This window comes from Colossoma macropomum, unplaced genomic scaffold, assembly GCF_904425465.1.
Source record: "Colossoma macropomum unplaced genomic scaffold, Colossoma_macropomum, whole genome shotgun sequence".
Taxonomy (NCBI): domain Eukaryota; kingdom Metazoa; phylum Chordata; class Actinopteri; order Characiformes; family Serrasalmidae; genus Colossoma; species Colossoma macropomum.
Window position 1 is genome coordinate 9,857,099 of NW_023494805.1, and position 260,096 is coordinate 10,117,194.

Sequence of the window (260,096 nt, forward strand, 5' to 3'; positions counted from 1 at the left end):
ACCGGCTGTTCGTCCTCTGCCGCTGTACCTCTGCTCGTGCTGCTGGCTCTGTTCAGTTCAGTAGACCAGCGTATCCTTTTAGATCTCTTTGGCTCCAGTGCTCGGGTGATTTCCCACCCTGACTGTAAATATAAGATCTGGATGTAAAGATCAGAAGCAACAAAGTGTACAAAAGTACTTCATGAGCCTTTTCTTGTTTCTGTGTTGCCACTAGACAGTTTTTGCCACTAGACAGTTTTTCCTAGCTTGTTTTTCAGCATGTAGGACCTAACCTGACCACACAAATTCAAAGTTGTACAAGCCATACTGTATCACTGCTGTCGGAACAAAACCTTCTATGTCCAAAATGGTAACTTTACAGGAGAAGGAAAAAACTGTCTTTACTTTTAACGTAAGTCAATGGAACCAGACTTTTTTCCAAGGCATTTTTGGCCATTTCTTTTGGTTCATTCACTATGAAATTTATACACAATGTAAAGGACAACTGGCATTTTCGCATTATGTCAAAAACTGAAAAATGACAAAAATGGAGATAAGAGGTTTTGTCCCAACAGCAGCGATACATTGTATGCCATCATTCAAAAGTTTGGAATCACTTGTAATTTTAACAATTGCTTAAGTTGCTTGCAGTAAACTTTTACATTATAGAAAAAAATACTATCATCTAGACACTAGAATGCATTTCAATGTGTTTTTTAATATTTAATATTGTTTTAATATTGTTTTATTTAGCACTGATTTATTTAATATTTCACATTTTTGGGTAAGATAATGATAGTAATATACTGTAATTATATATTCATAGTCATTAGTCATTTCTTGATAAGTTATCTGCCTTCAAATTTGAACAACACTTGTGAAGCTCTCTGGATGTTAATTGTATTATAACTTCATTGTCAATCTTTTACAACTTTCCCAGTCATTAATTTTTTACAGCTTTTTGCAGCTTCATACTAATTATTTGAAGCCTTTATACATTTATCTGCATTAAAATTGGATATTTTATTAATCAAAACAGTTGGAAACAGTCTGAAGGGTGGTTTATATAATTTATATTGTAAAGAAAGATGCATCAGCTGAATAAATGAAATAAGGAAATAAGGTTCATATTTACTAATATGGTTGTCAGTCTCACTGTAAAATAGTTGTAAATCTGGATTTCTGTTCTTCTGAGATGGAGTATGTTAGGAGTTGCATTGGGGGATGTGGTTTATTTACACTAAGCTATTATGATATGCTTAAAAACATAATTGCAGTATTTACTGGATACAGTCATGTGCAAAAGTTTGGGTGCCCCTGGACAAACTACAAGGCGGAAATTAGATAAGGCTGCACTATGTAAGTTTTGGGGATTTGGAGACCTCTCTGGTGGAAATGTGGAAATGCACACAATGTCAGAGGATCACTTGTAAGGTGGTTTGTGCTTCAGACCCGCTCTCTAATTGGATTGCAAGTGTGTTAAAAAGAGAATTCAAAGAGAACTCAGTCAAAACTTGGTGAAGGACGTGTCTTCTGAGGAGGTGGGTGAATTATCTACTATTGTTATCTTCATCAGTATAATGCTGATTTCGCATTTTAGACCTAAACTTTGAGTCGGACCGTTTTGAGTCTGTGTGTGTGATGTTAATATGTAAAGACGTATGACGTGGTTGGGAAAATTCCTGACCTGTTTCATGTCATTCTCTACAGGACGAATCTCAGCAGTGCACACACACCATATTTTGTTGTTTTTTTTTCTGCTGACTCAATTTTAACTCATTTTAACAAAAAACCATACATAGTGCAGCTTAAACACATCCTCTACACACTCTCAGGAAAAAAGGTACCAAACTGTCACTGGGGTGGTCCCCTGAAGGGTGCATCTTCAGTTAGTATCCATAATTGTACTGTATTCCACTGCAGTTATATACTTTAAGTTGATTAATTCCAGCATTTTTATTTCATTGTACTGTTTTAAGGCATTACCTTACAAAATGGTACAAATATGTACTTTTCACCTAGGAAAAGCTTTTGTAAGATCCACAATTGGACCTTAAGACCACTGTTGTACTATTGAGGGTACATTTATATTGTTTGTACCTTGATAAGCAAATAATGCAGCTGCACAGTACCTTTTTTCTGACAATGCACTGTATGACAACACACTTTTACATTAATGGATGATTACTGTTTATTTGCCGAATTCAATATTTTTTGGGGAAAAAATACAAAACATAAAATGTGGCCTGTGGAAAAGTTATGGCACTTTTTATGTGTATGTTTTATTTTTTTCTAATATGTTAAATGTAGCAAATAAATAGAAATTGTGCAAAAAAGGTGCAGGAAAATGCCATATATAAGTGTGTTCCCTGTAGGGGATGTGTTAATTAATTGTCATTTAGGAAATGACTAACAACATAATTTGACCGGAGACACTTTTGCATACGACTGCAAAATTCAGCATGCAGTGGTGACCTCGCCTAACCTGAGAACATTTCTTGAGCTGTCCATTCAGTTCTAAATGCAAAATCGGTTTTTGCATCTTTCTGTCTATATTCAATATCTGTATATATTTAAATCTACCTTTCTATGTGTGTGTGTGTGTGTGTGTGTGTGTGTGTGTGTGTGTGTATGTGTGTGTGTGTGTGTGTGTGTGTGTGTGTGTGTGTGTTTTCTTCTGTTATTCGTCAGCATGCTGATACTTAATCATTTTACTTTTTCATATAAATGGTAGTGTTTTATATTTCCAGTGTTTTGCTTAAATTCCTGTGTTGAGTATGTTGAGATTTTTTAACTGAAGGGAAAATAATATAAATAGAAATAAAGATTATTATGATGATATTAAGGTTTCCTCTACACAAAGCAAAGTCTTGCCCATTCCATAAAAAATCAATTTTCCTCACTTTTTAAATAAAAAGAGATGTAAAATGTAAACAATATTACAGTTTTAAAATGTACTGTTTACTCTCCAGGGTGTACAGTCCATAACAGCAAGCTAACATCCCATACAGAAATCATTTCTTTACTGATTCCATGAAAAAATGCACACATATCCACCTATTGAGCCTACAGGAGTTTAGCTCCACCCACTCACATTGAAGGTATAAGGAGTGTTTCAGCCTGGACTGCTTTTTGAATGAGGAACAATACCAATCAGAGCAGAGCTCATGTACATCAGTCTTTAAGGCACAGTTAAAAACCAGCCTGTTACATTCTAAAAGATAAAGGTTGGAAAATTGGTTGGAAAAAATGAATTATAGCTGTTTTTGATCCATAAAACCACACAACTGTCATCAGTGGACCACAGTGAAAAACATAAAAAAGAAAGATGTCGAATATGGACCCTTTAATACATTCCAGATCCAAACCTCACACAAAGAAGCAGCTGTTCTGTCCCCCTGCGCTGCCCCCCCTCTCCACTCCAATCTAGCCCCCTTCCTTCATGTAGGTTTTTATCTCCAGCTCTGTTTTCTCGCACCTCTGTAATCCCTCTTCCTCTCTGACACTTTGTCCTGAGTGACCCACGCGTGGCCGGACACTGTCAGTAAGCGGGGGTGATGTGAGGAAGCTGCCTTGCTAATGAGGGTCTCCCCAGGCCTCAGGCTGCACTGACAGGGCGCAGGAGCGTCTGCTTCTGAGCCCCAATCAACCCAGTCACGCCGTCCAGCTGTGTGATCTACCCTAAACATGCAGCTGTAATCACGTCCCCGTTTACGTTATGTTATATTACCTTCTTGAAAATAAAGATGCTGAAAAATAGGGGTGGACGATATGACAGAAATATAATATCACAATACTTGAATAGATTTTTGCAATACACAATATTTTGTTGGGACCAACACAATGTACCAGTAATACGAAAAACTGAGTGCAATGATTTTTATTCAACATTTCACAGGCTGCACTGAACCAAATCCAGCTAAACAGGATCAATTTTACTCTCTGTGTAATGAAACTTAACATTTTTAGTGTTCCTTAAAGAACCCATAGTCTACCTTTTTCTTGCATTTTACTTTTTCCCTGAGGTCCACGTGTCATGTTTGTGTGCTTTACTAAAATCAGTCATCATAAATCTTAACAAGACCATTTTGGAACCTCTCTTTATTTCTTAGAATTAAACAGGCTGTTTTACTTAAAGATTGATATATGTAAATGAGCTCTGCTCCGATTGGCTGCCCTGTATTGTGCTTCATTATAGAAAGCAATCCAGGCTGAAACACTCCTTATAACCCCAGTGTGAATGGCCAGGGCTAAAGTACTGTGTGCTGAGTAGGTGGATATATGCAAATGTGTTGGTTTTCATGGCATCACAGCATCAATGTGACTGTTTTTGCTGCTTATGTTCCATAAATAGACTGTATGGATTAGGGGAGTGAAGTTTATGCTTTGAAACTTTAACAGTGTTTGTATGCTACACCAAACTCTTGTATTTCATGAAAGTGAAGAAAATTGAGTTTTCCATAATATGGGACCTCAAAGTACTGACGATATCCACAATACACTCAGAAAAGAGTATTGTTATATAATTTATCTCAACAACAATAAAATATCTTCATACTTAAATGAGCAAATCGTTGCTGTCCAAAGAAAAAGAAGTATCTCAAAATAGTAAGTTTACAGGAGAGGGCAAAAACACTTTTAACTTTTAATGTAAGTCAATGTAAAGAGGTTTTATTCCAAGTGATTTTGGAGCATTTCTATTTGTCCAATCATCATGAAATTTTCACACATCAAACAGGACAGCTGGTGTGTTGAAATGACGTCGAAAAATAAAAGTCGACAAAAACAGAAATATTTTTATTTTTTTGTTGGACAGCGATGGAATGAAGCATTTAGGAGCCTTTATTTTTAAGAGTGTTCGCTGGTGTTGGACGTGTGGATTTATTAAACATGATAAACATGTAAACTGAGCACTTTTACATATTTGAATTAGTTGATTTCTAATCACTAGACAGACAGACTGAACGAGAGCGAAAGAGCAAATCAGATCGTCTCACTGAAGCTCAGTTTCTAGTTTGTGGCACTTTTAAAATGCAGAGATGAGGCATTAATAATTGGCTAATATGTAAATAAAGAAATTATACTTATTTTTCAAAATCTCTGAATAATTAAATGATTAAGATGTAAACAAAGCCATTCAGAGTGGTTTGGTGTGAAATGCTCTGTTCTAGAGAAACTGACCAGTCAGAGTTGTTCACAGTGGTGGTGATAGGAACCAGATGTCTGAAGAGTTGAATGCCTCTAAAACTACCTCACAGAAAGTTATCACATAAAATGGTCATGAATTCACTACCTGATGTCTGAGACATTGATTTACAATAGCTTTGAGATAAAGTTTAGGCCCAGAACATATTTCACTACATTCATGGTGGAGAGGTACATGCAGGGTGTTATTTGGCAAAATAGTCCCCAAAGAAAAGTTCTATTTTTCAGATGTGTATGTTGCTCCTAACTGAAGTCTTAGTTACTTCACAGGCTCTGAAATCACACTTCATGGAAATTCATACTGGAAAACCTTCTGTAAGCTCTTTCTGCACTGCTGCACTGAGAAACATGAAACAAATTCTAAATGCTTCACCTCAGCATCTCACAAGTACTATAAACTGTGTACAGAAACATTGTGATGATTAGCTCTAATTCATCTGCCTGTGTCACATGCTGTGGGCTTTTCAGACAAACAACAGAACAGCTAATCCCTCAAAGCAGTAGGTTTATACAAACCATTTGGACTGATCATGTGGAATGAAGTTACTATACTGGTACTGAAATGGATAAGACGCAGATGTGTCTGCTGCTTTTAATTAAAGTAGGGTCACTTTACAGCGACTAAAGTCACAGCTCACTCAGCGTTCAGCAAGTAGATTCAAACTGGAAAACCTTTTCTCAGCTCTTTGTGCACTGAGGTGTTCAATTTTAGCACAGGAAATACAAATAATGCTAAATGCTTCAACTCTGTGTCTTACAAATACAGTAAACTGTGAAATAATCACTTATTCTCTCAAAATATTGACTTAATATACAATGTTGAGATAAAAAGTTATCAAATTTGAAGAAAGTAATAATTATTTCAGGTTGAGAATTATTACATTGTGTTAAGTCTTGATATTGATATATTGCGATATACAAAGTCAATATTTTCAACATATTAAGCCATTATTAAGAGATAGTAAGTCATTATTTCGACATTTTAAGCCATTAGTAAGAGATAGTAAGTCATTATTTTGACATTGTAAGCAATTAGTAAGAGATAGTAAGTCCTTATTTTGACATTTTAAGCCATTAGTAAGAGATAGTAAGTCCTTATTTTGACATTTTAAGCCATTAGTAAGAGATAGTAAGTCCTTATTTTGACATTTTAAGCCATTAGTAAGAGATAGTAAGTCATTATTTTGACATTTTACGCCTTTATTAAGAGATAGTAAGTCATTATTTTGACATTTTAAGCCTTTATTAAGAGATAGTAAGTCATTATTTCGACATAGTAAGCCATTATTAAGAGATAGTAAGTCATTATTTCGACATAGTAAGCAATTATTAAGACATAGTAAGTCATTACTAAGACATTGTAAGTCATTATTTCAACATAGTAAGCCATTATTAAAAGACATTAAGTAATTGTTTCAACATAGTAAGCCATAATTAAGATATAGCAAGTCATTATTTCAACATAGTAAGCCATTATTAAGAGATATTAAATCGTTTTTTTTGACATAGTAAGCCACTATTTAGAAATAGTAAGTCATTATTTCGACATGGTAAGTAAATATTTTGATAATATAGATCACTATTTTGACATAGTCATTTTGATGAGACATTTAGTCATTATTACAAGATACTACATTACTATATTTTGAGATAATAAGTCAAAATGTTTTGAACGATTTAAACTTCTCGAGTTTAATTAAACATAATGACTGCAGTGCTGTGAGTTTAAGTCCATGGTGAAGGTATGACTGAGCTCAGTCTTTGGAAAGCTGCTGGTCCTGAGGCTGCCGTTTCTCTGGCCGCTCTGCATGCTCCACAGCTGGAGGTCCTGCAGAGAGAGAGCACTAGGCAGCTGCACCATGCTAGGGGTCCCCCCTGAACGCGGGATCTCCGGACCCCCAGAGCATTAACCTTTTCCTTTAATTAACACGGTCTCTGTGGTCCGGAGAGAGAGACAGAGAGAGGGAGCGAGGGATGAAGGCAGCGAGGTGAGGAGGGGTTCGTGCTGTTGTCAGGGAAGCTGGAGAGCAGGAGGGTGAAGGGATGACTAATGTGCATGGGGCCAGACAGTGGACCAGGGCTTCCTTACAATCTGGCATAACGCCCTCTTTATACACACATACTCACTCACACCAGCACAGAGGCACAGCTAAAGCAGTAGAATAAGGCACAGCTGCATATACAGCAGGAAATTCTAATAAAAATAAGAGTAATGAAGTCAAAATGTCAGTTATAAGAAGGACTTTTGTCTTCAGAACAGCTGCTGCAACATTTGAGGAAAGTTAAAATTGATAATTGATAAAAGTTTTTAATACATCTACTGCTACTGTGACTACTGTTACTACTACTGCTGCTATTATTACTTCTGCTACAATTAGTGGTAGTACTGTTACTACTACTATGACAACTACTGCAATTACTATTGCTATTACTGCTACTACTGCTATTAATACTGCTGCTGCTACTGCTATTACTACTACTGCTACTGCTAATACTACTGCTGCTGCTACTGCTATTACTACTCCTACTACTGCTGCTGCTACTGCTATTACTACTGCTGCTTCTGCTATTACTACTGCTATTACAATTGCTGCTACTGCTATTACTACTAGTACTACTATTTCTATTACTACTACTGCTACTACTACTGCTGCTACTGCTATTACTGCTGTTACTACAACTGCTGCTACTGCTATTACTACCACTGTTGCCACTGCTATTACTACTGCTACTACTACTGCTACTGCTATTACTACTACTGCAGCTACTGCTATTACTACAGCTAATACTGCTGCTGCTACTGCTATTACTACTCCTACTACTACTGCTGCTACTGCTATTACTACTGCTTCAACTGCTATTACTACTGCTACTACAACTGCTGCTCCTGCTATTACTACTGCTACTACTGCTATTACTACTAGTACTACTATTTCTGTTACTACTACTGCTGCTACTACTGATGCTACTGCTATTACTACTACTGCTATTACCACTACTGCTGCTACTGCTATTACTACTCCTACTACTACTGCTGCTACTGCTATTACTACTGTTACTACAGCTATTAGTACTGCTATTACAACTGCTGCTACTGCTGCTACTGCTATTACTACTGCTGCTACTGCTATTACTACTGCTATTACTGCTATTACTACTAGTACTACTATTTCTATTACTACTACTGCTGCATCTACTGATGCTACAGCTATTACTGCTGCTACTACTACTGCTGCTACTGCTATTTCTACTGCTGCTACTGCTATTACTACTGCTAATACTGCTACTACTACTGCTGATACTGCTATTACTACTGCCACTGCTATTACTACTGCTATTACTACTAGTACTACTATTTCTATTACTACTACTGCTACTACTACTGCTGCTACTGCTATTACTACTGCTACTACTACTACTACTGCTACTGCTATTACTACTGCTGCTGCTACTGCTATTACTACTGCTACTACCACTGCTGCTACTGCTATTTCTACTACTGCTACTGCTTCCACTGCTGCTACTGCTACAACTGCTGGTACTACTCTTATTACAGATACTACCACTACTGCTGCTGCTGCTAGTACCATTGTTACTACAACTGCAATTATTACTACTGCTGCTGCCACTACTACTACATCTACTGCTGCTGCTAGTATTATTACTACTACAGCTACAATTCCTACTACTATTGCTATTATTACTGCTAGTAAAACCTGTATAGTAGCAGCACTAAATGATATGTAAGACACAATTTCAAGCTGAGGAAAACGATGGTGAGTAATAAAGCTGCATTTTGTCTTCAGAGCATAAACAGTCTTTCTTGGAATGCCACTATGCTGATTTTGAGTAAGAAACTGTTTAAGAAGAACAGCCCCACTGCCAGATTATGCAGGTGGGAAAAGCCAGTGTGGGTTTGAAGGCTTCCTTTGGCTTTCTCTGAGGAAAACCTATCCAGATGTAGAAAAAAGAGTAAGATCTTTCTGGTGCATTCTTCCAGTCCTCCAGTGTCCAATATTCATGCTCAAATTGCATGTGTGTTTTTTCTTTGCCTACAAGTTATTGAGGGACTTTAATAAAAAGCAGAACGTCAAGTTATGGTTTAGATTCATGACTATTTGAGTTAACATCTGTGGTCATTTCTGGCTGTATTTGACAGTTATCTGGTAGAACATCTGCAGTAGGCCTTTCAACCACTGTTCCCTCTCGCTAAGCCAGCAGTAGTGGTAGCCACTAACCACTGAAAGCACTGTTCTTTCTCACCAAGCTAGGATTTTTTTCTTAACCCTTGGAATTAAGCCTATAGAATTATTACTGTTATTTTGCTAACTTAATTCACTATAGTATTACAATGTAATTACTTAGTTATTCATGTAATGCATTAAATTTACATTCAGTTTACATTCTGTATTCAGAAACTGGCAACAATTGTGAAAGACGCTTTTTTTCTTGTTTCTCCAAAACAGCCTTGTACATGTAAGAAAATGTTCAAAATAAAATCATAATAAAATATCTCGATGAAACGTATGGACTCCTGCAACTTAATCATTAGCAAATGGCTTTTTAATGGTGGTTGATAATTATGTATTTGCTACTTATGTACAATAAGTGCTGCCATTTGAATTATGAACCATTTATTTAGTGACATATAGATAATTAAAGCACTGTTTTTCATAAATGCATTATGTTTAAGTGTAATCCATAAAGTGATATATCTTTGTAAATATATTATAAGGTTGCAAATTTATAGGGGCCCAGTTCATCATTGTTAATGTTTACAAAGGTACATATTAGCCAATTATTAATGATTACCCAAGCATGTATGCATCACAAAATAAACAATCATTAAATACAAGGAATTCACCAATCAAGTCAATTAAGTAACAATTAATAAGTGATATAAGTAAAAGTTCTACAGTTATTGAATATCATTAACAAATGATCAGATAATGATTAAGTTGCTATTCATATTGACCGCTTATCATAAAATGTTACCAATATCTCCTCTTTTACTTACAAATGCAAATGTGGTGTCAGTGAAAGTTAAGAATTTGCACTTTCCAATGATTTTTTTCTCTTGTTTTTTTGAGTCATTAATAAGAAATAATATAAATTACACCAAACATTTTTTGTCACTTGCAATAACTGCAACTTCTAAGGGTTAAAATGGAAATAGAGGAATTCAGAAAGTTAAATATAGAAATCTTGGACACATTTTCTTTAATATTTTGAACATGGTGGAGAGGGGCACATTGATAGTGTGGGGGCTGATAAATAGTCAGTAACTGTACGCTTAAATAAAATGTCAAACTCATCAAGTACAAAACATTGACTGAGGATTGCAGTCAGGTAGAAACACTACAAATTGGCAATAAATCACAAAACATTAAACCAAATAAACATTATAATATAGTCCAAGTTTATTGTCAATAACTAGGTGGAAGTGTGAAGGTGAGGCTAAGGACAATATGGATAAACAAGTATAATTATTACTACTACTACTGCTGTTAGTACTGTTATTACTATAATTACTACTACTTCTACTGCTGCTACTCCTACTGCTAGTACTTGTTCTATTACTACTATAACTATCACCACTACTTCCACTACTACTGCTAGTACTATTCTTACTATAACTATCACTACTACTTCCACTACTACTGCTAGTACTATTACTACTATAACTATTATTACTTTTACTGCCACTACTGCTGCTACAACTACTCCTGCTTCTACTGCTACTGCCAATACTATTACTACTGTAATTATTACTACTACTGCTGCTGCTACTGCTATTACTACTGCTACTACTACTACTGCTACAACTACTCCTGCTTCTACTGCTACTGCTAATACTATTACTACTGTAACTATTACTACTACTACTGCTACTACTGCCACTGCAGTACTATTTGTACTGAAACTATTACTACTACTACTGCTACTGCTAATGCTGCTCCTGCTTTTACTGCTGCTAGCACTATTACTACTATAACTATTACTACTATTACTAATACTACTACTATACCTGTATCTAGTGTTGCTGCTGGTATTATTTCAACTATAGCTATTGCTACTACTACTGCTACAGCTATTACTATTAGTACTGCTACTATTTCTACTACTTCTATTGCTGCTGCTAGTATGATTAATACTACAAGTACAGTTATCACAGCTCTTACTGCTGCTACAGCTACTGCATGTAGATATACCTATTACCTGGTAACTCAGTTTATACTGATGTACTGTATGTATAATATAATAAAAATAATAATATCTCTCCTCAACCTGGTCTGCCCGGCAAATGCCGTATCAAAGCACAACTGACACATGGAAACACTGTGACTGGAGATGCAGACCTGAGTAGTGTGTCAGAATGAAGTGATGAGCAGGATGAGAAGAGGGGTTTCTGCCAGAACCTCCGTTTGTCCTGCTCTGCCGGTCGAGGATCCAGAGCAAGGACACAGTCTCCCTGGCCCCATAGATCAGCCAGCCCTGAATGTCAACCTGCACAGCAGACACCGACGTGCCAGGAGTCCCCCTGTCTCTCTCTCTCTCCCTCTCTCTCTCTCTCTGTCTCTCTCTCTCACTATCTCTCCCGCTCTCTCTCGTTCTCTGGCCCAGTATCCTGTGACTGGTGACACTGCTGTGCTAACGACCCAGCGTGGGACCCGAGCAGGGGGGAAAGATGGAAGAAACGGAGATCCAGCTGGAAGGTCATGCCTGCGCTGGCCTATTACAGTGAGGGGAGTGGAAACCGTCACTGATAGAAAGCAGAACCTTTGGTTTTCTCCGGCACATTTAAAACGACATTTGGGTGTAGCCCTTTCACAGTGACAGAGGCTATACAATGGAGTTTCTGAATCCTTTAAGACTTAAAGATCTCTCAGCTTCTGATATAATGAAGGAATTCTAAAGGGCCGATATAATATATAATATTTCTTTAAAATAAGTTTTATGTAGTATGTAAACACAATTGAAGTTTCAAAAACATTCACTGCCCAGTCCATTCCATTCCCTAAGGAAACAGAGCCTGTTTTAATTCATTGTTTTTGTGATGTCACGAAAATCAATGCATTTACATATATCCACTTATTCGGCCTACAGCAGTTTAGCTCCTCCCATTCCATAACTAAAGTTATATGGAGTGTTTCAGCCCGACTGCTTTCTGAATAAGGTACAATACAGGGCAGCCAATCAGAACAGAGATCATTGACATACATTCGTCTTAAAGCACAGTAACCAAACAGCCTGTTTAGTTTCATTCCAAGGGATAAAGAGAGGTTGGACAATGGTTGTGTAAAATGAATTCTTACAACTGATAGTGAATGAAGTCAACATTCAAAAATAGTGCAAAAGGGTAGAACATTTTAGAACAGTCCTGCTCAGTAGAACTCTCTGGAACAGTGAAAATGGGGAGAACATTCTCAAACTGTATGAATGAGAGAGAGCAGTCTTGAATAGTGTGAATGGGGAAGAACATTCTAGAACAATTCAACAATAGTGTAAATAAGGATAACAATCTAGAACAATGTGAATGTAAAAAACATTTTAGAACAATTTGAAAGGGGAGGCCATTCTAGAGCTGTGAATATGAGAGCACATTCTAGAACACTGTGAATTAGGGAGATCATTCAAGAATAATGTGAAAGGGTAGAACATTTCAGGAGCAAGGAACAAGGAGAACATTTTAGAACAGGCTTGCTCAGTAGAACTCTCTGGACCAGTGAAAATGGGAAGAACATTCTAAAACAGTTTTAATGGGAGAGAGCAATTTGAACATTAAATAGTGTGTATTAGGATAACAATCTAGAACAATATTCTAGAACTATTTAACAACAGTGTAAATAAGGATAACAACCTAGAATCATGTGAATATAGAGAACAATTTAGAACAATTCAAAAAGGAAGAACATTCTGAAGCTGTGCAAATGAGACCACATTCTATAACATTGTGAATTAGGGAGAACATTCAAGAATACTATGAATGAGGAGAACAACCTAGAGCCTTGTGAGTTAGGAGAACATTCAAGAATAGCATGAATAGCACAGAGCATTCTGGAACAGTGTAAATGGGGGAGAAGATGTTGGAACAATGTGAAAAGGGAGAAGTACCTCCTAAATAGTGCTTCTTCACAGAGATCTCTGTTTTTGTGCGCTTATAGTTGATAGTTTATATAATTAACTAATTAATAATTATTTAGTTAGACGCTGCTGTTGAGTGTAGATATTTTGTTATATATTAATAAATATTGCTGCTGTCAGAATAAATTGTTCTAGATTATCTCCAAATAAGTTTACAGGAGAAGGAAAAAACATTCTTCAATTTTAATGTAAGTTAAAGGGACAAGATTTTACGTTAAGTTATTTTGGACCATTTCTATTGGTCCATTCATCCAAATTTCAAATTATGTAAAAAAAATAACAAATGACGAAAATGGAGACACAAGGTTTTGTTCAGACAGTGACAATATGCTACATGGCGAGAATCATGGCCCCTTCAAATTAGTGGTGTTTGGCAATTTCAGCCACACGTAGTGCTAATAAGTGCATAAAATCAAACATGTAGCCATGCAGTCTCCATAGACAGACAGTGGCAGTAAAATGGATTACACTGAAGGAACTTTCAGTGTGCAGGTGTTTTAGATGTCACCTTTCTAACATAATGTCAAATTTCTGCCCTGCTAGATTTGCCCTAGTCAAACATAAATGGTGTTATTGTGAAGTGGAAACATTTAGGAGCAACAACAGCTCAGTCACACAGCGGTAGACCACACAAACTTACCGAACCTGACCTCACTAATCTTTTTGTGGCTAACTGAAAGTTAAGCCATGTACCAAATCTAACAGAAAGCCCTCCCTGAAGAGTGGAGGCTCTTATAGCAGACAAGGGAGAATAAACTCCATATTTTTATTGCCTATGATTTTGGAATGAGAGGTTTAACAAGCACATACGGATGTGATGTTTGGATGCCCACATACTTTTGCCCTGTAGTGCATTTTATTCAGTGGTATCTCTTGAAAAAGTAAAATTAGCATCATTTTCTGAAAGTTAATGCTGCAACTTTTGGCCTGTAGGGTGTATCTACAGGTCAAAATGAGTTCTTTGCTTAGGAAGAGAGTTGAAATACAGTAAAGCAATGCAAACTCAAACTGTTCATTCCTCACTCGTTAGAAAGCCTGCATTTTCTCTCCGCTTGCTGTGGCTGGTGCGCCTCAGTTCTCCCTCAAACCCTCAGCGACTTGATAGTTTGTTTTTTATTTCTTTTTTTTTTCTTTTTTCCACTGTTGCTTTTGTCTCTCGGAAGCATCAGGAGTTTGGCTTGCAAGAGCAGAGTGCGGCGTCTCGCGGGACGGCTCCGGCGGTGATGGGGGCACGGCGCCGACCCCGTCCTGCCTGGTGTGGGTGGCTTCGGAGAGGAAAGACGAGGCAGGCGGCCCCCCCGGAGGTCCAGATGGAGGGTCTGCCGTTGCCATGGGACCCCCCTCAGGAGAAGGCCTTATTCTCAGGGTCGTGCATCCATGCAGGCTGTGTAATTACCAGCGCGAGAGAGAAAAAAGTCTTCAGCAATTCCCGCAGATGTATGTAGAACCCTTCCTCCTGGGACTCATTCACATCTCAAAGTTCTAGTAGATGAGTTTTAATGAGGCAAGTCAAGTGTGTGTGGTGGTATGTGTGCGTTTCTGTATTAGCGTCTGCTAACAGTGTTTGCATCTCAGGCCCAGTTGAATATGTGTAATTGGCAGGCAGTAGAAAATGCGCAGTATTCCCTAGTAGTTGTGGGGGCAAGTCAGGGTTAGGTCTGCAAGCCCCCACTGCTGGGCCTTCAGCTATCATTATTCTGGAGAGAAACAAGTTTATTTTGGACGGACACGAGAACTTGGCTTAGCGAGGGAGGAGTGCAAAAACACATTCGTCAGGCAAACCGATGCGGACTTGAGGATATCTCTGTAACATCTGAACCAAGGACCTTCTCACACTGACCAAACACCACCATATGTTTTCCACAGTTATATAACAACCAGGCAGTTCCTGCATGAAAAAGTCCATGAGCCAAAATGGCTGTTGGCTTGGATGCACAGTTCTAAGAACAAGTGAAGAAGATTTACATTATGTGGAACAGGGGTGTTGTTAGGCCAGTTTTAGCTCCCCCCAAGTTCAAATCATCAACAGTTTATTTCATTCATTCCTCATTATTCAACTGTGCCATTGTGTCTCCAAATTCACAGTATACTGTAATAGAAGGCCTGAACTGGGGGAGGCGCAGCTGCTGCTCTGCGTTGATGGTGCTACCAGAGATTTTAGCATTGGGGAAAAGCACTGGGGAAAAGTGTAAAAACTCCCAGCTCAGCCAATCACTTCAGACCTCGTAAGTTGTAAGCTAATCATATCAGATCTGAGGGTGGGGGGCTCTAGTGCTACTCACTCTGCGAAATAACATTGGTTAGCGACTGCTGATGTTGTGATATTAACTAAAAGTGTACTAAAATAAAGATGAGGCCTTATTCAAATTATATAATATACAGTCTGAATCAGTAAGTGGTTACAGAGAGAAGACATCTAACTACAATATTGATTTATGCAAATTATGGTCAGTACAGCTGGCCATCAAGTTTTTAGCTGGGTGCTAGTTAGCTATGTTTGCTATCTTTAAGTTCTCATGAGGTAAACGGCATTGACCATAAAACACAAAGGTTAGCTAACTGAAGAGCCAACTATTTAAAGTTTATTTGTTTTCATATTTCTATTAATCATGTCAAAACAATTACACAAGTATAAGCTGTGTATTGTTTTTACTATATGTAGTTAATACTGATGTTTATTGTAATGCAGTTTTATATCCCTGAATTCCTCGATCCGTAAATCATCATTAAGAAGTGGCAGCTCTGTGGAAAAAAATAACGTTACTAAACACAGGCGAGGAGCGAGAGAAGCTGAAGGAGACTGACAGAGCTGGAGAAGCAGGTCTGATAAAGGTTCATGATCAAGAAGAAAGCAAGTGAGTGTTGTTTAAACTTTCAGTTAAAGTGAACATTGAAGTTTTAGAAATGTCATTTCCTTATTATATATTCCTTATTTGTGAGACTAAATTAAAAAAAACAATTCAGAAATATAATTTTCGTGCTGCTAAATGTCACCATGACCATGTCATAGACTAGACCTTTAAACATATTAGCGCAACTACAGAACAAAATCACACTCTATCTGATTACACAAGACTGTGCCATCTATAATCGGTATATTTGAATAACATTATCTAAGATAGAGGAGAAGCTTTGCTAGACTGTAATGCCTTTGTTTGATCTGTGATCTCTGTAGGTGGACAGATACAGTATTTCAGTCGTTAAAGGTTTGTGCTTAATACATAAGAGGAAACGGATCTTCTGTCTGCCAAATTTGACAAAAAGCTATATTTGATCAGTTTTCCACTTACTGGTACTCTAAAAGCTTATGATGAACAGATGTTTTGGGGTCATTTAAAAAAATGCCCCCAGACCCCCTTAGTAAACGCTTAGCCCCCTATCCATAAATCTCTAGTGATGGCCCTGATGTGGAGGTTCTTCAACTTTAAAAAGGTTCTTCACACTTGAACACTTACTTACAAAAGTGATTCTTTAAGGAACCGTGCATTTTAAAGTTCCTTCAGGAAAGAACAAAAAGGTTTTCTATAGCATCCCTATAAAGAACCTATGTAGGCCCCTTATGTCAAAAAGTGCATCACTGAAACATTAAAAATATTGAAAGTAATATTGCACTTTTATAATGCATATATATATCGTATTGTCCAATGTTTTTCCTATGTTTAATTTTACTATATTGTACTACACCATACTGGTATATACTACACTATATTTTACTATAATATATGTCGTATGGTATAGTATAATATAGTGTAGTATAGTATTGTGTAGTATAGGAGAGTAAGTACAGTACAGTACAGTTTAGTCTATTATAGTATAGTATTGTGTAGTGTAGTATAGTATAGTATGTTCCTCAATATAAATATGGACAATTACAATTACAGTGAATAGTGAATATTGAATATTACGTCACTTCCGGGTTAGTTAGGATCATTTGCATGGAGAAGAACCTCTGTATGCTATGTATGATTTCTGCACAGATTCTGTAGCTAATGACAGTTACAAAAAGCCCATAAGGGCTGAGGGAGTGCTGTTTGTTTATGTTTGTCTTTTTGCAGTTGTGTTGGTGGGGGGGCTGGGACTGGGGCTGGGGGGTCTGTAGGCGGATAGCTGAGGTGGCTCAGATTTTGGGGAAATAGCTTGACAGCGTGCTGGGAGCAGGGGCCGAGTTCACACTGAAGCAGGAGACAACTGAGACCTCTCGACAGAGTGCGGAGAACCTACAAATAGATGTTTACATCCCGCAAACACTTTGAATGCTGCAATAAAGCAAATCATATCAATCTTTGCTCTTTTTTGATATTCCTCTGTTCGCCTCTTTTGTCACATGGTAAGTGGGGAATTCACTCGGAAGCGTGAGAGCGACTGTCAAGTTTTAAGGGTATTATGAAAATAGGTGCGAAATTATATTCAATAAAGTGAAACATCCTGACAACAATGTAGGTCATAACTTCCCAGTTAAGCTGTCTTTTTTTTTTTAAATGCCCTGAGGGCAATGTAAAGTGGCAATTTTAAACACAGAAAAAAAAACAAGCTTGAAATAAACTAAGCTGACAGTTGACAAAAATAATGGAAAGACTTCTGTAGGAATGTTATGTCTGTAGTTCTATAATTGCTACATGATTATTGCATAAAAGAATAGGCATGTAATTGAAAAATCATTTTTCAACAACATTTATCATAAAACTGGATTAGCAAACATTCTCATGATTATATGACTAAAGCACACAGTATCGTTCTACAATCTCCTCAAAAAGCTGATAAAAAAGACAGAAAATGACCACATAATGGGATCATAGCATAGCGAGCCTTGTAGCAGCTGTTAACACAGAGCTCTGTAGAAAGGATCAGGGCCTAAAACATCTTCAGTCATCAGAAGTAGATGGAATCAGGGGTGTAGATTATGTGATATGCAAATAAATGCCATTTACCCACTAGACAACCTCTAGTATACTCACTTAAAATGCACAGTGACACATATTTGGCTGTTTAATTGTACCATTAAATATGAAATTTTGACACAGAAAAGGAAAGCCTAAAGTTAGCATCCACTTCTGTACAACCATCTTCATTAAGCTGGCTCACGAGATCTGGGAGTCACATGGGCATTATAACGAAGCACTGCTAGGGTGATGGGTATTTATTACTATAGTTTTTATAAGTAATCAAGCAATTATTTTGACAGTTAATTGAGTAATCAATATTTTTACATATTCCGATTTAGACAATAAAAATGAACTAAATACCAAACTATCCAGATCCGTTCAAAGATAGCCGTTCATTGATGTTGAGGTCTGGAATCTGGTGTGATCTGTCAATTATTCTGAGATCACCAGCAGCTTCTTTGTTTGATTTGAAGAGGTTCTATATCCTTTTCTCAGTGAGGTTCTTCTTGGCGGCTACACATCCTTTCAGTCCCATAGTGCTGAGTTGTCTTCTCACAGTGGAAGGATGGACAGAAACACCTGTGGATGTTTTCAGATCTGAAGCAGCTAGATTTTCTCCTCTCTCTCAAAGATGAAAGCTTTAAGTGTTGTTTATCTGATGGGGACAGGTTTGGGGGTCTACCAGGTCTACCAGATCATTTTTTGTGGCTCCGGTTTTGGGAACTCCTGTTTTTTTCCACTTATTTTCCTTTGACTTTCTCCTTCCTTATGCAAGTGGATTGTCTCATATCTAATGTCTCCTGAAAAATGAATCATTGTACTTAATGGCTGTTTGACTGGAAACTTAAGTGAAGAATGGTTTCTGACTTTTGGCATAGAAACAATGCAAACACCTCAAAAAGCACTCATATTACCCCATTGTGACATTGTAGTATATAAAAACCCCATTAAGACCAATGTACCTCATGCACTTATACCAGTGTATCACTCACTTACCATGTCACTGTCACTGTCACCATCCATATAATACTTAATCACTGGTGGTCTTTTCTGCTGCTGGACTGGGTGAAGGGGAGCTGATAAACTGATCAGCAGCAAAGAAGCTAACTGTACCCCTACAAAGTGCAACTAAATCAGGTGTTCTTAACCTTTTTCAGAGTGTGCCCCTTAAGGTTAAAATAGTTCACACCCCTCTTACTCTCCCCAACCTCCGCAGGCCATCCCACACACACCATTATACACATTACAGAAATGATAGAAAAATAATGAAATAGTCTACTTACATAATTGAATGACTGGGCCTGAATTCCTGAGCCAGCACTTCGACACAATCTGTAGCCTTGCACTGAAAAGTGCTTGACGTTTAGCACTTACTTAATACTTGAGTTCAATTAAGACCCTTCCTCAGTAACAAGCTCACCCAGTAGAAATTCAGAATCGACCTAAAACTGCGGTCTCGGACTGCCACCTCACTGTATTTTTTTGCAATAGTGGAGCAAAAGTCAGGCGAGTACAAGTAGTTTCGATCTGAGTGGGTTTTGGAGGGAATGTATAGTTCAGTAAATGCTTAATGTTAGCTAGTCACGAAAGGAGGAACCAAATTGCAAGGTTTACCTTAGAGCAAAGCTAAATTTTTCAGTAACAGTTTACTTGAAGGGTGTCTGCACAACACATTCATAACATCTTACATAAACACTTCATAACATGTTCATGAACGTTTAAACCAACATTTATAAAGTATACATGTAATACATAATATTAATATAGACTGTCATTTAACTGAGAAACATTCCTCATTTTTTATTTTGAAAAACTATATTATGAAATACCTCAATTCTGGACAGCCAAAATAAAAATGACATTGTTTTACCCGTTTGGTCATAAAGAGCTTTAACACTTGTTTTAACACTTGGTATGTTCCATCTATACTGTCAGCTTCTTTATAATTAATTTGTTTTTTCCTAAGCATTTGCATTTTGCACTTTATTATTCATTCTCCTTTTTACTCTATGTCTTCCTTATTTTTTTGTGCCAAAGGTTTAATTCAACAGTCTACATTGTTGAGGAAAATGTTATGCTAAGTTGAACCCTCTTGTGGTTAAATGCTAGCACTGTTAGTGATGTTCTTCCTTTCTTATGATATTGGAGGAGGCACAAGTATAACTGTGCATTGATTATCCCATTTAATTGACATTTTTTGAAGTTAAATGTCGCACTGTTATCCCTAAGATTGATAAATACTGTTTTGCTTTGCCTCAAAAGTGATGGAAGCTAAAAAGACTGAAATGCATGTAATGTGGATCTTTAAATTTCCATAAAAAGTAGTCTAATTACATTCATGTGGCTATCCAGCATCTACAGGGAATGGATGAGTATTATGGCCCTGTACCACCACCACACTAATATTCATTTGAATTATTGTTCCTGGCATATTTATGAATAATTTATGGTTCATATAGTAAAGTGGCATGTAAAGAAATGAGGCGTTTAACTGAGAATAATGTACTTTTTTAAAAATTAGGACTTTTTTTTTAAATCTATCTCAGTAAAATGACATAGTAGTCCATATATATATATCATGGAAAACATGTATACTTCATAAATGTTGATTTAAACATTCATGAACATGTTATGAAGTGTTTATGTAAGATGTTATACATGTGTTATGTAGACACCCTTCAAGTAAGTGTTGCCTTTTTTCAGTACTGGAAACAATTTTTTTTTTTTTATTCATTTCCCATTTTTTTATTCAAGTCCTTTTTCACCAGCCACTCATCAAACATTATTTTCTCTGTGTTTTATAAGGTATATACCTCCATAGCATCACTTTTGCTACCACTCTGAAACCACGTCGCAACACCCAGATTAAGAACTCCTGACCTATATGACAGGTGTTTCTGATAAAATGGCCAATAAATGTAAATATTTCACATGGTCATGTAGTTTCATGTTATTTTGTTCATCATCCCCTTTATATGTAGTAAAATATTGTATATAAATTGGTGTCCATTAGATTCTGCTTACAGCAAAAGAGACTTTTAACATATCAGCACTGTCCAAAGAAAAATATATATCTTTAATAAGTGATTTACAGAAGAAGGTAAAGATGTTCTTAACTTTTAATGAATGTTAATGTAAAGAGGTTTTATTGTAAGTGATTTTAGAGTATTTCTGTTCGTCCATTAATAATAAAAATCTCACACAATGTAAAGGACAGCTGTTCTGTTCAAGTGAGATAAACATATCATCAAAAAAATGAAGATGCATTTTATTTTTGGGCAGCACTGAGATATATTATGTTGTATTATGCCAACTGACAACTAATCATACAACGTAATCAATTATTTAATGCTGTAATTTAGTTCAAGATAGATAGATAGATAGATAGATAGATAGATAGATAGATAGATAGATAGATATAACACTTATTGTAGAGACTTACAAATGTTGTAAAATTAATAAATTACTGGTATTTTAGCACAGGAGCCCAGCGTAGCCTAAACATTCTGTTTCTTAATGTGCGGCTGTACTTCTATTGTAGCTCATTTCTTTACATGCCACTTACTGTTTTAGTCAGGTTGCTACGTGCTAGGTGGGCTAGCCTTGCTAACTGCTAGTAACAGTATACCCACTACTTCAGACTACACTCCACCACTGGACAGAACACACTGAAACTGTCTTTATTCGCTCGTCTGACAGCGTTTACGATTTGTTATCTACTGAGTTACTGTCATTTCTGACAATGGTAGCAAAGACTAGCTGAGTAAAAATTCGGGCCATCTCTTGTGAACCTGACATTACACGGATCTCATAAGCCACCTTTTCTCCCCCGATTTCATCTCCAAACATGGCGTAGAGAGCCTATTTCCCCCTCTGTGGGCAAGAGGACACTCTGTGTCATCTGGGTTCAACTGCAGTCCTTTTCCAATAACTTTTGGATACGGGTGAGGGGAGAGTGATCTAGCAGTCCTCAGGGGTGAGAACAGAGAGTGTGAGCCCCTCTGCAGGGGGTCCTTCCTGGGTCTCATTTTCACATAGGTGGGGAGTAAGGACTGGACAGGTGAGATGAGCCGGATCTGCACTAAGATAAATCAGATCAGAAACCCAGAGAGCTGGATGACCAGGCCGATCTTGTTGCAAGAAGCCCTTTAGCTTTGTTCATTAGAGTTAGTAACACCGCTGTTCACACAGGCCAAAAAAAGTCACATGAATTTCACACATGGAAAGGTGTGTGCATGCATTTTTGGAAACCAAGGCAAAAATTTTACAATACCCTGCATGTGTTAAGACAGTGTAATATAGCTAACTTAAGTGATTATCACAAACTAAAATACACGTACTAAAATATCAGCTCATGTGGGATAGTTTTGTATCTTTCCCAAAAAAAAAAGATAAATCGTTCTGATTTACACTGAAGTTCTAAACTGACATGAACCAAACTAGAATGTTAATGATAATTACTCTCAAAGTTGGAGAGGGTGATTTTGTAAAAAGCAGGAAGTGCTTTCTACAAATCCAAACCCCTACTATCAGCCTTCCAAAGCCACTCCCCCAAAAACACATGAACACACATGGCCTGACTAGTCACGACTGAGATCGCTGGAGAGAGGTGCGCAATGTGTCATTATCATAAGACTAACATAACTAAGATAAATACCATCAAACAACACTTGCTCAAAACTACAGTGCAGACATGGCTGACTATACAAGACAAGCATAGCTAGCTAGCGTACACCTATAATTAGCTAACATTGGCATTGGACTAATATATAATGTAGCTACATGAGTAGCTAGCCACGTTGGCTACATAAATCAGGAAAATAACAAATTCCCCCAGAAACAAAACAAACCAGATAATTACCTGTCCAACAGAAAATAAGCAACCTTGGCGTCACTTTCAAGGCCTTCCAACTCCTTCAGGTTTCGCCACTGTTGGAAAGCCACACCAATGTTCACTCTGATTTGACCTCCTGCTTTATTCAACCTCTTCTCATTGAAAGCCTTTTCTGCTTCTGTCTTTCTTTACTTTCTTTCTTTAACAGTATCAGCTATTGTGTATTGTGGCCTCCACAGATAATATTTTTTTCTTTTTATTGTCAGAGCATTTGATTTATTGATTGCCATTGGGATGTAAAGAGTACTTCAAGAAATATAACAAAGAATGTTTCTAATATAAATCACCTACTCCACCTTTAATATACATTACTGCTCAAAAGTCAGAGACTGCCCTTCATTACCTAATTTCCCATCAAAACTTCCCGTCAAAACACGCCACTGACTCTCCTGATAATACTGCTGCATGCACTGACTCAAACTGTTTAATCACAGCCATTGCTTCCTCTGCTTTCCCCCTTTTCCGTATCTTACACCAATGGTCAAACCTTATTCTCTTCTCATATTGCTCTGCTGTTATTGTCGAGCAGCAATTGACTTTGATCAACTTCAATGGTTAAGATTTCCTAACTTTAGATGAAGCAAGATGCTCTAAGATGAGATCCCTAAATTAATATAAGATTTGAAAAATCTAATCTTGACCTGTCAGATCTTAAGACAAAAAGATAGGGAGTTTCTGTAATACAGCCCCTGTTTACTGACATATTCCCATTGATCTAAATGCAGTCACCATCTTTGTGACTGGAGCTCCTGCCATGCCTGCTCTAATAACACCCTTTCTTCATTTTGCAATCTTTATCCAAAATCGAGGTCAAGTGGGCATGCTCAGCATTTTTATGCCTGCCACAGAACATGGCAGGATGTTAACTATTTATTTGTATCTCAGAGTACAGCTCTCTGGAAGCACTCCCCAGCAAACACACAACACTGTCACAACGTTGTCCACTTTCTTTACAACATTGCTACAACGTTGTTGAAAGGTTGTGCTGTTTCTGTTGTCTGGACAAGGTTGCCACAACGTTGTCACAACCTCATTATTCAGTAACGTTGCTGGACAGTGTCATGACTACCTATTGGTGACTTACTGACAATGTTGCTACTACTTTGTCAGATAAAGTTGTCACAACTTTCTGAGGAACTAAAAAAAAGCCAACTTACAGTTCTTTGTAATCTTCTTCTTATTATTATTCTATGCTCAAAAAATGTTTCTTGCCCTGCAGTTTTCAAGCTAGAACCACAAAACATTGCAGGATTGTAGATCCTATACCCGAATAATGTGCTTGTGTTTTTCTAAGGAATCTGACGTACGCTTTTCATAAAACTATCTCACACACAGCCTAATGCACAGCAATATTAGCACAAATAATTGATTTAAGGTGGCACTGAATTAAAGGTATTAGTAAATTTAAGGTGACATTGGATTTAAGGCATCAGTGAATTTAAGGTGCCAGTGTATTTAACGTTCCCTTTCTAGTTACATTTCAGCGTTGTGGGCACCAAAACAAGGTTGTCACTATGTTGTCACAATGTAACTGTGTTTGCTGGGTGGTTCTGTTTCTTCATCCTAAATATTTGGGTTTTCCTTTAATTTGTCATCAGTCTGTGGACAGATAACAGTTTACTAAACCCTTAAACAATAAAGGTCCCTCGCTTTCTTACTCTCATAACTATGTAACATACAGGTTTCAGGGTAGTTATAGAATAATATAGAGAATTTACTGAACGATAATTATTTATTAATCCCTTTTGTATTCATATTCAATTTTTATTATCACGGTTTAATATTAAGAACAGTACTAAGCCTGGAGCTCAAGGCGTTCATCCTGAAGGACATGTGGAGTTTCCTCAAAACGTAGAATAAACTGAGGAGAATTTCTGACACACACATCCACTTAAGCAAAAGAAATGAATTCAAGCTGAAAGTGAGCCTCTACAGCCTGATGATGTTATATTCAGCACCTTCTTGCATCATTTTCTGATGCACTGAATTATACAGGGATTCATTTATAAACAGCCCTGAAAATAACATCCTCTGCTTTGCTAATTCTGAGTCTTTTCGTCTTATCTTAACTCCCACTAGATGTCTAAATCACCTTAAACTAATGCTCGACCGAATCTCCCCCTTCTTAAAGGTATTCCTCCGCAAACGTAGACCAGAAAACGCTGAAAACACACTCTCCACGTCTCTGCCGAAAGGAGGAGAAGCGGTCCTGCTTTTCACCTTTCCTCCACCCGTATTCTGACAAGCCCCGCCCGCCCTCGCTCAGGATTGGCTAGGAGTTTAGCGCATCTAGCCAATCCCAGCGCAGGAGGCGGGCTCATGACGGCCAATGCGTGTGAAAGAGAGGAACCCTAAGTGGCCAATCACAGCGCAGGAGGGGGACCACGGTTAGCCAATCGCTGCGGACATGAGGAAAGCCTCCCAGCCAATCGTAGCGCAGGAGGCTGAAAACGGGTAGGAAGAAAAAAAAAGAAAAAAGAAGTAAAAAAAGAAGTAAAAAAAGCAGACAGAAAGCGCGCGCCAACTTTCTTTTTATTCTTTTTATTTTATTTTTATTATTTTTTTCTCTCGTTAAAAAAAAAAGTCCTTCCCCTCGTGCTGGGGCTGCTGAGAGCGCGAGCGACTCCGGATCCGCGCGCGCACGGATTCCAGCCGGGTTTTGCCACCGATTTTAATCATGCCTCTCCGTGAGTGCTCTAGCGCAGGCAGGCTGACAATGATTTCCTCAGTGATTACGTACAGAGCGAGTCCCTGCGGGCTCCGGGCCCCCTCTGGAGCCATCCGCATGGCTTTGGGGGCCTCGCTTCCATTTTCCATTATTATGTGGACTACCGGAGCGACGGCGCAGTCCAAGACCTCGCAGGTTTGTGATGAGGAAGGAGCTCCAGCTCGCATCCTCTCCTCTCTCCTTCTGCCTCTTCCTCCTCCTCCTCCTCCTCCTCTCCTTCTCCTTCTTCTCCTTCTTCTTCTCCTTCTTCTTTTGCTTCTTTTTCTTCTTCTTTTTAACAACAAAAAAGAAAAAAAAAAACAATTAAGACGCTGACTTTACTCTTCGATTTCACAGCCGGCACGGGGAGAGCGAGATAGAGACAGAGCGAGAGAGAGAGAGTTAGTTAGTCGCTTACGGAGGAGAAAAGTGTTTAATTTTTTTTTCGTCGTGTTTTGCCGTTTTTTCGCGTTAATAGGCGAATTTATTCATTTATTCTTTTTTTTTTTTTTGCTCATGCCTCTTTCACTCAATACCAACATCAGAGACATAAGCAAAAAAAAAAAATTATTTTTGCACCTCACGTTATCATCGCGTGCGGTTTTCTCCGCGGCACGTGCGTGCGCGCGCGCCAGAGAGAGAGTGAGGGAGAGCGGGAGAGAGAGTTGCAGCGGCTCGGAGAATGATGATGGGCGCGCGACGGATTTTAGCGCGTGATTTTAGTGCGTCCTCGCACTTTTTCCCAACACAGATTTCGTGTTAAAAGATAATTAAAAGAGAGAGAGAGAGACATACAGACAGACAGAGAGAGAGGGAGAGAGAGAGAGAGAGGGAGAGAGAGAGAGAGAGAGAAGCAAAACCAAAACCGACCCCCTCCTCCTTCTCTCCGGAAAGCATGATTTAGCTAAAACCAAAAACAAGAGAAAAAGAAACCCTCGCGCTGTCAGTTCAGGACTCTTCTTCTTTCTGTCCTTTTTTCTCTCTGTTTTCTTTTTTTTGTGTGTGTGTTTTTTTTTCTTCTCACACTGAACGCCGTCCTCCTTCCCCCTGTTAGGATGTCGCGCCGCAAGCAGGCAAAACCAAGATCACTGAAAGGTAAGTGCCGTCTGTGGAGCGGGGCGCAGGACTGCTGTGGTAGTAGAACGCTTTAACGCGGTGAAGGCTGCACGCGGTCCGAGGGGTAGGAGTAAGGGGGGGGCGGAGGGGTGACGAGGCTGTAGTTGTTGTTGTCGTGCAGGGGGGCTGACTGCCTCTTTTAGGGTCAACTTTTGGACGAGACTGAAGCTGGCGTCCTACTCGCCAAGCGTCTTGTTCGAATTTCCCCGTTCCACCTTAAATAGTGCAGCAGTTACATTCATTTAAGGTGGAACGGGAAAATTCGAACAAGAAGCTTGGCGAATGGGAACTTTTGGAGGTGGTGAAGTGTAGGTCTGTTATGGGACGCGCAGTTCTGATTCTGAACGTGTTAGTTAACTAATTACACCCTCCTCGTGTGCTTGGGAAACTTTTGGGGTCTCCAGGGCTGACTGAGTGTAGACCCCCAGCTCTGATATTCTTCGTTTGGGGGGAAAAGGTGAAAATAAAGAGTGTGAAAGCTTCTAGCTTCTGTAGACTTGGACAGTGCTGGCATGTGGACTGAGGGTTGATGGGAGTGCAACTTTTCCTTGTGGCCTTTGGGGTCACGTGACATGGCTTGTGGGACAGTTTTGAGTAGTGGGGGAAACACTAAACACAGAAAGAGGGATACTGACCGTCCAAGCCTTGTTCTTCATGGACATCCACTCTTCTGGAGAGGTCAGCTCGAACCCCTCGGCCAGGCGTGCTTGTGGGTTGGGGGGTCCGAGCTGAGACTCTGCAGGTGGGTTGGTTGTGGGTGTAAGAGGTTCAGGGTAAATGTGGTTTTGACTCAAGCAGGTTGCATTAGATCCGTAGGGCCCTGTTTCCCCAAGTTTGGGGTGGACGGAGGAACTTCTGGTGATGTTGATTACCACAAACTGACCACAGTACAGGCAAACGTGTGAGCGCACTGCTTTCTGGTTGAGTTTCATTTTATTTCTGTAACTATCCAGGCTGTGAAGGCTACACCAAGACTACACGGGGGGAAAAAGTATGAAGGCTTCACTTTTCTTTAATCACATGCCCACATTGGGGGGAAGTAAATAGAATGCAGACTTCTTCCCCCCTGTAGCCTTTGAGGGTAGCCACTGGTATTCATGGCTAAGCTCCAGTTCATCTGGCAGCCTTTGTATTTCGCTCAGCAAATAATTGTCCACAATTTCACATTCTCAGCTTGAGGTCTGGATGCCCCCCCCCTTTTCTTTTTCTACCCCCCCTCTTTTCGTTCTCGGAAGTCATCATCTCAAAGGAAGATTACATGGTCCGCGGTGTGTTCCTCCAGTCACCATTTTAAATCAATACCTCAGGGAGAAGAGAGGATGAACACAATCACGTCTCTCTTTTCTTACGCACAAAGCCCAGTGGACGCTGCCGTATAAGCAGCACCCTCTTTTTTAAAACAGAAAAAGTGGCACGAAGTTGTGTTTTGGTTGGAGTGATCATGTCTGCTTTTCACATTCGCAGAGTCATTTGGTAGCATTGTTGATGGTGCTGAAGCTAAACTGTGCTGCGTTGTGATGATGTGTTGCTTTGCATTTCGCAATATTTCCAGTAGACTGATCACTGGCTTCTCGGCAATTATGTAATTCAAATCTTTGTTTTTGGGGAGTGGGGAGTGTTGTTTATGGGTTTATTTTCCTCAGATGATTATGCTAGTAGCAAAAAGGGCACTGAGCTGTTTATATGTTTGACTCAGAACTTACTGCCTATGTGTGTATATATATATATATATATATATATATATGTATATATATATGTGTGTGTGTGTGTAATTCTAACCGAGAAGGTTTTTCTAGGGGTGCCAAGATGCAATTATAAGCAATTCTTGATTTCTACAGCCTATATTATGTTATTATTGTCCTTAACAAGTGTACCTGGCTTAGTTGAATTTGAATGTAGCTTACGCTCAGAGCCCTTGGAAAATCTGTTGGCTTGCTTCACCATCTTATAGGTTAAAACTATATTACTGATAGATTTATTTCTTATATTATTGTAAACATGCTCATATTTGTCAGTGTTTACTGTAGAAACCTTTATGCTTCATCAGGACTGTCATTTTATCACTACACTATTGCTTATATTCGTTAGCACATTAATGAGGTTTCCAGTGTTATGTTAAACCTACTGTTGTATGCAAAGGTCTGAGCACCTGTGTCCAATTGATTTTCTGATGTGATTTTCTAAGTGAAAATAATTTAACACCCTCCTCCACAGAGAACAGAGATTTTCTATATATATAGAACATTTTAGTGCACAATTTCTATTCACTGAGTGTGACGTATTTGAAGATAAAATATAATGCCATTGTATGTGTTACAATTTGTGCACTTGGCACAGTCTATGTTTTTTTTTTTTTCTCAAATATGTTAAATTCAGCCAATGAACAGAAATTGTGCATCCTCTGTAGAGAATGTTTTAACTAATTCTAACATAGAAAATCAACAAAAGTGCGTCACTTGACCTGGACGGCCAAGCTTTTGCATATATTTATATCAAAATCTAATTATGGTGATTGATTCTTTTTCCCCCTCCTAGTATTTTCATAATGGAAAAGTAGCCACATGTTTTATTTACGTCTGGATGGGTTTTGTCTTTGCTGAGCTAACTTGTAGTAAGCATGTGTAGGGAAGGGGAAGATAAGTGGAGGTATGTGTCGGCCAGACGCCAGGTGAAAGCCCAGATGGAGGAGGAATAGAAGATGCCAAACAAAGCACATATAGCTCAGGCAGAATGTGAAATGTGATCCCTTCGTTTTCCCCCAGCGTCTGAGCGGGAGTTTGTCCGAGGCTGTATGTGTAGATTCCAGTGAGGGACTTAAACCAGTCTTCTTTTATTTTTTTTTTTTTGCCTACAAAGAGCCATTTCAATATAGTGTAGTGTGTGAGACGCTGGCGATGGCATTATTGCTTGGGGGAATAAATGGCACCGGCGGAGGCCATACATCATCCTCTTGTATGCAAACACTTCAACCTGCGCGGCTGACATTTACCCAGGCCTGCCTATCTGCATGGCTCATCCCAGCCGCCTGTCACTCTGCCTCCGCCGCCCGTGCTTCCTCTGTGTGGCTCTGGCATATGAGACGCTTGCCACGTTGCTCTCTCTCTCTCTGTCTATGCTGTTTCTCTCTTGCTGTGTCTTTCTGAGACGTGGCTGTGGCGTCTCATCACCGGACACCGCCGAACGAACACCGACTCGTGTTTATTGGCTGGAATGTTTCGAGGGAATTCCGCGTACGTAAATATATTTTCAGCGCCATTTAGCTCCCGCGTCTCGGGTGTCGTGAAATCACTCCAGTGTCATATGCACCTTAAATACGGCCTCTTCATTCCGGCCTCTTCGGATCTGCAACTACACAGTGTGGAAAACAACATTACAAGGAAATTTAAGAACGCGAGAGAGGGCCAGATTAGGGAGTCTGTAGTTCACGGCAAGCGCTGTGCTGTCAGAATGAAAATCAGGGATGCACGATAATATCGGAATCAGTATCGGCAGATAAATGCTTAGAATAAATGATCGGCGTTGGATATTTAAATGTGACTGACTTTTTTTGTGATCTTTTATTTTGAATTTGCTGTTTATCACCATATTACAGTACAAAATCAAACTTCAATCAACAATCAACTCCCTCTTTCCCTCTCCATCCCTCCCATCCTCCCATTTGATCTGTCTGTACATTACAAATAGAGTAGATTAAATCAATTTTTGGATGAAAGGAATAAGTTAAATCAAAAAATAAAGAGATGCTCTTATGCAACATGCATCAGACCATTTGCTTCAGTCTTTCCAGCACATCAAAACAAACCTGTCTCCATGTCTCAAGAGTGGATGCTCTAGCTTTATTGATTCTAGCTGTGGCCAATTCTAACTCAATCCAATATGTGATGACGTATTTATTATCCTCTGGAAGAGGAGAATGTTTAGGCGACTGGACTGCTGTATTAAAATGTCTGTATTTGATTTCTTTCAGTGCATTTGTAGCCTTGTACAAATAAATGCTATATTTCTCTGTCATGCTTATAAAGGTGGAGTTAATCCGTCTGAAAATGAAAATCAGGTGAAAATCCACATGAAAATCGGATATCAGCATCGGCCCCCAGGGCAATATGACTGTATGTATCTTAATTGTGATAAGTTACGTCACACTAAGTCACAATATGCTTTTCTGAGCACATCGTGGATATCATCACTAGTTAAAAACACTTCCCAGCTGCATGTTTGGTTAGAAAGAACACATAATTAGTCCTGTTAAGTTGGCTTTAGTGCAGGATATGAAATGAATATAAATCATTGTACTCATAGTTCTTGATTGTATTTTAAACTGCGACACTATGTTGTCTACCAATTTATCAGGTGGAAGAAAAAATAAATATTGTGAAATATTGTGAAAATCCTAAAAAAGCATCTGTACTAAAACCATTAAAGGGGAATTCCATCAGTTTTTTTTTTATTTCTGTGTAATTCAATGGTTGTTTAAACAAAGTCATTCAGAGTGGTTAGATGTGAAGTGGTTCATAGTAGAGAAACTTAAGCTTGTATTTGTTTATAATGGTAGTGATAGGAACCAGGAGTCGCAATGTCTTCATTGTTGGGGGGGCTGATTTGCCTTACAATGCACATACCTATAAGTTTTACTCTAAAAGCTTATCACAACACAACTTGGAAACAGGCAATGCATTTAACGTGCAATGCATTCAGTGAGGTTGCTCTTGGAGGCAAAACACCCTTTAGACGTCTGGTTCCTATCACCAGCACTGGGAGCAATTCTGACTCTTGATTTTCTCTAGAAGGGAGTATTTCACATCAAACCACTCTGATTGACTTTGTTTACATCTTAGCCATTTCATTCTGCAGACATTTAAAAAAGTCAGTAGAATTTCCCTTTAAGGTGGTCAGTGTGCAACGTTGCCACTGCAAATGACCCAGTGACTCTCAAGCAGTGAACCGCAAGACTAAATGCAGGATACAAACTGGAGTTTTGATGATAATTTGCTTCTGGAAGCTCTCCCTGTGAAAAAAGGCTGCGCTTTAATACAGTTTTATGGTGCGCTGTTGCTTTGTGTTGATAGTTGACATCGCTGAGATTGAACTGTAGTTCTGAGTGTTCGCTGACTTGATTTGATTGCTGCTGAATTCTTTGATTGGGCTTTTTTTCCCACTTTGTGTAGGAGTGAACACGCAGTGCACATGATAATGCTCGTTTCTCTTTGGGTTCCTGTTCTTCTGCAAGCGCCAAATAATGCATGACCGCAGGACATTGTGTGCTAGATCATTATCTAAGCGATATTTCCAGCAGATTTGCAAAATTTATTAGTAACCCTTTGCGGTAATTGTGAATAGTTTTCATATTAAACACAGCAAGGGCCACTTCAGAGTTGAATGCTTGGTTGTGATAATAGTCATCCTGTGAGAATCCACTGCTTTACGCCGAGGACGTGTACGTTTTCATTGTTAGAAGGTGGTGATAACGCTCTCATCAACAGTCTTTAATATAAGGGAAAAACCTGGTTGTCATTATCATTAATATAACTGTCAGAGAAGCATAAAAAAATCCCATTAGCAGAGCTGTCACTTCTCATGACACTCGCCTCTGTAAGTTGTTCGTGGTGTCTCGGGAGCTGACCGATTTTTCAGTTTCTTTCTTTTTTTTCCTTTCTTTCTTTTTTCTTTTGGTCATGGTAGGTAATGGTGTTGTGTTTTTTTTTTTTTTGGCTTTCATTGGTCCAGCTGGTAGAATGTTCGTAATCCAGTCTGAAGCCTGTCAGACAGTTATCATATGGTCAAATGTTTTGCTTGTATTGTTATAACGGCTGCTGTTACAGTTGATATTAATTTTTAATGGAATTGTTCAAGGCTCTAGTTGGTTTAAATACCTTATATATTAAATATTTTCTTTAATATTTTGTTCTATGTTGTTTAACCATTGACTTGCAGCGCTGTGGGTTTAAGGAACATTTATAAAATAAATTCTAAATGAAATTTAATACTATTATTACCCTTTAAACCTCAGAATGTTCCTTTTCTTTATTGTTCCTTAATAAGCCGCTAAAGTAATACGTGCTGCTGCACAAAGACGTGTGCATAATGTAATACCTTAATGGTCATCATATCCTTTGACATAAATAATTTGCAGTAACAGTCAGTTCAGCATACTAATATGCTTAATAGAAGGTGAAATCTACTGTACTAGCCTTCAATTAGCTTGATCTCATTTGCATAATGCTAATTGCAGGCTACTACCGTACCTTTATGATTAGCATGCCAATTTGATTTTGGTCGATTTGGTCCTTTAGCGGCGGGCCCTGAATTCAATAGCCTCTTGTCGGGATGTGGGCCGGCCCTGTTTTTTGGCGTCTCAGCTTTGAGTTTTAATTGAGGAGGTTTGACCCGTCGCGACCCGCTCTAAATTGAGTGCTGATTCCCCTGATGAGGGGCTCGCTCCTGGTCAGCCTGCCTGTACTACAGCCCCATTGTTCTGCCGTGCAGCGCCGCTAATGTCCCCTGCTATCTGGAACACCTGCATGAATATCTCCACTCCTCTCCATAGCGGAGAAGGGGGGCTTAGCGTCTATTACTCCAGTGGGGTCCTTTGCTGAGGATACCTTTTTGAAAAGGAATTAGAGCAGCACTGTAGATTTTGAGCCGCAGTTAATCACATTTAAGATTATTCCTTTGCACTTCGCTACTTTTAGCGCGCTAACTCGAACAGTACAGCGGCCGTGAGACGTTAAGCTCGCAGTTTTACCTGTGAATGTGGATCTTCATGGCGTCATTTTGTGGCATCGTCTATTACATAATGGGCAACGTCTGGATCATAATAACGTAATGCTTTGTTAAAAATGTAAAGCCATATGTTAAAAGCTGATGTTATGGGTAGTTTTATCACATTTTAAATCACCTTTACTCCAGCATTAGCTGCTATGAAGGCATAGCAAATGAACTGACTAAGGTAGGAATGGCCACGTTTTGTCTGCAAAGTCTACCTGCCATTATGTTTACTACATATGGGCCTCAAAACCCAAGATGAGAGAGACAAGTGGCAAAGAACAGGCCGTTTCTGAACTAATCCCAGGCTTAGTTCAGTCCCAGAGCCAAATGGTTTTATTCAGAGATTATCAGCATAATAACAGTAACAAATAAGTGTCAGTAAGAATGCTTTGTAAATATCTCTGAGCTTTTATGCTGCAAATCAGATGTAGCTTTAGGTTTTGGCAGTCCGAGACTTTCGTTTCTGGAGGTTGGTGAAATACTGTAAGTGAGGGCGATGTGTTGGGAGAATAAAGGAGGTCTTTTTTTTTGTTTTTTCCTTTTTGCTACAGTACAAATTGCATGTGTGAGGCAGCGTTTTCATCATCAAAAATATGTAAAACAAAGCACTTCTGCTGCGCAGAAAAAAAATAAATAAATACTTCACTGATGTCATGTTGAACAAGAAAAAAAAATGATTCATGCAGGGGCCTACCTGGTCAGGATCCAGAAATAAGTCTGGCCCACATGGACAAGTCACAGTGGGAAAAGATGACTTAAGAATGATACGCATATACATATATACAGTGCTGTGCAAAAGTCAGAGACCACCTTTTGTTTATTTCATTTCTAGTCAAAACAGCCATTACATGCAAGTCATTCATTTTTCAGCTTCAGGAAAAAAGGACAAAACGTATTTATCAGAAAATCAAACAGAAACCTCAATAAATATAATTTCAGTTTTTTCAATATTTACTGTGTGCATCATTTGCCTTTATTACAGCTTGCGTTTTTTTGCACGCTTTCAGTTTTTGAAAGAAATCTGCAGGGATTTTTTTCCACTTCACCAAACATTTGGTAACCAACTTAGAAATTCATTGTATTTTCTTTAAACATTTGGTAACTTAGAAATTAGTTGTTTTTTTCTGCTTCTCACAATCCAAATAATCCCAAACTTATTCAGTGGTGTTGAGGTCTGGACTCTGGGGTGGTCGGTCCATTGAGAAACACCAGCAGCTTCTACCTTTCTCAGTAACAGCTTCTTAACAGCTACACATCCTTTCAGACCCATAGTGCTGAGTTGTCTTCTCACAGTGGAAGGATGGAGAGAAACACCTGTTGATTTTTTGAGCTTGATTTTCTCCTCTCTCTTGTACATTTTTAAATGGTTTTGACTGGAAATTAAATAGTTTAGGAGTGTCTCTGGCTTTTGCTCAGTCCTCTCTCTATATATAATGTATTTCCACCAATGAAACTATAATAACATTGTAATGTTTTTATAGATACCTGTGCTTTTACTAGAAATATTTTCTCAATTTCTTATGCAGTCACTCTCCATTCATTGAGCAGAAACTTGGATGATCCTCCTCAGTGCTGTGCTTGACTCATAGGATTCCCGCCATAACTCTCTTTGTGCCCATCGTCGGGCTGAGACAGTATAGCAGGTTGCGCAGCAGTCTTCCTATCGTTGTCATTGCTAATGGCTAATCACTTGCCCAGCAGGGTAAACCATCACAACATCCAACAGCGAAGGAATTTATGTACTGTATATTAAAAACAGTGGTCCTACAAGAGTGCCAACGCGTAGTTCGGTTTAAATGGCAGAAACTTTTTTAATGAGAGCGCCGTGGTGACAAATGACTGTTTTGCAGCCATAATGCAAAAGTTCTGAACATGTCATTAAAGGGAATTTTCTGCCCGAACTCCTCGGATCTCGCCGACAGGGATGGTAATCAAAACAAAAATATGAATTCCCCTCACACCCATCTCCCGTTCGGCTGTGGGGGATTTATTAAGATCCCCCCTCCGGTCCGGATTGAAATGTGCACAGACCTCCGTGGCGACTGAGAAATTCATTTAGCTCACGTGAACACGCCCCAGCTGCGCGTCTGTCTTGGACGTGAAACATTTGGTAGTCAAGCAGGTTTCCGAAACTTTCTCGTGATGACTCAAGGCTCGATCGGTTTCCCCTGCTTTCTTTCTTGGGTGATGACTGGTCACTTTGTCACAAACTATGTAGGGAAAAGAGAAGCTTGGGATAGAGGTGCCTGTGTAAATGATGTCTTTAATGTTGGTAATGACGAAAAACATCAAGAAAACCCCTAAAACTTTGTGTAGTTATTAAACTTGATACTAATCAATTATGTTGTAACTACTATGAAAATAATATGGAAGGTATGTAGTTATGAGAGTGAGGGACTGAAGTGTGGGCTCATTTGCCTTATGTACTCTCTTCAAATTGGCCCTCTAAGGGTGCAAACTCCAGCGTCGACATTTTAAAGGGGATTCCATCGATTTTTCACAGTGGTTAGAATTATTGGGATAATTAGAACTGCTTGATGTTCCTCCCTACCTGTCTGACCTTTCTATTTACACCCAAAAACTCTGAACTCTCAGTGAACCTGCATCGTTTATTTTTATATATATATATAGATATCACAGCAAAGAATCTTTCTTCATAGGCCAGAATGAAACTTCAAATTCTTACGATTGTTCAAAACTTCTGAATAATAAAAAGGTTAAGAAAACAGAGTCATTCAGAGTGATCTGATATGAAATGCTCCATTCTAGAGAAACTTAGAGTCTAAATCGTTCACAGTGGTGGTGATAGGAACCAGACGCCCGAAGAAGAAACCTCTAAAAGTGACATCACAGAAATTTGTTGCCTGAAACGGTTATAAATATGCTGCATTGTGTCTCAGACATCATTTTATGATAGTTTTGAGATGAAGTTTTCACCTAAAATGTGTAATTCATTCATGGTGAAGTGGTACATGTAGGGCATTGCAAAGCAAAATAGTCATTAAGAAAACTTATTTTTTCAGATTTATCACTATTTTACCTTCATCAACGTTGCGCCTCAACTCAAGACTCATGTAGGTTCACTGGTGGTTTTGGGTAGTAAATAAAATGGCTTTATTTATGTTGTAGACGTCACAACCTCTGGTTCCCATTACCACCTCTGTAAAGAAATCAGAGTCTGTAAGTTTCTCTACAATTAACCATTTCACAACCACTCTGAATGACTTTGTTTACATTTCAACTTTTGAATTAAGCAAAGATTTTGCAAAAATAAAAAAGCTATTGTTTGTATTCCCATCAAATCTATCAAACCTGGACTCATGTCGTCTGCGACGCTGGTTAAAAATAGTGCCTCCAATGTCAAAAAAAAGCAGCAATAATATTGAGAGAGTTACAGATTGCTGTGGTTTTCGATTCAATGTGGCTTTTTCTGAAAAAGCACGTATTCATATTGCAGTTCAAGTCATTAAGAGCTTATTTAAGATGCTGAAAGCGTTTGTTTAATCAGAGTAACTGTAAGAGGTGAGTGAAGTCTATAGTATATTCCCATACATTTGTTGGCTTACTCTGAAAGATGAGGTGAGAACCGTCTTCTTTACTACTTTTTTGGAAAACAGCCACAGTGACAGCATTTATAGATGCTGTTACTTAATACCGAGAGAAAAAATGAAGCTGCCTCTTCTAAAACTTTATCATTTAAATAAGATTTCTTGTAGACTTTGAATGGCTGGAGTCAGCCCGGCGGTGCTGCTAACATGGCGAAAAAGAATTGCGCCATTGTAATGATCCGACCAGTCACAATTTTGATTTCTCTCCACGGCGGGCTTTGACTCGAGATCCCGTGGAGCTTTTTTTCGGAGAAGAGGGAGCTGGACGCAGCTGCCCGCCGCCACCCTGTTGTTTCCACACATAGGCCACCTACTCCAGCGCCACTGGCTTCTGACTTAATTATGTCAAATGGAGGACTTTTTAAAAGACTCCGTTCAAGACTGCTCTCCGGCGTGGGGCCCCCGGCAGGGCGCTCTTGTCAGGACCCCCGCTTCTTCCTGCGCTCGGGAAATGAAAGGCTAGATGGGGAAGGCATAATGGAAGGCCTGGCTTTTTCGGACGGTGGGAGAGGGAGCAGCGAGGAGCGCGAGCCTCCTCCTGGAGAAGCCTCATTTTCCATGGAGCAGGTGGGAGTCTTTTGTTCTCGTCCCGCTGCTAAAATCCATTTAGCTCTCCGCACCTGACATGCAAGACAGGAGCGCTTCCAGTTTTAGACCGAAGAGAAAGGCGAAGGAGGCTCTAATGAAGCAGGCGCACACTTTTTTTTTTTTTACAGCGAGTCAACCCGAACACAATGGCGCGCCCGCGCGCTCGTCAAAAGGCGCTCGATTGCCGTGTAATGAATTTGTCTAAACGGCGGACGAGAAGGAGGAATGGGGGAGTAGGCGGCGATGGTGGTGGGGGGGTTCATTTGAGGACCCTGTAGCTTCCAAGCAGTTGTTGAGAGTCATTAGGATGCACAGACATGGTTCAGCTAATGGAAGGACAAGCAGCAGAACTGCTGCGGGTAACGAGGCTGTATTGAGCTGCCGCTTGGCATGGAGAGGACGCAGGTTGTTACTTTTGGCATCCTGCCACCCCCCCCTCCCCAAAACTCCTCTTTTTTGAAGTGCATTCTCACTAAAGCTTGTGATTGGAGCAGTAGCGTTCAGTGTCTTCTTTTCGTGAGTCAACGAGTTATTCGTGTGTTGGACAGCAGGCCACTCTGTGCGATATCTTTGTAAAGGGGGATTTTCTATAATTCATTGCTATTTCTCAACTCAATAAGTGATTTATGTGGGTGGCTGCGGGCCTTCCTTGCAAAAAAAAGACTCCTGCATATGAAAAAGCTGATCGCCTTCCCAAATCTCGGGTCGAACGAAAGCCCGGAGAAGTCACGCTGCAGAAGCTTCTCCCTGAATATCAATGCAAAAACAACACAACACAGAATCTGTGCTTAAGAGATTTTAACAGATTAGGCTGAGATTGTTTAGCCAAGGATTTTCTGGGCTGGCGTGTTTGTTGTCTAATTTTTCTCCGTTCTTTTTCCCCTTTTTCTCTTTCTCCATGGCAGTAGAAGACAATGTGACGGAGGACCAGAAGACTCCCGGGCAGGCTGCCATTCTAAGCGGTAATATCTCATCGATTTTCTTCAGCATCCAAGCATTTATGTGTAGCCTGTGTGCCTGCATAGAACAGCGTGTTAGTCTTATATATTTCACTGTGGCTTCTGCTCACCTGTTGTTCCTGTATTCCATCTCCATCTGCTGTTACAGTTCATGAAAACGGTTATGCATCCTGTGCCTCTGTATTTCATTAGATATGTGCATGTAAGCATGGCTATGCTAACAGACTCCGCAAACATGCCTGCTCTGTGGGCCAGAGGTGGCTATGAGGTGTGTATTGGTGCATGCCAACCCCCCCCCAATGTGTTTACCTCTGCTGCTCTTGATGCTGCAGTGTCGGTGCTTTACCAGATGAATGCTTCCTGTCACCTCATGTGGCATTCAGCGTTGGCCTCCAGGCAGCGAACGGTAATCCAGGTCATGCTTTTGCTCTGCTCGCCTGTGAATGAGGCCTGCTCCTGACGCGCGCGAGCCCGTTCTTCTTTCATTTGTCTCGTGTAAAGGTTAGGTCTCATGTGTGGTTATTTTAAACCTGATATGGATGACTTCGCCCAGCAGGCACGGGGGACCGCCGGCCCTCAAAGGTTGGCATTGCCGTCGAGCGTGCGCTGCCGACGCTTTGTTTTCCGTCCGCCGCCGCTGAAAAATGGCCGCTGTAACCCAGTGACAGCAGTAAACACAGAAAGCCTCCGGAAGTCTTGAGTGGAGTCAACACCAGTTGAACACTCAAAGTCAAAGACTGAAAATCTAAAATTGAAAACTCTGAGATGGTGTTCACGCTAATTCCACTCAGATCTCTGGCTTTAGTCTGTGTGACAGTGGACACAGAAACAGCAAAAGCCTCTGAAAATTTGAACTGGAAGAAAAACAGGTTGATTAAAAAGACTAAAAAGCTAAAATTAAAAATTGCTAGCTGCTGGGTGGGTTTGCGTGATCGGTCCACTCAGATCTCTGGTGTTAGAGTCTGTGACGGTAAACATAGAAATGACATTATGACAGAAATATAGAACAGTTGAAAACTCAAAATCAAAGACTGATAAGCTAAAATTGAAGGTGGCTAGCTGGTGTTTTTTTGGTAGAAATACCCAAAAGCATATGTAAGTTATGACTGAAATAAAAAACTCTCCCTTTTGAAAACTCTAAGCTAAAATTAAAACCTTCTAGCTGTTTATTTCCACTGAGATCTCTGGATTTAGTCTTTGACTGGAATAAAACTGGAGCCTCTGTACATTTTGACTGGTATAAAAACCAGCTGAAAACTCAAAATCAAAGATTAGAAACCTAAATTTGGCTGCTAGTTGGTGTTCATGCTAATTCCCCTGCGCTTTTACCCACGTCGTCTCAAACTCTCCGCCATAAAAGCTAGATGTCCACAAGTCCTATTAGAAGAGGTGAAAAGTTACCTAGTGTTCCTTCACATCACTGAGAAATGCTAATAAAGCTAACAAAGAATGGACATTGGGCATGAGACCATTTAGCATAATCTCATTTTACCAAGTGCTTGTTTTGTGTTTTACTAGCAGTCTCAAAGTTGTCTGCGGTGTTTAATAGAAAAAAGTCACAATAGCTTCTGACCGCAGGAGATAGATTTTACCACTGAAACATGTTGTGCTCACATGTTGTTCTCGCAATGATGGACAGTTTTTTTAAAGCCACATTTATGACAACCACAGGATCTTCAGATGTTAATTAGTGACTCTCGTAATGTTCTCAAACTTATTTATGATTCCTCCCGGAACTGGAAAATCCCACTCTAATGTTATAAATTTGGAAGGGCTGATGCCATACTGCGATCAGGGGAGATAAGGTGAACCGTCAGTAGACCTCAAAGATCAGTCTCTTCGATTGAGCGCAAAAAATCTATTCTTTTGCAAAGAAAAGAACATTGCCTGTGTTGCAGTGAGCTGGGCTCAATGAATTATTGGTAGATGCATGGCAGGTCATGTCACTGCATGATTCACAAGAGCCGTTGACACTAGCCAATACTCACTGTGCAATAATGCTGAGGTGGACCGAAGCAGACAGTGCTCAGCTGGTTTGAGAGGGACAGTGGTTTATGAATGCTAAAATGGCTTTAATTGTGCAATGCAGTGTGCCGTGGCTTTCTTTAGCTGCTTTTATTTTACAAGAGTTTTGTATCATTTTAACAGAGTTCTGGTGGAGGTTTGTTGAGCCATGTTGTTTTTATTGGAGATTCTTACACTATTGTTTAAGTCCTTGCTAGAAATGCGGCATATAGTGGCGGACAATAAAGTCTTGCCTGAGGATTGTTTATTTTCATATATTATTTGAGCTTATCAGCTGCCCTTTGCATTGTGTGCAAAATTCATGATGAATGGACCAATATAAATGCTTCAAAATTACTTTGTATTAACTTACAACCCCATTTCTAAAAAAGTTGGGACGCTGTGCAAAATGTGAGTAAAAATAGAATGGAATAATATGCAAATCATGTTCACCATATATAACATTTAAAATAGTACAAAGACAACAATTTTGTTGTTTTTTTTCTAAAAAAATGAACATGTTTCAAAAAAGTTGAGACGGGCAAGTTTATTTCTGTGTTGCATCACTTCTTCTTTTAACAACTCTCTGTAAGTGTTTGGGAACCAATTGTTGTATTTTTGAAAGTGAAATGTTTTCTCATTCTTGCTTGAAATAGGATTTCAGCTGCTCAACAGTTCGAGGTCTCCTTTGTCATACTTTTAATTTCATAACGCATCAAATGTTTTCAATGGGTGACAGGTTTAGACTGGACCATGGAGCCATACGTGCAGAATGTGGTTTGGCATTGTCTTGCTGAAATAAGCAATGTCTTCCCTGAAAAAGACATCATCTCGATGGCAGCGTATGTTGCCAAAACCTATATATATCATTCAGCATTAATGGTGCCTTCGCAGATGTGCAAGTTACCCATTGAACTGATTGAACTGATAACAAGCTGGATGGCCTTTAGCCCAGAGGACACAGTGTCCATAATTTCCAAAAATAATTTAAAATTTTGATTCATCAGACCACAGGACACTTTTCCACTTTGCCTCAGTCCATCTTAAATGATCTCCGGCCCAGAGAAGGTGGTGGCGTTTCGGTATCTTGTTTATATATGTTTTTTTTTTTTTTTCTTGCATGGTCAAGTTCTAACTTGCATTTGTGGATTCAGTGACAAACTGTGTTCACAGACAGTGATTTTCAGAAGTGTTCATGAACCCATGCAGTGATTTCCACTACAGAATCATTTCTGTTTTTAATGCAGTGCTGCCTGAAGCCCCGAAGATCACAGCCAGCCAATATTGGTTTTCGGGCTTGTCCCTTGCATTCAGAGATTTTTCTAGATTCTTTGTATCTTTTAGTTATATTGTATACCGTAGATGATGAAGTTTTTTACTATTTTGCATTGAAAACATTATTCTTGAATTGTTACACTATTTGTCAACGCAGTCTTTCACAGAGTGGTGAACCCCTCCTCATCTTTACTTCTGAAAGTCTGTGGGATGCTCTTTTGACACCCAGTCATGTTACTGAGCTTATGCCAATGAACCACCAGGTGTTTTTTCTTTCGCCTTGCACAACTTTACCAGCCTTTTGTTGCCCCCGGTCCCAACTTTTTTGGAACGTGTTGTTGGCATTAAATTCAAAATAGGCAAATATTTTTCAAAAAAAAATAAAATTTCTCAATTTTAGACATTTGAGATTGTCTTTGTACTATTTTTTAATTAAATGAAGGGTTTAAATGATTTGCACATTGTTGCATTCTGTTTTTATTTACATTTTGCACAGCGTTAAAATGAACTAATTATGCTGTTTTTGTAATAAATGCCGTTGGTCAGTACCCACGATATGCTCAGAAAAGCGAAATGTGACGCAACTGATCACGATAGCGATGAATATTGTCACATTGGCCACCCCTAGTAAGATATTTGATAGTTTTTAGTCAATGTTCAGGATGCCCACCAAAGTTAAACTTCTGTATTATTGTCATTGTAAGCTTGAAACTCTAAATCTCAGTAACTATGTTTTACACTTTTTCTGGCACCAGTTTCTGATTGAGTCGACCTCTCTGGCCAATTACAGCTCAATCTCATGGTGGTGAGGGGCTGTTCATAAATTGGCCTCCAGGTATGTTCCTGGCCTTTTTGTCTGTGTGTGTGTGAAAGAGAGAGAGAGAGAGAGGAAAAAGAGTTTCCAGCTCACATCACTGTTTGACACGCACCCAGAAGAAAAGAAAAATTAGTCACAAAAGAAACGGCGATGGAAAAGTGTGCATTCTACCTAGCGCGCGGTTCAGGAACAGTGTGGTGTCGGTGATTTAATGAGACAGTGTACTTTCTCTCCTCCTTTTTCACGTCCTTTTTTTATTCCCTTTCTCCTTCCAAAGTCAATCGGGTTTGTGATCCACAGCTTGGCTGTAGCTCTATGTGCTGCCTGGGTGTAATTATAACCACATGCGTCTTGTGCTGCCCCCCCCCCCTCCTTTCTTTCTTTTCTTCTTTTTATGTACTTCTTTTTCTTCCACCCCGACTGTGTGGGGTTCGAGCTATTCTGTGGAAGCGAATGTCAGTTTTGGCTAAACTGGAGTGGACCGACTTTTGTATTTGTGTTGTAAAAAATAATCGGAGGGGTGGGCTAGATAGCAAGGTGCAGGGAAAAAGAGAGAGAGAGAGAGAAAGAGAGAGAGAAAGAGATCAATGCAGTGCTGCCAGAGGAAAGAAAGAGCGAGGGAATAGAAAGGGAAGCTTGCTCTCTCTCTCCTCTGGCTCTGCTGAAATCAGCCTCTCTATTATTCATTTCCTTTGTTGTGCGACTGTGCTAATGGCATGGCAAGACGCTTCGCTCAATAGTATATCTCTTTCCTGCTAGAAGAAGGAGGAAAAGTAGAGAGTGCGGGGGTCTTGCTCTCATTTTTGATAGCTTTGATTTTCTTTGCCCAGTTTTTTCTCTTTCTTTCTTTCTCTCTCTCTCTCTCTCTCTTTTTCCCCTTCTTTTGAAGAAGGAGCCCTGTAACATTACCCATATGCACGTACCCCAGCGTTCTGTTTGAAATACAGTTCCCTTTTTCAAGCTTCTGTTGTTTTCTTGGGAGAGATTTTTTTTGCTGGATAAATGTTTGTGGTCAAGGTTGTGTCTTCGATTTATTTGCAGAGCCTTGCTTTCCTTTTCATTTGAACCTAAATGGTGTTAAAGCTATAGCCTTTCCCTACAGTTTTGGGCTAAAAGCAGTGTAAATGGGTTGAGATGGATTTCTAAAAAGGCAGAGTTCATGAAAGATGTAAAAGAAGTGAGGATTTGTAGAAATAAAAATTATATTGAAGGAATAATTGGGTGAAAATCTAGTTTACACAGTTATTCCATTACCTCAGAGGCAGTCAATCGGCCAGGAAGTCTTTGATGGCTGAAGTTTGCCTCTTTAGTTTTGCACTGGAGCTACAAGGCTAAGGTAGCTAACAAGTAATGAAAGCCTATAGCCACCAGTTAGCATTCTGCACACTGTGCAAGTAATCTGAAATAAATGTGCTTATGTGGTTTCTGACGCTGTTTGACACACTGTTATCTATAAACATGGACGAAAGTACAGGCAAGATGAAAAGTGCAGGATTTTTTAACAGATGCAATGTACTTTTGTCTTTTATCTCATTGCTTTTAGTAAGATCTCATTACTGGCATGCTCTCAAGACTGGAATTGGCTTAAAACCTCTTATCTGGAGCCAGCTATTCCCATCTAAAAGTTCCCTTGGACTGCATAGTTCAGTATTTGCCCTGCTCCAACCCATTTGATGCACCTCTAATGATTCTCAAGGTCTTTCTGAAGTGACCCTTTGTGGTGTGGTAGAGCAGAGTAATGTCTGCTCTAGGACAGGGATTAAAACACCCTAATGTGGTCAGCTGTGTGCATGGTCAGCCTGGTTTTCAGTTGTGGATGGAGTGATACCATTTTTCTTCTCCGATACCGATGCTGAAAGCTTGAATATTGGCTGATATTGAGCGCAACACTTAAGATGATCATCTAAAAGTAGTCTTAATGCTGGAACTTTTCAATCACTTTATTACACTTTTAAACCTCACTGAAAAACTACACAGCCAGCAACATCATATCACACAGTGTGAGTGAGTGCTGTTTCAGGGTAGATTTGTTACAGTATTGGATCACATTGATTCTTTTTTCCCTCTGCTATTCGATCCATCCTTATGGATACCAGCTCGATACCGATACTCAATAGCATCTCTAACTGTCATTGAGTTACTTCTTTGTGGAATAGCTTATTTTATATCCAGTTCATTGCTATTCATGTTTGTAGGACAGATTGCAAATTATGGCTGAATAATTTGTGGAAAATATTGCGATTTTTCTGACCAATATTGCAATTGTGATTTAAATGTGTTTATTTCCTATTAGTTAAGCTTCAGTCTTTTTTTTTTTCTGTAGAAGACCAGCACATTCATCCAGCACAGGCTGGAATACTAACTCTAGAGGGCTGCACTGCCAGTTCTTGAACAGTTCACAAGTTATTAGGTAACAGTAACCCACTTAAACCCACTTAAAACTTGTTAATACAACATAATAATGCATGATAGTAATGAACGGTAATGTACGACAGAATTAAAATCGCAGGTCTTGCAGTTTGAAAATTACACTCTTTCAAATTGTGATTTTATTATAAAAAACAAAAATCTTTCAGCACTGCTGCAAATTAGGCGATGGTCTGAGCCAGGCAACCTTCAGGAGTTAATAAACCCTGTCATGCTTTATAAAGTTACAGGTTGATGTTATCGACCTGCCAGATGAGTCAACTTAGTTTTGTAAATTTGTAAATATTTTTTATTTTTTTTATGTGAAGCACACTGCTCATCAAAGGCTTTAGCTCACCTAGCTTTTCAGAATATCTTTAATACAAATTAACATGTTTGCTTTGTTGGTTTTCAATACCTTTAAAGGGCCCATATCACCGAAAATGGAATTTTAACTTTTTTAATAACAGAGTTTGATGTAGTGTGTAAACATTAATGTTTGAAAATATACTGTCCACTCCCCAGTGCAGTCTATATATGGAAACTAAGCTGCAGAATCAGCTGGTTTTGAATTCATTAGTTTTGAGATGTCACTCAAATCATCACATTTACATATATCCACCTGTTCAGACTACAGCTGTTTAGCTCCACCCACTCACGCTGAAGTTATAAGGAGTGTTTCAGCCTGCTTTTTAGAATGAGGCTAATCAGAGCAGAGGTCATTTACATGTATCAGTGTTAAAAGCATGATAATGAAAATAACCTGTTTAATTCTAAGCCATAAAAAGAGGTTGGAAAATGATCATGAGTTGGTGAGTAGACCCCCACAAAAAAGAATAAAATAAATAATAATATAGGATATGGGCCCTATAAACATGTTAAATAGAAAGCAGTTAAATCCTGCTGTGTTTGTCTTTGTAAAAACTGCAAATCTGAGGAAACAGCTGACAGAAGTAGTATTTCTGGGGAGAGAACTAAACCCCACACATTTTGATTGAAAAGTTACAGTGAAAGAAAGGCAGAGTGTCCTTTAACTTCTGACAGGTGGCAGTAGTTTTGAGCACAAAGGTCCAGTTTTCTCTGACAGTAGACTAAATTAAGTCAGAATTAATTAGATATAAACATGCATGGCTGCTCACGCGGACGTGTCAGAGTCTGCACGGAGCAGCGCTACATCTGTTTCCCTTTACTTAGCCATGCTGGAAAAAGTGATCCGCTCTGCGCTCTTGTATAACAGCCACTGGACCTGAACCCGCCTTCCGCTCTGACATCACCGCACAGGACACCATCCGCCCTGCGATCGCGTGCGTCTCTTTAATCGGCCGTAATCAGCAGTGTAGCAGGTTCACCCATTGCCCCAGCGGGTCGGTTGACCCACATCGGCGAGTGGCGGCTGGAAGTTTTCACGACTTTTCTCTCTCTCTCTCTCTCTCTCTTTTTCTATCTCTCTCTCTCCTTTTTTAATTCCTTTTTTCCCCCCCATAATGAGAAGTGGGTGTTGGCGTGAAGGTTATTCAATCTTAATGTCCTCCCGTGTGTGTGTCAGCTCTCCCTGACTGCACTAAAGGAACGCGCACACCTTTGATCAGAAGACGCAGACATGTGTCGAGTGGAGCCACTCGCTGGTTAAAATAAATTCTTAATTTGAACTCGGGGGTTGGGGGTTGGGGGGGGGCAGCAGGAGGGAGGGTTCGCTACATGTGAGATCTCTTAGAAAAGGAGGAGGAAAAAAGAGATTACAGGAAGAAGAGTAAAGCTGAAAAGAAGTCGAACTGTCTTTAGCGCGTATGAAGCTGCAGTTCCTGGCCTCGTGAGGTAGAAGTCTCCGTCATGGGCTTTACGAAAGGGAGAATTCGGGAATGGGAGTATTCGTTACTGGCCGTGATAGCCTGTTTACAATCAGAACCATATTATTTTATCTAGGCCTGTGACTGTAGACAGATTTCAGGTTTGATTTTTAGTAACAAAATCAAGCCCCAAAAACTGCAATACCTGCCCCCTGTTTCAATACGGGTTTTAACAAGCCCTCGTCTACATGGCCTCATCATTTCCCTTTGGGGGAACCATCTAAAGGACCGTTACATTACTTTATTAGCCTAAGTGAAGAGTGTTAGATGAGCTCTCAGAGGGGCGGGGAACGGAGTGAACACCACTGTCGACTTCGGCAGCAGAACTTGCCCAGAAATCGTTGTGATTAGACACATTTCCCTTTTCAAACCAGAAAACAATGGAGAACAAAGCTGTTAATAAATCATAGCAAGCAGCTCCTTTAAAATGCTTAACATTTCAGAACCATAAGTTTTGATTTGCTGGGCTTTAAGTTACAAACTACTCCATCTGTTATAAATGACTGCTGATACAACTTCATCACTTTGCTCTGCTGGCTGGCTAGTTAGTGTGCTAAAGGCAACACATCCAACAACAAGAAGAAAGTCAGTACACCATAGTTGTACACCAAGGCTGGGTCTCGAATTAGTCCGTACTCCCTATGTAGTGCACTGTGCAGATCTTGAAATAACTACTTCAACACCCAAAAAGTGCACAATGTAGTGCATATTTATATTTAGCCATGAATGGTATGACTTTCTACATAACATTTAGAGCATTGTTGAGGTGTAGAAGCCAGCGTTTAATGAGGCACTGTATAGGCAGTAGGGAGCCATTTGAGATTCAGATAAGAGAGATAAAACAGGGTAACACTTTATTTGGAGTGGTCCTTTGTAGATGATTAATCAACTTAATAAACAGATTATCAGAAACACGTCAACAGCATATCAGTGAAGTAGCAATAGTGAAACGTGAATTATAGAAGTAAATATCTTGTAGATGTTCTGTTGATACATTACTTACATTAATTAGATGTACTGTCAATATGTTACTTCCATTAAGCAAAACCTAACCTTACCAACCTTACCCAACACCTAACCCTCACCCTGGCCCTAATCCTAACACTAACCTTAACCTCAGCCCAATACCTAATCCTAACCCTTATATGTTTTTGACATGTTACTGAGAGTCTGTTGAGCATTTGTTTCTTTTATAAATGACCACTCAAAATAAAGTGTCACCTAAAGCAGTTATTCACAAATTGTTTGTATGTTATGCTCAAATTTCTCAAAAACGTTTTGCATTGCAAAGTTTGAATGACTAACTGTTTAGCTCACCGAGGCTAACCTGCTGAGGGCGAGTGCGTAATGTTTGAATAATCCGCTCCTTGCTGCCCCCTCCTCCTCTTCTTCCATGAGTGGCCACTTGTGTAACATAGGTATGATGCACATGTGAGTGGTGAGTCGAAGTGGATGAGGGCAAGTTAAGAATTAAAACTGGGCTGTAGAATTTATAAGAGAGTTTTGAAATAAGTCCAGTCATTGGACTGTTGGTCCATGCTGAGCAAAAGCCTTGCCCCCCCTTAAAACCCAGTTTACTCTGAAAGGCTGCACCCTATCGACATGATTTTGGACATTTAAATCATCTTTATTTACAGTTGCGATAGATAGAAACTATGGGTGATTGATGGTGCTGTAGGTTCTGTACTGGTGCATACCCAGTGAAAGAGACGACAGCATTACGAAAACACTTTTTTTTAAGGAGAAGCGAAGATTAAAACACAGAAATAGCTGCTTTTTGCCCTCAACATTAAAGGATAAGTTGCAATGAAGAGGTTTCACTGGGGTTCTTGTTGCCATCTTAAATAAAATGATAAAACAGTGCGAGTGCAGTCGTTGGCGTTGGGCTGGGACGCGTCTGATGATGTGGCCTGTATTCCTAGTGAGTGTTTGAATCTGGCTCTGGCGGTTATTGATCAGCTGCAGTGCTAGCTAGACAGAGCAGTGCACACCAGATACAATGGCGGGTTCCCCAGGGCTTTCTCAGGAACTGCAGCTCAAGGGTTGTTAATGCTGGGCCCGAGCTCATGGCTGGCACAGCCGGTTCAAATTTCTGAAACTAATGGCTGCCGCTAGATATACTGTAGTGGAATACACAGTTCTAAGCCTCACAGGCGAAGCGCATTTCGAAATGATTCACATTTAGCAACAGGTTTGGACACATAGTTCTAGACTGATTCAAATACAGGGATCCGCGGGCCTACAAGGCCATGAGAAACCGAGCAGCAAATCTGCCGTGTAACATTTTAATTGTACATCGGCCTTAAATATTCAGCCTTTGCATCCTTATTTCCGTCTGCTTTCTCTAATTTTCTTTCCATCTTTCCATCATTATTCCATCTTTTTCACTGAAAAAAGCAGTGCAGTTTGCCTGATTGAAATTTGTACATTATTTCCATATAATAAAGTCTATAATAAAGTAAGCTGAAAGACAAAAAAGGCATTTTATTCACATAGAAATGATGTACACATTAATGAAGTAAATTCCATGCATTGCTTTTTTCAGTGCTCTCTCTGTCTCTTTCTCTCTCTCTCGCCCCCTCTTTCTCTCTCTCAGTCTCTCTGGTGGTTTGACAGATTGGCAGGCGAGTGTTGCTGGGTGGTATGGTCCAGGCCAAAGCGAGAGGCCACCCCTCCTTCTGTCGCAGTGGGAGGCTCCGTAGGGGGAAGCAGAAAGCTCACTCAGTCGGGGGTCTGGGGCCCGCAGCAGGAGAGCCCCGTAGCTGAGAAGAGAACATCAATTAAAACACTATAAATATTTAAGTGGAGAAAAGATTCAATAATATTAGGTCAGGGAGGTGTCAGAGCCTGACCCGAGATGAAAGTTCCGGAATGATAAATGTCACGGGAACGCCTCCGCAGTGGGCAAGGCTGTCGGACGTTGATGAATGACCGAAAGCACACGCGTGATATTGTGTGGCTTATTTTAAATGGCATCAATCAGTGTCCTCAGAGGACAAAATTAAAACTAAAAAAGCCCCAGTGACCCTTAGACCCTCAGAGAAGAGGTTAACATCTGCTCGTAAGATCTATGAGTACATGTCCCGTATATATCGTCACTGTCGCAACAAAACCCTGTATCTCCACTTTCGAGTTTTTTTAATCTAATTTGTAAACATCATAGTGGTGCATAGTGGGGCAACTTCATGACAAATAGACCAGTAGAAGTTAAGGTTTTTTATTCTCATGTAAAGTTACAGTTTTGGAGGTACAAGGTTTTGTTCTGACAGTGACAATATATGTAGAAGACATACATGATATATAGACTATATATGTTTCACGTGCATTCTGACTGATTTTGATATTTGCGTATCTGTGATAGTTAATGAGTGGGTATCTGGTTAACCACAGGGAAGAAAAGCAACACCAAAAAGGAAAAAAACTAGCAAAAATTAGCATGTTGCTGTAGGCGTAGACTAAAATCTGACAGTATGTTTAATTATTCAAAAATAGCCAATGGAAAGGGGTAGATGAGCTAATGAGCTAACACTAGAGCGATCTGTTACAACATTGCATGGTGATAAGGACTCTTCATCTTTAACATCAACAAAACTTTATTCTGCCGGTTTCCTCCCAAATCCCAAATGGGTTATGGCTTATTAACCATGCAATTAAAAAAATAAAACATCCTCAGAAAAGGCAAGTTTGATAAAACATTACATCCCGCCTACATTATCTAAACTTAATGGCCTGATCTTTGTATTTTTATCTTTTCCTACTCCTTGAACCTCCTTCTCCAATACTAAAGGAAAGCTGATAGAGAGAAGCATGAGTGCTGATTGTCAGTCAGCTTGAGCAGAGTGCCATTGATCCCCTGTCCATTCTTTGGGGGATTCAGACAGGAGGATGTCTAGATCTAATGGATTAATGGGTCTAAACCTGGGCGTAGAGCAACCTGGTATTGACATTGAACTCTAATCCCATGCATCACCATGACCTTGCTCCAGCGAGTACCCACACTGCTCATCCGAACAGCACAAGAAGAGAGTTTGTGTTAGGAACCAGGCACACAACAGCTAAAGGAAACAAGTAAAGTAACTTTTGGGACTGTTAATACATAGATTAAGTAGCAGAGTTTATGATGAGTGAATAAATTTACAATACTAGGCTAGAAGTCAAGAGTTTTGCTATACTATTCAAACGTGTACTTAATTATGTATTTGATAACACAGCGAGTTACACAGCGAAGTGCATTTACATTTGATATTACATTTACGGCATTTGGCAGACACTCTTATCCAGAGCGACTTACAGTTTGATCATTTTACACAGGTAGGCGAAAGTGTTTGGAGTCTTGCCCAAGGACTCTTATTGGTACAGTTTAGGGCACTTAACTAGGCAAGGATTGAACCCCAGTCTACAGCATAGAAGGCAGAGGTGTTACCCACTATACCAACCACTACGTGTCTTTGGATATAGTGGATGGATATGCAGTCCATATTGACAGTTTCAGCTCTGCATATTTGATTTTTAGTTTGTTTTTATACCAACAAATGTTTGATATTTTTTTCTGTGTGCACTGTGTGCATAATTATAACCTTTCTTTAAATTGAAATCAAAATAAAGTATCTCCTCTTCTATTAACAAACAAATGTAGTTGCGATTGAAAGTTTAGAATCTGCATTAATGATTAAGGAATAATGAATCTGAAATTACACCATGCTTTTGTTATCATAACTTTGACTTTCAAGGGTTAATTTGGCCCTCAGATGATTGCATAATAATACTGACCTGGTTCCTTCATGCACAGTGTAATGTAAATGTTTTTGCACGCTCTGCAGGCTTCTGTTAATGCAACTACCTATAAGGCCCAGTGATTACAGATACCCAAAGAAAAGACTAATGTGTGTGAACATTTTAGATACCCTTTATTGAACCAAGCAAGCAGTTGCACTTTGAACAAGCTAGCTCTCTCCCATTACATGCCTGACAGTCTAGAAAAAGACACGACGTGCTGTGGTCACGTCCACTGAGATTTGATGGAGTTCGGGTGTCCATGCTTGACGTGACTGGCCCCTGTCCCAAGCTTTCTTCAGCTGAGTCGGCCAAGCATCTGCCAGGAGCAGGCTGGGATTTGCGTCCTCTCCTACCACCTCCTGCTTGGTTCTGCCGGGTCCCAACAGGGACCAGTTCGCTGATATTTTTAGAGGGTATGTTCCACAAGCCTCTGTCGCCATGAGAGAAGGACAATGGAGGGTGTTGGGTTACATCGATACTTGGCGTGGAGGCTCAGGGAGCTGGGAGAGGAAAGAATCCTGGGTGGCCTTGATGAGTTCTGGAACGGCGCTCCTTAAGGAATTTCACACCCATGTGAAACGCCCCCTCCTTACGAAATAAGGCACAAACAGCAGGGTTTATACATCCACTTCTCTCCCAGATCCTAATGTGGGTGTTGTGTTCGATGGGACACTTTAGTTAAATTCATCTCTGAAGTAGATACTTGTCCTACATGAGTGCATGATATGTGGTTGTTGGAACAAAACCTTATATCTCCAACTTTCTTTTACATAATATGAAAGTGTGAGCTGCCCTTTACATTGTGTTAACATTTCATGATTAATGGACCAATACAAATTAGGGATGCACCAACATTTTGGCAGTTTTTAACCAAAAGCCTGAAATTTTTGGTGACTAGAGTACAAATAGCACCCACTACTGGAGAAACGTCAGACTGCTAGGCAATAGTTCCAAAGCCATGTCCAGTATTTCATATTATTTAGCAAACTGTTTGAAATTAAATTAGTCCTCTAATTAGTTCTCTCAGTTCTCTTTCCCTACATGGTTGTTGTTACCTTCTAAGCATAATCAGCATTGTTATGTTAATTCAAAAGCACAAATGAAACAGCAAATTATTTAGAAGAGAATCCTTTCTTTCGGTTTTTCTAGTTTCAGTTTCAGCTAAATGTGATCTTGAGTTTTGGCGTAGCTCAAGAATTGTTTATTTTGTTAATTCAGTATTCACCGTTCAGTAAATCCTGAAGTTCAGACGAAAAACTTGGGCCTGAAACTCTAACTTCTTCCCTTTATTGTTTGCCTGAGGGTTACAACGTTTGGGTGGCTCATGTAATAGAGCTAGGTTTTATTAATTCTGAGATGCCAGCTCCTCCTACTTATGTACATTTAATGACCCTGATTGTTGTTCAGTCTTCTGGGCTTCGAGGAGAAGCTTGTAACTATAAGGACTAGGATATCGATGCTATCTGAAGAAAACCTCCATCTCCATTTTTCTTGTTTTTCAGTTTTCGACATAATTTGAAAATGCTTGTGGCCCTTTACGTTGTTTGTAAATGTCGTGATGAATGAACCAAAAGAAACAGCCCAAAATCACCTGGAAAAAAGTCTGGTTCTATTGACTTACATTATAAATAAAGTATGTTTTTTCCTTCTCCTGTAAAATTACCATTTTAGAGATACCAGGTTTTGTTCCAACAGCAGTGATATGCAAGTTCAGCCATTAGAGACTTTGGGATACCCTATGTCTTAAGGTTAAACAGTGTAGTAGAAGAGGAATCTAGCTGGGTAATGTATCTAGTATGGGTTTTAATTCTCCATACATACATACATTCTACACCTACATCTAGGCAGTTAACTGCTAAATGATATGCTCTGCAGGTCCATCCTGCACTGTGCCCTGAGGGTGCATTTACACTGTTTGTAACTTGGGAGACAAAACATTACCAGTACCCTTTTTTCTGACAGTGCAGCATGATGTTTGGAATAATGATGGTCCAGAATGTTAGCTGTACCCATATTAAGCAGGTGACATCTCTGTGACATTGGTCATGTTTAATTGAAATAGTAACCTACAAATGACATTTTGCTAGTATGGACCACCTCATTCAACATAAGATTGTAGTATGATAATAGACAGTATGACTGTAGAAGAGGGCCTGGAGGAGCTGAGGCGGTAATTTTGACAACAGAAGCATAATTTCTAGACAGTTAACAAGGTTTGTATGAAAACATGTAAAGATGGTTGTTATTGTTTCTTTAATGTAGGTCTATATCCCCTAGAATAAAGTTTATGAAGCATAGTTCTGGTTAGACTGTCATATATTATTCATAAGAGTGTTGGAGTTTTGCTAAGACGTCTTCAAGAAGATGTTTTGACGGATGAGACTTTGGACTCACGTACAGTAACTACCATTTGTTTTATGACTGTCAAATCCATTTCGAGACAAGGTTGATCTAAGAATTGGCCTAGAAGGCTCGTTCCATATTACGAATTAGATGGCCACTGCAGAGCAACAAGATTGATAGCCAGCGCTGATGCGGACCTGGTTTGCCTTTGAAAGACAACACTGCAGATAGGAGAATATTGATGTGTGCGACCCGTGGCTGCCTGCAAGCAAGGCTGAATTATTCAGGGAAGTGTGTCACATTGAGAACGTAACACACACCAATCTTGGCTTCGTGTGCTTTGTCTTGCTTTGTCTTCTGTTCCGTTGAATTGGCTGACTCCATGTACAATGCATGAGCTTTGAGTTCAGCTTGAACATATTTTATGTTCTTCAGTGAGTAAGGAGGGAGTCTGTGATTGTCTGCCTTCATGTTTTCATGCTCATAATGGACAAAATGAGGTGTAATGTGGAATTACTTAGATAATTGCAACAGTTTTGGGCAAATTTGGGGAATCATGACTTGTTACTCAGTGCCACAAAGGTTCTCTGTGTGGTGAATCACAGCTTGAAAAGGTTTGAAATTTTGCTGAAAATTCTCAGAATGACTTCAATTTTTCTTCCTAGGCATATTTTAAACAAGCAGATTATCAGTATCCAACATCGTTACACTTTGTTTTAAGGTGGCATATGTTTACATTGTCTATGTAGGTTCACAGCTGCCCTTTTAAAGAGCTTCACACCAAAGTGCTGGCCTTTTTCTCTGGTATCAGTGTTGCACAGTTGGTTATGTGCTGGTGTGAGCTATTTTTTCCCTCCAGTTCTGGGCTAAAAGCCATGTAAAGGGTTGAAATGGGTATGGATGTTTCTAGAAAGATGAAGTTCAAGAACGATATAGTAATATAAGGAAAGGAATAAAGGAATAAGGACTATTATAAAACAAATGGTTTAGCGAAAAACCAAATGTACACATTTTTCTCCTTATTCAAAATGTAATACATCAGCCAAGACTTGTTCAGTGTCTAAAGTTTGCTCCTTTAGTTTTGCACTGGAGCTACGAAGCTAGACCTGTGCCCTGTGGTAGTTACCTGAGTTACCATGGTAACGGCCTCCAGTTTTTAAAACGTGGTTATTCATTTATTGATTGATTTCATGCAAACCGTAGCAAGACACTAGCATTCCCACATGTGAACACAACTGAATTTTTAAACATGTTTAAGTGCAAGAGGGACGTGATGTCCTGCATTAATACCACTTTTATTGTGGTTGGCTGTTGAGCTGCACTGGTTGAACACGCTTGGGGCAGGGGCACTGCATGCTGTTGTGGTAGGCAGATAGCTGGACAAAACAGCTTAGGGTTTTGAGAACAAACATGGTCATGTCTCAGCTCTTGTACAACTGGACGTCCTCTGACAAATAGGCTTCAGGCTAAACGCCCTCAGACAAAACAGCCTCAGACAGTAAAGTTTGTGTCGTATTCACAATGCAGTTCATTTTTACTAGGTCAGTTACACTTTTGTGTCCAAATTAAAAATGTAAATATTCTAAAACCACTAGGTTTACTGAAATCTGCCATGATTACCTTATTTTATTTGTTAAAGATTAAGCTTGAACTTACTTGCTATCAGTGTGTTTGCTTCCTGTCTCAAAATTAGAAGAAAAAATGTGCAGAAATAAAAAAAGTAAAAAAATAAATAAATAAAAGAAGTTCCAGTTTAACCTTTTACTGTTTAAGAGGATTACCAGCAGGGAGCTGGTCGTGGCTAATGTAATGTTAGCTAACAATGTATAGAAGCTTGTACTCCACTAATAGAAGCTTATGCTCTACTAATTAGCAAACAGCACAACAAAATCATCTCACTCTTGCCTCAAACTGTTTTTGGTGTTTAACCCTCACCTGTACGTCAAATTTGTTGTTTCTATATCTGTTTCTCTATCTTTGCATTAAAACAGCACAAAAATACGGTCCAGACATTTCCTGAATCTATAGAGTCACCCTTTCTTATCATCTTATCACGAGATCATACGTGACTCACATCTGGAGTTATGAGCCAATGAAGAGGGGCTGGGATACACGTCATCTGCCTCTTACCATGTGTAATTGGTGGATTTGTCTGTTTGTCTGCATTTTGTGTGAAACTGACCAATAGACACTCAGGAAATCACTTAGGACTGACCCATCATGCCAGAAACCCTTAATTCATTAAAACATGTGGTTATCATGTTATATGCAAACACCTTTAAAGGAGAATTTAAGAAGATATGCAAAACTTATGAAAAGGCTTAATTTCCAATAGATTCGCTGATGTGTTTTTGACACTGTATGACACACTGTTTTCTATAATAATGGACAAAAACACATCCAGTAGCTAAAAGCAGTAGTAGCGGTTGTCTGTTCTTTTGTCCACTGTGTAATTTTTGTGTGATTCTTCATCAGATTATAATTTTAAAGGCTAATTTATCAAGCAAATGCTTATGGGCTCTCCAGTGGCATTAGGGGTGGGATTAAACCCAAACAACGCCCGACTAGTGTGAAATCAAAGGGATCTGTTTGAGGAAGAAGGAAAGAAAAGTTATGAAAATCTATACGACCCATCTTTAAAATATTACAAAGCCAGTAAAGTGAGTATTCATTCGTTCTGGTTTGTATAACGTCTGCATATGTTCGCAGATATGCATACGCAGAGGTACAAGTTTTACAGTTTAGCTTTAGCTTTAGCCTGAGGTGCAGGTCAGGTGCACTCTCAGTAAACTTTCTACAATTACATGCATCCATGGCTCTTTGCAAAGAACTCTCGCAGCTGTGAGTTCTCAGCGGGGGCAGTACCCAGCAGTGACCACCGCATGCCGTTTTCTGCCACAGATCCCGAGTGTGTCCCCGAGAGGGTGTCTGAGGATGCGGAGGACGGGCGTCTGAGGAGGAGGAGGTGCTCTCCTGAGGAAGGGGACGAGGCGGAGGAGGAGGACGAGGAGCACAGCTGCCGCGCCTGCCGGCAGGTGTTCGACTCACTGAGCGATCTTACCCAACACAAGATTAATCAATGCCAGCTGACAGGTAAACAACGCTCATTCTGCCGCGCTTAGCACAGCCTAGCTTAGCACCTAGCGCCACACCAGTCCCGTCACCACCGTCCCTCCCTGTCGCTCCCTCATATCTGTCCTGTGTCCTTTTGAATTTTCTTGTTTTGGTAGTGAGATAAACAGGCAAGTGATATTTTGGAGCTCTGAAGACTGAGATATTCCCATAATTCAAGTTTTTATTAGTTTTTAATGATTCTGATGGTCTGTCCTCAGGTTACTGAGACACACCTGACATCACGCCATACATCACAATAATCTTCACTTCCATCTCTCTCTCTTAGAAAAGTAGTTTCACTGTTTAATCTGTAAAGTTTGCATGACTCTTCAATTAGGTCCACTTAGAACTAAGAGATAATTACTGTTTCTTTCTTTCTTTCTGTCTTTCATTCTTTCTTTCTTTCTTTCTTTCTTTTTGGTTTAATTTGTTTTTAATGGTTCGGATGATATTCAGGTCTCTGAAACACACCTGATGTTACATGATACATCATAATTATGTTCTAATTATGTTCAGTTTCTGTCTTTCTCTAATAGACATGCAGTTACATCTAGTTGTTTAATCCATAAAATTTAGATGACTTTCTTTCTTTCTTCCCTCCTTTTTTTTACTTTTCTCCTCTTTCTACTTTCCTTTCCTTTTAACTTTTGCTTTCTTTTTCCTTTTTCTTCTTTGTTCCTTACTTGCCTTTTTTCTTTCTCTTTTCCTCCTCCTTTTTTCTTTTCTTTCTTCCTTATTTCTTTGTTCCTCTTTCTTCCTTACTTTTCTTCTTTTAGTCTTTGTACTTTCTTTTTTATCCTTTTTCTACTTCTTGTCTTTCTTTCATTTCTTTCTTTCTTTCTTTCTTTCTTTCTTTCTTCCTTTCTTTCTTTCTTTCTTTCTTTTTCTTTCTTTCTTTCTTTCTTTCTTTCTTTCTTTCTTTTCCTATTTCTTTCTTTCTTTCTTTCTTTTCCCCTCCTCCCTTTGTTCTTTTCTTTCCTGCTTTCTTTTTCCATTTCTTACTTTACATCTTACTTTCCTTCTTTCTTTCTATTTACTTTCTTTTTTCTGTATCTTTTTTCTATTTCTTTCTTTATTTCTATTTCCTCATTTCTTTCTTTCTTTCTTTCTTTCTTTCTTTCTTTTTCCTCTTTCTTCCTTGCTTACTTTCATTTTTCTCCCTATTTCTTTCTTTCTTTTTCCTTTTTCTTCCTTACTTTTTAATTTTCTCCGTTTCTTCGTTACTATCATTCTTTCTTTCTTTTTGCTTTCTTTTTTCTTTATCTTTTTTCTTCTTCCACACTTTCTTTCTTTCTTTCTTTCTTTCTTTCTTTCTTTCAGACGTAGTCACAGTAACCTTGTTCTCTGGTGGTGTAGGTTGAAGTGTCTGTACTGCTGCATTAGGTAGATCACAGTCATATGAGGTCTCATTTGTCAGCTCCTACAATCTTCTGGAGCTCAGCTAATATCGGCGAGTCTGTGAGGGTCACTGGCAGATGGATGTCATTGCTTGTCTGATGTATGAACATGACTAAAAATACACTGACAGCGATGGCTTGGGAAACTAATGATATCAGCTAAAGGCTTTTCTAGCCTGCTTCTGCTGGACTGGGTGCCCTGTTTGTTCTAGACTCCAGTCTGTGTCAGTGATCTAGATTAGTTTACTGTTGTGATGAAACAAACACTCAACAGACTCTTAGTAACATGTCAAAAACATATGAGGGTTAGGATTAGGATTTGGGTTGAGGTTAAGGTTCTGCAGGTACTGCTACTTCACTGATACATTATTGATGTGTTACTGATTATCTGTTAAGAGTGTATTAATCATCTACAAAGGACCACTCAAATAAACATTTATAAAATGCAGAAATTGGGACCACATCTACCTGGATTAGCATTGCAGAGAAATCTAAAAGAGAAATATTAATTTCTTTATTCTTACAAATGCAGTAATAGGAATAAAATGAAGGCATTTTAGCACAGTAACCCAGCATCACCTAAACATTCTGCTCTTCCAGAGTACAATAAATACATGATTGATATATCAGTCAAATCTACCCAATTATGGTAATTTTTTAAAGCAATTATCTGCTGAAACCAATACGATTCTGATTCCTTTGTCTGTCTGTAATGAAGATAAGTTGGTTGATTAGTTTTACAGTATAAGAGTTCATATTTTACTCAAAACGTTCAAAAGTCTGAGTAAAAAAATACATATAATGGATTAGTCTTTGCAGAAATAACAAAAGAATGACTATTCTTGGAGGAAACGTAATCGGTTTGAAACCTTAAACGGTTTGAAACACACTGAGAAATGATCGCATCTTGCCAAAAGGAACATTGAAAACGGTTAGGTAAATATTTTCTATGAGATGTAGAGAGGGCTCTGGGAGTGATTTGGTCCGGTGGGCACAGATCCCTGTAGAACTGCTTTACTTTACACTTGACAGTAAGTCTTTGTGTGCCTTTTCATCTTAAATGTGTAAGTGTCTCTGAGAAAGAGAGAGAGAGAGAGAGAGAGAGATGGTTTGAGTGTTCCTCTTGTATCTAGCCACAAATTATAAGGCACGAATGATTTGGATTGGTCTCGTGTGTCTAGACGAACAGTAAGATCTTCCATATGAGTATTACAGAGATTTTCCGTTTACTGAGAGCCGCTGTATTTGTGAGGGAATAGACTTTATGAACATGTTTCATGTCTATTAGTGGGTGTTTGGGAGTGTGATGTGTGTGTGTGTGTGTGTGTGTGTGTGTGTGTCAGAGGCAGAGGGAATGAGCGATGCGTGCGATAAGGCATATTATTTTATTCATTTGAGAAAGACAGGCAATCAACTCAGGAACACTAGCAGGCAGGGCTGTAGTGAATAATTCAGCTAAGACCTAATGCTATTCAAACGCTCTCTGAGTACGTTCACTATGAATGTATTTGTCACACGTTGCTCCCCAAATTAGTGCTGCGCCTCACTTCTACTGGCTCGTGCATCTTGCTCTCCTATTTCTTACGACAGTCTCTCCTCGGATATGAGCTGCATGCAGAACTGCTGGAGAGGGCTGTGCCACAAATGTCTTCTTAGTGTTTTGCATTTTGGTCTATATTACCATGGTTGGTTTAGCTCTTAAAGGGGAATTCCACCAAATTTTGAAAAATTTGCTAAATTAGTCTTTGAGATGTAAACAGTCATTCACAGTAGTTTGATACGAAAAGATTAATTGTGAAGAAATTTACTGACTCTGATTTCTTTCCATTGATGTTGATAGGAACCAGTGTTCACTGTCAACAGTGCAATAAAGACATTTTGTTTATTATCCAAAATGACCAGTTAACCTCAGTGTGTCTTCTAAATTTTTGTATGTAATGTTGATGGTTGTAAAATAGTGATAAATCAGAAAAAATAACATTTTCAACACCTGACATATACTTCTTCACCATGGATGTTTTTTTTATGCTTTTTAGACCAAAGCCTTATTGTAAAATATTGCAAAACAATGTTTCAGGCATCAGTGAATGCATCCATAATTATTTTGAGGAGTAACTTTCTGTGAGGGAGCTTTTAGAGACGTTAAATGCTTTGGACATCTGGTTCCCATCACAACCACTGTAAAAAAATCTGATGTATTTCACATCAGACTACTCTGAATGTCTGTTTGTATTAATTACATTATGCAGAAATTTTGAAAAATTGATGAAATTCCCCTTTAACCCTTAGAAGTCAGTGCCAAGGCTAACAAAAGCATGTTGTAAACATTTTTAAAGGTAACTGATTGAAACAAGAGGAAAAATTCTGTTGTAATTGCAGATTCTATACATTTCGTTTGATACCACATTTATGTTTGTACATAGAAGAAGAGATATTTTGTCATGATTATGAAAAGTTATTGCAGTCTAAAATCCTTTATTTTCTGCTTTTTTCATGTTTTTCTATAGAAATAAACAGAAAAAAATGTTTAAATACATCGATACTGAATGTAAATTTGATATAAATGTAATTTGTGAAGTTGTAAAAACTGTGTGATGGAATTTATAACAAACTGAGAATAACTCTGCACGTCTGAGTGTTAAACTTCGTTTGACAGTTTCGTTTTGAATTCTGGAGTCATATTTCAGTTCATATTATAGTTTCTTTTTTTGTGTATTTCATTTTTCTCAGTTGTGATCCCCTGCCCCAAAGGCTCCTTTGTGCTGCCTTCCTGCCATTAGCCCGACCCCTCATTAACGTCAATCTCTTAGACAAATAACTCCTAATTGAACAATACTTGAAAAGCGGTTTGAATTAGACCCCCCGTGGAAGCCAAATAAAAGAAGGTAATTGCCTTTTCGGAATTGTGCGGAGCTCGCCACCTCCGGAACAAAAGAGACAGGTACAGTTAAACCAGGTCTTTCCGGAAAATGGACACAAACAGATCCTTCATTGAAAGTGTTTTGCACTCGGGGGCCCCAAAGCTGATTTTGAATGGTAATGTGTTGAAGAACTGTGTTATTCACTGTTTCTTTTAGTGGTCGGAAGTAGGGCTGCACGATATGGCCAGAATACTAACATTTAGTGATGTTGTGATTGCAGTGCACCTTGCAATGTGGTTAACACTTTAAGGCCTGACAGTCTTTGGTTAAGTTCCCTTAAACTTGTTTAAATCTGCCGCCAGAGGAGTTATGAAAAGTGGATCAGCATATGGAGCCTTCTGTGTGGTATGCTGTAAAAAGTGGCTCATCAAATCTACTTAAAAATTACTTCATGTAGTAACAAGCAATTGAACTAGTTTTATTCAACTCGAAATATTACTTTGATTAAAAGAATCGTTCATTCAAAAGTATTTATTTAGGTTGAATAAAACTAGTTAATTTACTTGTTACCACATGAAGTAATTTTTTTTTGAAGTAGATCTGATGAGCCCCTTTTGACAGTGTACTATGTTTTTATCACTGTTTAAAAACGTAATATCGGTTGCGTTTTATTAGTCTGACTAAATAAAAAAGGGCCATTTCTGCCATATAATCTACTCTCCTTCATAGGAATGTAAGTAACGTATCGTTTGCCTTTAATCGGCTGATTAAACAGAACAATAGCAGTGTTAACTAGAGGTCTTGAAAAAAACCTGGGAGAACACTGTGGTGGGCAGTGGTGGAGCTTATTTGAATATATGGCTATACACATAGTAACTCACAGCATTTGTTTACTTAATCAGGTATTTTAATTACGCATTAAGCATTGGATAAACAAAGGCTTCTTTTAATGAATGATGGTTTAGAATGTGGAGATGACCGTAGAGAGCGATGCTTCACACCAGTGACACTGTGTATTATGTTTATGATGATGTGAAATATTAATTCTTATTGACATTTGTTCAAACTGAGTAAAACAGTAAATTGATATTGTTTAAATGGGGCAAAATATACTTGAGTGGCCATCAGTATACTTGGGAGGACTGCCAAAGTATAGCCTATGTGTGGGAGTCACTGAATAATAAGGGCTTGCTAATCCGAATTGCACTCAAATTAAGCTTGCTCGCTCTGAAAAAATCCAAGTATATAGGACGCCTGTGCATCTTTAATGCAGTGATAGAAAAATGTTAGAACACAGAAAGCTCTGATTCCACTCCATTTTACTCTGGCCCAGGGGTCGGCAACCCAAATGTTAAGAAGAGCCATTTTGTCTTTTCAACGAAAACCAAACCAGCTTGGCAGCCACAACATTTATTGTCCATTTTACCATCTTGGCTGTAAATATGTCTCAGTATGTGCTAATGTGCTAGTATAGACTAAAAAATATAATATAAACGAAAACACAGACTTACCTCTGCTTTAAGCTTTAGCTCAGTGAAAGCCACTTCTTTCGTATCTCTGGCAGGAAACTATTTCAGCAAAAGTAGAACAGTTTCTTGTAAAATGTCTCTCAACGTTAGACTTTTTACGAGACTGAAGCTGCTTCTCGTTCGGCAGCTTCTTTTTCAAGTTTTCCTGTTCCACCTTAAATGGTGCCTGAGGTGCCAGAATGTAACTGCTGGACCATTTAAGGTAGAACAGGACAATTCAAACAAGAAGCTGGTGAACAAGAAGCTGACTTCAACTTCGCAACTTTTAGTGTTTGACAGTTTCTCGTTGCAGATTAAATGTATCAGTAAACCAGCTGGAGTCCATTCGTCTTCAAATGATCAATGTTCGTCTTAAATCGTTCTCTTTACCTTTTTATTAGCTACTAGATAGGTGAGACTGTTGTCTGCGTTGTTATGGTAACCAGGAGTCTGTGCACCAACCTTCAGGGTCAAAGGTTGGTGAATTAGCAGATATAGGCTACATTAACCCCAGTGTTTAAGACAGTTTATTGTTAAACTGTGTTGAACGATCAGCAGAGCTTTATTTTACTGCAAAGGAGGATTATTTTATTTTTACCTAAAAATCTAATTCTGCTGTGGAGCCACAACAGGACAGTAAAAGACTGCGTGTCGTAACCCTGGCCGCAGATTTAAACTAGTTTAATGGATCTTCCCCAAAGTCTGGATGGATGACCAGCAAGATGTTCGGTTTGATAGGGTTAAAGATTAGCCTGTAATATTCTGACCAAAAAAGTCAATATATGTTTCCAAAACACCACATAAACGATATCTAATAACACATTGTGTAGCCCACGTTAGCATGAAATAGTGGGCTAATGTCCATTACAGCAAGAAAGTGGTAGAAAATGAAACACAATGAAAGGAGAAGAAAGAGATAACGTGACAAAGAGTGGACACGAACAGGTCCTTCATTAAGTATTTTGCGGTCAATGTCTTGGACAGATTTTGAGTGTTATTAGCATTCACCGTTTCTTTTAGTGGTTGGAAAAGAAGGGAAAGTGAAGTGCCTGGGCACATCTGCATTACAGCAGGAAAGGAGGAGAGAACGAAACACAAAGAAAGGAAAAAGAGAGAGATGTAACATGTCACCCCGATCAATGGCTGCCTTTGTCTCCCCCCAGTCTGGGAGAGGTTTAACACCTTTCTGTGCACTTAAGGCGCGACCACTGGCCCGCGCTGAGGGAATCCGGCGGTATGGATCGGCCCGTGTCCCTAATGCGATCGGTGCTATTGATCGCACTAATGCTGGACTGCAGAAGGAGCCGGAGGAAGAGAGAGGAAGAAAGTGAGGAGAGAGAGATAGAGAAAGAGAGTGGAGAGAGAGAAAGAGAAAGTGAATAGAGAGAAATCAAGAGAGAGAAAGAAAGCTAGGGAGAGAGAGTGCTTGCTGCAGGAATGTGTCTCTAGGGAGCAGGCCATCTTCGACTAGGGCAGGGCTGGAGGAATGTTTGCAGCACCCCCTCCTCGCTCTCCTCTTTCTTGTATCGACCCCCTCTGCACATTGCCTTCGACGGGGACTCTCCAGATGCTTGGGCAGGGCTGCAGGAATGCCTCCCCTGAGACAAAGTCTACTGCACACATGGCGAGGGGTGGGTGGAATGCGCCCCCGGAGAGCTGGAGGAGGCAGAGCCGAGGTATGTTTACCCCTGAAAGCCCCCCCGCACTCTCTGGGGCAGGGCCCACTCTGCTCTGGCTCTGGCTCTGGCTCCAGCGCGGCTGTGGATCAGGTTTCTGCGGGCCGGGCGCTGCATCCTGCTGTCCACCCCGGGCTCCGGTTGCCTTAGGGAGCTGGGAGAAAGTGGAGTGCTCAGTCTGCTCTTAAGAGCCTGTTATCAGCCCTCAGCCATACAGCTGATCAAGGTCAGAGTGAGTACAGGTTACTCACCTGCATCTTGGTGTAGTGTTTCTAGGATGGACAATAATACGTTGCATAGCTAAAAACAGCATTTGTCTGTAATTTTATCTGTTTTTTAGATAATGGTGTGACGTACAGTGGCAGAAATCATGCAAGAAAATTTGTTTGAGATTACATAACATTCGTTTGCGATGATAAAAGGCTGATGTATACTTCTATGAAGATGCATGCAAGTGACACAGACGCTAGCAGAAGCCATGATGTGCTCACCTCTGTAGTCTCAACTACCCAGTGTACGTATCTGCAGAGCTGTGCATCACACCGTTGTTAGTCTGGATGCATTTGGGGCGAGGCAAGACCCGAACAAGAATTAGGCAAAATCAAATAGTGTAAGTTGAAGACTGCTAGAAAAGGTGTGACGTTTATATGGCGCATTTTCAAAATATTACCAAAAAAAAACCTGTTCTACAGGCCCCCTAGTGGCCATTCTGCTGTAGGAAGGGAAATTGGCTAAGATATTTTTAATGAATATAATCAGATAATATTAATTTTGCCCTGTAAATCTGCTTTCAAATTAACAAGGACATTGCATGTAAAAGGTTGTGATCTGTTGAGCTGCTAGCGAGCAATGAGGAATGTAAGTGGAGGGATTATAATGGTGAAAACAGTTCACACCTCTCAACAAATACAGCCCTGCCAAGATAAAACGGACAACTTAAGCTTGCTGGTATTGATAAATCATAGATTACTACAATAAAAAATAGGATTTAAATACAGTAAAAACACTTTTGTAAATGTTTATTTGATTGCAACTGCTTGACTTCCTCAAATATTGGCAGAAATTGCATTTATGGGTACAAACAATGAGGAGAAAAAAATAGGACAAAAGACAGGAAATATGTAAGAAGGCAGGAAAAATGCATGACCTCATTTTCTCTACATGTTGGCAGACACCGATTTAAATGTCTGGGCACCGCTTACACTTTTAATCACGTTAGAGGGAGGCAAATGTATCATTAGGAGTCTTGCCCAAGGACCCTTAGTGGTATAGCGAGGGGTGGTTGCCCAGACAGGGAATTGTACCCTAGTCTACCATGAGGAAAGCAGTGGCATTACCATTATGGCAGACATGGAAGTATAATTTGGCATTAGGCATGCAGTTTTCTGCAATGTTAATTGACAGTTATGAGCTTTCTGTACTTGTTTGCTACTTTAAGTCTCACAGCTCCAAAGCAAAACTAAAGAAGCAAATTTTAGACACCAACTATGTCTGACTGATCGATGATATTCAAAGTTAGGGAAAGATTTCTTTATTTGCTAAAATATTCCTTTTGCCTGTCTCTGCACTTTAGCTTATGGCACAAACCAGCATGTTTATTGATACTGTTCTTGGCCATTGCTGAGCACATACCAGTCCAGAGAACAGAAGCTCCCCACGCACAAGACACAGAGCACCTTTCCTCCACAACGAAAGCCAACAAGCATGTCTCTTAATTGTTGCTATCTTTTAACATCTGGAAAAACAGATAAGATGACTGAGCGCTCCTCAGCAAAGTTACTAAACCAGTACAAGTGCTGATTAGCTTTGTGGTGAGACCTACTGCTGAGACTCAAGTTTCAGTCCGGCTGCACAATGTTCTGGGCCGGTGGGTCCAGAGGAAGCAAATGGCCGTGTTTATGTTGGGAGGGAACGATGGCAAGTTCTTACTTACTCATAGTAATGTGACATCCTGTGGTCACTAGGCCAAGTCAAGCACCTAGTGTTGTATCTCTGTGGAGGAACTGGCCAGCAGTGCCTGGCCAGTGGTTGAAAAAGACATGAGAGTAGCCTCTAAATACTGTCTGCTAATATCCAGGCTGATACCAGTGTAATACAATGGTGATTTCTGCTATAATATTGAGCTGACTACTCACTACTACATTGTAAGCATTGCAAGAAAAGCCTAAACTAAAATTAGGGTTTCAAAATTTCAAATTTCATAATTCAAAAAGGCAGTAATTGGAATACTGCTTTGCAACCAGCCAATAAACTCACAGAATAAGACGTGATTTAACGTAACGTAAGCTCAAACCTTCATACTGTGGCCTTTTTTAAAACATTGCGCTGCTTTACTAGAAAATGTTAACCTACCTCATCTAGAAGATGAAAAATATTTATATCCTACATTTCGTCAAGCAAGTAGTTGGTTTTAGTGTTGCTCCAAAAGTGTTTTGTTGCCATCTTGCGGCAACGCTGCTTGCTTATTTCCGGTACTGCCGTCTGTTTCCGCACATGCGCAGACTGAGAGACCTGAAAGAAATCTGAGTAAGAGTTTACATGCACTGAGAAACATGATCACTAAGCTAAAATGCAGCTCTCTTTATCAGATTTTTTTAATCGCATTACTAGTCCTTTAATAAAGCATAAATTTGGAAGAGTTGGAATTCCCCTTTAACAAAGAAGACATAGCTAAATGACTGGCCATTTCAGTGAAATATTTTTAGATGTTTTTGTCAAAAAGAAAGGCTATTAAGAGAAATACATCCTGTGTCTTAGTCACTTGATGAAATGTCCTTCCTCCATCCTTTGGCTGCTTGCCCTATGGAGATTCTTTCTTCTCTTGTTTCCCCGAAGCTGCTCCTTTCCTCCTGTCCTTCTGTGGAAGACCTTCCCCTTGTGAGGACTCTTGTGAGATGGCCTTTTTAATAAGTGCCTTTCCCTGTTCTCATCACGGCACTGAGAGAATACGCTAAGCGTGCCTCATCCAGATGGCCGAAGATAAAGGAATCGACGGAGGTCGCAAGTGGAGAGTGGAAGAGTTAAGGAGTGCTTTGTTACAAAATGCTAACACTGCTAATAAACACAGATTGCATAGTCACATTTAGGTAAGATAGGCTAGGCCAGCAAAAACACCTCATTTTCGGTATGTGCATGATGTGATATTCTGGACTAATACATTTTGTTTTTAGCCTGCTTTTTTAATGAAAGTGCGTTTACATGCACTTAAAAATCCGATCATTATTGGATTTTGGCAGTTACCTGATTATTTGAGTGGTCAGCATACTCTGATTTTTTAGATCTAATTAAGGCCTAGAAATCCAATTAAGAAATTTGTTAAAGGGAGCTGAATTTTAGCTCGGCATTTGAGGTTTTCAGCGCATGTATACCCTTACTCTGATTTCTTTCGTTTTTCTCAGTCTGCGCAAATAGACACTGTCCTGGAAATAGCAAGCAGCATATTACACAGCACCCACGAGATGGCAACAAAACACTTACGGATTATTGGATTATTAAGTGCTTGTAAACACTTTTATAGTGTATTAAATACTGATGATGATCCTGTTTGATTGACTTCCCTGACCACTTACTGTAAAATTCTGCAGTAAAATCACTTTATTTTTGATCTGTTAGTCATTTGTTAGTTGTGTACCTTCTCAACTTTCATCTTTAGTGCTTTCATTCATCAATCAGTGTTATCCCTGGTTAATCTTACTGTAGGCTGCAATGGTTCGTGGGTTATCAGTGCTAATTTCAGTGTTAGATTGTTCATGAGGAGACATGCTGATCTAATTTGTCCAGAAATGAAAAGGCTTTTTCAAACGTTAGCATGTTAGAAAAGCAGCGTTACTAGCATGCAAATGTGTTAGCGTGTCACAGAAGCAGTGTTACTAGCATGCTAGCGTTTGAACATTGGAACCCTTCCATTAATTCGCAATTCCTCCACGTTTCAGGCTGGGTGTCATGATGCTCTGATGTGATGAGATAGGCACAAGATAACAAGGCTTTGAAAGGAGGCAGCGGGGTCAGGGGAGAATAGCACTTTCTGAGCTGTCGCCCCGTTTGAAAAGAAGCCTCATGGTAGACTGAGCTTTCTGAATTGGTCTCGAGTCTGTCTTGAGTGCCTTGTGTGTGTGTGTGTGTGTTGGTGCATGCTTGTGTGCTGCGATATGCATGTGTTTGTGGTATCGAGTCACGGCGTGTTTCTCCGTGCACCGTTCAGGAGGGCAGTGGTGTATGACGTTATTTGTGCGTTTGGACATTGTGATCATTGTGTACGGTGCCGTTGTGCTCCTCCTCAAGTCGACTTATGCGAGTGCGTGCGCCTCCTCATCGCCTGTGTGCAGTAGGGCTTCCTGCGTCTCCTCTGCGATGCCAGGAACATTAGCAGGAGTGTCATTAGGCATTCAAAGCAGCTGCAGTCTCGTGAGACGCGCCTCTTTGCCTCTCCCCGGAGCTTCGCACCGCACATTATGCACTGGATCAACTATTTATTGGGCTTTGTCAGGAGCTCAGCCACAATGAGAGGAAAAGAGAGGAGCTTGCTGCTCAGAAGCTGGGTGCCAGCGTTTCCTCTGTGTGTCCTTCGGGGATGGCACAATCCCACATTTTATTTTCCAAGACTGATACCGGTACTGAAACCTTGATCAACACTTAATAACAATATTGGATTGTTCCTTCATACAGTGTCAGGATAAGATGTTATGCAGGTACATTTTTGTTTATCAAGGTATAAACAATGTAAAGGTACCCTGAAATATACAATAATGGTGATATACAAGGTACCCTGAAATATACAATAAAGGCCCAACTGTATGCCTAAAATACATTTTTCCCAGTGGGAAAGGTTTTTTTAAATAGTAAAATGAAATTAAAAGGCTGGAGTCAGGGAGGGCAGGGTGTGTGGAGTCAGTGCAGCTTAAAAAATTTAAGCGCAATGGATTATAGTAAAATTATGTCCCCTAACTAAAGGTTTGAAGACACACAGTAAGGTCCAAAAGTTTGGGACTGCATTAAAAATCTATTATAAAAATAATTTGAATCTGGAAATTTAAAACCTTAGAGTTGCCTGAACACGAGCTTCAAGTGAAGGAATAAAACTAAAAAAATAGACTTTTTTTGTTCAATTTGATGAATTTGCTTCAGTTTGAAGAGTGACCTAGAAATAGTGCAGAATTTCAAATTTTTCTTCTTCATTTTAATTTGATCTGCTCATCAGAGGCTTTTGTGCAAATTTACGGGGTAGCTTGCATGCACGTTGTCATTAAAGCAAAAGGAGGACATATTAAATACTAAAAATTCTGAAATGTAAACATGAAAGGATTCTACTTTTCACTTAGATTCTACTTTTCACTCAAAAAAAATCTATAATTTGTAATGAAAAAAATGTATTAAATTAGAAAAGAAAGCAAAATAGAAGCATTTTCATAAGTGCTCTCAAAGGTTTGGACCTCTCTATACCCTTGAGGGTACCGCTGCATTGACAGTTCAATACCTTTTTTCATGAGCATGTATATCCAGTCCAGTATTTTCTGATTAGGGATGAGTTTGAATTTTTACATTTTTAATAAAAGGCAAATTGATATTTTTGATAAGCAAATTAGCTGTTGTACACACTCACATATTCTTATATACCTTGAGATGTCTGAACTGTCTGCTCCAGCAGAGGGCAGAAAAAAGGCTCTGTCTGACTTTTTGGTCAGAGATTCTAATCTGTTTTGTCCAAAGAAGGAAACAGAAAGACTACTGCAGCCAGCTAAAGGCTTCCACATACTAGACAAAATCTGCAGTATAATACAAAGCACAGATATAGCACATAGACAGCTCTGCATAGACATTAAGGTTAATGTCATTTTACGCTATACTTGAATAGCTTTAATGAAATAAAGCTTTGGACATTTAGCATATATATCACTCAGCTAACTGCCCTGCACCTGAACCAACTCACGAGTGGGGCATCTGAATACGAATGGGGGTTTTGGGTGGACGGTGCAATGCGTCCACACTACATGGAGCATTAATTTCACTTTTTTTGCCGCTTGCCGCTGTAGAAGCGTGGACAAATTGCTTGATTAGTTGATAGGGCATTGCTTGTAACTATCTCTTCACATACTCCCTGCTATAAGGTACAAGGTGGCTTGTAACGTTTGCTGAGGTAAGACAGACACTTAGTATTTGTCTGTTTATTTCACAGACTTTAGACTGACTGCCTTTCTCTCTGTAAATTTTAAGCACCATGTCACCTACTGTGGCCCTTTATGATCTCATTCTGGATTTAATTTAAATGCAGTAATACAGAAATGCTGAGTGGTGGCTCTCATCAACGCTCCCATCACCTTTATTAAAAACAATGGTGTCGAATATTTGGGCTCTGCATGTCGTCTGCCTGCCCTTTTATTATTTTCTAATATTTTCAGAATAATGCCTTACAGATTTGAAGATAACCTCTGACTAAAATGCCCAGCTTTGGCTCTGATAATGAGTATCAGATTGTCCACTGTCCTTTAATGCATGTTTTCACATTCATAACACGGACTAGTACTGCGCTATATAGTCTATACTGCTATACTGACATTGATGTCGCTCAACAATGTTGATGCTCATCTTCAGCAGTATTGATAGATATTAATAACCTAGTTCACTGCAATGCATGTCATTTGCTGGTGCTTCTGATTATTTCTAAAAACAATTCAACATACATAACTAATTCACCAATAAGTTTCTTTTTTAGCAGTATGTTTTCTGTCTGGTTGAAGTTTACAGTGCTGAATAATTTAAAGGAAAGAACAAAATGGGCTACATCTGGTTTGTAAGACATCATTTTAGAATAGAGTAGCAGCATTCAGGAAGAATGGGATCATTAATTGTATTAATGTTGACATAAATGTCATCTGATATGGTGATATATATGGAAAATATCATGATATTGTATTTTATCAGTGCTGGTTAGCACTAACACAGACATGCACCTCCTGAAAGCACTGATAACTGATGCCAGTACATTTCCTGCTTGACCCTCATTAACATGTTCACTCGTTGACTATTTCACAATCATTCTCTCTCAAACATGAAGAGAGAAAGCTGGAAAAGGCTTTCAGTTCTGCTAGCATTTATACAAACAACTGTAGCTGATTTCTCTGAAGACCGTGTGAAAGGAGAGGTGGTTTAACCCTTAGAAGCAAGACTTTTGTTTCGTTATTTTGCCATACTATTGAATATTATTTAATACTGTTAAAGTGAATTAGGCAATGAGTTATACCTACATTAAGTGTACGTTCTGCACTGACAGGTTTGAGTCAGTTATGATGTGAATTAATAACAAAAAAAACAGGACAAATTTATATATAAAGTATTTCTTCGACTTTTTTTTTTTACCTTATATAAAACAAACAGTAACTTTTTATCAAATTCAAATTATAAAAAAATATCTCCTCTTCCACCTATAAGTGTGATATGGATTGGATGTTGAGAATCTGCATTGTCTTCAATTTTCAGTGAGCTACAAATGAGAAATTATTAATTTTGAATTACATGATGTTTGTTGAATTATGTGATGATCACTGGCAGCACCTGCAACTACACCTTTGTGTCTCAGTATGCCTTTACTGTAATTTCTGTAGCTCTGATTCAGCTGTAATCATGTGCAAGTTTGTGTTTGTCATACTCTGCTTTAGGTCTGTCTTGATCATGAAATTTCAGATGGCAATAATTTTGTTTTCAGAATAAGTAAAAGCTTAAATGGGCTAAATTGGCTAACTACACTCTTTAAAAAGGGTTCTTTTATTGCTGCGATGTCAAGCTTATTACACTAGAAGAACCCTTTTTGGTGCTATATAGAACACTTCTTGAAATTGTTCTATATAGAACCATTTACAGCACATTCTCCATCAGTACACTCTTAAAAAGATGGTTCTTCAAGGATTCGTTAGTAAAGAAAATGGTTCTATATAGAACCATGAACACTCAAAGAACCCTTTGCATGGTTAAAAGGTTCTTTACATAGTGAAAGCATTCTTCAGATTGATGGAGAATGTGTTGTAGGGTTCTATATAGCACCAATAAGGGTTCTCTGAAAAGGGTTCTATATAGCACCAATAGGGGTTCTTCTGTTGTTATGATGTCAAGCTTGGTGCTATATAGAACCCTTTTCAAAAAGGTTCTATACAGAACCATCTAAAGGTTCTATACAGAACCATCTACAGCACATTCTCCATCAATCTGAAGAACCACATCTAAAAGACAATCTGAAGAACGCTTTCATGATGCAAAGAACCCTTTAACCATGCAAAGCGTTCTTTGAGTGTTTATGGTTCTATATAGAACCGTTTTCTTTACTAAAGAAACCTTGAAGAACCATCTTTTTTAAGTGTGTCGCTATCTTTCTTCACTCATAATTGTGAGCAAAAAACACTTCCACTAGCATACATGCTAACAGCATTAGCATCAGATTTCCTGTCCCTGCCCCTCCGGGGCCCCGATGACAGCCACGAGAGCTGGTGGGAGGGCGGGGCCTGAACCCTGAACACTGTCTTCAGCGTCCTTCCTGAGCCCGGGGTAGCACAGGGTGTGCTACATTTGTACCGAAACCTGGGAGAATGCGGGGCCGGAGCGGCGGGGTTCGGGTCTCGTGTCCCGCCTTCGTGCCTCTCGGTAGCTTTACTTGACTCTACATATGATTCTGTGTAACTGCAGACTTTTGTTTGACTAAAAATAGCTAGGAAGCAAGATCAGGTAATTTGGCCACCTTAGGCTCATACTTAAATAGTTGCATACGATGAAGGAAAGACATTAAATCGTTAATCATAATTTTGTAGGACAATTTAACTGGCAATTTTAATCTATATGACTATCGTCAGCTAAGATGTCATGATCGTGACAGCCCTAGTTTTCTTTTTTTTTACTTTTCTTTTATTTACATCAGCCCAATAAATGAAAACACACCAGTTCCCATACTGTAAACATATGATTGTGAAATCTAACGACTGTGTGAAATTGCAGTCAGCTTAATTGCCATCAGGCGATTATGTAATAATTGCAACTAGTCTACTCTGTCTTGTCATCTGCTTTGCATATCTAGTGGTTTACAAAAGCAAGGCAGTCTCAGTCTCTTCCCTGCCGTCTACACATTGGTGATGACCCTTTCCTCGGTCATTTGCTTGCTGGTTGTTTTCGAGCTTTGCCACTGTCTCCTGGTTGCCTGGGCCAGGGCAGAAGAATGGAGCATTAAATGTTAATAGGGCTGTGTCTGGCTGGAGCACAATCACCGAGCCACTAAAGCTCATCCTCCTGTCCTGGCTCGCTGCTGTGGAAGTGCAAAACAGCTGAATAAAAGAGGAGCATTCTGTCAGAGCCCACATTCACATGCTCCGGGGCAGTGTCACAGCACCCTGACACTGATAGACCAGAGAAACAGACAAACTGAGACAATTTCACAACTACAGAGCTGTAATATACACAGTGCTGGAGGGTGGGTGACACAGGGAATAAGCTGGAAAAGGAGCAACATGGGTTATCCTATTATTGTTTACTTATTGTGGTATTTGAATAAGGCATGTGTAGGCTGGGATAAACACAAAGAATTAAATTGTGTGTTCATCTGGGTGTCAACTAAGTATGTGTGAGGTAATAACATGATGATAATGTTTAAGACTTAACTCATTTAATTTCAAATCGTTTAACTAAGCACTTACACTGAAATTCTGAGCTTCCATTTTTAAAGAGCTGTTTAGTCCTTGTGTGCTGTTGATGTGTTTGTTACTCAGTGGTCTGGTGGACCTACTGCATTATTTTTTTTTTTTAAAAGCCAAAACAATTTATGTAAAATACCAGATGTTTAAAATATCATAAGTGGCCAGCGTAGAGTTCTTCTTTAGCAGCTGTAGCCAGTCAGCAGCCTGTCTAGGTTGTCCACCCTCACACACACACAAACACACACATATAAACACATAAACACACAGTCACACACACACACACACACACACACACACTGACAGCAGGCCATGTAGGAGGAGAACAGAGTGAAGGGACACAGCACCTCCACACTTTTATTCCCTGCGGGTTTACCCCAACACCATATATAAATGTGTAGGGGGTGTTTACAGTGTGAAGACACTGAAAATGTGTTATTTTATATGTTCTTCACAGAAAATGAGCAAAGGCCAAGGAATCTGAGGTTGAACTAATAATAAAAAGCATACATTTTTCTTTTGGTAACCATTGAAAATGGGTCCCACAGACCTGAACACCACACAAGGGATAACTATTTTTGTTAACAAGTAACCAGAGAGTCTCACTAAATTACACACAAATCTTAAAAGGTTCTAGTTACACTGAGTAGGAAAGTAAACCAGAACAGTAGCAGGTAGTCATATGGTGTAAAAAGGCAATACAAAGACGTTTATTGAGTAAGAGTCTTATATAGTTGAAATGAGTTTGATTCTGGGCTATTGCAGTATCAGTCCTTCCAAAATGTTGCAATCGCAAATTCACATAAATTCAAGAGACTCTCGCAATATTTGCAAGAGCTTGCAATTTTGCAATCACAGCATTGTTTCTACGTTAAATGTGTAAAATGTTGAAGTGCTTTCACAATTACTGTAAGTGTGCTTCATTTGTGCTACTTGCTAAACAGCCATAAAAGCAGAGATCATCATATTTGCCAGTAAATATTTCAGTTAAAGATGAACTTAATTTGATTTTCTGCACACTGTTTGGAAGATTTTGCACTGTATTGTGTTTATTATTGTAAAGAACATTAGATGATAAGTTCACTTCTAGTTCTGGAGTAGGCCTGTGTGATAGAGTGATGGAATCAGATATCTGAGATGAATGACAAGTAACCTAGTGATAATACTGCAAAGACACTAATTGCCTTGTTGGGAAATGTTATTGGTAGAGAACTAGAGAGGACAAAACTGCTCATCCTGGTAATCGCCCAGGCCTTGTCTAGAGCCGCACAGTGCTACTGGATGTTCTAACAAAATACATGTTTATTTTTCAACACAACCTCTTTTCTTTGAGAATTTAAAACAGTGTTAAATATCTACAGTTTTTTTGCTAACTTCTAAAACAATAATGAAAAAGGCTTTGAGATAATGGTGGGACTGAAGAATGCGGTGATTCTCTCTATGGTTTTACTGTATCCTTACAATTTAGCTACCCTTTGCTGCTTAACGTGACATTACAGTGAAATTTAGTGGATGTTTGTATTTATCACCTTGTTACTCCACACAATTGACCATTTATGAGATATTTTACTATGTTTTTTTAGCTTAGTATCTAGAATTTATTAGGCCTTTCAACTGTTTTGGTATAGTTCAACTGTCTACCATCATGATACCCAAAATAATTACCTAGCACTTCATATGCAAAAGTTTGGGCACTCAAAGTCAAATGAGATTTTTGTTGATTTTGTAAGTGAATTAAGTTAACACATCCACAGAGAAACACTTTTAATCCACATTTTTACATATTAGAATTTAACATATTGAAAAAATATAACAAAACTCAAAATATGGCACATTTTATTTATTTATTTTTAATGTGTTAAACTCAGCAAGTTAACAGAAATTGTACACTAAAATTTGTACAAAAATGTTATATTTAAGCATTTTCACTGTTTCACTGTAAAATTTATTAAACATTTGACCGGAGCTGTTCAAACATTTGCATATGACTGGATGTAAATATGTTTAATTTTTTATTCATAACAATACAAAATATTGCTGGTTGAGGTATTTGAATATCATTTGTTTGAATAATGTGGACATTTGAATACTAATAACGCACGTCTCTAGTAAGAACCCCATAAAACTTTATATTTCTTTAAAACGAGAAGCTGTTCAGTCACTGTCATCACTTGACTCATCAGCTGAACGGCGAGACTGAGTGAGTGATTCCAGAAACGACAGATGCGTTTAATATTGAGGGGACCCTCTGCTGGTAATTAGTGAATAATGGGCCGAGCGGTCCCCGGGGAGCGGATGTGCGGGAGCCGATAAGGGTGCCTGTAGTTTTGTCCGTACGTGAGGGCAGTGGCAAACATGGCCAGACAAATACAACCTCCATACGCACATACCTGCCCCTGCACCCCTCAAACCGGCCGCCCTTAACAATGTTGTTCACGCCAGACGCGGCGAGTACGGGAGCTGGAGGAAGCAGGAAGCAGGCGGGAGGGGGATAGGTGGGCAGACACGCAGAGACGTCTCAATTCCGGGTCGAGTTCGCTGAAGGGATGCTAGTACCGTGAAACGCAGCTAGCATGCAGGAGAGTGTGCGTGTGGGAGGGAGGGAGTGTATTGAATCTCAGAGCTGAGTCTCTCTCTCTCTCTCTCTCTCTCTCTCTCGTCTTCACTGCATTCAAATTATTTTTCCTTCTGGTATCTGTGACGTGTGACTGCTCACCAGAATGATGATGAGGCTGTTGTGGAGCGCGAGGGCAGGATTAGGGCTGGATCACGGTCAATCGTTTTAACAACTCGTAAGGCAGCACGACCTCAGCCGGCAAGGTTTTTGATACCGCCAAGTGGATTTCTGAGAACAAATTGTACCTACAGGCATTTCTAAAGCTCTGTTTTTTTTTTTTTTGGCAGTTTGTGCAAACTGTTGGCATTGGGGTAGGTGATATGAACTCAGATTTATACCATGGTATTTTCTACTACTCCCCATGATAACGATATCACAGTAACAAAAAAAGTGAATTCATTTATATCAGTAACAATAATAATAACAATAACAAAACATCACAACAATAATGATAAAATTATTATAATCTTCTGTGTTCCCCACAGATTTTAAATACTTTAGGGCTGAGGTGGGAAGCAGTTGGGGTGTGGGTGTTGATACTGACTCTAAAGCATAAATAAATGCTGAAATTTAGAAGAATAACTTTTTTTTTTTTTGAAAGATTGCAGTAGACACTTCCAAATACAGATTTTCAGTCACAAGACTGTACGTTTGTCAGTTATAGATGATATTGTTTGAGAAACTCAGCTGTTGAGCTGCGCTGGCCATCTATATGATACAGTGTACATTTTAGGACATCCTCACACCACAGTGACAGGTTTCACGCTTTAGACAAAACAGCATCAGGACTCAGGAAAAAACATGTATAACATTGTCTCAGCTCTCGTTCATCAGGCGAAACAGGTTACTTCAGACAACATCCGGCAGAACAGCTTCAGGGATCAGACTAAGCAACCTTGGTAAAGTTTGTGTGATGTTTGCAATTCCTATGACTAGTTAAATTACTATGTCCATTTATGTCCAAAATAAATATGAGAACCTACTGCAACCACATTTGTACTGAATTGTGCTTTTATGATCTTTTATTTCACAAATATTAAGCCTCAGCTCACACGCAGTCAGTGCAACTCCTACAGTTATGTCAGTGTCTGAAAACACTGAAACATCAATGAAGCATTGTTACCCTTATTATTATTTTATATATATTTAATTTTGTTGTTATTGTCTCTGTTACTATTGCTATGCATATAAAATAACCATTGTGGAAATAAAAGGTAAAAGAAAGGGAAAAATGACCCCTTAAGTCTTTGTCAAGCATTTCAAGATGAACTTGTCTCAAGTACATGGCTGTTTGTTGTTTTGGGGTTATCATGGTTCCCATGATATCATTTACTCCTCATCTCCATCATTCATACAGTGATATACAGTTTTACATTTTGCATGTGAAAATAAGTACACACGCTCTACAGAAGACATACTTTAATGCACAATTACTGTTTATTTGCTGAATTTTTAAATTGGGCAAAAAAATAAAACATATATATATATATTTTTAAATTTTACATATATTCATGAACTATAGATTTTTTTGTCCAGTATGTTAAACTCATGAAAACAAATAAATCTAAATGATGCTTTTAAAATTTGCTTTCACTTTCACTTTCTCATACTGACAAGGGGTATTCAAACTTTCGCATATGACTGCGTATGAGCTCATCTTGCAATTCATACACTCTAATAGGCATCTAAAAGTTTTCATTATTTGTGTTATTTGTGTTCATTGTGACAGTCTGTGCCGCACGTATTTGATACCTTTGATCTGTTCCGCGTCTGTGCTGCTGTCGTTCCTCCTAACTCTAAAGGCTTTGGTGATTTGCTTTCCCCTCCAAAAAGCAGAAACAAACCTTCCATTTGATCAGCATGAGCGAACCTAAAGAAAGCATGTTTAATTCAGATTCGTCTTCAGTAATCACGTTTGTTTCCTTTGATAGAGACAAGCTCTAACAGGTGTCTCGCACGCTTGCTACAACTGACTGCCTTGCTTTGTTGCACAGGCTTGAATTAATAAATAATCGCGCAAAGTGTGAAACATAATCAAACACACACCACGTAATTGCGAATCGCTATTAGCATATCAAATGCCAAAGAGCTTTTCAGGGGTGCGCTGCTCTCTCAAGATAATGTGTGCGTGTGAGGAGACCGGCGGAGTCCTGAGTGCGCTCTCAGCCGCAACGCTCAGTGTCTCGTGGATTTAAATACTCACTCGATGCGGAGATCTCTATTAATGCACGTAGCTCTTAGCACAGAGCAACACAGCACATAGTCTTTTTCCTAGCTTAAAGAATGAGTCGAGGGATTTTTTTTTTTGATTGGAATAATTAAAAACAAAGATGAAATAATAAAATAATTTGGGTTTCTTTGCATCAATTTCTTGATGTCTAGAATGTTTTCAGGGAGTCTACGTGTTTATCACAACTCTATACAATGTGTAATTAATTGGTGCTGAAGGTAGGAGGAGGTTGAGATTGCTTTTTTTTTGTTGGGCATTTCCTCAAAACGTAGTCTTGGTCCAAGGCAAGGGTCAGATAACTTGCAGACAGAGAAATCGTGGGCATATCCATAATTCAAAAAATCAGGCTAACAGTCCACAAGGTCAAAACCAGAGGACCTGTATAACACAAGAAAAACATGGTCAGAGAAACTATGAACTAGACTAGGAAAACACAGAAACGTAACTAGCAGCTCTGAATGAGAATAGGATGACCACCTTGCTAGGCAAGGATTATATATACACAATATGTGTGTTACCTGAGTTTACATTGTGACAAAAGCCAGTATGCTCTGTTTTACCACTTACACAGTACACACTAGACTATAGCATTGGTCAACTGTAGTGTCCATCCATGCTTTGGAAAAGGAGTCATGACTAAGTACTGAATACACTGTCCTGAATGTGTTCAGTAATTTATTAAATTACATAAAAAAGTAAAGTATTCAAAATACATTTGGAATACATCTGTATAAGATACATGAGGAAAAACTGTCCTGTTGTAATTTTTATTTAATTCACACTGTTCCTCTTGTAATTCTTCTTTTAATATGTTTCACTCATTTAAATGAAGTTACAAAATTCTCATTTATTGGCTCTCATAGCCTGCTTAAGTCCTTTTCTGCTCCTACACTTCCACTGCATCTCAACACTGTAACACTGAGATTAATAACTGATCATCACATTGATTTATCAGTCTACTCAGGCTTTAGCAGAGCTCAGTAACACTGAGATTAATAACTGATCATCACACTGATTTATCAGTCTACTCAGGCTTTAGCAGAGCTCAGTAACACTGAGATTAATAACTGATCATCACATTGATTTATCAGTCTACTCAGGCTTTAGCAGAGCTCAGTAACACTGAGATTAATAACTGATCATCACACTGATTTATCAGTCTACTCAGGCTTTATCAGAGCTCAGTAACACTGAAATTAGTAACTGAAAACATTTGTTTTTAACCCTATCTATGTAACTTTACCTATCAGTTTGGCTAGTCATGTGCAGTCATCACTGCAATGCCATTCTCCTGCAGTTTACGGTGGCATCAGGTTTGATACGGCTTCAAATAATGAGCTCTTCATTATAGAAAAACCTTTCTGACAAAGCACTTTTACATGCTGTAAATGTGGTGTAAAGGAAAGAGGCAAACATAGTTTGGATAACAAGTATGTTAGTTATTGGAACAGCTAATCTAGCTGAAGTTTAGGTAAGTTATAGATCACTTTGCTTTAAAACTTACTGAAGCCGTCAGCTGCATTGGTTGTTATGCTGTCTAGCTTAAATATTTGCTATATAAACTGCAGACTAACCAACAGTTTCAATTTGTTTTGTCTTCTTCTTCTTTCTCTTACAGTGTGTTTCCTGCATTTAGCACTCCAGTTCTATTCTTCAGAGTATAAAGAAATACTTGTAATTGGAATCATGTCAAACTTCAAGGGTTCACCTTCGCAAAGTGCGATGCCTGCAGCTGATAACAAACCTAAACTAAAATTCTCAACTAGACTTGAGACTTGTACCTCTGGCACTTGACCCCTTGAATACAAACAACTGGTAATTACAATTTGATAACGTGATAGTTTTCTAACTTTACAAGTTAACAAGGACTGCATGAATATATTAGTGCAATTTTAGGACATCTGAATCTGATTGGTGTCTTCAGAGAAAGGAAAGCCCAGGTCGCTCGCGCTGTGGGGATACTTGATTAGCTAGGAGAGCATGGTGACCTTGTGTTTGAACCATGTTCTGACCTCCACAACACTGTGGTACAGCATATCAAGGTGATACCACTACCTGTGAATCAACGCTGACACATGCTTGACTTCCCACCCTCGAAACGCCCGTCTTGACAAAAGCCCACCTTAGCTATCATGGCCTAAAGCGCCAGCCATCCTACGTCAGTGTGGAAATATACTGCACATTTCTTCCTCCCCTGTCTCCTGAGCTTCTCGCTGCCAAACTAGCCACTGGTGAGGAGCCACGGGGAGGGGAGAGCGCGAGAGCAGTGGAAAGAGTGAGTGGTGCGACAGCTTTATGTCTCCCCTGTGGCTCTTTCTTCCCGGCCTGGGCTCTCAGGAAGGAGCTGTGGCCAGCGGGAGGGGACGGATGGTGGGGGGAAGGACGTCCTCAGCCCAGCGGCAATGGAGGGGCTCCGGGGGGCTCTGGGCAGTTTGATTTTCTGTGGGAGATCCACACAGAGGGAGGTGGGGAAGCCAGGTGGTGGAACTACCTTCAAGGTCTTTTGAGTCTCAGCAAGTTAGGAACTTGTGTGTCGGTGGGTAGGGGGGGTGGTGGGGGTGTTTGGTTTCAAAGCCCTCCTTGCTTAGGTCTCAGACAATACCCTCCAACTCATTAATCTATTGACAAAGATTCAAGTTTTCGTTTTTTTAAAGGGGGAATAGCTGAATAAATAGCGTTCTGTGCAAAATCCATACGCAAATGTCAAACAGGACAACCCCGGTCCACTTTGACTTCCTCACTCTTTGAAATGAATGATGAAATATTTCATCAAGACGTTTGTTCTTTTGGGATCACTACTGCTCGTTTTGGGATCAGAGACGCCTTACCGAAAGCAGCTTAGCCAATATCACTGCAAGGCGGTAGAGCGCGCAGCACTTTGAATACTCTCTCTAACAGTTAAGATGATCTCAAAGCTATGAGGCTTTTGGGAAAGAAGGCCCTGGTCTTAGCGGACTTAGCGGGCAAGCATAATGACTCAGCACTTTGAACTAAACTTCTTGATTAAGCTATAATTCAGCTCCTCTGACCCGCCGTGTCAGAAGCTGCAGTCATTTTAATTAGAGATGGCACGATACCACTGTTTCTTTTCCAATACTGATACCAAAACTGAAACCTTTGGCTGATAGAGATCTTATATTGTGTTCTTTAAAAACTCACCTTTGTGATGAGCTATTTGGTTAAAGCACTTATAACAATCCTCTAAATGTGAACCATAATGCTGGAACTACTTAATCACTCTGTTTACTCCACAGAAAGACCTACACAGCCACAGCTAACACCTCATCACTCAGTGAGAGTGAGTGCTATTTCAGGATAGATTTGTTACAGGATTGTATCGGATTCCTTCATTTTTCCCCTTCAATATCCAATCCAGCCTTTTCTGCTGATGTCAGCCCGATACCTCTTATTTAATCGAAGTTGCAGTCAGCTTGTGACAGCTATTGCAAATGCGTATCAGCACTTAGAAGTATTCTGAACTCTGAATGTGTAAATGAAATTAAAGCCTAGTGGACAAACATCAGGCTACCCAAAGAAAGGAAGGTAAAGTCAGTTTTGAAAATGTGGACTTACACTGTATTTCCAAAAGTATGTGGACACCCCTTGTAGTTAATTTAGCTGCTTAATTTAGAGATATACCCATTGTGGACACAGGCTTTCAGTTGAAAACATATCTTGTATAATCTCCACAGTAGAGCATTGAATAGAATAGGACACTCTGAAGCAGCTGTACATAAGCTCCGCCAAAGGTCAGTATGCCCAAAGTCAAGTGTCAGCTAGAGGGGTGTAAAGCCCCCCAGCATTGGACTGTGGAGCAGTGGAACTACATTCTCTAGAGCAGGGGTCTTTATTAAGATTCAATAAGGTGCAGTTAAAGAAAATTTCCTCAAGCGAAAGTCTGGAACATCATAATGTCTAACTTGCATCATGATTCAGTGCCATATACTGTAAAACTGAAGTAACCTAGTAGGTATATCAATATCTTATGTAGTCAACAACTGATTGTTAAATCAAATAAAGTCCAATTCAGTCATATTTCAACAACATTTAATGTCAGTTTTCTCTTTTTAGAGCATGACACGTGAAATAACCTCCCTCTGACTCACTTTCTTCTCCGACTGCTGTTTCTCACCTCGTCCCTCCCCTGTGTGTGCATCACTCACTCCAGTGTCAGAGCTCATCGTAATGCACAGATCTGATTGGCTGAGTAGCATCACCGTAAAGGCTAGAAATGATACACCGATTAAAGTAGGACCACCCCGTCGAAATTAAATAATTATCCACAGTTTATAGGTTATAGGTCCAGGTCCACATAGGACAGCGTCTGGGTCTGCAGTCCGCCTATTAGTGGCCTCTGCTCTAGAGTGATGGAGCTCCATCCAGTACCTTTGCGATGAGTTGGAGTGAAGTTTGTGATCCAGAACTAATCATCCAACATCAGTACCGGATCTCACTGATGCTCTTGTGGCAGAAGTTGTTGTGGGCATTCTTCCCCGTCTGTCCTTGGTTATGTATTTTTTTCACACTTTTTAAAAGTGCATTTGCTTTATTTGCATCCCTGGAACCGAACTTGCTAAGAGCAGCCAGATCCGCCAGCAGAATAACCAATTCAGTAGCCGTCTTGATTATTCTGTGACAGAGATGTGATGATGTTATCCAAATTGTGAGTTACTATTTGGATGCAACCAAGGCAGGTTTTGAATTCTACCCCAGCTTGACTTATTCGAATGGAAATAAGGGAGAGTTGAGGGGGGTCTGTGTGGGATTTGGGAGGTAATGTAATTTGTTTCTCACCTCAGGCTACTGCTCTTCCAGTGCTGTAAATATGCAGGTGGACAGAGGCTGGCCATCAATATGCAAAACCTTGATGTTTACTAATCTTAACTGTGGATTTCAGAGCGCACTGCGCAGAACCGTCCTCAACCTGTGGATGAGGGCAGAGTCAAAGATACATGAGCTGGAAGATGATAAATGCTTTATTCATTGAGGCTTGAATATGAGCTCTTTGTCTAGTTGCCAGTAATTGTGAACCACTTCATAGCTTACCAGTGACCAGACGCTCATTAATTTGGCTATTCCGAGCGTTAATATTTGGTGTTCTTTGAGGTTTCTTTGATTAATGAGTAAGATTATGATGACGTACGGCGTCCTAGCATGGCCGCTGTTTTCCAGCTGTTGGTCACAGCCAGAGAAGCGGTGGGACGGCAGCTTTGGGCCATGTTGCTGTTTGCGAGTGCATTGTCATTCATCCTCCGTAATGGAGGATAAAGCAACCTGAGGGAACAAGCACCTGAGTCGTTTGGAGCCAGAGCGGCTTACTCAGTCTGCCAGATAAAGCTCATGCCTCAGGATGGCCAGGGGTCATCTGCACTCAAGAACACACTGTTGATGCCCTTGGCTCTCTCTTGCTCTCGCCGACTCTCTCTCTCTTTCTCTCTTTCTTTTCCATTCATTCCTCTCTCTCTCACAGTTTGTTTAAAGTATAGTCTTATATCCTTCGCCAGACTCTGGAGAACGGCCTAATGCTACAGATGTCCAGTCCTACTGAATAGCCTCTGTGTTCCCTGGAGGAAAAGGTAGAGCAGGGAATCACGCTGGCCTAGATTCGCCGCCTCAGGCTGTCGGGCATACGCAGGATAGCTTATTGGACACGTACACCACAGTTTGAGACTTTGCGAGAAGGGAAGTTGGAGTTTGCTTCAACATGTGGACTGAGCCAGTGAGCCGGTTCAATCCTGCACTGCGGACAAGGTGGGGGGAGTGATAGGGATATTGGTTATTTTCTGCGACTTCAGGTGAAATCTCCACTTCTGCTGGAGTCTTTCTTTATGCACTGCGTCCATATTTGCTGTCTTCAGGAATGAAAGGAGACGAGAGCGCCAGAGCACTCGAGGACATTTCGTTGGCAGGCTGCCTGGTGTTGTGTTCTGTTCAGTAAAGCATGGTAAGGTTTGCAGGTAAAGAGGATCATTAGAAGCAACTGCGTGATGTACCTCCCTACCTGTTTGACCTTTCTTTTTACATCCAAAAACTCTGAACTCTCAGTGAACCTGCATCGTTTATTTTTGTATATAGGCATCTCAGCAAAGAATCTTGCTTTATAGGCCAGAAGGAAGATTCTCCTCGAAGCTTCAGGTTCCACTTATTGTTCAAATTCTCTGCATAATTAACTGGTTAAGATGTAAGTACAGTCATTTTGAGTGGTTTGGTGTAAAATGCTTTGCTCTAAAGAAACTTACAGAGTCAGAATGGTTCACAGTGGTGGTGATAGGAACCAGACATCTCAGGTATTTAATGCATCTATCTAATTAGCAAAATGCTTATCAATACAATGTACGATGCCTAAAACACTGTTTTATGGTCGTTTTGAGAAGGCTTTTGCCTAAAACGTACTTTTTTAATCCATTCATTGTGGTTCATTCAGCGTGTTAATGTAAGCCCTAATATTTGCTGTAAGGGGAAACCAGAACTCAAAGAAAACATATCTTTTCTGATGTATCACTATTTTACTATTATAACCATGTCAAATGTAACCAAATGACTCACACACAGGACTTGAAGATCCTCTTTTGTAGACCATTAAAATAATAAATATTAAAACTATATTTACATTGTGGATATACCAACCTCTGGTTGCCATCACCATCACTGTAAGTTTCTCTACAATTAACCATTTCATACCATTTCAAACCGCTCTGAATTACCTTGTTAACTCCTCAATTAATTAATTAGACACACATTTTGAAAAATTGGTGGAATTCCCCTTTCACCACTTACACGGCCCCTACAGGTTTTATTACATGGGTCTATAACCTATAGATAGCTCAGCCAGTTTGCACTGAAGTCTCTGTAGTTGCTGAATAATAAGCCTTTTTGTGCTTATTTTAATCTAGTAAAATTGTCTCATTCTAAAGTTTACATCTTCTAAGTAAATTAAATGGCTATGTTTGTGCTGTAGACATTGAGCCCTGGTTCCTATCAGCACCGCTGTAAAGAAATCTGAGTCAGTAAGTTTCTCTACAATGAAGCATTTCACATCAAACCACTCCGATTTACTTTGTTTACATCTCAAACGCTGAATTATGCAGAAATTAGAAAAATCCGTGGAATTCCCCTTTAACACAGGGGACAAACAAGCATTTTACTCAAATCGTTCTGATCTTAGAAGATTCTGTAATGCCTGTAAACTTCTTGCCTTTTTTTTCTATTCATTTGGCCAAAAATGTGATAGTTCAAGCCTTCGCCTCTATTCAGTTCAGCTTGTGTTTGCCGTTCTATCGCCCTCCACATCACCTTATTTTCTCCGCAAATGTCTTCTTATCACTCTTCTCCTTCCTCTTGTACTGTATCCGTCCCCTCCTCCTTCTGTCCCCTCCCTCCCTCTCTCTCTCTCACTCTCTCTCTCTCTCTCTCCTCTCAGTATTCTGCTCTTGTCTTGTGTGGAGTGATTTTGCCCAGACACGTCTGGCTCTAGGTAAAGTGCCGTCCCCAGAGAGCGCGCTCCGCAGCCCCCAGGTCGCCGCCACCATGAATACATTATGATCCCCCATTTCCATTCGGTTGCCACGGCAGCAATTTCTGAGCCGCCAGGCGATTAAGACGTCCGTCGCCTCTCAGGCTCAGGGAAATGCGATCGAAGCGGTGGCCCTTCGTCAAACTACACGCTGTCTCACCGAGCGAGAGGGCAAAGCTTTTACTGTTACTTTTAACCCTTAAACATACTCTTAGCAAAAGGGTACCAGTGAAGTTACCAGTAAAGGTTCAGTGACTTGTAACAATAGCTTTTTGATGTTGAGCCATATACAACAGGTTTTCCATCATAGAGAAGAACCATTTAACCATGCAAAGAACCGTTTATGTATTCAGAGGGTTCTTTGAGTTTTCACAGTTCTATATATATCAATTGCCTTTACTAAAGAACCATTGAAGAACGATCATTTTAAGGGTGTACATGGGTGTTTCTCCAACCATTCATAAACATGCTACCGTTTAAAAGTTTGTCTTTGTTATATTATGTGCCTTAATAACTTAAATAATCTCCATGTAAATGCATTTTAGATGTTTTCTTTCAGTACTTCTTACTTCTTAACAACAAAGAGTAAATAATTACTATTACTTATAATAGTATACTAAATACTATTACTTATTACTTATAATAATGAAGATGTTTGTTTATATATACATACAATGTATGTGCTTCCTTTTCATTTGTATACATGTATAATTGAAAAATGTGTACATTGTATATTGAAAAATGCTGATTTCAAACTTTTAAACAGGTTATTAGTGATCTGGCTGTATATCTAACACAATTCAACGTACAGATGGACGACAAAATGAACAAAAGATTTTGTCATTTCGTTACTGGTAACTATTGCTAAACAAAAGGTTTGAGGGGTACTAAAAAGGTGGGAGTCCACACTGCAGAAAATGGTATCTTGGCAAGTGAAAACATCTTAAATCTTGTCAATTTATTTATTGTTTGGAGATTTTTCTCCAGAGTATTATAAAATTATTTAACACGTCTACTCATATCATGGAAAACCAGAGCTGTCCTGAATACCATTTTTTGTGCTCTGGAGTTTCCACATCCGCAGATTCATCCGCTGTAAATCCAAATCTTCAGACTAGCTGCTTTCCTCGCAGAGCGCTGCGGTGCTCACAGCGCGGTTTCGCTCCATCTCCCAGGCCTACTAGCTTCTCTCAGAGGCAGGCTTGGGGGTAAAAGCACACTGCATGCACGGGTTAGCCAGTGCTTCACAGCAATTAAAAAATATAAATATGGTTCAAGAATGTGCTGACAAAATGTACTGTGGCATCGCCATTGTAAGTAGTTCTGTATTTTTAAAGAGAAGAAATATTTATGTTGGGCTGCTTTAGGTTCATTTGTAGAAGGACTTTTATGTTGAAGAGCCTGAATGCAGGTGGAGTGGTGGGTTTTCCAGAGTGTTTTTAGCTGTTAGCACTGGAGAGGCTGTGTTTCTTCTTGCCGTGTTTGCCACCAATTTCAGCAAATTAAAAATAAAGGTACATTATGTATGATAACCTCGAGTCATTTTCTCCCGAGAACCCCGAACATTACAGTATTTTGCAGTTCGCCTTTATTGATAGTCTACATTTAGCCAAAAACAAAAAAGCTAAACGAATATCCGAATCCCAAAATTAAAAACTGAATACCTCCCCAATGAACGAGATCCATATAGTCGAATTTTCAGATCCTACAGAAAACTCAGTTTTCTCTGCCAGAATAGAATTTTTGTGACATCATGAAAACTCATTTGCATATGTCCACCTGTTCAGTCAACAGCAGTTTAGCTCCGCCCATTAACGCTGAAGTTATAAGAAGTGTTTCAGCCTTGGCTGCTTTTTGAACAAGGCACAATAGAGGGCAGCCTGTAAGAACAGAGCTCATTTGCTTATATCAGTCTTAAAGGCACAGTAACAAAAACAGCCACTTGGCAATAGAATACGAATATCTCACTAAAGAAAGGTCTAGAAATAAGTAATCTTAACATTGTTACAGCAATCTCAGAATGAGAAATGTTAGATGAATTAACTAATAAATAGACAAGATGTCATTTTTTGCAGTGTAAGCAAGAAAAAAACGAGGAAGAAAGAGGGAAAATGAGGCCATGGGTCACTAGCGACCCGAGATATACGTTTAAGTGTTTGCGGTAATCAAAAGGACCTGAAACACGCAGCATTCAGCGCTTTCCCTCCCTCCTCTACCTCCACCTCCCACGCTCATCTGCCTATCACTGCCTTTAAAGCGGCTCCAGCAGTGCGAAGCCTCCCCTCTACTCGGCCTTTGATATTTTCTGCTCTCCTCACAAAAGAAACCAGCTTGTTTACCTTCTCCTTTTCATTGTTTCCTTCTTTTTTCCCACCCCCTTCCCTTTTTTCTTTTTTTTTTTTGGCCGAGGGTTGATGTATAAAACATGGCGCCTCAGGTAGAGGATGTTGGGTAGGAAGCCATGTCCCTCTAAATGGCCAGCCGTGTGCATGCGCCTAACACTTCACTGAGCAATCTGTCAACATGTCAGCAACACATGTTTTGTAAAAAGCCTCCGGTGGGAGCCAGGGGAAAAAAGGCTACTCCTGCCAGACCAGAGAGACAGGAAATGCTTTTTTCCCTTTTCTCTCTCTCTCTCTCTCTCTCTCTCCTTTCTCTCTTTACCTCTCTCTCTCTCTTCAATGCAGTGGATTTTCTATTGCTAGTGTGCGTCTTCCCTAGAGGCCCCCTCCTCCCCCCTCTGCTGCACTTCAGAAATTTGAACTGGGGGACCCTCAGGGAGCTTCCCTCTCCTTCTTCTTCTTCTTCTTCTTCTTCTTCTCTCTCTCTCTCTCTCTCTCTCTCTCTCTCTCTCTCTCTCTCTCTCTCTTTCACTCACTCTCTTTCTCCTCCAGCACCAAGTGCCTGAAATTGTGGAGGTATATTGTGGCTGGTCCCCGAGCGGTCTTTTCTAATACCTGAGTTTCTGGAGAAGCTGGAAATTACCGGCAGGCACCTCCAGGGACTCCTTTATCCACACCAGGAAGGGGAGCCCAACTCAGTGGGGAGGTTGCTTAATGCATGGCTGAAATAAAAGAATTTCTGACTGACGGGGGCCGCGGTGCTAGTTTTCAACCCCCCCCACCGCCCCCCCTCCCCAGCCACCACACCCCCCTCAAGCTTCAACCTTGCCTACTCCCTCTCTCCCCTAGCCCCCAGTAGCTTAGCTCTCTCTCATATGTGGAGCGTTCAGTTGCAGGGCTCTTCTTTAATAAACTTTCAGTGCAGCGGGCGCGGGCAGACAGCTAGACAAATACCCATGTGTGTTCCCTTTTGTCTGAGCAACAGCTTTTTGTTATGTTCTTGCAAATTTGATTTCTCCTACAGTCTCTCTCTCTCGCTCTCTCTCTCTCCCCCCCCCCTCCTCTCCACCTTGGCCCCCACCTCACCAGAGTCTCCCTTTCCGTTTTGTGGCATTGTCTTACTTTTGCTCGATCTGTTCACCTTTTTCCCGCTCTCTCCATCTGTCATTCTTGCTTTTCTTTCCTTTCCACACTTCCACGCTCTTGCTTTTTTCCCAGAGTTGGTCTGCACTCTCTCTTTCTGCTGTTTTTCCATTGTTCTCCTTCTTCTTGTTCGGGACACTCGTGTAGCGCCACTATTGTACGCCTTGTTTTTGACTCCCCACAGTGATCCTGAGTGTCAGTAGACTTCGGTTTGTACAACAGCAGGTGTTGCTAGCGTTCATGTAGTATTGTCACCGTGACTGACTGGGATTCAACGGCTTACTGGGGTTCAGAGACTAGGACTAAGCAGAGTTTGGGTGCATGACTGGTGATTTTCCTAACTCGGTTTTTCTTTGTAAAGCCCCCTTGTTGCACTTCCCCCAGGTCTAAAGGTTTGCTACCTGACCCGAGCCAGACAGCACCCGATAAAATATCAGGTTTCACGCCAGGTTTGGGCTGTTTTTTCACATACAGCGTAGAACTCAAGGGCCGTATTACAGAAACTTCCTATCTTTTTGTCTTAACTTAAGATCTGACAGGTCAAGATAAGATTTTTTTTACAAATTTGTGTTACTCAGCCAAATCTTATCTTAATTTAGGAATCTTACAGCATCTTAAGTCAAGGAATTTTAACTCACTTGATCGAAGTCGACAATCAGCTGTTATGTCTGTTAACTGGCAACTGACCATATGTGCAATGTAAACACGTAATCAAAATAATCTAGCTAGTTAGCCCAGCAGCTAGCTACTGTTATTAATGTACAAAAAGGTCAAACAATCTAAAGCGCGATAAACTGAAAGTGAATAATATTGTGTCAGCACTTCGTGCTGTTTATCAGAGCCAGTGTCAGTTTTATTTCCCAAACGCTTTAGCCGAGCGCGCTTACATTATTCCTCCTAATAAACAGACACACGTTCAGCTCTGTCTCCTAATTATTCACCACCATCACTGCAATATTTTATCTGACAAGTTTTCATCAACATTAACACACAAAGGTAATAACAGGGGACGGTGGAGGTCATGACTGCAGAGTCTGGGGTTTTCTGAACGCTGTTAGAAAAAACCCTCAAGTCAAAGCACCGTTTTCAGTGTAGATAAATGTAGCGTCGTTCTGCTGGTTATAGTGAACTATGCTGCCTCTCACTGTATAAAACGATAGAAACTGACAGTAAAAACAGAAGTTAAGACAGCTCTGGGGTTTATCTTAAAGTTAGGACAGAATTTAGGAGATTTTGTCTAGTTTGGATGTTTCTGTAATACTGTTTTCTTATCTGGAATAAGATTATGAACTTAACAGCTGTTGTTCTGTAATAGCTTCTGTCCTAAATTCAGTCTTAACTGAAGTTGTCATGGTGAATGAGCAGATAAGATTTCAGACTTAAGAGGTTTTTGTTATATAGCCTCAGGTCTGTTTTCTTCTCTCTCTCGTGCCTTTAGTTTATAGTTGCATTCGTGCATTTGGAACAAAACCAAGAATGAAGCAGTAATCAGCAGCGAGATACCATAAGTGACATCTTAAATGATGAGAGGGATATTTTGGGTTGGTGGAAAGATTTTCAAGAGTTAGCTGTCTAAGCTTGCTCAGAGTGTGTCAAGCATTCCTGAAATTAACAGCGTTAGCGAGTGGGGTTTGTATGAGACGCTTTCTGCAAGGTATGATCAGCAATTCCACAACATAAACTGATAACAAATACTGTTAGTCTATCAAAGGTGTGTGAAATATCAGTTGATACCAGCAACTCAAGTGCTAAGTAACAAAACAAAGCGCTGTAAAACTGTGTCTGCGATAATCCATATCTATTTGTGCCTTGAGGCTTCATGTGCAAATGTTCCTTTACACCTTAAATGGCACCACCAGAGTATAACTGCTTCACTATTTAAGGTGGAATGGAAATTTTGAAGAAGTCACTGATGAATAAGAAGCCAACTTCAGCCACGTGCTTCTGAGTGGGTTGGGGTCTCTAATTTAGCTGTACCATTTGGGGCTGATAGGTTCAGGATTCAGGGTCACGGGTAGGGGTCAGGTTCGAGCTTGCTTACGATGACCTCTAATTAAGCATAGTTCTGGATTACTCAGCATTCTGATTGCAGGTTCGCAATTAAAAGGAAAGTGTAGACCAGCACTAGGCTTAATTTCTTTCCAGGAGACTGACCCATTGGGCCAGTTTTCCAGTCCCAGATTAAACTTATGCCTAGACTAAAAAGAACTTCCAGTAGAACTCCATTGACACTAAAAGCCAATGATGCATGGACCACATTGCCACACAATGGCTTGCTAGTTAGACCAATGTGTGCAGTTTCATTGAACCGCTCTCTTAGTCTAAAGACAATGCAGAATAGGCTTAACCATGTAGAGGAAACTGGCACTTTAGCACCAGCATTCAGACTTTCTGGCTTAGACAGGGTGCGTGTGTTTTGGTGGTCAGGTTTTGAAGCAAACATCGATGAAAGGGCTGTATTTGTTTGGTCAGCTTCTTCAAAATCAATGACTTCTGCGTTAATTAAGGTGTGAAAATATTAATTTCAGGTTAAGTATTCTGAGATTCCAACCCATGAGTTGACTCTGTTCTTTATTCCTCATTCTGTGTTCTATAAGTATAAAGATACAATATAAATTACTATGATGATTTGCACTAAGCATGTGGAGGATTAGAGAGGTACTGTGCTTTTTTATCACTGGAATGCCGATGAACAACACAGACGTCTCTCAATATTCTCTCTTTAATCCAGTTTCTCCCCACACTCCTGCTTATTATTTAATGGTGATGGATCAATTAATGCTTCTTTATGACCGCCAAACAAACAAACAAACACAAAGAAAGATAGCTGTACAAAACCTTGCTCAGAGTACTACCCTCTCTCTCTCTCTCTGTCTCTCTCTGCCGCTGTTCTCTTCTCCTCTCCTCTCTGCTGATGGTAAATAATTCAACCTTTTCATGTACAGAACCCTTTCCCCCTTAATAGGGATGCCGCACCTGTTGTAAGGCGAAAACAAGCCCGGCACGCTGGGGGAAAAGGGGAGGGATTCGGGATCGGGGAGGGTCAAGAAACAAGTCGTTTTCTGCTGGAAGAAAAGCTGCCGACTGGCCGGCATTAATTAAACCCCTAAGAATAGAGGTTATCTGAGGCCTAGAGAAAGCATACACCGTGTGTGTTAAGATGCCATCCTCTGCATCCTAATAACGGACCCCTGGAGCCAGTCAGGAGGTTCCTGCGGGTGCTGCTGGCTTCCATTCAGTTCGCTGCAGTTTAGACACAGACGAAAACCAAACTCTGCCCAGACTCCAGCTCTCGTCAGCTGTCTTACATTGGTAAAGAACAGCAGGCTGTAAATAAGAATGTGGTCTTAACTTGCTATGTGCACATTTAGTAATACAGCTGTGAGACTTTCATGAAATCTTTCATGATCTTCCTGAATTACACCTTAGAAAACAGACTGAGAATAAACAGTAATCAAGTAGAATGCTTTGAAACAGAGGTGGGTGATATGATAATAATATATCATGATACTTCAGGACATTTTCATGATACACAATAAGTATCATGCTATTTGGGTTTTCTGAGGTTTGGTGAGTTGGAGGAGACAAAAAAGAACCAGTAGTGCTACATTAAAAAAGTAACATCAAAAATATGGATACGATCATTTTCATTCAACATTTCATCCAATTAAACAAACATATGCTCTTTTTGTAATGAAACCAGGCTTTGGTCAGTGTTCTTTAAATCTGATAATATCCATAATATGCTCAGCGTATAAGCATACAGTGACGTAATTTATCACAATAACTAGGAATGCACCAATCATACATTTTTAAGGCAGATTTTTGATGTAATTTTTTTTTCAAATATGAATACGTGGGCTAAATGAACACATAAAGCAAACTAGCATACTTCCAGCACTTTTTATGAGACAAACTTTTTATAACAAAATAATTTGCTCTGTTATGGGCCAAACTGGCTTTTTTTTTCATTTTTACATCAGTTTCCTGTTTAAATTACATGAAAGTTAGTGAATGAGTAAAGTGCTACATTAAGAGTGAGAGGCAGCTGGCTGTTTAGAACAGTGAATCAGGCATAATTGTGCCACGATATTTTAGTTCAGGTGTAGCAGCAGAATTCACAAACAGTGCGAGTGCACTTATATGACTCATTCACAGCCTAAAACTGCAACACAGATCAGCCAAAATGAAAACAATAAATTTACTGTTTTAGGCAAAAATCTTCTGATTCTAATCTTGGCTGATTCTGACTGTGCGTCCCAAACAGTCACTATAAATATCGCCATATTGCCCATTTCTACTCCCAATTTTCCCAATTCTTAATACCCTATATTTGCCAACTATCTGGAAAATAGAAAGTTGCAGTCAAATCACAGAAGTATCTGGAATGTTCTGGGCACTGCATCTGCATAGACATGTCTTGCTCCTGTAGCATACAACACTTTACTTGGCCCAGAACATTGACTACTGACATGACCTTGGCCCATGTCTGATCTAGAACATTTGTCCCATTGAGCAGCATAAATAACATTTCTTTGGCTTGTTTGATGTGTGTTGATAGCTGTAATCCAACAAACTGAATAGAAAAGGTTCATTTATAGACTATAGATCAGCGTGATTGAAGAATGTTTGGTTTAAGTGTGAGACAGGGAGACATGTGTGACTGATGAAGTTTTAACATGCAAGTATGAACAAAACTGCTTGATAGTTTGAACTGAAGTTGACCAGAGTAGCATAGTTAGGGCCATTCTGTGAGTTTGTTTTGTATTGGAAGTCATTTATGAGTCATCAGGCTGTTGCGGATATGAAGAAAACAGTTCAAGATGGGATCATCGTGGCAATTACACCCATTTTTCAAAATTTCTATGTGATGTGTAAGATAGTGAACAAAGTCATTCAGAGTGGTCTGATGTGAAGTGATTCAGTACAGAGAAACTCACAGACTCAGATTTCTTTACAGTGGTGCTGATAGGAACCAGGGGTCACAATGTCTACAACACAAATATAGCCATTTATTTACTATCCAAAACCACCAGTGAACCTGCATGTGTCTTCTGAGTTTTTATATGAAGTGTTGATGACGGTAAAATGGTGGTGAATCTGGAAAAAAAAAAATATTTTGGGAACTGTTTTGCCTTAAAATGCCATGCATATGCCCTGTATGGAGCTCAAAAATATATTTTAGAATCATATTTCAGCACTATGATAAAACAGCATGCATCATGCAACATATTTTGTCACAATTTTATGTATATTTACATATACAGCATTTGACAGATGCTGTTATCCAGAGCGACTTACAGTTTGATCATTTTAACACAGGTAGGCGAAGGTAGTGTTAGGAGTCTTGCCCAAGGACTCTTACTGGTGTAGTGTAGGGTGCTCGCCCAGGCAGGGGACTGAACCCCAGTCTACAGTGTAGAAGGGTTACCCACTACACTATACTATACCAACAACTATGTAATAACTTCATGTGAGGGAGCTTTTGGAGGCATTAAGCTCTTCAGACATCTGGTTCCTATCACCACCACTGTGAACAATTCTGACGTTCATCTAGAACATTTCCAGAAGATTTCACATCAAACCATGCTTACATTTTAACCATTTATTTGTGCAGTAGTTCAGTGCTCACTTTGAATGATACTATGGCTGCTTCTAAAATTTCTATAGATTTCTGATGCAGGAATTCTCGATGTTTGCTTTGTGTGGCCTCAGGCTAAACACACAACTTGAGCTCAGTCTGCAGCCAGGAGTGGATTTATTTTTTTGTAGGCAGACATATAAAAAAGAAAGTAAAAGAAAAAAAAAAAAACAGACTCGATGTGCCATCAGCAAGCTGTAAAATAATAATTAGTGCGTGGCAGTAATTGTGTCTGGGGGGGCCGTAGATCAGAAGAGGTAAAGCCCCAAGCCCACCACTGTTGATTCATCCTTCCATCGATCCCACCTATCCATCTGTCCTTTCTCTCTCGTTCTGTCTCCCTCTCTCTCTTCGCTCCCGCTCTCTCCAGGATTGAGGGACGGGGCGAGCGCAGGCTTTGGAGGATTGGAGATGAAGATGTTTATTCATCTGGAGTGTATTAGTGTGATGAGAGCATTGAGGAGGGGGAGGCGCAGAGGACAGCTGCAGCTAGCGCTTTATAGACGCTCCCGCTTTATAGATGCTAGCGCGTTTTGGCTCGTGTTTGGGGTTTGTTTGGGGGCGTAAAAATGTAGTCCCAAGTGTCGCTGATGAGCCAAGACATGTTTGGTGTCTGAAGTTTGCTTCTTTAGTTTTGCACTGGAGCTACGAGGCTAATGAAGCTAACAAGCAGTGGAAGCTTATACCTCACTCATTAGCATTGAGGCACTGAAGTGAAAGTTCTTTTTATTTATGAAATGTTAAAAATTGAACAGTTAATAAGGAAAGAAACACTGATATTATTGATGAAGTCCTTTTAAAAGGACAAAACTGAGCTGTCAGTAAATGAAAAACGATTAAAAATAATATAATACTTCATGAAGTCATTACAGTATGTACAGTATGTAGAGTGTGTACCTACAAATTCCAGCATCCTTGACAAAAGAGAATGATTGGTCATCAAAGGCAGTAATTGCATTATTTTTAGTAATGTGCTGCACTTTGGTGCTGTCTATGTGAATTTTTCCATTACTCCAATAGCTGCAGCTACAGATAGCGTTAGCATGCTAGCAAGGACTTTCCTAACGATAAATTTCATCATATTGCCCACCTCTGCTCCCAATTTTTCCCAATTCTAAACAGCCCAACTATCTGGACAGTAGAAAGTTCCAGTCAAACGACAGAAGTACCTGGACTGTTCTGGGCACAGCATTCACATAGAACTTTCTGCCCCCATAGCATACAACACTTTACTTGGCCCAGATTGGCCCATGTCTGATCTAGAACAACAGCAGAGAATGTTTTTTCCTTATTATCTTTCCTTATTAACTGTTCATTTTTAATATTCTCCGTTACTCCAATAGCTGCAGCTACAGACGGTGTTACCATGCTAACAGGGACTGTCCTTTCTGATTCTGTTGTTTTGCGGTGTTACAAAGCTGTACTGAAGATGGTCTTGGTCATTCCACTGGGATGGACAGAAATATAATATCACGATACTTTCATGTATTCGCAATAGATGATATGTTATGATAAGTTGGAACAGACAAAAATGAACCAGTAGTGCCACATTTAAAAATGCTTTCAAAAACTATGAATACTGTAGAGTTGAAGAAGTAAATCTGATGCTTTTTTGGTGCTGTAATGTGGCAAACGTTTTGATTCTTCAACATTCAATGCTCTTAATAGTTATATGGACCATTCTACTGAATCAGTTCAAACTGCAGTCCCACAGTAAAGAACTGTATATAAACAATTACATTATCAGACCTTAGATATTTACAGTGATTATGTTGTGATGTATTTAAGCCTCAGGCATTAATTGAGATAGTAATAAGCTAAATATGTAAAAAATCATCATTTATAGGGTACTTTCTAATGGGAAGTGGCTGTCCTGAACTCTAACCCCTAAATGTACACTTGAGAAAATAATATTTTTTTTTCTTGCAAATATTTGAAAATATTTAAAACACACTAAATAGACCAAAAAAAATTAAAAATGGCAAATTCGTGTCACTGCTGACACACAAAGAGTTTTAGTCTGTGGGCGGAGCCTTATTTTAGCCAGACATCTGTATTTTATTGCAGAAGGTGAGACTACATACCTGTCATGGCCACATGGTGAGCAGTTAGATCCCGTAGTTTTGAAGTAAATGTGTCCCAAAGTCAGTGTGGAACTACCAAACACATATTTTCTGCAATTAATAAATAAATAAATTATTATCATGCTATGCATGTACAGCTGTGTATGGCTAGCATTTAGCTAAAATTGTCTTTAGACTAGTGTTTCAGTAGTGTTATGATATTGACAAAAAGGAATGTTAAATTTTTTTGCTTTAATAAAGTTAACATAATTAATGTATAGGGTCACCCACAGATTTTAGTCTAAAGTCCAACTCAGTTAAAAGTCTGAAATGTTTGGTTTTCTTGAGTCATTCCTGAAATGGACTGTTGCGAGTTTAACTGCTTTTGCTTCATCGCTTTTCCTGTGTAATGAGTTACATGAGAACTTGTGATAATGCTTGCGTCTTTGTGTTTTATAGGTAGGAAGGTGTTAGAGCTCTAATTTGAGCTGTTAAGGTCGGTTATAGTCACATAGTGCAGTCCAAATGCTTTTGCTACTGCTCTAAATTGCTAGCTAGCATTCTCTACACTGCATTTATGTCCAAGAATAAACAACGTGATAACCCAAGCATACATTATTTATCATGTTTATTTTAACAATTTAACAATTTATTCCAGTTAAACAGGAGGAGTGTATTGTGATGTAATTAATCACAATAATGATACAAATTGGCCTATTGCCCAGCCCTATGTTGTACCCCCTCTTGATGCTTAGCATGAATGTAATTACTGATAGCTTGCCTAATGTCCCTCATAGAAACCATAAAATACTTTCACATGACATTTTCACCACTGATCTACTATTCAGACCGTTTGAACATGGTTTATCATAAAATTAGATTGTTTTATATTTTACCTATTCATTTTTTTCTGAAGAAATGTTTCACCTTTTTTCTGCAGAAAGTGCCATTTTGGACCATTTTGGAAGGGAAATTGTTGGTGGGCGAACACGCACACTTGCCCCAAACTGTGTCGAGTTGTAAAGCAAACTCAAACAGACTTACTTATGTGGTTTCTGACACTGTATGAGCCGCCTTGCGCTAACATGCGTTTTGTGCCCGGATTGTATCTGGACAAATGTTGGCTGGATTTCGTTTACAGTTTTCACTAAAATGCACCCCCAGTGTGACCAAACGAGATCCGATTGTACTTTCCTGCATAAAAAGCGCATCAGCGTCGTTTCCGTTTTACTAATGTTTACTTTTTTCCACATTACGATACGAGCTTGGCTTGGACGCTTTCATCAGCACAGAGTACATGAAGCCTCATGGTTTGGGGGGGTAACTTCAGCCTTGCTTGTCTTCCATCACCCAACTCACGTAATTGTATACAGATAACAAAAACACATTCTGTTTACACTTGTTAAATGCGGTCAAGATCTGCATTGACCACCTCCGAATGTGGTTTGAGCGATCCAATCGTAATCCGATCACAGTGTGTCCTGGGGGGTGTTTACACCTGGCTTTTGTTGATGTGGGGAGAGTAGACACTGTGTGTGTGTGTGTCTGTGTGGAGGAGTTGAGGGGGGAGTTGTTGGGTTGTTGTTGAGGAGCACTTCAGTTTACTTTCTCTCTTGGTCGAGACTAATTATTAATGAATGCAGTTTTTGTTCAACCTTGGCAAAGTGTCAGCGCATCCACTCGCTCAGGGGGTGGAAATCTTGACATTTAAGACAGGGATGCATGAAAAGACATGGTCTTGCTTGGGCTGACACTTTTTTTTTTTCTTTTCTTTTTTTCCTTTTCTTTTTTTCCCCTCCCTCTCCTGCCTCCCCTTTCCTACTCTTCCCTTGATGCTGCATGTTTTGCTCTTGCCCTCGCGTTCGGACTGTCTGCTGCAGTTCTCTACTGTGACAAGCCGGGACGCGATTGACGAGAAATCAAACCCGGAGCGAGAGAGTTTTAATCAGCTGTGGGGTGAAGGGTCAGCCTCTTTCATTGAATTCTAATTTCTCCTGTCTGTTGTCTTTGCTTGGATGCCTGTGTTGCCATGCGCCTCCTGCTGCTGAGCGAGGTGTTGGGCAGACGCGAATGAGTCTGAATGGATTACACTTCTACACCATGTCTGCTCTTTTTTATGAATATTTAATCCCGCCAAAAGCATCCTGGTTTTGCTGGAACATCGAATCCAGGGCTGTTACTTTCTTCTGAACGTTTTAATCTGCTTTTGTGGCCTCGCATTAGAGAACAACTTTCTAAAATTGGCCTATTGAGGTCTTTTTTCCCTCTTGTTCTCACATAAGACTTCAAATTGACCCATCTATGCCAAAAAATTGTTCTTTTTAAGCTACTAATGCAAGATTGGACAAGCTTTATAGAACGCTAGCAAACAAAAGCACACAGTGTCATTGATGTGGAGCAACAAAAGCTATTCCAGTGCCAGTGGTGCCCCCTTGTGGAGAATCTTCAGCCTGCTAAACATGAGTGAGGGAGTTACAAGCCAGGTCCATGGAGTGCTTTGCGTCTAAAAGAATATGACAATGTATGTTTTTTGTTGAATTGAAAGAAGAAGCTTTACAAAATCAGGAGGAATAAACACACTAAAATAAACAAAAGTAAAGCCTGAAATAATAACTTAAAAGTCAGAGGCATTGGGACGGATTTCGCGGGAGTTTTTCAAATTTTATCATACATCGTTATGTATTAATGTCACACACAGGCTCACAAAGAAGGTCTGGCTCGATGTTTAGGTCTCAAATGCAAAGTCAGCATTATACTGATGAAGATATGGTGACAGTAGTAGATAATTCATGTACATGCTCACAAGACAAGTCCCTCACTGAGATTTTGAATCTTAGATTTCCCTTTCAATGCATCAGATTCATCCACTCGGGGGAGAGGTCTGAAGCACAACCAACGTTACAAAATGTTCTTGCACAATTTTTCAAATCCTCAAAATTGACGTAGTGTAGCTTCAATTTTAGAAGACTTTTAAAATCTTATTTGCTTGTGGAACATCATACACTGTTAGAAATAAAGGTGCTGTGCAGGTACATTTTTAGTTCATCAAGGTACAAACAGTGTAAATGTACCTCAAAGGTGCAACAGTGGTTTTAAGATTCAATTGTGTACCTTAAATAAGTGTTTTCCAAGTGAAAAATATGTATTTGTATCTTTCTTTGTTTTAAAACAGAACAATAAAATAAAAGCCTGGAGATAAGATGGGGTGGGTGGAGTCAATACAACTATAATAGAAATATAATTTTAATGGATTATGGTACAGTTATGTTCCTTGACTAAAGGTACTGAGATGTACCCTTGAGGGTTCCACCCCAGTGACAAGAGGGGAACTGCCCCAGTGACAGTTTAGTACCTATATTTCTGAGAGTGTAGTGAGTGAGGTTTACATGCACACCACTACAATCATTATCTGTTTTTGGCAGTTGTCTTATTCTGATTAAGTGGTCATGTTGACAGCATACTCAGAGAGACCTGGAGTTTTATCTTAATGATTTCAGCACATGCATAACGTTGATATAATATTTTTTGCTTTTTTATGTCTGTGTATGCGTGCAAACAAGATGAGATAAACAAAAGCTGCCAACAAGGCAGTGAAGACTTAAAAATAACCATGTTATATATAATTTGGAGAATTTGGATATTTACCAGTAAACAGAACTGCAGCAAGATGTTTAAATTTTTATGCCACTTGCTCCGTTTGCACAATTTACATGCAATGTATGTAGAAAGAAATCTACTCATGTAGATCAGTTTTCTCAAGATCAGATGACTAAAATGCTTGTACACGTTGAACAAATTACTGCAAAAGTGTTTTTTCTATACAGAGATCAGATTAATTTATCAGTACATGTAAACATACTCACTCTTGGAAGGGATTGTTTTTTTTTTTTTGTTATATTTAAGTAGAGATTGTAAGGTTTAATAAACATTAGGCTGATAGACTAAGCAGAAAGTTCACTGGCTTTAGCTGTTGTTTGTCTAGCTAACGTTGTGCCCTAGTGTAACATGGCCAAATTTGGGAATTTTTATTTATTTATTTTTTCTTATTTTTTATTATTTCTTCATTTATTTAATTGGGGAATTTTGGAATTGCATTGTTTTTGTTGTACTATCACATATAATGGCATTATGGGAAACACTGATAATACCTTGTGTAATTCTGAAGCACTGGTGATGATGTGTTGCATAAATATGTCAATGCCACGTGTGAGTCAGACACTTAAAATGGTATGCAGTCGCTGTTGCTGTGTCCATCTGCTTTTTTTTTTTTTTCTTTTTTTCCTTTTCTTCGTGTTCCCCTGCCTCAGTCCTAGTAGAGCCCAACCTGTCCTCAGGCCTCCACCGTTGGTCCCGCTGGGCCTGGGGTGCCGGTGCAGTGAAGCGAGTGCTGGCGGGCCGTCCCGTGCTGGGCCGTGCTGGGGGACAGATTGTCCTCCCCCCCGGCTGGCCACAGGGGATAGGGGTGCAGCCAAGGCCCCGGGCGGAGTGCCTTCCTGTTTGCTTCGCTCTTACCTGACCCTGGTCAACTGCCTTTCCTCTTTCTCAGCTTCCTCAGCACTGACCTGCCCAAGGACAAGAGGCTCCAGAGAAAAACCCACCCACACAGCCAGTGAGTTAATAATCATACTGGCAGGTTAGTGGACAGTGTCTAATGAGGCTAGGACTCTACAACTAAGTCTTATATAAAATCTTTATTATTAAATAATACACAGTTATTGTGCTTTACTCTGCAGCACATCGCCAATAGCTGCCACTGTTGGCTTTCAGGAGGCAAGTGCTAGTCTGCTTAATCTGTCAGGCACTGAGGACCACCTTTCTTTTCTGAGCATCGGGAAAAAAAAGCAGAAAACATATATTTAACAGAAAATTTCACAGAAATAACATCAATAATATCCATTTATTTTAGTATTTAATGCGTCCACTCTTTGCCTTTATTACAGCTTCCATCCATTTTAAGAGACTTGCTTTCAGTTTTTCAAAGAAACCTGCATGGATATATTTTCACATCTCCGAAGTTCAGTCATAGAAGCTGGTTTCATTTACTGCTTCTCACAATCCAAGTGATCCCAAACACATTCACTGATGTTGATGTCTGGACTCTGGGGTGACCAGTCCGTTATTCTGAGAGCTTCTTTGTATGGTTGGTAAAGGCTGTTCTTTTTTGTCTATTTCCTTTTCTCAGTAACAGTGCAGTCATATCTAGTTGCCTCCAGAATGTATTTCATGTTGGAGCCCTAAGGTCTTGGATGAACGCTAGAATTCTTCATCTTTGCCCAGGTGTATTTTTCCCCTCTGCTGGAAAAAGTCAGGCGGGGTTAGAGGATGAGTGACTGCCCTACTTTCCCGCCCCACTCCGTCATTTTTCTTCACTTACTCGGGCAGCCGCTGGTGCGCTGCGAATTCCAAGACATTGACCAAGTGCCTGTGTCCAGGCTGGGGGACACGGTTAAACGTGGACAAAGTAGCCGCTGCTTTGTCGCTCTCCTGTGGTGGACGGGCGACGAGGAGCTGTGACAAGAAGAAAAGAGCGGTTCAAACATTTGGGCAGTGTGTTTGTGTTTGGACGAGGGTCATTGCGGGACGAGGGATGGTACTGCGCTTGGCGTTGCTATGGAACTCCTGAAGCGTGTCATGCACATGCACACACATGAGGATATGCGCTCTCCACCTTCTACAGTGCATGATGGATTGGATTGATCTGTGGCAGGGAGTGGGCAGGGGCCTGACATTTCCCAGTGATGTGTAAAGAAGCATATTGTATTTGCTTAGCGAGAGAGAGAGAGAGAGAGAGAGAGAGAGAGAGAGAAAGAGGAAGGAGGGGAAGCATGCATGCATATTTTGCATATTCCGACATAAAATAATTAAGGTTGTTAAAAATACTCGATTAATAAAACCTTGATTAAAAATGACCTTCTCAGTAACTTGACAGTGAATGTGTATGATGATGATGCACATTTAAAATATTTTAATTCTTAATAAATACATTCTTATTGACACTTATTCACACTTTTAATACTGTTAACATATTTTCCTATATGCTGCCTTTCCTGTATGTTGACCTTCAATCAGTTGCTATGATAGAATCCGTGATTATACCTCTCTCGTTCAAGTACAGCTCTTAAAGGCTCTGCTGGACAATCTTTGCAGGAAACCTATTTTAAATGAGCAGCAAACAAACAAAAGCAACAGCAAAGTTTTTACTCCACTGTAACAGCAATCTATAAGCTGTATAAACAAGAGCCAGATAACGTTATTCAATTATTCTAAGTAATTAATTCATTCTGTTGAAGCTAAATATGATAAATGTGTGCCAATTTACTTTAGGATCGAATTTGCAATAATACAAATGTGATTTGTATGTGTGCAATTTACCACACAGAATAATGGAATTAATTATTTAAATTTTCTGACAGCAACGTTCACATTTGTGTTGTTTCGGTAAAGTATTTGGGGTCGTTGAAAGGCTGCGCATGGTTTATTACTGCTTAATTAAGTCAATGCTTCAGTGTTGGCCTTTTTAAAAAGAATGCTTTCACGATTAATCATCAAAAATCGTTAATCCATTCCAAATATAATCAACAGTGACAGCCCTAAAAAAAACTGCTCTGTCTTATTTTGATCTGGCGATATCTGTTGCCAGTTCACAGCTTCATAAGAGAGGAAGATTAAGGTGAAAGAAAGATGATGTCCAGGTTAATATAATGCAGTCGAAAGAAAAGCAGTGAGAGAAATCCTGTTCCTCCTCCGTTTTTTATCTATAAATAATGCAGGACATTTTTCCTTTCTTTCATTTTTTCCTCCCTGCACTTTGTCTCTATTTCTTGTGCAATTAAACTGTGAAGAAAGGACTGCTTACTGTGCGTTTTACAGAAATCAGTTTAATCTATTGATCTGAACTAAGCTCTTTCCCACACAGTAAACTGGGATAATTTTATCATCTTGCTTCAGAAGCATTTGGCCACTGCTGGTATTGCGTCTTTAGGGCTCGTGGCCCCTGAACTCCACGCTGTTACATCTAAAGGCGTTCTGAGGCTCGCTGCCGAGAAACCGCTTCCCTGCTCTCTCTCTATCTCCGTTCATTAGACGGTAAGTGGTTGTGTCACGTACAGCAATGTACATGACATTTTGTTGTTCAAACGCTGCGTTGCATTTGGGCTTCGGAACGAGAGAAGCTTTGTGGTGACACATCGGCGGTCTCCGGGGGGATATTCACCATTTTATTTCTCCTTCTGTGAAGACTACTCTCCCCTCTTCCAGTGCGAGGCAGGGTCAAAATGTTACATCAGACGTGTTGACAGCTCTTTTGAAATTAATGAACGCGCACACTGTTGTATACTTATGTACATTTGTATAGACACTAACACACAAACACAGTCTCTGATGTGTCTCTGAGCCTTCTACTATTTCTAGTACAGTCGATAAGGTCAGACTCAACACTCAGACTCTTTTAGAAAAGAAAAGAGCATGGCTGAAATACTGAAATGCATCCCTCTGTGGACAGGCATGTGCATGGATACTGTAGTTATCGTTTAAAAATAGCTATTTCTTCCATTTTGTCTACTATTTTTCTGTTAATAACATGATTTCTGAATGTTTTTGCATTTATTTGATATGTGAAAAATGTGATCTAACAAAGCTGAAAATTCTGATTTATGTTTAGTCTCACAAAGCAGCATTTTGAACAAGAAATAAGAAACACATAAATAGGATAGTAAGTCACACATCAGTCATGCATTAATCAGCACTCTGATTAAATAACACAGTAATAAGCAATAAGCGCTTCTGAAACTAACCTCGCTCAGAAACCAACACAGCGCATCCACCAATAAAGGAAACCATGTGCATCTTTTATGCAGTGATAAGCTCCAGTTCTACACACTGAAACCATGATGAGCATGTGACGTAACCCCTTTGTCAGCAGATTTAAAGGAACAGCTGTAGTATTTCACTATTAAAATTGCCGTTTGGTTATTCATGACTAGAGGTGTAACAATATATCAATAATTATGGAGATGAGACAGCGCATTGTGGATAATGGACATTCTGTTTATTATGACATCTAATGTAATGATATTATTTGAACAACAAAGTTTGCAAACAATCAACAATAATCAACAACTCACTCCAGCACTCCTCTTGCAGCCTAATTAGTAGATCATGCAACAACTGGATGCCGCTGGATCGTTTTTCTTCATTCAGATTTTGGTCAAAATATTTTGAGAATATTGAATCGGGACCCCACGAATGAAAATCGAAAGAAATTGTGGGCTCAGTGTTTCATTATGTCCCTATTCGTTATGTTTCTTTATGGGAAGATGAAGAAAATATACAGACTGACATTCCAATGAAATCCTGATTTTTATATTTTAACAAGACTGTACAATTTGACAGTTCTAATGATATTTGCAACTAAGTGAGTGTATTATATATTACTTCACTATTATGATACACAAGTGTCTGGACATGAGCATGTGGCCAAGGACATGTTGCTAAGAATGTGACTGAGAAAGCAGAGCTAGCTCAGTCAGCTCTGGCACTTTGTTCGACAACTAGGCTAACTGATGTTAGCTAGGTCCAGAAACAATGGATATAAGTCTCCAACAAACTGTCATGTTGGGACATGGTCCACAGAGAAGAAAATTCTTGTGTAGAAGATGACGAGTCTCATCAGCAAGCAGCGTTGTGCTGGTTCGCTCTAGTGTTAGCTCATTAGGTCATCTGAAGAGGCAGCCTCTGTTACTTATCAGTCGTAAAATGCTACCAACCTCTATCAAATATCTTTTTATAATAAAGAACTTTCAAGTGTGCTTCTCTGCATGCTGCAAAATGTTTGTGCTACTGATTTTCTTTGCTTATTAACATCAGTGCTGTCTCCTGAAAAACAGGCCTACAGCCCTAAAGTCAAAGTTTGTATTTTATATTACTTTTTCTGTGATTATAAATGAGTGTCTGTTCTTTTATGGATACTCACGTATCAAAATCTATCAGAATGTACATACTTTACCATGAATGTAACTTATTTTTATGTCATTTATTTGCAGATGTATACCAAGCTTGTTGATTTGAAATAAAATCAGGTGGTTCAAGTGGTTATCAGGGCTCCTCAGATGGGCCACATTTTTGCTCTATCCTTGTGCTGTGAGTTGGGTTGGAGCAAAAATATGGACCATCTGGAGGAACGAGTTTGAGAACCACTGCTTTAGAGTGTTACGCAGTACATATTTGCAATTACGTTATATTTATTACTACATATTTGTTGTACTTAAAGGTTATATGTGTGCTCAGATAGGGCTACTGATGGCTGCAGTGTCCATGAATGTTTGTTCCATCTCTGCACACCATCACCTGATTTAATGAGCTCACCTGTTTAACAAAAGGAACCTAATTAGTCAAATCGGGTGTAACATGACTGGAAATACCTGTACATACTGCAGCTATTCCTTCAGGTCAAATGCCCGTGTACCACTTGATAAGGACTAATGAGGAGGCGCATGTTTGCAGTTCAGGAGATGAAAGTTGCTGATGAAATCACGCTGCATTCATTATCTCTAAGACAGGGATGGTTAGAGGTGTTTTAGAAGATGTAAGTAAGCTCACTCAAGCACGGTCAGGATTCTCCTGACTTCTTCTAGCATCGCTGTCGTAGACTAAGACGAGTCATTGCTGAGTTTGATGGCTTTAACAGCTTTAAGCTTATGTTTATGCATACTACTCTAGATTTGCACTCACGGTCCTAGACTGCAATACTGAGGGAAGGAACAAAACCGCAGGTGAACCGGAACACATATGCACCGCCAGTTAAGGTGTCATTTTTCACAGAACTCACGTGCACCGAATGTGATTCTCTCACCTGTTTTTTTCACATCCTTTCAGTCACAATCGCAGACCAGGAATTAGAGGACTTTTTAACTGAACAGTGCGGCAATTAGCAAACGGCAGTTCTCATTAGCTCTCTCACAGCCCAGAGCAACACCCTGTTCTCTTGGTGCCTCTTTCTGCATGTCTCTTTCTTTCTCTTCTGCTTGATGTTCAGCAATAAGCTCCACAGCTTAATAGAGCCAAGCGATACGGGCAAAATACTATTTTGTGAATTTGCTGCTACATTTAGCGAATGTAATACACATTGCAATAGAACTCAATTCAGTTTAGCATTATAGTTATACCAGTACAGATTAATGACAAGCTTTCTCAGTGTTCTCTTCTTTGATGTAAAATCCATTGTAAACACAAACAGTACAGAGGCTGTAATAGAGAGAAAGAAATAGTAATAAATAAATATTCTTTGTGCTAAACTGCATTATGGGAGTAGTAGTTTTACACATATAGTGACTGATAACAGTCTAATAACAGCCCATCCATTACTATTATAGTAGTCATTATAATTATTTTAATTAATAAGCATGCTTTATTTTAATATATAATGATATATTTAAAGACTGTATTATTCTGACCAAAATAATTGATTTTTATTGGATTGTATGAATACCTTTAGTTATTACAGCACTTACAGAAACACTTGTCTGGGGCTGTGATAGGTCAGCATGCTCACAGTACACGATACAAGTCATTGTGATTGGTTAGAGGGCTATTTGCATATTGCAGCTTCCTGCAGTATCAGTATTGCAAAGACATACGCTACCATTCAAAGTTTGGAATCACTTCATTTTAACAATTTATAAATACTTTATGACTTAAAGCTGCACAATGTATGATTTTTTTTTTATTATGGGTTATGTGTACTGCTGCGAGTCGCCGTGTACAGCCTAAAATGATAATATAGTCAGTTTTTCAGACTACGTCATATATTTTTACGTAATAACGTCACATGTTCAGGCTCAAAAAGAAGGTCCTGCTTGATGTTTACTTCTCAAATGCAAAATTAATGTTATAATGTTAAAGATATGATGATAATAGTAGATCATTCACTTACATTCCTAGAAGACACGTCCTTTGGCTGAGTTATTTTTGAGTTCTCTTTCAGCATATATGTTGCGTATAATTACACATTTCCTCCAGAGAGGTCTCAAATCCCCAAAACCGACATAGTGTAGCTTTAAATATGAATTCAAACAATTCACCAGTAGCTGTTTTTAGATGGTTTTATTTCATATTCAAGATTTATGTGAACAGAAAGTTATTAAATAATAACCTGGACTTACACAGGACTCACATAGTACACAGGGGTCACATAATAAAATAATTTTATACATGTTTACTGGGGTCCAAAATCTGAGAGCACATTGAAAATCTGGGATTTTTTTTATTTAAACTTGGAAATAAACCAAGAATTTGTAGAAAAGGGTCAGAATTTTTCTGGCTTATTCCTTTCATTGACACGATGACACATTGACGCTCATGATCTGATCTACTCATCACCGGCTTGTTTGAGTTAATCAACTTCCAGTCATTGTTCAACTTCCACTCTGTCATGAAGGTGAAAGGGGGGGTAGAGTAAATACTAAAAAAATTGGAAATTCATGTAAATATTTCAAAGAACTTTTACATTTTCACACTAATGATAATGTAATGAAAAGTGGTGCATGCAGTTAGAAAGGAATGCAAATCATTTTTGCCTTTGGACCCTGTTGTTTATACAGTGTATTTGGTTTTATACTGTTGAAAATCCTGATTCCAAACTTTAAACAGTATTTCCTAACCGTTGGATGGAAGTGTAGCTGAAATTTCAATAATGGTGCAAAAACAATACATCACGGCGTGCTGTGTCCTATGCAGTCTGATATTAAGACCCGATTCTCAGCGTAGTAAGCGGTTCGCTTTTATGCGTTGTGATTACGGGTCCTTTTACCCGTTTGTTGTCTCCTAATCTGAGCAAACCAAGAGAGAATACATGTCTGTCGTTAGCAGCTGAGCATGCAAGACTGTTATGCACCTATTCGGTCTCCTCCCAAGCGCTCTCCTACCAATAAATATGCTGAAACAGATGTCAAACGGGTATCCAGCTGTCCTTGTGTGGAACAGAACAAATGTGTTGTTTTGCTCGGAGAGCTAGGCCACACTGTATGCCAAAAAAAATTAACATGCAAGAGGAAAAATGGGAAGGGGTCTGCATCACGAAGCAGCGTCAGGGCCCTAAGATGGAGGTCTTCCTCCCAGGCCGAGGCAGGCTGTTGGCCCGGGGGGACTCTCAGGAAGGCTTTGGCAGCCCAACAAAGCGGGGCCTTCAGCTGATGGGTGGAGGTTTGCAGCACCCAGCATCCCCTTTGGCAGGCGCACACAGGCCGCTGTCGTTAGCTGGAAAGGGGGAGAGGTGAGACGCTGGAAAAGAAGGCCCTCACTTTTATTTACTCAGGCCGTCCTGGGCCTGGACATTTCTCGTCAGGGTGAGGGGAGGTGGGGGAAAAACACAAGGCCAGCAAGAGAGAGCAGATGAGGAGGAGAGAGAAAGAGGAAAACAAGCTTCTCTCTTTTCCTCTCAGCTCTCCAGAGGCTGCCCTTGCTCCCTTCAGTTGGTGTTCACACACTCGTCTGGGGGCGGGTTCTCTCTGACCAGCAGGATGGCCCAAAGAAGAAGAGTCAACATGCGTCGCTTTCAGTGTCTATTGTTCAGCAACAAATGCGTGATCATCTACAGCTAACTTTCAGTAGTTTTGAAGACTTTTCGTAGCCGATACAGAGATATTTGAGTGCCTTACTTTCCAAAATTTCTCCATAATTAAATGTTTAAGATGTAAACAGAGTCATTCAGAGTGGTTTGGTGTGAAATGCTCTGTTCTAGAGAAACTTGCAGAGTCAGAATTGTTCACAGTGGTGGTGATAGGAACCAGACTTCTGAAGCTTTTCTGAAAGCTGCATGAAATGATTACGAAACAATAAATGATGCCTAAGACATTGTTTTTTATGATAGATTTGCGGTCATATCTGGTTTAAAATTAATTTTAAATTTACTCATGGTGGATAGGTGCATACAGGGTGCTGTAAGGCAAACTAGTCTTCAAAGAATGCTTTTTTGTTTCATATTTGGCACTGTTTTATCAATGTCAACATTACATATAAAACTCAGACACATAGGTTTACTGGTTTTGAGTAGTAAATAAATTTGCTATATTTGCATTGTAGCCATTGCAACCCCTGCTTACTATCATCACTGTAATAAATCTTGGAAAGTTTCCTTACAAAAATTTTCAGATTGAAACAGTCTGAACGACTGCATTTATAGTAATTCCCATGTAATGTATAGCTAGTAGACACAAGTATATGAATGTTTAAATGTGCCCGTAATAACTAATAATATGGTTAAAGTTAACTGCCTCTCAAAAGCAGACAGCAAGAGTTGAAGTATTTTCAGTCTGTCCATTTTCAAAATGTGTCTGCCGTTTTTTTTTTTTTTCCTTTTTTTCAGGTGCTCTTAGAGCACTTTGAAAACACTGTTCTGTACAGCTCTGCTAAACCATATATTACTTAGCCAGCTATGCTTAAAAAAACAGGAAAATCTGTCAGAATGTGTTCCTTGGGTGAGATTGTGTGAAGCTGGCATGTTGCCCGGGGTGGGAGGTTTCCGGCAAGAGGACGCTACAAGGGTAGCCCATCAATGTGCCTCTTTCAGCAGTTTGAGGAACAGGGGGTCGACCTGTGACCTCATCTGTTTCCTGAAGATATGCTACAGTGGGTTAAGTGATCGAAGAGGGCATGTTATCCTGACAGAAGGCAGAGCGCTGCGTTTAAAACAATTGAGAAGGCTGGAGAAGCCAAGCCGGTCCAAGGATGAACAGCAGATTACATCCAAAGTTTTATGCCTTCCCGCGGATGTCTCATAAATCTTGCCTTTTCCCTTGTTTTCTCCTTTTCTTAGTTTTGCCTTCTGTCTCTTTTTCCCCTGTTCAAAAGGATTATACTTTTATTTAAACATGAAGGTCACAGTGCTTAGACTTGGGCTGAAGTAAGAAGTGGACGGTCACCTTTCAAACTTGAGCAACACATCAGATAGCAAAAAATAAACAATTAAACTGTATTGATTGACTGCTGTTTCCTAAGGTTACGATTAATGCAAGGGTTCGTCATGCACCTCATGTCTTTTTTTTTTGGATAGACACATTTGACTTATTGCTTTTCTTTTTTCTCATAACTTGGGCAGCAGTGTAGTTAATACCTTTTAGCCCGATGTCATGATAAGTCATGAGACCTGTCATATGACCAGTAGGTTTCATTGTAGCTTTAAGGCATATCGTTGATATGTTTTATTGTTTCATGGCATTCTTGTTGAGCCTTACCGGTATATGTGAACGTCACTGAACAATATCCTGGAGACCTTTCATTTTCAAGAAGAATAAGTGCAATTGTTAAAAAGTAAAAGTGTTGTAATTTACCTAATGCCAGGCGTCCATCTAAACAAACCCCCTCCCTACCACCCCAGCTTGCTGCTGGATGGAAATGTCAGAAATTGCTTTTTCTGTCTCAGTGGGTATTGCCATTAGATGGCCACCTACAAGGTTAATTTCCTACCCTTTATTATGGAATCTACTTTGTCATTCTAACTGAATATTCTCTCCCTCTCTCATTCTTTCACCCTCTCTTTTACATTCTGTGCGCCGTTGTGCTTGGCTCATATCTTTTCACTAGTACAGCTTGCCAAAGACAGAACTGAATTTTAGAAATGCTACAGGTGCCTAGGGGTATATATTTGTATGCATTTGCAACAAAAAGCATTTTCTTTTGTCTTTTTGTGCAGATGGTGCTGATCTAGAAGATGACCCTTCCTGTTCTTGGCCTGCCTCTTCACCATCTAGCAAAGACCAGACATCTCCAGCCCACGGTGATGACTACGATTTTGGTGAGGACGAAGGAGGCCCTGGCCTGCCCTACCCGTGCCAGTTTTGCGACAAATCTTTCAGTCGTCTGAGCTTCCTAAAGCGCCACGAACAGAGCCATAGTGACAAGCTTCCCTTCAGCTGCACCTTCTGCAGCCGTTTGTTCAAGCACAAGCGTAGCCGTGACCGACACGTCAAGCTCCACACTGGCGACAAGAAGTACCACTGCGGTGAGTGTGACTCTGCTTTTTCGCGCAGTGATCACCTTAAGATCCACATGAAGACGCACGCTGCAAACAAGCCCCATAAATGCCCCGTGTGCCGCCGAGGGTTTCTGTCCTCCAGCTCCCTACATGGACACATGCAGGTGCACGAACGAGGGAAGGACACTCAAGGCACGGGGCTCTCTCGAACGGAGGAATGGAAGCTGAAGGAAACGCGCAAATGCAGCCGCTGTGAAGAAGGGTTTGATGTGCCTGAGGAGCTCCAGAAGCACATTGCAGAGTGCCACCCGGAATGCTCACCTCCTGAGGAAGGGAGTCTGGGGCCTGGTCTGCAATGCATTTACTGCCATGAGCCATTTAGTGATGAGGGTACTCTGCTTAGCCACATTGACCAAGCGCATGGCAGAGACCGAAAGGGCAACACGTGTACTGTGTGTTCTGAGCACTTTGCCACTGTGGAGGAATTGTATGCCCACATGGACATCCACCAACTGCCAGAGTCCAGTAACCACAGCAATAGTCCTTCTCTGTTGACTGTGGGTTATACATCTGTTTCAAGCACCACTCCAGACTCAAACCTTTCTGTTGACAGCTCAACCATGGTGGACTCTGCTCCTACTGTGCCCAAAGCCCGTGGACGAAGAAAGCGTGCTGCTCAGCATGCCACGGATATTTGCGGACGACCTGCCAAACAGCCAAAAGTAGCATACAGCTGCATCTACTGCAACAAGCAAGTATTCTCCAGTCTTGCTGTTCTTCAGATCCACTTAAAGACCATGCATGTGGACAAACCAGAGCAGGCCCATACCTGTCAGTTCTGCTTGGAGGTCCTTCCATCTCTGTTCAACTTGAACGAGCATCTGAAACAGGTCCACAATGCTGAAGATCCCTCCGCCTTACTTGCTAGCCTGTCTGATGCCCTGCTGCAGTGCAACTTTTGTCCAGAGATGCTAGGAGACCTCAATGCCCTACAGGAACATATTCGTTGTTCACATGGCTTTCCTAGCCCAGTCGCCAAGGAGAGCAATGCCTTTTTCTGCCCCCAGTGCTTCATGGGATTTCTGACTGAGGCCACACTAGAAGAACATGTCCGGCAGACCCACTGTGATTCTGGCAGCTTGCGATTTGACTCCCCCCTAGCAGTCACTCCCAAAGATCCCATTGTGGAGGTCTATTCTTGCTCGTACTGCACCAACTCTCCCATTTTCAACAGTGTTCTGAAGTTAAACAAACACATTAAAGAGAACCATAAGAACATCCCCCTGGCCCTGAATTATATCAACAATGGGAGAAGAACCCACAGAGCACTCAGCCCTTCATCTCCCATATCTGTAGAACAGGCCACAATTCTCAAACAGGGCAGCACTTCCTCCCGTTCAGCAAGCGAATTCATCTGTAACCAATGTGGTGCTAAGTATACTAGTCTAGATCTTTTCCAGACGCACTTGAAGACTCACCTTGACTGTGGGCTCCCACAGCTCAGTTGTCCGCAGTGCAACAAAGACTTTCCCAACCAAGAGGCTCTGCTGAAGCATGTGACGGTCCACTTCACTATCACTTCCACATACTACATCTGTGAGAGTTGTGACAAGCAGTTCACATCAGTAGATGACCTGCAGAAGCACCTGCTTGACATGCACACCTTTGTGTTCTTTCGCTGCACTCTCTGCCAGGAAGTATTTGACTCTAAAGTGTCAACTCAGCTCCATCTTGCAGTAAAGCACAGCAACGAGAAGAAGATCTACCGCTGTACTTCTTGTAACTGGGATTTCCGACATGAGACTGACCTTCAAGTGCACGTCAAGCACAGTCACTTGGAAAACCAGGGCCGAGTGCACCGCTGCATCTTCTGCGGTGAGTCCTTTGGCACAGAAGTGGAGTTGCAGTGCCACATTACCACTCATAGCAAGAAGTACAACTGCCGCTTCTGCAACAAGGCTTTCCATGCCATTATCCTGCTTGAACGTCACTTGCGTGAGAAGCATTGTGTGTTTGAGGGTAAGGCCCAGAATTGTGGCACCAATGGCTCCACAAGTGGTGGTGGCGACTCAGTTGCCAAAGATGAGACAGACCTGCAGGGCATCCTCACTAATAGCCATGGAGGAGCGGGCACAGGGGAGTCTCACAACAGCCATGATGGCAGCGAAGAGGATGTTGATTCCTCTGAGGTCATGTACAGCTGCGACATTTGTGGGGCGTCCTACACCATGGAGTCCCTCCTGACCAATCACCAGCTCCGTGATCACAATATCCGCCCAGGGGAGAGTGCTATGCACAAGAAAAAGGCAGAAATGATCAAGGGGAGCCACAAATGTAATGTTTGCTCTAGAACATTCTTCTCTGAGGCTGGGCTCCGGGAGCACATGCAGACTCATCTGGGACCTGTCAAACACTACATGTGTCCCATTTGTGGAGAGCGCTTCCCCTCTCTGCTTACTCTGACAGAGCATAAAGTTACTCACAGTAAAAGCCTGGACACAGGCAGCTGTCGAATCTGCAAGTTACCTCTGCAGAGTGAGGAAGACTTCCTGGAGCACTGTCAGATGCATCCTGATTTGCGGAACTCTCTGACCGGCTTTCGCTGTGTGGTCTGCATGCAGACCGTCACTTCCACCTTAGAGCTCAAGATCCATGGCACCTTCCACATGCAGAAGACTGGAGCCATGTCCACCAATCACCCTAGTGGTCGCTCTGCTGTCACACACCACCAGCATCACCAAAGCCAAAAGCTCTTCAAGTGTGCTTCATGTCTAAAGGAGTTCCGTTCCAAACAGGACTTGGTGAAGCTTGACATCAACGGGCTGCCATATGGTCTGTGTGCCTCATGTGTAAGTGCTGCTGGTAGCAAGAGCTCCAGCCCAACCATAAATGGTGGAAAGCAGCAGCAGCTAGGGGTACAAACACCTACTGTCTCTGCTGCTGGATGGAGCCAAGGGGAGAGTCTGAGCCCTGGTGGGGTGAAAGCAAAGGGCACCTCATATTCAACGTCATCTTCTTCGTCAACATCGTCCACTGCTGCCAAGACAAGGTGCTCCAGCTGCAATGTGAAGTTTGAGTCAGAAGCAGAGCTGCAGACACATCTTTCAACAGTGCACAGGGATCAGACTGGAGAGGGCAGTGGAGGTCAACTAAGGACTCCTCAAGGATCGCCCATGCTGAGGGTGAGCCCAACACAAAGTGAAGAGGTAAGACATGACTTACTGTACTCATGTGTATTACATCGCTGTGCTTGTTCAGCATGTGCTTTTATTTGTTGTCAGGGCAATTCAGTGAAATAGCGTTTAGTAGATGTTGATGTTACACAGAGTGACCATACACCCTCTTTTTCCAGGACATCCTCTTTTTGGAACCTAAAAACCGCATACGGCCACAATTTGTAAATTGCCTAGAATGTCTAACTTGGTTTTGCTTTCATGTTAACATTTGCTTTCTACAGCCTGCCCAGTGCTGCCCTTCTGCCCTAGTGTCCTCTTTTTTGTAAACCAAAATATGGTCACTCTAATGTTACACCATATCTAATGCATGTAAAAGTGAAAATGTATTGATAATAAAGCATAAATAGGTCATACTTAAACTTTGTTTTCTCTCTTTTGATGATCAGAAGAAAACATACCAGTGCATAAAGTGTCAGATGGTCTTCCACAGTGAATGGGACATTCAGGTTCACGTGGCCAATCATATGATTGGTAAGTTTCAGAATACTCCCTCTTCTTTGTCTTGTACACCATTTATCTTACACCAGTTTTACCATCGATTTACCAGTCTGTGATTATGAACCCACAAAAAAACAGACAAAATATACTGCCAATAGTGCGGGAAACACAATGCTAACTTAATCAGCAGCCTTCAAACTCAGCTAGTCCATTGTCTTCAGGGTATTGAAGGCCAAAAACTGCACATCTGCAGCTAGTGCCCATTATAGTCTATGCCTAAGCTGACCATATGAAATTGGAATTGCATTAAAGCCTATTTTTTTGGGTGAAGTATGTTTTATGCATTTTAATCAGCAGAGGAAAGTTAAGAGTGTACTTTCTTTTATAGTACCTATCTGGGTGAGTGGCCTGAGGACAAGTATGAGACAGGCAAGGAGTAGGACAGAGAAAGGAAAAATGTGAGACTGAGTAGTTAAAGAGTTGTAGTTAAGATGTATTTATTCTGCAGAGGTTCTGATGAATTTATTTATCCTGCTGTTGGCACAGAAATAGATTAGTAAAGGTGGAAGGTGACTTTTTGTTTAAGGACTCTAAAAACAACACAATTTGAATGACTCTGGAAACTATGGAGTGGCAAGCGGAGCTGAGATTCGATAGATTCAGATACCTTAGCTGAGGTTAGTGTGATGGAGACATGGAGGGTCTGTAGTATTGAAGAGTCCATACCAGAAACAAGTGAAATCAGTAGTGTAGTGAAAACTGCATTGCAAAGAAAAGCTTTATAAACAGAGAGGTGCACTAACCCATCACAAACTAGCTATTAGGTGTTTGGGAGAGTATTGTTATCACCATAATCAGATGCAGGATTTGTGCAGAGGGTTGGTAGAAGATTGCATAACAACAAACCTGCTCTTTCCTTGATGTTGGATAAGCATGTTGAAAGTCTGTGCTGCTGTCTTGTGAGTCACCAAGCCAGGTTTTCTCAATATTTGCACTGTTGGTACTGTCTAATCTGTGCATGTTGTGCTAGGGGGTGAGACGGTAATTGGGTGGTGAGTGGGCGTTTTTTGTTGGAGAATAGCATGAATTTTGCTATTGCGGGTTGTTTTCAAGGGTCAAGAGTTGTCTGATTTGGAAAAGGGCCTGAGGAAGGTAAGATTGGGCTGAAAGGCAGTCAGAGTGAAGAAGGTTAGAAGTTGTAGGAGAATGTATTTATTTGTTATCATAAATCATTTAGAATTGAGCATTGTAGAACATATTAACAATGTTAATGTCTTGCCCCTTGAAATAGGTATTGCAAAGTTTAATCCTTTTCAGGACCACCCAGTCCATCAAAGACCCGCATTTCAAATGAGCACCCAAATTTTGACATTATCCACAGACTACAGACAAGACACAGTAAACAGTAATGTAGCTGGAGGACTAAACTTGTAATCAAAATGACTAAAAAACAGAAGAAACTAAAATGCTATGGGCCTGATGTACTAAGCTTTTTGTGCCAGTTGTGCATGAAACCGCCGCACAAACCTAAACGAGCAGTTTATGGGCTATGTGCATGGAAAAACTTTTTATAGACATTACATTTCTACAACTCGTGCACATGCATTTGAAGAAGGATCGCACAAAATGTGGGACAAAACGGGTAGAGATATTGGAAATGTGGAGCTCAATTAAACAACAGAATAACATTATTTCAATTAACAGGATCAGACGTATATCTTGCACAGTGCAAGATATGTCATGATATAGCTGCTATACATGCTTGTTATTATTTTACAGATTGTTTTTGGAGTAGAATTACACCCATAAAGCCTGTTTTGGTGGGAAATAACATCATTTACTAACACTGCCATCTTTTTATCATTGAACTCTCAGTTTTTGTTTTGTTTCGAGTTTGTTTCATTGTGCCTTGTAAATCCTGCACCTCTTCAATGTCAATATATCAGTCAATATGCAGGGCTAAGCTGCAGTCTTAGTAAATCAAATGTTAATTTCTGCGGCATATTGTGATCGGAACGTTTAGTGTTGCACCTGGCCCTGTGTTACTGTGTTTTATCTTCATAGCTCCATCTCTACATACACTGAATGAATAAACACAGATATATATATATATATATATATATATATATATATATATATATATATATATATATATATATATATATATATAGTATGTGAAGTTATGTTTTAAGTGCTGGCTTATTGACCGGTCCTTTTTTGTGTAGTGTGCAATCAATTTCAAATATGCAATTATGCTGATGTACTAATCGATGTCTGAGAATGTCGAAGAGGGTCTCACTATATTTCCTGGCTCTAAATATTCAAACACACCCACAGCATCTGCTATTGGTATTCAGGTGGAATATTGGAGGGAAAGATTCAAAATTGAAACAGACACGCTTTTCTTTGCCGGCGGTCCATGGCTCTCTGAATTCTGCTCTCGCTGCTTCTTAATTCATTCATTTATTCGGTTTGTTTAGTGGATCTTTCATTACTCTGAATTATCTGGTGCCTTCTTTGGGAAGGGAGCTCAACAGACCGGAACAAAGTTAACTTTCATTTCGTGGTGCTCTCATAGACTAGGCCTACTTTTATGAAAAAGGCTGGTGAGTCTGTGAGGAGCTCACACTCGTCCCTAAGACTGGTGAATATGTGAGGAGGCCAAATTTGTCCCTAAGACTGGCGGGTCTGTGAGGAGTCCACGCTTGTCCCTAAGACTGGTGAATCTGTAAGGGGACCACATTTGTCCCTAAGACTGGTGAGTCTGTGAGGAGCACCATGCTCTTCCCTAAGGCTGGTGAATCTGTAAGAAGCCCACATTCGTCCCTAAGACTGGTGGGTCTGTGAGATGCCCACACTCTCAGACTCTTGAATTTCTGAGGAGCCCTCACTCATCCCTAAGACTGTCGAACCTGTGAGGAGCCCAAACTTGTCCTTAAGACTGGTGAATCTGTGAGGAGCCCACAGTTGTTCCTAAGACTGGTGAATCTATGAGGAGCCCACACTCGTCCCTAAGACTGGTGAATCTTTGAGAAGCCCACATTCAAGTCAAGTGGTCTATATTGTCATTCCTCAATATATCTCGGATATATTGGAAACAAATGTTGTTCTTCAGGCCACATGGTGCAACACACATCAGCAGTACATTACACAGAACTACACAGAGTGCAGATACACAATATTATGCATAAAGTGCTGAATATAGAGTAGATTTATCAAACAATAAGTATACAGAAGAGTAAATACACAAAATAATAAATACTAAACAGGACAGCAAAACAGTTTGTGTGATTGGGCATCATATATTTATGCACACATACATATATAGGCATGAATCACTCATCCCTAAAAGTGGTGAATCTGACCTGGTGCCATACTGGTCTTCCTGCGTGGTGTGACTGGAATTTATTTGGTTCATTCAGTTCAGTGTGGATGTTTTCTGGGTAAGCAGAGCGTGATTGTGCTTGTATGCTTATTGGAATCAATTTGGATGTAAAAAAGCCTCCAACTATGCATTTGGCAGTAGAAATTGAATGTGCATATGCACAGATTTGAACCCCTGAACTTTTGCAAAGTGACAACTGTTAAGGAAATACTCCTGAAAGAGTGCTCTCACTGCAACCACACCAGACAACCGTCTGCATTTCAAAATGGCTGAAAGTCAGCGACCAACTGGCATGGACCTAATGCACTCCTGATATTCCGCAGCCTCCACTGCAGTCTCCCTCCTACAGTTTGGGTGGGTGGGTGTTTGGTGGAGGGGGCAAATCTGGACTGGACCGTAATTACTTCACAGCCAGCGTGTGCCAGAAAAGCGTAAGTGGGGGAGGAAGCAAAGGCCTCATTTGGAAAAGGCTCTAAATGCCTTCTCCCTTGAAAAAAGGGGACACTTTCTCCTTTTAATGGCCATCTGCACAGGAGAGGCGAAACGGGAGGCCGGGGGTCATCTCCGCTCAGCTGTCGCCGTTATTAGCGTAGGTAATGGAGCAGGCGCTCCGCTCTTTGGGGTGCTGTTCCCAACCCTGCGCTCCCTGCTTTATGGCTGTTGATTCACCCCGATAACTCTATATATAGACAATGTGATGCCACATAAAGCCAGCACAAAACAATTTAAAAAAAGGAAGTCCTTAGAGTCTAATCTGAGACATGGTGGCTATAGAAAAGCAGGGAGTGATGTGGTTTGAGTTCCACCACTGCACTTGTCTTCCCTGTGACCTCACAACTCACTGTCATTACCCTGGCATGTTTGAGTGAGGGCCAGGGATGGGGGAAGTGGGGGTGCTTAGGGGGTTGTAGCACCTCCAGATTTCAAGATTGCCAACTGCCAGTGCTGGAAATGGTTAACACAAAAATAAAAGAAAGCAACATGAATATAATTTCATTTAAACATGGTAAAGACCTTTTTGTGTTTGTTTTAGGGCAGAGTTTGCAGGGGCCATGTGATGCCTTCTTTAATGCAATAGAAGCCATATTGACTCAGTTTTTCTCGTAGTTTATTGCAGTTTCTAGGAATAATATAATGTAAACATTATAGAGCATTATAGAGTGTTTTTTTTTCTGAACAAATGGCACCTCCACAATAAAAATCAACAATTTTTCACTATTGATTAATCAGCTGTCATAATCAGTGTAATCCTAGTCTATTTGAAGATGCACAGTTATTGATAAGCCATCGAACAGCACCAAAAGCATGCAGCGCTATGCTGGAAGAGAAAACTTGTAACATCCTAATCAGGTTGGTGGTGAGGAGAGCGGCGTGTGTGGGAGGGAGGGGGAGAATGTGGCCTTGGCCTGAGCCAGTAGCCCCTGAATGCCTGGGGAGTGAAGCCTGCAGCGCTCGAGGTCCAGATGGATCCATCCACATTTGCCGTACAGCTGGTCGCTCTGATCAGGGACTCGATATGATACTCCTATCGAGCTGTAGGAGAGGAAAAAAAAAGAAAGAAAGGGGAAAAAAGTCATTGCCACCGACCAAGGAGCAATTTCGAAGCGAGCCAGAAGACAGCTGGCCTCTCTTTAGTTTGGAGTTTGCTGGCATGGCCCACTCACACGACCAAAGGCATCTGATTTGTCACCAGAGAGGAGGAGAAGAGGAAGAGAAGGAGAGGAGGAGAGGGCAGGATTTATGCCTCTCTCAGCTGCTGTGGTTGCTATCAAAGCTATCGTTGGCTTCCTTGTTTGTTTAAGATGTTTATTAACGCCTTAATTGGCTCAGCATACATTCTGTCTTCTCGCCATACAAGCATACAAAAGCTCAGCCTTAATGTTTTGAGAGTTCGCTTTGTCTAGGAAGATGGCTCGTACACAAATGCATGTTTTTCATGCTAATTTTAATCAGATTTGAATATAGAATTTAAGCCATGGCGGAATGGACTCAGAAAAAGGCGCATGCTGTAAAAGAAGTTAGCATTGGACAAATATGAATTAATGATTAACCAGTGGGTTTAATTGTTGGGGACCCCACTGCTGTGAAAACAGTACATATCTTACCACAAAGACAGCCCTGCTGAGATAAAACGGTCCGCCAACAGACCACTTCTTTATTGTCATTTCTTGGAATAACTTATATACATTGGAGCAAAATGTTAGGCTCCTAAACAGCAGCACATTACACAGGACTATGTAGAGCGCAGACACATTTTAAATACATAGATGTATTTTCTATAAATGACAAACACATGATGCTACCTAGACAGAGCAAAACAATATACATGGGCATCAAAGCAGGATGTGAGTCAAGGAAGTAGTGCAAAGTGCAAATATTGTCAGCAGGAAACTACATAGAGTGGACGTTGGAGAGGAGAAGAGATGGTAGAGCTGTGCAGTAAAGGTTAATCTTCAGCATAGCATTGAAGCCCAAACACAAAAACAACAACAACAACAACAACAACAACAACAATAATAATAATAATAATAATAACAATAATCTTTATTTATAGAGCGCTTTTCATGCCGGTGGCAGCTTAAAGTGCTTTACAGACAGGAGCTCCACAGTTTAGAAGCACAATAACTGAATGAGTCTCTCCATGTTTTCTGTAATTTACAGAAGGTGTTTGCAGAAGGTCAGAAACTGAGGATTTGAGATCACATGCTGGAACATAAACAGGCAGACATTCTGTGATGTAAGCAGGTACCTTAAGGTCATTTAGAGCCTTAAAAATTAGTAGTAGAACTTTATAAATCAGGCAGCCAGTGCAGTTCTTTCAAATTTCCTCAATTACCACACTTACCACACTTCTGCTGCCCGGCACACTGTTTTCAGCGCTTTCATTCCCAGCCAGCGGCATCAGGCAGTCTCGCAATGCCGCGGCAGGTTTCAAGTAGCAGCCTGAGGTCACGTAGCGCCGCCATCAATCCATCATTTATTGCAGCTTAACTTTGTTTTCCAACATCAAGCAGGGTCTGGGAATGATAGACATGTTCACTAGTGTTATTGATGCACATCTTGGGCAAGATTAGCTGAAATTTGACTACAAGAAAAACAAGCAATTTTCACGACCCAGAGTGGCCTCTCCGTCATAAACGCACCGCCATCTTGGAGCATGACTGCAGGTTTCTTAATATCAAAGAAATTCTATACAGCTGCTGCAGTCAGTAGCATTTAAACACAATTAAAACACTTGTATATATGTTGCTTGCTCAGCTGCTCACATAAGTCATGTACATTTCCAACAAAATATGTTGCATCCATGAAAGAAAAACTACATAGTTCAACTAGGACTTCTAAAACAGGTGGAAACAGCATTTTGTGGCTACTGTCAAGAAGTTTTAATGGTGTTAAAACTGTATATTTCAATTATTCTGTCAAAATATAAAAATGTGTGCTTGGGTTTTGGCAGACATGCAGTATTATATATTGTCAAAGCAATATTTTGAGGGGGCTGGAAGAATCAACAGAGCCAAAAAAAAGTAAAAAACATGATCCGAAGACAAATGTGAAGGTCTTTCATTGACAGATAAGCCGGTAAGACCCAAACAGCACGGCGGCGCTTCAGAATCCCCCTCGTTTTTGACAACAGTATGAACTTTGACCTCCGAAGCTCCGTAGGAGCCTGTTTTTGCCTTCTAGTCCTCCTGCTGGGCCGAAACCTCTCGCTTACACCTCAGCTACCCTGATGTGAGGGTTGTCGGGCACGAGGAAAAAAGGTCTAATCTCCCCCCCACCTCCAGCTCCTCCTCTCCTCTGAAAATTCCCTCTCTTTTTTTCTAGGCCGCCCTTTTTTTCCCCTTCCAAACGGCTCGTGCCAAGCTGTTGGGCGACACTCTGAAGGACGGTCGCGAACTTTCACAAACAATTTGAAACAGCATTCTGGGAAAGCTGATTTGGAGGGTCACCTTTTAGAGCGTTTTCTTGTTTTGGGGGGGTGGGGGTGAAAGTGGCCAAGGCCCAAACTGAGAGCATGCCCAGGCTTCCGCCCGTCGGTGGCTCCAGGAGAGAGAGAGAAAGAGAGAGAGAATGAGAGAGGCCTGGACGGATGGGTGGGAGGTGGTGGGAGGGCGACGGGGGTTTTAGGGGACAGAGTGGGGCGCACATTTGCTGTACAGCTGGCCTCTCTGTGTGAGGCAGAACATGGGCCGTTACCAAGTGAGCGGAGACAGGAGAAGAGGAGAAACGAGAAGAGATGAGGTTCCGCCCCTCTTTTCCCCTCTTCCCTCATTCCCTGCCTTCTGCTTTTAATCAAATTTGCTTCTTTTTCCAGACTGCCACACACCACCTCCCTTCTTATGTTGCGCAGGACGGTGTGGTGTACATCTGCATTACATGCATGCCCCGGCTTTATCTCAGAAGAAGACGTGATTTGTTGCCTGTAATAGAGACTGCAAATTATCCATGACACCGTGTTGTCTGAGGGTCCCGCGGGATTTGTTTTGAGCGATGACGTGTTGACTGTACGTCGCAGTGAGGGGCATTAGGGGAAAAAATACACCCCATCAAGACAGTGCCGCGAGGTTTGGGTGGTCTGCTACATACAAGGCTGAAGAGATGAATGGGATGTGCCATATGATTATTATACAGGACAAAAATGTGTATTTCGGGTCCTACATTTTTAGATTTTACTTCCTTACAGTTGAAAATCATGCACTGGTATCACAATTATTGATAAAAAATTTAGTAGGAGAAATGCTTTGTCTTTTTTTAAGATTAATAATTGTTTTGACTTTTCATTTTATATAAAGACATTTTCACATTGTGCTAGCAGCAACCTGGCAAACCCTTAAAGGGAAATTCCACTGATTTTTCAAAATTTCTACATAATTGCATCACTGAGATGTAAATAAAGTCAGTCAGTGGGGTGTGATGTAAAATAATACATTGTAGAAAAACTTAATAACTTAGATTTCTTTACAGTGGTGGTGATGGGAACCAAGGTTCACAGTGTCCACAACACAAATATAGCCATTTTATTTACTGTTCAAAACCACCAATGAACCTACATGGGACTTCTGAGTTTGTATATGTAACGTTGATGATGGTAAAACAGTGATAAATCTAAAAAAAAAAAGTTTTCTTTGATGACGGTTTGCCTGCACATGCCTCTCTACCATGAATGGCTTAAAGAATTGCATTTTATGCCAAAATCATATTTCAAAATTGTGTTGGTGGCATCAGGCAGTGTATTCATAAACATAAAATTAAAAAGTGTAAAAAAATACACATACGTTTAAACAATAACAGTATCTCTCACCAGGACACCCATCTTTAAGGACTCCCTGTAAGGCTTAAATATTTACTTCACTTCCACTCATATCTAAATGCTCAAACTGTTTAAATGATGAACACTCTCAAATAATGCCACCGTGCCCATCTTTGCAACCCATTCTTGAAATGAAGATGCTCCCACTTCCCTCCACCCTCTAAGAATAATTTGCCTGCCTATCATTAAATGGGTTTGGACCCAGTCTGCTAAGTGCTTGTCACTGGCATTTAAAAAAATGGGCTCCCCTGAGACAAAGAGTCTGGGGCAGAGTGATATACTTCACAAATACAATCCTGAATCCCATTCTAGAATTCTTGAATGTTAGGGCACTGTGTAAATTAGGTTTCTACCTCAGACTTGCATCATATATCCTATTTTTTAAACCTGAAAGACAATGCTCATATTTGTACACAGTTCTTTTGAAAAGGGGGGGAAGGGCATTTTGAAGCAATTTACTAGACAATTAATCCATTAATGCAGCCAACCACAATGGGTTATCTTTCAATTGACCATAACTACATGTAATGTGGTGAAAAAGCAGTACAATATCAATAAAAATGATTGTGTTTACTGTCTGTAACATTTACACCGGTAATCTGTTTTTATCAGTATTTGTGCCAACACTGAGTAGCTGAAGTCAGAATAGATTTTATCGTTTTTCGTTGATGTTCATTTGACGTTTATTGACTTTAAATTGGTTCATTTTTTGTGTTCTTACATAGATATATCTCCAATACTCACAAATAGAAGGTGCCTCGGTACTCCCAAAGGTAAACGGAGGAGCAGAAAGAAAATGGAGAATGAAGAGCATTAAGCATAGTCGTGTGGGCACTAGCACTCCTCATTCCCTCGGTGCACACCACATGAGCGAGAGAGGAAGTGAGGGTGAAGGACTGAGGGAGAGAGAGAGAGAGAGGAAGAGAGAGGTATAAACCATCGAGCAGGAAGGTGTGTGTAATTGCTTATTAACAGAGCCACACTCCACTGCACAGAGGTGATTGCACTAACGAATGGAGAGGTGTTATTAATCACCAATTAATAAAAGCAGGCGGGAGGGAGGCGGCCGCTCGCTTTACACTACGCACGACCTGCGCCGCATGCTCAGAGTCACTCAGTCGTAGTCTGTATTTCATTTCCTGGAGAATTCATCCTCATCTAGTAGACAATTGCTTATACTACTCTATCTATTTGTCTGTCTGTCTGCCTATCTGTCTATCTATCTATCTATCTATCTATCTATCTATCTATCTCATCCATCCATCCATCCATCCATCCATCTATCTATCTGGACAGTAGGGCAGTATATAAACTGGCCCTTTTGGTTATTTTACCCCTAAAAAACTACAGTAACTATTCAGTAAAAACTACAGTAACTATTCAGCAACTACACAGACTACAGTACAAACTAGCTATTCTTATGTTATAGAGGTATGTAGTAAAACTTTGGGCCCACCGGTGGGCCCTAGCAATTTAAGGTGTTAAATCATTTATCCCTTTTAGGACCAGGCCCCAGGGACTATGGCTGAAAATTTCCCAGTTGGCTAACACTAGCACTTACACCTTATATGTCCAACAGCATCCAGATAACCCTTCTAATTAATGAATTCATCTACTAGCACCCTCTGCTGATACAGGTGTTCAGTTGCCCACATACAGCTTGTATAATCACCGTAGAGAAGCATTGACCAACAGAATGCGACACCCTGGAGCATCTGTACATAAGGTCATGATATCCAATGTCAAGCATTGACTAGAGAGGTATAAAGCCCCCCGGTATTGCGCTGTGGAGTAGTAGTACTGCATTCTCTGGAGTGATGGAGCTCCATACAGTACCATTGGGATGAGTTGGAGTGGTGTTTGTTATCCAGAACTAACCATCCAACATCAGTACCTGACCTCACAAATGCTCTTGTGGCTGAATGCAGTCAAATCCTCACAGCAATGTTCCAACATCTAGTGTAAAGAAGATCAGAGGCTGTTACTGCAGTAATAGAGACAAACTACCTATTAATACCCTTCATTTCAGAAGAAATGCTTGAGATTCTGCAAACCTTTGGACAAAAAAATCTAAATAAATACATAGATCTGGATGTTTATGTACAAGTATATGGATTTATCTTTCTCCTCTATTCTTTCTGTCTCTTTCTCTTTTTCTGGGGCTGATATTTCCCCATCTTTAGCATTTGTATACGTGTTTCAAGAAGGCATGCAGGCATGTCTTTGGAACCACTTCAATTTGGTGGAGACACAGGAGGCCATCAATAATTAATTGACCTACATGAAGTACCTTTATGCACATTCCAGTCATGACTAGTAGTTACATGACAGCCTTTATTTGCCCACAATTAGAAGTGACTCCATTCTCATTCTTGTCTGGATGTAGTTCGTATTGTGTATGCCATGCAGAAGATGACAAAACATAGAAGGACTTGCCAAAAAATTATTTCATGATCAGCCTCTTTAGAGTAGTTCTTTCTGCCCGCTTCCTTCAGGTGTGTTCTGGTGGAGGGTACTAGCGTACATTTAAGTGGATTGCTGCAATGAGTAGTTAACGACATCAATGTTGATTATGAAAATCGTTGACATGGATTTAATTAATCACTTCCAACACTCTATAATGATCTATATAGTCTATTTGGATTGATACTTATGGTCATTCCAACAGATTGCAGTACACAGCAGAAAGCACTGGGGGCGATACAGCTTCTATTGTTTTGTTGTGCAGTAAAAAGTAGAAACTGTCAGGAAGAACTTTTGCCCAGTCTAAATCTCTGGTGTTCTCCAGAATTATAGACATGCGGACTTAGCATGCACATTTCAGAGGAAGTTTGCTGGGTCATAAGTCTCTAATTCTGCTGTTCATCTAGGCCGTACAGGGATAATGCAGACTTTTTGCTAACTTCCAGAGAGGTTGCATGGGATGCAGGCTTCAGCAGACTTTGCTCTTAAAAGCAAAAATAAAATAAAAATGTAGACAAGCAAATCATGCTTTCCAATGTAAGTGATACACAGTGCATGTGCAAATGTGCAGAATGTGTCACGTTGTGTGTAATGAGTAGCGCTCCTTTCTCATTAGCACTTTTTAACATGTGCATTTATGCAGCCTTGCAGATTCGACTTGATATCATTGAGCACATCGCTGAAAGTCTGTGACACTAGAGTTCATTGTTGCTGTTTCTGGAGATTTAGATTGGGTATTCAGTTGATGGTGGTGGCAAAGGAAGTGGAGCTGAAGACCCTGAGTGGCCATAGAGTGGAACTTTTTCCATGTACAAAAAGTAACCTGTGGTGTAAGGTTTGCATTAGCTTATCTCAATCCTTCTGATCCACTCACAGTCAAGTCATGGCCAGTCTGATTTTGAATTGTAAATATTAAACATTATTTACGGCTCAACATCCTATTATATTGTGGACTTATAAACATTGGGCCTCATTCACCAATATCTTCTTACAAAAAAGTCTTATTCAGATTTATGATGTTCTTAAACTACAGAATCATTTCGCACCTTTGTGCTCTTGAGTGTGCATAGATTCTGTTCTTACCTAAGAAGAAATCAAAATAAGAAAACATTGGTGAATGTCAGAATCTTTTTGGAAACTGTGTGAGTGGGTTTGAAGAAGAAATGTCTTCCTAAGAATGTTTGGTGAATGAGGCTCATTGTCTTTGTTTTCTTTAGCGTTCTCGCTGTAAAATACACCCCCTAGTAGCATAGCAATCTGGGCCACGCCCTCATCCACCATGTTTTGATCTCATGTCAGGTTTGCTCATGAGAAATTTGGTGCGGTGAGAGTCAGAACTGTTGGCCGGGGCTCTTGTTTGTGAATATAATCTGAAGGTTGTGTTTTGTTCCGGTCAGAACTTGTAATATGGAGGGTTTGAAGACTAAAGGACGACCAAGGACGTGAAATGTGTGAAACTTGTCATTATATGTGGGCTTTCAACATCAGTTAGGATTTTGTAAGTGCTGTAACACAGGCCAGGCATTACTTGATTAAAGGCAAGATATGATAGATTAACCAATTCAACAAATAAGCATTAGTTGGAGCCCTAGATGTGTCCATCATCCCTCTTCCTGGCCTTTGCCGTTCATTGTCTTTGAGAGGGACTGTTCCTCACCTCCATGACTTTATTCATCCTTCTCGTGCCACCAGAGGCTGGAGACTCTCCGTGCTGTCGGCGCGAGTTCACGTTATGTTTTATTGATAGTGGGTGGCGAGGGGGTGCATTACATTAACAGTGCTAATGCCAGCCCTTGTTCTAAAGTGCCATATAAATACTGAATGTTCAGGATTAACCTCCAAGCTACCGGCACCCCTCCAGGGGAAGACTGGCATGTCACGGATGCTGGAGGAGGGGGAGGTATCTGCACAGGCTTGGCTCATAGTGTTCGGCCTTCCCGGAAGGCCACACACGAGGGAAAGTAGTGAGGGGTCATGCAAACACATCTGAAACCTGCCTTAGACCAAGGGTAGAGAGGAAACTGGAGTTACAGAACTGGCCTAGTCCCAAAAATCGTAACCCCGAATGAACTTTTACTATTTATGTAGTACCTTTGTTGGTTTTCGCAGTTATCAGTTTTATTTTTTTCTGTTCCCTTATGTATAGAGAACGAGAAAAAGTCAAGGCCGAGATCACAGCGAGATCACTTGGCTTCAGTCAGCTAGCTTTGAAAGGGCAGGTGTTTGAGAAACGTCAGATATTGTAACAAAGCCTTGGATGCAAGTGCAAGGTTATTTAATTAACAACAATCCGGGCGAGTCAGGTTAAATCCACACTGCAATACAGTAGTCTGAATATTAATAATAATCCACAGAGCAGGCAGCCAGATATCAAAAGGGCAAATCAAGAATCAGAAACTAAAGGAGCAGACACAGAAAGAAACACAAGGGTAATCTAGAGGAGAAATACAAAGGGCTCAGCATTGCATGCAGGGCTTTACAACATAAGCAGTGGCAAGAAAGTCTATATAGAATGTTTGACTAATCAGGAATTAATGATTTGAAGACTTCAGATAAATTCAGTGTTAGCCCTCCCTCATTCCCTGTACCCTGTTTATTGTATGCCATGTCTGAAAGTCGGCACCCACTGGTGGAAGTGCTTCTGTTTTGCCTTGTTTTCTAATTTAATACTCAGTTTTTCATTGCAAATTGCGTTGTTAGTGTGACAATTTGAGTGAAAAGTAGAATATTTGAAATTGTAACATGAAAATAAGAATATCTTGTATTTGGTACTGTATGTCCCTCTTTTTCTTTAATGACTGTCACTCGAGCTGGCGTAGACTATGCAGTTTTTTGCCAAGGCCTCTGATGAGTAGATCCAATCCACCTGAAAGTTGTCTGAACACGAGCTTCAGTGGAAGGAATAAGACAGAATAAGAAGGAATAGCAAAAAAATCAGACTACAGAGGCCTTAACATAGTCAACATCTCAATTTTGCCTACATTTAAATAGAGACCTGGAAATAGTACAGAATCTTGAATATTTTTTCTTTGTTTCACTTTATTTTTAAAGGGCCCTTATTATGGTAAAACGTTTCATTCAGTTTCCCATACATACTGTCCGTCTATGGAAACTAAAACAGCCCTTTACATGTCATTTACATGTAGTAAAATAGAAACAGTAATAAGTCATGTAAAAATGAATTAGAACTCTTTTTGGTACATAAATCCACACAAACAAAATACAAGAAAGTTTATTCCCATGTTTACATGAATAGAACAAACACTTTGTTTGTTTTTGGTCTCAAAAAGCATTAAATCAGACACCGTTAAGCACTAGGCGCTAAAATTACCGATTGTAACCCACAATGAAGAATTCTTTTACGATTAGCAACTTTTGTCTTTAGCAGCGTTATTGTGGCAAAAATGTATTACACAAAGTTACACAATAATGTAAAATAACTTCATTTAATGGTTTCTCTGAGTTTGTATGACAGTCTTTGTTGTGCTATATAAATAACATGGTAAGATTTTTACTGTATGCATGGTGCCTGTTCGTGTTTAGCGTGTACGTGTGTGAGGCGCTCCTCTCGGCAGCGTTTGTGCTTTAATAATAAGGTGAGTGGAGCGGTTGGTGCGGCTGGGCGCCAGGCACATGGCCGGCCGTGGCAAGGTCAACAGCGCAGGAGAGGGGCAGTTACTGCACCCTTCACTCCTGCAGCTGAGAGAGGAGAGGGCCAGCCATCTGTCCACTCCTGCCTGCCATACCCGCAGAGCACACACACATACTCACACTCTCAAATGACACATACATACAGCCCGTACCAAAACTGTGTCACAGATATCACAGATATCATACCAACTTTACAGAGCTGAAAATTATGGTAATTAGTCATACTAGCCAATGTAGTTTCATGTGGCCAAAAAATAAGGATATGTTTAGTTAAGCAGTGCTTTAGTGACTGACGTGACGTTTAATTGTCAAATTTCTTAAACTTACATAAACAGCAGAAACTCACAAATCCTTAAAGGGACATTCCGGCCTAAACCCCACCGTGCAATATGTCATTTTGTATAGTATTCTGCAGCGCGGTATTGCATTCCTCAGCTTCATTGCTCTGACAGTATTTGCTTTGTGTAATAAAGAAAACATGACAGCTAGCATAGCTACTGATGTATAGGATAAAAAATATTCTTTCTAGCAGAGCTGGCTGGCTTCCACCTGCAATATCAAGTGAATAAATGAATAAATAACCAAATAAAAATGTAAAATTCAAACAGCGCACCCTGAAGTGTTCGCTCCAAAGTGTTTGTAGTTTTTTCAGCTTCCTCACACATTAAAAAGAAACATCATCAGAAGTCATTTTTCTGGTCTTTAAACCAGAAAATCTCACTGGCACCTTTGTGGGAGGTGAGTAGGCGTGCTTACAACAGATGTAGCAATGTTTTCATGTTCCTTTAAATAACGTAAATATAAAACAAGACACATAAATATCCTTACAACTTAAGCTTAAAACAGACAGATGATATCAACACTTAGACTCTTAAACAACAGCTTACTTAGCACCGATTTTGCTGTTGTTTAAAATAGCATCACATTTCTGAATGCGCATTTCTCAAATAACATCTGGCAGGATTTTTGCTGTTGATGATAAACCAGCAGAAGCTGAATATCAGCCAGTAATATTTGCCAAACAATATATTGATCAGGCCCCAATATACACTCAGTGGCACAAGCACACCAGTACAAACACACATAACAGTTCACCGCTCATCGCTGTTATAACACAAACTTTTTGCCCATTCAGTGTACATTACATAACTATTAAAATGTAATTACATAGTAACTACATAGTTACATAAATAAATTGACCTTTACATGAGTGAGAAATAATTCACATAAAATTGTTATAGATCCTGTATTTCCATTAACTCTTAGGGTCGGTTTACCAGACAGGGATTAAGCCTACTTGGGTTACACTTTGCTTTAAGCCAAGAATCTCCATTCAGACCTTTTTGTCATTTTATATATCAATTTGATGGCAAGGGGGCCAGTAGGAACACCCCAGAATCACTTAGAAAAAAATCTTGCTACATTAACTTACAGTGAAAGTTAAGAATGTTTTTTTCTTTCTCCTGTTAATCTTACAAGTACCAACTTGGTGTAAAACATTCTTTTTAACTAAATGGTGACTAAGTAAAGGTCACTTTTTCTTATTTACAAGTGCAGAAGTGAACCACATCATTCTATTTCAGAATGCTGATGTGGTTAAATGTATTTGAAAAAGAAAAATCACTGTAGAATTACAGCCTGCGCCAGTGCTATATTTTGATCATACTTGATGCTAAAATTAGCTCACAGAAGTCAGCAGACTGAGATTATCAGTGTGTCCTCTGCTCTCAAAGGTTTCAAAACGGCCACAGTCAGATAACAGTTCAGTGGCTTTATTTCATAGTATGGACATTGCTGTAAACCAGACCTGCATTCCTGTAGGGCCACACTTTAGGCAAAGCAAAGCAAGGCAAGTTTATTTATATAGCACCTTTCATACATTGCTGTCATTCAGAGTGCTTTACAAATGGGATAATACCGAGTCAGAAAATACAGAGTTATTTAAAAAAACAGGAAAGTAAATGAGAATTGAAATTAAAAACATGATTAAAATACAATTAAAACAATTGATTTAAAAGAGAAAATCATTCAGTTAAAAATCTAATTAGAAATCAGAAATTGGAATAGTTCAAAAATCAAAGTTAAATCAAAGTCTCTGTCAACTGGTTCCATTTAAGAGCAGCATAGTAGCTAAACGCTGCTTCTCCATGTCTGGTCTTCACCTTCGGCAGGACTAACGGACAATTTCTAGAGTTCTGCTCGGCTCATATAGCTGCAACATATGAAATAAATATGCTGGTCCTACACCACTGAACGATTTATAGACCAGTAATATTATTTTAAAGTCTATTCTGTAACACACTTAAGTGTTTTCCTAACACACACAGTTCAACACATCAAGATTAGGGGTTTAAGCCTAGTCCTGGACTACACAACCGTCTCAATGGAGGTTCTTGGCTCAAAGTGAAGTGTAACCCAAGTGGGCTTAATCCCTGTCTGGGGAAACTGACCCTAAGAGTTTACAGATATGCAGGATCTATTGCAATGTTATGTAAATTATTTCTTACTCATATAAAAGTAAATTTATTTACTATATAACTATGTAGTTACTATGTAATTACATTTTAATAGTTATGTAATGTACATTGTATAGCAAAGTGGCAAAAGTAAACAAGTTAAAGAGTCATAACTAAACTGGTCGACGCTCCAGCCCTCCACAAGGACCCAGTCTGAAACTCTGTATGTCTAACCTTGCATGTAAACCAACTGTCATGTAATTCAAGCGCTAAAGTCAGAGTTTTCATCTTTCCAGTTGTCGCTTTTACGTGTCAACAGTGAGACGTTTTTTAAGTTTCAGCTGTGCCTCCACCCGACAGGTTTCTCTTATTTTTCACCTTGCCTAGGCCCCCCAGGGTCAGTCGGTGAACGGGCTGCTGATTAGCGAGGCTCTCTCTCTGCGAAGACCTTTACGATGCCCTCTGGCCGCGGCGACGGAACCCTGTGGAATGTTCCAAAGCTCTCTAATAGGTTTCAGGTGCTTCGGGCCAACGGCCAGCCGCCAAGTCTCTCACAGCCCCCAGCCAGCGCGCCACTATTTATACCCCCTCCTGAACCAACGGGGGAGGGAGAAAAGCTCGACCTGATGCCCATAACGCTGAGAGTTTGTGGTCATGCCGTCCGGTTAAACCGCGGCAGCATGCAGGCAACAAAGTCATGTTGAAGCTCTTCATAAATGTAAACGAGGCAAAGCAAGTGAAATGAAACTGACTTTTCATTATTAGCAGTTCAGAGCATCAGGCCAGTTTCTCAGCCTTAGTGCTGCTGCTGTGGCAGAGGCTACACAAGTGGAATGAATAATATCACGGTTATCAAGACTGCAGCCTTTAGCTTGCAAATGTGCCCTCGCTCTAAATTATTAATGACAAATCCTTAAAATTCCTGCTCTCTCTGCCCTAATGTGTTGACCAAAATACTTCATTCTAACTCTTAAACTTGTTAACTCGTACTTGGCTTTTTTAGACAGTTTCTTCACTTTCTCTTCTGGTCATTATTATTGTTCATTTCAGTGGCAAAAAGCACATCACCATTGGTTATCATTAGTTACATGCATTTCATGTCTCTCGTTTCTAGGGCTGTGATGTTGGGCTTTTTGTTTAGAATCCAAGTCCATTTTTAATGGTACTTATGATAGTGGCCACTACCCTGAACTACTATCAGCAAGAATAAGACGCAAGCCCGAAGTTTTATGGTACACTTCTTTAACCAAAGTGTAAGAGTAGTTCAGCCAGTTTGCATTGAAGTCCTTCTAGTTAGTGAATAATAAGCCTTAGTATGTAATAAGCCTGCGATTTTAAGGGGTTAAACTCAGAGTAATTGAATAAAATAAAGTGTCAAAACAGTATACCACATTTTATCCTTCAGTGTCTGGTAAATTGTTTTCAGGATTAATAAATGATATCAACTAGGTGAATGAATGTGCTGTATATTTATAAGATCCCAGCTTTTGGATGGCTACTCCTTTAATAGTGTAGAATAGAATAGAAATTCTCAGTAGAGTGGAATGGAGTACAGGTCTGCACTCCCATGTATTCTCACGGAACCCGCCACAGTATCTTGCGCCACACGACTAATTTTCACAGTTGTGTGCGGGAGTGGGCGGCAGACCAGACCGAAGCATGCATAAAGAGAAATCCTGCAAATTAATGAACAGCCTAAATAAAGTAGAACTAAATCACATATGTAAACAATATAAAATGATAACAGTAAAACAATTAAAATGAATAAAAATCATGTGAAAAACACACATTTTCATAGCTTATAGAGCTGGTGGAGACTTCTGTCTGACAGCCACAACTGCTGAGCCCAGCAAATCACCAAACATAACCGTTCTGTGGTTTCATTCCTGGGAACAAATAATCTTTGGTGTTACTTCACAGTGAGCCTGATGACCATGACTACCATGTTATTTCAGCCGAGGATAATGTGTTTGTGAAATGACTATGTCAGATATCAGTATGTCAGTTCGCCTTGACGGAACTGTGCGGGCGGGAGTAGGACAAAACGTTTTGGTTGCGGGCGGGAGCAGGACAGATGATTGTGATTTTCTGCGGCTAGAATGGACTACAAGTACATGTATGAATATACTGTTTATTCATAAGAAAAGATTTTGCATAGAATAGATTAGAATTGCATGAAATAAAGTAAAGTAGCTTTGGGGCATATTGTGCTGCTTTAATTAATAGAGTACAGGACAATAGAATAGGGTTGAGCCAAATAGAATAGACTAGAATGGAAGAGAGTGAAACATAATAGAATATATTTGAGTAGAATGAAAAAGCATAGTAGCATAGAGATTAGAATGGGATACAATAGAGTCGAATGGATTAGAGTGGAACAGAATAGAATGAAATAGAATTAGAGTAGAATGAGAATGATTGAGTATAATAGAATAGGGTATTATAGAGAAGAGTGGAATAAAGTGGAATGGAAATCAACACAATAGAGTGGAGTAGGATAAGTAGAACAGAATCGCTTGTGAACACTATAGTTTAGCATTTTTCCTGCTGTAACACACCTGAATCTTCCCGTCAGCCAATTATCCTTTCGAGCAGGCCGAGCGCTAAACTGCGCAGTGCTGCGGCCTTTCTGGACGGCCTTTCAGTAGCAGGGGAATAAATGCCGTTAGTAGGTGGAACGTTTTCCAGAAGCGTCAACTAGATTATCAGAGATTAGTGTTGGACCTGGACTGTAAGGAAGAGGAAGGGTTTGCATCATGTTATTAATTCCGCTGCAGGGAGATGAGGACGATTTGTCCTTATGTGTGCGCGGTTGCATCATTCACAGGCGCCGTGGGTTAGCGGGGAAATCTCACTGTCGCTGTCGGATTCGCACCATGTCAGCACGCGTTCCTATCAATATTTGTATTTTGAATTCGCTTTAATGTGGAAATTATAACGACGTTGGATGAGCTGCACTCTTTGTAGGTGTTATATCACTTCACAGCCGCTCAATTGCTGGAAGAGGCACTTAGAATCTGCGGTATCTTATCTGCATTCATAGCTCCAACTGAAATAGATTACATTTTGTATTTGCATTCTTATATTAGAAATCTCTATTTTGGTAGCAAAGGGAATCATACCACATACTCCAATAACACTTTCATTTTGCATGTGAAGTTCCTTGGGAAACTGTTCAGACCCCCTGAAATGTATCAATATTTTGCAGCAAATGCAGCCAAAGGTGACTTAATCAAATATTAATATGCGGTGTTTGTGTACACATCTGCAGATACTTTATTTTGGCCATTCGTTAATCGTTATCATATTATTGAGCTTTGAAACACTGATATCACAGAAGATGGCAAAAAGCAGATGAGCCCTCTAATCAATCAGTGTTCTGCTACCATGGACGGTGCACATCCTGACCAGCCACAGTTCCACATGTGTGTTTCTGTGGCTGTTTTGATGAGTTATTGTTGGCTGATCGTTGCGTTTTAACGTAATGCAAGAAGTGATGCCACAGAACAACGGTGCCCAAACTGTTTGTCTCAGGAGTCCAAAGTGCAATGTTTGTGCTGGGCTGAGAGCCAAAACAGACAAAACAATATTAATTTTTAATGTATTTTATAATATTACACTATATTTTGTTATATCATTAACATCGAAATGAGAAAACAAGAGTTTAGTAAGTTATATGTAATAAGTAAGTAATATATAATATTTATTTTTTTATTCTCATTGAGTGAGGTGGCCACACCTCTATACCACCTCTATGGTATGGTAGCTTTACCATAGAAGAACCTCCTTCTGTACCCATTAAGATAATGATACTTACTATAATGATAAAAGATTGGGATCTTTTTTATTTGTTTAAAGACACTTCATGTAATGTAAAGGTTTAAAACCATCTTAACCAATTCTGCTAAGAATGTTTACATTATGGGGAGGTTCTTTAAACCTTGAACAGGTGCTTCACACTCACACATCTCATTTACAAATATGGTTCTCCAAAGGATCATCCATTGAAAGGTTCTTTAGGGAACAACATGTATAAATATTATTTGTAATCTCACTGCAAAACATATCAAGTGAAATCATCTTAAATCTAGTCAATTAGTCTAATATTTGTTGTAATTTTTTGTAAGAATATTATAGATTATTTAACTTATTTTCTACACATTTTTACTTGTTGTATGTATTTCACTAATGAAAGTGTCCTATTCCACTATCAGATCATTTTTCTTGAGGTACAAGAGTCTCAAAATTCGAAATACTTGAAATATTAGATATATGCCAGAATAATATTTTTTGCAGTGCAAACTTTGGTGTTGGTTGACTACTTTCCTAAAGCACTATATTTATTTAAAACTGTCCACAAACTCATTATTTTTCCCTCTTTCGTATCCTTCTACAGAAGCAAAGTTCACAAGGAACTTAAAAGCTTAGTGGCCTCCATTGTCTTTCCATTTGTCAGATGCCCCCCACCCCCCCTCGCCCAGAGACACAAACCTTAAGCCACTCTCTCTCTCTCTCTGATTAATCTTTAAGGTTTATAATTACTAATTAACTTACTGAGAGACTTCTAATGTAGTCCTCCTTCAATGAGGTGCATGGAGGACAACAGATCATTAGCTTCAATAATGAACGTGGACAGGACAGATAATGGCCTGTGATATGCCGGTGCTGACAGTTGTATTAAATGAGGCGACGGTTCGTCGCAAATACTGTGGGTGGAGGATGAACGGGAGCGGATCGGGAGGCTCCCGCAGACGCCTCTGTAGGGATGGTTGGCCATGTGCTTAATAAAATGAAAAACAAGTATGAGGTAGTGCCTTCAATCCGGATTAGCACTGAAAATGTGAAGCGTGGGATTAGGATTGGCATTTTGAATTTGAAAGAATTCCAGTTTTTAGAACCGAATTTTACTGAATAAAATGAAATAAGAAATAAATATATGATTATATTTTGATAGTCTTCTAGAGTTCATGTAGAATTGCTAACTGTGTGGGGGAAAAACAGTGTTAGGGTAAGTTTAGACTTATAGATAGTAATGGAATACATATGGCAGTGTAACAAACAGGATATGAAAAAGGGAAATGTGTTCCATTACAGATATAAATCAGATATACGTTAAAATGGGCAGAAGTGTGTTCTCTGCAGAGGATGTATTAAATTATTTCAAATTAGACAATCAACAAGACGTCATTTGACCAGGTCGCCATAATTTTGCAAACAACTATAGCACACACAAAGTGCTGACTGTTATATCAGTCTGTCAGTCTCGTTTTGTTTTCTGGTTGCCATGTGTTAAGTTAAAGACATCTTTTAACTTATCTTTATTTAAATATATAACTTTTAATAAGCCAAATAATTCAAAAGTGAAAGAAACTATTCAGTTTACATTATTTGCTATAGTAACTCCTTGAATTACGTTACAGATACTTTTTAACAGGGTAATCAGTAAACTGTACGGGAATATGTTTTTAAAGCAACCCTCCTAACCCTGAGATTAGATTTAGGGTCAGATTTTGGGTTCCGGTTAAAGTTAGGGTTGTAAAATGTAGTAAAATGTCATTGATTCCAGCTAAAAGAGTGGAAACCGATATATTGGAGGAGTTTTAAATTTCTTCTTGTGTTCAGTTTGTTTAGGAAACAAATAGCATCTTCATGGGGGAAATCATCAGAGTGTTACAACTACATTTGAGGCTAAAGGCCGTTGCGTGCTCAGCATTTTTATCGTTTAACAAGCAAGAGGTGTTAATTGCTGTTTGATCCCATTAATGATGATCGCTATTGTCCATCTCTCCTACTCTCTGTCTCTCTGCTGTTTTCTTCCTTGCTTTTGTCTTAATGACACTTCCTCCCTGGCAGTTTTTGCCAACCCCCCACCCCTCCACATCCTCACATTGGGGAAGGATGCTTCTGGCGTAATGATTATTATCATTAAGAAATATTAATGTGCAAAGCAACGGTGACCCAGACTCATTACTGTGAGAGGCTGGGGTCCGGTGGGTTTGGGGCCAGAGCCAGAAAGGCTGTGTGTGAGCGGCCCTCCACCTGCGCGAGGGCCGCGTGCCCCCAGCTGAGATCAGGCCTTCTCCTCTGACCTCCCGATGGCTAACTGTGCCTTTCCAGTCTGTCTGTGGGAGAGAGCTGTGGGTGAAATGAATTGACAGTAATTCTACATTCTGTCAGATAATACATATTGCCTTGTTTTGAGGTTATACTGCTACAATCTGGTAATGCAGTATTTGCGTTATAATAATGCATGCATTAGTGCATCAAATGAGATGTTTCTCTGTGTTTCTATTAATATATTTGCGATGATACAGCACAGAATTACAGTCCAAACAGTTCCTGAATCTGTAGAGTCGCCCTTTCCATTGTATCACATCACGAGATCGTATGTCACTCACGTCTGGAGTTATGAGCCAATAAAGAGAAGTTAAGACACATACACAGTGTGCCTCCTACCTGTAATTGGTGGATTTGTGTGTCTGTCTGTATTTTGTGTGAAACTGACCAATGAACATGCAGGAGATCACTAAGGACTGACCCATCACATCGAAAACACTTTGTTCAGTCGCCTCAGACACAGGTTCAGGTGGTGTGTAAAAAGTTCACAGTCACTGAAGTTGCAGCAGTTTTGGAAAACAGTGATTAGAATAACATTTATCTACTATTTTATTCATACATTCCACTACATATGTGTACTTAAGACTTTAATAAACCCAATTCAAGCACCAAAGCAATTCCTCCATATGAGTAAAGCTATATTTTCAAAAGCGATATTAAGAATTTCTTAAACTTATATTAAGGATTTCAGCTTTCGGGCTAATTATCTCCTTACATGGTGCTCTAGATCAAAAGTGCCTCATTGTAGAGAGAGCTGAGATTGTTCTGAACATTTTAGTACATAATAAGTGGGAATCAAGTCATATGCAAGTGCTTTCAAAGACTCAAAGATTTAAGAATATATGCAAAAATTAGGAAAACGCCCTCAGACCCCAGAGGATTAAAAAAGTACAGGGGAATCCAAAACATGACACGGTTAAAAATTTTGAACATTATAAGTTACTTTTTGTCAGGCTATATGAATACGTTGATTTATTAAACACTGCACAGTAACACTGATCTAGAACTATGATTGGTCAGGATGCTCACAGCACACACCTTTGACTGGTTAAAGGGCTCATTTACATACTACAGCCCTCTGTGATTTCAGTATTTCAAAAGCCAGTATCATGATGATAATTACACAATTATTTTCAAACTGAAGCGATTGAACTCTCAGCTCGTTCACAGTATTGTGGGATTGCCTTCTCCGAGAAGGATACATGTGACACTGCCCTGGTCAAAATGAGGCTGACTTAAGCTGCCTTCCAGATAGGAGCCTTGTCTCATGAGTGTGCAAACGAATTGTGTCTCCAGGATGGTAACTTTTCAAAAAAGAAAACATTCTTAACATTTAATGTGACTTAATGAAGCATGATTGTTTTTTCAACTCATTTTAGACCATTTCTGTTGGTCCATTTGTCATGAATTATTCACAGAATGTTAATGGCTGCGAAAAAAAGGTTCAAAGGTTTGGTTAACGCAAAACATCTATGTGCTAATCACTATGTGCTTCAGCACTCAGCTTTATGTTCATCAAAGTATCTTGTCTGAAGAGTTTTAAATAATGATTTGACAATTGTCTTTTCCAAACTATCAGTAAAAGCACATATTAAAGTATTATAGATAAATAAATAGTATTGGTGTATATACACACATATATGTGTATATATAAAAAGTACCTCTATTTTTGCGATTTTCATTTTTCTACATCATTTGAGTACGGCAGCCATTCTTTACATTGTGTGAAAATTTCATGATGAACGGACCAATAAAAATGCAACAAAATGGCTTAGAAAGAAATCTCTGTCCATTAAGTTGCATTAAAAGTAAAGAATGTTTTTGCCCTCTCCTGTAAAGCCACTATTTTGGAGATACATGTTTTTCTTTGGACAGCAACAATATGTATACCTGAGGTATATATACCTCATTTATCCATTTTTGTCGTTTTGTACTTTTTGTGCCAAAATCTCAGGATGAACAGACGAACAGAAATACTCCAAAAGTACTTGGAAAAAATTCTGATTCCCTTCAAAGTTAAGAATGCTTTTTCTTTCTCCTGTAAAGCTGTTTTGATCTAACATGATCTAACAAAGACAACAAATATTTTTTTGTCACAAACTACTCTTTTGAACAAGAAAACAAAAGAATAGGAATATGTCACTCATTCGTCACGTTTTATCGTTACTCTGATTGAACTAACTATTAATAAGGGCATCACTGATTCGAATTCAATAAGTTCAACACTTCCTTTATTGTTGGAGTGCCTCCAAAAATAAAGGACATGTGGTGCATCTTTTACACAGTGATAGAAAACACAGTGGCACAAAGAAAGCTCCAATTCTACACACTGGAGTTAATGAAATGCTTTTACTGTTGCCAACAGGGACATGCAGGAGACTTGTCTTCTCTGGTGGCAGATTTGAATATGCTGCTTTCTTTTTTCAGGGGGGGGGGTGGTCCAGGACGGAGCCTGTGGGTGCATGTGGCCATTTAGCACAATATGATGACATTTTGGTACAGGTGTAGCAGCAGCATTATTAAAAAGAATAAATTGGCCATTTGCTGGTTGCCTGTTTGGAGCAAAATTATAAATCTTGATCTTGGTCATATCCATTAATTGACTCTTCTTTGGCCCAAAGGTGATTTAAACACGAGAGATTTGAGTGCTGACATCACAACAAGGGAATAAAATGGGTGGCCTTTGGTTTTATTCGTAAGATAGAAGTCTCACTAACATTTACATGTGTGATACCTCTAAATATCCCTGATTAGTCTCTAAAATGTCAGGTTACTACAAATTGGCAAGGAAAATAAATTCATTTTTTCATATATAGCATTTTTGAAAATATGTGAAAATATACTGTGTTCCTTTAAATCTTTTGAGCAACTTCATCTATTTTTTTTTTCCTCAGATTGCATGCCTGAGTGTTTGTCGCATTTATAATTGCTTGTGTGTGTGTGTGTGTGTGCAAGTTGGAGTCCTTGTGATTATTAAAATCAACCCAGTTTTTTTTTCTCTTTTCTTTTTTTAAAACCCTCCCTCTTATACAATATTGGCATACATTAATTATGGCGGTGTTATTCTGATGTCTGTCTGCTCTCCCAGTAGAGACGGTGCTCCACATAATTACACAGTCAATACTCATGTTACCATTAGCGCAAATGTTGGGGCTCCGGAGCGGCGGAGCTGCTTGTGGGGAAGAAAACACGGCGCTCTCTGCACATGTGAAAGCAGCTCCCGCTCCCTGCTCGCAGCGCTTTTAAGCAGACAAATCGAAATGATGTGCTACCGCTGTCATTGAATTAGACAATAAGACTCACACGCGAGTGAAGAGCCACTCAGACGAGGCTCAGCCTCCTCCATACAACAGCAGCTCGTTATTCCTCCGGAGGAAGGCAGACGAATAGAAATGGGTTTGTAAAATTTGGATAATTACAGCCATATAGCATTCTGTTTGTGATGGTTTTCTAACATTCTCTTTGTAACCGTTTCTCAGTGATTGAAAGAAGGGGAAGCTGTGTTCTTTTTGTGTGCGGTTTACTTTAAGGCTCAGCAACATTATATAATGAAAAATTCGAACTCTTGCTAAGTTATATGTATTTTTAGTCGCATTCTGAAATGTGGTGCTAGATTAGAGATGATTCTAGTCGAGATTAATTCAAATAACTGCTAAAAAGGGACAAAAACACTCGTACCTTTTAATGTAAGTTAAAGTGAAGAGTATAGAGTGTGGTAGAAAATGTGGAAAAATAAAAATCTACAAAAATGGAGATACATGGTTTTCTTTGGACAACAACGATACATGGGAATAGTGTATATGTGATTTTGGAACTGATTACACATACAATGATCGTTCAAATATTTTTATCCCATGGAAAATTCTTAGCAACATCTTAGCAACCACCTGAGATACCATAGCAACAGCCTAGCAACATCTTAGCAACCACCTGAGATACCATAGCAACAGCCTAGCAACATTGTAACAGCCACGTGGGATACCACAGCAGCAGTCTAGCAACATCGTAGCAGCCAACTGGGACACCATAGCAACAGTCTAGCAACATCTTAGCATCCACCTGGGATAACATAGCAACAATATTTAATAAAACGGGTAAATTTGGCATCACAAATGCGGTAACAGTGACCCCTCATTCATTCATAGAGATTGTATTGTCGCTAAAAAATATATATTTCAAGGAAATATATTGGTGCGTCCGTTAAAAAATAAAAGTAGCATCCAAAAGTATGAATAAAAAAATCGTAATATCTAGTCAAAAAACTAAAGTGCTGAGTAACAGTGGAACTTCTTATCGTATCCAGCATCTATCAGCAGTGTGTTAGGAGCTATTGTTTTTTTTTTTTGGGATCTTTTTGGCCTTAGATGAGATGCTAAAGCTCAAAACGAGAAACAAAGTAGTCGATACTCATGTTACCACGAGCCAGGAGCCAAACAAACAGAACAACAGTATTGGAACTTGTTACCACTCACACCTTGTCATTCCTTATTACTACACTTCTTCCCACTGCAGGTGAGTGTGGCTGGTTAAATGCAGCTCCTGCTCTGTTTAGCAGGCCGCTCGCTGCCCTGATGCAGTCGAGAGAGGCGTTCAGAGCTCATTTCCTTTCCGACTCGAGCAGTGGGCTTCCTGGCTCCTCTCCTGGTTTTTTTTTTTTAGTTCTGTTTTTTTTCTGCCGGCTTTCAATGGCTGCTTCATTAAGACTTGGAAGGGAGTCCCGCGGTTCCATTTAATCAAACGAATCGCTATGGCAGACTTGCCCAATCAATCACAATCCTTAGCCAATATGTTGCATTCTGTAAGCATCACACAGGCCTGGAGAGGAGTCAGCGCATGGATCTGGCTGCTCTCAGTTACAGAGTCACAGAGGTGCTGTGAGAGAGGAAGAGCGCTGAGCTGCACTGGATAACCCCTTTAAACTGCAGCCTTATTATTACTTATTCAGCTTATTCGGTTAATCTTCAGGCTTTGTACTCAATGACTACTAATACTCATTAATGACTATGAGATATTTAGTAGCCACCATAAATAATTCAGTACCAACTATGAGATATTCAGTTGCTACTATAAATTATTCAGTAACTGCTATAACTTGTTTAGTAACTGCTATGTATTATTCATTAACTGCTATAGGTTATGCAGTAGCTACTTTGATTTATTCAGTGACTATTATGAAACTAGTATCTAAGTTATGTAGTGATGAGAGTGACAAATGGAAGTCTAGAACCACCAATGATTCCTTCTGGTATTAGGGGTTAAGCTGAAGCCTAAAGTTATGAAAGTTGTAATTTAGTAGGCTCACTGATCATAACATATGATATTTATTTTGAACTTTAATGAAATGAAAATAACAAGGACACACAATGTCAGTGATGTGAAGCTAATAGTGCCCCCTTGTGGAGAATCTTCCCCTAACCCCAGCCTGCTCAACATGAGCGAGTGAGTTACAAGCCACACTCTTACACTCTCACACATTCATACACGTACACACACACAATCATCCTTTCCCCCTCTCTCTTTCTCTCATCTCTCTTCTTTCTCTTTTACATCTTCCCTCTCTCTCTCTCTCTCATTCTATCTATCCTTTCCTCTGTCTCCCTCTAACTTTCTACCTCTCTTTTTTCTCCCCTTTGTTTCTGTCCCCCCTCTCTTCTTCTTTCTCTCTACTCTACCTCTCTCCACTCTCTCTCCCTATCACTTTCTCCTCTTTCCTCTTTCTCTATCACTTTCTCTTTCCTCTCTCTCTCTCTCTCTTTCACTCTCACCTCTCTACACCTTTTCCCCACTCTTTCTTTCTCTCTCTTTCTATTTTCTTCTTTCTTTCACCCTCTTACTCTGTCTTCCTATCTTTCTCCCAGTCTTTCTCCTTCTCCCCACTCATTCTTTATCTCTCTCCCTCTTCTCTCTCTCTCTCTCTCTTGCTGTCTGTCTCTCTATTTTTTTCTTTCTCTCTCCCTTCCTCTTACTCTGTCTTCCTGTCTCTCTCTGTTTCTCCCTCTATCACTCTCTCTCTTTCTCTATCACTCTCCTCTCTACACGTTTTTCTCCTCACTCTCTGTATGTCGCTTTTTCTCTCTCTCTCTCTAATTTTTTTCTTTCTTTTTCCCTCTTACTCTGTCTTCCTATCTTTCTCCCAGTCTTTCTCCTTCTCCCCACTCATTCCTTATCTGTCTCTCCCTCTTCTCTCTTTCTCTCTTTCTCATCTCGCTTCTTTCTCTCTCTATATCACTCTCTCCACTCTGCTTGTCACTCAGTCTTTCTCTCTCTGTCTCTATCCCTTTCTCTTTGTTTTTTCTTTCTCTATCCATCTCTTTTTCTGTCTTTCTGTCTCTCTCCCAGTCTTTCTCCTTCTCCCCACTCATCCTTTATCTGTTTCTCCCTCTTGTCTCTCTCCTTCTCTCTCTCTCTCTCTCTCTCTCTCTCTCTCTCATCTGCCCCCCCCCCAACAGTGTCTCCCTCTGTGGCGCTCCTGGCTGGTCTGCCAGTTGTTTGTGTGTGTATGTGTGTGCGTGTGTGTGTGTGCGCGTGTCCTGGTGGGATTGAGTGTTGAATGAGTGCAGTGGAATGGTGGAATGAGCGGCGGCGGCTCCGTCCCAGGCTGCTTCCTCACCCTCCCTCATCAGCATTCCACCGATGAGAGTAATTAAAGCCCAAATTAATTCTGCTGTAAGCAGAGGAGCCACTGAATAACTGATATTAGAGGCTAGATGATGAATGCTTGGCATCAAGGGAAGTCTCCTGGGGGAGCAGAGGCAAGGAGGAAGGGGGAGGGAGAAAGAGAGAGAGAGAGAAAGAGAAAAAGAGAGAGAGGGAGTGCATCTCTCTTCTTTCTTTTCCTCCGTGTTTTCTTTCCTGTCTTTGACTTTTTGTTCTTTGTTTCTCTTCCTTTCACCCCTCGATCAGCTCTCCTGTTTCAATCATATACCTCTTTTTTGGCCTTTTCTATCTTTTTCTTTCCCCTTTTTATATCGTACCTTTTGGCATCCACACTGGGAGAGATTTTCACCTTTCCAGAAAGAATTTGCATTCATGAAAAAAGCTAAAATCGTTCTAATCAACTTCCAAATCAGTTTACAGCCTTGAACTCTCCCCTACATGAAAAACCATAACATTTCCTGCAGCCTTTGAGCCTGATTAAAATCAAAAGGTCTGGTGTTTTTTTGCTGTGGAATTATTTGCAAGCTTTTATCAGCGGCTTCGATATCCTCACTAGTGTGATTCAATGATCCTTTCGTCCCTGGCCGCTTTATTTTTGGAACAGCACGTCTTTAGCGGGAGCAGTCGCAAGACACAAAGACAAACAACTGAACTCATTTAGAGGAAGCAGCGCTCCGAGTCCTCTGAGAGACAGAATATTGTATCATTATTTGCGGTTGCCGTAGGATTTGGTGATATTGTGATAGCATCGTGTATTAGATTATTGCGCGTCATTGGGTAGAGCCTGGCCAGCAGCAAAGGCAATTGAATTTGACCTTTTATTTTGTCTCCTTCGTACAGAGAGCTGCTCCTCAACCAAATGAGTTTTTGATGGTGCAAAGCACCATGACGAGTTCACCCGTCGCCTTCGCTTGCTTTAAGAAAGCATTCAACATGTGCTGGATGTTTCGTCAGTGCAGAACGCAGGAGGAAAGAGAGTGTTTGAGGCATTAGGTAAACAGAGGTCTCTGGGTATGAAGTGAAGTGCCTGTGAATCTGTCCATCCATCTGTCTGTCTGTCTGTCTGCTGTCTATCTGTTCATCCATCTGTCCATCTTTCTGTCTGCCTGTCTGTCTGTCCATCTGTCCATCAGTCTATAGTCCATCTGCCTGTCTGTCTATCCATCCATCTCTTTGTCTGTATGTCAGTCTGTCGGTCTGTCCATCAGTCTATGGTCCATCTGCCTATCTGTCCGTCCATCCATCCATCCATCCATCCATCTGCCTGTCAGTCTGTCTGTCCATCTATACATCTGTCTGTCTGTCTATACATCCATCTGTATGTGGTCCATCTGCTTGTCTTCCCATCCATCTATCTATCTATCTATCTATCTATCTATCTATCTATTGTCCATCTGTCTGTCCATTCATCTGCCGGTCTATAGATCTATCCATTCGTCTGTCCGTCCATCCGTCTATCTGTCTATCTGTCTGTCTGTCTATCTGTCTATCTATCTATCTATCTACTGTCCATCTGTCTGTTCGTTCATCTGTCGGTCTATAGACCTATCCATTCATCTGTCCGTCCATTCGTCCATCCATCCATCCATCCGCCTATCCGTTCGTCCGTCCGTTCATCCATCTATCTGTCTGCTTGTCTGTCCAAAGTGAGGATTGTCTCCTCTTTATGGTCTTGTTTTCATTTTTTTGACCTGTAAGGCTTTGAACTGTGCGGTAACGCTGACTGATGTCGAGACGTAATAGATTTGAAATCTAGCACAAGAATAGAGTTACAAAAACGTTAACTGGGCAGAGTTCCATTTTTTGTGAGGCTGAAGATGCCGCTGAAGTATCTGAGCCCTTTGGAGAGTGAAGTCTCATATTTAAGTCAGAGAGGGAGACGGCAGTGCTGTGGAGAATGAAAGGGTTGGCGTGGTGACAGGGAAGGAAAGATTGCACCCCATAAGGGGGCCAAATGCAGAAGAGATGCTTCTTTGCTGCCTTGGGACTCATGCATGCACACACACACAGCATGTGTGAGTACTTTGTGTGTGTGTGTGTGTGTTTGGGCCCTGTGTGAAATCTGCTCTGTTTCTTTCTCTCTTTCTATCTCCTTCCCCCTCCATCTCTCGTCATCCTCTCTCTCACTTGCAGAAATCACTGGAGCACTTGATGTGGATGCGGGCAAAATAAATAATAATAAAGGCATCTTCATTCAATTATTTAGAAGTGTCCTGTTGCTGTTGTTTTTGTGCAAAACCCAAGGAAGGAGCTGCAGGAGGTTCCTGCTTGGCATCGAGTTACTCAGCTATGTTTGAATAGTTCACCTTTATATGTACTACAATACAAAATGGTGTTAAAATGCAAAGCATTAAGCAGAACCAAAGAATGTTTATGTTTTACACTATACATGTGGCCCAGTGTGACTTTAGGTGCATTTTGGGGTAAAATGTGTACAAATACTTTGATTTAATACATTTCATTTTTTATTTTTTTGGCTGAAAATTCCCATTTTGTGTGAGAGCACTGAAATCATCAGCCAGAGATCGCAAATTCAGTCTCCAGTGATGCCACAGCCATCCGTGGCCAGGAGTCATAGATAGTGTAACTGGCCTCACTCTCTCTCTCTGTGGATTGGATGCATCACTCAGTGTGATGCAAGCAAGTGTGGGTGTCTGTAAGCTAAATGAAATGCAGCCTAATGTAACAGAAATCACAGTAACATTATGTGTTCTACTTACTTACTTTTGCCACATATTATTAGCCCAAGTTAACAAACATGTATGGCCTGACTGGACTTGCTTGAAGCTCATATGGATAGTTTAACCAGCAATAAACATTAAATCAGTAGCTTGCAGCTTTTAAGCTTTTTTTGCCATGGGGTTAACAGTGTAAGCCAACCGTCTGCTAACAAACATTTTTGTAAGGCTTCACTCAAGTGAGCCAAAGAGTCACCTACATCTACAGTGGTAGGACTCATGAGTCAGAGTCAACTCCATAAAACACAGCATCACTGAGTAGGGCTTCCAGAACAAGTTCATGCATACAATTCAGAAACGATCCTCAAGTTGAATGAAAAAAAAAATCTATTCAAATATGAATTATTTATCAGAAATGAAATTCACTTTTAACTGAAAGCATTGGTCAAACATTTCTGTGCTTGTCGATCAGCAGATAATTGGTTAATAATTAACATCCCTATCTATGACTATTCACACTGAACGATTGCACGATTGATCAGTTACATGTCATCGTAGGTCAGGTAATGTGTTCATGAAGTTGTTTAATAGGAAATATGCGGGGAGACAATGCTGCTGGAAGTTATTATTATTTTATTTTATTTTTTTGTGATGCTGAGTTATTTTAATTCCAGAGTACACTGGGAATATACTTTTTACACTGCTACTTAAAATAGATGACTAATGCAGTGAGTAACACACTGAAAAAGAAACAAATTCAAGAATGTAACCATTTTTCGGTTATCGGGTACTCATTATATTTCATCACAGGAAGACAGAGGAATTTTACAAACTAACAATTCAATGAATTGCTCTTATGTTTTAACAGGACTGTAAGATGTTACAGCTTTGCTCATATTTGTGAGTAAGTATGTATCGTACACTGTGCCACTCTAAAAACAGGAGTGCCTAAATGTGAGGGCTTCACCAAGGACGTGTTGTTAAGGATGTGACTGAAGAGGCAGATGTAGTGCTCCTCTATTGCTAACTAGGCTAACAACTCTAACTGATGTTCTCTAGGTCCAGAGACAGTGAAAATATGTTTCTATGACAAGCTAATATGTTGTGCTCATCAGCATCCAGTTACTGCTTAGCTGTAGTTTTAGCTCATATCTTAAGAGGCAGCCTCCAGCACTCATCCAGCACTGAAACTATGGATTTGCCTCGGCTTTTTCTGAATAATAAATATTTTCAAATCTTGTTCTCTGCTGCTAAGTATTTGTGCTACTGATATTTTAACCTCACCTGAAAGAGTAAGCCTCAAGCTCCAGCCTTGCATCATTTTTGGCTGAAGTATCTTTTTTTTCCTTTTTTCTTGGTTTGTCCTTCCTCACGTTTTCCCAGATATCCGTTAATTAACTCTTGCGGATGATCAAATATCAAAGTTAGTCGGAATGCACAACCCTAGTATGGGCAATAGGAAAATCATTAGAGGTCAAGCAGATCATCACCAGTTATCCAGCATCTGATGATGTTTGTGTGTTAAAGACTTCAGCCTGGATTTACAAACTAAGTACAAAACGTGGCAAGTTGATTGGAGAGGTATGTGTAAACAGAGTAGTGATTGTAGTTCACTCAATAAAATTGTAAGTACCACCAAATTAAAATTGACCTTGTGGGCAGATCTGAGCACTAACTGTTTGTTTTCAATGTGCTGGAGCAGAGCGAAAATAACCAGAGTAGTGTCAATGTCCAGTTATTCACGGAATTTGCTTTGTATGACTTGGGCTTGGAATCAGACTCGATCGCAACACTAAAACACACAGCTTATGGCTCATTCAGCTTGTTTTTACTGTAGCCATAAAGTCCAGTTTCTAATTGTAAAAAGAGGTATGAATTGTTCTCAGCTCAACAGTGTTCGGGTTCTGAGGGGAAAAAATGTATATATTTCCTTCATTATTATTTTAAATGGTAATATCTCAGCCAATTTCCATTCTGCAGATGGACTGGCCACTAGGGGGATTGCAGAAAGGTGTTAAATATAACTACTTACTTTAAATTGCAGCATTTAGATTATAGCAATGCTGTAAGTACATTAGCTAAGTTGGTATGTTGTAGTTACATAAGTTGAGGTCGAGAGAAAGATTGATTGTCTCTCCCCCTGTTGTCTGGGTCCTGGCTGAATTACTGAAACCAGAAGCTTCTCAGGGGGTCTTTATGGAGGAGGGAGGAGGGGGTAGAATAAGGTTTTAAGAGGACAGGGGTGCCATTAAGGCTAGGCCGCTCTGCCACTAAAAGCAGAGAGTGATCTGCTCTCTGTCTCCACTTGGACGGCGGGGAGTTGCTCTGTGGTCAGAGCTAGAGAGAACAGGGCTTGTGCTGATCCTGGATCAGGGACTGTTGTTGACGTTGGGGCAGTGAAGCTCATCATGGGCCTGATTTCCTGTACACTAATGAGAACAGTACAGTTCATCAGCATACTTCCCATCACAGCTTCCCATGATGCTGTCTCTACATATTTAGCCTTGGTGAGATAGACTAGACCTAATCCTTAAAGGAATACTTGTTTATATGGTTTCCGACATACTGGTTTCTCCACAACTTGTCAAAATGGACAGAAATCTGGCAGCTACTATTGTATGCAACATATTTTTTCCATTATTATAGATTACAGTATGTCATACGGTGTCAGAAACCAGATAACTAAGTTTGTTTGAGATTGCTAAACAACTCAACACAGTTTGTGTGATGTTAATAAGCATCTGTTACAGATGGCTATATTAGCCTCGTAGGTCCAGTGCAGAGCTAAAGAAGCAAACTTTAGGCGCTGAACGTCTTGGCCACCAAACTTAAAGTCACCATTCTTCTCCAGAAATGGCTGGTTTGACAGCACTTCATATCACTAATGAATTGTTTGAAGACTGAAACCAACTGAATATTCAAGTGCTTCTGCTTGGTTGGAACAAAGCTGAAGCCACACTGGCCCTGAAATAGAGAAATACGTTGACTTAGAGAACTTTTCTCTTATTCTAAATGTCAGCCAGTCAAGATGTTTAGTGTCTGAAGTTTGATTCCTGAGAGGGGATCAAATTGTCTTGCCAGTGTAAGTTGTCAGCACAGTCTCAATCTTCTCTGTCATGTAGCACAAACTTGGGTGTCATACCTATAGTGAAAGAACATATCAAAGACACGAGATGTTTTAAGTTAAATTTTTAGAAATGTATAGGTGGTATACACATTGACATCATGCTAAATACTATGTATTTTATTTAGTTATTTGTTGATTTTTCATTTGAATTGTTTGGATAACATGAAATGTTGTGATGGATGAACTATGCTGAGCGCTGACCAATCAGATTGTTCATGTGAGACTCAAGCTTGTCACACCCACATTGTCAGAAAAAAAGATGCTGTACAGGTATATTTTTGTTTATCAAGAAACAAACAATATAAATTTACCCTCAAAGGCATAACGGTCTGAGAGTCCAACTGTGCATCTTAAATAAGCTTACTTTAGGGGAAGGTATGTATTTGTACTATTATATAACCTAAAACAGATCAATAAAATAGAAAGCCTAGGGACAAGACAAGGTGTGTGGAGTCAATACAACTTATAACTGCAATGAAATATGATACAATTATGTTCCCTAACTAAAGATACTGAGGACGCACCATTGAAGGTACCACCCCAATGACAGTTTAGTACCTTTTTTCTGAGACTTAATAGTCAGACTACATACACAAATCTAGTGGGAGATTAAAAGGCTATTACAATGAACAAAATATAAACTCCATCCTACAAAAAGCATGCGTGCTGTGCTGAAAATATGTAAAATATATTGCTCACCTCGAAGGAACACTGACACTTTGGCTACTCTTGGGTGTCTCTGTTCAATACTGCCAGGGTGCAGGGCAGCATCCAGCCAGCCCCACCTACACCCATCGCATGCTGTGCTGAAAATATGTCAAATTTCAGCACTTTTGTTGTTTATCTGTTATTGTTTTAGCAGTAGCAGTTAAATAATCCTGAAATCTTGGAGATCTGCAGTCCCATCAGCTCCCTTACATGTACTTCCAAAATAGTAGCTTTACAGGAGAGGGAAAAATGTGTTATTAAGGTTTAATTTAATTTGATGCAAAGGTTTTATTCCAAGTGATTTTGGAGCATTTCTGTTGGTCCATTCATCATGAAAGTTGCACACAATGTAAAGGGCAGCTGCCATGTTCAAAATGATGTAGAGAAATAAAAATCGATGAAAATAAAGATTCATGATTTTTATTTTTCGACTGCAATGATATGCAAGTCTGACTTAGCTTGAGTGATATTATATTTCTGCCTTATTGCTCACCTCAAAAGGAACACTGACACTTTGGCTACTCTTGGGTGTCTCTGTTCAATACTGCCAAGGTGCAGGGCAGCATCCAGCCAGCCCAACTACACCCATCGCATTACTGCTGCAGGTTATCGATTAGCCTGGGAGTGAAGTCATCTGGTTTCCAAGGCCTAATTTAGCTGAAAAACATGGAAGAAAAGAAGATATTTCTGATGCAGATGCAGGAGCAGATACTCCTTAAACTAAGTATTTATTATTTTCAAATAATAATGATAGCGTAACCTCCTGTCGAGCTAAAATAGGAAGAAAATGGAGAAAAATAGAACAACGGGGTGCAGTTAAACAGTCAGGTCGAATATATTACTGCAGAAAGATGAATATGCATGTGCATAGGTATATGCATGTGTACATTCTTCCACTGCCCATTCTTGTGAGTGACAGGCTTTGTTTGTAGTTTGATGTGTTTGCGTTGTGCCCAGCCACACCAGTCAGCCATTATCGGAACCCTGTGAAATGGATATTGTTTAACATCCATGCTCGCCTTTATTGTCAGAACCATAAAGAGGAAAATGAATCCTCGTTTCGGAGCCGAAATGGCCGACTTCAGGGACCCAATACCTGTAAGTGCCATTAAGTGGAAATTGCCGTTCACATATTCCAGTGGTTTGATTAATTACTCTCTCACATGCACTTCTGCTGTGGGCCAATGAAAGATGAGGAACAAATTGCATTGCATTTGCTGTCCTGTTCTGTAAAACCAGTTTAATTATTGACACATGTTTTGCCACCTGCCAATGGAGAAGATGGCTGGACTATAGAAATGTAGATCAGAGTGTTGTGGATTACTTTGTCTAGCATGCAACAGGATAGCACACCTCTTACCACTGAAGTAAACATATCTACTGTGTCATCTTGTGCCTTCAAGATGCTTTTATACAAATTTGTACAGATTTGCAGTGTAGCATTTGTAAGACAAGTACTAGAGCTTCTGACTGAAGTAGTCAGGTAGAAATTAAGGAGGAACAGAAAATCCCTGAGGGTTTCCCAGATGATCCTTAGATTTGTCTGATATCGTGAGGTGTGGTTTTGATGTGAGAACAGGCTTAGTCATCACACTGTGCGTTTGACTGAGAGGAGATTGACGGCAGAGACAGCAGGCAAATCCTGGGTTTTCACAGCTTTGTCGTTCTACAAGCTCAGACATTTCAATTTCAGGTGAAGTGTTTTTGCCTGTCACGAGTATCTTAGCTCTTCAAGAGTAGCAGGTCAGATGTACAACCCATTTTTGGAGCAGCTTGGTGTATTCATACCTGCATGAATCAAAGTGTTTGACATTTGTGAGATACTGCGGAAATACTGTGTATTGAGTGAACTTTAACATGACTCTTTTGAGTCCGGTTCAGCTCTGCTTGGTGTAAAATGAATGCCATAAGAGTTAAGCCAACAATGGTGAGTTTATGTGTACTACTAAGCAGGGATGTCCCGGTCCAATCTAAAACACTGGTAACAGAGCCAATATTTTGAAAATATCAAAACTATATTTTACTGGAACGGGCTAGATTAAGCTTGATTTCAATTCCCTTATTAAATCCCTTTTGACAGTAGCTATAAAATGCAATTTCTGCCTGTTTTGGAAAAGGGCTCTCGATTGAACTATGCCTATTTTTCGTCAACAACATTGAAATGTATATCATTGACAACTGAGTTTTCATCTCTGCAAATGAGCAAGCAAGTCACCATTTATTGACTTAAGTGTTTTCATTGTGTTTAAATGCAAATTTTTATTATGGCAGTTGTACAATATTTCAAGAAAGCTGCAGTTGTGCTGTCTGCTTTATCCTAGCATGGTCATGTTTGTGTCCCTTTTCACCCCTAATTGCTCTCTAGCAGCTCAACACAGCTCAACATTTCACACAGAGAGCCAACAGTGTCCGAGTTACATGGCAAATTGTTTTATTTGAATGCATCGATTAAAAAATATCCAAGTATCCCAGAGGGTCCACATTTTTTGGAGTATTGGGAGTTAGGATCGAGCAAATACGTGGGCCATCTGGGGTCACCCTGAGGACTATTTCAGAACCACTTGCATAAAATGTAAGGTGTAAAAATTACAAATCAGATCTGACTTTGTATGAGAAGATTCTCAATATCAAAGGGATGAGGGATAAAACAAAGCTTGATCGAGGTTTTCTTACTACTAGGATTGTAGGTTTTCGTAAACCAGAGCAGTGGCCATTCCCATTCCTTCCCCGTGCTCATCCTAGGTTGTTGTGGTCGCTCGTCCTGAGCGGCTCATCCCAAAGCTCTGTGGGTGCCTGACGCTCGCCCCCGCACCATCTCCGCCCGCTGCCAGCCGCTGCCGCCTGGCCACCTGATCTCGTTGACTGGCCGGCGTAAGTTAGGTAGGCAGTCCCTGGCCCTCGCCTCCCTCCCTCCCTCCCAGTATGCGCTTGGACCGGGGAACAGGCTGCACCTTCCCCTGTTCCGCAGGGATAGGGGGGCCAGATGGAGGAATTTGATTAAGCAGCAGTGGAAGACCAAATGTTCAATTGGATCCAGAGCCTGTGGAAGTAGAGGGGAAGGGGAAGGCAAAGTGAGGGGGGGTCCAGAGAGGGGGTAGAAATCTAAAATGGCTGGCTGGCGCGAGTCGGCCAACGGCGGCTCCAGAAGGGAGGTGAGGCGGGCGCTGAGGTGTAGTAATGCAGAAGCCCTTTTCCAAGTACCAGCTGGGCCTTTTAGGAGCCACTATCCCCACAGCAGACGCTCGGCAGTCTCCGAGCAGCTTGACTTTACCATATGTGGAACTTTTTTTTTTTCCCTTTACGCTCCGCCTGCTTTCCCCCCGGAGGGACCCGTACCGCTGGGACACCGGAGGCAGGTGAATTGCTCTTAATGCAAGGCACTGAATCACGGGGCCAGCAGCAGGAGAGCCAGGTACCTGGAGAGAGGAAATGGATCCAGAGAAAAGTCTGGCTCGGACTGCCACGACCTTGGAGCCTGGGCCCAGGCTAGCGAGAGGATGTTTTGCTCTTGTTCTCGGCATTCTCTTTTCTTTGATATCCAGATGCACATTATTTTTTGCTCCTTCCGTTCCACTTTTTTGCGTACAGTATCATTTTTCAGAGTGCTTTCTGAAAAGCAACTCAATCCATTTTGTAAACTGGCTGTGTCTTTCATTTGCTCCATTTACCGCATCCTCGGCCGGCCCCAGGCTATTGGGCTCCCTCTCTCTCTCCACCTGTCCTTTTTTATATTCACAGCACTGAGCTTTCAGGCGGCCATAGGTCTGTTTACCCCTTCTCCTGCCCTGCTTGAGAAAAGAGTCTAACAGTGCCCAATTTTAATTATTTATTTTAGAGTGCCTTTTCATTACGTCAAGCTGCAAAATTTCCAGTTGTTTGTTTTCTTGGCGTGACATTTTCAAATGATCCTCGTCACACAAGCAGCACGGAGGAAGAAGCTGTAACTCCCATCGCAAACACTGCGATCAACTGTGAGTTGATTTGCCCACATCTGCTGGACAGTATATGTAATCCTCTGTTTGGCTTGCAAACGTTTACAATAAAAATGTCCGCTCACTGTCAATCTGTATCGACTGTGATCCGGGTTGTTAGATGGTACAGACGACTCTGCAGATGTAGTGTAGAGCGAGCCTGGAATTCTAGGCTTTCATCACATACTGTCAGAAAGCTCAGCAGAAATTTGAAACATTTTGAAAAGTGGTTTGCAAATGGTTGTGAAGTTTCTCAAGTTTAGAGACGTTGTGAATGTGTTGATGATACATTTAGTTATTATAGGGTTAATCCTTAAAAGTCTAGAGTTATTATTGTTACTGTTTAAACAATCTACGTCATTAAATTATTATTAGTATATTTACATAATTTGATTTACATTCTATATTGACAGGTTTTAGTCTGCACGTTCAATCCTTTAGGTTTATTTTGTGCCATGTTTATTAAGCATTAAGTATGTATAAACTTTTCAGAAATGTATTCACATCAGAATAAAATGTCCCCTCTTCTTCATGCTAACACAAATGTGCTATTGACTAAAATCTTGGAATCTGCCCTTTCAGTAGATTTTTTTCACTTGTTTTAGTGAGATAATAATTGTACAAAATTATAACACGCATTTGTTTTCAATGCTGTGGCTTCTAAGGGTTAAAGAAGGGAATAGCAAGGGTTATTCAGGGAGCTAGGGTCCTACAGAGCTCAGGGGGACGTGTTTTTAGGAGAAAGCAGCATGGTACGGTCACTCCATGGACTTTTCCTAGGTGGGGGGGAGCAGTAGCAGAGCCTTTCCTGCCAGTGGAGGGGGAAGGGGGTACGTTACGGCCGAAGGGCATCAAGGACAGCGGGTTAATGCACTCTGAAGGCTCCAGGAGCCATTACTCAGACACCATGTAATCGCTGAGAGTCGAAGAGTTTTTTTCTTTTTTCTCTTTCCCACCCTCTTCATCTCTGTTCTAATCCTTCCAAATGGCTGTGCTGAAACTCTTCCAGCAGAAAAAAAAGAAAAAAAAGCGAGTGAGCTGTGGGGTGCGGGTCTTTAAGCCATCAGCTGGAGATTTCACTTTGAAAAGCTGCCCTTTCCCCGACGAGGACAGTCCACCGCTCCCCCACCATCCACGGGTTCAGCATGCCCTGACCTCTTCGTGCTTTGGTGTGTGTGTTTTTTTTTTTATTTTTCTGTTTGTTTGTTTGTTTCTCGCAGGCGTTTTCTTCTTTTCCTGACAGGCTTGTCAGTAGGTCAGAGTTGGGGGGTTTTCTAGTGGCAGTAGTCAAGGGAAGAGAACAACTTTGGCTTGGCAGCGCTCTCTGGGCTCGCACACTTCGTTTGCGTCGGGGGCGGACGGCAGAAAAGAATGGCTTTGGTCGGGACATATGGAAAATGGCCCGTTGCGGTGTGGAAAATGGAGCTATTCATGCACGGTCAATTTTTACCAGCCGACAGACATTCCATGATACCCCTGTTTGCGCAGCTGTGCCCCTCGATTAAATTAGCCGTTGTACACCCCCCCTAACTCTCTTCTAGTTTCCCCTGGCTCACTCTTCCCCTCTCGCTCACCCTTAGCCAACGAGGAGTCCCACCAGAGCCAGTCAGGTGAAGGGGCGAGGCAAGTGACGCTCTTTTTACGCCCTTTTAAATGCACCTTATCAGGCGCAATAGCGGGACGAGACTCTAAGACCCCCAAGACCCAGAGGGAGGAGGGGGCTATGATTTGGGGTGACGGCAGGGAGCGAGAGGGAGGTTTCCCCGAGGATTCGAAGCACTAGCAGCCCGGCAGACTCTGACAGGCCTTACGGGAGGGGGTCCGCGGGATTGGGGCTGTCAGCTGTTCCTGCGGAGCCGAATGTGCAGGCTAAGACGTCCGTCGGGAGTGAATTACTGAAGGCTTTTCTTGCGCACCCGGGTTTTAACTTCTTCTTTTCCTTCGTCTTCTTTCTTTTTTTCCCTCTTAGAGGGGGTGTGGGTGGAAGTCGTGTACGTATAAGTGTGTGTGCGTGAATTCGTGTGTGTGTTTTTGCCTCTATGCAGTGGAGGGGGGGTATAATTGAGAGCACAGAGGGAGCTTCGTCTCTCCGTCTTCTGATTCGGAGGTGAAGACAAGAGCCCGCGGGGGCCCCCTGTCAGCGCGATCGGGGCGCGCTCGTCTCCAACTTCAATAAAAACACACGGAACCAATTCCCCCACAAGGGCGCCTAGCCCGAAACGCCTTCCGCCAATAGAAGAGATTGCAGTTTGCGGCGGATCACCTCGTGCGCGACCCCGTGTTAGCGTCAGGCACCCCTCCCCTTCTGGAAGGGAAAAAAAGAATGACAAAGAAAGACATACCAAATACCAAATTGCCTTTTTCGCACCTACCATTTCGCACATTGATTCCCCTTCCGCTAGCTCTGTGTTGACAAATGTCAAGAGTAGTCGAAGATAGGTGTGCTTTTCGGTGGGTAACCCAGCCTGCCAAGCAGACCGTACAACAGGACAACTTTACTCCTGTGAGAGAGTGAGAGAGACAGACAGGAAAAGAGAGAGAGAGAAACTGCACTGTTAGCATCAGACGCTTCAGAACCACGAGCGGAAAAAAATCTCACTCCCTGCAAGTACCTGTGGGAACGACTCCTCCACCACCTTTTAGTTTATGCACTTTTTTTATTGTTGAAGTTTTCTTGTTTGTTTTTTGGGGAGGGGTGGCAGGATTTTTTTTGTCGTCATTGTTGTTGTTTATGTGTGCCTTGAGTTGCGTCTAGGGAAGTTGGTTTAGTTTGATTGTGAAGTTAGATGTAGATGAAGCGCCGCTCTCCAGATACTACGCCGACTGTCATCCTCGCAAGCTCTCGAAGAAGCCGTCAGTCACGCTGACACTGTGTTTTAATCATGGCTGTCCCACTTGCTGTGATGAAGGATAGAGCCAGGGTTCCATCCCTGGACAATTAGATTGCTTCACTGCTGGTGTCATACGGTGCCACTGTTTTTTTTTTAAAAAAAAACTAATGTTTCCTCTCCTCTTGTTATTTCTGGAGCGCGTTTAGGGGAATAAAGTGATTGCGGGAGATGTTTAGGGCCGTGCCGTTGACAGGTTTTACGTTAAGGAAGAGGAAGAAAATGGGAGCGAATATGTGAAAACCTCACATCTAATCTTCAGAAAGATTATAATTGACCTTAATTAAGGGGACTTTAATTCACTGTTGAAGATGTGAATGTCATGGTGTCGAGAAAAGCTTAATTAATCAGTGGTTTTACCTAATTGTAAATTAAAATTGGCTGAATAACTTGAAATATATTTAGACTGTATTAGCAAGGACATTAATCAGTTTTGCAAAGTAGCAATTTTACTAGATTTACTGTCCTTGAGATTTTTACTGAAGATGATTTGTGCTGTAATTTAATGGCAACTTTGATGCCAACTTTTTTCAAACTTTCAGCTTTTTATTGTACTTTAAGGGTTTGTTTGAATATGAAATACCCTACTTGATGTTCATTTGGTACCTGGCACAATGCAGTCTCTTATGGCTGTCCTTGTCATATCCATGTGTCTAGTCTTCAACATCTCTAAATGGTCTCCTCTGGAGCGCAGACCTCTTGTAGAAACGAATGTCTTCTGACAGTTTCAAATACATCAGCACTCTTTGTCAAACATACACAGAACCGAGGTCTAGAGAGCATCGAGAATAGCTTTTTGACCTTCTTCTCACTAGGTTACAGTTTTATCTGAGCTGTTATTGAAAGGTGTGTAGCTATAGGAAGGCTCCAGGGATAGTTAATCAGGATTATTACTATAATCACAGTAGCAATAATGCTGCCTTCTGTTAGCCCACCACTCACCACCCACTACCCAACACCCACCACCTTCTGGCAACAAGTAAAAACCTTGATGGACTTAATAAGAAAATCATATGTACAGCTGTGAATGAGTCACAAATGCATTACACGTTTTATTTTGGGTGCTGCCCCTGAGCATCAATGATGTCACACTCTGTAAAAATTCACTCAGTTACGCTGGATGGAGCACTGTTCCTCGCTCCCAGTCAAAGTTGTTCACAGCACTGCACACTTGATTCAGCTTGTCAGTTCATATTCAAGTGTTGGAGGAAAGCAGTGGCAAAGCCCTCCAGGACTGATTTAGATGTCTTTACCTTCTCATTTGTTTATTTCATTGATATGGCATGGCAGTCTTCATCAACTGCCACATTATTTCAAAGCATTGAATGCCAGTTATAGGTTTGTGTATATGTAGTCTTATAGAAATGGTGTTCTTTCCTGGAATCTCTGCTAAGGGATGATGCAGGAGTTGCTCAACAAGTCCAGAGAGCCTCAATAAATGGAATACAAATTAATATCCCATGACTGAAACCAAATTTTGGTTTTCACAGTACACTACTGTTTAAAAGTTGGTCAAAAGATTGAATTCTGTGTTTTCAATAATATAAAATATAGTTGCAATTCGTAACAGCTGTAAAAATTATGATTTTTTTTGGTGATATGTGGAGCTGGAGATGATTCCATTATAATTAAGCATCAAGAATGACCTTAGAATGAGAATTCCTATCCAGAATGCCTGGTATTCGGAAAACAGGGACCCAGTCTCACTAATAACATAGCTATTTTAATAAGTTTGTTTAAAAGAAATGACTATAAATAGATAAATACAGCTTACTGTTTAATAACATTTGTTATTTTTTTAAGCCACAAATATCCTGTAATATCCAAATTTTTGAAAGATTTTAGAAAGAAAGTGCATATTCTAATGTGTATTCTAGTGCCTATTCTATCTAAATGCAAAGGAAGTGTATGGATTGTTTTTGAGGGATCCATATACCATGTGGTCAGGAGATGGTCCTTAGCTGTGCTTCTTTCTCCATGGTGGAAGAGGAGTGCATTCCTAGCTGTTTGATGCCATGGATGCAATCTCAAAGGGCCTGATCCCTCTTGCCTTTTAATTCATTTGTCATGCTCCACAACAATCTGATTTGTCTCCTGATTGTGTCCTGCTCTGCATCTGATTGGTCGCCTTTGCCTCTTTCGAATCGCGGAAACTATGGCAACGAGCATCCGAGGCGAGCGGCGGTAGAGGATGCCTGTTTGAAACGCAGCCCCGCGCCGCATCTTATTTCTCCCTGTTTATTTATTATTATCTTCAATATCCATGTAGATGAGCTGGAATATAAATGGGGCTGCAGAAGCACGGCTGTAGCAGATGTCGGCGGCGCGTGTGGCTGCTCTGGGGTAATTGAGGGTCCAGGAGAGAGCTGGCGTCGGCTAAATTAAACTGGTGCTCCTGCCTGGACTCTCCGAGCTTCGGAAACAGCGGGGCCACGCCGGCAGGAGGCGCTGTTCCAAATTTACCTTCATCCATGCGAGGAGTGGGCGGGGAAGGCAGTAGCGCTGTTGGAGATGTGGCACTAGAGCCACAGGATTACCAGTCCTCATATCCCCCGCACAGAGCGAGGAAGAAGGATGGACGACTGCAGGGAAGAGCAGGAAGGATGGCTCCAAAGCGCCACCAGATTCCCTGTGCTTTCTGCTTGAAGAGACGTCGCAGGTAGAGCGGAATATGGCAGGTGCCAGCTCTGTGCTGTCTGTGCCAGTCGGCCGATGATGTATTCTGTTCCAGCTCTTTGAAGGAGCTTTCGTTTCTTGCAGCTCCAGTGTCCAGTTGCAAAGGACGCAGCTAATACACCAGTTATCACTGTTAAAGCAATATGTCACAAATGCACAGATTTAGGTCCCCCTGAAATGTAGCCAGCTATGTTTGATGTCTGAAGGTTGCTTCTCTAGCACAAATTACCCTTGTACAGAAGGAAAGGCAAAATTGTTTAGGTTTCCAAAAGGATGTTTTGCTACTGTTTGTAGCTATTTTTCCTCTTTGTTAGACAACGGTATGTCATAAAGTGCGAGAAAACACCTAAGCAAGTCTTTTTGAGAGTCACTAAAAACTAGAGGTAGTGATGAATCTGGCACAATGAAAATTGGTAATCAGTAGCCTCCATTAGGTGGTAGCTGCACTAGGTTAATATCTCTAGTGCTCTAGTAACAAAGAAATGTCAGACACCAAACATGTCTTGGTGATTACATTCAGGGAAAGGGGACGATTGTGTACCTTATAATTTTTGCCAAAATGTTGCTTGAGAATCCCTTTCTTTCTCCTTCGTGTTGCGATTGTACAGCCTACGGTTCCACATTGAAGAGTTAAGCCTCTTTTCAACTGTTGCTTCTCTTCTCAATGCTGACTTTTGAATCTCAGCCAAATAATTGTTGTCACAGAAACTCCTGTGTGGGTTTGTTGAAGAGGGGGGTGGTGGGGGGCGGGTGTTAGAAGGGACACGCTGGCCTACGTTCTTTATTCCTTCGGCCGCCATGTCTTTTTCGCACTCTCTGCCATTAGCTAATTACATACAGGTGTTTTCCTTTCTCAAAGCATGTGTTTGTCTCCATCTCATAGTAAATACGAGAGAAAATACATAAAGAAAGAGCAAAGGGAGAAAGGAAAAAAAAGGGTAGAGAAGAACTGAGGTAAAAAAAAAAAGGAAAAGAAAAACTGGAAGAAGTGGCTGAATATGCTGTGTGAAGCAAATTATCGCCCCACGTAGATTCATCACTTCTCCCCGCTGGATTATGGAAGGGCCTTTCTAATGAAGTTCGCCCCGTCAAAATGAAGGGACTAATTCTGATTTAGCTGAGGTAATGAACTTCCCCTCTCCTGGCGCGAGGGGCACCATGGGGCGGGCGAGGAAGACGAGCCTCAGCAGCATCAGGAGAGAGAGAGAGGGAGAGAGAGAGAGAGAGAGAGAGAGGCAGCACATTGTGAAGAGGCAGAGAGAGGGAGTATGTCTCACCGACAAAAAAGAAGAAGGAAAGAAGAAGAAAAAAACATTATGCAAAATGCCTGTCTGGTATTTGCTGAAATGTATTAAATTTCCAGAGCGGGGGCCTGTGTTATATAAAATTATGCTAATGCCCGGCGGCCCACTGTGACTGGCGGCTTGCTGCTCCCGAGCATGCGTGCCTGGCCGCAACATGGAGCGCGCTCAGTGGGACTCGCCTTTTCTATTAAAGCAAAACCTCCAGACACCTGATGATGAATTTGCTTCTGCCAAATGTTCCTCCCTTCCCTTCTTCCCTTCTCTTTTTCTCTTTTTTTTGGGAGGTAGAGTGGGTAAAGAGACCAGCATCTCTTTAAATGACTGGGGAGGGAGTACGCTGTTCTGCTCAGTGTGTAGTGTATTTTTTTTCTTTTTTTCTTTTTTGGGATTGGGGGGGTGTCCCTCTGCAAGCAGGCTCAGGGAGTCAATTAAGGCGAGCGCTGATAATTATAAGCCGGCTGAACACAGAGGCTGGCTAATTGTTGAGTGCTCCATGCCGCGAGCCAAGCTAAGGGGGCCTCTCTCTCTCTTGCTCATTCTATCGCTCTCTTTTGCCACTCTCTTCGGCTCCTTTTGTGTGCATGGACCGAGGACTAGAGGTTCTTCACAGAAACCTGATGGAAAGCAAGGCAATGTCCCGGATGTGTCCGTAATTAACTTTAACTTGGCCCTTTACCTCTTTTTCAAGGCTGAAAAGAGAGAACCTGCCTCTTTCTCTCTCCTCAAACAATTGTTCTTCCTTTTATAGGCCTACCTGCCTGGCCAGAGCACTTGTACTTGACCTTTTTTCTTCGGGCTAAAGTATAAGAACAGTTTGCCTCACAATGGGCACCAAAGCAGCTATCGAGAGCGAGAGTGTGTGTGCGGGTAGAGTGGGCTTTTACACAATCCATCAGTGCACTGCACACTGTTTGCCTCCCAGTGGACTGGCATTCCTGCCTTCAGCGTCTGCCCCCACCTATCATTAGACAGCCAGTCTGCCTCTCGGCCCCTGCGAGTGCTGCTCCGCGAACACCAGTAATTTTGCCTTCGTTAATTGGACGGACAAGCCCCGGAGTGGTTTTTTGAGTTAGAAATTGTGGTAAATCAGCAGTGGGGACGTAGGACAGCATCACCATCTCCGAATCCCTCCAGAGCGTATCAGTGTGTCTCCAAAGGTACAGCGCGTACCCGTGATTTCCCCTCTGAACCGTGTCTGCGTTTAGCAGCATGCTAATCGGGGTGCAGCATGCTGCGCATTCACATTGATGCCCCATTATTTAGCTGACAGGGCCTCTCTTGATAGACACAAAATGTACACATTAGCTCCTCATTGTTTCGGCGGTTCTCTTCCTCAAGAGCTTTTTTCTTCTTCTGTACTTGAAAGAGAAGTAATATACTGAACGATTGGAGGTTCTAGCATACAGTAGGTGTGCCATTTATTCTAGTATGCAAATCAAATAACTTTTATATGATCTGCAAGGACATTGCATGTTTTCCACTCTGCATACAAGCATGATCAGTGTGCCCTTGGCCAATGCTTGACCCTAAAGAATAGCCACATGATACTGTAACACAAAACCTACGAGCAATACCATTATAAGTCTCCATCTCCAGGAAGCATGACAGTTCTAAAAGCCTTAACAATCCAGTTTCAGCACTCTCTGGCAAGTACTGCACAGTGCCTGCCATCTCCTGCTGGTTCAAAAACACAGGCACAGTGGCTAATGAAATTATGCAGAAACCTGGCCTTGCTTTCTGATAGTAAAGCTAATGAAGAAGATGAAGGCTACTCAAGCAACGATTAGTCTGCAGGGAGATGCTCGTCTTAGGTATCCTCCAGCATTTTCAAATCAGTAATGGGGGTGAAATCCAGAACATTCCCATGTGAGGGGCTACACACTCCAGAGAGTATCCTCATTCTCTTTCATACACACGCTTCCACACAAACACACACATGCAGGCTCTCCCAGGGAGGTGGAGCCGATTTGTTTGCATTTCTTATTCCCCAAGCTTTAATCACTCAGATTTTGGTCCATTATCCGTTAATAGATAGCTCCCACAACGTGCGGCAAGAAAGTAGACCCACCTACTGGTTACAGGTCTGTATCTAACTATAACAGCCTTCAGAGACCGTCTTAATCAGTGGAAGCATAGAAGGAGTTTCATGTTTTAAAGTTGAAAAGCAATCGCACAGTCTCATCCATCAGACAGGCAGCCCACTGACCATGTGACGCACGCGGCGTCCCTGCCAGTTTTCCAGACGAAGCTTAACTCTCGGCCGAGACTGCATTACGCTGTCAGTGGGATTCTCCATTGAAAAAGCAGTATGTATTTATTGTGCATATTTAGCATTCCTGCGGCACGAAGATCAGTTTGTTTTCCCTCCCAAAACTCTTTTCAGGTTGGTTTAGAGAAATAGGCAGAGTTTTAACGCAGCTCAGCAGGTCCCTTTAAAAGTCAGCGTCGAGAGACGTTCTCCAGCCCCCGGTGGCAGCTGTAAATCTGTGTATCAGATTTTTCTGTGGCTATGCCAAGAGCTAACACTGAGCTGCAAGTCGTGGTTGAAGTCCCGGCAGAATTGTTACCAGGCAGTTGTCGAGAGGGAGAGAGAGATAGATGCACGCAAAGGAGGCAATTTTCAAGGGAAAAAAAAAACACTTCCTTCTGGACTTCTCCTCAGCTTTTGGCTAAATCAGTGATCTCTTCTTCTGGAACTGCCAAATACATCCTGGTTAACCCCTTGAGACCTATAATAAGACCTTTCTGTTTGTTGCATACCTTTGTGTTTTGTATTCCAACTGTTGCCATTTTGAAGCTAATATCAAATATTCTACAGCCCTGGATTCAACAGAACCTCAGTTAGTGTCACTAAATAAACATTCCCATACAACTGCGTGTTTCCTCAGTGCCTATAATCTACCAAAGATTGTGCACCGACTCCTACAAACACACTAGCAGTTCAGCTTTAGACCACAAACCACAGATCAAGCCGATTCCTCACTTCCACACGAGTATTTTTCAGCTCGAAGATTAAGAGGAAAAGGTGCATCCTGTACTTTTACCATCAGGAGTATTCTTTTATTTCTCCACTTCCCTTTCCCTCCACATGGGAGAGAGATTAGGCGCTGGCGTCGGAACGAGCTGCTGAATGCATAAAGCATGAGGGCGGGAGCGGCAGGCCCTGTGGATATGCAGATGGGCTTTCTGCTTTCTCTAGTGTCAGCGACACCCGACTGCAATAGGAGCAGCGCTGTCTCGTTCTTAAAGAGCAACAGTAGTGAAATTACAGAAAAATGTAATGAAAACACATTCTTGTGCTTTATTGTGTGTTATTTTGCTCATTTGAGTTTTCACCAGTTAATCTTCAAAAAAAGTACTGAGGTAGTGTTAGATGCAAGTTACATCCAGTGACATCAACTTAAACTAGGAGCACGACTGTCAGTTGTTGCTCTACACTGTTAGAAATAAAGGTTCTGTGCAGGAACATTTTTCTTTCATCAAGGTACAAACAATGTAAATGTGCCCTCAAAGGTGCAACAGTGGTTTTATGGTCCAATTGTGAACCTTGAATAAGTGTTTCCCAGGTGAAAAATGCATATTTGTACCTTTCCATAACCTAATATTTTAAATCAGAACAATAAAATAAAAGCCTTGAGATGAGACGGGGTGTGTGGAGTCAATACAACTAAGAAAATATCATTTCAATGGATTGTGGTACAGTTATGTTCCCTGACTAAAGGTACTGAGACGTACCCTTGAGGGTGTCACCCCAGTGGCAAGAGGGGCACTGCCCCAGTGACAGTTTAGTACCTCTATTTCTGAGAGTGTAGTTACAAAATCATAGTTTAGATGCATGAAATCATACAATTCAGGGTACTCGGTAACTGCAGCACTATACCCCTCCTCTATTACAAAGGTCGGTAAAGGCCCGCCTTTGATCTGATTGGTCATGTTGTAAGCGACCTGAAGACTTTTCAACTCGAGGCGTCTGGAGTTCTCCACAAGCTGCCCAATGTGTATAAAAATGAGACAAGCGCAACATGTCCATTGCAAACAACTGGAAATAAATGTAAAATGTGAACATGCCTTGCATTTGTCCAGGGAGTGTCTGCCTGTGATTGACCTGCCCATAATTCCCTCATAACAACCAGCGGCCGTTAACCCAGAACTCTAAGGGGGAGTGGAGAAAAGAGGTGTGTTACTATTGATCTTAACAGCAATGCAGGCAGTTACCATACAATGTGGAAAGGAGCGTGAAAGGACAGGGAAGAGTGAAAGAGCGAGAGTGAGTAAGGGATGGAACCAAGGAAGAGAATATGACTCACAGAAATGCAGGGAGGGAAGAGAGGATGAGGAATGGAAAGAGTTTTATGGGGGAAAAAAGCAAGAGCTGTGGTTGCCAGAAACCAGAAAGTCATTAGATTGGATTGAATCTAAGGAGGCCTCGTGATAGGATCAGTTGAGTTGTGGCAGTTGAGAGGGACGTCCCGTTGTTGTTTTGGCACTGAGTGACCCAGTCTGAGCAACTGAGGGCCTGAAAAGTTGAAAGAAGATGAGACAGCCACATGATTAATGCTCTGCATTTCTTATATCAAAAGGATCCAGCCGCTTGTAAAATAAACTCGTAGAATTTAGAGCTGTTACTGTTGTTTTGCTACCATTAATGTACACTGTTAGAAATAAAGGTACTGTACAGGTACATTTTTCATTCATCAAGGTACAAACAATGTATGTAACCTCTAAGGTACAACAGTGGTTTTAAGGTCCAAATGTGCACCTTAAATATGTTTTTCCAGTGAAAAGTACAGATTTGTACTTTTTCATAACCGAATGTTTTAAAGCAGAACAATGAAATAAAAAGCCTGGAGACGAGACGGGGTGTGGAGTCAATACAACTTAGAAAATATAATTTCAGTGGATTATGATCCAATTGTGCTCCCTGACTAAAGGTACTGAGATGTACCATTGAAAGGTACCACCCCAGTGACAAGAGGGGCACTGCCACTGGGGCAGTTTCATGACTTTTTCTGAGTGTATATCACATAATCATTTAGATGCAATTGCATAAATACATACCTAACTAGTTAAGTGTTGAAGTACTTTTACTGTTGTTTTGATGTCAAAAATGACAGAAAAAATGTTAGACTGTAAGGATGCTTCTTCTTTTCTCGCAAAACAAGACTTGCACAACAAAAATTTTTTTATCAAATTCAAATCATAACAAAATATCTCCTCCTCTACTCACGACAAAAGTTTACAATCAGTTCTTCTGACAGAATTCATAGTTTTCAAGTGAGACATAATAGTATGAAATCACAATGTGCTTTTGTCACCACTGGAGACAACTGCAGCTTCTAAGGGTTAATAGTATAATAATAAGCCGAAGTTTCTTTTCTTTGTTGGAACAGTGCGCTGGAGGGAGAGAGCTAGTCTCCCTGCCTGAAACAAACCCAGCTGTAATGAACTCCGTCCGACGACGGAGCGCGGATCGGCCGAACAGAAAAGACAGTTCCCTCAGTTTGACACACACGGGAATGTGGTCACAGAAGCAAATCCTCTCACTGAACGAAATGAACGACTTCTTTAGGACTGGCTGTGCTGAAGTCTCCTGCTGTGGGATAGAAGCAACCACAGAGGCCTCGCTAAGATGACAGAATCTCTCTCATAAGCATCTGAGGCAGTCTGGTTTTAATATGCCTGCGTTTCAGAGGCCACCACACATGTTGCCAGATTTTTTTTTTGACATGAAGTACGAGCTGAATTTTCCAGTGCGTGACTCATTACTGCATTGTTAGTTCTGCCGTTGTGGTCCTCGCTCCGTTTACGAAATTACTTTCTTTGTTTTCTTTGCGCATCCTGCGTTTTTCCCTGTTTTTTCCTGTAAAGCTTTGCGACGACACTAACAGACGAAAGTGGATGTAGCAGCACATATGGTTTAATTTGTCCTCTGAGTCATAGAACAATAATTGGCCATAAAAGTTGAAATGAAAAGTTTGTATTAATGTGTGAAGCAGGTGCCTTAAACTGAATAGGGGCCTTTCTGGAGTCTCTGTGGTAGTTTTTGGAGTATTTAGGATGTCTGTTGTTGTGTTGTAGCTTTGCCGTAATCACTAGTCACAAATCACTAAACAGAATTCATGATTCAAGTAGGTTTAGTACACTAACAGACATCAGATATGTGTTCACATTGTTAAAATCTGTAAAATTACTGTAATTAATTTGCAGCAGTTTCTACAGTGTATTGCTGCTTATTTACAGTAATGATACTGAAATTCACAATTACAGCACTTTGCTGTCATCCAAAAATACAAATTATTTCGTAATTTTTTTTTAATAATGAATTGTTTATATACTGCAGCATTGCACTGTATTATACAGTAGTCTACTGTAGATACCTTGCTGTAGATACAGGCTATCTAGGACTCACTTTCCCAACATCCTTTGCAAATAATACCTAATTACTGTAGAATCCAAGATTTTTAATTGTTTGAAAAGAAGCTGGACCGTTTTTTTCCCAGAATGCACCACTCTTTACAGCAATCTGCTCTAAAGCAATACAGTGCATTTCTGCAGAATTTCCACTGTAAATTTACAGTACAGTTAAAACTGGACATAAAATGTGCCAAAAAAGATCAATATATCATTAATTAACATGTCAGTGTTGAGATTAGTCATATTACATTGCATTAAACATGTTGCTACAGCAGCATTATGTAATTTGACTCACTATTTTAAAACTTCTAACCATGCAACCCAGTGTGCTTTGGGTATTCCTTGTGTACGTCCTGTACGTTACATCAGCTATGTTCCAAAAGGTAAGTGGGCTGCATTCGTAGACCACTACATCATCGAAGGCTGTTCCAATCAAAAGGCCCAATACATTATTGGACACCGCTGCTGCGAACTGGCACGCTCCCAAATGAGTGCAGTATATAGTGAATCGGACTTCATTTCAGATTTACTGTGTACGTGTGTGTGTGTGTGTATGTTGTGAGTGTGAGTGTGTATTTGTGTGTTTAAGCTGGTTCAGGTGTCTGTGCTAACAGGCTCACTCACTCCACTCACTGCTAAACGCCCATCTGTCCCGGACCCTTTTTTCCGGGTGCTGGGCCGCTCAGGTGGCTTTTCTTGCCAGCGCTATATCACGGTCCGTCCTGCTAAGCGCTCCTCTGGGTCCTTTGGTGGGCCGCAGCTGGTTCCTGGGGGTCCAGGCCGGTGCGACTGTCGGATCTGGCCCCATATGGCAGGCGCTGGACCATGGAGCGAAAGAGAGAGAAAGAGGGGATGGGTCATGGATGACTTCACTTACCTTATCATTCTGATTGTAAAAGCAGCTCGCACTCTGAGCCCTGCATGCTTTTATTTATTTGATATATATATATATATATATATATATATATATATATATATATATGCACGATATGAGGAACTGCATAGTGCTTTATGTCAGTGACAGGAAATGTTTAATTCTTAGATGTCTATTCTCTTAGAACTCAGTGTACATTACATAGTTATGACTATGTTACTACATATTTAGTTACATGTAATTACATACTTATATAGTTATATCATGAATTACAGTTCCAAATCTGCACTTACAACTTTTATTGGAGTGTTTCTGGTTTCTGGTGAAGAGACAAAGCAGAGCATAATGGTTCACATGGATTCATCTGTTATCTTTGTTCTTCATTTGTCTGCCTTTTTTACATTTATTGATAACCAGCTGACACAAAAGCTCCCTGCTAATTCTGCCACATAAGCAGTGAAATTGAAGTGCAATAGAAAATGTGACTGCAAAACAACACATTATAATCTTACTTCTCATGTAGTTGGTGATGCATTCAGAGTCTCTTTCGTCTTCTGTAACTTATTAAAATTTGCCTCCAGAATAGCTGGTGAGTATGCATGCCCATGTAGCTCATAGTAAAATGGATCATCATGTGCAATTGGAGCTTTCTGTGTGTTCTATCACTATATAAAATTATAGAAAGCTGGAATAGCTGTGTATTTCAGCTAAAAAGCAATGCATTTACATGTAGAGGCAGTGAAATGGTAATAAAGTAATACTTACACTCGCCATCAGCCCTCAGCTTCAGCTACTTTCCAGCGAGTTGTCTCTCTAGAAATGATGAGTTAGGTCACGGCCACAGCCGCCATTTGCAATCCCGGTCGATATCCCTGTCTTGAGCCATCCGCTGGCCATTAAGAGCTGCTGCAGACCGCCCTGCCCTGTGAGGGTATGGCTGGAGTTCATGCAGGGTAATGGCAGTGGGGAATGTTCTTGGTTTATTCTTGAAGCAGGGAAATATGGAGAAAGTATGGAGAAGAGAACAATAGGGCTATTAACTCGGCAAAGATTAGTTGGCAGTTTGCATGATGAAAGTGCATATTTAAAATTTTCTTGCTGGGCTCTCCTACAATAAGAAACAGATCCTGATAACATCCCGTTTATAAGACTGTTTTTACCCTTCTGTACAATTTCAAATATATATATATATATATATATATATATATATATATATATATATACATGAATATATGGCTTTCTCTAGAACCTCTGCAGAGCACTGTATATTTACAGACACAGAAGCCTCAACAACTAATATCTACACTTGTGTCTACACTTTATTTACTTCCTTTATTACAGCTTCCATTCTTTTCAGGAGGCTTGATTTCAGTTTCTCAAAGAAATCTGCAGGGGTATTTTTCCACACCTCCAAAGTTCAGTCTTAGAAATTGGTTGCATTTTCTGCTTCTCATGGTCCAAATAATCCCATTTGCAAACCTAATCAAAACAATACTCCATAAGCAATACAGTACTCCACATCTCAATGTCCAATTTTGATGTTGTACTGTAAACATTCTCCTATACCTATAGGTATACATACATACATAAAACATACAGACATACTTGCACATACATAACCCTTGAAAGATTATATATATATGGCCATGTTACTAGATTAATCTGGATTACTTGATTACTAATCGATAGCGACAGCCCTAAAATACTAAAGAACAATTATTGGGTAAAATTGGGTTACAATTTATTTGGATGGTCCCCTACAGATGAACTACAGATAGTTAAATCAGTAACAAACTGGTGATACTCAGTTTATCAACAACATTATGGTTAGGGTTAGGTTTAGGAGGAGGCATAGGTTTTGCCTTGAGGTTAGGTTTAGGGTTAGTTTTACGGTTCGTCGCAGATTTAATACAATCTTCCACACTCAACTTCACTGAACTTCAGTTCACTTGCATTTAACAGATATTTGAATGTTACTTAAACATGTACTGAACTTCAAAGCATCATCCAAATAAAGTGTTACCCCTTTTACTATCCTTTGTTATGAGCATAAAAGGAGAAACAAGACAAAAAGAGGTTTGACGTAACTGTCTTTGCTGCCAATGTCCAAATTTGCTATTATTCATGTGGTCAGAATGGCAGTAGGTGACCCATGGTTACTGCAGTGTTGTGTAACACCAGAATGGTGTAAGACATGCTATTTGTGGTGCACTGCTACACCATTTTATGTGTGATATGCAGAAAAGTGTTTCTGAGCCATGCCTGCCTCTCTTCCAGCCAGGCGCAGCCCAGGCAATTAGGACCCCCGCTGGCCGTCCAATTTGTGCCTGACGGGAACTGATCACACATTATATTACTTTCTTTTAAACTCAGAAAGTCAGAAGCCTGCACTCGTGCCACTGCTTTAATCACGGTGGAATAAAAAAGGGGGGGTTGATAGTAATTACAGTTTTTCTGGCGCTTAACAATGTGTAATACACCTGATCAGTAGTACAGAAAAGTGCACCTGCCTGTGCTCTTTATAGATGTTTTCGTATGCAAATGTGTTCTTATTGAAGTCTTTTAAAAGAGCAGATTTGTAAACTGCCAATGGTTGGAAAATGATGTTGTTTTATGTGTGTTTAGCATTTGGACTGACGCCGTTTTGTGGCTGTGTGTTTTTCTGTGCTCTTTTTGTCAGAAGAGGGGCTGAACCATGAGTGTAAACTGTGCAGCCAGACATTCGACTCCCCAGCAAAGCTGCAGTGTCACCTGATCGAGCACAGCTTTGAAGGCATGGGAGGAACCTTTAAGTGTCCCGTCTGTTTCACAGGTAAATGTCTGTTTGTTTTCATACATCTGAATATATGAAATACTGCCTCTGGGGGTTCCTGAGTAGGGCAACCATCTAAGAGCGATACCACAGCCAATCCCCAGCGATACCGCAGCCACCCGTGGCCAGGAGTCCAAGTCTCTGACTGGGTTGGATGGTTTTCCCCATCACTTAGCATGATGCTAGCCAAGATGGGTGTCTGTTGGCTAACAGAATTGGCAGGTACATTTAGAGATGGGAAATATACTATTTTATCATTATCCTGATAAATTCTGTCACCATGATATCAATATGCTTTTCTGAGCATATTGTGGATACTATCAATACTTAATGGACACAGATCCAGCTGCATGTTTCACTACAAAGCATAATTATACTGTTTAAGTTATTTAATGCAGTACAGAATGTTTTGAGTTTTTGATGTTTTTTTTTAGATGTGGCACTGATAGTGCATTGAGTTTGTGTGTCAGAATATCATGGTGCATGTTATGTATTGTTTAAATGTCTTTAAGTATCATAATATGATATTTTTGCCATATCGGTTAGCTCTAGTTATGCTGCATGTACATTGCTCTGGCATGGCAACACACCTCAACATTCTGTCCAACCATGCTGTGTAATGCATAACAGGTTCAGTGTGTCAGATTTGGGGGATGCGGTGTATTAAAAAGTACAAACTTTTTGTAAATTAACGTTACTAATACGATGCATTTAACCCATTAGGAGGCAGGTAGTGTTTGCGTGATTCATGTCTGCAGCTCAGTGTGTGAATCATTCAGCTTTTCAGACATTCCTGTGTGAAATCAGGACCACTGGCAAAAGCTCATATATTTAAAAGTGTTTATCTGAGCTAATTAATAAACTGAAAAGGACAGATTGCAAGGGGTAATCAACAACTTAAATCCTAATCTTTCCATGTTCAGTCATACCAATATTTTGGAAAATATTAGTTTAATGATGCACAGTACATTAACGTCTGATCATTCAAAAAAACAAAAGCATTAATTACATAAGTATTGACTTAGCGAGAGTACACTTCAGTTGGACTTGGCAGGGAATGAGGGAGGATGTGTTCTTGTGTGTCTCCGCACCGGACCTGTGTAAATGCACTGTTAGTGTTCTCCTCCAAGCATGTTGACTTGTCCGACAACATTGTGGCAATTTGAAAAGATTTGTCTGAAAGGAGGCACATTCTGTTGCTAACCCTCCCAGCTTGGTAGCATCATGGATTATGGCTAGTGAGTAGGAATTAGCAAAGACTAAACTGGAGAAAAGCTCACTCAAACACACTTATACCAAACACTACCACAGCTAAAGCTAGAGTAAAAAAGCACACTAAGACTGAGGCTGAAGAAACTGTCATTATCTCTAAGTAATATGATGGAGAAATATGATTGATGATACAGTTGAGCTCACTATGGTAGAAGCTGGTGAAGTGTGGAGAATCAGCCAAAATCATGTTGGCACACTGGCTTATGGCAAACTTGTAGATTTTTTTTTTAACTTGAGCGTAACCCAAGATTACATTTGTGTGATGACAAATTTCCAGTTATTTTCACATCACATCTCACTTAATGTTGGGCTGTAATGCTTAGAGACACAGACACAGTCATATTGGCTACAGCTACAGGAAAATCCCTGCTGCTACAGGAATAATTCACTTCAAAGTATTAATAATGGAATTATGGAATAACGGAATCAAAGTTTGAATAAGGTTAACACTCATCTTACATAAAGAAGGTTTCACAGGGTTTACTGGCTACTTATGCTTGAATATTCAGCCCCAGAAGCTCCGTCCACACGTGACACAAAACCAAAGGCCCAAGCCTCCAAGTGGCGCCAACTGTCTGCCATTGGCTCTATCGGCAGAAAATCGCGAGTTCAATCCCCGATGATGCCACAGCCGTCCGTAGCCAGGAGTCAAAAAGAGCACAACTGACCTCACTCTCTCTGGGTGGGTAGGATGGTCATCCTTCCCATCAGTCTACAAGTCTAACATAAAAGAATCATCAGTTAGCATTCTTCTCCAAATACATTGATGTTCCATTAGCAGCATGTGGCTTCCTGTGATTCGGAAGAAGCATTGGAATTCTCTATGACTGAAAGTACAAGAGAAAATGTGGGTGAAGTAACAAAAACTTATGGTTGGCTGATATGCAGTCAGTTGGCCCTTTCCTGTCAAACAATGCACTTTCTTGGCAAAGTTAGACAACAAAGCACACCGGACTCTGTGAAGATAAGCAGAAAGTCTGGCTAGTGAGACTACTTAAATCTGAGCTTACATTAGCTAAATTAGCTAGCAAACAGGCGTTCACAGCATTATACAAAAGCTGCAGCTTTTTTCTAAAGCATGCTTGTTATTCTAAAGCAAGAAAATCAAAAATTAAAAGAACAGTAGTTGTTATGCTATGATTACATAGTTAGCTAACTACTAAAATATGGTGTCTGTTAAAATATGGTGTGTGCACTGCTGCGAGACGCCCTATAAAGCCTGAAATAATCATTTAAAGTATAATAATTAAACTAATAAAAAGTCAGAAGCATCAGGTCATATTTTGCAGAGTTTTTCATGTCACACGTCTTTATGCAGTGATGTCACACGCACAGGCTCAAAAGAAGATCCTGCGCAATGTTCAGGTCTCAAATTCAGATCAGTGTTACACTGATAAAGATATGGTGACATTAGTATATCACTCACATGCTCCGAAGACACGATGACATGACTGAGTTGTCTTTGTATTCTCTCAGTGCACTCGCAAACAATAACTTCCCAAATGTTCTTCCATACATGTATATATGTATGTATGTGTATAACATATTGAAACGCAATACTCAAAGCCTTAACTTTTGCACAGGCATATATATATAAAATATAAATATAAACAGTGCACTAAAGATTGCAGAAAAATGCTGTATTTAAGCTTGACCCCTACAGACTTATTTGAACTTGCTTTCACTTCTAACCTCAATAATCAACAAAACGTGTAATTTGACCTGAGGAGTTCAAACTTTTGCATCTGACTGTAATTATACTCAAAAAGTATTCAAGTACTATAATATGACTAATTATACTTTAAAACATGTGAGTGCTAATCTGCCACAAACTACACGTTGAATGTCTAAGGCTGCCATCATTCAGACTGAAATCAGTGCCTTTTTTTTTCTTTCCGCATCACCTGCAGGAGAAATTAAGAGAGATGGAGTGAGAAAGATGAGGAATCAAAGAGAGGGAGGGGGAGGGAGAGAGAGAGAGAGAGAGAGAGGAGGGAGGGAGGGAGGGAGAGAGAGTCAGAGAGAGAGGGGGACATGCTAATTGTGGATGTTGGTGGTAATGATCTCATCAGTCTCGGAGCAGTGGAGGTGGTGGTGGGGGGTGCCGGACCCCATCCTGAGAGGATCGCTCCCCACACTGGTGTCAGCAGGGTTAACTGTCTGGATAATGAAATCTGCAAAGCTGTTAGCTGCAGTTTGCCACTCGGCTCCTGCTAAGCCTCATCACTCTTCTCCGTGGACAAAGCTTTCGCCTCGCCCCACTTCCCTCTCCTCGCCTGTTTAGCAGCCCTTTATTTAGAGCTCGCAGGCTTCAGGTATGGAGCGCTTACATTGTGTGCCTTTCCTCTGTGTACATCCCTCAGGCCAGGCTAGTGTGACTTCAGAACTAGGGCCTGACCCATATATCGTCTGGCCAATAAAATTAGCCCATGTTAAAGAGGAATGCTACCAAATTTTCAAGATTTCTCCATAATTAAATTGAGAGAAACTAAAGAAACAAAGGAGTCAGAGTCATTCACAGTGGTGGTGATAGGAACCAGACATCTGAAAGTTATTACACACTGCCTGATGTCTGAGACATTGTTTTATGATAGTTTTAAGATATGATTTTGGCCTCAAACTGGAAAACCTTTATGGCAGAGAGGTACATGCAAGGTGCTGCAAGGCAAATAGTTCCCAAAGAAGTAGTTATATTTTGGGATTTATCACTATTTTACCATCATCACCATTACGTATAAAAACTCTGAAGACTTGTGTTGGTTCATTGGTGTTTTTTGATAGTAAATAAAATAGCTATAGTTGTGTTGTAGACATTGTGACACCTGGTTCCTTTCACCACCACTGTAAAGCATTTAGAGTCAGTAAGTTTCTCTACAGTGAACCATTTCACACCAAACTGCTCTACATGACTTTCCCCTTTATGGGTTCATAGATTTATCAACGTCAGCAGAAATCCTGGTAATAAAGAACCCATAATATTATCTAATACCACAAACATTATATAATGTAAATTAAAGACAGAAAGTTTAAAAGAAAATAAAAATGTGTTTTATTTTAGTTTTAATGTGTTTTTGATAAATGTAACAACACTTTAAATTGGTGCATTTGACTGTTAAGCCTTTATGAAAGTTCATGTTATTTACCTGATTTAAGATTTAGCTGATTCAGTGATCAGGTTAGTTATAAATGTTAATTAGTTGGTTATAAGTTATGAGTGGCTTGTTTTTTTTAATCAATTTATTAATGAAGATTTCTGCTGTTTATTTGAATTTAAGAAATTTTATGACTGAGAAGTGACTGTTAATTCTGACAATTTACAAGTGACAACTTATCCATTTCAATAAAAGTTTAGGAGTCTGTTTTTATTTAAGCATACATAATTTAATTGGCCTATGTTACCAGTTAACTCATTAGTTAATAATTTGTTAATTCCTATTACTTCAAAATTGATGTCTGTAACCAAATTGTCATATCAGTCAGGTCCTATTCAGAATCCTGACCTTAGAGCTCTTAGAACAACATGGAATTCATGGGTAATCATCACTGTTGTTCATGACAAATGACAAAATGAACACTAATTAAAAATTGAAATAATTTGGCAACACTTTCATATAGGGGGATATTATAGTGCTCTTATCAGGCCAGTAGCTGCTGACCAACTGGCTGCTCAGTACTACTTTATTAAGCCAGAGCTGGAGTGAATTAATCATTTTTCAGAGAACGTAATCTTTTGCACATTGTTTATTGTGACATACAACCAGTGCTTTGCTAAGACAACCTGATGACATACAAACTAGCAGTAGAGCTGGACAATATGACAGTATTAATCATTATTGTGATAAATTATGTCACAATAGGCTTTAGGAAGTATGTCATGGATATTGTCTGTACTTAAAAATATTTCCCAACTGCATGTTTAACTAAAAAGTGAGCTTAACTGGTCCCGTGTAACTATATTTAGTGCAGTGCAGTATGACTTTTGTTGAATACAAATCACTGTGTTCATATTTTTGATAATATTTTTTAAATGTGGCACTAATTTGTCTTTTCCGACATATCAAATGTCAGAAAGATATATATCGAGTCATATCGTGTCTTGTAAAAACTACTTAAAATGTTGTGATATAACATTTTTGCCAGATTGCCAAACCTGTAACTAGCACGAGATATTAACTAGAAGCTGTGTTAATAAGCACTGTTCATGCAGACCATGTTCAAATGAGCACTTGGGAAACACCTTAGTACATGTTAACTGGCTAAGTCTTAACTTTAGATTAAAGGGTCAGTGTGACTTTAGACGGTCAGCATGTCTATGTTTAGAGCTAGTTAGTGATACATTTTTGAGATATTGATAAGAATCAAAAAATGAGCACATTAGCAAAATAACCACATTATTTAAAACACATTTATTGCTCTCAAGCAGGGGTTCCCAAAATGAGGTACGAGTCGCCAAATGACATAAAGGGTGCATAAAAATATTCAAACTTTTGACATTTCCACTTCATGTAATCTGCGTTTCATTCCATTAGCCGCCTACACAGTTACGCAGGTCCTTCTCTGATACAGACAGCACAAACAGCTGTGCCACCGTGCACTTCACTCACCAACTCCTGAGCCAGAGATCCTCACAGAAAATGCTACGTGTGGGTTTTTGAATGCTGAGTTCAATCAAAAGCCCATGCCAGACTTCTGGACAGTGTACGCATGAATGATGAGACAGTGGGATAATTATAACATCCAGGGTATGGCAAACCTAATACTTAGCTATTTTCTTCTTTATTTATTATTGTTTGTGAACATCAACCAGCCACTTCATCTACACCTCCTTGTTTCTACACTCAATGTCCATTTTATCAGCTCCACTTACTATATAGGTGCACTTTGTAGTTCTACAGTTACAGACTGTAGTCCATCTGTTTCTCTGCATACTTTGTTAGCCCCCTTTTACCCTGTTCCTCAGTGGTCAGGACCCCCACAGGACCACCACAGAGCAGGTATTATTTGGGTGGTTTTTCTCTGCACCGCAGTAACACTGATGTGATGTTAGTGTGTGTTGTGCTGGTCTGAGTGGATCAGACACAGCAGTGCTGCTAGAGTTTTCAAATACCTCAGTGTCGCTGCTGGACTGAGAATCGTCCACCAACCAAAAATATCCAGCCACCAGCGTCCTGTGGGCAGCATCCTGTGACCACTGATGAAGGTCTAGAGGATGACCAACACAAACTGTGCAGCAGCAGATGAGCTATCGTCTCTGACTTTACATCTACAAGGTGGATGAACAGTGTGCTGTATATGATCTGTGTGAGCAGCCAGTTAATTAGCCAGTTAAGGGCTCAGTAAGGCTTAATAAGAACATTATAATGTGCCCAATACTGTTGCCATTCATTTTGCTATAGTTATCTTAATCATTGTCAAGGTTAGATGCAAAACCAAGAATTCACTCTCTGACCAGACAAAATAAACCGTGAATTGAATTACAGTCATGGAAAAAGAACCCAAACCTGCCGTATGAATCTGATCAAGGAAGAGAAATGTTAAAGTGCTTTGTTCCTTTGTACCTTTTAGACCAAAAACTGTATCTAATAGTACTGAATTTTTTAGATAGAAGGATGCACCAAAATTTTGGCTACCAAAAGAGAAAAAAGACTGAAAATTCTGGCTGAAAAAAGGCAAAAGATTAAACATCTACAATCAAGTGTGATAATCTGACACTGTTTTCTTCGCTGTCATGTGCTGATCAACACAGTGGATCAAACAGTTTGAGCAGCGGATCAACAGTGAAACACTCAAACGTGATCCACTGCAGTTGCTTTCTATACAGTCTTTTTAACTGATTTAAAGGGAATAACATAAATAATCCTGAGCAGCTCATAATGTTTTGGTGATAATCTTCTTTACCTCTAGTTTTGAAAGTTGTTACTGTGTGCTTGTTAGTTCCTGCTGAGGTTTATGGCTGTTCCTTCTCTTAATGACGAACTCTAAAGCTAGAAGCACCCCCTGCTGGAGAAACTTCAGACTACTAGAAGGGAGGCCCAAAGCCTCATCCACATGCTTTACATAAACAAGGTGTTTTCCTTTATGATAGCAAAGCTGGAACTCAGCTTTAGATGCATTTGGGAATCCTTGAACTATTTTATTTTAGTAATTTTGCGACTTTTAATATTTAATATTATTTAGCAAGCTGTTCAAAATTAAATGAGTCCCCTAGATCTCCCGGTTCTCATTCCCAACATGTAATTATTGCCTAGTATTATTATGTTAATTCAAAGGCGTACTTAAAACCCTTTCTTTTGGTGTCAGTTTTGGCTGAGTTTATCCTGAATTGATTTCAAGAATTTTCATTTTGGTGCATCACAAGTTTTTGCCAGTGTCATCATAATTTACATCAATATGTCAACACCTAGAATGAGCTGAGAATTTCACCTATCACACAAAATGGCTCTGTACAAATCTGATCAAGGAAGAGGAATGTTGAATAAAGCACATTTCTATAAGTGCTATATTAAGTCCCTGGCCAGGTGTTCCCCACAAAACTACAGGCCATTTTCTCGCTGAAAAAGAAGCAGAGTCTCTCTCGCTCAGCCATTATAAATGGATTCCATAAAACCAGGTTCTGCGCTACGTAGCACTTTCTATCAACAGTCCACAATACAATAGTAAGTGCATCTTGCCTGTCTATTTATCAACCAGATACTGCAGGAACAACCAACTATTAAATTACAGCAAAGACCAGTGCCTAAGTCTCTTTGTGCCTCTCCTGTACTCTCTCTCTCTCTCTTCCTACCCTTCCCTCCATCCCCCTCTCTCTCCTCTCCATGTCTCATTTAGCAGCTGCTTATTGACATTAGTCTACCAGGGCCTTGCCTGTATTTAATATACAGAGCATGCTTTTTTCATCCCAGCTTTCATTTTCCATCGCAGCCTTTGACAGACAGGTCCCAGCTCTCTCCCCCTGCACTGCTATCGATCAGGACACAGAGGAGAGAGAGAGAGAGAGAGAGAGGTGGGTGGGGTGGCACTGAGAGGGAAGTAGGAGAAAGAGAGGGAAGGAGGGAGCACTTTTTTTTCCTGCAGCTGCAGAGCAGGAAGGATGAGAGTGATTTGAGGAAACAGGACGGCCATAGTGGACTAACGGATGGACATGCGTACCTACTCTCCTGTGTGTGTGTGTGTGTGTGTGTGTGTGTGTGTGTGTGTGTGTGCGCGCGCGTGCACATTTGTTTTCAGACATTGTCAGGACAAAGATGTCCTGGCAGTGCAGGAAAAAGAGAAAATAACCTGCCTTACAAAAGCTGCATGTTTCATTTTTTACAACTGAAAGAGCAAAACCATTTCTCTTTAGTTACTGAGATTAAGATTAGGATTAGTTTTAGAGTTAGGATTAGGACATTCTTATTACATGTACTTACGTAATGTTGCTGAGCAAACTGTTTTTTATTAAGCGTACTATTTATATAGTATGCTTTATATAAAACAGGTCAAATTCTACATGTTATTACACATTATTATTACATATAGATACTTACATATGCAATCCATATGGGACATATTACATATAAGTAATTTCACATATAAATACACATACAAATACAAGCAGATCATATTACTGGATATATGTACTTGCACATATATCATACCTATATGACATTTTAGCACATACAGATACTTTGGAGGAAGTATGTGCTAGCGTTCACCCTCCCAGCTCAGTAGCATTGTGATAGGAGAAGACCTAACTTGAAGACCTAACTAAGTGAGGAGAAAATTGGTAGCCAAAAATTGTGTGGGAGTTGGGTGTTTGGGGGTGGCGTGGCACATTCTGTCGGATCCAGACAATCATTTCTATGTTTACATATGGCAATAGGTCAATTGCAAAACCTTGAACAAGCATCGCTATTGTAGCTCCTGTGTTTAAAATGTGCAGTCAGATGTATTTATTTATCAAAATATTTATATGTTTCAGTGTCTTGTTGATATATGCTACAATATACATACAATATATTGTAATATATTTCTGCAAATTACATTTCTGTATGAGTAGGATCTTCAGAAAAGGCTTAGGCCTTTCACAGGACACGAAATCACCTACTACATCTCCTTTAGGATGGGCTATTTTAAAACTTGTTCACTTCCTTCCTTCTACCATTTTCTCACATTAAATGCATTAGGAATACAAGAGGATGAGCGCTCCCGGTTTGATGAAGAAGAGAATGATAGGAGAGGTGAAGAAAAGAGGACAAAATGACTCGCTCTGAGAGGAAAAGAAGCATCAGTTGAGGGGAGGGGAGGGAGAATTTGAGGGGAAAGCAAGAGGACAGGGGAGGGAAATGTAGACAAAGCGAGAAAAAAAAGAAAAAAAAAGAAAGAATGGGGGATGAGAGAGATAGGAAGGGAAAGAGGGAAAAGTGGAGTTGAAGAGAGATCCAGAGGCCCCGGGAAGATGACAGAAGCCCCAGTCTCCCAGGGCAAATTTGACAGCTATCAGAAGTAAGGGAGCCCGCAGCTAAAAGTATATCTGCTCACCCTGGAGAAGCCGCCGCATAGAGCGCCTTGTGATTTAGACTGCGAGGACTCGCACAAACAAGCCAGAAGTGGAGGTGAAAGTCAAGAGGGAGTTGTGTACTTTTGTCTCACTTCATACGCCCCAAAGAAAGCCGCCAAAATTCTCTGCACCGCATAGAATTAGACTGCATGGGTTGGCGTAAATAGGCCCATCAGATACTAAAGCAAAATAATGCTACTTAACGTGCCGATACGGAGAAATAGACTAAGTTACACTGCTGAAACATATGGAATGTTGAAAAAGGGGTGAAAAGTGTCATGTATGTGATGTGGGCCAGTGTCAGGAGAAGCTGGGATAATACATTAGTCTCTTCTGTCTTTACTGCTTTGTTTGCATAATCATAAATCAGCAAACGTTGCCTTAATTTTGTGTTTTGCATTTGCAGCTCTTATATTTATGCCCATCAGATGCGAAACAAATGTAACGTTGCTTAACTGTAATGTTACTTAAGGTATTAATGGGGCCTAATTGCAGTCTTATGTAAAGTTTGGGCACCACTTACAGGTTGTGTTGATTTTTTCATTGCAAATAAGTTACCACATCCACAGGGAGCACACTTATGGCATTTATTTGCAAATTTTGCTGCACAATTTCTATGAATTTGCTAAATTCAACATACTGGAAAAAATTAAACATGCAATGTGGAATGTGCCCCCATTTTTTTTATGTTAAAAAAATCAGCAAAGATATTGTAATTGTGCATAAAAAAATGCTGAAGTGAGTTCTAGAGGGTGTGTTAACTTACTTTCACTTAGAAAATCAACAAAACGGAGTCGACAAGGGGTACACAAACTTTTGCACAAGATCAAAAGTCTAAATTATCAAAAAATTACATTATCGAAATGTATGTAAGGTGGAAAGGGGGGTGAGGGGGTGAAAAACATCATTATAATATGTACAAGTGTCAGAAGAAGCTAAAATACTACAGTAGTAGTACTGTTTTTTTACTGTATTTGCATAAACCTAAATCAATTAACGTCTCCTGAAAATCTGCATTAATTATTTTGTGTTTTGCCATTGGTAGATCACACAAATAGGCATATCAGATACTACATGAATACAGTGTTACTTAATGTGTCAACATGGTGCTGACCAAATCTCTGAAGTTGCTGAAGGCTGAAAAGAGGTGAGAGGTGACGCTGTATAATACGGGCCAATGTTAGGAGAAGCTAATATACTACAGTAGTCCCTCCTGTCTTCACTGTTTGGTTTGCATAATCATGAATCGATGAATGTCACAAGATAATTTGTGTAGATAATGTTGCGTTCTCTCTCTGACAGAGCGAATCGTTTTCTGGCCGCCAGCAGCGTCATGGCAACACAACATTAAACTGTAAACCGTCATTGTCAGTAGCTCTTTCCTCGGATCAAGTGAGCCGGCCTATGTAAAATTGATGCAGCTTTAGGTTGTAATGCCACTCTTCAGGAGGTAGCTAGGGTTCAGTCTCGCTGGCTGCTGGCTCTCAACTCCCCACTCCACATTCAATATTGATATCCTGTGATACAGAGGATGCTAGGAATGTAGCAGAATGTGGCGTAATGCATACGGATCATCCTGAAAGCATGTAGACACAATTATAGGCTTAACGTAAAGGCTCGCTTTAACGTAGTGCTTGGCATTACAGTTTGAAGATGTGTTCAGAACAAATGACGATGTTCAACAGTTCTACATAATCACTGACTTGCTTCATATCAAAATCTCATTTTGATATGCCCAAGTTTATCATAAAAAGAAACAAAATCTCCAAAATGGTAACTTTACAGGAGAAGGCAACATTTTTCTTTACTTGTAATATAAATTAATGTAATGAGATTTTATTCCAAGTAATTTTGTACTATTTTTATTGGTCTATTCATCATGAAGTGTTGACACAATGCAAAGAACAGCTGCTGTGCTCAAACGATGCCGAGAAATTAAAGTTAAAAAAAATGGAGATACATTTTTTTGTACAATTATGATTATATGTAAACTTAAATGTATTTTAACCCCTTTAAATTCCCAGAAATATTACATACTAAGTCTTATTATTCAGTAACTACAGGGACTTCAGTGCAAACTAGCTGAGCTCTTCTTAGCTTATAGAAGGGTGTAATGAAACTTTAGACCTGCTGGCAGGCCCTGGCCATTTAAGGGGTTAAAGGCTATTTAGTAAATACATTTAATGCACTACAGGTGAACTTATTTAAGTTAGCCAGACTATAGGCTAACTTTTACACTGACAGTAACTGACAGCAACATTTTAACAACAAATAGTATTTCAACAAAATCTTTTTAAAAGCTGATATAACTCCAATAAAATGTGAAGGAATATGTTTTCAACAAGAATCAGTGAGTACTTTGGCTGCGTTTACATGTTAGCAGTGAAAAATAATGTTATTCTGTGCCTCATTGCAGTATTGGTACTACACAGGGACGATACATGGTCAGTGGTGGCACACAGCTGTTTAAATGTTGCTCTGGCACTCTCATTAGTGTTCTTGCATTGTGATGGTGTGATCCACAGTTTATTGGTTTATTCTATGAAGTGTTTTGAACACCTGCAAATGTTCCTCAGTACAGCTAATGGTCAAAGTTCAAATTGTGTTGTACATGATTGGGTGCACTTGACTTCAGCTGTGACTGTTCGGTGTCTACATTCCCCCCAAAAAATCAACATCTGGTTTATTCCACCAGTGCAGCTGGCAACAAGAGCTGGGACAATTGAACTCCAGGTGAAATGTTCTGCTAAACGGAATTTTCTGTTGCCGCCCCATTGAAAGATATGGAACATCCAGTTTGCCATCGTCTGTCTACCATCATAATGTAAACACACTATTAGACCTGCTCACAGACTATTGCATGTTGCTTACCTGGCATATAACTTTAACATACCATTCTGGCCAAAAGTCAGAGACCACCCTTCATTTATTTAACTTGCAGTCAAAATTGCCCTTAAGTAAAATTACCCATTTCAAAAGAAACCTCTCAAAAGATCAAACAAGTTGAGAAAATGGGACTCTTACCAGACCTGATAGACCACCCAAACTTTCACCATCAGATAAATAACACTTAAAGCCTTCATCTTTGAGAGAGAGGAGAAAATCAAGCTGCTTCAGATCTGAAAACATCCACAGGTGTTTCTGTCCATCCTTCCACTGTGAGAAGACGACTCAGCGCTATGGATCTGAAAGGATGTGTAGCTGTCAAGAAGCCTCACTGAGCTTTTCTCTCCTAGACAAAATAGAACCTCTACAAATCAAACAAAGAGGCTGCTGGTGTCCAGAACAATGAACTGACCACACCAGAATCCAGACCTCAACATCACTGAATGTGTTTGTGATTATTTGGACAGTGAGAAGCAGAAAATGCAACCAACTTCTAAGACTAAACTTTGGAAATGTGGAAAAATATCCCTGCAGATTTCTTTTGAAAACTGAAAGCAAGTCTCCTGAAAAGAATGGAAGCTGTAATAAAGACAAACAGTGGACACAATAAATGCTGAAAAAAACTGTAATTATCCTTTTTTTGTTTAGGCTAGCCAGTGCTTTTGGCGCTTTCCTCCAAGCACGTTCAGCTGTCCAGTGACATGACAATGCGTGTGTGACAGTTCATAAAGATGCGGTGACCGGCTCTCAGAGGAAGCCTGTGCTAGCTTTCACCCTCCTAACACTGGTGGTATCATGTGATTGTTGGAGTCCTAACTAGTGGATAGAATGGGATCCAAATTGGGAAAACAAAACATGGAAAAAAAAAAAGTATATAGAATTCATGTAGCCCTTTTTCCCTCATGCTGAAAAATGAATAATTTGTTCTAAATGGCAGTTGAAGAGTGGTCTCTGACTTCTGCACACTACTGTACTGTAATTCCAAGTAAAAATGGACCATTTGTCTTTGTCAAGTAACGTAAAACGAGCTGGACCTTTCAAATGATGTAAAAAAAGGAATAAAAACCAAAAACTACTGTGAGTTGTGAGGCTTTGCTGACAAACAATTTGTAAAACTGCCTTTATGATACGAGTCTGGCATTAGGCTTATACTGACCATGTTGTCATTAGGCGCCGGGGTGTAATGACCCGGGTTGGCCCCCCCCGAGAAGTGCCCCACCTTTCATGTGTCTCCATACCCATAACCCCCGGCTCTGTCAACACCCTTGCGCCACATGAAGGGGAAAAAGTTGTTTATCCCCCTGTAAGATATTCAAATGAAGCCCAGAATGCTAACTTTCCCAGCGTTCCTTTACCTCAGAGACGAGACTCCTCCCCCCCCTCGCCTTCTCTCTCTCTCACTTTTCGCAGTAGCCGTTCATAGACACATGGGCCTACCATAACAAACGGCATGTTTGAAGTACTCCTTGGAGAATTAGGGTGCATACACCAGCACACACACTCGCACATTCATTCAGCGCTGCTTACTATGGCTTAATTAAAAGCACACAGCCACAGTATGTATTTTTAAAGTGGCATCCCAAAGTTGTGCATCTGCATCAGAGTGACTGTATTCAGGCTATGCATAAATAAATAGCGCTTCTGCATGAATATTTATATTGTCAATATAATTAGCGATGTAGACTAATGGAGACTATGTTTTTGCACTTGAGGCAATGCCAATTTCTGCGGTTGTTTATTTTTCTGCCGTGTTTGTCCCCTCGGTGGCTCGGGGCCCGCTAAATAAAGCGCTTCGTTATTCCCCCGGCTGGCACCAGCACGCGGCCCGCAATGATGCTCGGCTTGACCATTCCGCACAAAGCTACTAGCGCACGGGACTCTGAATGGTGGTGCTAAAATGCCAGGCTTATTTTTAGCTTTTCTCACTTGTGCAAAGCCGTGTTGTGATGTTTGCAGTGGCCCAGATTTGGGCCGTCCACCTTGGCATTTGTCATTGTTTTTTTTTTCCATTTTTCCTTTTCTTTTTTTTCTGACCACTGCATTTAGAGGTGCAATTGGTTCTCCCACTGCCATAGGGAGAAAGAGAGAGGGAGAGAGAGGGAGAGAAAATGTGGGTTACACAAAATAGTTTTATTTTGTGCAACCTGGATGCAATCAGGACGAAGTCGCTTTTTCCTGCGTGCTGCTAAATTTAGTTTTTTCACAGCGAGGTACTTTTGATTATAAATTGAGAAGCATTTTGTTTTTGCTGTTTCACCATCTGACATACTTCTCTGGTACATATCTACTTATCATTTAAATGAGACCCTTATACTGACTCCCTACCAAAAAATCTGTGTGCTTTCTGCTTGTGGTTTTTCTATCTCGAGGAAGATAATCCATCAAAAAATCACGTGATTACAGTATTTCAGTCTACACTGTATAAAATTAGATATAAATAATAATAAATAAAATATCATTGTAACATATTTTGTTCATGTGGAGCTACTGTACACGTTTGAATCATGTATATTTAAAGCAACCTTTAAGCAACCTTGTTCAGAGCTTTAGTGGAAGCTCTTTAGTGGAAGAAGAGAATCTAAGACGCCTTTTAAAAATATTTTTATGAAATGTGGCAAAATGTGGCAAAATAAAATTGCATATCATTGCTGTCATAACAAAATCTTGCATCTCAATTTGTTTTTGTTTTTTTTGTTTTTTGTTTTAACATAATTTGAAAAGCTGCCCCTTGCAAAGTTTCAAAATTTCAGGATGATTGTATCAGTAGAGATGGTTAAAAAATAACTCTGAATATAATTTGTAATATTGAGTGCGTTTACATGCACTTAATCCGATGACTGCAGAAAATCAGATTTTGGCAATAATCCAATCAATGTGTTTATGTGCACTTGAGTTATCAGACAATGGGAAACTCAGTAATTGGGTTTTTGCTTTGAAACCAGCCAATAAATTCACAGAAGAAGGATCATCTTATAAAAATGTTGCATCGATAGAACTGCATTTCTGTGTATTACTACATAAGAAACCCACACATTAAATACACTGTCCTACCTGTATAAATTAGCCTGAAGCAGCAGATCATGACTGCATTGATCCCCACTTTCCAAGCTTTCAGCTGTTTGAGTCTGTGAGCTGTCTCAGCATTAGCTGGTTTCCATATTTTGTTTATTTGCAGGGATCAGACCTCCACGTATCAAAAATCAAAACTTATGTCGCACACTCAACAGAGAGAATTGGACAGTTTGGCATAATAAGACACAGAAAGATGAGAAGATAGGATCAGTTTAGAAACGGCACCATCCAACCAGCACAGTCTACAGCCCACAGCCCTCATTATCTCCTCTACACCATTTGCTGACAATTTCAAAGCAAGTCTCTGGTCTGTTTGATCTTATTAGCCAAATTGTCTGCCCATATTTTTGTTGGTCTTTAATAAAAATATCAGCACGAGAGGAGAATTCTGACTTTTTAAATAGATGAGTCATTACAATTTTGGATTAATGCTAATAGATTAAATTAGCAGTTCATAGTTTTATGTGGTTGCTAAGCAGAGGTTCATTAGGAGCTTCACAGAACCACAGCTTCAAATAGTTCACTAGAAAGTGTGTAGAAGTATGAGGTAACTGTGAAACAGCCTTCCACTAAACTTTCACTAATCATTGCTCTGCTTTTTAGTGTTGCTCTTGAATTATGGACATTGCATTGCATCACATATTTGAAGCGTGTTCGTATTTGCATCGCTTATTTCATATTGCCAGCCTTATCCTTCCATTCTAAACACCTGATTCCAGAATGTTTAACATCAGTTCAATTAAGTCAGGTCAAGGCTTATTTATAGCAGACGTTTTTTACAACAGATGTCATAAGGCAGCTTTACAGAAAATTCAGGTCCAAGCCCCAGTGAGCAAGCCAAGGACAACAGGGGCAAGAAAAACTCCCTAAGAACAAGAGGAAGACACCTTGAGAGGAACCTATCCTCCTCTGGTCAACACTGGACAGCAAAACAATGACACAACAAGAGCAATATGAATAGAGAATTCATTCATCAGGATTACAAAAAAAAAATAAGTCACTATTTTACATGCAGCCTAATAATCCGTTAATAATCAGACTAACAGCTCAATCGGAATAGAATACGTCCGATTGAGGCCACTCGGAATACTGTGTCTATCCAATTGAACAAGGTGGGTAATCCTGTAAATAATCCATTAAATAGAAGAATAATAGCCATGTAAACACGTGTATCCGATTACATTCCCAACCGGAAAGTTCACGTTCTGCACATGTGCGTCGCGTCATAGCAAAAGTTTGTAACATTCAACATGGCGGGAGCAGAAACTGCTCTGCAGAGGAGCTTATGTGTCTCAGAACATGACGTCTTCCTCTCAGCCTTCTTTAATAAGTACACGTGAAGTACATTTTCCTGAGTCTGACATTATTTTAAAGTAATTAAAAACACAACCACACCAGCTGAAAACTCAGGTAACACACTGCTGCTCGTCTCACTCTGACTGGACTCACGTGACGCTCACTGTCATGGTAACGTCAACACTAAGCTGTGCTCTATGCATAAATTTGGTGCGCATGTAAACAGAGATTTTGAGTGTTGAGTTTAGTGAGCATATAAACACCTCAGTCTTAATCTATAATCAGTGTATTCAGTTGGATTGGCAAAAATCTTTGCATGTAAACACAGCCAGTGTTAACCAGTGAAAAACAGGAACCTCTGTTTGAAGCACATCACAGTTAGAAATCTGATGTATGAGACATCTGTGCTGTGTTTAACACTTGAACCTCTCTCTCTCTTTTTCTCTCTGTGCAGTATTTGTCCAGGCCAGTAAGCTCCAGCAGCATATCTTCTCCGCTCACGGTCAGGAGGATAAAATCTACGACTGCACGCAGTGCCCACAGAAATTCTTCTTCCAGACAGAGCTTCAGGTGAGTACTGGACCAGAGTTTTCCATTCTGGAGAATCTTAAAGCCCTTAAACAATAAACTCAAGCAAACTGACCAATCCATGCTCCACCCACAAACGCATTCATCCATAGCAACTATAGCGAGGTTGGACAGGCTTTGGAGAATATCAATATCCTATTCAATCTATTGAGAATTTGGGTAGCATGTGTCAAACACCTACATTTAAAGCACATTATTAATGTGAAATATTTAATTGCATGCATTTGAGAGATTCTGCTGTTGGGATGGAGCACTTTTTTACCATGTAATCAAGCTAATATTATCATAGTGCCAAATTTATAGTAATAAAAAAAGCTCTGTGTTGTCTATAATGAGCCTGATCAATTAGCTACAAACACACAGTAAATCTTAGTTGCTTAGCGTTGTAAACTGGAAAAGGAAAACACTACTGTCCAGTGCTTTGGTCCTCCAGGATGTTTGTGTGAAGAAGGAAGAATGCCAGGGGCTTAATGCTAAGTGCCTTTAACTTGTCTCTTTTTTTAGCCATGCTAGTATATTTTGGCAAGGCATTCCTTTAATTTAAAGGCAGTCCTTCAGTGTAAAGGCAGATTAAAATCATAACACTTTGGAGGTGCATGTTGCTGTTGGCTGTTTGTTGGCAGTTTATGGTGGTATAGATGGTATGCAGTGTGGCATCAAAAGGTATTAGACCTATACAGACGACACTGCAGACTCTATATGTCTGAAGATGCTTTTCGGCATCTTTCATAACACCATTTTTGCCATCACAAAGCTATATAATTTATAAGAAGCAGTGAGTCAGGTTTATAGGCCCAGACTCCTCTTCAGTCACTGTCATGTCACTGTGTTTTACTGGTCAGTGAGTGCAGGCAGGAGTGAAGGTATTTTTTGACATTTTTTTTTTTATTATTTGAGAAAGATACATATTTTTTGTAACACAAGCAACCTATACATTTCTACTACAAATGAAAACATAAACTTTCTAGTACCTGTTGTTTATGAGCGATTCAGCCAAAAGCGATTCAGCTAAAAAAAGTTGCTGAAGTCTGGAAAATTGGTGCAAAACACAACTAATTCAATACACTTCTATATTCTTTGAACCAGACAAGCTGCCCAACCTAAACAAATAAAAATATATCCATCAAAATAAATATGACTGGTGGAAAGCAGAGGCTCTATGACAAAATGACAAAACTTTTTTTTGACTACTACTAAGGTAGTAGAGCAAGTATCAACACAATAACACTAAAATAGCCCTGCGATGGACTGATGGCCTGTCCAGGGTGTTTCCTGCCTTCTGGCCAATGACCGCTGGGATAGCCTCCAATACCCCCTTGCGACCTGGAAGGATAAGCAGTTTAGAAAATGTGTGTGTGTGTAACATTAAAATATATAATGTACACCTATAGCAGGTTTTTGAAGAAAATGTCAAAAAAACTTGTCAAAAAAATGGACTGCTCTGAATTTAAATGGGGGGTGATGGACATCTCTCACTGTTTCTTAGCCTGGCTAGCCCTTAGTGTCATTTGAATGCATGAAGTTCAAGTTTAAAATGGTGCTATATCTCTATATTGAAGGTGATTAAAATAATATAAGAGTGAATTCTGTAATGTACACACACAGCTCAGTAACTGAAAAACTGATAAATAAAGTTGCTTTTATGGAACAATCTAGAGAAATATCTGTCTGATTGCTGTCTGATTGAACATTCTACTCGAACCTGTTTAACTACATACTTACATACAGAACATATTCATGTTAGGTTTTACCCCAGGTTAGATTGTGCTCCACTGTCCTCATATTTGAATCAGGTAAACTTGTTTTCGGAGTAGATGTTGGCACTGTTTTCAGCTGTTCCACTCTGTGCGAGGCCTTTCATTTGTAATCAACTGAATCCATTTCCATATTGGGATTCAGACAGCAGTGTCCATTGTCTGCTGCTGGCCAGAAGGAAGGTGAGCGGGATCATTATCTCCGAACCCGCCATAGGTCTGCACCGGCAAAATAAACCAAATGTGACATGCCGACATGGCCGGTTGTCATGGAGACGGTAAATAAGAAGCCCCTGTGCTAGCAGACTACATGCGTAGCGCTTGTTGGAGAGTCGCGCCGCTAATCCTTTATTGTTATTTTTTAATCTGTTCGGAAGACAAACGTTGCGATTACCTGTAAACAACCTTTCTTTAACCTGGGGGATGTTTTCCATAGTTTTGTTATTTTTTTTGTTTTTGTTTTTGCGACTCTTTGGGATGGAGTGATGTGGGTCTCCCCGTGGTGTCGTTTCATGCATGCTTTAGTTGTTTTACAGGCTTTTTGTCGAGACAAGAGCAGACATGAAAGACCTTTGGCTCTTTGTTCTGGATCAGGGAGGGTTATGAAAGGAGCAGAGGATTGCGCTCGGGGAAATATTGTTATTATATTTCACCTGAAAATTGTTCCCAGATTGTGCCCCATGGGTAGATGCATCACACACATACACACATACACAGACGCAGACACTCACACACCCACATACACAAGGCTTCATGTGCACACATGCATGTTTAAAACACTGTATATAAACCCCACAAACTTATAGCCCACCACAACACTGCTGGGGTCATAATTTGTGCATCATAGCCCTGCAAAATATAGGATGATATTAACTGTTCGTTGAAGGGATAGCTTTTTTATGGAGTGGGGTGAAGTGGGGGGATGTAAACCCTTTTAGACCTTCATTAAAGCCTTGCTGCTGTTGCATATGCTGTTAACCCTTTAAGGCAGACACAGAACATGGCTGTTTTCTGCTATTTTGTCCAATCTTCTCCATTACTAAAGCAATTTCTCAGTGCTGTTGTTGCATTTGAAATAGAATGTGATCTAACAAAGCTGAAAATCAGTAGATTTGTGTTTGGTTTGCGTCACAATCTTCATTTTAGAGCAAGAAATGGGAATATAAGTCTTACATCAGTCACGCTTTACAGTTACTCTGATCAAATGAGCTTCAGAAATAAACACAGTGCGTCTACCAATAAAGGAAGCCTCATACATCTTTTATGCAGTGATAGAAAACACAGTAGCGTACAGATGATTTTACTGTTGCCAATGGAGACGTGTATGTGGCTATACTCCTGTAGTGACATATTTAAACAAGCTTTCCTTTGTTTTTTGGCTCTGGTGGTAGGTGTACCAGCCTTATCAGGTTCATTTGGTTAAAGTAAAGGCTTCTTTGAGCAATGCCAAAGAAGAATTATTGCTCTTTTGGTTCCCGAAAATAATATAAAGGTTTTAAATAAATCAGGCCTGTCAAGTGGTTAAAACAATTAGTCATGATTAATCACAATCTTTTGTGTAGTGGGGCAAAGGTGGCATTTCCATGGCGACTCTCACTCCAAGAGTGTACCTTTTAAGAGTGTACCTTTGTGTTCATTTGCTTTCATTTCACAGTAGAGTTTTAATTGTGTCCAGTTTCAGCAAAAACTAAATTGTCACTCAATCCTGTGCATTATATGAGGATATATTTTTCGACTAAATTATGTAGTAGTTTGATGATTAAAGGAAGTGGTCCATATTGACAAACTGGGACTAACTAGTTAAACCACTATCTCTTGTTTAACCGGACAACAATGTATCTCCCTCTCTGTAAGTATGGAGAAACAACAGTGCTCTGAAGACAATGTGCCATTTAGTCCTGCTAAATAGGCTGGTCTGATAACTAATGAACTAATTAAGGGTTAACTAATTAAGCAGTCTTTGAAAAGAGATGTTTTGAGGAGAGATGTTTTAGAAACATGAGATATGATAAATAAACAAGATCATGAATGCTGACAATCAACTCTGATTTACTGTGACCCGTTAGTCCTTCGAAGTCACAGTGACCCTGGCAAGAATAAAGGCGTAGTGTAACTTTGTAGAAATTATTCTTTTTTACATGTAGCTCACTGAAAGAAGCGGAACAGCTCTGTTGAAAATTCTACACTTTCAATCGATACCACATCTGTCTTTGCAAGTTAAAAAGATGCTTTATTATGATAAGTTATTGTGCGTTTTTGCATAAAGGAACATGTTTTTCAGTACTTTGGTTGATTCTTGACAACCGATACAGTCAGAAATGTGAACTCAAAGCTGTTAATTTGGAATGTGATTTAAAGGAAAATGTAATTCATTGCATGAATGACTGCAATGAATGTTTTTATGTAATTGCATTTAAATTCTGTAGCAAAATGACATCAAGATTACTTACTATCCAGTAACTACAATGATTAAATCAGTAACTACAATGAAAAAATTAGTGACTGTTATGACTAATTGAATAACTACTATGATATTAATATGTAATATGTATGTAATAAAAACACACCATTGAATCTGCAGTGTTTAGGGAGGGTTTAAATACATTTCAGGCTTAAAAATTCAACCCCCTGATCTTTCAGAAGCGAGCAGCTTTGTGGAGATGATTGCCTTCATCTTCCTTTGTGTTGTTTTGTGTTGTGTTAACGGTACGAGGTGAAGCGCTGTGTGTGCTGGGCATCACTTTCTCGTCTTTGTCAGAATTGCCACACGTCAGTATGTCCAGATGAAGCGTAGATCAATGTGTCAGATCCACTGACCGTCTTAGCCTGCATACTACCGACCAGAGATTTGCTTTTTCTTCTCTCACTCTCTCTCTCTCCCTCTCTCTCTCTCTGTCTCTCGCCCCTCTTCAGCAGCCTATCCATATCATCCCTCACTCCAGTCAGGGAGGTCAAGGGTCGGGCTCCAGCCGAGCACAGGAGAGGGGAGATGGGCAGAGGGAGGGAAAGAGAGAGAGAGAGGGATGAAGAGAGGGAAAGGGGGGAGAGATATTTTATTCATTTGCAGGAGAGCTGTGACAGGTACCCCCCTCAAACTCCCCCCATCTAAAGCCTGGTGAACCCCGCGCCCTGCCAGGAGCCGGCCAATTTCCAGCGGCCTGTCTGGGAGGATGATGGGAAAGCGCAGGCCTAATCAGCCCTCCCAGGAACACACACACTGTGATTGACCGGCTCTTGGGCATGTGTGAGATCTGGCCTGGGAGTCCAGCAGAGGTGGTCTCTCACTGGCTGGAACCTCACTGACCCCCTCCAGTTAGACCCCTACACTCCACTCATTTAAAGAGCCAAGAGTGGAGCTCCACTGCAGTGTGGTAGAACGGAGGTAGTCAGCGGTGTTGGTGATGGTGGAAAGGGGGCTTACTGGGGGGTTTAAAAAGGTATAGATGCAGGTGGCGATTCAGCTACAGCAATTTTGGAATGGAAGGATTATTTCTGTAAAATGGAGAGCTTGGATTCTGAAATCTGATTGAGAAACGTTTGAAACCACTGTAAAATACTCAGTATACACACTTAGGATGTGCATTCTGACAAAAGCCTTGCTCAAGCTGGGTTCGTTTTACCTGGGGAGGTGTTGTGGTTTGAGTGATTACCGACTAAATCCCTGATTTTAATCCAGTATGAATCTGCAATCTCTGTAGTTTTAACACCTGTGCTAAATTATAATAATATAGCAGAATTAATTACCTGATATAATCCCTCAAACTTTGAGCTCCCTCAGTAGTAGTAGTCATGCTCGAATCGACCTCACAGTAATGGAGAAACAAAACCTCCTAATAGGTCTGTTTTTCTGTGACTTGGAGATGAGGCTAAAAGACTGGACACTTGGCACTGTTCCTTCATCCTCACGTTCAAAAAAGTAACTTCTCCTGTAAACCACTGTAAATTACAGCACTGTTTATTATGGTGTTACCATTACCCACTTAATGGAATAATCTTTGATCTTTATGTTGCTAAGCAGTTACTGGCCCACTCTAACTGTTAACACTGTATAGTGTGGTGGAAGAACTGTTTACTGCAATTCTTACTGAGAATTACATATTGAATGATTATACAATGTATTGGTGTTTTATATTGTCACCGTTTTAGCAATAAACTACTCGATTTCCTGCAACACCTCTTAGTCATTACAGTCACTGTGACACACAGCCTGTCATGGTTTATTGCTTAAATAACGGATCATAATTATATTCATTAAAGTATGCAAATAAAAATCAAAAAGCCGAAATATAAACTGCCCAACATAAAATTCTCAGGCTATTTCTATTTTTAAATGTGCTGTATTTGTTGTCTACATTCCTCTGTGATGTAAACAGCTTCTCCATTTTTGTGTATTCTGAACCAAAATCGAATCCTTCAAATCCATTGAATCATTTCGTAAAGAATCGAACCAAATTGAATCAGGTGAGAGATTTAGGCTTAGTGTTCGGTTTCTGTGCTAACATGATTAAACAGGCTCATTGACTTCGCAATGCATTAGACCTCGTTCTACACCTCTCTCTCTCCCCCTCTCTCTCTCTCTCTCTCTCTCTCTCTCTCTCTCTCTCCACACTAAGCTCAGCAGTCAATAACATTACAGCATACCTCCACAGACAGTACCAATTGCAATAAAATGATGCATAAGATTGTCAAATATTTATTAGACGTGCATAATGCAGCAGAGATTTATGAAACTCTTCCTCTGTAACAGATAAAATGCTGGCTTAAACATAGACTTACCTTTAAACAAGAAAGCAGATTCACAAGGCAGAACTACAAACTTAAACAGGAGTGAGATATTGCTGATGATAATAGAGGAATAGTTCACTTAAAACAAAATTTTGTCAAAACATTCAATTGCTATCACGTTTGATTGAACTTCATAAAACCAGGCCCCCATAGATTAATCCTAATCAATATCTAACAGTTTTTAATGCTAGTTAATAATAATATAATTGGTACTTGTGGATTAGTGTGTGTCACAGTTTAAATTATTAATCACTTGTTAGGCAAATAAAGATAATTAAAGCACTAAATGCTCTACATATATGTATAGTATACCATCATCAGTGTTGGAATAAAACCTCATATCTTCAAAATGGTAACTTTACAAAGAAAAAACCTTCTTAACTTGTAGTGGAAGTTAATGAAGCAAGAGTTTTTAGAAGTCGTTTTGGACCATTTCCATTGGTCCATTCTTCATGAAAATTTAATGCAATGCAAAGAGTAACCAGAGAATTCAAATGATGCAAAAAAAACTAAAAACTAAAAAAAAATAGAGACTATTATTTTGTAGTTACTCATTGATAATTACAAATTCTTTTCATGCAACTAAGTAAATTCTTATTGCAAGTTATATCATTTATTAGTAATGAGTTTATTAATGTTATATATACATAAAAACAAATCAGGATAATTACAATTATGTAGTTACTTATTAGTGATTATGCATTGTTTTCAATTAATACTTATTATTGTAAGGAAATACTTATTATTGCAAGTTTTATAATTTATGAGTTATGAGTATCAAATATCTAAATGAATATGGCAAACTGATTATTAGGTCTCTACCAATCAAATATAAGGACTATTTGTGTGTCAGTATGTTTAGTAAATGGTTAATAATTCGAATTATACCATTTATGTAACTATTATATAAGGTTGCTGTTAATTAGGCTCAGTTATTATAAAGTGTTACCAATATTTTATTATTAGAATTAGCTGAAAAGTGTTCACAGTCACATTTTATAGAAATAAACATTGTTTATTCCTGTTTGACATCAGAAAAAACAAAAAACTTTATGCAGACTTTAACCTGTCAATGCAGAATGTAAAGTTAATGTAAATGGAAGTGCAGAGTTAAAGGTATGATTAATTATGTAATTATGCAATTAAATTTTACCTATTTAACATCATTAAAATATATGGAAAAACCATGATAATTGTATTAAACATATAAAAGCCTTAGCAGTGTCCATACAAGTTGCTATATGACTCCTTTAGAAGTGACGCTTCCTGCATGTTTTCCGAAGTCATATGTTGGTTTCTAACTTCTAAATGGGCCAGGAGAAATCAGGGAGTATCTAATGAGTGACATTACCATTGGAGACGTGACCATTCCAGTGTCTTTAAACACTATTCTTAACACGCTAACTTCACGCCTCATTAGAAGGTCCACTTGTTGCAGTGTCGGAGCAGCTCGTCAGATGTGCAGAGAGTCGCTGAGGGATGAAAGTCTCGCAGGGTTTGATAGAGGAGCATCAGCCACAGCTTCTGCCTGCAGGACCCTCACCTTAATTGGGCTTCCTTTTTAAAGCACGTCTTCAAAGTGACGCGACTCACCGCTCTTAATGAGAGTGAGGAGCGTCCTCCACCTCCACCTCCTCCCTCACCACTCGCATCTGCCTTCCGTCCTTCTGCGGCCCGCTCTCCGCTCTTCCTGTAATGATTTCTTTAATTACGCCGCTCCTCTATCTGTAGATTTTAATATGTTCTCTTTAATCCAGCACTGTGTCCTGGAATCTGGACGAGTCAGTATGAAGTTTGCGTATCCCATACAAAGTTTCTCTTTCCCTGTCTGGAGCACAAACAGCAGGAGGTTTGGGGGAATGTAGAGCTGGAAGCATGTGAGGGATTCTTTTCATATTTGTCATTCCGGTTCTTTTGGATGTCTTCTACCAGCATGGAAGTCCCATTTTTTAAAATAGATTTCATCACTGTTGTAACAAAACCTGAAATCTCTACTAACGGTGGCACAGCTGTGTGTCATTGGGAGATTGTGAGCTTGATACCCATCAATTCATTAAAAAAACAATGGAAAATTTGAAAAGCAGGCCTTTAGAGGTTTTTTTTTTTGTTGTTATTGTTTTTTGGGTTTTTTGTTTGTTTTTTTGTTAACATGCTAAATTAAAAACATTGGGAAGTTTGCAATCACAATTCAAAAGTTTGATTTCAAGCAAATGAAACGTGTTGCAAATAAATGAATGAAATTGTTCTATTATGAATGCAGCTTCTCATTTTGGCTAATTAGTAAGCTGTAAATAAAAGTGAAGAAATCTTAGATGCATCCAGAATGATGAAGAGAGCTGTAGATGATTCTAAAACAATGCCTCCTATTTGAAAGGTTGTGATCAAATCTCAGACAGAGAACTTATCGAGAAATTACAATCGATTAATAATTACAGCAAATTCTTTATCATTTAACTTTCAGTGTTCCCAAAACTGAAATATTGAATCGAACATCTTGAAATGCCCTCTGGTAGCTCATAGTCAGTAAAAAGAAGTACATGATTCAAATGCGTACATCGATTCTGCACAAATGAAATGTTACCTCAACTTAAATGAAGCGTATTGAGTACTTACACATAGCAATTGTTTTGATGTAACATATTTTATTTCAGTGTACACATTTCAATTCAGTACATTTAAACTTTTTCAGTGTATTCAGTTATTATTAAACAAAAATAAAAGCAGTCATTAAGATGACTAATATATTAAGACCAAACTAATATAATTATGCAAATATCTAGCAAAACAATGATAATTACTGTAAGCATCCAATGGTTAACTCTTAATAGTGTCCATATGAGATGCTGTATAATGAATGACTCCTTTGAGAGTGATATAAGACTCATTCTACCAAAACACACAGTTCAAGACACATAAATGACCTGGACTTTAGACTAAAGAGTGACCCTATGTCTTAATAATGTTCATTAAAACAAATAAGAACACTGTATTCTGTCGCTGATAAAACAGTCATAACAATCCAAACTTTACCCACTGTTTCAGTAGTGACCACTTTAGCTCATTTCGAGCCGAACTCTAAAACACTAGCTAGTGCACACACAGCTTTGAACAGCTGTATACAAATAATATTTTTCATTAAAACAAAAACGTTTACTTAATTGCAGAAAAAATGTTTCAGTAGTGACAATTCTTAATGTTACAGATTGATTTCCATACTTTGGGACACATTTGCTTCAAAACAATGGGATCTAACTGCTCACCATGTGGCCATGAGGGACAGGGATGCAGTCTCACTTCCTGCTCTAAACTGCAGGGGCGTGGCTTAAGTAAAACACAATACAAACTGAAACTCTTTGTGTTCCAGTCATGACATGAAAACATGGGGCAGCATTTTTGAGCATTTTTTAAACTCATGATAAATATAATTCTTTTAAATTTGCTGAAAAAGAAGTCAAAATAAATCTTGTAAAGGAATTGAAGAAAAACATGTTAAATATTATTTTCACAAATTGAAATTTAGGGTTAGGGTTTGGGACAGACATATCATACAAGAAAGTACCCTATAAATGATTATTTTGTGTATGTTTAGCTTATTACTATCTTTATTAATGCCATTAAGTAGAAATACTTCAAATAAAACAGTTACAGTAGTTAAATAGTTTCTTTAGGACTACAGTTTGAACTATATGTCGGAGTTGTCGGAAGAAAACCTCGCATCTCCATTTTTGACGTTTTTGAGTGTTTGACATAATTTGAAAATACCTGTTGCTCTTTACATTGTTTGTAAATTTCCTGATGAATGAACTAAAAGAAATGACCCAAAATGATTTGGAAAAAAGTCTGGTTCCTTTGACTTACATTAAAAGTAAATATGTTTTCCCTCTCCTGTAAAGTTAAGGAGATTATTTTGGCGATTTTTTTTCTTCCCCTCTCTCTCTCTCGCTCTCTCTCTCTCTCTCTCTCTCTCTATATATATATATATATATATATATATAGAGTGCAGTGAGTTCTGTGAGCAAATGCAAGTGAAAAACAGAGAGCAGAGGGAGAGAGAGAGAGAGAGAGAGGAAGGAAAAAAAACTTTTTTCTTGTTTGTGGCAACACTGTTAATATTTAAGGTTGTTGTAATGATGCTAAAGCGCAGTAAACAGGCACATGAAGAGAATACAAATCTAATGAAAGCTAAGACTGAGATGAAGAGCTTCTCAATGTTACACCAGAGTGACGTTCCACTTATGCAGGTAGATTAGAACGAGACAGGCTGACAAACCCCACAGTCCTGAGAGGATTATGTATGTTTGCATGTGTACGTATGTGTGTGTTTGTGTGTGTGTCTGTCCATAAAGACTGCTGTCTTTGTTCCTGCTTCTCGCTGGGTCTGATGTGTGTATGCAAACACGTCGTCTAGTGGGAGACGTGACAAAAACTCCCCGAAGCCTTTGAGCTCTCTCGTTCTCTCTTTTCCTTCTCTCCCTCCGCGCTCGGGGAAGTTAAATCCAAACAAACAGCAGCGCCTCGCGCTCAGCGGAGAAATCTATCACCTTGTTTGATCTCTGACACTTCTGTGCTATTTCCTGTAAACTTTTCATAAACTTTCATAAGGGAATGCCATTAATGGTAAATTAACAGTAAATATTTCAGGCGCTGGAGGCACTGCTAATTTAACTAACTTCAGAACTTGGAGAGAACACACAGCATTGTGAATCTGTCTCGTTCAATCTGCGTTCAGCTCGAGAGCACTGTGATAAGAACTTATCAGAAGTACTCTTTGGGGATGGTATGTAAATTATGGCATGTTTAGCATGTAAATTATGGCATGTTTAGCATGAGTTTAGCATAAATAAGCAGTAACACTATATTTGATGGGTACCTCTATAGAAACATCTAAACACATGCATAAGCATTGAAACAAATACGTATCCACAGCTTATTCCAGTGATCATTGGAAGGTAATGAGAGATGTTTTATGGAGTAAATGACATTGTATTTACATAAGAGGCCTTAGGCTAAAGTGACCAGCGTTTGCTCCATTTATAACACTGTAATAAAGCATTATTCCCATATAAGAAAGAACTTATAAGACAGAGGCCTAGTTAACAGCACCTTATGTCAGTTCTGTGAATGTTGATGCCTTAACACTCGAGTAATAACTACTATGTTGAACAATTTCTATTAACCCTTTAAGGCTGCAGACACTGTAACTCCTCTGGTGGCAGATTTAAATAGGTTTGAGGGGCCGTCACAAAATTCTAAGAGTTGATAGGGTTCATTAGACCTGTGTATCTGCAGACATAGAAGGCAGAGCTTCTTATTCATGTTTGCTTCCACACAGATGTTCTCTTTAATAGAATGTCTGTACTTTAACTCAAGAAGAAATATATAGATATGATATATGCTAGGCCTCCATTAATAACTTTAGTTACTTCATAACAACAATATAAACAGAACAGATGTATTTCACTTTAGTCTAAGGTCATTTTTCTCTGTGGTGCTTCATCAAAAAGGTCGATTTTAAGGCCCCTTATGTTGATACAGTATTGTTTACTCCATAAAAACATCTTACGTGGTTTTGTGATTACCGGCATAAGCTGTTCATAAACACTTAAATGTTGCAAAGTTCAATGTCACTGCATGAAGACTGTATAGGTAGGATATAAATAAACCATATATATGCAAAGGTTTTGGCACCCCTTGTTTACATATTAAGTGACATGTTTTGTTGATTTTCTAAGTAAAAATTAGTTTAACACATCCTCTACAGAGGGTTATGGCACATTTTATGTTATATATTTACTTTATTTTTTTATCTAGTATGTTAAACTCAGTAATTGTGCACTAAATTTTGCAAAAAAATCATATTTAAGGTTGTTCCCTGTAGATGTGTTAACTTGTTTTCTCTTAGAAAATCATTATATGTCAAAATATTTATATATATATATATATATATCGATTTTAAATTATAATCAAATTATTAATAATCATTAATAAAATGATAAGAAACTACCAGATCTGAGCTTTACTTAGGTACAAGTTTAATTCATTGAAACAATGATATAAAAGTGTTATAGCAAAAAATTTGAGTAAAAAAAAAGTCAGGTAAAAGATGAAATAAGGTAAAAAAAAATCAGGTAAAATCTCCTCAAGTATTAAGTTCCCTATAGAACTGCATTGAAACTTTGTAGTGCATCCAGCATGCATCAGCACAGGAACTGAAGGTTTTCATGCTCTTTTCTTCACTTTTTGGGATCTTTTAGTGAAAAATAAAATGCTAAAGCTCTGAAATAAGAGCAACAACAAAGGGGAACAGATACTGAACCAACACAAAAAAGGAATTGAACTAGAAGTGAATGGCTAAAATGTAACTGAATAAGAAAAATAGGAAATAACTGAATAATTAACCAATTTACTGAAGTAGAAGTAAAAGAATATTTATTTTAAAAATTACTCAGAACCAAGGGCATCCCAGACCACCCATAAGAGTAAAGGGACCCCCCAAGTGAGAGATGAAATTACTTAGAGAGTCCCCGGTTATTTCCTTGAATACATTTAGATTTTTCTGACAAATGGAATGTCCTCAAACAAGGTGAGCTCACCAACACCAAGGTATGACCAGACTTTTATGCATTTGTTCAGCATATATATATATATATATATATATATATATAAGTAATTTATACGTAATATATAAGTAATATATATATATATATATATATATATATATATATATATATATATATTATATATATATTAGTAATTTCAAAATTTAGGTAGCAGAAAATTAAAAAGTAGCCTGTGCAAAAATAATGGCATACTTTATAGTTTGTTTTATTTTCTTCCCCATGTTAAAATAAATAGAAATTGTGCACTGAAATTAACAGGAAAAAAACTGATATTTAACTTTATTAAAATGTCATTTGACCATGGATGTTCAAATTTTTGCATATTACTGTATAAATTAACTGAGGAAAGGAGTAAAAGTCATTTGCATTAACACAGATATGGAGTTAAATCACTCCTGCCTAACACTTGTACTTAGTTAAATACTGCAGGGCTAAACTTAATAAAAATGCATTGTGAAAATATTATCTAGACTGAAATAAAAAGGTTGCTTCAAATTTCTTTTATTCTAATGTGTACATTGGCTCCACGTGAAAGAAATATGTTACATCAGCATAATTACGATGTGTCAGTACTTACTTTTTCAGTGTAAAACTCCCCCGACTTTCAACCACTTTAAACCCGCAAGACTTCTCCCACAATTTCCCTTACAAATCCATGAAAATATGTAAGTTTATGTAACTGAGTAAATTTATCCAAAAATTGATAAAAAAGTGCTAACTTGGTTGAGACTACCAGTGCGTTGGCTGACTTGTTTAACCCAGCGTCTGCAGCACTCATCTGTCTGATGTGTCTCAGTGAAGTGTCTGGCCGTGTGTTCTTTGCCGCAGCGCGGCGTGCACATGGATGCGGCGTGTTGTGCCGGGACGCCAGTGTTTTTTGGAGCCCTACGGACTCCATCTCCCTTCCAGTGACAGGCAGAGATCCTCCCTCCCTCCGTCTAATTAGAGGATGTAGCCCAGGGCTCACGGCCCAGGATGAGCCCTCCCCCTCCCACCATCGCTCCCTAAAGAAAGCATTTAATTGGGTTCTTAAGTCCTAGCCTTCATTTTTTAGGGGGGATGTGAGTATGAGTGTGAGTATGAGTGCATGTTGCCATCACCTCAGAATTTAGTCCCTTTATTTGCTTCGTATCTCAAGGCTTTGCGATATCAGTACCGCTGCGTCTCTTCTGGAGTGTCTGCTGCTTTTTGTACGTTTCGCATACGGTTTTTACGTTTTTCCCAAACCTTGTAACTGGAGTTTTAGTTCTATCTGTGATTTTACAGAGAAACAAGACGTCTCGGAGTGACGGTTCCTCTCTCCTCTTTCCTCAGGGTGTGATATCGTTTCTGTGTCGTCTGTCTGTCAGTTCATCTTTTCTCTTTCGTGTTGGAACGTTCCGTTTTGTCTGGAACTTTCCTCAGAAAGTGTTCTTGTGTTGGAGCCACCTCTGAACTTTCCGTCCTTCCGTTTCTCTCCCTTCTCTCTGTCAGAGCGAAGGCGCGATGCTCTTTTTTTGATAACAACTCCATCTTTCTTTCCAATCAATATCTTTCCATTCCTCATTTTCTATAGCATCCTATCTCATTTCCTGAGTCCATGCTGTCATTTCTGACATTTCCACGATCGCTTGCTGCGTTTCAGATCCATCTTTTGCCACCGCTCGGGTTTCTTTATGTCCCTCGCCTATTCTTTGATTATGTTTGATGTTTTATTTTTATTTTCATTTTCGTGTCCGTGTTATTGAATCTGACATCTGAGCAGGCATCATCCTCCATGCCCTGATTGAGGGGGCCGTGACGGGCGAACTTGGCGTCGCCCGAACTCTCTCTCTGTGATGTCTCTTTCTCCTGCTCGTTCTCTCTCTCTCTTTCTCCTTCTTTCTCTCTCTGCCTCCCCCTATCTTTCTCCCTTAATGAGGCCCCATAATAACACAGCAGTTGTGCAGTTGTTTTGCTTCCTCTGTCAAACAGCGGGGCGGCTGCGCTGTGAGTTTGGTGGAGCGTTTGCTTGCGCTCCTTCGACAGGGTAATGAGTGTCATTTGGAGCAACAAAGCTGTTAAAGGATGGCTGTTTGCCTCTCCAGTCATTCTTCAAAACTCTCCTAGCGTCAGCCGTGTCGCCGCATCCGTGCACATCCGCCTGCTCCCTCTATAGGGTTACATACAAAACAGAAGCGTAGGTGAAAACAGGATAAACATTAGAGCAGCGTGGTGGGTTTGTTGTGGGGTAAAAGAGTTAATGCCATATTGCTGATCAATAGCATCTGAGTAAAATAGTAAATACCAGTTTTTGACCAGTAAAATCACAAGCATAGCAAATGAAAATGATGTAATTAAAGGGCACATACCATGTATTTTTCTTGTATTTTTTTTTTCTGATGTCCAGTTTTTTGAGTTTTCTTTGTAATTTTATATGCCCATTGTGCAACCATTTAGAATTAAACAGGCTGTTTTTTTGTTACTGTGCCTTTAAATGGCCCATCTAATGGAAAACTGAATTTTCCTTGCCTGTTTGATATTATATATAAGAGTTTGACGTAGCTTGTAAGCATTGTTCAATATTCAAAATATACCATTCACTCTGCAGTCTGAAACACTCTTTATAACTTCATTTTGAACAGGCCGGGCTAAACTACTGTAGGCTGAGTAGATGAATATATCGCTGTTGACTGAACAAAACCGCACATCTCCAAAATGGAAACTTTACAAGAGAAGGAAAAAACATACTTTACTTTTAATGTAAGTCAATGGAACCAGACTTTTTTCCAAGTAATTTTGTGTCGTTTCCTTTAGTCCATTCATCATGAAAATTACACAAAGGCATTTTCTAATTATGTCAAAAACTGAAAAACAACAAAAATGCAGACATGAGGTTTGTTCCAAACAAGCTGTTTTTGCAGCTTAGTATCCATATATTGACTGTATGGACCGGGGAGGAAATGGTACATTTTGAAACTTTAACAGTGTTTATATTTGTATATAAATAGGCAATATTGGCAATAAATGAAACGTGTGTTTTGTACTTTTTTACTTTTTTCCTTTTACTTTTTGACATTTAGCCGTGAGAAGGGGAAGTAGAAAAAATCACATTAATATTACACAATAAAAGAGAGAAGTAATAAAAATGACTGACGGTCAATGATTAATCAGCCAAGTAATCAAAACAGAGTCTGATTATAAGTGCTGCAAGATGGCCAAAATTACTGAAAGGGTAAATGATTTTTTTATCAAATCACTGCCTACTTTATTTTCCAATGTACATGCATTTTCAGCATCATTCTTTTATAAAGGAATATTTGTTCAAACAAAATCACCTTGGCAATGAATGAGAAAACATCCTTTTAGCTCATACTTCATCAAGTCACCACTCCTTTAATCAAATTATATATTTAATCAAATCAGATTAACATTTTTCACATATTTTATACATATATTTTTATTCACCCAATTTTCATCATTTAATGTTTGTTAATTCCACTCCTCATTTAGATGTCTTACAAACTGTCGTTATTACTGATGACAGTGTGAGCAGCTTTGTGGATATGACATCATGTACTTAACTATGAGTGTTTTCGGAACACTTAACGTTCCTTAAGCAGGAATTTCCAGTGGCGGAGCTTCTTTGGCTTTTCCTAGGTGGAGGTCGGAAATTCTGAGTTATGAGACTTGATGTAATATGATCGGCCAGTGGCCAGAATTTGACCTGTTTGTCCAGCAAACTCCGAAAACAAACCACAATGTAAAACCATGGAACATGTAACGTGTAGTCTAAACCCCATGTGTCAAACACAAGGCTCACAATCCTCTCCAAAGTATTTTAATTTTCTATTAATATTAACCTGTTTCACAATGTGCTGAACTACAGTCCCCAGCATGCACTGCAACATAATGTGCTCCGACTCTCCTACCCCAAAAACAGTCTATGGGAGAGCGTTTACACCTTAATTCTACACAATTCAGTCATATCACCAAAATGCATTTCAGCTGCCTTTCAAACAACATAAACACTTAAGATCAGCTCAGCAGCTCAGAAATTGAGCACACGTCTTAGCAAAGAAAGGATGCCAGGTGTTTAGCTCAAGCAAATAGGTAGGTTTAAAAGACCGAGCACCTGTGGATGATTAAATGTTTAATATTTCAAGTGTCCATGTAATATTTCAAGGTCTACTACAAGTGTCTGTATTTTACTGTTGAAGTATTTGCATATTTCAAATAAACAATGGCCAGTTTGAGTTACAGCACAACATTAATTAAAAATCAAATAAAAACATTTTTTTTTTCTGGCCCACAGATTTGATGAGATTTCTTAATATGGTCCTTTCACTGGTTGAGTTTGACACCTCTGGTCTAAACAGTAATGTTTATCAGTGTTACATGATTAGTTTTTGAAAATGTGATATTCTTTAATGTTACAGTGATGCTCTGTTCAGTTTACTCTCCTATAAGAAAACAGCTCAGTCTGTTCAAAAAGTGTTACAGCAAAGTGTTTAGCTTGTGTCCAGAACCTAAACCTTTTTGTATTTAGAGTGCAGAACTGGCAGAATAAGGCTTTAAAACCAAAAAAGTTGAGGGTTCTCTCACTTCTACACTCGCACACATACTTACTTTTCAGGAACACCCACTAAATCCACAAGATACTCGGTTTCCAAGGAGATGGAGCTGGTTGTGGTTAAACAGAGGATGAGGTCAAATCTGCAGTCGGCCTGATAAGTATTTACCACGGAGAGCGCCTTCTGCTTGTTGCTTTTATAGATTTATTCACATATTCCTGTTTTTGCTGGCACCAAAAGCAGGGCAGCAGTGGATCTGGACCCTGTCCAGCGCAGGGATGTGGACAGTAAAGGCGGTCTGTTTTCGCTCCTGTAGTGATTGAGTCCACTTGGCCTGTTGACACTGAGGTTCATAACTCATCTTCAGCCCTGGGGTCAGGCACACTTTCAGCTAGTGTTCTGTACTGTTACAGACTTCTAGACTTAAATATGTGTTTAAATATGTTTATGGAAATGAGTGAAAAAGAAATGTAACATTCAACAGTCCATTTTGACTATTTGTTTTAAATTCATTTTAAATTCATACAAGAAGCTGAAATTAAACTTATGTTCACTCAGACATTTTGTACATAAAATTCTCAAGTATGCCCAGAATAGATTCTGCATTAATAAAGTACTGTATTTCTGAATTAAATAAAAGCCAGGGACCTTTTATATATTTCATTTGTAGTGAATAGAGCCATTAATTACAAGTAATTAATTTCTCAGTCAGGACAAAAGCAGAAAACATAAATTTAACAGAAAATTACACAGAACAAAACAACAAAAAACAAATATACTTTTTTGAATTGTGTATACACGCTTCACATTTATTACAGCTTCCATTCTTTTTGTAGGAGACTTGTTTTCAGTTTTTTAAAGAAATCTGCAGGGATATTTTTCCACACCTTTAAAGTTGAGTCTTAGAAGTTGGTTGTATTTTCTGAAGGTGCTTAAAAACCGCGTGTTTATTAAATACTAATAGGTTTGATATTATACTTAGTTTTTGAGGCCATTTTCTGTTAAGCATTCTGACACTGAAAAATGAATAACGTGTACTTAACGTCCATTTTACCCAAAGAAAGGGTAGTCTGACTTTTGCACAGTGCTGTAAGTGTGGAATTTTACACCTCTTTATCGCATAGTCAGTTTCTGCCTTAGCGTTGTGTTCAAGACATCACAAGAACTCCGATGATGCCACAGCTATCTATGGCTGGGAGTCCAAGAGAGGATAACTGAGCTCGCTCTCTCTGGATGGGTAGGGCTGAATGGTTTTATATTGAAATTGAGATTTGAGTGTAAATTTTGAGATTCTGCAATTTTAAAGCTACCCTAGCTTTTGTAGGATTTTGGGAGTTTGGAGACCTCTCTGGTGGAAATGTGTAATTGCATGCAATATGAGAAAGAACATTTTATGACATGGGTTGCGCTTTGGACCCCTTCCCTGAGCGGTATTCAAGTATTCAAAGAGAACTCAGTCAAAACTTGGTGAAGAACTGAGAGATCTACTGTTGTCATTAAATCTTCATTTAGTATAAGGTTGATTTTGCATTTCAGACCTAAATATCAAGCCAGACCTTATGTGATGTATGACATGATCTGAAAAATTCTGACCTTTAAATGACTTTTTAGGCCTTCTGTTAGTTGACGTGAATTGGTACTCCTCAGCGTTATCTTTGCAATTTGTTGGTTCTTCATGTGGCTTGGAGGAAGCATATGCCAGCCTTTACCCTCCTAGCTCTATAGCATTGATTCTTACCAACCATATATTTTGCAATACAGTATTCTTTTTGAAGCTTCAAGAATTAGGACTGCGAGTCAGCATGAACTTATAACTGGCACTGGCATCTTTGTAACCTTATTTTGATTTGTGCTGCTCTGATCATGTGTGATTTCATTTTTCATAATTTAATTCCTTTGTCCCACCTCTTTTTTTTGGGAGAGTGAGGTAATTACAGTTCTGTCACCACAATAGCATGACATTCATTTTAGTTCTGTTAGTTTTAATCTTTTTTTCTTTTTTACTTTCAAAAATAGACAGCAGATGAGGTCAGAAAAAGACTGTATGTTCTGCACATGTTGATCAATCAGAAGGTATTATCTCATTATCAGCTGAACAGCTTGCCGGTGGCTCATCAATGTTTTTACCCACCATTCTTGAAAATTTACACAAACTCAAAAGACTCATGGACACTAGAACATGCCACAGTAGAACATACTACACTTTTAAAATAAACGTGCTATAAAAGGTTAAAGAATAACCATTTCTGGTTCCCTAAAGAACCTTTTTCATGTTAACAGAGCATCCACATAAACCCCGCATGCTTGGAAGAACCCTTAAATTGGTAAAGAACCTTTACTTAAACTTGCAAAGAACGTTTCATTTACAAACATGGTTCTTTACGGAACTAAAATGGTTCTTCTATGGCAGGGGTCTCCAATCTTACCTGCAAAGGGCCGGTGTGGCTGCAGGTTTTCATGTCAACCAAGCAAGAGCTCACCTCATATAATTAATCAAGTGTTTGAAGAAGGAGACCAACTGATTAAACAAGTGGAATCAGGTGGGCTTCTGCTTGATTAGAATTAAAATTTGCCCCCACACTGGTCCTTTGTGGATAAGATTGTTGACCCGTGTTCTATGGCATCATTCAAAGAACCCTTTGTAGCACCTTTTTTTAAGAATGTACTCGTGTTTGTTCATCTGTGGTTGATTTTTATCTGCTCTACACCCCGTCATACTAAACGAGGTTACTGAGGTCCACTACCTGCTCCACTGCTGCAGAGAGTTTCTTTGTCTTCAGCCAGCCGAGGGTGGCATCAGCATGCCTTAATTAAAACCCTGAGTGATGAGCTGGAATGAGCCGGCGATTCGCTCTCACTGTAACACACTTACAGATGGCACAGAGCTCCGCCACTGTGCACAGGCAAGCTAGAGACTCATGGGACACTAGGACAACAGAAAATGGTGGGCAGATGTCATCTTCAGGCATTTTAGTCCAGCTCGCTATGTGATCTAACTACCTCTTTTTGGGAATATACAACACTGGGCAGTATTTTTTGTGGAAGTTTGATTTCGCTTGAAGTGTATAAGCGTTATACATTCTAGCATCCACATCTTCTGTGTGCTAGAATCAGTAGCTACCCTATAGATGCCTAGCCATTATCTCATTTTGGGGAAGCTTTGTGGACTCGTGGTGTACCTTTGTCTTTAGGTAACATGCTAGCAACTACTTGCTACCATCAAGTCGCTATTATCTCTGCTGAAAAAAGACAACACCATGGGCTAAGCTTGGCTAGCATCAACAGGTTCCACATGTCAGCATCATTAGCTGCCTATAGCAGCCTAGCTAAGTCTCATTTTGGGAAAAAGCAATATGGACGGGAAGTAGTCCTTTCATTTTTTTAAGCTGACTGTACTTCAAATGAAAGACATTTTTAAGCAAAAATACATCTTTTTGAACAAAACTACTCAGTGGTAAACAGAGCTCAGAATCACTGCTCACTGTTCTGAGACCCTCCCTCTGACTGCAAGTGGTCCACATGTCATGTGGTTGTCTGTGTCGCCGCATAGAACAGGCCTATAGTGGTGCTCAGTGTCAGAAAGGCCTACACCAAGTTCTTTTTATAAGTACCATACCCTTATATTATGCAGTGAGTATACTTATTATAAATATACTTACTATTTTTATAGTAAACCTACAACAGTGTGTTCAGCAGTGGTTTGATTACGTTTATTTCTTTCATCAATTGAAACAAACTGCCAGCTTTAGACATGCTAGCATCCACATGTTCCGCTCGGTAGCCTATAGATGACCAGCTATTATGTCTTTGTGGGAAAAAAAGAACATGCAGTCACCCTGCTAGAAAAAACAGCATGGCTGCTGGCAGCAATGGAAGGTGATATGCTAGCAAAACCAGCATTTCGCTGCTGTCGGAAGAAAACCTTGTGTCTCCATTTTTGTCGTTTTTCAGTTTTTGACGTATTTTGAAAATTCCTGTGGCCCTTTACATTGTGTGTAAATTTTCTGAAGAATGGACCAAAAGAAACAGCCCAAAATGACTTGGAAGAAATCTGGTTCCATTGACTTACATTAAAAGTAAAGTATGTTTTTCCTTCTCCTGTAAAGTTACCATTTTGGAGATACAAGGTTTTGTTCAGACAACAGCGATATGTTGTGTTTTGCTATGTTGGGTGAACAGCTGAACCAGCACTACTTAAGCACAAACATATTTTCAGCATAGACCAACATGGAATGTATGCTGGTCTGTGCTGGGTCTTTTACAGCAGGCAGGTGTTTCTCTTTAGTTTTTAGGACGTGCTAGCATCTACACATTCCACACGCTGGCATCATTATGTAGCCATTATCTCTGTTGGGAAAGGACTACACTGTGGAGTTATGCTAGCATCCACATGTTCCACATTAGCGTCATTAGTTAGCTGCTTAAATAAATCTCTTTTTGGGAAGGAAAACACTGTGGACTGATGGTGTAGCTTTTATATTAGATTTTTTAGACTGCAGTGTGTATGTGGAATGGATTTATATGGAAAAATCATTTCAAAGCAAAGCAATGTCTTTTTGGCCAAAATGACACAGTGGTTTGAGTTTGCATGGTGAGGTACACTGCTGAACTGAATTTGAAGACATCCACATGTTCTGTGTGCTAGATTTAGATATATCTATGGTAAACTAGTCTAATTGTCTCTTTTTGGGAAAGAACAATACTATAGACTGGTGGTGCTTTCTTTTTTTAATCATGTCGACACCCACACAGTACCTGTGCTTGCATCATTAGTTAGCCCATAGCTGCCTGGCTATTATCTCTTTTTGTGGAAACACAACACTGGGCTGAAGGTGCAGGGTTCTTTTTAGGTTTTTAGACATGCTAGCATCATTAGTTAGCCTATAGCTGCCATGAGCTGTGCTTTCGGTGGTCTCTGTTCTGTAATGCCGTCTCCTTGTCTAAGTGCTGTTCTTCTCAATCTTTCTGCAGCTGTTTCCCGCCTCCTTTCCCCCATTCGCAGGGCCCCCTGAGGCACTGTGCTAAGAGGCCTCACTCTGGCCACTCCCGAGGCTCAGGCAACACAAGAAAGCCCTCTAAAAGCCTTCAGGGGAACAGCGCATGACTCAGGCAGCTGAGGAACACAGCTCAGAATGGGCACGTTTTCTCCTGCCTCTTAAAGTACAGTAGAGCTGTAACGTGCCAAAGCGCTAGTTTATTGCCATATGTGTTTCTTTGTGTACGTTTAGAGGACACTGATGAGGGAGATGTATTGCAGTACCTCACTGTGAGTACAGAAAAAGGCTCTGTGTTGTCACAAACCCAAACACAGCAGCGAGACAAGGGCCTGCCAAATGGACCAGACATCCAGACATGTTTTTGTGGGGTCAGACTGCTGCTCTCTAGCCTTTACTGAGTGCAGTATCATGTACAGTAGCGATGCTTGCTAGCATACTTTGCTCAGTGCAGCTAACAGTGCTGTTGTCTATTATTAGCTATTGCTGTGGGGGATTTTTTCTTCCACACCAAAGATAAAGGAGAACGTGTAAGGTAATGGAGGAAGTTCTGTGACTTTCTTTCTCTTTTTTTTTGCTTTTTTATATCGATCCAGGCTGTAAGGCACCTGGACAAGACCAAGGAGCTCTTACACTATAATGTATTCCCCAATTTAGCTTGGCCAACAGTTTTTAACAACTTAACGGAAACCCCTTAGCTCATTTCGGGCTCCTCCCCAGTCGAGAAAAAGCACAAACGTGCGCCTCTCACCGTGTCCTACAAACCCAGCCAGCCAATCCATCGGCCGACCATATCGATAAGCGCCAGAGAAATGGGAGCCGCCAAAACCAATGATTCCTTAATAAATCAACAGCCTCTTCCCTGCCCTGCAGCCCCTCCCTTTCTCTCTCTCTCTCTCCATTTCTTTCCATTACTCTCTCGCCCTCTGCTCCCTCACTCTGCTAAGCCAAAAGTGTAACCCTTTCTAGACATGTTGCACCTGTTTGCATGGGCCTTGCCGGACCCCTGCTAGGCTTTGCCCCACAACAGCTCGCCCTCCCCACCCCCCTCAAACTGAACCCTCTACCCCCAGCCTCAGCCCCCGAACGTGAGGGTCCTCGGGGATCCTGCCGCAAGATGATGTAATGGCATGAAAGGAGAGGGCTAGTCGCTGTGGCAGCGCACCAAGCAGTGTCTGACGAAGAGTGGAGAGGAGAGGAGAGTGAAGAGCACAGCTAGACTCAGGCCGCATCAGGAGTGCATGTGTGTGTGTGTTTGTGTGTGTGTGTGTGTGTGAGAGAGAGAGAGAGAGAGTTGGGAGGGGTGTTCTATCGATCAGAGTAAACTTAATTTAGTGGAGAATTGACTGCTTAGGTTTGGCCGGCCACCACTGCTCAGCGCATCGGAGGAACAGCATGGGATAAAAGATCGGAGGGGAGAGCAGGAACGAGTGAAGTTTGGGGGAAAAGGCTCACAGAAAGCAGCGAAGAGATGTGAACAAAACACTGAAACACCTTCCTGGTGATTTTTGATGTTAGTGATGCCTTCAGGTCACTTGTTTCAAAGGTAGTCGATTTGGTAAAGTCTTAACATCACAGTATGTGTTGCAATGTTGGATGAGCTGGAACAGACAGTGCATCCTGCATTATGTTGAATTTAAAATTGAATTTCACTCGTTTTTCAAAATTTCTACGTAATTGTTAAGATGTGAAGACATTCAGAGCAGTTTAATGTGAGATGCAGTTACCAAGTCAGAATTATTTACAAGTTACTGCCTAAAATGGCTATGAATGCACTGCCTGATGCCTGAGACATTGTCTTACGGTAGTTATGAGATAAAGATTTGGCCAAAAATGTTGATAATCAGTTGTACTTAAAGAAGATTCCTCAAGGGTTCTTTTGTAAAGAAAGTGTTTCTATATAGAACCATTAACACTCAAGGAACCCTTTGTACAATTAAAGAGTTCTTTGCATCATGAAATGTTTCTTTAGTTTGATGGAGAATGTGCTGTAGATGGTTCTACATATAACGTTTTGAAAAGGGTTCTGTATAGCACACAAAAGGTTCTGCTATAGTTATGATGTTAAGCTTGTAACAGTAGAAGAACACTTTTTGGTGCTATATAGAACCCTTTTCAAAAAGGTTATATATAGAACCATATACAGCACATCCTCCATCAATCTGAAGAGCACTTCCACAATGCAAAGAACCCTTTAATCATGCAAAGAACCTTCATTCATGCAACCATTTTCTTTGCTAAAGAACCCATGAAGAACATTTTTAATACTTTTAATTCATTGATGTAATCATGGCTGTAAGATGTAAATATAAGGAAAGATAATGTGCTTCAATCAGACAGTGACAGTGTCCTTTATCTGGACAGTGAATGGGGCTCTGAGAGTGAATAGGGTTGTACATGGTCGGATGGTAGTGAAGTCAAAACTAGCATTTCCCTAAATGACACTTCACGTCTTTTCAGGAAAACAACACAAGCATCAGCTGAAAGTGCTCAACGTTCTCAATATGTGCCTCAGAACCCTGGTACCCAGCATAACATCCCCACTAGCTACCAATTCTGTTATGTCAGCTGTGTTGGTCATCTAGCATCACGCTGAGTGACCGGGGAAGCGGGAAGGTCATCACAATGATCGTTCTTAGATGGTTACACTACTGAGGAGCCCCATTCTGTGACAGTTACCACAGTCTGGAAGTGGTGCACTCTAAAACATAAAGAGTAATGTTAAAAATAACGCACAGTGTTACTCTCCGGCACTCCGGCTGATGCTTTATATTAAACATCATGCTTTACAATTTAAATTAAAACATGCCTAACTTTACATATTTTTTCTAAACTTTACGCAGACTTGTTCTGAAGACCTTTTGTGTTTGAAAAGTGGTGCATTCTGGAAAAATGATTGTTTTCCATAAAAGGCAACCAGGCCATGTTACAGTCCACTGCAGTCGTATCACCATTTTACAAACACGGAAAGTCTTCAGAACAAGAAAAATGTGTAAAGTTTAGAAAAAAATGTGTAAAGTTTTTCATGTTTTTAATATAAAACGTAAAGCGTAATGTTTTAAATAACGCACAACGTAGTTTCCACAGGCACTCCGGCTGATGCTTTATATTGAACATCATGCTTTACAACTTAAATTAAAACATGCCTAACTTTACATATTTTTTCTAAACTTTACGCAGACTTGTTCTGAAGACCTCTTGTCCTTGTAAAGTGGTGCATTCTGGAAAAAGGATCCTTTTCCATAAAAGGCCCACCAGTCCATGTTACAGTCCACTGCAATCATATCACCATTTTACAAGCACAGAAAGGTCTTCAGAACAAGAAAAATGTGTAAAGTTTTGCATGGTTTTAATATAAAATGTAAAGCGTGATGTTTAATATGAAGCATCGTGTGGAGTGCCTGTGGAAACTGCGCTGTGCGTTAGATGCAAACGCGTGGCGTGTAATCTGTGTTCATTGTGTTATCCGTCTCACTGTGGCATTGATTTGTTTCCTTCTCTAGGCTGCACCGTGTCTCTGTAGATGGTAATTTGGAGCGGGTGCAATATTACGTTCTTCTGAATTGAATCCTCTGTGCTTACACGGCAGACATGTATTCATCATGAGATCAGCTGATGGAATAAATGTAGCGAGTGCTTTACTATTCAGATTTTAATACGGATCATAATTGAGACGCTTGCAGCTAGAGCTGCAGTCTTCTCTGACTGTACACACTGGGTAGCCTCAGTCACAAAGGCGAGCTTTCTTGTCTTTTTCCCTTTTGTCTTTTCATTCTTCCTCTCTTCCCTGTCTTTTCTCCAGCCTGCATGGCTGCCGCCGAAGTCATTTAACGCTGTCCTTGAGAATGCCTTGAGAGAGAGAGAGAGTGAGAGAGAGAGAGAGAGGAGAGAGAGAGAGAGTGAAGGCATGTTTAAGGGAAGAGGTAGACTGTGCCTTGTGTCGAACCCACAGCTGCCCCACGAGGCTTTATTTTCCCCTTTAATAGCTGTTACGAGCCCTACATTATATCCAAAGAGCCTCGTCCCTCTGGGCTTCCGGAGCACTTCTGACTGCACCAACGCCCCCGCACACCAACAAATACCTACACTCTCAGATATCTACCACCCCTCTCTCTCTCACTCTCTCTCTCTCTCTCTCTCTCTCTCTCTCTCCCTCTTCTCCTTTCCTTTGTTTCACTCTCTCTGTCTCTTTTTATATCTTTCTGACACTCTCCCACCTTCTCTCTTTCTCTCTCTTTATATCTGTTACTGTCTTTCTCTCTCTTTCTTTCTCCCCTCTCTCTCATTTTCTTTCTCCCCTCTCTCATTTTTCTCCCTCCCTGTTTCTTTCTGACTTACTTTCTTTCTCTCCCTCTGTCTCTCTCTCTTCTCTGTCTCCTTTTCTTTTTTCTGTTTCTCCCTTTCTTTTTTCTCTCTTTTGTTTTTTATCATCTTATTCTTTCTCTCTTTCGTTCTTTCCCTCTTTTTTGTCTGTCCATTTTCTCTTTCTTTGTCTTTTTGTTTCTTTCATTCCCTCTCTCTGTCCCTCTCTCTTCTTCTCTTTTTCTTCTTCTGTCAGTCTCCCCTTGTGCCTGTTTCTCTTTCTTTCTTTCTTTCTTCCTTTCTTTCTTTCTTTCTTTCTTTCTTTCTTTCTTTCTTTCTCCCTCTCTCTCTGCCTCTGTCTCTCTCTCTCTCTACCTCTCTCTCTCTTTGTCTCTGTCTCTCTCTGCCTCTGTCTCTCTCTCTCTCTCCTCCCTCTCTCTCTGTCTCTGTCTCTCTCTTCTTCTCTCTCTTTCTCTCTTCCTCTCTTTCTCTCTCTCTCCCCCCCTCTTTCTCTCTCTCTGTCTGTCTCTGTCTCTCTCTCTCTCTGTCTCTGTCTCTCTCTCTCTCCTCCCTCTCTCTCTCTCTCTCTCTCTCTCTGTCTCTCTCTTCCTTTCTTTCTCTCTCTCTCTCTCTCTCTCTCTCTCTCTCTCTCTCTGCCTCTCTCTTCCTCTCTCTCTCTCACTCTTTCAGTCACTTTGCGGTGCTCCGTGTCAATATCCTGCCATTTGAAGTCCCCAGGCCGCTGAGGCTGATGGGTAATGGCCCGCATTCGTTAAAGAAGCCGCAGCTTCGCTGCATCAGAGCCACCAAGGGAGGAGGTGAAATAGGAGGAGGTGTTTGGGGGGGGGTCTTTTGCGGAGGGGGCTGTCCGGGGAGAAGGCCGTCTCTGACCCCACCCCCCGAATGTCAGGCTGCCTGTTACCCTGCCTGTCCCGCTTAATCGGGTCGGCTGAGAGTCGAGTGAAGCTCCGTTAAACGCTTTCGTTACAGCAGCAGGGAGAGAGGAGCACGGGGTGGATTTGGGGATGAATGATGGGGATCACGCCACAGGCCCAAAGCTTCAGAGACCGCCAAGGAGAAAGTGGTGCAGGATGTTGCAGATGAGTGAAATGGCACAAGAATTAAACCGCTGTCCAAAGGCAACCTGTTTGTGCTTAAAGGCTTTTTAACTTCCCTTAAACTGAGAGTAGCCACACTTCAGTTCCTCAGTCTCACAACCACATAACTCACAGTCTCGTATTAGTTACTAAATAACTTGTAGTAGTTTCTGTGTTTTATTTCACTTTATAAAACAGACAGTTCCGGTCCTAAAATCTGATTGGCTAAGCCGCGTTCAAAGCCCTATGACCGTCTCACAACAACCGAAGTGTATATTACTGCGCCATGGCACAAAAACAAACCCTTGTGCTGTTAATGGAATAATCTTTGACTCTCATGCTGCTCACATGGACCACCGAGTATATTGATGAAGTAAGAACCCGTTTTTTGTTTAAACTGAGGAGCTGAAAACGTATGTTCTTAACTAGAACTGGGCTGGTCAGCTAGCTAACAGGCTAAACAACTCCCTCATTAATATCACAGGCTTGAATTAAAGCACTTACAGTATGATTAACTGTAAAACAACAATATGAAAGTCTAAAAATGTCACTTGAATGGATTACAAGCTTCAAATGTCCGTGTTTCAGTCAGAAGTAGCTTTAAACCTAGGCTGAATCCCAAATGGCTCCGTACTCCCTAAATAGTGTGCTAGCTATGAAAGGTCAGAAATTCTAGCCTCTGCAGCTAAGCAGTCCTACATTTGTGGAGTGTGGATGTGACTGAGCTTATGACTCAAACCCAATCAAAATCAGCTTTGCTAGATCACATTCTTCACATATTAAATAAACATTACTATAACAAGAAAGAGAAATCACCATATTACTATAATGAGAGAGAGAAATCAGCTTATTAATAGAGAACAGCTGATGAAACAGCATAAACAGCCACTGTTTTGCTTCAGCCTTTAAGGACTAATCAGAACAACAATGAAATGTGACCTAACTTATATTTCTGTTCATGTGTTCACTAGTTCAGAGTGATAGTTTGTGACACAGACTGAATAAAATCTATGCGTTTTAGGCTTTGTTAGATCACATATGTCATATAAACACAACTACAGCAGTGAGAAATCCTGCTATTAATGGTGAAGAACAGATAAAAGACATTTGTATCCACTCTAAAACGTTAAACCTTAGAGTTACTATTGTCATTAGCAGTAGAACTTAAATGTAATTGCATAATTAAACAGATAGACAGATAGAGCACTTTATTAATCCCAGAGGGAAAGTCGTGTATTACAGCAGCACAAAGTACTGCAGTAGCTCCATCCTGAAAGACGTTATTTCTAAATAATCAGTTACATAGTTACATAATAAATTACATTCATAGTAAATTTAAATTCTATATTGACATGTTCAAGTCTGCACTACGACCGTCTTTTTGCTTGTTTCAATATCAAACATGGCAAAATGTTTTGTTTTGTCTCCAAAATAAAACTAAGCAAAAGTTTAGAAACTTTTGGCAGAAAAAAACTTATTTCAACGAACTTATAATGATGATTTATGTAAAAAAAACATGCTTTGTTATTGACTTCCAAGGGTGAATAGATTGCAGCCTCCTCAGTGTTTCAGTGTTTGTCTTGTGCACAGCAGTATCTTACCTTCTGCTGGTTGATGTGAATAGCTAAAGGGTCTTATGTGCTCTACAGAGTATGAGTATGAGGCGCTGTGGTTAGTGGAGGTCTGCTAATGAGGGAAGCGTGTGACAGGTGTGTTCAGTCCAGGCCAGTTCGGCGAGTCCGAGGCCGTGTTTTAAAGCCAGCACAGCAAGTGGGGCATGTAGTTTGCATTAAAGGGATTAGCAGCCACTTCAAAAGATGACCTGGATTCTGCCCACCAGGGACCACCAGTTCCACACTCCCCTTTAAAGAACCTCCGTATGGCACAGCTCCCCTGCCACTGCCCACCGCTCCACTCTGTGTGTGTGTGTGTGTGTGTGTGAGTGAGTGAGTGTGCATTGCTTGGTGCACAGGTGTACCTGTGATTTTGGTCCATGCACAGCTAGTGCTCAGCAGTATTGAGACAATCCAATTTCACAATAAAAATATACTTATAATTAATATATATACACAGACTTGTTCAAAAGTCAGAGACCACCGTTCATGTATTTAATTTGCAGTCAAAATGGCCATTAAATAGAAGAGGAAACTCAAATGAAAATAAGTAAAAAAACAGGAGTTTTTAAATCTGTGACTCCTAATAGCCAAGCAGGACCTGGTAGACACCAAAACTGTCCCCATCAGATAAACAGCACTTAAAGCTTTCCTCTTTCAGAGAGAGGAGAAAATCAAGCTACTTCAGATGTGAAAACATCCACAGGTGTTTCTGTCCATCCTTCCACTGTGAGAAGACAACTCAGCAATATGAGTCTGAAAGGATCTGTTGCTGCTGGTGTTTCTCAGAACAGTGGACTGACCACTCCAGAGTCCAGACCTCAACATCACTGAATGTGTTTGGGATTATTTTGATTGTGAGAAGCAGAAAATTATAGACCAACTTCAAAGACTGAACTTTGGAGGTGTGGAAAAACATCCCTGCAGATTTCTGTGAAAAACTGAAAGCCAGTGTTCTGAAAAGAATGGAAACTGTAATGAAGGAAATAGTCGACACACTAAATACTGAAATATTATTATATTTAGTTCTTGGCCTTTGCGCTTGACACAAAAAAATTAATAAGTTGTATTTAATGACCATTTTGACTAAAAATTGAATGAATAAAGGGTGGTCTTTGACTTCAGCATAGTACAGCAGAGTACTGTGTGTGTGGGTGTGCATATCAGGGGTGCACAACAGTTTGGTAGTTGACACCCCAGTCACATTCACTAAACATGGCAATTAACAGGTGAGTTAAATCAGGTGTGTATGAGATGTGAGATCACACACACACACCACACAAACACACACACATAGTGATAACGAGGTCTGATCTTTACAGGAGAAGGAAAAAACCTACTTTACCTTTACTAATGGAACCAGACATTTTCCCAAGTCATTTTGGGCCTTTTCTTTTGGTCCCTTCATGCACACAATATAAAGGGCAACAGGCATTTTCATGTGTATGTATGTATGTATGCATGTATGTATGTATGTATGTATGTATGTATGTATAAGCAGATTCATGATTCTAATATGATGCTAATATTCTATAGGCTTAAAACACGTTGTGTTATTTTGCTGTAAAAATTAAGATTTTGTAGATGATTCTATAATAATTGAGAAAGCCGTACACATAGGAACTGACCATGAACTTAAATAAATAAAATAAATATCTAAAGTGCCTCAAATATCCTTTGATCTGTTAGCTATTCATAGTTTTCTGAAGGGAAAAATATTCCTGACTTTCACTTTAAGTTAATGTAACAAGATTTTACATTATTTGTCACCATTATTTTTGGTGCATCATAATAAGGTTTTGACACATTGTAAACAGCAGCTGGTGTTTTCAAACAGCTAAAAATGAAAAACTAAGATGAAAAGTCTTGTTCTGACAGAAATTACATATGTAATTACTATGTAATATTATACAATAACTGCATGATAATCTAATTACATTTAAATAGTACAGAAGAATGACTGTAATAATTGTCTACAGCAAATGACACTAAAGGAAGCCTTATACAGTATTATGAAGTTAACCAAACACAGACCACTTTTCTAGAAAGGAAAATGTCTATTTATTTTTTGTATTTTAAACTTTTCATTCTGAACCAGCTGAAGCACCAGCAATTGACACGTATTGCAGTTTTTGTTTTCTGTCAATATCACTAAAAATAAAAGTCTGTGTGTGATGATGTTGTATCCCCTAGCACTGTGTGTGTGTCTGTGTGTGTGTATGTGTGTGTGTGTGTGTGTGTGTATGTGTGTGTGTGTGTGTATACTTCATCAGCGCGTTATCTCAGAAGATCATCTCCTCAAAGGTTCTACTCAACATGCAGCGTTTCTCACCTTTTGTTTTTCCCCTAACCTTTTGATTTCATGCCTGGATAGTTCCAAGTAGGTGTGAGGGCGATGCTTCTACAAACAAAATAGTCGTAATTTGTATGCAGTCACCTCCACTGATGGATCTGAAGGTTGCTTTTGTTTTTCGCATCACTTCTTTTGCCCGTGAATTGAACATGCATATTAATATGTGATGTGTCGCATATATATTTACTGAAATGGAGAGCTTGAAGGGGAGAGGAATCGCTGAAAAACAAATAGGAAAAGGCGGAATGTCGGGCAGTTTTATCCACTGATACGGTTTTATCCTGAATCTTCTAGTATAATGAAGACTTGGTACCTTCAGTCATTTACTTGGATCATATGTAACACATGCAGTTGTTTATTCCTGTCATCTCGTTTTGAGCTTTAGTGAAGGCATATAGGGAATCGCCTAGAGCTTTTGCGATGTATCAGCGTCCTTATCAGCATTTATTACCGCACGTTAATGCGGTAATTAACAGTAATTATCAGTCGCTCTAAAAGGGCTGCAGAAAACAGGAAGCTAAAGGGTAATGGTGATATTATTCACCTCGTTCTGCTCACACAAGACAGGCTACTGGCTGGTTGTCATGGCCACAGCCATTGATCCCTGGGCGTGCGCCTTTGGATTGAGATGTCGGGGTGTGTGTGTGTGTGTGAGTGTGTGTGTGAGGCAGTGCTGGCATGTCACTCGGTGCTGCAACGTTCTTTACCATGCTCGCTGCCGCACTGGGCCCACAGCTATTGATCTCCATGCAAATTTGACTCTATTCTCGGCTAATTGGATTTAGATAATAGAAATGACAGACAAGTCCAGCAGATGAATTTACACATTCTGTATCGTGGTGTTTGATTAGAGGGTCTGGTTGATTGCCCAGTTGTATCATAGCACAAATGTTACAGTGAAAACACTGTTGCATTGTGGGCTGTAGATATTTCTTCTGAAGTGCAACTTGATGCTAGGGATGCACTGATCATGAATTATTATGACTGGTTCTGATTCCAGGTTTTTTATAGCCGAATCGCCTGATGGACAATTTTTTGCCTGTAGCCATTTTTTAATCCCAAAGCTCACACACTATCCCACTTTCCAGGACTTTCTGTTAGCCACAAAAGTCAGGATATAACCAACGTTATTTGCTCTTTGATGGGACAAACTGGCATTTTAAATTCTTGTACAAAATAACAGAGTTGCCTGTTTAAATAAAATGACAACAAATAAAGCGCAACATTGAAAGCAAGAGACAGCTGGCTATTCAGCACAGTGAGCCATGCATAATTACTGGTAGAGGTGTGGCAGCAGCATTCAAATACAGCACCTACCTGACTAACATTATTCACGTCATAAACTTGCAGCGTAGATTAAGCAGAATTGAAATAATATAGTGCTGATCGCTTGTTTGGAGCAAAAATTGAAAACTTCTGATGTTCATTTTGGACAAACAGCAAAGTGAGAAGAGTTCTCTTCACTGCTTGGTAGTGGATGTACTGTTCATGAGTTAGATTCATGCCATGTATTTTACCCAGACACTGATCAATTTTAGTTTAAAATAGCTAATATACCTTTTTTTACTGTTTTCAATATAAACATATGTGGTTAATAGGTCTTATTTGCCTTTGGCTTTGCCATTCAATTTGGTGCAGAATATATTATATATATATATATATATATATATATATAAGTATACATACATATATATGTAAGTCAGTGCAACCAGACTTTTTTCCAAGACATTTTGGGCTGTTTCTTTTGGCCCGTTCATCATGAAATTTACACACAATGTAAAGGGCAGTGGGCATTTTTAAGAGAGCATGCTATTAATATATGCAACTTTTTGGTTTGTTAAACATGACAAAAGAACAAAGCCTACACTATTTTACTTGTGAAAAGTGTCTTACATATCAGAAAAATGTAGCACCTTATTTTGATGGCCTACTGTAGATGCTCACTTACATATATATATATATATATATATATATATAAATAGATACAGTCACAATATGTTCATTTCAGCAGCTTTAAAACATGTAGAAGTATGTTTTCTGTAGAGGATGTGTGACTTATTTTGACCTTGAAAATCAAAAAAACATATTTCACCAGTGGTCAAAACTTTTGCATATCCATTAATTTGCATAGCTATTAATTCAAACTTTCCACCCTTAACTAAGCATCAACCCTAATACTAACCCCAACACTTACACTGCTGCTTATCAACTGATTTTATGTATTATAATGGTGAAATTAATTTGAATTTCACCAACTTATTAACATTTGGGGTGTTTGTAGATAAGCTATAGAGGGAGTCTAAACCAGACATGCTGAGAACAATTAGAGCAACATTTGATTTTTAATTTATGGTTGAATGACGTTGAATGTTTCTTCTGTTTTTTTTAGAACCACACTCTGAGCCAGCACAGCAGTTAAGAAAGCCTGAGTCTCCATGAAGAAGAAGAGTCACATCAAGAGGCCTCTGGACCTGACGATTCAACCGATCATTGTGCTTTTTTGTCGATTTTTGCACTGAACTTTTCATTTCAGTTACAAAAGTATAAAAATAAAAAAGTTACAGAGCGAGAGCAGAAGGCCAATGAGAGGAAAGATCTTTGTCAATTGATGTTTAATATCCAACCGACCTATTTGTAAATACTGTTCTTTCTGTGTTACTGTTCGTCAGCTCTTAAGCGTTCTTGCGGTTGCCATTGTACATACTGTTTGTTGAGGAGAAAAAAAAAAGTATTCCAATTTGTCTAAACCGTTATAAACGGACGAGTCATCAGCCAGAGACCTTCAGCCTCAGAAGGACATTTTTTAAAGGCGAGGACAGCCGACACGAGTCCGGACGCGCGTGATACATCCTTACGGCCCGTGGGATGGACTGCTTGATCACCAGCATGGCCTGCGCGTCCGTACATCCGTAAAGCGCTTTTACGGAAAACTACACACCTCAGTTGAAGTAGGTGGAGCCATCGTGGATCATGAAGCTAAGCTTACAGAGACTAAACAGTAAAAGGACAGAAGCGATACTTGATATATGCAAAAAAAAAAAACAGTTTCTCATGTAAAAGAAAAGTATAAAAACAAGCTCAACTCTTCATGTTGGCAAGTGACCCATTCCCCTTAAAGCTGTATGAGAAAATGCTCCACTGAAGCGACTTGTACATTTCTGTTATTAATGTTTACCCCTCGCAGGAGTCTGGATATGACTGGAACCTTCCTTTCTTTGCCTCTTTGTTCAGAGCGATGCGCGATCGGGGGATTAATTCATTCCCTGTTTCGGCTTCGTTCTGGCTGCTATCATCATTTCACGGCCCTCTCGTGAGGTTCTGCCCCCCTCCAAAAAAAGAAGAAGAGAAAAACTGTACCTGCCCCCTCGTTCACGAGCGAGCCAACCCGAGTCATTTCTGTTGCTATGCTATTGCTCTATAGATGCTGTGAGACATGCTAATATGTACAGTATACTCATGGATCTCTGGTATGTACCAGTTTTGCATTCATTGAATCCTGAAATGCACTTTTGTAACACGCCATACTTTCATGGATGTTCATGTTTGAAAAGGCGTTTGACAAGTGACTACCGACTCAGCCACAAGACTTTGGGGAATCAAAACTTTTACCAAGGGCGACAACTTCTGGTGTTAATGGGGGAGAAAAATGTTATATACAAATATTAACCGGGGTCTGAATTTGCTAGACCTCTTTTTTTGTGTTCTCATGTGATGAAAACATTAAAATTGTATGATGATATGGCTCTGTAGTGCTGAATTTGTGTGTGAAATGTTAGATATATTGCATTTTTTATTTTTCAGTAGTTAATAAATTTTCTTTAAAAATGTAGATAGGATTTAGTATTAAAAAAGAGAAAAAAAATACTTGTTCGTCCCCATTAGGTATTATTCACATCCAGATATTAGACATATTGTAGGTTAAGTATATAAGTGCTGGATCATGTGACAGTACCACTAATTTGGAAGCGCAACGGTAAACAATTCTGTTCAATCCTATTCAGGCCAGTTTATTTTTAATAATTACCAATTATAAGTCAGGCTCAAATTCTAGTTCTTAAGCTGTAGTTGTGGGTGAAACTGTAGTTCAGCAGATAATTGATCTACAAAACACCAGGCCTGGACAATATAATTGGATATTGTTGATGATTGACAAATAACACCATGATGATGATGCTTAAAAGGCAATAATCACCACGTTGGGAAAATGAAACGGTGGAGAACTAAGGAGCACTACTTTACCTTTTTTGGCTTGCTGAACAGTATTAAATAATGTATACTCAGTGTTTACATTTCAGAAAACTTTGCAGTCTTTTCCGTTCAGCTAAAGTGTTCTGGTGATTTAGATCAGTTAAATTATGAAAATATAACACTACATGGTTTTTCAAAGGCATCTATAGCTGAACTCCATAATGAATCCACTATAATCACAGAAAAAAACTTTGTTTTTTAACAAAATCACTTATTTAGTACAGTCTGAAGTTTCTGCAGCGAGGTACCTACACCAGAAGAAGCTTATGAATGCACGTTTGCAGTAACATCTGTTAAAACGACACGTGAAGTAGATTTCCAAAGACGTTGGGATACTCAGTGATATGTAATAAGTGATTTTTATTAAAGATGTTCATTAAACCAGTTAATGTTTTTAAAAAAGCCTAAAAACTAAAAACAGAACAGAAACAAGGTCTAAGCTGCAGCACCTGTATTATTTGGGGGGTAATATCGATAATGGAGCCTAAACAACACTAAAACACACTAAGACATACTTTATATAGTCCAGTAATCTACAGGAAAGTGCCAGTACATGACTCAGTCTCAGAGGAGGTTGCTGGGTAAGTACCATAGAAATAATTGCCTCAGGTACACAGGCTGCCCCCCTACCAACGGTATGGCACCTTAGGTAGTGAACACATGTACCTGCACCTTAGGTAGTGAACACATGTACCTGCACCTTAGGTAGTGAACAATTTAAAAGCAGTATGTAAGAAAAGTGAGGGCTTGTGTAAAGCACCATAGAAACATCAGTATTGTGAGAAAGTCAAAGACCACCTTTCATTTAATTCCCAGTAAAAATAGCCATTAAGTACAAGTTATTCATGTTTCAGTATAAAAAAAAACAGAAGATGTATGAAGGGTTTCAGTCCAAAATGCATTAACAGTCAACTTTTAAAAATTCTTTTTTTATGATATATTGTTGAGTGTGGGCTTTACATATACAAGAAATATTAATGCTATAATATGATTAATACCACATATTTTCTATACATCAGCTGTTATTCTTCTCATTTTTTCCGCAGTATTTACTGTGTCCACCCCTCCGTTTTTTTCAGGAGTCTTGCTTTCAGATTTTCAAAGAAATCTACAGGAATATTTTTTCACACCTCAGAAGTTCAGTCTTAGAAGTTGGTTGAATTTTCTCATTACACTCCAAGTAATCCTAGACACAGTCAATAATGTTGAGGTCTGAGCTTTTAATATATTTTAAAAAAACATTATGTAGTTGTCAACACAGTATTTGAGAGAAGGCGAGTGGGGGCATGATGCCAAAAAACCATTAAGAGGTAAAAAACAAATTATACCACTGGGTAAAAGTAATCCAGCTTGAACAGGGATTAAGATGGTGTTTGCTTTTTTGAGTTTTCTGATCACAGCTGGACATGAGAAAGCAGAACTACTTTGGAAAAATAGTCCATATATGCTGATGACAATTGTAGTGAATGAAACCAGGAGATGCATGAATTATAGTTCTAATAAATGCACTGTAAAATGCGCCTTTCACCCCAAGAGAGAACCTCTTCACACAGGCCTGTTATGGTGCCTATGAAGCGTGCTACACCGTCTTTAATTGCTGATTACTGCATTTATCTCTACCCTGCTTTGTAAACATGCAGATACATGACTGCTAAGCCCAGTGGTCAGTCATTGGTGCACACTGTGGCCCCTCTGTTCTTCAGTGCCAGTGACTACCTAGGCTATGGATGGCACCTTGCACAGCCATGACTTAAAAAGACTAGAAATGGCAGCTGTTTTTTTCTTTACTCATAAATCAAATACAACAAAAATGCACAACTCAAAAGTTTAAAGATTCAAAGCCCACAAACCCTCCATCATTTTGTCTTATTGACTGAGAAAAACAGCAGCTGGTTACATTTTTAAAGCAATGTACTGCATTATGAATTATAATTCAATTGCAAACCAGCTCAGCCTTATCCAAAGCACACGCAGGCTGCTGCTGAACCTTTTCAAACTGCTGCAGTGCCCGCTCTGGCCGTGCTTCTCAATGCGTTCAGAGACAAATAAGCCTCCAAGTCAGACTGGCAACCTCGCCTATGTTGGTAACTCCTGATGTATTGATCTATTGGTAGCGATGCTGCAGGGATAGCTTGCCACTAATCATCAACCAAATGCAGATAAGCAGAGAACATCTCTGAAATAAAGAGGCACTGGGTTCCTCGCAGTTTCCTGCGCACATCTGTGATGCAGACAATCTGTTTGAAGTTAGCCAGGCGCCCGAGCACACATCAGAAACGTTACAGTCCATCTCTCCCAGTTTAACCATTAAAGTGAATGCGCGTTTGGCAGCGCCGAAGCGGCTCGGTTTTTAGCAGCGAACGTTGCCAGGCACTTTTAATAAGCTTCAAGGGTATTCAGACCCATCCAGCTTCCCCGTGTTTGCCAACGGCGTACTGGCCCACTCCATCCATTCCATTAAACCGGGTGGTGGCCTCCTGCTCGTGTTTGTGATTTAATTAAATGCGCTTGCGGAGGCGATGGCAGGACCACTGCATTGTCTGTCACCGGCCAGCACTGCCAGCACACAGGAGGCAGGGCAGGGCCCAGGCTCGCTGCTTACCCAAAAAGGGGGGATTGGTGGGGGGCATTTTCTGGCACACGCCATCACAATGGGGCGCTTCAGCCACATAGCAGCACCTAAGCAGATCTACCCACCAAAAGCTGCATGCACAGCTTGCTGTTATGCATAGTGATTGCCTACCAGGGTGAAAACTGGAATATATTGCAATATATTGACTATATATTCCAATATATGAGTACATTATATTGGAATATACACTGCCATTGCTACTGTCATTGGCTGTTCTATCAGAAACAGGTGCATTTTGTAGGTTTACTGTTACAGACTGTAGCCCATCTGGTGCTACACAATTTATCAGCCCCCTACCCATCACATCAATGGAAAGAGACCACCATAGGACCACTGCTGACCAGATATTATTTGGGTGGTGGATAATTCTCACAGCAGTGACACCGACATGTGTTATTGTGTTTTTTGCAGACTACCCAAAAATATCCAGCTTGCTTTGTGGTCAGAAACTGACCACTGATGAAGGACTAGAGAACGACAAACACATTGAGCATAGAAAAAGATGAGCTACAGTCTCTAACTACACAGACAAGGGGTACCTACAAATTAGGGGTGTCTAATTAAAAGAATAGCTAGCACTGAAGCCACAAGACTGAGAAGTCAATAGTCACCCAAATCTTCTTTCTAAATACACATTAAAAACTTTTCTCAACCTGCTTACACTTCATCTAGATCTCAACATCATTTAGACTCCGTCTCTACATCATTTTGACTCGATCTTGTCTCTACATCATTTTGACTCAGGCTTTTCTCAGTCTCTACATCATTTTGACTCGGTCTTGTCTCAACATCATTTTGCCTCAGTCTTGTCTCAGTCTCTACATCATTTTGACTCAGTCTTGTCTCAAAATCATTTTGCCTCAGTCTTGTCTCAGTCTCTACATTATTTTGACTCGGTCTTGTCTCTACATCATTTTGACTCCTTCTCTACATCATTTTGACTCGGTCTTGTCTCAACATCATTTTGACTCAGTCTTGTCTCAGTCTCTACATTATTTTGACCTGGTCTTGTCTTAGTCATCATCATTTTGACTTATTTTTTAGGCTATGTATTATTTACAATTATATTTTACGAAATATAACAGCTATATATTAATATTTATCATATTTAATGAATGATTAATGTATAATAAACTACTTTTGTCTTTTTATTTTTATATTCTGAAAAAAAGACAACTATTACAAAGGCTTGGTCTTGAATCAGACTTGATGTGTCCAAGTTTTGGACTTCACTTGAACTCACCACAGTTATGACTACAACACTAGTAGCTACAGAAAAGATTTTAGTGACTACTGACTTCTAGTGTTTCTTTACATCATTAGCTTTGAAGCTTCAGCAATAAACTACAGAAAATTTACAAACCAAGTGTTTTGACTCATTGACTACATCTGAGGTAAGTGGAAAATTGTTACAAGTCGCCAGCAAATATATCTCTGGTTCACACATGTTGTGTAGTTGCAATGTCCCACAAACTTGGCTGAATTTCACTAAAAGCCTTTAGGTCTGTAATGATGAGAGAGCAAAGTAAAGATTCTGAAGATGAATAAGCATCAGTGAAGAATGAATACATTTATTGATTTATTCATCTATGCAGTTCACTTGCTTTTGGTTGTAAGGCCACTGCAGACTCAATAAAACATTTGACAGAAACGTAATAATTAATACAAAATATACCTTTAATTGCTCCAAGGTGGATACTATGATGTCAGCCATCGTCATTATAGGATAGTTTATTGTATTAGGATCAATGAATATCAGTTGCAGGCTATTGTCTCCCTGCAGCTTTTTCAGCCCAGGACTTTAATGAACTGAGCCACTGTGTGATTAAATTCTTAAGAAATATTTTTTCTATTGTTAAATAAAGGACCAAAAATGGACCAGTAACAAAGTTTCCTACTGATTTTGTAATCTGAGGATAACCAGATATATAAATTGTACATTTGGCCCAGAACACCAGACTTATTTTCTGAGTGTATTTTTATGATGTTCACTTAACCACACACTGCTGCAGTGCTAGCATGAGGTGTTTATCAAGTTCTTTGTCTACAGTAGCAACAGGTAAGAAAACACATGAACAGTCTTTGCTACTCACACCATATGTGATAATCAACTATATAGTGCCAGTGTCAAGTGATGTTTTAAATGCCTTGCTAACGTTAAACCTAGCAAATATACTGTTTCTGAACAAACGTTACTGATTAGTGTGTTAGCTAATCATACTGAGGGTGATGGCAGGAATGTAGCACTAATGTTTTAACCTTTCTAGAGAGCTGAAGTAGTTAGCTAACTAGCAAGGTAAATAATGCTTTTGTTTCGCTTACCAATGACAAAGTGTGCTACTATTTTTGAGGATAATCATCTATAATTAAGACAAGCTAACTAAACCAGTGACCACTTGGCTATTCGGGGGGGTTGGGGGAGGCAATCGCACTGGGGCCCAAGGCCCATGGGTGCCCCTCTTATAGATACTGACACAGTTGTACACCCAAGACTCTTAGAAACATCAAAGTTCTTAACAGCATAGACCTCAGCATCATTGTATGTGTTTAGAATTACTTGGATTCTGAGAAGCAGAAAGTGCAACCAACTTCTAAGACTGAACTTCTTTGAAAAACTGAAAGCAAGTATCCTGAAAAAACAGAAGATGTAGTCAGGGTGAAAGTTGGACACACTAAATACTGAAAAAATGATATCATATTTAGCTGTTGAGGCTTCTGTGTAATTTACCTGTTAAAAATTGGTTTTCTGCTTTTTTCCTAATGCAGGAAAATGAATATAATGAATATAATGAAAATAAATACATGAAAATGTGATTCTGACTTTTGCACAGTACTGCACCATTTAGCTTCCCTCAACCCAACAGACAGCTCTGATGTGTTTATCTCTCTTATTTATAATGCATCTGCATTTTCAACTTGAGTCTTCACCTGCATCATGATGTGTTCATTATGTATAACTCTAAAATCTTAAATAGGTAGTCTACTGTAAACATCTAGGTCAATGTTAGAGACTAGTGGGTGGAGTGGTGCACTTTAAGAGCATTAACTTGTGTGAGACATTCATTGGCAAGTAAACAAGCAAATTACATTGTTATTTTTGGTAACACTTTACAGGAACTACATGTCTGTGAAGCATGATTCATGAGCAGCAGTAACACTCCATTACCATTACATAATCACTTTGAAACATTCAGCAAATACATTCATACAAGTGAAGAACATTTAACAGGAAATCAAAAAGCACAAAGTGATGCTTAGGGTATATCTCAAGTTCATGGATACATTAAAATCGGTAAGTCTAATCAAGAGAAATCCGAATTCCATTCATTCTTGTTTAAAGTGTTTATGGTCATAAAGTATTCACAATTGATATGAAATCTAGGAGAAGTACAATAACTAATTGTACAAGAAGTACTACTGTAGCATTCATGAACTTTACCATAATACTACAGTAAAAACACATTATCATTATTATCATTCTGGATGATCACCTTCTTAAATATTAGTGAATATTTTTATGGCAGTAATATTACAGTAAAAACACATTATAACCATTACCATTCTGGGTGATCGCCTTCTTATATATTAGTGAATATTTTATTACAGTAATATTACAGTAAAAACATACGGTCACCATTACCATTCTGGGTGATCGCCTTCTTATATATTAGTGGATATTTTATTACAGTAATATTACAGTAAAAACATACGGTCACCATTACCATTCTCGGTGATCACCTTCTTTAATATTAGTGAGTATTTTATTACAGTAATATTACAGTAAAAACACATTATAACCATTACCATTCTGGGTGATCACCTTCTTTAATATTAGTGAGTATTTTATTACAGTAATATTACAGTAAAAACACATTATAACGATTACAATTCTGGGTGATCGCCTTCTTATATATTAGTGAATATTTTATTACAGTAATATTACAGTAAAAACATACGGTCACCATTACCATTCTGGGTGATCACCTTCTTTAATATTAGTAAGTATATTATTACAGTAATATTACAGTAAAAACACATTATCACCATTACCATTCTGGGTGATCACCTTCTTTAATATTAGTGAATATTTTATTACAGTAATGTCAAAGTAAAAACACATGGTCACCATTACCATTCTGGGTGATCACCTTCTTTAATATTAGTATTTTATGACACTCATGCATTCTCATGTATAGACATGTTTTTATTCCAATCATAAATGTTTGAATTATTTGGAATTGGAATTGATTACTCATCAATATGTGTATGTAACATGATTATGTAATTGTAATTTAATGTTACTGTACTGTTTATGAATATGCCATTAATGCTGTATGTACATACGGTTCCTCTGAAGCATTTTTTATATTCACTGAAAGTTTTCTGAATTTCTTGGGTGGGCATTCATTTTCCATAAGATCAGATCCTATTATAGCTTATTACAATGCGAAATTGTACTAAGATTATAATATTAATTAATAATCTTAAAAAAATCCTAATCTGGTCTCGGTCTTATCTCTGTCTAGACTTGGACTCGACTACAAAGGCTTGGTTATAAATCAGACTCAATGTGTTCAAGTTTTGGACTTGAACTCACCACAGTTATGACTATAACACTAGTATCTACGGAAAAGATTTGGGTGATATTTCCATTTTGTTGGTCTTTTATGGAGAATTTACATAGATATTTACAGCATTTACACTCTTAGCCAGACTGCTTTCTTTGTCTATGTGGAAAATTAAACCAGTGAAAATAGGCTTCTAAAGATACTCTCAAGCTAAGACTCTGGCAAAAACATAGACACACAGTTCACAGCGATTACAACAGGGCTTTTTATCAGTGCGTGATTAGTGTTCATGTAAATGCTCATCAAAGAGATGAGTCTTCAGTCTGCATTGCAAGACAGGTAAGGATTCAGCCTTACAAAGCGATGTCATGAGAAAACAGCTTGAGCTTTGAACTGATCTACCACTTCGCATCTCTGCTCCAGTCGTGAGCGGAGGTTTTGCAGGAAGGAGAATCCAACTCTCGTTTCCTCTTTCAGATCTGTGCAGTAACTCAAATGGCAGAGCCTATGGGCAGAAGCCCAGCTTCTCAGTGTCTCCAACTTCGGTTCAGTTCAAACCCGTGATTCCGGCCCTCATCAACACGAGCGCACATCAAAAGCCGGGCCTCAACGCCGCGCGACCACCGAGAAGTTCTGCCGAGGTTTAAGTGTTGCGGAACTTCCTCGGCAGACGCAGAAAAGCAACACAAAAATAAATCTCAGGTGATAATTGGAGGAGAAAAAAAGCACAGAACTGTGAATATCGCCTTCAGGTCTTGGAGGAGTTTCAGAGAAACTTGGCACTGGTGAGCACATCCGCCCCCACGCATTACTACAAATACACCAGATAACAAGTACACTCTGTTTCAGATGCAATGAGCAGCAAACGCACTGTACACAGCCAAAGTTTGAATGCCTCTGGATCAGGTTTTTTTCCTTCTTCTTCTCTCCTTCCTTCTCCTTTTCTCCGAGGCCAACCACATATCACCTTTAAGCCCCCTGGTGATGCCTGGATGGCTAATTATCTTTCCTCTGGTGAACTGTGATGGCTGGGGGGTGAGTCAGCTTTGCACCCTCTCTCTCTCTCACCATCGCACAAAGCCAGAAGACCGAGCTCCAGAAACTGGTCTATTTCTCCACGTCTCCACACTCAATCTAACAGGAAGTGATGGAATGTGATTCCTTCTTGTCAGGGTCAAAGCTGCTGTAAGTCCCATCAGTGCTGACAGATGAGGGCAGGGTGAAGAGAGTGAGAAAGAGAGAGTGAAAAAGAAGGAAAGGGCTGGAGAAGTATTGATGAAATGTGAGGGCCAAGTGCACTAAAAAGACAAGCATACTAGCGTAGCTTTCCTGCTATCCTTGACTTGATGAGCTGAACTCACTTCTCGTCTGACATTGTAATGACCATCAAAGAGTAATATCAGACCAAGCCTTTGAATCTCATACAACATTGTTTCTTAGATGTTGTGACTTCGAAAAAGCTTGAAGCCATAAATTCGGACTATCCAATCACAACTTAACAACTGTAACTAGGTCCAAGCACCTCTCAGAAGCTTTACAATATACTGCAGTTTGGTGCATGGAGTACTTTGCATATCAAATATTAGATATCCCAAGAATTTGGTGGGAGGAGTGAATTTTTATCCATTTCCAAAACTGATGACACAACATGAGGTGACCTCAGGCCAAATTCTCGTATATCAAACACTCATTGGGCCAGGCCTCCTAAACACATATCTTATTTAAATGCATCTTACAAGCTTCAGATGTCCATATCTGAAGCCGCATGCAGCTCCTTTACTGCCCTGTTGCGGCTCCACAGCAAAATCAGATTTTTAAGTAAAAATGAAATCATCCTCCTCTGCAGTAAAATTCTAACAGCTTATAAAATAAATGGTCTTGAATGCTGGAGTTAATGTATAACTGCAATTTCACCAACCTGAAGTTTGGTGTGCAGACTGCAGGTCACCATAGCAACACAGACTCGAATCTTGCCTAACTAGCAGCTAACGAAAAGGCAAAGAGATTTAAAACAAACGTTGATTATTTGGAGAAGACTAGACTTGCTTACATCAATAATCACTCCAGCTAGTTTCCTGATATGTTTAATCTGCAATGAGAAACTGTCAAACACTAAAAAGTCATGAGGCTGAAGTCAGCTTCTCATTCACCAGCTTCTTGTTCAAATTCTCTCATTCTACCTTAAATGGTGCAGCAGTTACATTCTGGTGCCTCATGCAATATTTAAGGTGGGACAGAAAAATTCAAACAAGAAGCTGGTGAACGAGAAGCTGACTTCAGCCTCGTTAATAATCGAACGTTGAGAGTCATTTTACAAGAAACTATTTCACTTTTGTGGAAAAGTTTCCTGCCAGAGATGCGAGAAAAGTGGCTATTGCTGAGCAAAAGCTTAAAGCAGAGCAAAGTAAGTCTGCGTTTTCATTTATATTATAATCTTTAGCCTATACTAGTACATTAGCACATACTGAGACATATTTACAGCCAAGATGGTAAAATGGACATAAAATGTTGAGGATCCCAAAGTGGTTTGTAGGTCTTTGTAACGTTGGGTTGCTGACCCCTGGACTAGTAGATTGGTGAATAAACTCCACTGTTAGCTTGGAGATAAGAACATGTTGCAAATATGTGCACTAGTGGAAATTAGTATTATCTTTGTGGTGATCAAAATGAGGAAAACTGATTCAATAAAGAATGGATCAAAAAATATGTCTTTATTATGTCATTGTTCTGCAATGCTTGGCCAGCCTGTCTGATCTACAGTTGAACAGTCGCTATTATAAAAGAAAATGAAGCACAGGTAATGTAAGTTAGCATATTCTGCAACACGCTATGAAAAAAGCATTCTTTTCTATGTTAGATAGTGTTAGAATATCCTTTAGAAGTGCTTAAACATTTCAATATGTGTTGATAGTAGAACAGTGTTCAACGTTTCATAGAATATTTATAGATTCAGTATCATTTTAAACATGTTTTGGGGAATAGGTTGAGGCTGGATGTATCCTGGGTGTAGCATCTGTAGCAGGGTTTCCATTCACATATTTTTATGTGCATTTTGGCATATTAATGAAAAAATGATTTGATGCAAACGGCAAATGCTGAATAAAATCACCAAGGTTCTTATAAAAGTTTGTATACTTGCCTGGGGTTCACATGGAACACGAGTGTCTGATCCACACACATGGTTAATTCAGTTGAAATTTAGCTAACTAGCAAGTCTAGCTATGTAGCAGTTTTTTCTTATCATTGTTAATTGGCTGTCTTAGTAGTATAATGTGCTCACTAAATATTATCCTCAAAATGCATATTATCATACATTTACATTCCCTGCAAAACAGGAACAATGGCAAAATCGTCTAGACTCGCCAGTGAAACACTCCATATCTGACATGCCAATACCATGCTTGACATGCTTGGCAGGTGTAGGAACAGTAACAGAGGGGGGCGGGACTTAGTGAAGGGCCAAGTGACCTGCTCCAGTCACAAATCTGCTCTTTTAGAGCAACTGCTCTTAGGTCAGAAGAGCTCTACAAGATGTTGGCAAAAAATCCCATTAGGCCGACTCACAATTATTCGTCACAATATGGAAATGATTCATTTCAAATGATAATTTGAGTGTGACAGGATGCACTGTTAATGCAGACTGGGTCATATAATCCAGACAACCTCAGTGTGGTGGTAAATTGGTTGTGGCAAATTCATTCCAAATAGACAAGTTTTGATTAGCTACACTGTAAAAAATGGTGCATTCTGGGAGAAACAGGTGGAATTTCTTGTCAAAGTAGTTAAAATGTTGCGTTTTACAGTAATTAGCTGTTATTCACAAAGCATACTGGGAAAGTGAATGGTACTTCTGCAATCTCGAGCCTTTCTTTAAATGTTGTTGTGATGTTTGGTAGGTTGACTTTGAAAACAGCTTGAAGCCAAACAGCCATAAATTCAGATTGTCCAATCACAACTTAGCAACTGTAACTAGGTCCAAGCACCTCTAAGAAGCTTACAATAGTTAGTTACAAGAAGTTACAATATACTGCAGTTTGGTGCACGGAGCACTTTGTATATCAGATACTAGATATTCCAAGAATTTCCTGAACTGATGACACAACGGGAAAGGTGTAGGTGACCTCGGGCCAAATTCTCTAAGATCAAACACCGGGCTGGGCCTCCTAAATATATATCTTACTTAAATGTCTCTTGCAAGCTTCAGATGTCTGCAGTTCATTTCAAAGGTTGTTCCTACCAGAAAGATACTTTTGAATGTGTTTTACTTGTTACGTTATTTATGTTTGTCGATGTTTGTATTTCAGTAACTAGTTCGTCCTGTAATGTTATAATTAATGGATATTTGGTCACTGCAGTCTTTATAGTCTTAATGATGGTATCAGTGCAGGAACTTAAGTTCATGGTGTGATTTATAAACAGTTCTTCATTGTTGTATCATGATCACCTTCTTAACTTTGCTTGAACACTCAAGCATTTGCTATCAAAAGCTTGCTGACAGATTTGCCTTCTTTGCACGCATGGTATCTTTACACGTCTTTCAGCTGAGGGTCCTTAGACAGCTGAAGTTCACATCACAGCACACATGAGCTGTAAATTAGAAACAGGAAAAAATACAGTAACAAATTATAAAAATAATTATTGTATAATACAGTATGAGTGCTGTAAATAAACAATAAATTACTGTAAAAAATCCTGCCAGTAAATTCAAATTTTACACAGATTTTTTTACAGTGTGCAAAAACACAGTCCAGTGTGTTAGCATAGCATTCAAACAGAAAAGGCTTTTGTATCATATATGAAGTTTGTATTTGTATATATGAGACACTTTTGCTGAACATTAGAGAAAGTTTGAAGCCAAATATGGTAACATGTTACTTGATCTCTGTTATAACAATGACACAACCATGCCGTAAACATGACATGATGGATAACATATGCTATCAGGAGTTGTCCAGGTAGACATTCTTCAGTAATATAACAGTGTCATGTTACCATTACTGGTAATTGTCATGACGGATGCCGTAATGTGATAATGTCATGGCATTATAACAGCTTATGTCGCATGCTAAGCTTTGCATTGGCACAGTAATACTTACATGACATTGTTATATTACTAAACATAATCTGTCATAACTCATGGCAGCATACGACATCCGCGATGACATGTTTATGGCATAGTTAGAGTTAGAATGAATAAGATCATTACTGGACTAGCAATGCCAAGACAGTGCTATATAACTGTCCCATAAACTGAGAGGAGATTTATTTGTGCTGCCTTTTTCCTGATTTTTTTCCTAGCTGTTGCTGTCCTAATTGCATCTGTGATTATTCAGTGCTGTAAGCCTACATTTGTCTGACTGAGACGTACTGTAACACCAGAAAGAGAGCTGTAATCTAACACCAGAAAATAATAATCCTCTCCACTAGTGCATAACTCCATCTCAGGTGTTTCATTAACGTATGAAAATGTCTAACACGACAAGAACAAAAGTTCCATTTCACCTCCTCCGCAAAGTGATTTCGCACCGCTGGTATTGGACAAGCATCACGCCACCATATTGCACATGCTTCCGTCTGGAAAATTCACTTATACTTCCAGTGAATACCTGAACTTACTTCTGACTGGTGCTATAAGGCATTATAATGCTTTCAGGATTATTTAGAAAAGGCCATAAATGACTGGAACTACAAGTCTGGGCTTAAGGTTAATACAGTCTTTGTATGCATCAGAACAGTAATGATAATACCTTACTACTATATTCAGTAGCAGGTATCTGTAGAAGATGATACGAAATCTGGCGATACAGAATTACAACACAGTGCACATTTCATTGGTGTAAATAGGACAGGATGGTAACCTTAGCAACTTTGGTCCAAAAATATCCCGCATTGTTATGAGTTTAATAAAAGATAACGTCACGTTTCACTTTCAAGAAGTTCAGCTTACCTTTTATTGGACTTACACTTGAGAATATTCTTTCCCTTATTCATCTCAACCAGTCAGAAAATGAAGCGATATAAAGCAGTTTTCACAGCTTCAAAAAGCAAACTGTCACAAAAAAGCATAAGTGTAATCAGGACATCGGAGAGGATCACTGGATTTAGTCTGCCGACGCTTCAGGACATCTACAACAGAAGAGTGACAAAGTGAGCTGGCAAAATTACTGCTGACCCCTCTCATCCTGGACATCATCTCTTCCAGACACTTCCGTTTGGTAGAAGATTCAGTGCCATCAAAGCCAGCACAACCAGACGTGCTAACAGCTTTTTCCCCAGAGCTGTAGCGCTCATTAGTGGACACAAGGTGTCCACAGTGGACACCTTGCCCTTTAAATTTAAACGAATTCATCAAACCTCTTTTGTTGTATTACAATAAGTCCTCTGTAACACACACCGATCACGCATAACATCCTTGTTTCTGTGCTCATGGTTCATTTTATCAGCTCCACTTACTTTATAGGGTCTCTTTGTAGTTCTACAATTACAGACTGTAGTCCATCTGTTTCTCTGTATACTTTGTCAGCCCCCCTTTTACCCTGTTCTTCAGTGAGAGCAGGTACTATTTCGGTGGTGGATCATTCTCAGCACTGCAGGAACACTGATGTGGTGGTGGTGTGTTAGTGTGTGTTGTGCTGGCCTGAGTGGATCAGACACAGCAATGCTGCTGGAGTTTTAAACACCTCAGTGTCACTGCTGGACTGAGAATCGTCCACCAAACAAAAATATCCAGTCAACAGCATCCTGTGGGCAGCGTCCTGTGACCACTGATGAAGGACTAGAGGATGACCAATACAAACTGTGCAGCAGCAGATGAGCTATCACCTCTGACTTTACATCTACAAGGTGGACTGACAAGGTAGGAGTGTCTAACAGAGTGGACAGTGAGTGGACACAGTGTTTAAAAACTCCAGCAGCACTGCTGTGTCTGATCCACTCGTACCAGCACAACACACACTAACACACCACCACCACGTCAGTGTTACTGCAGTGCTGAGAATGATCCACCACCCAAATAGTACCTGCTCTGTGGGGGTCCATGGGGGTCCTGACCACTGAAGAACAGAGTAAAAGGGGGCTAACAAAGTATGCAGAGAAACAGATGGACTACAGTCTGTAATTGTAGAAGTACAAAGTGCTCCTATATAGTAAGTGGAGCTGATAAAATGGACAATGAGCATGGAAACAAGGAGGTGGTCATAATGTTATGCCTGATCGGTGTAATGCCACTTGCACAACTGTATAGACTGTATAATTTCTGCAAATATTCATACTATTCTGTAATATTCTGCATATAATAGTTTTTGTAGTATAAGTCATTGGTCCTTTATAGGTATAGGTATTCTTATCTGCATATGTATAAATATTCACACTTCTCTTTAGCTCTTCCATGGCTCTTTTGTATTGAGTGTTCTTTATTCTGTATGCTTTATTGTATTTATAGCATTGTATTTTTTCATTTTTCCCTTAGCTGAATAATTGTTAACAGTCTATGTGCTTGTCTGGTCTGTTTAGTATGTCATACATTGTGCACTCACCAAGACAAATTCCTTGAATGTGTAACATACTTGGCAAATTAAAGTGATCCTGATTTCTCAAACTCAAGGATGCTTTATAATTCTAAATCACAGCAAACAAAACATGAACACACACACACAAACACACACACACACACACAGTTCCTCAGTTGGAAGGGAGGAAAACTCTCCCGACCACAATGTATAGTTTCCTGGCTCGTAATCCAGTCAGACTCAGGGTGAAAAGTGACCTGGCTCAAGGCCAGTAAAACTCTGCTACCGCAGTGAGAAGTGTCTGCGTTCACAGCCCAGTCAAACTCTACTTTCACAATGCATAATCCTCAGCTTGCTGCCTAGTCAAACTCTGCTATCTCAGTGAGAGAAGCATCCCGGCTTCTGGCCCAGTCAAACTTTTCTACTATGGTAAGAAGTGTCCTGGCCTTTGGCCTACTTAAACTCCGCTACTGCTGTGATAAGCGTCCCATCTTATAACCTCATCAGACTCCACTTTCATGATGCAGTTCTCAGCCCACAGTGCAGTCTAACTCTGCTACCATGGTGAGCAGTGACCAGGCTCACAATCCAATCAAACTTCACTACTGCAGTAAGAAGTGTCCCAGCTCACAGCCCAGTCAAACTCTGCTACCACAGTGAGAAGTGTCCCAGCTCACAGCCCAGTCAAACTCTGCTACCACAGTGAGAAGTGTCCCAGCTCACAGCCCAGTCAAACTCTGCTACCACAAGTGAGAAGTGTCCCAGCTCACAGCCCAGTCAAACTCTGCTACCACAAGTGAGAAGTGTCCCAGCTCACAGCCCAGTCAAACTCTGCTACCACAGTGAGAAGTGTCCCAGCTCATGGCCCAGTCAAACTCTGCTACCACGGTGAGAAGTGTCCCAGCTCACAGCCCAGTCAAACTCTGCTACCACAAGTGAGAAGTGTCCCAGCTCACGGCCCAGTCAAACTCTGCTACCACGGTGAGAAGTGTCCCAGCTCATGGCCCAGTCAAACTCTGCTACCACGGTGAGAAGTGTTTTTGGCCTGCAGCCCAGTCAAATGCCACTACTGCAGTAAGAAGTGTCACAGTTCTCATTCAACAACAGGAAACACTTTAGCCAGCAGGGAAAGTTCAAAATAAATCACAAACAAATCTCAAACAACACTAACCAACAAAATTTTTTGAACACACAGGTTTTTATGCAATGTACTTGGTGATATTCTTATTAACCAGAACACACTAGGCTGTTTTAAAGTAATAGTTCAACAAATTTTATCAAACTAAAATAAAAATATGCCCTACACTAAATGTAGTCAGTCAGCCAAGACATGTTTAGTATCTGAGGTTTGTTTCTTAATTTTGCACTGGAACTATGAGGTTCATGTAAAACAAGCTTATACCTCTCCATTCAGCATCACACAAACTGAAAAAGTGCACACAGGAATTCTGGCTTCAAGCTGGCTTCATCTATTTTTAGCCATGCACTTTATTTTCCCATGTTTATAGAGAACAGTACGTGATACAGTGTCAGAAACCACATTAATAAGTCCATTTGAGATTACTTAACAACTCAACGTGGTTTGAGGCAAGTTTGTGATGATTTCGGCATGCAGTGTTTATGATGCTAATTGGTGGAGTATAAGCTTTCATTACTTATTAGCTACATTAGACTTCATAAGACATTAGACTCCAGTACAAAACTAAAGAAGCAAACTTCAGATACCAAACATGTCTTGGCTGAATGAATGAATGAATGAATGAATGAATGAATGAATGAATGAATTATTCCTTTCATGCCCTCTAATTCCAGTGTGTGTCATCTCAGCCTTTTCCCTCCCGCCCTTACTGGCAATACTGCATGAAAAGGGGTCTCACAGGTAGCCCACATCTCTCTCTCTCTCTCTCTCCTCTGCCCCCTCCATGTTCCACATCTCTCTCGCTCTCACCCTTCTTCTCTCTCCGTCTCCCTCTCTAACCCCTCTTTTTCTCCTGTATCCCTCTACCTCTTCTCTCTCTCTTTTCCGCCCCTGCCTCTTCCACCTCTCTCCCTCCCTCATCCTCTTTCATTTCCCCATTCTCTCTTCCCCTTCAGCTCATCCTTTTTTCTCTCTCCTTTCTTCCTTTCTATAGCTCTCTTTCTTTCTCTCCTCCTTTCTCTCATACTTGTTTTCTCTCTCTCTCCCTCCTTTTCTCTCTCTCTCTCTCTCTCTCCTTCTCTCCCTCCTTTTCTCTCTCTCTCTCCCTCCTTTTCTCTCTCTCTCTCTCCCTCCTTCTCTCTCTCTCTCTCTCCTTCCTTCTCTCTATCTCTCTCTTCCTCCTTCTCTCCCTCCTTTTCTCTCTCTCTCTCCATCCTTCTCTTTCCCTCCTTCTCTGTCTCTCTCTCTCTCTCTCCCTCCTTCTCTCTCTCCCTCCTTCTCTCTCCCTCCTTCTCTCTCTCCCTCCTTCTCTGTCTCTCTCTCTCTCTCTCTCCCTCCTTCTCTCTCTCCCTCCTTCTCTCTCTCTCTCTCTCCCTCCTTCTCTCTCTCCCTCCTTCTCTCTCTCTCTCTCTCTTCTCTCTCTCTCTCTCTCTCTCTCTGTCTCTCTCTCTCCCAATCCTCTTGCTCGGTTGTGTATTGTAAACAGCTCACAAAAGCGTGACAAGGTCTCAACTCGTGGTTCCCCCTCCGCCCTCCCCTCTCCCACCCCCTCTTGTTCTTCCCAGTTATTTGTTATTGTCTCAGAGCTATCGAGTGTTTGTCTCTTTATTCCCCCTTTTTTCCGGCAAAGAAAGGGAAAAGTTAATTAAATATGGAACGAAGCGGAGCAGCATCTCTTTAAACCATCATGTCATTAAAATGGCATCCCTGGGAGATGGGCTTAAAAGGAGCCAGAGAACAATGTCTTCCCAGTCAGATATTTATGGGACGCGTTATGTAAACACGCTCCTTTTATTCTCTATGTATATTTCATGTAATTATCACTTTTTGTAGTGCCACTCCCTGGGGACCCTCTGGGGGAATGTCATTAGAAAAGACTATTATTACAGTGTAGCAATGATACCGAATACACAGCACACAGTGGATTGGACAGAGCGCTGGGTTATACTGCAAAGACAGATGTGGGGATATTTCAATAGACACTATGTTAAACATTACCAGATATATTGTCCTGGATGAATCCAAACCGTTTGTGTGCATACAGTGTAGTGAAGTTGGGGGAAAAAAGAATGAGGCTGTAAGTTGCCGGATGGCAAAACATTTAACATCCCAATACATGATATGCCTCGTTTAGTGTTTCTGAGGTTTGCAAATGAGTTGAAACGGACATGATGCACCTGCAAAGCAGTTGTGCCACATTTAAGAAAGGCTATAGAAAGCTATGAGAATGTTCAGAATGCGGGAACCTGCTGAAAGACTAAGCAAAAACTAATTACTCTGGTTTTATTCCATTTACACTGGCTTCTTGTTGAGTTCCGCACTGACTACAAGGTCTTGCTCATGACATTTAAAGCTCTTAATGGCTGACCACCAGCATAACTTACTCATCTGTTGAAACGTTATAGTCCGTCCAGACCACTTAGCTGAGCTGAGGCAGGCTTTCTGCAAACTCTTAAGATCACTTCCAGCTCATTTGGTGGAAGATCCTTTTCCTATGCACATTATATGGCCAAAAGTATCCGGACACCCCTCCTAATTACTTTCAGAGTTCAGGGTCTTTTGGCTACACCCATTGCAAACACGTATAAAATCCATTAAGTTATAAGATGTTATAAAGGGCCATCCAATTTACATAGACAAACACTGGCAGTAGAATGAGTCATACTGAAGAGCTCAGTGACTTTAAACGTGCCACTGTCATATGATGCCTCCTCTGCCACAAGTCAGTTTGTGAAATGTCTGTCCTGCTAGATCTGCCCCAGTCAACCGTAAGTGCTATTAATGAGAAATGGAGGCATCCTGGAGCAACAACAGCTCAGCCACAAAGCAGTAGACCAAGCAAACTCACAGAGAGGGGCAGACAGAGGCTGAAGTGAGTAAAAATCACCAATCCTCTGTTGCATCACTCACTATGTCCCAAACTGCCTCTGGAAGCAACATCAAGACAAGAACTGTATGTCAGGCACTTCATAAAACAGGTTTTCATGGCCGAGCAGCTGCACACAAGCCTAAGATCACTATGTGCAATGCCAAGCATTGGCTGGAGTGGTGTAAAGCACACTGCCACTGGACTCTGGAGCAGTGGAAAATGTGTTCTCTGGAGTGATGTATCTTGGTTCACTATCTGGAAGTTAGATGGGCAAATTTGAGTTTGGCAGATGCCAGGAGAATGCTGTGTAAAGTGCCATCAGTAAAGTTTGGCAGGGGAGGGATAATGTTCTGGGGCTGTTTTTCAGCTTTTAGGCTAGGCTCCAAAAGATCCAGTCAAGGGTAATGTTAATGCTATAGCATGCATTTTAGACAACTAGCCAGCTTTGTGGCAACAGTTTGGAGAAGGCCTTCTTCTGTTCAGTACCTGACTTTATCAGTGCTTTTTATGACTGAATGGGCACCAATTCTCACAGATACACTCCAAAATCTCTATACGTTTGGCCATATAAGGTAGCTGTGTACTGTATACTGCATTTTGCACCAGTATACTGTAAACAGCATGCTGCTCTTCATAGTAATATGCAGTATAATATCCAGTATATGACAAAAGCCACATACTACAACATACCCGCCAACATCAGGTACTAAGCCAATCAGACCATCTCAAGGCCCTCCCCATTTTCTTTAGCCCTCCCATTACTGCTGCTAGGCCCTTCTTTAGTGTGTATGTTTATATTTTGGTCAAAAGGTGTGCCTATGTGACTTTTAAAAGACACCCAATACCATGACATGTCAGCTTTATGTTCGTCTGTGTGGTAAATTTGTGTGATTTCCTGATACATCTGTTTTCCTACATTTGGTAAAAGGTTGGTCATTTCATTATTAGTTCCATTCTTAGTTGGTAATATGAGCTAGTTTGACTGAATAATAAGCAGTGAGACTCCACACGTGAGCCTGAAAAGCCGATGCTGAGCAGATTGTTCGGCTGAGATCAACTTTACTGAGCTACTGTTTTAACCATGTTATCTATGCAGTATGTTTTTTTAATAAAACAGAAGCAAACGCCACAAAACCAGCTGAGAAACCTGTTTGGGCAAAATTCTTTCATTTTGCCAATATAATGTATAGAAAGGCTGAATCCAAGACTATTAAAAATATCATTGCAGTTACATTAGTGGTTACATCCTGCTGAAATGACTGTGTTGCATTTTGGGATGCTGGATATGATGAAGGTAGCCCTGGCTGCATAGTGGAATATTTGGCCAGAGCAGTAGATCATCCAGGCATCTTTGGCGTACTGCGGAAATTCATGGTGGTCACTTTTTTAAACACTTTTTAAACACTTTTTGAAGTTTGACGCAGTATGAAAACATTAGGTTTCAAAGTCTCAAAGTGTACCATTCACCAGAAACAACCTGTTTTGACGTCACTGTGAAAAAAAGTGAAGTAGTTTAGCTTTAGTCATTCACTCTGAAGAGTTTCAGCCTGGACTGCTTTTTAATTATGGCACAATACAGGCCAGCCTATCAGTACCAGTACAGTGGTCATTTACATATATCAGTCTTAGAGGCACAATAACAAAATAGCCTATTTAAGTGAAAGGGGTAAAGAGAGGCTGGAAAATAGCCATGCCATGTAAATATCATGAATGGACCTCAGAAAACTTCATTAGAACGTAACATGTCCCCAGATTTTGACAACAGACTCTATGCAATGGCAAACTTTATGGTAGAAGTGCGAGCAGCATCCCAGTCTGCTGCTATAGAGACTGACAGTGTAGCGGAGTGAGTGATGGCTAAAGTGGGAGAAAAAGAAAAACTGCATTAAAAACAGATAAAAATAGGCCACCAGGTAAACATCCAATCACCACCCACAAACTCCTGCTTGTTCTACTGTGGTAAGAAGGAGCATGTGCTTTAAATTAATACTCATTATACAGACACTTTCAATTTAGATTAATAAACATCATCTAGATAATTACCCATAAGAAAGATAACTATAAAAAAATTATATGAATGAAGACAAATTACATGATTTACTGGGGGAGAAAACACTTTAACTATCAAAATGTTCAAACAACTATTTACTGTCTTAATTAAATGCTTGTCAGTGTGGAATGTTAGTGTCATAATACAAAGTGAATAGCATAAAGTGGCCTTTCGAAAACCAAAACTGGCTTAAAAACTGATTTTCAAGTTTTTGTGTATACACAGTCATATGCAACACTTTCCAAACCCTAAAATGACATTTTTGTTGATTTTCAAAGTGAAAATATAGGTACCACATCCTCTACAGAGAGCAGACTTAAATATGACATTTTTCTGCAGTGTTTAATGCATATACTGTCTATCCGGGCTGAAACACTCCTTATCTTCAGTGTGAGTGGGTGAAGTTAGACTGCTGTGGGCTAAACGGACAGAGCTTCGTAACTGTCTTGTTTTTGTGACCTCACAAAACCACAGAATTCAAAACAGCCTGTTTTACACTTTATATGGACTGTATGGACTGGAGGCTGAAGAGTATGTTTTGAATCTTTAAAAATGTTTACCTACTAAATCAAACTCTTTTTAAGGGCTTAAACAAAATTTCTCTCTTTTTGGAAATAAATGAGTTTGATGTAGTTTGTAAACATTGTTAAAGTTTCCAAACATGTCACTCACTCCCCAGTGCACACAGTCCATACATGAAAACTAAGCTGCAAAAAAATAGCCCATGTCAAATTCACTGTTGTTGTCAACTCACAGAGAACAACCCATTTACATATATCTACCTATTCACATTACGGTTAGAAGTCCAGACAGCTTTCTGAATAAGGCACAAAGTGGGGCAGCCAATCAGACCAGAGGCTATTTACATATATCAGTCTTGAAGGCACAACAACAAAAACAGCCTGTTTAATTTTAAGAGAAGGCTGGAAAATAGCTATGTAATGTTTTTGGTACATAAAGGCACACATATATTATACTGTGAAAAAAGATAAATATAGGATATAAGCCCTTTAAAACAAGAGGAAAATTTGGTTTATCATAATATGGGCTGTTTAATAACACACACCAACTGATTGAGATACTGAACTTTGCCTTGGCGAGCATATTAGAGCTTTCCAATTGTCTTTCTATTGTCGCTCTCCCGTCTCATTATTCTCACTCACGAAACGGCCCCTGTCCACTCCTCGCTCACTGAGAACTCTCAGGCTTCTGAGGCAGAGGCTGTAAAGCCACAGCTGAACTGGCTCTAATTGCTAAATGAAATGAGGGTGCCTCTCTGCACCGGCCCCCCGGCTGATGGAGCCTAATTGTTTAATTGCCAAGTGCTGCGACCCGTCCTGAGAGGATTCTACTGGAGGTATTTAAGTTTGGAAGAGCGCATGGCGAAAAGAGCGGAACAGTACAGGAAGACTTGCTGAAAGTGGAGAGGCTCTAATGCACAGCCTATTAGAAGTTTAAGGAGCCAGTTGAGATCTTTAAGACTTTTCTTTGCAAAGGCTGCAAATCTGAATAAACAATTGGCAAAAGCCCTACCTTAACAATCGAGCCAAAGCCCACACCTTTCATGTGTATGAACCACATTTCAGCCAACAGAGTTTAACAATAATTTGTAAGAGTTTGGTAAACTTTAATAGGTCTTCATAGTACAGTACCGTCCAAAAGTATTTTTTTTCCTTTAAAAATTACATAAAAGCTTCAGCAACTAAATATAACATCAGTTTGTTCAATATTTAGTGCATCCAACCTTTACCTGTATTCAGGAGACTAACTTTCAGTTTTTCACAGAAATCTGCATGGATGTTTTTTCACACCTCCAAAGTTCAGTCTTAGAAGATGGTTACATTTGCATGATTCAGGTAATCCCAAACCATTGGTTCTCTTGTTTCCTGGTGCCATTGTTTTTGTTTACTTTTGCCATGTGCCTTTGTTTTCTTGTACCATGTGCTTTTGTTGTTGTTTTGGTCTGTGTCTCTTCCCTGGTCCTGCCTCCTTGTCATCTGCTTCACCTGCCTCTAGTCTGTAGCCCCGCCCTCTCATTTGTCCCAGGTGTTTCTTGTTTCCCCTCAGTGTATTTAAACCCTTGTTTTTTCCTCTGTCCCTGTGTCTTGCATTGTCTGTTTCTTGTTTTTAATGATCTTGTTGTTAGGTTTTTTTTTTTCTTTTCCCCCCTAGTTTAGTTCTGTTTTGTTTCATCATGGACTTGTCTGTCCTTCGAAACCTCTGCAACTCAGTTTTTGGACTCTATTAAGTCTAATTTAAATAAAAGCAACTCACACTTGCATCCAGCCTCGTCGCCTCCTACGTTACAAGTATCAAAACTGTTCAGTATGTAATTTTTCAAAGAGAAGGAATAAGTAGAAGGTTAAAGTCTTAATTAGAGTAAACCTTGTACTTTGCACCTTGGTTTTAAGTCAGAGGAGATGGAACAGCACTTGTGGAGGGGATTTCCCTGCAGGTACTGGACATAATCTGGTTTGCTCTTTGGAGATGTATAATGCCATATTGGATTTCACAAGGAGGAAGGAATCTAAAATAGCAAAAACAGTGGTAAATGCTGGACTACGATTCAGATTAACAGATGATTCCTGCAGGGAACATATAGACAAGAGTTAGTCAAAGTCAAAGTTTATACAGTGCTTTTTTCAACAGGCCTTGTCACAAAGCAGCTTTACAGAAAAATTCAGGTCCGAGCCCCCATGAGAAAGCCAGTGGCGACAGTGGCAAGAAAAACTCCCTAAGAGCAAGAGGATGAAAATGCATGAGCATAGCCTGCTTTAGCATCTGCTACCATTGTAGGTAAGACAGAGCCATGTTCATTTTACAGCATGTTGCTATGTGCAGTCATGAACATTGCTGTTGTATGGGCTCTTAGATTCATCCGTAAGTTCCATGTGAGATTAGACCTAATTTATTAAGTCTCATGGCCTATGTGTGAGAGTTGAGCGGCCAAGAGCAGCTATTTTTTCTCATTCTCTCTGCAACTTTCATTTATCACCCCTTTTTTCACCTGTATGGCCTCCAGCTGTAGGTCCAGGGGCGATTCGCATGCAGTAACACTGGAGTATCGCATTGAACAAGTAAATTAAACACGTAATACCCACCTTATTCCCCATGGGGCATGACAAATTATTTAGAGTGACCTTCATAAATCAACAAACACATCTGCATACTTTATGATGGGATGTTTAAAGAGAAATTTCCACTGATGTTTCAAAATCCCTGTAATGTAAACAAAGTCATTGAGAGTGGTTTGGTGTGAAATGCTCTGTTCTAGAGAAACTTACTGCAGCATATATATATATATATATATATATATATATATATATATATATATAGAGAGAGAGAGAGAGAGAGAGAGAGAGATAGAGAGAGAGATAAATGCAGGGTGTTGTGAGGCAAAAGTACCCAATAAAATGGCCATATTTGTGTTATAGACATGGTGACGCCTGGTTCCTATCACCACCACTGTAAAGAAACCTACTGTAAGGTTCTCTACAGTGCACCATTTCACATCATATCACTCTGAATGACTTTGTTTCCCTCTCAACCATTGAAATGTGTAGAGATTTGGGAAAATCAGTTATATCCCCCTTCAGTTCTGAATTCAGACAGTTTTGCGCTCCAACTACCACACTTTGCTGCCTACGATCCTCAACTTTGAGAGCTTTTAACTTCTGTAGCCTTTAGTTTGAGGTTTTGTAGTCTACGTGTAACAAATAGAAGGAAGGGAATAAAATGGAGAAGTTGGACTGTCAAACGTGTTCGCTGACCTGCTTATATAAAGTGTGTGGGCTTTTGTATGGAACCTATTGATTTTGACTTCACCTTTCAGATGGGTGAGAGACGGAGCTGCCCAGGTGTTTTTGCGCATGCTATCCGTACCTCCAGTCAGTCAACTTCCTTCCAGGAGGTCCCATCAAGCGCTGGACTGGAGTTACCCTTATCTTGACAGAGCTTGACTTCTCGTGGAGGAGAAAAAAAAAAAGAATGAAATGGTCTGACTCTTGACTGCGGCACTTGAGGGGATATTTAGACCCAGTTTCTTCTTCTTTCTTTATCACCGTGTTTGACTTCTCAGCTAATGGCTTCCATAAACTTTGGGGGCACAGGTGTGCACCATAAGGGGTCACAGCTTCACACGGCCCTCTGGGGGCACAGAGACGTGAGATTCATGTGGCGGAGGTGTAGCAGCTTAGCAGGCCTGGCTAACTCCATGGAACAACAGATTAAGAGTGAAGCCTCCAACTCTAGCTGATATTACCTGCATTCATGTAGCCACTGCTGTGGAATCAGCCCTTCTTCTTTAGGGACATGTGTCATTGTTTTCCCAGCAAATCAAAACAATAAAGGGTGGGTTCAAAAAATGAGGTGGGCTTTGAACAACTCATGTGAACAAGATCTAAAGTAAAACTACTGGACTTTCTATTCTTATAAGAAGCTCATAGTACATTCAAACAATTGCTAGATTTTAGTTTACTACATGTCAATACACACGTATTATAGATTACTATAACACAGAATTACAGGAATATTATACAGAAATAAAAATGCTTTAGAAATATTACACTTCAGAAATCATGCAGATTTTTATAGATCTTAAAAGGGAATTCCTCTGATTTTTAAACAGTTCTGCACAATTTAATCATTAATATGTAAACCAATTCATTCAGAGTGGGTTGATGTGTAATGCTCTGTGCTAAAGAAACTTACTGACTCAAAATTGTTTACAGTGCTGGTGATAGGAACCAGACATCTGAAGAAGCAGAAGCAGACATTTAAATATATATAAAAAAATTAAAAAATTATAATAAATAAATAGAAAGCTGGTAATTTAGCCAACTATACATCTTATCTGGAGCTAATGCTGCTCACTATGGGAGCTTGAGCTCTCTGGGTGGTCATATAGGCAGGACTTTCTGCCTACAGTCTTCAGAGTGGAATCTGATTGGATGTGATGTCAGCCATCAGACCTAATTTGAAAAGACTCTAAACAGTTCCAAAGCTAAAATTTCCTGTGCAGAACTAATTTCCTGTGTCTGGAATTTGGAACCACACACGCATGTATGAGTTTGGACACTACCATAAAAAAAAAATAATAATGAAAATGAGATTCTCTTCAGGGAGCAACTTAAATATGGCATTTTCCTGCTGATTTCAATGTACAATTTCTATTAGCAATAAGGTCAGGTTTTACGTTTGTTTGTTTTTTTTTTTTAATGTAGTATGTTAAATCCAGCAACTAAGCAGTAACAGTGTCCCAAACTTATGCATGTGACTGTACACATATATATATTTTTTATACATAATTCAAAAATGCTGTGTGAACATGTCATGATGAATGGACCAATACAAATAGGCCAAAATTACTTGGAATAAAATATAAATAATTGACTGTACTTTGTTATAGTTTATTAATCTGCCTCAAGACTTGATCACCTCTTTTGAAAAACAATATACTGGATAGTAATTTTATTACAACTTCAGTCATTTCAGAACCCTGTAAAACTGTAAAATACTACAATCATATTACAATGTTTTTATACAGGCATCTGCAATCAATTTGGCCTTATATTAATGGTTTAAACCTTTAAACAGTGATCCTAAAGTTTAGAGCAATAGTGTCATTATACATGCATATAATCATGCAAATAAATAGACAAGTTGCACAAAGCATGAGACTCAGACTCAGACAGAGAGAGAGAGAGAGAGAGAGAGAGAGAGAGAGAAATGCTATGCTGCAGCTTGTTCCACCCTCCTGACCTACAACATGGTGGTCATGTGGATCCATTAAACTGCATCAGCGCTGAGTAGTCAATTATGTAGCTGAAAAACTGTGCAGGGTCACCAAGTAGCAGTGACCACATGTAAACCCTAAGTGTGGGGTCAATGTGGATGGCCTTTTGTACAAATTTATATATATATAATACAGTGTGTGTATATATATATATATATATATATATATATATATATATATATATATACACACTGTATTATATTGATAACAAACAGTACAATTATGTATTTTATTTTCATAGCTGGAGCTGGAAGAGTTAAGAAGGCTAGGTAGTAATACCGATTATGAAAGGCAATGTTCTTACTGGTCAAACTGGCATAGATATTGTGATAAATAAATAAATAAATAAAATATTTATTTGAAGCGTACCTAAACAGATACTTAATGACACATGCAGAAGCACTGAATAACACATTACGTCCAAAAATAAATAACTAAATAAAAACAAACAACGCAACTTGTAACATCTGTCTCCAAAACAGTAACTTTAAAGGAGAAAAACATTCTTACCTTTTAATGAAAGTTAATGTAAAGAGGTTTCACTCCAAGTCATTTTGGAGTATTTCTGTTAGTCCACTTATCTGAAATTTTCACACAATGTAACATACAGCTGCTGGCCTCATATGATGTTGGAAAAAGGAGAAATTAGTGTTTTTTTTTTTCTTTTTTGGACAGTGACAACATTAAAAAGCATGAGTATTTATGAGCAGCTTTTTTCAATATTCCAAAATGACATAAGATGTTTTATGAAGTAAATAACACTGCACTGATAAGCAGCTACTTAAACTGAAGTGATGGGTCTTCGTTCCATTTACAAGACTAAATCCTCATATGCATGTAATTGTACTTAAGCATTCTGTGCAAGATTTTGATCATTTTCATACATTTTTCCCTTATCGGTGCAGCGTTATACTTCACCATACATCTCACATCTAGCAAATACTGACACAAGTTATACAAAAATATGCAAATATTATTTTTTTTAAGCATGTGTTATGAAGGCCTTATGTAGGTAGCCTTCAAATCAATTGTTACCAAAAATCACTTGCTGTTTCTTTAAAAAGTATATAACGTGGTTACCTTAAATTTCTAAATTCATAGCTTTTTATCAACCACAGCAAAAAAAGGAGTCTGAACATGTGAGGAAAACAGGAAAAGTTTTCTCAGCATTCTTCATTTTTTACTGTGTATACTAATGGGGCGTCTCCATCAGCCGTTAATGACGCCTTGTCAGATTCCTTATTGGTCCCTTGACGGAGATTTTAAACCATTATTGGATGTCACTATTTTTCAAAACACTATGCTGGTAAGGTTTAATTGACATGTTTAAGACATTCCGTCTGCATATCAGACACAGAAGTGAATCACAGCTCAGATTGACTCATCTGTTCTCCATCACGGCCTGTTTGCGAGCTGTCAGTCGTCAAAACATAACAAGATGTTTTAATAAACATATTTATATCTTTGAATGGATTTAGAAGTAGCCATTCATTCTACTTTCCACCCGAGTAGTGACGAGCTGTCGACAAAAGTTGGCAAAACGCATTAATGCTTACTTTCTTGCTCTTTTAATGGAACTGATCTTCCATGAAGTAAAAGCCTGGATTGAAACGTATGAGCCAGAAGTACAAAATAAGCTGCCAAAAATGTAATGTATTCCACTTGCATAAATGCATAAATTTTGAGGTCAACATTTTCAGCTTTGAGGTCACTGTTTCGTGACTGGCAATCTAATCAGTAGCTGTTCATTTTGAGAACAGTGCAACATCCTTCCTCTGATTTGCAGCACTGGCCAGCATTCAGGTTAATATGATATGATTTTATAATCAAACAGATTAAAAACCTTTTCATTTACTGCAATGGACTGTGAAATAATACGACTATTCAGCATGTTAAAAATGTAGCCAGTGACATGCCCAAGTGTATAGGGCCAAAACTGACCCTCAGATGTGGAGAAGGTCTGTTAAACAGTTCGTAGTCATGTAGAACACAGAACACAGTCTGATCAAGACAAAAACAGTCAAATCAACAGCACACAATGTGTCATCCATGTGAGACGGAGCCACAGAACACAAAGCGGAGAGGAAAGAGGAACAGTGACATCTAATGGCCAGAAGGTGGTAGCACAACAAAACTAACAGGACTGAAGGTAAAGACTAACAGAACTAAAGGTAAGGACTAACAGAAATAAAGGTAGAGACTAATAGGACTGAAGGTAAGGGAGGCAACCGGACTGAACGGTACGCCTAACAGGACTGGAGGTACAGACTAGACAGGACTGACAGACTGAGGGCATAGAGACTGACAGGACTGATGGCAAAGGACTGGAAACAGGTGACCAAAGTACGGCGAACGACTAATACGACTGGTAAGGACTCCGGTCTAGGTAGAGACTAACAGGACTGCAAGACATGATGTGTTCAGTTTAAGACTTCGTTGTGAACTAGGAGCTGAACGACTGAAGAATACTGAGACTAGACACTGTATAGCTGTGTGAGCGGTAACAGGACGTAAACGTACAGCAGCTAAACGACTGAAGTGCGCCTAGATGTAAGACTAACAGATCTGACGAGACAGATGGTACATGACTAAACCGTTTACTATTCGTAAGGATTCCTGCCCAGTCCAGACTAAAACAGGTCTGAGCGACCCTGTAACCACGAGTTTGTAATCAGTCAGAGACGTAAAAGACTAACAGGACTGAAGGACTGAAGGCAAAGACTAACAGGACTAAAGGTAAAGACTAACAGGACTGAAGGTAAAGACTAACAGGACTAAAGGTAAAGACTAACAGGACTGAAGGACTGAAGGTACAGACTAACAGGACTGAAGGTTAAGACTAACAGGACTAAAGGTAAAGACTAACAGGACTGAAGGGCTGAAGATAAAGACTAACAGGACTGAAGGGCTGAAGATAAAGACTAACAGGACTGAAGGTAAAGACTAACAGGACTGAAGGTAAAGACTAACAGGACTGAAGGACTGAAGGTAAAGACTAACAGGACTGAAGGGCTGAAAGTAAAGACTAACAGGACTGAAGTTTTTTATTTTACCTCAATAAGTAATATTTCAACATATTTTAGTCCTTTTTAGCTGGTTATTAAACTAACGTTTCATAATTAAAAACAGTTTATGGGTCAGGAGTTCAGTATTCATTAAAAATATATATGGGTTGGTTTCTTGGACATAGTCGTATGGTAAAATTTGGGCTCCTGTGGTCAAAAGACATGTTTTTTTATTTTCCAAGTAAAAATAAGTTAACATCGTCTACAGAGAACACACTTCTGCACATTTTAATACACAATTATTGTTTCTTGCATGAATTGAACATATTGACATAAATAAAAAAAATATCCCAATATGTTCATTTTCATATTTACTCACATGTTGATAATCATGTTTTGTCCTTGTTTTTTTGTGCTGTTTTTGTAGAAAAGTACACAAACTGCACAAAAAGTCAGAGACCACCCTTCATTTATTTAATTTCCAGTCAAAAACAGCCATTAAGCACAAGTGATTCATTCTTCTGCTTCAGAAAAAATAATGCAGAAACAAGATTTGTAACAGAAAATTACACAGAAGCTTCAATGAATAAATATATTACCAAGTTTTCAGTATTTAGTGTGATTTGCTTTCAGTTTTTCAAAGAAATCTGCAGGAATATTTTTCCACGCCTCCAAAGTTCAGTCTTAGAAGTCGGTTGTATTTCTGCTTCTCACAATCCAAATAATTCCAAACACATTCAGTGATGTTGAGGCCTGGACTCTGGGGTGGTCAGTCCACTGTTCTGAGAACACCGGCAGCTTCTTTGTTTGATTTGATCTCCTTTTCTCACCTGCAGATTTTTTTAGAAGTAAGAGTGGAGCTTGATTTTCTCTCTCTTAAAGATGAAAGCTTTAAGTGTTGTTTATCTGAGGGGACAGTTTTGGTGGTCAACCAGGTCTTACATGATTGTTGGAGCCTCAAATTCTCTGTATATAAATAATGTTTTGAAGTCCAATTTTTTTTTGTTTTTTTACTTTGACTTTCCTCTTCTTTATGTAAGTGGATTATCTTCTATCTACTCTCCTCAGAAATATCTGCTATCTCTGATGTTAAGTATAATTCAGTTATGATAACTATAACAAACAAGTCATTATTACTTAAATGGCTTATGCTATTTTTTATGTCCTTGCCAAAAAAGGCCTAAAACAGTACAGTCACTTGGCATCTAGGTGAATTAATTTCAGCTTTTCATTTGCATTCTTGTCTGTGATATTTCCTCAAGCTCAGTAAAACAGCATTAAACTGCCACCAGGAAAGACGCTGGCACTGACGAGCATTAGCAGCTTACCAGGCACTCAAGACATTCACTTTGAAATTGAAACAATGAGGCTTACATGTAGAGCCCCCACAGCTCGTCATCATAAAACAGCCCACCGCTGATTTTCGCTCTTATGCCAAGAAGCATAAAATGGCAATAACTTTCATTTCTGAAGCGCTAACTTCATTATGTGATGGAGCAATGACATCGCTTATGAGGTGCACTGCACAAGCAGCATGATTTCAAAAGCTCAGAACGCTGAAGTTACAGCAATCTGTATAAACTATTTAATCATATAAGAGAGTTTAATCATTAATATTACTGTCGAATTTCACTATTTTTAGTTTATATTTATATCCAATCGTATGCAAAAGTTTGTACACCCTAGTCAATTGACTTTTTTGTTAATTTTCTAAGTGGAAGTCCTCTAAGAATAACAAACTTAAATGTGGCATTTTCCTGCTAATTTTAGTGCACAGTTTCTGTTTATTTATGGAGGTAAACCTGCCATATATTTGGTTCTTGTAGGGATACACTTACTGACCGTAGCTCATTTGTTTGCAAAAGTTTGGGTACCCCCATCCATTTATGTTTTGTTGATTTTCTAAGTGAAAGTTAATTTAATACACCTAATGTTTTCCTGGTAATTTTAGAGCACAACTTCTGTTTATTTGCTGAGTTTAACATATTTAACACATTAACATATAGTTGAACATATTTTTCCAATATGTTAAATTCATATATATATGTGTGTGTGTGTGTGTGTGTGTGTGTGTGATTATATATATATATATATATATATATATATATATATATATATATATATATATATGTATATGTATATACCCATCATATGCCTATACTAATTGGCCATTTTATCTGAAGCACTATAGCTGCTGATTGTAGGTGCCATTACTGACTGTAGTCCATCTGTTGTATTCTGTTTTTTTTTCCTGCACAATAATTTAGTTACACTCTTCCACATTCATCTGTGGAAAAGGATCCCCACAGGACCACCGTTGAGCAGGTAATAGTTGGGTGGTGGACCATCCTCAGCCAAGC

General features: G+C 39.8%; 1 protein-coding gene across 5 annotated transcripts; it reads left to right on the forward strand.

Annotated features, from left to right (window-relative positions):
- Positions 1-25,837: 25,837 nt before the first annotated feature.
- Positions 25,838-227,666, forward strand: LOC118826481 (zinc finger protein 521). Of its 5 annotated transcripts, none has more exons than XM_036597465.1 (9): positions 25,887-25,969; positions 26,868-26,908; positions 38,796-38,852; positions 57,219-57,410; positions 112,774-116,261; positions 116,678-116,762; positions 174,093-174,221; positions 191,741-191,856; positions 226,314-227,666. In XM_036597465.1, the coding sequence occupies exons 2-9, from the start codon at positions 26,869-26,871 to the stop codon at positions 226,341-226,343; spliced, it is 4,137 nt and encodes a 1,378-aa protein (XP_036453358.1). In that variant the 5' UTR covers positions 25,887-25,969; position 26,868; the 3' UTR covers positions 226,344-227,666. The 5 variants fall into 5 exon arrangements, with proteins under 5 accessions (XP_036453359.1, XP_036453360.1, XP_036453358.1 ...); XM_036597462.1 differs by having other exon boundaries at positions 25,888-25,969; positions 174,090-174,221; XM_036597463.1 differs by having other exon boundaries at positions 25,888-25,969; positions 38,799-38,852; positions 174,090-174,221.
- Positions 227,667-260,096: the final 32,430 nt, after the last annotated feature.

What these genes read in the sequence shown, in the direction of transcription:
- LOC118826481 (XM_036597462.1), top strand. Translation starts at nt 26,869, where the DNA reads ATGTCGCGCCGCAAGCAGGCAAAACCAAGATCACTGAAAG. An exon ending in GCAGGCTGCCATTCTAAGCG is followed by an intron (nt 38,853 to 57,218) that starts GTAATATCTCAT and finishes TTTCTGCCACAG; the next exon opens with ATCCCGAGTGTGTCCCCGAG. An exon ending in GTGTCCCGTCTGTTTCACAG is followed by an intron (nt 174,222 to 191,740) that starts GTAAATGTCTGT and finishes CTCTCTGTGCAG; the next exon opens with TATTTGTCCAGGCCAGTAAG.